This window comes from Bubalus bubalis, chromosome 1, assembly GCF_019923935.1.
Source record: "Bubalus bubalis isolate 160015118507 breed Murrah chromosome 1, NDDB_SH_1, whole genome shotgun sequence".
NCBI classification, from domain to species: Eukaryota; Metazoa; Chordata; class Mammalia; order Artiodactyla; family Bovidae; genus Bubalus; species Bubalus bubalis.
The window spans coordinates 18413400-18664302 of record NC_059157.1 but is presented as its reverse complement, the minus strand read 5'-3'; the positions used below and the strand labels follow the sequence as shown (position 1 = coordinate 18664302).

Sequence of the window (250903 nt, the reverse complement as noted above, 5' to 3'; positions counted from 1 at the left end):
CTCCACCTGTGGAGCTTAGGATCCCAAGTAGATTTCTGGAATCACTCTGAAAAATAAATATGGCATTTTCTTACAAAACTAAAAATGTGTTTACTATCAGTTCAGTTCAGTCACTTGGTCATGTCCAATTCTTTGCGACCCCATGGACTGCAGCAAGCCAAGCTTCCCTGTCCATCACCAACTCCCAGAGCCTACTCAAACTCACGTCCATCCCGCAGTGATGCCATCCAACCATCTTATCCTCTGTCGTCCAATTCTCCTCCCACCTTCAATCTTTCCCAGCATCAGGGTCTTTTCAAATGAGTCAGTTCTTTGCATCAGGTGGCCAAGGTATTGGAGTTTCAGCTTCAGTCCAATATTCAGGACTGATTTCCTTCAGGATGGACTGGTTGGATCTCCTTGCAGTCCAAGGGACTCTCAAGAGTCTTCTCCAACACCCTAGTTCAAAAGCATCAATTCTTCTGCACTCAGCTTTCTTTATAGTCCAACTCTCATATCCATACATGACTACTGGAAAAATGATAGCTTTGACCAGAAGGATCTTGGTTGGCAAAGTAATGTCTCTACTTTTTAATATGCTGTCTAGGTTGGTCATAGCTTTTCTTCCAAAGAGCAAGCATCTTTTAATTTCATGGTTGCAGTCACCATCTGCAGTGTTTTTGGAGCCCGCCCAAAATAAAGTCTCTCACTGTTTCCATTGTGACAGAATAAATAATGATACACCTAGCTTGTATAAATCTCAAGGAGAGTATACTGAGTAAAAAAAGACCATGAACTCCTTATTGCCAAATTCAGACTTAAATTGAAGAAAGTAGGGAAAACCACTAGACCATTCAGGTATGACCTAAATCAAATCCCTTATGATTATACAGTGGAAGTGAGAAATAGATTTAAGGGCCTAGATCTGATAGATAGAGTACCTGATGAGCTATGGAATGAGGTTCATGACATTGTACAGGACACAGGGATCAAGACCATCCCCATGGAAAAGAAATGCAAAAAAGCAAAATGGCTTTCTGGGGAGGCCTTACAAATAGCTGTGAAAAGAAGAGACGCAAAAAGCAAAGGAGAAAAGCAAAGATATAAACATCTGAATGCAGAGTTCCAAAGAATAGCAAGAAGAGATAAGAAAGCCTTCTTCAGCGATCAATGCAAAGAAATAGAGGAAAACAACAGAATGGGAAAGACTAGAGATCTCTTCAAGAAAATCAGAGATACCAAAGGAACATTTCATGCAAAGATGGGCTCGATAAAGGACAGAAATGGTATGGACCTAACAGAAGTAGAAGATATTAAGAAGAGGTGGCAAGAATACACAGAAGAACTGTACAAAAAAGATCTTCACGACCCAGATAATCACAATGGTGTGATCACTGACCTAGAGCCAGACATCCTGGAATGTGAAGTCAAGTGGGCCTTAGAAAGCATCACTACGAACAAAGCTAGTGGAGGTGATGGAATTCCAGTTGAACTATTCCAAACCCTGAAAGATGCTGCTGTGAAAGTGCTGCACTCAATATGCCAGCAAATTTGGAAAACTCAGCAGTGGCCACAGGACTGGAAAAGGTCAGTTTTCATTCCAATCCCAAAGAAAGGCAATGCCAAAGAATGCTCAAACTACCGCACAATTGCACTCATCTCACACGCTAGTAAAGTAATGCTCAAAATTCTCCAAGCCAGGCTTCAGCAATATGCGAACCGTGAACTTCCTGATGTTCAATCTGGTTTTAGAAAAGGCAGAGGAACCAGAGATCAAATTGCCAACATCCGCTGGATCATGGAAAAAGCAACAGAGTTCCAGAAAAACATCTATTTCTGCTTTATTGACTATGCCAAAGCCTTTGACTGTGTGGCTCACAATAAACTGTGGAAAATTCTGAAAGAGATGGGAATACCAGACCACCTGATCTGCCTCTTGAGAAATCTGTACGCAGGTCAGGAAGCAACAGTTAGAACTGGACATGGAACAACAGACTGGTTCCAAATAGGAAAAAGAGTTCGTCAAGACTGTATATTGTCACCCTGTTTATCTAACTTATATGCAGAGTACATCATGAGAAACGCTGGAATGGAAGAAACACAAGCTGGAATCAAGATTGCCAGGAGAAATATCAATCACCTCAGATATGCAGATGACACCACCCTTGTGGCAGAAAGTGAAGAGGAACTCAAAAGCCTCTTGATGAAAGTGAAAGTGGAGAGTGAAAAAGTTGGCTTAAAGCTCAACATTCAGAAAACGAAGATCATGGCATCCGGTCTCATCACTTCATGGGAAATAGATGGGGAAACAATGGAAACCGTGTCAGACTTTATTTTTCGGGGCTCCAAAATCACTGCAGATGGTGACTGCAGCCATGAAATTAAAAGACGCTTACTCCTTGAAAGGAAAGTTATGACCAACCTACATAGCATATTCAAAAGCAGAGACATTACTTTGCCAACAAAGGTCCGTCTAGTCAAGGCTATGGTTTTTCCTGTGGTCATGTATGGATGTGAGAGTTGGACTGTGAAGAAGGCTGAGCACTGAAGAATTGATGCTTTTGAACTGTGGTGTTGGAGAAGACTCTTGAGAGCTCCTTGGACTGCAAGGAGATCCAACCAGTCCATTCTGAAGGAGATCAGCCTTGGGTGTTCTTTGGAAGGAATGATGCTAAAGCTGAAACTCCAGTACTTTGGCCACCTCATGCAAAGAGTTGACTCATTGGAAAAGACTCTGATGCTGGGAGGGATTGGGGGCAGGAGGAGAAGGGGACGACAGAGGATGAGATGGCTGGATGGCATCACTGACTCGATGGACGTGAGTCTGAGTGAACTCCGGGAGTTGGTGGTGATGGACAGGGAGGCCTGGCGTGCTGCGATTCATGGGGTCACAAAGAGTCGGACACGACTGAGCGACTGATCTGATCTGATCTGATCTCAAAAGCTAATATTAAAATTTTTAATATGGCTCAATATTTTTTTAAAGTTTTTAAAAAGTATTTATTTATTTGTCTGTGCCAGGCTTTGGTTGCAGCACGTCTTTAGTTGCAGCATGTGGTATCCAGTTTCTGACCAGGGACCAAACCTGAGCCCCTGCACTGGGAGCACAAGAGTCCCAGCCACAAGTTTGTTTTTAAACATGCTTATATGGGTACTCAAGGAATGGTACAATTAAGATAAGTGAATTTAAAAAAAAAAAGATGTGCATTTCATTGTAGTTAATGAACTCCAGTATTCTGGCCTGGAGAATTCCATGGGGTATAGTCCATGGGGTCACAAAGAGTCAGACATGACTGAGCGACTTTCACTTCATGTCAATGAATGCTGTACAATTTCACTTTACATACTATTCTTGAAACAACAAACTTAAAAAGATGGAGAACAGATTACTGGTTGCCTGGGGTATGGTGGTGATGAAGGATAGAAAACGAAGTGCCTGTGGCTATAAAAAGGTAGGGCAAGAGATAGTGATGGAGCTATTATTATGTGTTACGTATCTCGATTAGCGGAGGTCACAGGAAACACAGGTAATACTGTATACAGCGAAATACCCACCGATAAATGAGTGTACGTAAAACCGGTAAGATCTGAGTAAGCTTGATAGATTGTGTCAATATAAATTTCCTGTTTATATAAATCCTGTACTATAATTTTGAATGAATTTGCCAGTGGGGGAAACTGAGTAAAGAATGCATGTGCTCCCTCTGTATTATTTCTTAAACTCTATGTGAACCTAAAATTATCTCAAAATAAAAAGTTTAAAAAATTGTGATGTGTGTACAAAGCTTAATGAAAACAGCACATTTCCTATCATTCCATTTATAGAAGTCCTGTGTGTGCGCAGTTGCTCAGTTGTGTCCAACTCTTTGCAACCCCATGGACTACAGCCTGCCAGGCTTCTCTGTCCATGGGATTTTAGATGTTTTAAAAGAGACAGAGCTAATCTATAGTAGAAAAAAAATCAAAACAATGGTTACTTTCTGGGAAAAATCTTGTATCTTGCACTAGTATATGAGGTTAAGAAACAAGACAAGAGGCCTAAAACGGATTAATTATGAGAATCCCCACACCACCAGAATTTACTTACAGCTTCAGCTCTCCCAGAAATGGAATCACCTGATCAGCACTAGGTAGGGAATCTACTTCTTGGACCCCTGCCATCCTCTAAAATAGCCTTGCAATAACCAACCTGCTGTTTTGCCTAAAATAACTTCCGTGTTCCTGTTCCCTTTTGCCTAGTAAAGTCCTTCATTTTCTCGGCTCCCCAGAGCTCTTTTCTATCAGGATAGAAGATTTGAATCAACTTTTGCTCAAACTCTCAAAATTTTTAACATGTTTCAGTTTATCTTTTAACAATGATTATGTTGGAACCCAAGGAAGGGTAGAGTTAAGACGTTAGCTTTTCAATGTAGTTAATGAAATGCATGCTGAAGTATATATATGAAGTATGCAGACACATATGATATAGTTAATGATACGCACACTGAAGTATCTTGGGGAAAATGTTCTAAAGTCTCCAACTATGAAATGAATCAAAATAAGACCTATTGATGAATGGATAGACTGACAGATATATGATAATATGTATACATATGATCATATGTATAAATGTGGGCTTCCCGGGTGGCTCAGAGGTAAAGAACCCACCTGCCAAACCAGGAGATGCAAGGACACAGGTTTGATCCCTGGATTGGAATGATCCCCTGAAGAAGGAAATGGCAACCTACTCCAGTATTCTGGCCTGGAAAACCCCATGGCAGGCTACAGTCCATGGGGTCGTAGAGTCATATATGACTTAGCAGTTAAACAACAAATGACATAATAAAATGTCGGTGTATGGATAGTCATTGTAAATTTATTCAACTTTTTTGTCTGAAAATTTTCATAAGCTATCAAAAAACTTAACTAGTTCTTTTTAAATACAAAAATTTCAAATATTAGGTAACATAAGCAGTTTTGTTGTTACTCAGTCGTGTCTTACTCTTTGCAACCCCACGGACTGTAGCACACCAGGCTTCCCTGTCCTTCCCCATCTTCCAGAGTGTGGATTCTCTTAATACATACAATTCATGCTACGTGTTAATAAACATTTTCCCCCCAATCAAATATGATTCAATTTTAAAATGTGATGGCAATCCTACTTAAATTTTTTTTTTAAATTTATTTGGCTGCACCAGGTCCCAGCTATAGCACACAAGATCCTTTGTTGCAGGATGTAAACTCCTAGCTGTGGCACGTGGGATTTAGTTCCCCAACCAGGACCAAACCCTGGCCCCCTGCATTGGGAGTACAGAGTCCTAGCCACTGGACCACCACAGAAGTCTCAACAATCCTACTTTTTTACACATAAAACTGGTAGCATCACTTCTTAAATATTAAAAAATGTGAAATTTGTGTTTTAAGAATGCTAATAGAGAATGACTTAATATAAACTATCAAGATTTAAAAGTCCCTTCCTCTTATACCAAGGTTTCCCTGGTAGCTCAGATGGTAAAGAATCAGACTGCAATGCAGGAAACCCTGATTCAATCCTGGGTCAGGAAGATTCCCCCAGAGAAGGGAATGGCAACCCACTCCAGTATATCCATGCCTGGAAAATCCCACAGACAGAGGAGCCTGGTGGGCTACAGTCCATGGAGTCACAAGGAGTTGGACATGACTGAGCAACTAACATCATTTCTTCCTCTTATACAATACTCAAAGTGTTCATATAAGATTTTATTGCAAGAACTGTAACACCTACAAACAATAGCTTAATTATGATCACTGAGAACTGTGACCTTACATCAATCAACATGACTTTCCTATTTGTTCCAGGAAATTCTTGCCAACAAGGATAGCTATAAATCAGCACATAACTTAATTGTCTTCATTGTTAGCTTTATAAACTTCCTGAAAATCTAATTATGTGAACAACAGGTTACTCATCTGGGTAAAAAGCTTCCCTCTCATGCACTAAGAAGCTGAATTGGTCACTCAACTGGGCAAATTCCCGTTCTTATCAAAAAGAGGCCACATGTCTGCCGTCAAGTCCTGCATCTTGCTATGTCCACCAGAACTAAACCCTTATACCATGTACTATGTCTAATTCCAGTTAGAGCTCCACATCAAAAAGACTACCTTAAACCCTTCCAACCTAGATTTGAAAAGCCTTATAAAAATCATCCTTGAATTCCCCTCTAAGACACTACAAAAATTATGATACATCAGTATTCTCCCTTAATGCAGTGAGAAACTTGGTTTTAGTTGAATAGGTTAGTTTGGTGGTGCGGTGGGAGGAAGGGGTGGATAGAAGTAGATAACTGCGGTGAAGAGACTTCACAATCAACAAAGTTTGGGCAATGTGTTAAAACATCATGCAGTTCTTAGAGTGTGTGGGAAGCTCCGCTTTACTGTTCTGACAGAGACTCACCGCTGTCATCAACAGATTATACTAGGAATACAGAGAGGAAGCAAGATGCCTAAACAAGGAAATCACGCCAAAATGAAGACAGTTAAGAAGTGTGGAACTTCCTTTCTTTCCTTTCTTCATGTAGACAAAAAATGAGAAGCTCTGAGTCAATATAGTTAATTACTTCATTGGTATACCATATGAAAATTTATAATACTTCATCTAGACTCATTTTGAGTTTGTGCCCTCCTATTTTGCACCTTCACTTCCAGGATAAAGTTCTTAGCCTACAAAGCCAAGCCCTGTGTGCTCCTAACTGCAACCTACCTCTAGGCACCTCCAAACTTGAAACTGCAATATTTTAATTCCTGGCTTTTCTGCATTTAATTTCCTAAACTTGAAATCCCACTCTTCCTCTTGCCCCCGTTCCCAGTTCCTAACCTTTAGGACATAATTTAGGGATGATTTCCTTCAGGAAAGCCTTCAAGCCCTCGCTGGGGATAGGGTTCTACAGCCCCGTGCCCATCCTTTTCACAACACTCAAGCACTGGCTGTATTTATGTTTGCTGCTGCTACTGCTGCTAAGTCACTTCAGTCGTGTCCAACTCTGTGTGACCCCATAGACGGCAGCCCACCAGGCTCCCCTGTCCCTGGGATTCTCCAGGCAAGAACACTGGAGTGGGTTGCCATTTCCTTCTCCAATGCATTAAAGTGAAAAGTGAAAGGGAAGTCGCTCAGTCGTGTCCGACTCTTCGCGACCCCATGGACTGCAGCCCACCAGACTCCTCCGTCCATGGGATTTTCCAGGCAAGAGTACTGGAGTGGGGTGCCATCGCCTTCGGCTACTAAACTGAGTTTCTGAGCTTCCTGGGGGCAAATTCACTAACTTACACGTATTTGAGTCTCATAAATCCTCCGGGCAGCAAACTGTGGGGCTCAATAAATGTTAGCTGAACTAAATGCCAGGGTGGGAAAATTGATGGGCTAGGTCAGAAAATGAACTTTCAAAGCATGAAAGCTTGTAAACTGCAAGGATCTCCCTAGCTTAATTGCGCTGCAGGTTGGCAGAAGCGCCGTGGAGGTAAGTCACGGGATGGCAATGAGGTCACAGAATTGTGAGGCCGAGTTAAGTCTTTAACAATAACCCTGCTGGCAAAACTAACCCGGAGCAGAGAAGGGGTGGCGGGTCTCCAGGATTAGGCGCCAGGTCCCACTTTTGAATCATCTTTCCACAGGAACCAGAGACCACGAAATGGGCCGGAGACCGTTGAGGCGATGAAGAAGGTGCTTCGGCAGAGTGGCGCTCAGTTGCTCCGACCCAAAAGTCCACAAGCACCCTCTACGGACGCAAGGCCAAAGGGCCAGGCTGCCTCCTCACAGCGTCAACTGCCCGTACCCTTTCTATTACGCCTCATTTTACTCTTGACAACTCTTTTTCACAGTCTCCGGAATCCAGGTGCGGCCAGCCTCGCCAGAGCCCACGTTTGACTTGACAGAGAGCACGTTTGACAGGACTTGACTAAGCGGGCGCCAGCGAGGCCGTCTCACCGCCCACGTGACGTGAGGTGTCCTGCATTTGTTCTAACGCTACAGATTATGAGTTCAAAAACCTGGGCTCATCTCAATCTGACCAACGACCCGGCTTCAGGGTCTAGCTGTCTCCCCAAATTCCTCCCTTAACAAGGTCTCCACTCCACTTTCCCAGGGAGGCGCAGCCGGAAGGGGCGGGCCTTCCGCCCGGAAGCGGGGCTCCCGTCACTATGGCTTCTCGTGGGGTTGTTGGTATTTTTCTACTCTCTGCTCTCCCCCTCTTGTGTCTGGAGCTCCGGCGTGGGATACCAGATCTGGGTAAGTGTTGGCTTTTCTCTTTTGACCCTCATACTCGGGTAACGGCCCCATGAACACTGCATTGAATTTCCGTTTCCCAGCCGCGATGCCTCTGGGCGGCTTTGACTACGACTCCCAGGTTGCACCGCGCCGGCCTCCCTCTTCCGGATCCAAGTCTGGATCGGGGTCCGGGTGGGGTCTTGTGGGGGAGCGCGAGACTCCCGCTTTTTTGAGGAAGTTGACTGCAGGTGGCTGAAAAAGTCGCCCTTGATCTGGGGAAGTTTTGCGTGTAAGGGAACATGAGGCAGAAAGCACAGGAACAAACATATACAGGACTTGCAAATCGTGTTGAATGCTCAAAAGGAAATAAACTGACGTGAGGTAAACCTGCTGAGGAATTTAAGCCGAGATTTATTTATTTATTTTTATTTTATTTTTAAACTTTACATAATTGTATTAGTTTTGCCAAATATCAAAATGAATCCGCCACAGGTATAAGCCGAGATTTAAATGGTAAGGAATCAACCCTTTGAAAAGCCGGAAAACATTCCAGACAAAGGAATTGTGACGCGTTGGAGGGAAAGGATGAAGACTATTGAAGCTGGATCAAGGAGACATAGAGGGAGATTGGCTCAAGATAGTATCAGTAACATTCATTTAGCACCAAATCCTAAATGCTGTTCGTTCATTATTTCATCTGATCCGCTTTACAATCAATATGAAAAGGCAAAAAGATGGGTATTATTATAATCCCTATTTTTGTTGTTCAGTCGCTAAGTGGTGTCGGACACTTTGACAGTGACCCTATGGACTTCAGCACACTAGGCTTCTTTGTTCTTCACTATCTCCTGAAGTTTGCTCAGACTCACGTCCACTGAGTCAGTGATGCCATCCAACTATCTCATCCTCTGTCACCCCATATCCTTCTGCCTTCAGTCTTTCCCAGCATCAGGGTCTTTTCAAATGAATCAGTTCTTCGCATTAGGTGGCCAAAGTATTGGAACTTCAGCTTCAGCATCAGTCCTTCCAATGAACATTCAGGGTTGATTTCCTTTAGGATTGACTGGTTTGCTTCCCCTGCATTCGAAGGGACTCTCCACAGTCTTTTTCAGCACCACAATTGGAAAGCATCAAGTCTTCTTGTCCTCAGCCTTCTTTATGATCCAACTCTCACATCTGTACATGACTACTGGAAAAACCATAGCTTTGACCATACAGACTTTTGTCAGCCAAGTGGTGTCTTTGCTTTTTAATACACTAGGTTTGTCATAGCTTTTCTTCCAAGGAGCAAGTGTCTTTTAATTTCATGGGTGTAGTCATCATCCGCAGTGATTTTGGAGCCCAAGAAAATAAAATTTGTCACTGTTTCCACTTTTCCCCCATGTATTTGCCATGAAGTGATGGGATTGAATGCCATGATCTTACTTGTTTGAATGTTGAATTTTAAGCCAGCTTTTTCACTCTCTTCTTTCACAGTCATCAAGAAGCGGTTTAGTTCCTCTTTGCTTTCTGTCATTAGAGTGGCAGAAACTGAGATATGGTGAGGTTAAGGGACTTCCTTAAGGCTTTTTAGAGGTCTCTGGGTTCTGTGTGGAGAATGTTTTGCAAGGATGCTACAGCAGAAGCAGTGAGGCATGTTAGGCTTCTGAAGTAGGGAAGTCATGATGACAGTTGGCCTGGACTAGGATAACAGAGAGGGCAATGGCACCCCACTCCAGTGCTCTTGCCTGGAAAATCCCATGGACGGAGGAGCCTGGTAGGCTGCAGTCCATGGGGTCACTAAGAGTCGGACATGACTGAGCGACTTCACTTTCACTTTTCACTTTCATGCATTGGAGAAGGAAATGGCAACCCACTCCAGTGTTCTTGCCTGGAGAATCCCAGGGATGGGGGTGCCTGGTGGTCTGCCGTCTATGGGGTTGCACAGAGTTGGACACGACTGAAGTGACTTAGCATAGCATAGCATAGGATAACAGAGGAGGTGAAATGCACACAGATTTGGGATTTTAGCCAAGTAGAATCAGCAGGGATGTTGATGGATTAATGATTTGGGTGACGGAAAGCAGAGATTCAAGGATGACTCCTACATGTGGCAAAGAACAACTTCAAGCAGTTGGTGGTACCAGTGATAAAGGGAAAAATGAAAGGAAACGTGGACTGGTGGAGAATTCGTTCATTTTTGGACATATTAATGATCTGTTTACATGTCTGTCTCCCTTATTAAACTCACTTCTAAAATTGGCCACTGTGAGAATTCCCTGGAATTGGTTAGGATTTGCACTCTCGCTGCAGAAGGCAGGTGTTCAATTTCTAGTTACTGCATGCATGCATAAATCAATGACTGGATGAGAAGGAAAGAGAGAAGGAAGAAGGGAATTAAGAGACCATGATGAAATTTAACTCTGTATATTTCCTCTCGTTACCCCTACCTGCAAGAAGTCAGGTACCCAGAACGTTGCTTAAAATAAGAAATTAAAATAAAATGCCTTTTAAAAAATCTAGAAGTTCCCAGCCATATTGGGCTCTAACAAGACCTTTATCTAAATGATAGACAGAAATGTTAAATTCACACTTATTCCAGAATCTACCTGCTTCCTTACCTTACAGAATTCACCGTTACTCTGCTCATCTATAATCTACTTTGCACTATTATTTGAGTCACTAGTCAATGAGAAGGTGGTTACTCAGTTGCACAAGGAGATGTTCACACGATAAGCTATGACCACAGGATAATATCCTTGAGCACAGAGGGCCCCCCCCCCTTCTTTTTTTGTATTCCCATCACTTATCACAATATCTAATTTAATAAAAGTAAAAAATTCTAGAAAATGCAGCTGGCCTCCTGGTAGCCTTTCCACTTACAATTGTGAACTGGTAGTTGTCTACTTTGGTTTCTTGTTACTGGTTCTGCAAATATCCAGTAACAGTGTTTTAGTCTATTTTAAAAATCATACATCTCAGTGCAACAGCTGCAGGGCTAGTTATGTTTGGACCAGAACTTAGAGATATTGCTACTTTTAGCTCGAACTGCTAATTGAATTACCAAAGAGAATTCAGACACGTTCATTCACCTGTGCTATATTTTTGGACATATATTGAGAAATGATCTGTTTTTTTTTCCACTCTGTAAAAGCATTCATTGCTGATACATTTTTACTTATACTTAAGCCAAGTGTTTTAATGCTGATTCATCACATTTGTTATCCTTTGAAGTGTCCTGCATATGGGCTCTTGAGCATAGTATAAACAAAACATCTCAACTTAATTTAAAAATTTCTTACTTGAGAGGTGTACACATAAATCTAGTTCTTTTGTATTCCCATTTGAAATTGCTTGCTTGTTAGAACAAAAAGCAGTGTTATAGAACATAAATTCCATAAAACATTTGTTTCTCTAAATATGAATACTCTAGGTATCAAATTACTTTTGAAATGATCATAGTTACTCTAGAGTTAATTACATGTCATATTGAACAATACCTGAATCAGTAGTTAATGCTGGCAAAGGTTGGAAGGGCTATAATGCAAAAGAAAACAAAAAAACTTTAAACAAATTTAAATTGCTTATTTTTTTAAGGATGATATGTGTGTGTGTGTGTGTGTGTGTGTGTGTGTGTATATGTATATGTATGTGTGCGTGTATATATGTTTTCAGTTAAAAATAAAATATTTAAGTCTGTATATATGATTCCTTTGTTAATTCTTAGTTATTTGACTAACTGCCAGCCCCCATCACACTGGTAAGATGGTTCCTCTGTACTTTTGCCTGGTAACTTTTGAGAATTACAAAACAAAACTAGAAATTCATGGAGGGTGGAAACCATTTTTAATCCAACTTTATATGTACACTCCCTACCATTTGGCAAAGTGTATTACACAAAGAAGGTACTTGTTACATTTTTGCTGGTTAATTTTCATTTGGTTCTTAAAATAATAAAAGTACTGAAATTTTAATTTTTTCTAGGCAAACGTGTATCTAGTAAATTTATTTACAAATGATGAAGTAAATATTGAGCAATAGAGAAGTACAGAGTTGCATAATTTACCTGTGAGAAGAATTTGGTGTTTCAGTGGGAGTGGCTTTTTTTAAATAGAACTAGAATCTAATAAGATGATACTATCACAATTTAATTCCCAATTATGTGGATTATTTTCTTTCCTTCTCTGGGCAGAAAGGAAACCAGAATTTATGCATTATGGATAGTCATATATTTATAATATAGCCAGTCACTCAGATTATACTTATATTCCTGAGAGATAAGATGTTCTAGAATCGTTTTCTGAAAACTTGTTCTGGTAATGACAGTCATGATGAATTTTGTTGCCCAAAGGAGACTATATGAAAAATCTTAAGACAGTTACATACCTTAAATTTTACTATACTTTTCTAGACAGATAATCTTCTGTCTAATGTATTAGTACTCATTATTAGTATCAAAAAAAAGTCTTGAATTGTAATTGTAATTTTTTTTTTAACCTTTATAAGGAATCAAAGATCTAATTTTGCTGTGTGGCCGGATTTTCCTACTGCTTGCTCTTCTTACATTAATTATTTCTGTGACTACCTCATGGGTTAACTCGTTTAAACCTTCCCAAGTTTATCTGAAAGGTAAGTTTACTCTTTATGCTACCCTTTTATACTTTTCTACTGAAATTTCTTTCCTTTATTCGAGAACTTTTGCACAATAAGCATTATTTTACCATTCATTTGTGCTATGTAATTTTATGGTAGAGTAATACTTACAACTTTAGTTAACAATTTTGAATGGGCTATACCCCAATATTTTTATGAGAAATTGTTCTTTTTTCTTGTATATATGTCTGAAACTGTATCATTTCTAACCCAAACTTTAAAAGGTCTATACAACAGCAGATATCCCTTCTTTTGACATTCAGTGGCTTATAATCTAATATTGGTTAAGTCACTGAAAGGGTTGCCACTCACACCCCACGTTGAGAATCTAGGCGTATTGCTTTTACCGTCATGTCCAAGGGTGACCAAATAGCTGGAGCACAGTATTCTACACCTCATGTGTGGGAATGGGCTTCTGTAGAGCTGCTAAAACCCTATCCGGCACCTGCAGGAAAAACCCCCACCATCATTATTCTTGAAGTCTCCCTACCAAAACTGTAACACGCAACATTAATACATGTCAGAAAGTTTTTGTTTCAGAACAGACCTTTTCCTACAGATTGACATTTCTTACAGAAAGAAATTTCTTGCAGATTTCTTTGTTTCAACTGTGTCTGTCTATCTGATCTTTATTATTTGAAAAATAAATCTGTTTTTTGAAAGCTTTTCTTTCCCCAAATGTGAGGATCTACAGATGATTTTCAGAGAAAATAACATTCAACTTACGGATACATGGGAATTAAAAAGCACTTATATGTTTTGATATCTTAGAAGAAGAAGAGAAGAACGAGAAAAGGCAAAAACTTGTGAGGGAAAAACAACAAGAGGCACAGGGTGAAAAGGTAAACCCTACTGTTCGGAAAGTATTAAATAGAGAAAATACAAAAATATCCGGGGGAATTTCAAATTTAGGTCACAACTGAGCGACTTTCACTTCACTTCAGAGAGCCGTCTTCAGACTTCACGCCTGGCCTTACTGCCTATCACCCTTTTAGCCCATCTAAAAGAATTGAGAGGTATAAACATTGAGAAGTCAAAGTCGCTCAGTCGTGTCCAACTCTTTGCGACCCATGGACTATGCAGTCCATGGAATTCTCCAGGCCAGAACACTGGAGTGGGTAGCTGTTCCCTTCTCCAGGGGATCTTCCCAACCCAGGAACCAAATCCAGGTCTCCTGCATTGCAGGCAGATTCTTTATCAGCTGAGCTACCAGGGAAGCCCGTAATTCAGTGGCGTTTAGAGTATTCACAATATTGTATACAACCACTACCTCTGTCTAGTTCCAAAACATTTTCATCACCCCAGGAGAAAACCCCAAACCTGTTAAACAGTTATGTCCCCATTCCTCACTGCTTCGATCCTGTGGCAGCCAGCAATCTGCTTTCTGTTTGTATGGATCTGTCTGAATGTTTCATACAAGTGAAATCATATAACATGTGACCTTTTGTGTCTGATTTCTTTCCCTTGCCTAATGTTTTGCAGGGTTCATCCATACAGCATAAATCAGCACTTCATTCCTTCTATGACTGAGTCATATTCCACTGTATGGATGGATCAAAATTTGTTTATCTGTTCACTGATGGACAGTTTGGTTGTCTCCACCTTTGGACTATTGTGGATAGTGCTGCTGTGAATATTTGTGTGCAAATATTTGAGAACTTACTTTCAATTCTTTGGGAGTATATACATAGAAATGGAATTGCTGGGTCATGTGGTAATTCTATATATTAACTTCTTGAGGAACTGCCAAACTATTTTCCACAACATTTTGTATGTCCACCAGCAATTTCTGAGGGTCTCAGTTTCTCTACATTCATTTCTGATTTTGATAGTCATCTCTTTTTCTTAGTCAAGTTAAAGGTTTGTTAATTTTTTTTCAAAGAACCACTTTTTGGTTTCATTGGTTCCGTTGTTTTTCTATTCTATCCCCTGTTTTTATGTCTTCTTTATTATTTGCTTTCATGTGCCAGCTTTGTGTTTAACTTGTTCTTTTTCAAGATTTTTAAGATGTAAAGTTAATGATTTGATATTTTTTCTTCTTTTTTAATTAGATATATATAGCCATAACTTTACCTCTGAGCACTGCTTTTGCTTCATCCTATCCAAGATTGGTTTTGCTTTCTAGAAGTTGCATTTACCATGGATGATCATCTAACAGTTATTTTCATGATCTTGAAATATCAGGTAGCACTTGGGCATACTTATATCTCCAACCCTAGTAAGTTTTTGTTGCACTGAAAACCCATTAAAGGATGTATCAGCAGACTGCCATACAAGCAGAAGGATAGAACATTTGTTTTTCTTTGCATTATGTACAAACGCAAATTTTTAGAGAGTAATGCAACAGTGGAGGATGTAGGTTTTTGGGCAAAACTGAGTTAGTGTTAAAACACCACGTCTTACCTGGTTCTTATTTACAACTTTATAGACAATGTAAATAAAATCTTAGGGGTGTTAGTGTATAGTCACCTGATTTTTTTTTTTTTGAACAGGTCAGCAGATACATAGAGAATGTTCTAAAACCTAGCCAGGAAATGAAATTGAAAAAGCTGGAAGAACGCTTTTATCAGATGACGGGTGAAACCTGGAAGTTAAGCAATGGTCATAAACTTGGGGTTAGAAAATATTCTCATTTCATATTTTTTAATTCTGCTATTGTTTATGTTTCCTTTAACATATACTAATTTTTTTTAAATTGCAAACTATTATTCCAGTCTATTTTTAGGAGTCTTTATTAATAATGCTTATATATCAGTTATATATATATAGAGAGAGAGTTTTTATTGATCATATTTGTATGTCAAATGTTTAAGTGGTTTTTGGTGCCTAAAGAGCATATAACTTAGATCCTTGAAAAGTTCTAACTTAAGACAGTCTGAGAAAACTTGACTAAATCACATCTTTTATATGAGGGCATCCAAATCTCTTGGGTATTATAAGCTCACATTATATTCATTCTGTTTAGCTCTGTTTTTTGAAGCCAAATTGACCTTTGACTCTCTTCCTTTGGCACTGAGTATGAATTTTGTCATTTGCAAGTGGAAGTTTACAATGTTAAGTTTTATTTCAGAGAAAAAAGGATATTCATAAAGAAATTCATTTTTAGAGGAACTGGCTGTAGATTTTTTTGTGTAAGATGCTTTCTGTCCCAAAGACTTCTTTTTTGGCTTTCTGTTTACATTGTACCTTTCATCTCATAACGAAGATGATCCAGTAGGGGTAAACAGGATTCTGACAGTGAAGCAGAATGTATGTATCCATTTCATAATGGTAAATATGTCATGAAACCGTCAAGGGTTGGTAAGAAAGGTAATGTGAAAGATGGCAACATAAGATACAACTGCTCCAGGTAGTGACTTCACTTCTGAATTGAGTTTGCTTTTGACCAGGGTGATGAAGATTTGGAGCTTGACAGTGAGAGTCAGACATCTTTTGAAACATCAAACAGAGAAGCAGCAAAGAGACGGAACTTGCCCAAGCCTGTAACCAACGTTTCACCACCCGCTGAGCAGCCCACGAAGAAGAAGGTTCATTACTTAATAACTGTTCACTGAGCTGTATCTGCATACAGTAGGGATATTGTTTTTTGGGTGGAAGTGGTATATTGAGGGAATCCAGATGGTGTCTTCATTAAGAATCACTTCAGCTTCATTAAGTATCACTTTTCTTGTTAAATACTAGCATTCTGAGCCAAACTTACAAGGAATCTAGGAAGATAAATGATAGTACATTTAGTAAATAGTTATTTTTAAGGAAGTAATTTAATTATGTAGAAACAAAAAATGCAATATTTACTAACGGAGACATTCCTTTGGGCAGCTAAGATATAAGGAAGTCATATATTTTGTTGTTGAGTCGCTCAGTTGTGTCTAACTCTTTCTGACCCCATGGACTACAGCATGCCAGGTTCCTCTGTCCTCCGCTATCTCCCAGAGTTTGCTCAAACTCATGTTCATTGAGTCAGTGATGCCTTCCAACCATCTTTTCTTCTGCTGCCCCCTGCTCCTTTTCCCTTCAGTCTTTCCCAGCATCAGGGTCTTTTCCAATGAATTGGCTCTTTACATCAGGTGGCCAAAGTATTGGAGCTTAGTTGAGTGGCTAACGTTATTAACATGAAAATATCATTGTCCTCAGTGCCCCTTTTAGGGAATGAGTTAGTAACCATTCACTCTGGAGCAATGTCCAGGTTTATTATTCGTTCTCTTCTTTCAAATCTTTGATCCCTAAGAAGACTGATTTGGAGCTGGTTAAGGTTGAAATAAATGTGTTTCTATTGAGTCTTAGGGAAAGCTGCTAAGCTATGCGTTCCCTAAAAGTAGTTTCCAATGTATTGCTTCTCAATCTGAGGTTTCCTGGTCCCTTCATGGAGCTTGAGGGTAGGAACTGGGTCTTTGAATTGTTTCTAACATTTGAAAAAGATCTAGAGAGCTACATGGACTCATAACATTTGTAAGATTCTTTGCTATTTGTTAATAGCATAGATTATCTCATGCTGATGGTAAATTCTAATTGACCATCATGTATGTTTTTGATACCAAACAAAAACAAATGATTTATTTAATAAATGCAATGAATATTTGTTAGATAAAATGTTATAAAATATGGAATCTATGGTATTAAAAAATAAAAAGCATCCCTTGAAGGTGAAATTGTTGTACAGTGTTTTAGTGAGAGAAAATGCTTTGTACATCTGGTTTTTTAATAGATTAACAGAAATAGGGAAACGTGGATAAATCATGAAAGCAACCAAAGTGAATGGTGGTTTTCCAGCCCCTTAGAAGGCGCCAGTGAAGAGAAATACATATGTACTCACCCTGATGCATATATGTGTGAACCTAAATAATTGCGGGGTTTTACTGAACTTAATTTTTATCCTCTGTTTCTTTAGCAGTACATTTTTATGTCATATCTTAGAACAGCATAAACATAACCTTCTTTAAATGTGTATAGATTAGCAGTGTCATCTGAGATCTGTTTTTTTTTTTCAAATCCTGTTTTTATGATGTATTGTTAGCACAGAGTTGCTTATCCAAAAATGTTTATTGAGTCTCTCATTGTAAACATTTTATAAATGTATATTAAAAGATTTCATTAAGCATAGATATGTCCAAACTCTATGTTGAAAGGAACTCTTCTCTTCGAGGTTATTTTTTTCTTCTTCTGTTTACATTCCTGTTTACTAAATACTTACTTTTCTTTAGGTTCTTGATTTACCTGAAGAACCTCCTGAAACAGCTGAAGAAGTAAGCTTATCTTTTTTTTCTTTGAAAATCAATGTATTTTTAATTTTCTTTAACATTAAGTAAGTACATCTTACCTACATTTGGGTTTAGAAAGAAAAAGTACAGTGTTTATGTGTTTGCACCATGATTAGGTCTTGTTTCAAATATGGGGTGGTATCAAATGCTTCAGTCAAGCCCTATTTTGGAAGCCTGCTGTCTGCTGAGCTTGTGTTTTAAAGCCCTTCCACTTCATCGGGCAGAGATTGGATATGTGGTCTTTTCCAGAATGTTAGGTCATCAAATGAGTTGCCTATTAAAATAGAATCAAAATAGGCAGATGACTTCAAATTGTAGTTTTTCCATTAAAAAAGAGAAAATGAAGGATGCAGCTACTTTGTAGGTGTTTGAATTGAAAGATGGTTTGCTGTTTGGGGTCAGGGTTGGACTGAATCCCGACTCTGCATTGTGTCCTCTGCCCAACTGCTTTGCCATAATCTGTGCCACCTTCTTGCGGTTGCCCAGCTCAGTTTCAGTCAGTCTCTGAGGTACAGAAGCACATCTTTAAAGCCGTGAAATGGTGTAGGCAAAGGCAAGCTGGATGGTTTTCCATTTCTTGACTCTTCAGCGACTGTTACACTCGCTGAAAACCATTTCTGAGGCAGCCATGAACGTGCTGGAGGGTCTCATTTTTGCCAACACATTTGCAGCTCATAAGTTAGTATTTTGGATACTAAAATACTGAGGAAAATTCTGAAAGTCTTATAGAAATAGAGACAATGAAGTGTGCAGTCAGTCCTAGGAGAATCACAGTCCCAGGAGAAACACAATTTAAGAAAAAACCAAAGGTCTGATTCCTCCCTGTTACACCCATGACATCCACACCCATGGTATGTCTGTCCCGACCCTCCTACATCCTCACCTCTCCTCAAGCTCTGGGTTGGTATCTGTGACAACCACTTAAAATACGGGAGTAACTAAGTACAGCTCAGGTTGACAGGGAACGCCTTTTCTCCAGCTTTAAAGCACGTGACCTTATTCCCACAGAACACCAGTCTGTCACCAGTGACGATAGACGTCAAATGGTCAGTGAATCCTTTGAAATTGTACCTTTTTGCGACTATAGGTAGAAGGAGGGTGCTCTTCAGAATCTCAGGTCTGTGACCCTAAAAAGGTCAACACATCTCCACCTGGAAGCAGTTGGTGTTGCTCTCCTCTTTATAAGAGTTATTCATAGTCATTCCGTTTTGTTTCTTTTCTGCTCTTTTCCCATACTTGGACAGATGACCTGTGCTACACTCATTAAAGTGTCTGTCACAGTAATGGAGTTTTAGAGCTGGGATGAACCTCAATCATGTCTCATCCCATCTCCTCAACTTGAGGCTGAAGCCACAGGCAGGATTTTGGAGCCCAGGCCCTCTGGCTGCGTGAGACCTCTGGGCTTAATTCCCTTGTTTACTCTAGAAGCAATACTATCCCTATTTGCTTCTCCTTGCTCCTATTTGCTTCTCTTCTGGCCTTGCTCTGATTTTTGGTCCTCTTTGCTATTTTTGGTTAATAAAGTCAACAAAATTATGGTAAAAAATTGTTACTTGAGAATTACATGTTACCTGAGAATCACATATATTCTTAGAATCAATCAGGTATAAGCAACTTTAAATTATATAAAAAAGTTTTGTGAAGAATGCCACTAATGTATAGTTAATACCATTTGATACTTGTCTAGTGTATTCTATTCTACACTAATCAGGAAAAGAAAATAAATTTTGGAAGATTTTGATTGTCAGAATCATCACTGGGCAAGGCGTTTTCCACCTGTGCAGTTGCTACTGCACATAGATTTCTTAGAATTCAAAGGATAAATTCCTAACTCCCCGCTAGCCATTCATTAGCCCTTATTTTTACCTCCCTGGATGACTCTGGGTGTCCCAGTTTATTCTCCTTGACCTGGTCAGCCAACGCTTTGATCTGATGAGCTGTTTCTGAGCAGTTAGCCTGGTCCCTCCGGGTGTCTCTGCCTGACCTTTCCCCTCTGTTGTAGTTGGACTGTTTAATAATAATGAAAGTAGACCTTAGGCGTGGAATGTCATCATCATGATAAAAGTTAAAACAAGAAAAAGGAAGCATTTTAGTTTGGAGAGTGTGCCTTTCCTACCTATCCTTCACCCTGTCACCCCAAAGAAGTGCTTTCAAAGTTAAAAAGGCACACCTGGAGTTGGCAATGAGCACTATGCCACAGTTACCCCAGATTTTAGGATGTCTGTCTTTGTCAGTCACAGTCATATTTGTTTCTGGCTCTCTGCAAAGTACCATTTCGTATTTTGTCAACTTTGAAGCTTTGCTCTGATACCATAATCATGATCTATCATCATACATAAAGCTTGCCCATCATAACTAATATGTTTTAATACCTAAGCCACACAGCTGTTTCATGAATCCATATATAAAAGAATAATTTCACCTTTAGGAATACTGGAGATTTTCATTTTCAGGACATTCTCTATTTTCTTTTTAAAGTTGGGCCCATTAAGTGTGTGGTGTCACCCACAGAATAGAGGGACATCTTAATAAATCTGTGTTGCTCAGGGAAGGGACTAACATTCATCTTAAAGGTTATCAAAACAGGATGAAGTTTTCACTGTGTGAGTGTGTATCCTGTATATGTAGTAGCTGTGGCTCTGTAGGCTTTGCAATAGCCATGTGAGAAAATTCCTGTCATAGTGGAAGCCTCCTTGGACTTAGGAGCAGACTAATAGATGAGTGAACTAATGGCTGACATGGGTTTCTGAAAGGGGGGTGGTATCTGAAACAATGCCATTCTTAAGCCTTATACCGTGATGTAAGTGCTTGTTATGTATTTCATATTACAACTATCGAAAGAGTTATAAGTAATCTATAATTCACAACAGAATAGTCACCACATGTTACTGTTCTACTTTTAAACTGAAAAGACAATAACCATAGAATTTAAGATAATTTGAAAAGAGTTTTGTAAATCATCATGTAATTACCATAATACCATAGCAACTATTTTCATTATTGTATGCTATCTTATTTCATTTTAAGGGGAGCCAAATTTTAATTAGTGCTGCCCCTTTTCATTTAGATTTCATTTAACAGTCTGTGTTTGGGACAGAGATTTACTTTACAATTTGGACTGTGTTCCAGGCCTTTGACCTGTTCATAGGTCAGTCCATTGGACTGTCAGTAGCCTTAGGAGACAATTACACACCCACCTTTCACAGTAACTGTTATAACAGAACAGTAACTAGGTTTCAAACAATGATTGTTCATTTCTCTTAAGTTTTATCTAATCACAATGGTAAACATTAAGTCACTATTTTTAACCTTAGTTTCTTTGAAAGCGTTTGGCTTTAATTCTCCTCTTAGATCATTAAAGTTTGAACAAAACCTCACTGCAAAAGTTAGGTTTTATTGTTCTACAAATAAGCAAAATTGACTTTTGTGATTGTTTGTGTTTTATTATAAAACTTTCCTTTAGTAGAAGTAGTAACAGAGCTCAACATCACACCAATCTGGATGTGAATAAAACACTCTACCTACTTGCATGGAAATAATGCTAACGTGGCTTTCCTGAAGCGGGTGGGTGCTGCAATAAAACAACCATTTCCACCATTTCTGTAACTGTGCTGCCAACAAAACTCCCAGGACAGTTAGGATAACGCTCATAAAAGTTAAAGACAAGAAAAAGATAGCATTCTAGTCTGGGAAGTGTGCCTTTCTTACCCATAAGAAAGGGTTAAAACACGTTCCATAGGACCATCAGAAAGGTTTTCCTGAGGGTGAATAATGAATGTCAGAATTAATGACTAATTTGTCATCTTTTCTTTTTTTTAAATTGAAGTATAGTTGATTTCCAGTGTTGTGTTAGTTTTGGTGGACAGCACAGTCATTCAGTTATACATATATACATATTCTTTTTCATTATGGTTTATTATAGGATATTGAATATAGTTCCCTGTGCTATACAAGTAGGACCTTGTTGTTCATCTGTTTAGTAGCTTGTATCTACTAATCCCAAACCCCTAATTTAGCCCTCCACTTTGGTAACCGTAAGTTTGTTTTCTATGCCTGTGAATCTGTTTCAGTTTTGTAAATAAGTTCATTTGCTTCTGTTTTTAGATTCCCCACATAAATGATACCATATGGTATTTGTCTTTCTCTTTCTGACTTTATTAGTATGATCATCTCTAGGTCTTTCCCACTCTTTTCTTTTTTAGAATGTTCTTTAAAGTACTAGCATGTTGCAAGCTCTTTTTAGCTATTTAACACTTTCATCAGAGGAAAAATTGTGGGGGAACTCAATATGTAGAACAAAGCTGCTCAGGAAAAGGGGGTCTCCTAGATCCCCAGCAGCCAGGACTAACTCCAGGCTCATCTCTCATTCTCATGAGGAAGACATGGTGCCCAGCCTACAGTGATGGGGTGGCCTGGGTAGCGTTTTTTTTCCTTCCAGTCCAGTGTTTGTCTTGCCTGCAGTCTCTGAGGTGGCTCTGGATCATCTCGGCTTGGTAAGGCCTCTTTCGAGGCCCAGCTGCAGTCTTGATATTGTCTGGGCAGACAGAAACCTCGGGTCTCTGGCGCCCTCTCTGGAAGACTCTGTCACTGGTTTCCTCAAGCAGTGGGAAGATATTTTTCAGGTTCAGAAGAATTATTTCTGTGTTTAAGGTGAATTTTCTCTGGACCTTAATGTTGGCATACAATTCTGAGAGCTAGATTTCTGCAAAACCCCACGAGTGCTTAAACTAGGTACAGGTGTTTCGCAGGAGTAGTAATTTTGGAATTACAAACAGCCGTGGTTGGAATTCTAATCTGAACACTTTTTTCCTCAGGTCGTGACTGTAGCTCTCCGCTGTCCAAGTGGGCGTGTCCTGAGGAGAAGGTTTTTCAAGTCTTGCAGTTCACAGGTGAGGAAAAATCATATTTGGAGAAATATTTGTGTTGAATTTGGCAATAGTTTATTCCCATGCAGGGAGGATGTGTTGTCTGTTGTCTGCACTACCATCAGGAGAGGATAAATGGGATTTATGTATGCTTTACGTGACAGAAATTTGGAGAATTAGGCATGCTGAGCCTTCTTGAATTGTGATTTCTGCATTCAGATTTTTTTCAGTTCTTCCTTGTTTTAATTTGTTTTTTTAATTATATTTCACAGCTCAGTGGTAAGATGCTTTCAAATCTTTAGGAAGCAGCTATTATTAACTCTTCTTATTAGCACTAATGGATTATTAATCTAAGAAGCCCCACTGCTTGTATGTGTTTTCAGATCATTCTCTAAAGCTTGTTCCTTTTTGTTCTAATAGACTTCTTTTCCTTTTAAAAACAATATTGTGTTCACTAGCAATGATTTGGAAAATATAGAAAACTAGAGTGAAAAACAATTTTGATTTGCCATCTGACACCAAAGCCAATTACTAATATGTTGGTGTATTTCTGATTTTAAGTACATTTGAATTTATCATTATGCATGCATTAAAAATCTAAGTAATTATCTAAATAAATTTCTCCTTATTGCTGCATTTAACCTTCTATGTCTAGACTGCTATAAACTATAATAGGAAATACTAGTAGGTTAGACTACATAAAAATTTTAAATTCTATAAAGCTCATCAAGTTAAAAATTTGGCAGCAACAATTTAATAATTATTTATAAAGTAATGATTATGCTAGCTAGAGAAAAAAGACTTGCCTGGGAAATCCCACGGACAGAGGAGCCTGGTGAGGGTCCATGGGGTTGCAAGAGTCGGACATGACTTAGCAACCAAACAACAACACTTTAATAAATATTTATAAAGTAATGATTATGCTAGCTAAAAAAATTTGAAAAATTTAAAACCAAGTGATAAACATGAAAAGAATGTTTGGTCTCACTTAGAATTAGAGAAGTGCATATTAAAATGGATACCATTTTCTACCTATCAAATTGTCAAAGATTAAAAAGAAGAGTACCCAGTTTGGGGCAGTGTGTGCAGAAAACAGGGATTCTTATTAAATTACATTCACATTATTCATGTAAATGTAATTTAGACTGCTGTTCTTGCAGGATAATTTATCAGTATGTATTTTAAAATATATCTTTTGGCCCAGTAATTTCATTTATAAGAATTTATTCTTTGGAAATAATGACAGATGATCAAAGGTAATAATATAAGTGCTTATGTAGGCATTGGTTAAACTAAGGCTCATTCACATACTGGAAAATTATGGCATTTTGTGACATAATGCACATTTATTACATGGACTATCAACAGGGACATGGATGGTGGTAGAAGTCAAGGGTTACTTATAATTGATATGTTTCACTTTGATATAAAGTATAATTATTGATATAAGTTGATATATGTATAATTGATAGCAGCATCCCCTGAGAACATTCTGTCATTGAGCTTTCTTCCTAAAGCAACACACCATCCTTTAGCAGGAGTCTTAGTGGAAATTTGGACAATTACAGTGGGAATCTTTATGACAGGAAATGCAATACATTCATAGGGATGGCCTATTATCAAAAGGCAGAGTCTCTGGGCCGTGGACATGTCTGTTTTGCTGGTCCTGGGTGATTTTGATGTGGACTATTGGCTTTGATTGTAATCTAAATGACTTTTTTCCCAAATGCTAACCTTTTGTTCTTAACCTTTTTAGTGAATAATCTCCCCATTCCCTATGATTGGAGCTTTCCTAAATGTTAAATGCTTCTGCTGCCTATAGTGTCAGTAGTCCCTAGGCCTTCTTTGAAACAAAAGGTATCAAGGGTCATTCACATCTCAAAATTCATGGCATGCTGTTTTGCTTTAAACACTGGAAAGTTCCTTTGAAAGATATGAAAGTTCTGTTTTGTGGCTCCTAGGGGCATGATTTAACAATGAGAGATCATAAACTATCACGAGGAACACAACCGTGTGCAGTATTTGTAACAGAGCTTTTTCTCTTCTAGGTCTTGTTTGACTGGATGATGAAGATTGGGTATCGCACATCCCTATACAGCCTTTCTACTTCCTTTCCCAGAAGGCCTCTGGAAGTGGAGGGAGGCTGGTCACTGCAGGACATTGGAATAACTGTGGATACTGTACTCAACGTGGAAGAGAAGGAGCAGAGCAGCTAGTTAAGAAATGCCAACTAGCTGTTTTACATGAAATCAGTTACACCATGATCTTACAGGACAATAGAGGATTCACATTAAAATCATGCCATACGTTGATTGAGCTCAAGGCCATACACATTTCAATGTTGATCTCCATGGAAATGTATGGACATAAAGTATTAGAAAAGGATTGCTTTCTACATATAATAATCTGGGAGTGTGCCATTTTACAATGTACCAAATGAGGATGAGATAGAAATGTATACAGTAAGGTGCTCACTAATTTGTATTTTCCCAGCTGACGTCATTTATCAGTTTCTTCTTTCAGCGTGCCTTGCCATAGTGAACATTTCACCACTCAAACTCTTTAAGGTCTTCTAAGTAGGAATGTTTAGTCTGCTGTATTTCTAGAAATTAAACTTTGAAAATGTTTCAAAGCTCTTTTTAGACTTCAAAGTTCTTTTTGATAGAAAACACTGTACTCATGTTTACTTAACTAATGTTTGAGATTTATTTTGCCTTGCATTGAACTGTAACATTTACAACATTCCAGGTGGATCAGTGTTTTAAAGATAAAACAATGAAAACAAAGTGAAGGTGAGTTTTAAAAATATATCCGGCACTTCATTTCCCTGCTTATACTTCTATAATGGTGTATTCACACTATAATAACAAGTTCAAACTCCAAGGATGGTTTAAAGGCTGTCGAGAGTTGGACTCTGAAGAAGGCTGAGCGCCGAAGAATTGATGCTTTTGAACTGTGGTGTTGGAGAAGACTCTTGAGAGTCCCTTGGACTGCAAGGAGATCCAACCAGTCCATTCTGAAGGAGATCAGCCCTGGGATTTCTTTGGAAGGAATGATGCTAAAGCTGAAACTCCAGTACTTTGGCCACCTCATGCGAAGAGTTGACTCATTGGAAAAGACTCTGATGCTGAGAGGGATTGGGGGCAAGAGGAGAAGGGGACGACAGAGGAGGAGATGGCTGGATGGCATCACTGACTCAATGGACATGAGTCTCAGTGAACTCCGGGAGTTGGTGATGGACAGGGAGGCCTGGCGTGCTGTGATTCATGGGGTCACAAAGAGTGGGACACGACTGAGCGACTGATCTGATCTGATCTGATCTGATTCATCCCTTTCCTATGCTACCACTCTTTTTTTTTAATAGATTTTTTTGTTTGTGTGATTGGCCGTGCCCCAAGGCATGTGGGATCTTAGTTCCCCAATCAGAGGTCAAACCCATGCTCCCTGCATTGGAAGTCTTAACCACTGGACCACCAGGGAAGTCCCTGCAGCTATCTTAAAGAGTCAGTTTAATTTGGCTCCTCTGTGTATTGCCCTTTATTTAAGCTCCTTTCATTCTTCTTCTGTAGAATTTATTACACTGTATTATAGCTGTTTTCCCAAATACATAATTCCTTAAAAACAAGGATTACATCCTTTCCCTTCAGAAGTACCTAGTGTCTAGTAATGCTTAATACAAAATGTTTGAAAATAATAAATTGTCCCAACCTTTAACTTCTTTTTCCCTGGAATATTCCACACTGGGAAAAAAAAAAAAAAAAAGAACAATGTTTTCTGATTGTAAATTAATTATAAAATCATTTGGAAACAAAGTTACAAAAACAAAAGTAAAATCACACATAATCTCAATACCCAGAAATAAGTATGACTGACATTGTGATTCTGTAGGTCCTGCCAGATTTTTCTGTACTTACATGCCATAGATTAAAAAAATAAGACCTCATATTTTTAGAGCTTTTGGAAAAAATTATTATTGTAAAACCTACCAAGTAATGCTGCTGCTTAGGAAATGTGGGAGCAGGCTCCATGGTGGTCCCCAATGATCCGTGCCCCCTGGCCATCATACCACAGTGTGGTTTCCTACATTGTACCAGGGTGGTCGGTGTGGTCAATAAAATTCAACTGAAGTGGTGTGTGTCACTCTGAAATTAGGTTATGAAAGACTGTGGCTTCTGTCATGAGTTGTCTCTGGTCACTCAAATGGAGAAAGAAGTCATACTGTGGGTGGCCTCATGGAGAGGCCTGTGTGGCAAGGAAGTGAAGCCAACAGCAAGAGGAAGGAGCTTGTGCAGTTATGTGGGAGTTGGAAAATGCAGCTAACAAATTAAGGAATCTAGCTAAATCTATTTCTAATCAGAGTACTGAAAACATCAGCCTGTTTCTTCTTGCTGCTTATAGTAAACTGTGAGAAGAAAGAGAAGTTCAAGAAAGGACTTCAAAAGGAACCAGGGTTCACTGATTTGGAAGATCCCAAATAATGCCAAACAAAATGGCTTCAGAGCAAAGTTAAATCAAGGACACTCTCAGGAAGCGTGAAAGTGTTAGTAGTTCAGTCGTGTCTGACTCTTTGTGACCCCATGGACTGTAGCCCACCAGGCTCTTCTGTCCATGTGATTTCCCAGGCAAGAATACTGGATGGGTTCACTTCGTTCAGTCGCTCAGTCGTGTCTACTCTTTGTGACCCCATGAACCGCAGCACACCAGGCCTCCCTGTCCATCACCAACTCCTAGAGTCCACCCAAACCCATGTCCATCAAGTCGGTGATGCCATCCAACCATCTCATCCTCTGTCATCCCCTTTTCCTCCTGCCCTCAATCTTTCCCAGCATCAGGGTCTTTTCAAATGAGTCAGCTCTTTGCATCAGGTGGCCAAACTATTGGAGTTTCAGCTTCAACATCAGTCCCTCCAATGAACACCCAGGACTGATCTCCTTCTGAATGGACTGGTTGGATCTCCTTGCAGTCCAAGGGACTCTCAAGAGTCTTCTCCAACACCACAGTTCAAAAGCATCGATTCTTCAGTGCTCAGCCTTCTTTATAGTCCAACTCTCAAATCCATACATGACCACTGCAAAAACCATAGCCTTGACTAGATGGACCTTTGTTGGCAAAGTAATGTCTCTGCTTTTTAATATGCCATCTAGGTTGGTCATAACTTTCCTTCCAAGGAGTGTCTTTTTAATTTCTTGGCTGCAATCACCACCTGCAGTGATTTTGGAGCCCAGAAAAATAAACTTAGCCACTGTTTCCACCATTTCGCCATCTATCTGCCATGAAGTGATGGGACAGGATACCATAATCTTAGTTTTCTGAATGTTGAGCTTTAAGCCAATTTTTTCACTCTCCTCTTTCACTTTCATCAAGAGGCTCTTTAGTTCTTCTTCACTTTTTGCCATAAGGGTGGTGTCATCTGCGTATCTGAGGTTATTGATATTTCTCCCAGCAATCTTGATTCCAGCTTGTGCTTCTTCCAGCCCAGCGTTTCTCATGATGTACTCTGCATATAAGCAGGGGGACAATATATAGCCTTGATGTACTCCTTTCCCTAATTGGAACCAGTCTGTTGTTCCATGTCCAGTTCTAACTGTTGCTTCCTGACCTGCATACAGGTTTCTCAAGAGGCAGGTCAGGTGGTCTGGTATTCCCATCTCTTTCAGAATTGTCCACAGTTTATTGTGATCCACACAGTCCAAGGCTTTGGCATAGTCAATAAAGCATAAATAGATCTTTTTCTGGAACTCTCTTGCTTTTTCGATGATCCAGCAGATGTTGGCAGTTTGATCTCTGGTTCCTCTGCCTTTTCTAAAATGAGCTTAAACATCTGGAAGTTCATGGTTCATGTATTGCTGAAGCCTGGCTTGGAGAATTTTAAGCATTACTTTATTAGTGTGTGAGATGAGTGCAATTACCTTTCTTTGGGATTGGAATGAAAACTGACCTTTTCCAGTCCTGTGGCCACTGCTGAGTTTTCCAAATTTGCTGGCATATTGAGTGCAGCACTTTCACAGTGTCATCTTTCAGGATTTGAAATAGCTCCACTGGAATTCCATCACCTCCACTAGCTTTGTTTGTAGTGATGCTTTCCAAGGCCCACTTGACTTCACATTCCAGGATGTCTGGCTCTAAGTGAGTATTCACACCATCGTGATTGTCTGGGTCATGAAGATCTTTTGTGTGCAGTTCTTCTGTGTATTCTTGCCACCACTTCTTAATATCTTCTGCTTCTGTTATGTCCATACCATTTCTGTCCATTATTGAGCCCATCTTTGCATGAAATGTTCCCTTGCTATCTCTAATTTTCTTGAAGAGATCTCTAGTCTTTCCCATTCTATTGTTTTCCCTATTTCTTTGCAATGATAGCTGAGGAAGGCTTTCTTATCTCTCCTTGCTATTCTTTGGAACTCTGCATTCAGATGCTTATATCTTTCCTTTTCTCCTTTCCTTTTCACTTCTTTTCTTTTCACAGCTATTTGTAAGGCCTCCTTAGACAGCTGTTTTGCTTTTTTGCATTTTTCTTGGGTTAGTCTTGATTCCTGTCTCCTGTACAATGTCATGAACCTCCATCCATAGTTCATCAGGCACTCTGTCTATCAGATCTAGTCCCTTCAATCTATTTCTCACTTCCACTGTATAGTCATAGGGATTTGATTTAGGTCATACCTGGATGGGTTGCCATTCCCTTATCCAGGGGATCTTCTGGACCCAAGGATTGAACCCAAGTCTCCTGCACTACAGGCAGATTCTTAACCATCTCAGCCATCATGGAAGCTAACACTCTCAGGAAAGCACAAGAGTACAACTGTAAAGTCATTTGTTAAGATCTGAAAAAAGATAAAAAATGATGCCTCAGAATAAGACTCAAAGAAGATTCAAAGTTTTCAAAATATATCAGCAGGAACCTGGTCAACTTGGACCGAAAGAGACAGAGAAGTGAAAATACAGGGAGGCCTTTGGACCCCGAAGATTCTACTGGTGGGAAGCAGCTGAGAAACGGTTCCCCCGTAAACCGTTCATGTAAAAGGATGACTCAGAAGATGAGGCCAAAGCCTCAGAGGGCCCAAGTCAAGAGCCATTTGAAAGTCATTTCCTGGCAGGAAGACTGAATTCTAGTCAAGGAATTTCTAACACTTGCCCAGCTGGATTTCAGAACTACTCACTGAGCAGTAACTTCTGTGTGCCATTCATTTTGTGTCTTTCTGAGCAGGAATCATCCTGTCTGATAAACATGTGTACTGGGCACCAGGAGGGGGAATACCATTGCTATTCACAGGCCTACAGAACGGGAGGAACTGTGCTTAAGTGCTGCAGACATCCTCATAGCTCCATCTGCACCTGGACCTGATTTAGATAAGATTCTGGACTCTGAGCTGATGCTGGAATGGGTGGAGACTTTTATATTCCTTGGGAGGGGGCAGGCTGTGGGAGCCAGCCTCCCAGGTGGCCCTAGTGGTCCCTCTGTCCTGGTATTCACACTTCTGCACTGTTCCCGCCCACAACGTACCAGGGTGGATCACAGGCCCAATAGGATAAACTAGAGTAATGCTGTGTCCCTTCTTACCTTAGATGACAAAGGACAGCTGCTTCTCTCCCTGGCTTTGTTTCATCAGTTACTCTGATGGAATCATACTGTTTGAAGTCTGGTGGAGATGACCATGGGTCAGGCAATGGGAGCCTCTCGCCAACAGCTCTGTAAGTGAGCTTGGGGAGAATCCTCCAGCTTCAGTTTTATCCAGAGACTGCAGGCCTGTCTGACACCTTGACTGCAGTCCTAATCAGAGACACTGAACCAGAACCACCCAGCTAAGGTGTTCTGGGATTCCAGACCCATAGAAATGGTGGGAGAGAGAATACACATTGTTTTAAGCTATACTGTTTTGGGGAAATTTGTTACGTGGCAATAACTAACTAGTACAAGCAATATTCAGGGCATTGTCCCCAGCAATATAAAGACCTTCATCCTTAGGAATGACTTTTTACTTTTCCGGATTCTTTGGTTCCTCTAGCTGTTTAGATCTCTTAATCAAGATACCTTTCAAAGACTCAGGAAGCTTCCATTATTCTTTGAAATAGATTCAAATGCAAAGAGAAATGCAAAAGAAAAAAAATCCAAACATTTCATATTTACCTGTTCTAATCACAGGTTCTATTTTCAGTTGTCCATCCACATCCATTTCCAAGGATACTGGCTGCAGAAAAGAATTATTACCATTAAAAATAAAATCTGTGTTTTTTTTTAAAAGCTAAAATTCCAGACATTAACAAATAGGTCCTAAAATTAGTGGGATAAATATTCCTCCAACCCTCTAATCCCTGATTTTTAATACAAAAACGTTAAAGCCATTTCTTTGCCTGGCAATACATTTGTCTTTAACACAATGAAAAAACACTATGAGTTGCATGTACAGCTAAAGTGCTAAAAATAGATGGTTAATTGTTTCCTTGGTGATAAAAGCTAATTTTTCTTCTTAATTTAGGGAAACTGCAGATGCCTTAAATCTTCAGATTCTTGGTTAATAATACCATTCTCTTATACTGTAGTCTTCTTGAAATGAGTTGGAGAAATTAGAAACATATGATTAAGGACTTATTTTTTTCTAGATGTGATGATGGTATCATGGTTAGGTGAGAAAAAAAGAAAGCCTTTAAAGATACAATACTACAATATGATAGGAATTATGGTCAAAATCTGCTTCAAAATAATCAGAGGGGGACAGTAGGTAGGGATATAAATGAATAAATGTTAAATTTAAGTAAAAGATACATTGAGGCACCTTATACTCTTATTTCTACTTTTGTTTAATTTTCCATGATAAAATGTTTAAAGATATCACCAGCTTAAGACAAAAAAAGAAGCAGACTTGTAAACTGTCAAGTGATTTCTAAGAGAAGTATGACTTAAAATGCTTTAGATTTTTTAAAAAAGAATAGCCTGAGGGAAAACTAACTTGAATCCTATTTCAACTTAGCCTATGTATTATTGTTTTTAATAATAAAAACAATGCTAACAGTGAAGGAGCGATACTGAAAAATTTAGAAGACATTCATCTTTAGTGTACTAACGAAGAGTCTGAGTATCAACTGAAAAAAAGCAAAACATGAGAGTTGTGGGCTATGTTTTTATTTGGGGGCAAAAGGAGGACTAAAGCCCAGGAGACAGCATTTCAAATTGCGCTGAGAAATCGCTACCAAGAGGCAGGAGGGAAGGTCAGTGTCATATATGATCTCAGTGACGGGCTCAGTACAGTCAAGCTCACATTTTATCAGAGGCTTGCTGCTAGTCATAGGGAGCAGGTGTCACCATTCATGATGTTAGCATTTTTCTAATTATGAGGAGATGCAAGAATTGGGCTCATAAAGTCTTCTAAAGATATCTAACTATTTGAAGACCTGTTACGCCAGTTTTTCCCAGAACACAGAGTGGGTCATACCTGTTTTCACCCTGAGCTCTTTTAAGGGGGTGTTGAAGGTCAGCAGCTGCAGCAGCTCATGATTTAATCCTTGTTGAGGTAGATGGCATATGCCAATTTGTAGCTGGCATGAGTATTTAAAAAGAGTGTGCAGTCAATATGTGTACTATATAACCTATTTATCTCTAGCACACAAGCCACATTCTCTTATTTAGAGAATTTCCCCTAATTTTATTACTCCTCCTCTCTGTTCATGCTTCACTTTGTAACTTTCTCCCTGTTATGAGCTAATGGGGGCGATCAGTTGAGTAACTGGGTTTAATGGTACCATAGCTGCCTATTATCAAAATACCGTAATTGTCATTTCAGGTTGTTCTACTATTGACAGTGATACTAACACATATTTTGTTGTGGGCAGAAGAGAAAATAAAAAACATAAAACCATCTTTTTTTCTGTAGGATATTTTAAAAGAAATGTGATATTCCCTTTTAAGGTAGGGGGGTGGGGTGGGGAGTCAGGGGTGGGAGAGGGAAGACGCACCTTAATCAGATAATTGTTCTGTTGGCTGAAATTTTGAGATTCTGAAAAGAACAAGTTTTGAACCATACAGCAGTTTTGGACTTCCACTTAGGATGTGAAAAAAATTCCCTTAGAGACCTACAAAAATGTTTCTCCTACCCTAACAAACAGCTTGATGAAAGACACAATGGCAACGTTTTTGAGCCCTCAGAGGTTGCAAGGCAACCAGAGAAACTGAACTCTAAGATAATCCACTGGGAAGAGAGACAGGACAGACTGTTTTCCATTTCACATGGATGGGACAAGCTGCTCCAGAAGTCGATAAGAAAAACTCAGCAAAGATTCTAGCATCTGTAAAGGCTGCTGCTGCTGCTGCTAAGTCGCTTCAGTCGTGTCTGACTCTGTGCGACCCCATAGACGGCAGCACACCAGGCTCCCTCATCCCTGGGATTCTCCAGGCAAGAACACTGGAGTGGGTTGCCATTTCCTTCTCCAATGCATGAAAGTGAAAAGGGAAAAAGAAGTCGCTCAGTCGTGTCCGACTCTTAGCGACCCCATGGACTGCAGCCCACCAGGCTCCTCACTGGGTTACTTCATCTGTGGGTCTTAGTGCAAAAGGAAAATACGAGAACTTTTTGCTCAAAAATAAAGAATTCAGGATGCTGATGGCACAGCTTGAAAGCAGCTGCAAAATCAACGTGTGGGCTGTCTGTGATGTACAGATCACGTGCCTTGAAGCCAGTCCTCAGATATAGAGAGTTCTCACCTACCTGAGAGCTCTTCGCCCTCCGCCTTCACCAGTCGTCCCTGAGGAGGAGAGCGTGCAGTGCTGACCCGCTTTCACCAGTCGTCCCTGAGGAGGAGAGCGTGTAGTACTGACCTCCCTGCAAACGAGGAGGTGATTGGTGGCTGTGAAGGTGATGATTGGTGGCTGTGAAGGTGATTGGTGGCTGTGGAGGATTGAGGAGGTGATTGGTTCCTGCGGAGGACTGAGGAGGTGATTGGTGGAGGAGGTGACTGGTGGCTGTGGAGGAACAAGCTCAAAGTCCCATTAGCTTCCCGGACTCCCTCTGCTCTGCAGAGCACAAGTCATGACGTGCTGGGCATGGTACTTTCTGGAGAAGCAGCAGAAGTAAAATCCATCTTCCTCTCCTAGAACGCGGGCAAAGACTTGTTGCCTCAGGGGGAGGGTAGAAGTCAGAAGTCTGTGCTCCTGGTGGTGGGGCAGGTACAGATACCGAGTGATTGCTCTCCTTGGAGGGCGGGGGCGGTGGGGGGACCACCACGCCAGACCACCGCAGTTACAAGGCAGCATTTGGCGGCCACAGGAATGCCAGGAAAACCTCACCCCTGAAGCCAGAGTGCGAAGGGCCTGACTGAGATTTGAGGCTGAATTGGGACAGAACACATCTCACCTGGTCCTACCACGAGCTTAGCACCAGAGTCACAAGCAACATCTGTGGACAACCGGGGAAGGCGTCAGAGCCTGGAGAAAGACTCTCTGATGCATGTATGCGGGGACACTGGCAAGCTGAGAGGGGGCACAGGGACCCCAGAAAACCTGACACCCAGCGCCTACCCTGAGCACAAGGGGACAGCAGCCTGTCCACCTTTAATGGAATTTGAGGCCTATGGGCCCTGAGACTATGAGTAATAGAAGTCTATACCTAGTGAAAATATCTTTCAGAAAATGAATCATGAGGGAATTCCCTGGTGGTCCAGCAGTTAGGGCTCGGTGCTTTCACTGCTGAGGGCCCAGGTTTGATCCCGGGTTAGGGAACTAAGATCCCACAAGCCGCAAGGCACAGCCCACAGAAAAAAAAGAATCATGGGATACTTTCTAAGACATACAAAAGCTGAAGGAATTGTTCACCAGTAGACTTGCACTATGAGTTAAGTCTTTACGGTAGAAGAATAATTATACCAAAGGGAAATATGAACCTAAACAAAGATATGAGAAGTCCTGGAAATAGTCTACATTTAAACAAGCAAATACATATATACAAGTCTTAAACATTATTATTTATATTTCTTTAAATAATAATCTTATCTAAACAAAAGCAATATTATATATGATTTTTAATATGTGCAAAAGCAACGTGTATGACTAGTACAAAGTTTGGGTGAGGGTAAACAAATATTATAAGGTTCTAATTCTGTATGTAGCATGGTGTAATACTATTTGAAGACATTGTTTTAAGTTAAAAGCATACCACAAATCCTAAAACTACCAGTTAGAGTAACAAAATTATAAGCTAATAAGCCACTAAAATGATAAATGGAATAAAAAATATTCCATTAATCCAGAAGAATTAAGAAAAAAAGAATGTATGAGACAAATAGAAAACAAATAGCAAGATGACAGACATAAACCTAACTGTACTGATAATCACAATTAAATGTAAATACTCTCAATATTCCTAAAGACAGAGTGTTAAATTGGATTAAAAAAATTAGTGCCCAACTGTATGCTGCCTAAAAGAAACAGGATGGGGCAAGAGCTGATGCAAAAGCCTTGGAGGTGGTTCTCTGAGCCTCAGTTTTCTTATCTGTATAATGGGAATGTTTAGAGTTATGAGGATTAACTGAGTAACTATGTATAAAGACCATAGAACAGGTCCTGGAACATAAATTTTCTGTAAGTGTTAATAACAGTAATTTTTTTTTCAAAGTGGAGAACTGTTGGAAGGCTGTCAGGAAAGGAGATATTATAAATCAGAAAGTACCATTTTTCTAAAGGTCATTCTAGCTGCAGATTGGAACAAGGAACGAACAGACTTGCGGGTTTAATAAGGAGACTTTTGCAAGGGGTCCATTGAGAGCTATGAGACAGTTAAACCAAGGAGGCAGAGGGAACTTGGAAAGATTTTGTGAATTAGGCGGTGGAAACTACCAGCCTTGATGTTTGAGGTGGTGGGAGGCTGTGGGAGGTGGCAAGGGGCCTCTCCAAACTGTGGCCCTGGCAGCAGGGGCTGGTGGTGACGTGCTTCACTGGGTCAGGGGAGCCTGGAGGACGAGGTCGGGGAGGTGCTGAGCCCAGTCCTGGACGTGCTCAGACTCAGGGACCGTGGGGCATCCTGGAGGAGGGGCTGCAGAAGCAGTCTGGAGTTCAGAGGACAAATTGTGGCTGGAGACAGAAGATTGAAACTGTTGGCAAATAAATGAAAACTGGACCACAATCAACCAGTCTGGAAAAGGTGGGGGGAAGGAGATAGCTAGATGATTTTTAGTTTCTCCTGGTTCCCACATGTGTAGGATTCCAAGTGTTGAGGTTGTTGAGGGACAAAAAGATACACACACAAAAAAACATTAGATGGCAAGATTTATACACCAAATAGTATAGTATGATGCTGAAACTAAGACTTGAAGGGGGCATGTGCCATCTCCATTGACTGGAAGGCTCTATGTGAAAGCATCTATTCTCCCCCAGCAATAGACACTGCAGTCCTGCTCAAAAGCCTAGCAGGTGTTTTTCTTCTTTTTCTTCTGCATGTATGACTATAAAAGCTGATTCTAAAAAAATTTTTTTTTGATTGTTGTAAAATATATATAACAGAATTTACCATTTTAGCCATTTTAAAGTGTACAATTCAGTGGCATTAAGTACATTCACCATGGTGTGCCACCATCTATTTCCAGAATTTTTTCATCATTCCAAACACACCAGGCATTGAAAAGTAACTCCCCATTCCCTTCTTCCCCAGTCCCTGGGGATCTCTATTCTACTTTCTGTATTTATGAATTTGCCAATTCCAGGTACCTCATATAAGTGGAGTTAAAACAATATTTGCTTTTTTGTGCCTGGTTGTTGCACTTAGCATGTCTTTTAGGGTCATCTGTGTTGTAGTATGTATCAGAACCTGACCTTTTTATGGTTGAATAGTATTCCATTGTATGTATATGCCATATTTTATTTTTTTTGCCAACTGATGGGCATTTGGGTTATTTCCACTTTTTGGCTATTGTGAATAACGCTACTAGGAACTTTGGTACCTCATGTATTCTTTGTAAGGTTTAAATAAGTGATTCGACTTAATAGTAAAAGCAGGTTGCATTGTTTTCTTTTCCATTACGGCTTAGTACAGAATATTGAATATACAATAGGACCTGTTTATCTATTCTATATATAATAGTTTGCATCTGCTAGTCTCAAACTATGAGTCCACCTCTCCCCCACCCCCCCATCCCCATTTCCCTTGGCAGCCACAAGTCTGTTCTTTATGTCTGTGTAGACTCATTTATTCTTGAGGCAGTTTCATAAGGTTAAAATATCCTAGTCATTTGCTCATTACTTGTGTTTTCAAATTTATCGTTGTTGTTCAGTCGCTCAGTTGTGTCTGACTCTTTGTGAGCCCATGAACTGCAGCACACCAGGCTTCTCTGTCCATCACTATCTCCATGCTTCCTCAAATTCATGTCCATTGAGTCAGTGATGCCATCCAACCAAGTTATTGGCAAGTATTATTCATACTACCATCTAAATGTTTTAATCACTTTTTTGAAAATTCATGGGTTTTTTGGTGCTCCCTGAATGCTTTCCTTCATTTTATCTTTTGAAGTACTTTCATTCTGTTGATATTTTGAGTCTTTTGATATTTGCTCTTAATTTAAAAAAATTTAATATTTTCTCTTAATCTTCTTTTATGGAATAGTAAACACAGCTCAATTAATTTTTAGCTGTTCCTCTATTCAGTTCAGTTCAGTCCTTCAGTCGTGTCCGACTCTTTGTGACCCCATGAATCGCAGCACGCCAGGCCTCCCTGTCCATCACCAACTCCCGGAGTTCCTCTATTACAAGCACTTAATGATAAATTTCCTGTAGAGCCTGGTTTGGTTGCATTGGACAAGTTTTATTTCTGTGAACAGGTTCATTGAGGTATATTTTATATACGGAATTTTCCCGTTTCAAGGGTAAAGTTTTTTTGTAAATTTACCAAAAGGAGCAATTATGACCATGAACCAGTTTTAGAACATTTTCTTCATTCTAACAGGTACCTTTGTGACCATTTGCAGTTAGTTCCCATTTCTACTGGCTAGGCAACCACTAATCTACTTCTGTCTTCATAAGTTTGCCTTTTTTCGGCATCTCCTAGAAATGAAATACGTGTAGTGTCTCATGTCTGGCTTCTTTCATTAGCATGTTTTGAAGTTCATCCATGTTGTTATGTTTCAGTTAACTTTTTTATTAGTGGTGGTTTACCACTCTATAACATTTTTGTCTATCCACTGAGCAGTTAACGGACATTTAGAATGTTTCCAGGTTTGGGCTATAATGAATGAACATTTGCATGCATGTCTTGGTGTGAACATGTATTTTCTCTTGGGAAGGTATCAATGAATGGAATTGTTGGGGCATAGTTAATTTATGTTTATGAAGTTGTCAAGTTTTCCCAAGTGGCTGCACCTTTTAAAATTAACTGATAGCAATATATGAGGGCTCCAATTTCTCTGCATTCTCACCAATATTTGTTATTTGTGAATAAATAAGGAAATCATTACACTTTTTCTGATGAGTGTGAAAACTCAATTGTGCATTAGTTTGCATTTCCCTAATGACTAATGATGTTGATCTTTTCACATACTTATTAGCTATTTGTGTATCTTCTTTAGTGAAATGTCTATTCACATCCTCCACCCATGTTCTAACTGGGTTGTCTTACTGAGTGGTAAGAGTTCTTTTAAAATCTGGATACAAGTCCCTTATTAGATATGTGATGCAATCTTCTGGTTTAATTCTGTCCTTTGAAGCATTAAAGTTTTGAATTCTAATGAGGCTGTTTATCAACTTAAAAATTTTATGTACCATTCTTCTGGTGTTATTTACAAAATCTTGGCCTAACCCATTCTCAAAGGAGTTGTTTTCTTTTTAAAGTTTGTTTGATCCATTGTTACTGAATTTTTAGTATGATAAGGTTAAGCACCTCAGTTCACCCTTTTGCACTTGGACATCACTTTCCCAACACCATCTGTTGAACAATTCTTCCCTTAATGAATTGCCTCGCTACTTTTGTTGACTATAAATAGAAGGATTTATTTCTGGACTCTCAATTTTGTTCACTGATCTATATGTTCATCCTTACGCCCAAACGACACTGTCTTAAAAACTGTATAGTTAAATTCTGACATAGGGAAGAAAATGTACTCTTTGTTCTTGTTTCTCAAAATTGTTTTGGCTGTTCTAGATATTTCATCCAGACTTTCCTGGCAGTCCATGGTTAAGATTCCATGCTTCCAATGCGGGCATGGCTTCAGTCCGTGGTTGGGGCACTATTGACCCCATGTGCTGCAAGGTGAGGTCAAAAAAAAAAAATTAGGTATTTTATTTACATAATTTTATATGTATTTTCATAACCAGTTTTTCTAAATTCTATTTTATGGAATTTTAAATTTCCTTTACTTCATCTTTGACCCTTGGCTAGTGGCTAAGTCACTTCAGTCCTGTCCGACTCTGTGTGACCCCACAGACGGCAGCCCACCAGGCTCCCGTGTCCCTGGGATTCTCCAGGCAAGAAAACTGGAGTGGGTTTCCATTTCCTTCTCCAATGCATGAAAGTGAAAAGTGAAAAGGAAGTCACTGAGTCATGTCCAACTGTTCACAATCCCATGGACTGCAGCCTACCAGGCTCCTCCATCCATGGTATTTGCCAGGCAAGAGTACTGGAGTGGGGTGCCATCACCTTCTTTGACCCTTGAGTTATTTTTTAATTTCACTATTAACCTCTAAATTAACTGCACTACAGTAAGAGAATTTGGTGTCATGGATCAGTTCTTTGAAAGTTTCTGAGACTTGCCTTATGGCCTAATAATTGCCAATTTTTATAAATGTCCCATATAAATTTGTCAAGACTGTGTATTCTCTTTTGGGATACAGAGATGTATATATGTTTATTCTATCAATTTTATTCAAATGTTTTCAAATCTTCCACAATTTGTGTTTTACTGTGTAACAGAGAGGTGAGTTGAAATCTGCCACTGTAATGCAAACTTGTCAATCTTTCTCTGCATTTCTAAGGCTTTTTAACATATTTGAGGCTATTTTGGTATGTGCATAAAAGTTTAAATTATGTGTTAACACATATATATAAGAGTATATATATATGAGTATTGATCTTATACTCTTAAAATTGTCTCCAACTCTGTTTTAATATTTATATAGCTACTCCAGATTTCCCTTGTTTAGCATTTTTTCTTGGTCTAATCTATCTTTAATTTCAACCTATCCAAATAATTTGCTATTGGTATGTGTCTTGTAATCAGTTATATAGCTGGATTTTCTAAAAAAAATCAAACTTGACCCTTTATGTCTTTCAACTAGAAAATATAGTTCATTTACATTGATTATAATTTTGAGATGTTTATACCTATTTTTACTATGTCATTTTCTTATATAAAGATGAAAAAATTCAAGTTTTTTTTTCCCCCCTTTCTTCTTCACACCACATAAGGACTCTGTATTTTCCTTTCTACTACTTGGGATTTATACTACACACTTAACTAGTCCTACCAGTTGTACTAAAGTTTATCTGGAGATTATTCTCATTTCTAGATTAAAAGGTAAAGATAAAATAACATATTTTTGTTTTTAAAAGAGTCTACCCAGCCATATGTTATCCTACAGTTTTAGCATATAATCCATAGTTTAAAATATGAATAACAGGGGGACTTCCCTGGTGGTCCAGTGGTTAAGACTTTGCCTTCCAATGTAGGGGCTGCAGGTTCACTTGGGAGCTAAAATCCTACATAGCTTACGGCCAAAAACCAAAACATAAAACAGAAACAATATTGTAACAAATTCAATAAAGACTTAAAAAAATCTGCATAATACAAAGTACCTAATGAGATGATGTTTACAAATAATCATCCATTATGGCCTAAAAGTTATTGGGTACTATCAAAATTTTTTTCTTCTGAAAATAAGTTCTATACAAAGAACACCACATTTAAAGTACCTCAAGTGAAGTCGCTCAGTCGTGTCCGACTCTTTGCGACCTGTGGACTGTAGCCCACCAAGCTCCTCCGTCCATGGGATTCTCCAGGCAAGAATACTGGAGTGGGTTGCCATTTCCTTCTCCAGGGGATCTTCCCGACCCAGGGATTGAACCCAGGTCTCCCACATTGCAGGCAGACGCTTTAACCTCTGCGCCACCAGGGAAGCCCTTAAATACAAGAATACAGCCTCTGAGAAAACCTCCTGTAGAGACACAGAACTTCAGATCCAAGCACTAACATCAAAGATTTCAAAGGGAGGAAAGGAAGCCAGGTTGAAAGAAAAAGGGGGAGGAGGCAGGAGAGGGGGGGCGAAAGTACCTCAACACAACTATTATTACAAGTCAGAGATCTATGAAATTTCAAGCAAGTAAAATGTTCATTTAAAGTGTACCACAGTAACTCAATACGTTTTTGTTTAAAACAGAAAGTTTATTTGCTCAGTACACCAAGTAGAATGCAAGCACTATCATGACAAATATACAGAAATATGCAGATCAACATAAAACAGTAATTTAGTTTTAAAGAAGGGAAATCTCTTTAAATGTTATGACAACGTACTCCCAAGAATCCTTTTTTCAGTTAATTATACATTTCAATAAAATAAATGGTAATGAATTAAGTGGAAGTTAGCTTGTGAATTTTTCTTAAAAATAAAAATCCAACCCTATTAATCCATGCCAGTTAAACACTCTTAACTAAAATTTCCCAAGTAAGTGCAAGAGATGGAGTTAGTTACCTTTTTTGCTTGAACAGTCCCAAGGAAAATGGTTACTACAAATACAGCAGGCAAACTGTTAAGACCGACCGATCTAGAACATAGTGTTGCACTAATTTCAGTCTCAAATTGTGCTGAACGCTCATCATTAGTATGGCACATTTTGGTCCATGATGTGGTTTAATGCCAAGACAGATCCCAATTTGTTACAGAAACACATAGATTACTGTTGCTTTTTTTGTTGTTTTTATATATATATATATATAGATATATATATATATATAAGCCAGATATACTTCCACATACAAAGGCAGGTTTTCCCAAGAGGGATTTACAGGAAGTAGTCTGGGGTGCGCCGGGTCACATGAGGCTCTCCACGACGAGGTGCTGGGTCAAACTGAAGGCTATAAATGGCAAAAAAAAAAAAAAAAAAAAAGAAAGAAAGCAATTGGTTACAGGTTTTGACTTTGCAGGCATACAAATCAATTAAGAACAAGACGTTGAGGCAGAAAGAGCAGTGCTCGTCTCCCACCTTTTCTGTGTTGTGACCCTGGGTAGTCACTGCAGGTGTTCTCTTCCACAAAACCAGCTCACTGAGCCACAGTGAAGATTTAAGCTAACAAGCTGTCTGGCTCACGTCTGACATAAGAGGTCTGTAATATTATCATCAGTTGAATGGAAGCAATGAGAGCAGACATGCTTGTTTTAGATTTTAAGGGAAAAGCATTCAGTCTTTCACTATTAAGAATGATGAAATTAGCTATGGGGGTTTTGTAGATGACCTTTATTAGGATGGGAAAGTTCCCTTCTTTGACTAGGTGAGTGCAGCTGACCCTTGAACGAGGTAGGGGTTGGGGTCCCGACCCTCTGCAGTTGAAAATCCGAGTATAACTTATAGTCAAGCCCTCTGTATATGTGGTTCCTACCTGTGGTTACAAGGATCCTGTAATACTAGTGTTAGAGAACTAAAACAGGAAACCACATATAAGTGGACTCATGCAGTTCAAATCTGTGTCATTCAGGGGTCAACTGTATTTGTATTGTGAATTTTGACAAATGGCTTTTTCTGGCCTTACTGAGACGATCATGTGGTTTCTGTCCTTTGTTAATATGGTTTATTATAAGAACTGATTTTCCTATTTTGAACCAACTTTGCATTCCTAGGATAAATCCCACTTGGTCAGTGTATAATCCTTTTTATATACCGCTGGACATGGTTACTATTTTGTTGCACATTATTGCATCTATATATGCATCAAGACTCTAGTCTGTAGTTTTCTTAAAATGTCTTTGATTTTGGTATTAGGGAAATATCTTTAAAGAATGGGTGGGGAAGTAATCCTTCCTCTTCTGTTTTTTTGGAGGTGTTTGTGCAGGCTTTTCCTTTTAAAAAAGGTGCTAATTCCTTTTTTTAATCCTCTGGTCAATTCACAACTGAAGCCAACTGGGCTTGGGCTTTTCTTAGTAGGAAGTCCTAAAATTATTAATTCAATTTCTTCACTTGCTTCAGGTTTATTGAAGTTTTCTGTTTCTACTAAGTCAGTCTTGGTAGTTTTTCTTTTTGTCTTTCTAGGAATTCATCCATTTTATCCTACTTACCTAATTTGCCCCCATACAGTTATTCCTTGTATTCCCTTACAATTCTTTTTATTTCAGTAAGCTTGTGTGGATTCTGCTAATGTTGGGTGTTCACTCTTTTTTTTTCCTGGCCAATCTACTTAAGGCTTTTCAATTCTATCAATAAGAAACAACGTTTGGTTTCACTGGTTTTCAGTATTTTTCTATTTGATTTTATTTCCACCACTTACTTTATTTCCTTCCATATGCTTGCACTAACTTTAACTTGCTCTTCTTTTTCTAGGTCCATAAGATGTAAAGATAGGTTATGGAGGCTGGATTCAGAGATGAGGGTACCAGCACGAGTGAGTTCTGGTGAGAGCCCTCTTCTGGGTTACAGACTGTCAACTTCTAATTCTACTTGATTTCTAACATAGGCATTTACAACCATAAATTTCTCTGAAACATTGCTTTCCCTGGGATATCCCGTACGTTTTGGTACACTGTGTTTTCATTTTCACTCATCTCATTTTCTTTTTGACTCTACCTGAAAGGTTATTTAGGAGTGACTTTATTTCTACCTATTTACACATTTTCCTAGTTTTTCTTTTGTTATTGATTTCTAATTCATCCAACCATGTTTGGAGAATATATTTTGTATGGTCCCATTCTTCTTAAATTTACTGAGGCTTGGCTTATAGCCATGCACATGTTCAGTACTGGACAATGTTCCAGGCGTGTTTGAGAAGACTGTTCTGCTGTTGCCGGGTGGAGAGTTCTGTAGATGTGAGGGAAAATGTTTCTCAAGCCCTCTATTTTCTTGCTGGTCTTCTGTGTACTTCTGTTACTGCCAAGTGGCATAATGAAGTCTCCAGCTATTGTTGAATTGTCTGATTCTCAGTTCTGTTCGTTTTGCTCCATGGATTTCAGGGCTCCACTATCAAGTGCATATCTTTGTGACACATTTCCCTAACAGTCAGACTCTTGATCACTGTGAAATGTACTTCTTAACGTCTAGTAACAATTTTTGTTTTGAAATGTTTGGCCTGATATTAGTATATCCAGTTCAGCACTTCTGTGGTTCCTATTTGCATGGCATATCTTTTCTCATCATGCATCTTTTAATCTATTCATGTTTTTGAATATAAATTATATTTCCTATAGACATTATAAAGCTAGATATTTAAAAAAACACCAACTTGATAATTTCTGCCCTTTGATAGCATTGTGTTGATGACTCATTCAGTGCTACTGATATCGACTGGATTTATACCTGTCATTTTCTTTTTTAAAATTATGCCTTTTGTTTCTTGGTTCCTGCTCTCACTGCATTCTTTGTAGTAAAATATTACTTTCTAACATACTATTTAAATTCCATAATAACTGTACACTTATTTTTAGTAGCAGTTGCTCTAGAACCTAGACTATACAACTTGCAAAACTCTACTTCAGATTTGTAAATTCTAGTGAATTAAGAGGTGTTCATTCCTAGATAGCATATAGCTCCTTTCCATTTCTACTTCCTTTTTTTTGCTACTGATGTTATACATATATATATATATATGTTACAAACCCCTAAATTATATATACTATATAATTAGTATACTATGTAATTACTATTTTACACACTCTTACAACCTTAAGCTGAGACAGGAGAGTGAGTATATATTTATAGATTTTGTTAAATATCTTCCTCATTTTTTCTTCATATACTTCCTTTAATTCAAATTTACCATCTGGTGGCCCTTACTTTAGTACAGCTTTGTTCCCCCCCACCTCTTTGTGCTGTTACTGTCAAATCTACATTTCTGTATATTCCATTTCTTATAAGTTCAACTATACTATAAATACATCCATACTGTGTCATGCAGCTGATTTTTAAATTCATTAAGAAGATGCAATCACTATTTTCTGTGTGTAGCAGATTTACTGTCTGGTGTCCCTTGCTTTCAGCCTGAGGTGTATCTTATATGGCAGGTCTGCTAGCACGGAATTCTCTCCGTTTCTGTTTATCTGAGTATGCCCTTTTTGCATTCATTTTGAAGTTGTGCTGGATATGACCTGGATTTTTTTTTATTTTTAGCACTTTAAGAATGTTTCATTGCCTTTCTGAGGCAATGTCAGCTGATTACTCCATTGAGGTACTCTTTTGTAAGTCATTTTTCTCTTACTGTTGCCAGGATTTCTTCTTTTAGACTCTCAGAATTTTGACCGTGATGTCTGACTACACCTGTGTCCATACAGCCTAGTAACTGAGTACAGCCTTCTTTTCTCCCAGTTGTGATGATCTCAGGAAAGCTCTTCTTCTCTTTTCCTGGTTTTATCTGTTAAAGTTCTCCTTGCTTTCCTCTTTTGCTTATTGCTACTAATATTGTGGGAGCTATGAGAGCCTTCTTCATTGGTCTCCACCATATTACCCATTGTCTTCAACACAATACTTAGGCTTGCAATTCTTGACCCTCGGTTCTAAGTAAGGTCAGTCCCCTCAGGCAAAGGTGAGGAACTTTTTCTTGCATCTTTCTGAACAGAACTTTTATTTCACTGTTAAGAGATGCAGGCAGGTATGAAGGTCCACTTCTTAGTGGCATCCCCTGTTCTACAGCAGGTGCTGGCAAGAACCAGGGATACAGCATTCTCTACTCCTAACGTGCCCAACTGGAATACAGCCTCCAACCTAGGACCAGGAAGGGGAAAGGAGTCTCAGCCTGACTGACTGAACAGAACTGGAATGGGGAGGCTGAGATATGCTAGCATCTGCCTGTGTCGGGGAAGAAGCCCTGTCTTCTTGGCCACACCTACGGAGTAGCTTCTGTACCAGGGATCTGGAAACAGGAGAGAACACACTGTGACTCAAATTCCACAGAGTCAGGTGTTATGCTGAGAGTCAGCAGATCTTCTAGAATCAGTGTGTATACATTTGCTGTATACATTTAGGACAAATCTCAAAAACGTGAAATAACAGTTTAATGTAACATTCTCCAGTCCAATAGTGGTTTCTGTTGGGGAGAGGATTTGCCATGTTTCTTGGCCCACTAATCCAAAATCAGAAATCTTCTACCTCTAATTTTCATAATCTACATTATAGTTCTCCTTTTAAAAGTGATTCCATACAATTAAAAATTAAAGGTACTTACAAGGAATATTTCAAAGTGTCATCTAATTCCATGATAGCAGCCTGGTTCCCACAACGATAACAGTAATTGGGTGCACTGAAAATGGTAACCACGTTCCGATCGTGACACCAATTGTATCCCTGCAACGTTAAAAAAATAAAAACCAACCCATCAAAATCTGTATTTCACCATAACACTGTTATGTTGACAGATGAAACCTTTATTCTGTGCATCACCTGATGTGGTGTCCATCTTTTATACTAGACATCTGCACTGAGGCTCACCTGTGGACACAGGGTTCTCTTACTTAGGGCTCAGTACCTTTTCCTGCTTGGTCTATGTTTGACATCAGGGCTAGGATGTGTATTCAGATTTCTCCCACAGTGATGGAAGAGGTCTCAATTCCTCCTCATAAATTATGTCAACTTTTGCTTTATGAATTTTGACTCTATTACTAGGTAAATTAAAATTTAGAATTATTCCCTCCCGTAGAACCAGATCAGTTTTCATCAGTGAAGACTTCTTTTTATTTATAAGTATCTAAAGCCTTGCTCATATTATTAGTTATACTTTGGATAATTATCTAATTGATACACTGATACACCATTTCCCATCCCTGTACTTCTGGTCTATGGTATCATTATGTTTTAGATAAATCCCAAATCACAGATGAATTTTGATTATGTATCCAATCTGAAGGTCTCAGTATTTTAGGGAAGTACAAATTTTCATCCATTCACATTCCTTATGATGACTGATAGAATTAGGTTTATGTTTACCACCTGCATTCATGTTCTTTATTTAACATGCTGTTACCCTACCTGACTCTATTGGATTAGTGAAGTTTTCTCTAAGATCTTGAAGCCACTCCCTAATGGTTTGGAAGGATTATATTCTATTTATATTCCTTTAGTGTTTAAAAAAAATAGTAACATCATGGTAGAGAAATCTGGCAGGCACCACCTTAACTAAGTGATGCAAGTTAATGCCACCGGCAGTGGGACGATCTCATGCCCGGCTATGACGTGCCGAGAAGGACGCAAGCATCATGTCATACTCTGATACGCCCGCCAAAGATGCCTGTCCTGAATCATAAGGAAACATCAGCCAAACCACAAACGAAGGCGATTTCTACAAAACTCTTATAGTCTTCAAAAATGTCAAGATTATCCAAAACAAAGAAAATCTGAGGAATTTTGTCCACGTCAAAGGGGACTGAATACAGCATGAACCTGGATTAGACTTACACGCACAAATATAGTTAAATTTTGCTATAAAAAATTTAACTATAAAAGGACACTGGTGAGATAATAAAAATTTGAATAAACTATTTAGATAATAGTACTTTCTCAATGAAAATTTCCGGACTGTGATAACTATACCATGGTTATTTAGGAGAAAGTCCTTATTCTTACAAACTACACATGGAAATTTGGATGTAAAGGAGCATTTCACCTGCAACTGACATTCGAACAGTTCAAAAGTCAGGGGAAAGGGGAACAGGAAGGGAGAGACAGAATGATGAAGCAAACATTAAAGTATACTCAAGGAATCTGAGTGTAGGATACAAAGGAATTTTTTTGTTACCATTTTTTGCAACTTTTCTCTAAGTCTTAAAGTGAGTTACAGTTTTGCTCTGGTCAACAATATTTTCCTTACTTGCTAAAACCAGCCAAGTTTTTTCTCCTTTCCTTTAGGTAATGGGGAGGGATGTTTCTGACACTCAAGTCATGAAGCCTCATCGAAACACTTATTGGAAGCAGAGATCATCATCCCATAGGAGAAGCACATACCTCCATTACAAGTTGGTGAGCGCGAGAAACCAGTGTGAGACCATTAGCATGGTTAAACGTTTCAGAAATATCTTGTCCAAATGTGTAGCCAGCACCACGTGGTGAAATACCCCACCCACCACGATCATCTGGATCTGACCATAACAGATCACACATCGGGCCCTAGCAAGGAAAATGGAGTACATAACATACATTATTAGCACTCATATGTGACTAATCTAGGGTTACCACATGTGGTTATATTTCTTTCTTTTTCATTAAAACTAAGTTTAAGTTTACCTCATGTGGAACTTCTTGTAAACGATCCAGGGCTCTTATATGATCCAGTGTATCTATGGATGGAGAGAGGCCACCATGGAGGCAGAATATCTGTTTAGGAATTTAAAAAAAACGAACTTGTTTTATTAAATGCTAAGTGTCAACCTTAGTAGCTTTTCTTTTCAAAATAATCTTTTATAATGTTTATAGTGGAAAATTTTATAAAATACAATGAAAAAAATCAGAAAACATTATCAGAGAAAGCAGTTAATATTCAAATATATTTCTTCTGTCTTTTTTCTTTATAATCCTAGGTATTTTATGTAGTGTGTTTCTGCTTTCTCTAGAATGCAATTTCTGTGCTTGTGACCACCACTATTACCTTTTCTGTTGGTTACTGCTGACAGATAAAAATTTAAAATTTCTCTTACAGCAAAGATCCTACTGATGCCTGTTAATGATTCTAATATAACAACAGCCTGTCAGTTTCTAAGAGTTTTCTGAGTACATAATCATGTTATTTTCAAATAACAAAATCATAATTTTGTTATTTTCTTCTCAAATGTTTGGGCTTCCCTTGTAGCTCAGCTGGTAAAGAATCTGCCTGCAATGCACGAGACCTGGGTTTGATCCCTGGGTTGGGAAGATCCCCTGGTGAAGGGAAAGGCTACCCAATCCAGTATTCTGGCCTGGAGAATTCCATGGACTGTAGAGTCCATGGGGTCACAAAGAGCTGGACATGACTGAGCGACTTTCACTTTCACTTCTCAGTGTTTATACCATTTTTTTTTTTTTTTTTTTTTACAGCTCAGTGCATTAGCTAGGACTTCCAAAAACAACATTGAAAAATAAAAGATTTGGTGGGAGGGAGGGGAGACAGTACTCCCAGGTCCAGCCTCCAGGGATTCTTAGTCAGAGATAGTAATAATAAAGTTTTAGAGGACACTTTCCTCCTGATTTTGAAGAGGTTTCTGATGTTTTGCTGATAAGTATAGTCAGTCGGAGAAGGCAAAGGCACCCCACTCCAGTACTTTTGCCTGGAAAATCCCATGGATGGAGGAGCCTGGTGGGCTGCAGTCCATGGGGTTGCTAGAGTCGGACACGACTGAGCGACTTCCCTTTCCCTTTTCACTTTCATGCATTGGAGAAGGAAATGGCAACCCACTCCAGTGTTCTTGCCTGGAGAATCCCAGGGACGGGGGAGCCTGGTGGGCTGCAGTCTATGGGGTCGCACAGAGTCGGACACGACTGAAGCGACTTAGCAGAAGCATAGTCAGTGGGTTTTTTTTTTTTTAATCCAGTTAATGCTATTTCACTCCTTAATTGAGCTTCAAAGATACAGCACGTCATTCAGATGGTTTTGGTCTGATTTTATCTTTCTGTGCTTGCCATGTCTGATGTTATATTGGGGCTATACTAGCTTTACAGAGTGAGTTTTAAGCTCTCCATCTTTTCCTAAGCTCTAAAACATGGAAATGTTGTATTTCTTAAAGGTTTGGTAGACTCTGCCTATAAAACTATCTAGATCTGGTAACTCCTCAGTTTTTTCTTAGCCTGGTAGTTATTTACACTCATCTAAATTCTTTGAAGCAGTTTAATAATATTCTGCTATAATAAATTTAACCTATCTTTTCAACTTTATTGAAGTAAAGCTATACCTGTGATATGCAAGTACCTCCATACTTAACAGTAATGCTTTATTTTTCAATCCCAGTGTTTTATGCCACCTCCTCCTCTTTTTCTGGATCAGTTTTTACTATTATGTTTCCCAAATAGACTTTTCAAACCTTGCTTTTGGCTATATTCATCAACTCTGTATTTGTTGGTATCCATTTCTGCTTTTATTTTGAATTAACCCTTTACATTTATTTAGTGTTTCACTCTTTGAATTAAATGTTTATTTTACATTTCTATTTTTCTACAGATAAAATGTGATTTATAAATAAATGCATTTCCCTGCATTGCATCCCTTACTACATCTAAAAGTTTCAGTTTGCACCATATTTCCACTTGGTCATCTGGAAATACTTTTTATCTTATGAGTGTTAGTAGAAGACTGAAAGTTTCCAAGGAGGGAGATTTGTCCGATTACTTAGAATCAGACTGCCGCTTAATGCATGGTGTATAAATAGATGGATCAATAGGTGGAAAGGGAAGCAGGAAGGTGAAGAAGGATGAAACAAAGGATTTGCTGTCTCACATAAAACTCACCCAACGCCCTGTTCTGAAACTTTAAGGGAAAGACACAGACAAGGCCAGGGAGATGCAGAAAGAATGTCACAGAAACCTAGCCCCTAAATTACTAATAAGAAAGCTTTTATCCACCCCCGCATACATACCTGTCCATCTACTAAAGCTGTAAGTGGCAGATAATCAAAGAGATCTGTAAAATATTTCCAAACATTGGCATTTCCATACTTTCGCAGACATTCGTCATAAAAGCCATAAACTTGGGTAATTTGTCGGCTTTCGTGGTTTCCTCTCAGTATTGTAATGCGCTCTGGATAACGCACCTGGAGGGAAGGAAAAGGAACCCATGGTATACCTGGTAGCTACTAGCGTTAGTTAAGCACATTAACCTCTGACCCGCTTCATTTAATGGCCAATACATTAAATGTTAATTCTTTCTCAGAATAAAAAACTGTCTTACTCATCCCAGGTCCCCTCTTGATTACTTTGAAATATTTTTTTATGGTCATCTTTCTTCATTACTAGGTACTCATACTCCCCTCGCTGGAATTCCTTATTTAACCGATATTTGTACCTGATTCTTTGTCTCTAACACTTTCTCATACTCATATTATCATTAGTCTTCCCAGTGTTTCCAGAACACTATAACTTTTTAATGCTCAGTGGACACAGACCAGAGATCTGGACTTGAGATAAACTCTACACTCTTCCTCCTTTTTCCCACAAGGAAGAATGTATTTGCTAACAAAACACAAAAACAGGCTCTGAAAAATCTGGGCAAAATTTCAAATGTATTTATAGCTTCCTTTCCATGACAGAACATAGAGATGTACTTTATGGCATAATTTTTAGTTAGGAATGTGTCTGATAAGTATGAAAAAGCATCAGATTCTGTAAACCAAAAAGCTGCAAGTGCATACTTCATATATATTTACTAAGCAACCACTGTGTGTCCAACACTGAGCACAGAGTTCAAAGCTAGATGCCAGTTCCACAGAAATATATGAATTCTGCTGGATGGGGACTAATTTCAAAGGATGAGAAATAAATAAAATAAGGCAATAAACCACTATGTGACATAAATAAGGGATGTGAGAGCAAGTTTCACGATAATCTAGAGTAAAAAGAGGAAGGCTACCATGGAAGCAGTAGGACTTGAGCCGAGTTGTGAGAGGGGTAGGAAATAAGAGAGACTAATCTTCTGAAGAAATCAGACAAGGAAATATTTGGAGACAGACAGCACATTTAAACTCTCTGATTTGAGGCAAAAAGTTTATGCTACCAACTCTGAGCAGCAAATTCAGGCTAGACAGTAGAGGATCAGTCAAGGAGTGTAAGCTTGATTCTAAAGGTAAGACAAAATCATTGAAGAGCTGGGAACACTGAAATAAGATGAAAGTTAAATAGAGATTTAATCTGGCAGCATATGCAAGGTAGATTTGGAGGGGTCAGGTCTTGGAGACAGAAATGTAGGTTACCACATTACTGTACTAATTAAAATATTACTGTACTAATTAAAGTGACATGATGAAGATATGCATTAAATGACAGTAAAAATAGAAAAGACACAGGAATAACAGATTTCTCAAGGCAAGAATTTTAAAAATTCAGTATCAATTAACTATATATGCGGGATAAGTTGACTAAAAATGATTCCAAGACTTCAGCTATGGATTACTACCTATAGAAATAATTTACCAGAAGTAGGCAAGAGATGTTTAATGCATCATTTCCATATCTTTCTCCCAAAAGATGTAAAATCAACTATTATTTTAAGGGGCTATAAAATGAATGGATCATAAACTAGAACATTATGATATGCAATGCCCAGTCTGTCTTTTGCTGATTTAAAGCTTGGGGGAAAAAAATGAATTTCTTTAGTCATACCTTTAATGCCACAAGAAGAGTTACCGTTTCCACAGAATAATAACCTCTGTCTACATAGTCACCCATGAACAGATAGTTTGTATCTGGTGACTTCCCACCGATTCTGAAGAGTTCCATAAGATCATGGAATTGACCATGCACATCTCCACAGACGGTAACAGGACAACGGACTTCTTGTACATTTGATTCTTTTGTTAAAATTTCCTTAGCCTGTTAAAGAAATGAAATCAACAATTAAAAAAAAAGATTCTATCACAAATCTGAAGGCATCATTTCTTGTCTATTTAAGAAAATGTGGAGAAAAAAATCAACTGAAATGTGCATTATAAAATCATAAACTAAAACCACAAGAGGATACCACTGTACACATCGTAGAATTATAAGTGTTTTTGAGGATGTGGAGAAACTGGGAACGTTCACACAGTGTTGGTGGGAATCTAGAACGGTATACCTGCTGTCGAAAACAGTCCAGCAGTTCCTCCCAGTGTTACATACAGAACTACCGTGTGATCCAGCAATTCATCCCTAGACAGACACTCGAGAAGTGAAAACTGCAGCTGACACATGTTCATGGCAGCATTACTCACAATGGACAAAAAGCGGAAACCACCTCAACGTCCATTAACTAATGAATAAATAATGGTATTATTTGTTCAGTGGAGTATTATTCAATAATAAAAGCAATGAAAGACTGATTACACGCTATTAACTTTGAAAACATACTGAGTGAAAGACAGTCACAAGTGGTCATATTGGATGACTCCATGGATGTGAAATGTTCAGAACAGACAAATCTACAAAGAGAGAACATCAGGGCTGCCTAGGGCTGACGGGTAATAACTAAGGGGTATGAGATTTCTTCTAGGGTAATAGGGCGGTGATGGATGCACATATCTATGAATGTACTAAAAGCCAGTGAACTGAACACTCAAAATCAGTGACTTGTATGGTATAGAAATTTCATCTCAAAGCTGTTTTTAATGAACAATATTATTTATAGATTACAAATATCAATATTAAAGAAAAAGTCACAATTATTCAAATTCTTTCACAAACACCTTACACCAACTCATAGGACAATTTTCAACTTCTTTATTTCAACTATTCTATATTTAATAACTCAAGTTACTGTTCAGAGGCCCTAAAGTACAGAATTTATATATAAACAGTGACAAATTAAATATATTGACTAAGTTCAAGTTCATGACACCTTACTTATCTAACAACTTTTCCTAATAAGAGCCCAGAATCAGAAAGTAAATGAAAAAATCCTCTGAAGTAATGAGCAGATATGGTAAAAGTATATGTACCAACTGAGACATGAGCTCCCTGCTGCCCAGTCAGTCACTGGGATGGGGCAAGGAGGAGGGCAGAGCTGCTACAAGGTGTAATTCCAATTAGCACCGAAGGGAATTTGAGATTATCAAGTATCTCCTATGAGGTTTGACAAATGGCTCAGAAATGTCCAAGTTCACAAATGAAACAGCATTTTTATCAAGTTTAGTCCATAAAAATAGCTTCCTAATTTTGTTCAGGAAAAAAAAAATCAAACTGAGGAACATAAATCAGAATTCAGTTGGACCTGATGTCTATTTTTTTTTTTCGGCTGTGCCGGCTCTTTGTGGTGCACAGGCTGAGTTACCCCGGGGCTTGTGGGATCTTACTTCCTCAACCAGGGATCAAACCCATGTCCCCTACATTAAAAAGTGGTCAACCGCTGGACCACCAAGGAAGTCCCTGGACATGATGTCTTGTATTTATTATTACTGGGAAAAACCCTCAACATTCAGCTGATGGTTCCAAATCTAAACAGGAAATCTCCTTCATATACAAACACTATCTTCAGTACCTTATTTTAAACATGGAAATAAAAAGCACCAAAATGTAAATATTATCCAATTCAGCTGTTCTTTTAAGGACATATGGTTATCTTAACCCAGCACAGGTTTTATAAAACTATGAAGATGAGTTAAGAGACATGATTCACAGTGTGTGTTTGCTTTACATTAGTAGCAATACTTCCTGAGGTTTTATCTTCATACAATGAAGTACTTCATCAGGCCAGACAAATTTTTATCTTTACAGTACAGATCCCTGATGTTTCTAAATGATTTATAATTCACACCCTTTATTATAAAGTGCTCTTATTCTGCGATCACTCTGGGTCCCTTCAAGCAAAGGGTGGGCTGGCCTGGCAGAAGTTAAGTATAAAGTTCACCTGACAGCTAGAATTCTCAATGTACAAATCTCTGTGTGTCAGGGGTCCCCCAAAGCGCCCCAGGTTTGCTGGTGATTCACAAAGACGATCCACAGAACTCAGCACACAGGTGTACTCACAGCTATGACTTACGACAGTAAAAACAGACACAGCACAATCACCAAAAAGAAAAGGCCCAGAGGCACGGCCCTGAGCAAATCAAGGGCAGGCTTCTCCAGGCGGAGCTGCACAGAACACACCTGAGGCCCGTGTGCAACCTGCCCGTTACAGGGAAGCTCTTCAGCCTCGGCGCCCAGACGGGGAGCTGGTCCCTCTGCTGCTGCTGCTGCTAAGTCGCTTCAGTCGTGTCTGACTCTGTGCGACCCCATAGACAGACGCCCACTGGATTCCCCCATCCCTGGGATTCTCCAGGCAAGAACACTGGAGTGGGTTGCCATTTCCTTCTCCAATGCATGAAAGTGGAAAGTGAAAGGGAAGTTGCTCAGTCGTGTCCGACTCTTTGCGACCCCATGGACTGCAGCCTACCAGGCTCCTCCGTCCGTGGGATTTTCCAGGCAAGAGTACTGGAATGGGGTGCCATTGCCTTCTCCACTAGACATTCAAAGAAAACCATGTGTCCAGCATAAATCACACTGTTTGCATGAACGGTTTAGGCACAGTGAGCCATTCTCAACAGGGAATGGTGCGAAGCCTCCCCAAATCCAAGCTTCCAGACACCAACGGCAACCTTGACACCCAGCCTTTAAACAGACAGTGGTCTCGGGGCTGCTATGCCAACTCTTTTCTGTACACTGTGTAACTCTGCATGTAATTCTCATGAGTGTTTCTTTAATGTGACTTAGTACTCAAAGCTTAATTATCTCTACGACTCTGATAGGGGCTTCCCTGGTGGATCAGTGGTAAAGAATACTCCTGCCAATGCAGGAGACACAGGAGACTCAGATTCTATCCCTGCATGGGGAAGATCCGCTGGAGGAGGAAATGACAACCTGCTTCAGTATCCTTGCCTGGGAAATCCCATGGACAAAGGAGCCTAGCAAGCTACAGTCCATGAGGGCGCAAAGAGTTGGACATGACTGAACATGCGTGAAGACTGATGATAGTTCGGTTCAGTTCAGTCGCTCAGTCATGTCTGACTCTTTGAGACCCCATGGCCTGCAGCACGCCAGGCTTCCCTGTCCATCACCAACTCCCGGAGCTTACTCAAACTCATATTCATCAAGTCGGTGATGCCATCCAACCATCTCATCCTCTGTCGTCCCCTTCTCCTCCTGCCTACAATCCCTCCCAGCATCAGGGTCTTTTCAAATGAAACAGCTCTTCGCATCAGCTGGCCAAAGTATTGGAGTTTCAGCTTCAACATCAGTCCTTCCAATGAACACCCAGGACTGATCTCCTTTAGGATGGACTGGTTGGATCTCCTTGCAGTCCAAGGGACTCTCAAGAGTCTTCTCCAAAACCCACAGTTCAAAAACATCAATTCTTCAGAACTCCACTTTCTTTATAGTCCATCTCTCACATCCATACATGACCACTGGAAAAACCACAGCTTTGACTAGCTGGACCTTTGTTGGCAAAGTAATGTCTCTGCTTTTTAACAGGCTACCTAGGTTGGTTGCCTTCTTCCAAGGAGCAGGCATCTTTTAATTTCATGCCTGCAGTCACCATCTGCAGTGACTTTGGAGCCCCCAAAAATAAAGTCTGACACTGTTTCCCCATCTATCTCCCATGAAGTGATGGGACCAGATGCCATGATCTTAGTTTTCTCAATGTTGAGCTTTAAGCCAACTTTTTCACTCTCCTCTTTCACTTTCATCAAGAGGCTCTTTAGGTCTTCTTCACTTTCTGCCATAAGGGTGGTGTCATCTGCATATGTGAGGTTATTGATATTTCTCCCGGCAATCTTGATTCCAGCTTGTGCTTCTTCCAGCCCAGCATTTCTCATGATGTACCCTGCATATTAGTTAAATAAGCAGGTGGACAATATACAGCCTTGACGTACTCCTTTCCTGATTTGGATCCAGTCTGTTGTTCCATGTTGTTCCCTGTTGCTTCTTGACTTGCATACAGATTTCTCAGGAGGCAGGTAAGGTGGTCTGGTATTCCCATCTCTTGAAGAAGTTTCCATAGTTTGTTGTGAGCCACATAGTCAAAGGCTTCAGCACAGTCAATAAAGCAGAAATAGATGTTTTTCTGGAACTCTCTTGCTTTTTTGATGATCCAACAGATGTTGGCCATTTGATCTCTGGATCCTCTGCCTTTTCTAAAACCAGCTTGACCATCTGGAAGTTCACAGTTCATGTACTGTTGAAGCCTGGCTTGGAGAATTTTGAGCATTACTTTGCTAGCGTGTGAGATGACTGCAATTGTGTGGTAATTTGAACGCCCTTTGGTATTGCTTTCTTTGGGACTGGAATGAATTCTGACCTTTTCCAGTCCTGTGGCCACTGCTGAGTTTTCCAAATTTGCTGGCATATTGAGTGCAGCACTTTCACAGCATCATCTTTTAGGATTTGGAATAGCTCAACTGGAATTCCATCACCTCCACTAGCTTTGTTCGTAGTGATGCTTTCTAAGGCCCACTTGACTTCACATTCCAGGATGTCTGGCTCTAGGTCAGTGATCACACCATCGTGATTATCTGGATTGTGAAGATCTTTTTTGTACAGTTCTTCTGTGTATTCTTGCCACCTCTTCTTAGTATCTTCTGCTTCTGTTAGGTCCATACCATTTCTGTCCTTTATCGAGCCCATCTTTGCATGAAATATTCCCTTGGTATCTCTAATTTTCTTGAAGAGATCTCTAGTCTTTCCCATTCTATTGTTTTCTCTATTTCTTTGCATTGATCGCTGAGGAAGGCTTTCTTATCTCTCCTTGCTATTCCTTGGAACTCTGAATTCAAGTGGGTATATCTTTCCTTTTCTCCTTTGCCTTTCACTTCTCTTCTTTTCATAGCTATTTGTAAGGCCTCCTCAGACAACCATTTTGCCTTTTTGCATTTCTTTTTCTTGGGGATGGTCTTGATCACTTCATCAGGTATGACCTAAATCAAATCCCTTACGATTATACAGTGGAAGTGACAAAGATTCAAGGGATTAGATACAATAGACAGAGTGCCTCAAGAACTATGGACGAAGTTTGTGGCACCGTACAGGTGACAGTGATCAAGACCATCCCCAAGACTCTGATAAGACCTAGTTAAAACTGTGAAGTGAAGTACTGTGGTGATGGAAAATGCCCCTTGGCCCAGATGCATCCAGGCAGACAGCTATTATTACTGCATGCACTGCTGTATTCCTATCCATTCAAACTTGTTTCGTTTCTCACCCACTTAAAACATTCTTCCTTGTTGCTATCAAATCAAATCTATGAACAGAACTGAGAAAATAAAAGTTTGGAAATGACATTCACATATAATTCTTTATTTTCACTCTACCTATGTTTAAGAATACAGAAAATGGAAATGTCAAGTCTTCCCAGCCCCTCAACAGGTGACATGCTATTGACATTTCTATTTCTGTGCTGGTGCCCATGACTGGAACCAAAATACCACAAAGCTACTGAATTTGGTTTTGGGATAGCCAGCATACAAATTCCTTTCCCCTCTATTTACACATAAATCATCTACTATTAAAAAGTGATTACCTCTTACTCCTAGGCAAATTCATCTAAAGAAAGCCATAGAACAGAGTGATCTCTGAAAAAGATGAGATTAAATAAACCTCTAAATCCTATGAAAGTCACTCAGTCACGCCCGACTCTTTGTGACCCCAGGAACTATACAGTCCATGGACTTCTCCAGGCCAAAATACTGGAGTGGGTAGCCTTTCCCTTCTCCCGGGGATCTTGCCAACTCAGGGACTGAACCCAGGTTTCCTGCATTGCAGGTGGATTCTTTACCAGCTGAGCCACAAGGGAAGCCCTCTAGATCCTACAGGGCAAGGTTAATGTAAGTATGGTGGCCTGTCCTCCTGCAGTTACAAGGTTTCTTCCAAAAATGAGAATTGACTTTTTTTTTTTTAAAGGGAACAAACTTTTTCTTTCAGTTCAATGACACTTAAGTGTCTACATGCCAAGTAATATCAAGCTTGGAAACACAAGTAAGAAAAAAATCATATACTCTGTTAAAATTAAGAAAGAATGAGGCACGCATATGTACACAGAACAAGACACTATGTGGTTAAAAAGGTTTTAGGATAACTGTGATCCCATTTTAATAAAAACAGTACACCACAAACATCCTCGCTCACAAAACACATGCTTTTTGCACAGAGAAAACAAAAGGCTGGAAAACAACCTCAGGTTTGTCTCTGAGGTAGGGCGGTAATGGGAGGGGAAGGTGGGTTTAACAGTGGAGCCCACTGGTTTCCTTCCCTACATTTTTGAGATGCTTAAATTAAAAAAAAAAAAAAAGTATTACTTTTTCAATGGGCTTCCCTGATGGCTCAGCTGTTAAAGAATCCGCCTGCAATGCAGGAGACCTGGGTCTGATGCCTGGGTTGGGAAGATCCCCTGGAGGACAGCATGCAGCCCACCTCAGTATTCCTGCCTGGAGAACCCCCATGGACAGAAGAGCCTGGCGGGCTACAGTCCATGGGGTCGCAAAGAGTTGGACATGACTGGGCGATTAAGCACTTTTTCAATCTTAAAAAATAATTTTTTGAACTTCGAAACAAATTCTAGATGGCAATAACCTAATTATTAGGTTATTTTTATTATATAAAATATTTTATATTATAAATATAAAATATAATATTTCATATTATAAAAAATAATATATTTATTATTATAAAAAATAACTTTTTGAACTTCAAAACAAATTCTAGATGGCAACAACCTGATTATTATTGTTGTTTTTAGGCATAACATAAAAACAACCACAGTGCTATATTCATATAAGGGAATTTTATTCAGCCACAAAAGAGAATGAAGTACTGACACAGGCTACAACGTGGAATCTTTAGCCAGACACAAAACAAGTATCACGTGATGACGCTGATATACAGTGTCTAGAACAGGCAAATTCAGAGACAGAAGTCCATCAGTGGCTGCCAGGGGATGGAGAAGGAAGAATGAGGACTGATTGCTAGTGGGCACAAGGTTTATTTTCTGGAGTGATGAAAATGTTCTGGAATTATATGGTAGAGATGACCGCAAAACTATGAATATACTAAAACCACTGAGTTGTACACTTTGTAGGGCAAACGTTTATACTACACGAATTGTATCTCAATTTAAACATACAAGGAAAGCCCAAACCTAAATGTGAAACACTGCTGTGGCTCTGAACTAGCCTTCTTGGAAAGATGACAGGATCTTTTTTTTTAATTTTATTTTTTGGCAGCAGCACACAGCACGCGGGATCCTGGCTCCCTGAGCAGGGACTCAGCTGGTATCCCCTGTGGTGAAAGCGTGGCATCCTAACCACTGGACTGCCAGGAAAGGACGACAGTGATTTTAATGCCATTTTTTCTTAGAAAAACTAAATTCAGGAAATACACATAGTTTATGTAGTCTAAAATGCAGTGACTGTTTTGGTATTAATTTTAACTTCAATTTATGGCATTTTGATTTCCTTTAATCAAAGAAGACTTCATCCACCAATCCCTTCATAGCATTTGTCCTAAAAGAAAAAGTGAAGGAAAAATCTCTGCAAGATCTTCAAAGTAGAGTAAAAGACATATGTTGCAAATAAAACTACTCCATGTGAAAGTAGTTTATATAATTATCTTCATTTTATCTGTGAACATGATTTTACACATCCTATGGACAGCTGAGAAATGATGAACTGATTTTAAAAAAGGCTGCTTTCTAGTCGGAAGCAGTAGTTCATGCTAGTCCAGTCTGGTTTAGTTTCTTTACCTGTCTGACGTGAAGGATGGCTTAGATAAGCATGGAAAATGATTTGTTCAGTCGGTAATACTGGGTTTTAACCTCAGATTTCACCGTAGTCATGCTATATTTTGTTATAGTAAGACAGAAACACGCTACTCTCTATCTCGATCACTGAATTAAAAGAATGACTTATTTGTATCTGGCCGTGTCAGGTCCCAGGTGTGGCGCGGGAGCTCAGCAGCTGCAGCTCGTGGGCTGTTTCGCTGCGGCACGTGCGATCTTAGCTCCCTGACCAGGGACCAAAACGGCGCCCCTGAACTGGAAGGCAGGTGCTTCCTCAGTGGACCACCAGGGACGTCCTCTACATCATTGCATTTTCAACTCTATGGGCCACCAGAGCTGGCACCAATACTTGCTCAAGGGAAGTTAAAATGAAAGTAACAGGCTTTTTGGCTGTTAACACCAATGTTAAGTACAAACTATTAAAGAAAACCATTCGAGAGCTTTTCTCAACTCAGAAAAATCATTTTTACCAGGACCCAATTTTCATTAAGATGGTTTCAGGCATTCATGAATTTATGCATGCTATTTCACATCAGTGAAGTAATACCCTACAGAGAATTCTGCTTCTTTCAAGGCTGAGGCCAGGACCCAGGAACATATCCATTAGACCAATACAGAATTTACATATTTATCTATACAAACCTCAAACTGTTTCTAAGTAGCCACTGTATAATCATCAGCATAAAGCTCTGCTCGCACACACATGGGCTAAAATTTCCCTCCCTGCTTAGAATATCATCACCAAGGTTCTACAGAATAAAATAAAGTTTATCAGGTCGAAGAGCCTAAAAATGTCTCCTCCTGAGACTCGACCAAATGTTAAATATAGTTCTAGTCAGAATGTCCTCAGCTGTGCCAGGCTGGCTCTCCAGGCACCCTATCTTTATAAATCACGCTGCACACCGTGAACAGACGCAGAAGCAACCGCTCTGCACACCAAGAGGGGCAAAATGTGCGACTGGCCCCAAAGTTCGACTGCTCGTTTTTTTTTCTTAATTAAAACTTTTTTTATTTAATTTTTGGCTGTGCAGGGTCTTCGCTGCTTCACATGGGCTTCCCCTTGTTGTGGAGCAGGGGCCCTAGAGCACGCAGGCTTCAGTGGCTGCGGCACGTGGGTTTGGAAGTTGTGGCGAACGGGCTTAGTCGCTCCGTGGCGTGTGGGACCCAGATCAGGCACTGACGCTGTGTCCCCTGCACTGCAAGGTGGATTCTTAACCACTGGACCACCAGGGAGCCCCTGGACTGCTAATCTTAAGTTCATGTTAAGAGTTGGTCATCTTCTTGGAAGACATGCCTTAACTATTTTATGCAAACAGTTTTTCTCTAGACAGAAACTAACCTTGAAGGCCAGACATACCATATCATGCATACCCATATATATTTTTTAATCAATAGTTATTCTCCAATTGGCATTTGGATGGATTTTATTTTGCCACTACCTCAAAACAGGGCTATTTCCCAGTACCACTCTGGTCTTTAATTTCAGCTGATTTCTTTGTGATACAGGCAATCTGAGTTAGAACAGAAATTTAATTTTGAGGGAGAAACCACCACCCTATGATGTAACTTCTATAAAATAATATTTCTAATAGACTCTCAAAAAATCATGTTATTAAAAAAACTAAAATCTAGTCACAAAGAATTAAACAAAAAGATGATTTTTACAGTTTTAAAACATTAGGCTTAACTTTTTATTTTCTCTTATATTCTTTATGCCTGCCATTCTTGACCTGGAAGGGGAGAACACATATTAAGTAGACCAAGTGAGGAACTACTACCAATCCCAGCAGTTTGTGCTTCAGGTAACAGGGATCACAAGAAATAACGAAACTATTTTTCAGAGTTCTAGAGCCACTAAATGGAAAACCTCTCTTGAAGTACATTCTCCACAGAGAAGTCATATCGACATCTGTTTATTTTGCAGCTTCTTCCAAAAGAAAATAGGATGACACTTAAAAGAAGATAGAACAGCTGTTTTTTTGTTGTTGTTGTTTTTTTAGCTTTTCTTCATTTAGTATCTACTGCAAATTTCTTGTTAGGACTTCACTCCAGTGGAGTCTTAACACAACTACCCCAGGAGGTCAGCAAACCAGGAGGTCAGTGATCACCCCAGCCTTAGCGATAAGGAATAGGAGGGGCAGGGCTGGGCAGCCATCAAGCTGTGGAGCCAGGGTCTGAAAGCAGGCTGGCCATTATAAACAAATGCTGCACTCAGCAGGAAAAAGGAGGGCAGAGGTAGGGAAGTAAAATGGAACTGTAAGGTTAGATGACAGAAAATCAACACCACAAAGGTTTGCCACAGCTGCTGGAAAGGGGCTCCACACTAAGCACCGCTGAGAAGGGCAGGGCTGGGGGCCGGGGGCGGGGGGCGGCGGAGCACTCCACATCCCTGGCAAAAGTGGAGGATAAAGATAAATGACAGAGCTGCCACTTAAAAATTCATGCTTGGTGGAAAAGTACAAATATTCAGAGAAAAAAGTGGGTAAGATATAAGCTTAAATGTACCTCAAAGATTCTAGGGACTGGCAGTCCAATTTATTTAGGAGCTGAAGTCAAAATAATCTCTCTGGACAAATTCAGAAAGCTTGCTCAGGTGATTAAAAGATCATGTGATCGAGGAGGGGTGCAACATTCTTCTCCGGAAAGACATCTTAAAATTATCAGACAGTCAGAGGGAAGAGCTGATTCAACTACCAACGCTGCCCACCAACTTACAGTCCATGTCTACTAGTCACAGTGAGGTTAACGGACTCAGCTAATTGCAGAACTGGGTTATTTCACCTGACAGGAGAGCCTGAGAGACAGCGATTTAAAACAAATTTTAAAACGTGAAATTACAGGTTATCACACAAGAAAATTGAATGTAGCCAGAACGTGAAGCGGTCCATAAGCAATTTGTCTCAGAAACACAAATATACCACTTTTTGCCAGTTCTATTTACAGAAATACATCCTCCTGTATCAATAAATAGTTATTTAGTAGACTCATAGACGTAGAAAACAAAGGGTTACCAAAAGGGGATGGGGAGGGGATAAATTAGCAGTTTGGGATTAACATATACACACTACTTTATGTAAAAGAAACAAGAACCTCTGTATAGCACAGGGAACTATACCCAGTGTCACGTAATAACCTATAATGAAAAAGAACCTGAAAAAGAATATTGTATGTTTATAGCTGAATAAGTTTGTTGAACACTTAAATGCAACATTATACTTCAAAAAAAAAATGTTAATAAAGACCCAAAACAGCGTTACACTTAAGTTACACTTAATTTAAAAAACAAAACACTATTTTAAACTTAGTATTAACTCTTCCATTTCTAAGACATTTAATTTTAAGGGTACTCTATAAATAATATTAATAAAATCTTTCCTTCAATGCCTTTCTGAGGCATCCTGCTTTCCAAACAAAATCAAGAAAGTCTTAGGGCTTATGGCTTAAAAATACGTAACAATTCAAAAGCATTAAAGGATACATAATTTTGTTACTCCTTCACGAGACCTTTTTACATAAAAATAGTCTAGGCTATAAAAGATCAATGAGAAAAAAATGTCAAGTCCAAAATAATTCCAATGGTTAAGAAAAAAATAGATACAGAATTCAGAAGATTGTCTACGATCACACAATCAAGAGCGACTGAAAACAGTAAACCATCTGCATATTTTATTACTTTTTGGCAATGAAAAAAAACCTTACATGTAACAGAAACAGAAATAACCTTCCGAAAAGTGCTACCCTGCAGGAGAAACACATACCCCACTTATCATTTCAGGTAGGCACTGTTGCCAAACTGAAGACTTGCCGTCTTGTTTCTGAAAAATCAAACATTTTTGCTTCCCAAGAGCCTCTCAACGTGAAGACCAGCCACCATCTGTCTCAACTAGAGTCAACTTCTATTTTAAAAAAATCACAGTCTGCCATCACACCCACCTCTCTACAAACAAATGCCTGACGCATTACCAAGTATTAGCGATGTTTGAAGGGCCAAGTCACCTGAGAAAAAGCCTCTGTTTATTACCACGCGCGTTGATAATTCACAACACCCAGGCTCATTTCGGTGCACTTTCCATTACGAGGATGCAGGAGATTAATCTGCCCGGCGGTTGAAGCTTCGGGATTGCCAGTCCGCCGGGGTTAATGCTGGGGTTGTCAGCAATCCTCACTAGAGCGCCGGTCACCCCACAATCACACTCGGGTGATGAATTCCAGGTGCCACGGAGCCCCCGCCCACCCATCCCGGACGCCTTAGGTCTGGATCCGGGGCGGTGCGGGGGTCTGGGCCTAACCAAGGGCTGTGTCCCGAAAGGGGTCCTGGAAAGGCCCCGCCCTGCCCAGGGTCTGATGCCGGACCGGGAGACGCAGCTCCGCGGGTGCCTGGACCCGGTGCCGGGACGAAGGCGGGCGGGCGGCCCGGGAGGGGAAAGAGGAGGGGTTCCCCCACCCAGCCGAGGCTCCCCGGCCGCACCTCGCCCCTCTTCTCGCTCACCTTTTCACACAGCGTCCGGACTTGATTCTCGTTGAGCTGTTTACACTCATTCAGCTGCTCGACCCACTGGTCCAGGTCCTTAGTGAACGCCTTGTCGTCCATGGCGGCCCCCGCCCCTCCGCCGCCTCCTCCTCCCGCCCCCCGCGCGCCCCCGCCCCGGGCGCCGCTCCCCTAGCCCCCCGCCGCCAGCTCCCGGCGGGGGAGGGAGGAGCCGGGCACTGCGGACCCCGCGCCCCGCCCAAGCCCCTCGGGCGGCTCCGAGCGCGCGGCCTCCGGGAGACCCCCGCCCGCCCCGGCCCGCCGGCCCGCGCGCCCGGAGAGCCGGTGAAGGACGCGGGGACGTGCGGGGCTTCCGCGCAGCTGCCGCCGGAGAATGGGCACCCGCCGCCTGCCGACCGCCGGCCGCTCTCGCCTCCCTGGCTCCTTCTCTCTCGCTCTTTCTCTCCCCTCCCTCCGGCTTTCCGTCATCGCCCGGGCATTTCCGCCGGGAAAAAAGGTGAGCGGGTGGCGCCGCCGGGCCCGGGACGCGAGCAGGCGTGCAGCGCCTCCGTGTGGCGCGGCGGAGAAACAGGCCGACGGGCGCGCCGCTATCTCGCTTTTCCCTTTTGTATCGTACTTCTCCACTCGGGTCCAGACCAGTCTCTCCTCGCTCTTCCTTTACGTCCTTTTCTCTGAGAATTTTCTTTCTTCTTCTTTTTTAGCGCTTTGGAGAGGGAATTGGGAAGCTTGTGCTTCTCCTTGACCACATAGTCTCCCCAGAGTCTAGCACTCTCCCATAGCAGGCGTTCATTATCTATTAAACAGATACATACGTAAATTCTTCCATATCTTAGCTCTGTCATTAACCTGCTGTAGGGCACCGACATCTCGAATCCTCCCTTTAGGCATCAGAAAAACGAGTCGATTACTCTGTGATTATCAATCAGTTGTCCCTTCCAGCTCCAGCATTCTTCACCACATTTATGCAGTGTTTACTGAGTTCTAATGATTTGTTCACTCAGCAAATGTTCATCGAGCAACTACTAACTGCCAGATACCCTGGAGAGCAGGTGGTCATCAAGCATACTTCCTCTATTAGACAAGTGGCGGCAGGCAGCATCCTTTACCAGGAGGCAAGGGCCCCTTCTTGGCATCGCCAACCTCCTCGCTGTGTCCTTGGACAATGACCAGATTGCCCCCAGCCTCTGAGTCCTCATTTGTTACAAGGGTGCAGTAAGGCCTGCCTTTTCAAGTTGTGAAGATTAAATTCTACAAGAGCTTATCCAACAGTACAGAATGGAACTCATGTTCCTTGTCTTACTATCCCTACTAGGCAACAGCTACCGAAAGCTTTTCTCCCCGGGGCAAAACCTTGAATTTGCCTGGAGAAGAGGAAAGAAATTACACCGATTTGTTTTTTGGACGGTGGCAGAGGCCAAATGTGTGAAGGACCAAGGTCTTTTTGGTAAGCTATAAATACTCCTATCATCAGCAGTCAGTCATATGGTGGGAAATACGGCTGGAAAGCTCCTGTTCTCAAGTGCCTTGTAAATAGCAGAAAAGTAGTTGAAGGACAGAACGTGAAAAGACCGCGAAACAGTACTGAACAAACGGGATACCTGCCTTGATTCAGGAGATTTGCGATCTCCGAGGAGATTCGTCTATAAAGGTTGAAAGGAGGTTGAGTTTCAGCTAAACCTGGCAAGCTCAGAATGAAAATGAGAGTAAGAATAGTATTTTTTTTTTTGGAGTTCCTAGAGAAGATGGATTGAGAACCAAAATATACCTTGAGGAGAAATGGGAAGGACAGATTGTGTTTAGGGAGGCAGGTCCTTGACATACAAGCAAATGTGTTTGAGATTAATGTGAGAGAATGCTCTTAAAGCTGGGAGTAGGGAGCTGAGTTTGTGAGGATGATGCTTCAGAAATGAGTGAAAAAGAAAATTCATAATTTGTTGAAGCTACGTTTGGGGATTTTGTTACTGACATCTAAACACAAGCCTGAATGATACATTCAGATACTACTGATTTTTAGCGTTGACTAAATAAATAGGTGAAAAATTATGATTTTTTAAAAATATTTTTTGGACATCAATACTGTGTATGTGAATTGAGTGTTTACTAGCTTTTCCACATCCTTATTATTGATTTCTAGGCTGTTTGACATACTTGTTTCAATATTTCACGCAGTGTGTTACTTGGATTTTATGTTTGTTTGTAAGAGTCTTGCCATTCATGATGAGTCTTTATTATGCCAGACGGTATTCTAACTTCTTAGATTGTTACCTCATTTAGTTGTGTCACTACAACCTTATGAAAGTAGGTGCTATCATTATAGTTTCAATTAATTAAATGAGGGTACTGAGGTAGAAAAATCACTGCAGATGGTGACTGCAGCCATGAAATTAAAAGATGCTTACTCCTTGGAAGGAAAGTTATGACCAACCTAGATAGCATATTGAAAAGCAGACACATTACTTTGCCAACAAAGGTTCGTCTAGTCAAGGCTATGGTTTTTCCTGTGGTCATGTATGGATGTGAGAGTTGGACTGTGAAGAAGGCTGAGTGCCGAAGAATTGATGCTTTTGAACTGTGGTGTTGGAGAAGACTCTTGAGAGTCCCTTGGACTGCAAGGAGATCCAACCAGTCCATTCTAAAGGAGATCAGTCCTGGGTGTTTGGAAGGAATGATGCTAAAGCTGAAACTCCAGTACTTTGGCCACCTCATGTGAAGAGTTGACTCATTGGAAAAGATTCTGATGCTGGGAGGGATTGGAGGCTGGAGGAGAAGGGGACGACAGAGGATGAGATGGCTGGATGGCATCACCGACTCGATGGACGTGAGTCTGAGTGCACTCCGGAAGTTGGTGATGGACAGAGAGGCCTGGCGTGCTGCGATTCATGGGGTCGCAAAGAGTCGGACACGACTGAGCGACTGAACTGAACTGAACTGAACTGAGGTAGAGAAAATAAGTGAGGGGCCTGAGCCCAAACATTTGGAGCTGGGAAATGAAACCGGGTAGCCAGAGCCATGGTCTGTTACGCTCTGCCACCAGTCCTGTCAGTAACTTTTAAGCAGATTTGAAATGTCTCCTCTGCCTCAAGATTACATGGGTATCTTATTATGTATTTTAATGGAGAAGGCAATGGCACCCCACTCCAATACTTTTGCCTAGAAAATCCCATAGACGGAGGAGCCTGGTAGGCTGCAGTCCATGGGGTCGCTAGAGTCGAGCACAACTGAGTGACTTCACTTTCACTTTTCACTTTCATGCCTTGGAGAAGGAAATGGCAACCCACTCCAGTGTTCTTGCCTGGAGAATCCCAGGGACTGGGGAGCCTGGTGGGCTGCCATCTATGGGGTCGTGCAGAGTCGGACACGACTGGAGTGACTTAGCAGCAGCACACGTGTATAAATGACATATAGGGTTTACTCTAAATTTTCTAGTAAAATTTCCTTACAATAATTTTTGGGGGTCAACTTTTGAATTGTGGTAAAATATATTTACCATTTTAACCCTTTTAAAGCATATAATTCAATAGCATTAGGAACACTCACAGTGTTGAGCAACCCTCATGACAATCATTTCAATACTTTTTCATCATCCCAAACAGAATCTCTGTACCGATTAAACAACAATCTACTATTTCCCCTAACACACACATACTTTTCTATATTACTTATCATAAATATCAGAAGAGCCCTTACCCTGACAAGTACTTCTTGGCATTTATTCTGATACTTAAAAAAAATTAATTTATTTATTTAAATTGGAGGCTAAATACTTTACAATATTGTAGTGGTTTTGCCATACATTGACATGAATCAGCCATGAGTGTACATGTGTTCCCCATCCTGAACTCCCCTCCCGCCTCCCTCCCCATCCCATTGCTCAGGGTCATCCCAGTGCACTGGCCCTTAGCACCCTGTCTCATGCATCGAGCCTGGACTGGTGATCTATTTTACATATGATAATATACATGTTTCAATGCTATTCTCTCAAAATCATCCCACCCTTGCCTTCTCCCGGAGTCCAAAAGTCTGTTCTTTACATCTGTGTCTCTTTTGCTGTCTTGCATATAGGGTCATCATTCCATCTTTCTAAATTCCATATATATGCATTAGTATACTGTATTGCTGTTTTTCTTTCTGGCTTACTTCACTCTGTATAATAGGCTCCAGTTTCATCCACTTCATTAGAACTGATTCAAGTGTATTCTTTTTAATGGCTGAGTAATTTTCCATTGCATGTATGTACCATAGCTTTCTTATCCATTCGTCTGCTGATGGACATCTAAGTTGCTCCCATGTCCTGGCTATTATAAACAGTGCTGCGATGAACATTGGGGTACACGTGTCTCTTTCAATTGTGGTTTCCTCGGTGTGTATGCCCAGCAGTGGGATTGCTGGGTCGTATGGCAGTTCTGTTTCCAGTTTTTTAAGGAATCGCCACACTGTTCTCTATAGTGGCTGGACTAATTTGCATTCCCACCAACAGTGGGAATGCACCCTCTCCACCATTTATTGTTTGTAGACTTTTGGATAGCAGCCATTCTGACCAGCGTGAGATGGTTCCTCATTGTGGTTTTGATTTGCATTTCTCTGATAATGAGTGATGTTGAGCCTCTTTTCATGTGTTTGTTAGCCATCTGTATGTCTTCTTTGGAGAAATGTCTGTTCAGTTCTTTGGCCCATTTTTTGATTGGGTCGCTTATTTTTCTGGAATTGAGCTGTATGAGCTGCTTATATATTTTTGAGATTAATTCTTTGTCAGTTGCTTCATTTGCTGTTATTTTCTCCCATTCTGAAGGCTGTCTTTTCACCTTGATTATGGTTTCCTTCATTGTGCAAAAACTTTTAAGTTTAATTAGGTCCCATTTGTTTATTTTTGCTTTTATTTCCATTACTCTGGGAGGTGGGTCATAGAGGATCCTGCTGTGATTTATATCAGAGAGTGTTTTGCCTATGTTCTCCTCTAGGAGTTTTATAGTTTCCGGTCTCACAAATAGATCTTTAATCCATTTTGAGTTTATTTTTGTATATGGTGTTAGAAAGTGTTCTAGTTTCATTTTTTCACAAGTGGTTGACCAGTTTTCCCAGCACCAGTTGTTAAAGAGATTGTCTTTTCTCCATTGTATATTCTTGCCTCCTTTGTCAAAGATAAGGTGTCCATAGGTGCATGGATTTATTTTTGGGCTTTCATTGATCTATAGTTCTGTCTTTGTGCCAGTAACATACTGTCTTAATGACTGTAGCTTTGTAGTATAGTCTGAAGTCAGGCAGGTTGATTCCTCAAATTCCATTCTTCTTTCTCAAGATTGCTTTGGCTATTTGAGGTGTTTTTTTTTTTTTTATTTCCATACAAATTGTGAAATTATTTGTTCTAGTTCTCTGAAAAATACCATTGGTAGCTTGATAGGGATTGCATTGAATCTATAGATTACTTTGGGTAGTATACTCATTTTCACTATATTGATTCTTCTGATCCATGAACATGGTATATTTCTCCATCTATTTGTGTCATCTTTCTTTCATCAGTGTTTTATAGTTTTCTATATATAGGTCTTTTGTTTCTTTAGGTAGATTTATTCCTAATATTTTATTCTTTTCATTGCAATGGTGAGTGGAATTGTTTCCTTAATTTCTTTGTGTCTTCTCATTGTTAGTGTATAGGTATGCAAGGGATTTCTGAAACCCCTTGCATTCTTATTCTGGTACTTTAAAAAAAATTTCTCCCCCTTTGGCCACTTGACAGGTGGGATCTTAGTTCCCTGACTAGGGGTCCACAGAGTCAACCACTAGACCACCAGGGAAGTCCTGTTTGGATACCCTTGAATTATCTGGATTATTGATTGAATTCTAATTTTCATTTTCCCATATAAGATTCCATTTTCTCACAGCTTAACATCTCTGAACTTGAGTCCCACCCTACAACCAATGACATCTTAGATTCAATCAAATTTCCTTAGAATGAGGATTTATGGCCCAAGGGCTGTGCTCAACTTTAGTTTGGTCTCTCCTCACTCTTCATTTCAGTGTGATTATAGGAGTCATTTAATGGCTAATTTATTTCTGCTTGCATATAGTTTTACTCCCATTCTTATTGATTTAATTTTCTTTTCGGTCTATAAAACATTATAGGAACTTCTCAAAGTCAAGTTTATACTAAAAGGTGAATTCAGAAAACGTTTTTCTTATACCCCTTTCACTCTCTTCTCCTTTACTCTTAGTAGTAATCAACTTCACTATTTTCCATTTTTACTGTGTTCTTTTATGCAAAAATATGCACATATATCTCTTATGCAATGGGTAATACATTTTATGTATTCATGTAAAAAGTATTAAATATTTCACAGAAAACACTCCTTAATGGTTCCTATGTATTGTTCATTTTCTGTTTACAAATTCATGGTCTTCCATTGGTATGTATAACAGTTTCCTCAATCAATGTCTTGTTTGGGCATTTTGATAATTTCCAAGATTTTCCAATTACAAGTAATACATTTATATTTTTAGTGGAGAGTTTCCATCAGGATAAATCCCTGGAAGTAGGGTTCCTGGGTCAAAGATTAAAGGCATATGTAGTTTCATTAAATATTGAAAACTGTCTTTAGATGTTGTACCTGTTTATACATGCCCACAGGCAGTATGAAGACAGCCTGTTCCCCTACAGCTTCTCCAACAGAGAACATGGTCCAGCTTTGAATCAGAACCAATATGACAGGTAAGAAATGGTATCTCAGTGTATTTTTAATTCATGTTTCTGCTTTTTTCATTTTTTTCTAAAACTAGATTACTATGACTGTATTATTCATTTGCTAATAATTCCCTAGGTCTGGAGCAGGGATGTATCACCCCTTAATTTCAAGCACTCTCCTTCCAGTATCTGAAATCAGGGTTTGGTTAACAGCCAAGGAATACATTTGTTGGAATTCCAGATGGGTATCAAAATATAAATTGACTTGTATGTATTGCTATTAAAAGGTCTCTATATTATATTAAATGGTAAAAAAGAGACTGCCCAAATAGCATGGTCTCATTCCTGTAAAACCACACACATACAAATATGCCACAGAGAAAATAACTAGAAGGATATTCTTTTAAATAAGAATAGGTGCTATTTCTTGGGAGAGATGTAGAGGTTTTGTCAGATTTTTATTCTCTACTGTATTGGAATTCTTTACTGTATTGGTGAAATTTTTACGAGTACAAAGTCATTTTATAACTATAAAATAACTTAAATTTTAAATTTTGAAAAAAATTTAAAAATCTCAGTAAGATCCAGAAAAAAACCCATTTGTGACTAAGGATAATGGCTGATAGGTAGGTGAAGAACAGAGTACTATAAACACACAGCTGTTCTCACCTGACCTCTCAAGGAAATGAAGATGCCAAAATCCAGTGAGTAACTGGCAAACATCCTGCTACATTTATAAATGCTAAAATGGACTGGCAAGTTAGGAAGTAAATGTCAAAACTAAATGGTTATTCACTTAAAAATAATAAAATTGTTGTTTAAAAATTAGGCTTGAGATACACTTTGAAAATTAAGATCTGAAGGCTAAGAGTTACTGGAAACTGGAAACCAGAAAGACCTCAAGAGTGATCAAACAGAAACATGGATACAAATAACCAAAAAGTGATAACCAAAGGGGAGGACAGTAACATGTGATTCTGTTTGCAACTGTGAGCACCATACAGAAAGATACTGTGGCTAAGAATTAAAAACAGGAAATACATTAAGTACAGGCAGAAGTGAAATATTTCACTTAATGTATCACTTGAGATTCTGACAGCTGTTTCTGGGGAGATACATAAAACAAAAACAGGGAGAACATTTGAGAGGAGTACCCAGCAATAATCTGAGTCAACAGATACTGAGATTAAATCACCTGAAACTGCTCCATGTTTTTCCACATAAGCCCATTGATCATAACGTTGAAATGCTAGAATGACAAAAGTTCCTCTATTTGTATATATTGTCATTTTTTCTATGGCTTTACTCAATCTATTGTCACAGGTCAATAAGGTGAAAAATCTCCCATAATAATCCTATTTGTCCATTTCTGGATTTCTAAAATTTTGCAAATTTATTTCCAATTTTGAACTACACTTTAGTATTCTGTGTAATATATTTACATATTATGTATTCATAGTAATATTAACTTTATAAATTATTGCTCTGAAACTTTTCCTTAATGTCGCTTTATTAGTATTATCATCAGTTTTCTTTTCTGCAAGGCAACTGGTGAATCTCTGTCCAATATTCAAGTATAAGGTTCATCTCTCAATTTATGTTTTTTTATAAGCAGCAATGCTATAATAAAGAATATATCTGGCTGTTGTCCCTGGTTCCTGGAACCCACTTCAGTATTCTAACTGGAAAATTCTATGGACAGAGGAGCCTGGCAGGCTACAGTCTGTGGGGTCACAAAAGTCAGACCAGACTTAGCAACTAAACCACCACCTGCCACAGAGCGGCCAAAATCCTTCATATTTGGAGTCAGGGGAGTATCTGTTATATGATGAGGTGACTCAGAATGGGGTCTGGTCACCAGGAAGATCAACCCCATGTCAGGCCAGCCACCTTTGGGCCAGCCTGACCTTAGGGGAGGGCATAGGGCTGGGGACTCAACTCATCTGTGTGACCAAGGATGTAATTACACATGTTCATGTAATTAACGGAGAAGGTGATGGCACCCCACTCCAGTACTCTTGCCTGGAAAATCCCATGGATGGAAGAGCCTGGTAGGCTGCAGTCCATGGGGTCGCTAAGACTCGGACACGACTGAGCGACTTCACTTTCACTTTTCACTTTCATGCATTGGAGAAGGAAATGGCAACCCACTCCAGTGTTCTTGCCTGGAGAATCCCAGGGACGGGAGAGCCTGGTGGGCTGCCGTCTATGGGGTTGCACAGAGTCGGACACGACTGAAGTGACTCAGCAGCAGCATGTAATTAAATTCCAATAAAAACTCTGGTCACTCAATCTCTGTGGAGCTTCCAAGCTGGTGAACACATTGATGTGCTGGGAGGGTTTGATCCAAAAGAGACACTCATGATGAAGTATCATTCATTAACAGATTATTTTTACTTTGTCATTTGATGGGTACCAGTAGAGGTTGTATGAAAATTTTTTTCATTATTTCAGGTTCCTGGGTCAAGAACCCAGAAAGCCAGGCAATAAAATTAGTCTTTAGTCTGTTCTAATATTTTGCCCTGAAAAATTCCACCAAGTGGAAGACCACAAAAGAAACCTAGCTGACTCAGCAGGTTCTGTGTTCATTTTCAATAGATGACATATCTGAAACATTTTTATGACTAACCTGTAAGAAAGGTTAAGAGGGTGGGTGTATCTTTAAGAAACTGTCACAGAAGTGAATGATCTTGGGTTAGTTTTGAAAACAAGGAGCGGGGGATGGAAAGTAGAGAGTCTGCCTTTCACCAAAGCTTACTGGAGGATAATCTTCAGGATAACATTTGAAAAGAAAAGTGGGAACACAGCCAATTTTGAGGAATTGTTTTCATTAATATTCAGATGTAGTTGTAAACACCTTGGTTGGGAGTTATTAGTTACTTGATTTAGCATAACTCTCAATATGAAAAATAATTCACTTCTCAGTATAACTAAAATGATCTTTGCCAAGGGACTAGATTTGTATGCACATAGAGCAATTGTTTCTTAATCAAGTATGAAAAATCTCAAGTTACTCTATTGCTCTTTGCATACTGTCTATTCAAAATTTTCAAGGGATTATATGTATCAGGTTAACAAGCTGATGACTGGAATTAGAAAGCAAGTAGCACTGAGATAGGTCTTATATTCTTTTCAAACCAACAATTCTGAAGACTATTAACTGATGTTCACTAAGATGACTCTAGGGGCAAAATATCTTGAAGGGCCTTCTGCATGAATGCATTTATAAAATAAGGGAATAACATTTGCCTTTATGGGGCTATATAAAGATTAGCTGATGCATGCACACAAGCAGAACAGCATACTTTAGGCACAAATCAGATGTTCAATAACTGCTGACTGAACACAACCTTCAAATAACCAAACATGCTCAACTGACTATACCAGTCAAAACATAGATTCTCACATTTTAAGAAAAAGAAATGAATCTGTCATAGATCTAAATTATTCTTACCTAACCAAGGAAAACAGACTTAAATATAGACTTATAAATCCTAAATGCAGTTTCCTGTGACAAGTAAGAATGCAGTGTGTTTTAAGGGTTCCACAGGGTATTTTAAAGGAGACTTCTTATAAATACCAGTTCAGTTCAGTTTTCTTTAACGGTTAAAAGATTCAGAACTATGATGCTAACAATAAAGCAGACAACAGATCTTATACTTCAAGGAATGAGTAAAATTTATGTCATCACAAAATTTTCCTATCTTAATCTCTATCTAATGAGTTCTTTTAAATCTTCTTCCCACATTGCATTACTAATGAACACTTTACTTTCCAGTTTCTCTTCATTAGCTCTGCTAAGAATCTGCAGTCACTCCTCTTAGAACTGTGTCCATCAGATCTAATTTAAGGAATGCTTGTCTTATATAAATAATTTAATTTTCTTCCTCCACATTGCTTTTTTTCAAACTACATTGATAACTGGGAGTTAATCACACTACTCAAGCAATATCAATATGGTAAGAACTGAAATCAAACTATGCCTGTAAAAAAATTTAATAGCTTTAAAATACCACATATACTTGAATGCAAGTCAATTTTTCTCCTAAAATTATTCCCATTGAGAAGAATATGGAGGGTTACTTTATTTTGAAGTCTTCAACCATTACTTTAAGGAAGGTCTTTGGGAAGGAAATTAACTTGAAATGACTTCAACCAAAAGCAATTTTAGATACATACCCAGGTTTAAAAAGCATATATCTCAAAGAATTTAGAAGTGAGGATGATATGCTTTGGAAAGCTCTGTAATAGGGCTCCAAAAGGATCTGGTGATGTCAAATGTGCAGAAAAAGTGAAAGTGAAGTCATTCAGTAATATCTGAGTCTTTGCGACCCCATGGACTGTAGCCCACCAGGCTCCTCCATCCATGGCATTTTCCAGGCAAGAATACTAGAGTGGGTTGCCATTTCCTTCTTCAGGAGATCTTCCCGACCCAGAGACTGAACCCAGGTCTCCCGCATTGTACGCAGACGCTTTACTGTCTGAGCCACCACGGAAGTCCCAAATATGCATAAGAGGACTTGAATACATCTGTTTATGAGTTAATGCATTTTAATATAACACACAATTGACATTTAACATACATATCGCTAAAAGTTTATGTATTTCAGTTTACCAAAAAACTTTTTTGAGGAATTCTCTCATCAGAGAAATGAAAGTATAGCCTTACATTTGGCTGGATTCAGAATTCAAGTTTTAGAAGCACTTTTATACTAGGAATATTAACAGAAGGCACAGTGACAGAATTAAAATATATGAAGTTAATTTGATTACCTCATCAGAGGCCCCCCTGAATATCTCAGCCTATGGGTCATGCAGTTAGGCTCTACTGCATTACTTTATTTTGTATGTGTCAATTCTCACAATGTGAAATAAATTACTTATATATTTATTGATACTTGGCTGTCTTGACTGGAGTGAGAGTCACTCACTCATGGAGTGAGTCCCTGCAAGAGGGCAGGGACTGGGGCTGGTCCTGTGAACTCCGGGCAGGAAGGAAGTTTGTCAGAGTCGGGAAAGGGAAGGAGGAGGTGAAGGCAGAAGCAGCTGGAGTAGAAGCTTACTGAATCTACTTCGGTCAGCAATCTGTGGGCTCTTCTTGCAATGAGTGTATGTACAAACCAAAGATCATCCATATATTTCCATATTAGTCAAGAAACACAAAAGGGAAAAAAAAAACCATGAAACTAGAAGGACTAGAAGGAATTCAGTTTATTCATATAATTCTTCAAGTTCCAAGACAATGATATTTATAGACAAGCAGTTTTTCATTAATAATGCTTGCTCAAACTTTAATTTGTTCTATTTTTATTTTTAGAGCCAAAACACAAACTTGAGGGGAAGAAATGCTTCATTTTTTCATGTTCTGTTTCAAAGTGCAGGTTTTAAAATGTAACTCAATGTTTACAAGGTTTTTTTCATTACTTTTTGCAAGAAATTAAAACTCACGAAATAAAAATATCACAAAGCCAATATTCAACAAAATCTGCGAGTTGTTTAAAGAAAGTATCTTTAATCAGAATACTGAATTTTTGATTAACCTAATAGAAAAAATTTTAATAATAAATCTGCAACATCTTTCCCTAACCAAACATTAAACAAATGGCAAAAGCAAAGTCATTCTTTGAAAAACAGCTGATATTACTACTTTAATACCTTTTCAGGAGTTCTGATTTTTACAGAATTTTTCCAAATATATCAATAATCTGGGCAAAACATTTATGTTATTTTTGTACTACTTTAGTTCTAGAGTATTTTTCTAATTCCTGTTTCAGTTGCAGTTCTTTGCTTGACTTTCCCCTTTTAAAATCTATTTGTTAAAGAAGAACCCTGAAATACTCTGAATTCCATCTTATTTGGTTAATGTGACTACTGAGACTTACCCTGGAAGATCTTAGTGTTTTTCTAAATTTAAAAATTAGCTACTCTACAATAAATTTGGCTGAATCACACTCTCTTTGGATACCTATACTAGATAACATAAAAAGTAAGCTAACATAAAAAGGTTGCCAAAAAAAAAAAAAAGTTGAAAAAACACTTTAGCTTTGCTAGTTATTTAGATTTAGCCAATGCAAATCTCTTTACCACATTTTAGGGCCCACTAGACTTGGGAAGGGGCTTACCTGGTGGCTCAGATAGTAAAGAATCTGCCTACAATGTGGGAGACCTGGGTTTAATCCCTGGGTGGGGAAGAGCCCCTGGAGAATTGAATGGCTGCCCACTAGCAAGTATTCTTGCCTGGTGAATTCCACAGACAGTAGCCCGGCTACTGTCCATGGGGTAGCAAAGAGTTGGATGCAACTGGGCGACTAATGCTTTGACTTTCAGACTTGGGAAAGTCTATCCAGTTGTGAGGGATCTTTCTGACTTGGATCTTACAGAGACAGGGAATGGTTGTTGGTGGGCAGAGCACTTGCTGAACACACTAAGCCCTGTTGTTTAATGATGATTATTACTCAAATACTTTTTACTTTCGTGGAATGTTGAAAAGGAAAAAAATAATCTATGATCACACCATTAAAAAACTTGTGTTGCATTATTTAACTACTGAAATATAACTCAACTAATGGCACAAAGCTAAAGACATTATCCCCATTATTTGCTATAAAATCACTAGAAGAGCTGTTTCAATTATAAAATACAAATAAAAAAGAATCTGGTAGAAAAGGTTCTTCTGGAAGAAGGTGTTAATGTGCTTTAAATTTCAATATCATGATCTAAAACTGCTTCTAACATAAAGATTTTTAAAGTCTCTACTCAAGGACAAACAGTGAAAATATGCAAACCTCCTTCTCTGTTAAAATATATTATGCCAGTTAAAATTAGAAAATATTGAAATTAAAGGTATTTCTCATATTAGACTGATAAATTATATGAAGTTTCAAAAATTATAAAATTATTGGTCTAATGACTGATCTAAGTAAAAAAAATACTTAAGTCATATGGCACAACACTACCATAAATTTGTATCAAAAAATATCAGAGACAAAAATCTTTTCAAGAATTACTACTATTACTTACCCTTAATCATATTAAATGTTACATTTACTCTCCTTATTCTGTTAGCATAATCCCAAAGAGATTCTTTATATAATTGTAACAGCTCTAATAGCAACATCTCAAAAAATAAATTTCACAATATAGTTATTGGTTCTGAAAGCTAGGTGAGTACTGAAAATAGCCTAGTAGGCAGTTCACAAAATTAAATGGAAATTCTTTTGGCATTTAGATGTCAGAGGTTGATTTCTTATTGCATTATATGATATACTATTGCATTTAAATGTTTTATCAAGGTTGTAATGTTTATAATTTCTTACTAATTGACATATATTTTTAAATTTTAAAAATAAAAAATACGTAAGTAAAAAAATACTTGGATAAACTTGTTAAACCCCCTTTATTTCAGTAGACAGAAGACAATTCTCAATGTCCTGGCTCAAAGGGTTCTTGATGGCATGGACCTGGAAGAAAAAAAAGCATGAGGATTTGAGATGAGTTAATGATTCAGACAGACGTCATGTTTAATAGGAAAGTGGAAAGAATCCAGTTATTATAGCCAAAGAAACCAGAGTTCGGACTGCACATCTGCCCTTCACTAGCCGTGGGATCCTGACAAAACTACACTATTTAATCCTCTCCAAAGAGTAGCTTCCTCATCTGTAAAAGGACAATAACATCCCTGTATCTCTCTTATGTATCTTGTGAGAATTAAGTGGAATAAAGGATGTAACTTGTCTTGCACACAGGGCTCTCTCAGCTCTCCCTTTAGTTCCACTATGGTGCTACGTACAAGCAGCAAGAGCAACAGCAAGGAAGTGGGTCACAGGGCTTCTCACACCTTCAGAAGGATATGGTTTGTTTTAGTGTGATGTGATCTCTATGGATTACTTTCACTCACAAAAACTAAAAGATGTGCTTACTGTCTTCTAATTGTTTTAGAGTTACTCTTTGATACGATAATAAGTGCTTCCCTGGTGGCACAGAGGTAAAGAATCTGCCTGCCAATGAAGGAAAAGCAAGAGACGCAGGTTCAATCTCTGGGTCAGGAAGATCCCTTGGAGGAGAGCATGACAACCCCCTCCAGTATTCTTGCCTGGGAAATCCCATTGACAGAGGAGCCTGGTGGGCTACAGTCCATGGGGTCATAGAGAGTTGGACATGACTGAGTGCACACAGAGGCACATATTTATAAGTAAGCAATTGTTTCTTTTCCTTTTATTTTCACAATAATATAAGTGACAGAGAAGGCAATGGCACCCCACTCCAGTGTTCTTGCCTGGAGAATCCCAGGGGCGAGGGAGCCTGGTGGGCTGCCGTCTATGGGGTTGCACAGAGTCGGACATGACTGAAGCGACTTAGCAGCAATATAAGTGAAGTGAAAGTTGCTCAGTCGTGTCTGACTCTGCGACCCCATGGACTATATGGAGTGGGTAGCCTTTCCCTTCTCCAGGAGATCTTCCCAACCCAGAGATCAAACCCAGGTTTCCTGCATTGCAGGCAGATTCTTTACCAGCTGAGCCACTAGGGAAGCCCAAGAGTACTGGAGTGGGTAGCCTATCCCTTCTCCAGCAGATCTTCCTGACCCAGGAATCAAACTTGGGTCTCCTGCATTCCAGGAAGATTCTTTACCAACTGAGCTATAATATAACCAAAGGAAACATGTAACTAAATATAATAATAATATAACCAAATATAACCAAAAGGAAATCAACCCTGAACATTCATCCGAAGGACTGTTGCTGATGCTCCAATACTTTGGCCACCCAATGGGAAGAGCCAACTCATTGGAAAAGACCCCAGTGCTGGGAAAGATTGAGGGCAGGAAAAGAAAGGGATGACAGAGGATGAGATGCTTAGACAGTATCACCAATGCAACGGACATGCATTTGAGCAAACTCCAGAGATAGTGGAGGATAGAGGAATCTGGAAGGCTACAGTCCATGGGGTCACAAAGAGTTGGACACAACTTTAGCAAATGAACAAGTCAAAGTGGTAACAATTAAAAATTTTGAGAATCAAAGCTGGATTTGATTCCAGAGATAGCTTTTTTAGCATCACAATAATTATTAAGAACACAATAAAGTTCAAACTATGAAAACCTTTATGGAGCAACTACATTAAAGATTTCCTATTCTGACATTTCAAATGTCTTCTTTAATTCATAGGTTTGCCATGTCTACTACACTGTGTTTATCAGTATTTATCATTAAAGCAGCAACAGCAATGTATCAAACTGAGCAAAAAGGAAAAAGCATAGTCATATACCTTCTCCCCCACTTCTTTCCCTCCTCCTTTATAGTTTTTTTTCAGGCTATGATTTAGGTGAAAACTTTCCAATCCTGTTTAAACTTACTTGGTGGAGTGGGATGGGAACGAAAGGATACACAGATAATCACACCACCACATAACACTTTTTTTGTGTGAGAAATGCACACAAAAGGACTATGGAAATACAAGAGGAACGGTCACAGGAGAGAACAGTAAGGAGTTCACTGTGGTTTGAATACAGAGGTGGAAGTGAGGGGAAATGAGGTTGTGTATGCAGGGCTGTGAAGGGCCCTGCATTCCAACCTAACCTATTTGAGTTTTGTCCTATAGGTTAACGGGCACTGGTGGCAACTCCAATATACAGGTGCTGCTGTGATGAGGTTTCCTAATTAGAAACAGAACTACCCTAACTTTCCCTATTCAGACAAATGAATGATAATCCACTCAATAAAATTTTCTCCTTTAGTTTGTAAGAGATCCCAGGATTGAGAAAGAACTTTTTAAAAAAACACAATTCAGCAATTTATTTATTTAAATTTTTAGCCACACACCATGGCATGTGGGACCTTAGTTTCCTGACCAGGGATCAAAGCCACGTCCCCTGCATTGGAAGGCAGAGTCTTAACCGTTAGACCACCAGAGAAGTCTCTCAACATGCTTACTGAACTCTCTATTTTAACAAATACAAACCCTTGATAGTGTTAATATATTTTATTCCTTCTTTTATATTGCAGTTAATACCAAGTAGAGGCAAAAAGTCAAATCAAAGCTTCAAAACTAGTTTTTGGCTTAATTTGCAAGTGGTATTTTTCACCTTCTATATCTGAAGACACACACAACTTACAAAACTATGATTTTCCTTGAGAAACAACTTTTCACTTTAAAAGAAAATCTTTTATTTCCCCGTTTAAGACATTAAGAGATGATTACATACAGTACCTTGTACCTCTGATGGTAGAATGCTGCTGCTGCTAAGTCACTTCAGTCGTGTCCGACTCTGTGTGCCAATGGATAATTGTAGTTTTTGCAGAACTATTAATAATTGTTTTCAAAGTTTGCTTTAACTATGGTAAATATGCCTTTCATTTTAATTAAAACTATATTCTACAAGCAGAATTGTTTCAGAAAAAAAAATTTCAAGTTCCAGTGGCAATCTACCAAGTTGCTCTACCAATACACTTCAATTAACTTCCATTCACTTAGGCCACGATATTATATTAGAATACTATATATCTGATTGAAGTTCCCTTTTCTACCTTCTTTTTACTCTTATTTTTTCCTCCATTTATCAAAAAATGTATGTTCACAATAGGAAACCTAGGAAATAAAGAACACTCTCCACAAACCCGAAATTTTATCACTCAGTGAGACAAGTTAAACTATTAGTGTATTTTATTTCAGTATTTCTAACCATTTATTTACATAAGTAAATTTATATGATACAGTTTTGAAAACTGTCACCAGAAACTTTTATAAACCCTTCAATGGTTGCATCATATTTCATTAACTATAATTTACTTAACTATTACTCCTTGAAGCTGGGTTTATTGAAGAACAGCTTAGTGATATTACTTATTTTTTCCTCTCAGTCTTTGATAACTAGGTTTCCACTGACAACATAATTCAACTGCCTGATATTTAAACAATTCTACAAGCCTTCACAGAAAAATGTTATCTCACCACTTGCTGTAAATTCCACTTACAAAATGTACAAAGATAAAAGTGAAAACTCTAGAAAGCAAGCATTAAGGCTTGTGAAACTCACCGTAAGTCCAAGGAACTTCTAGAAGCACATCTAAATCAGGAGAGCAAGGGTACGGAGTAAATGGTTGATGGGGAGTATACTGTGAAAAAACTGGCTGCTGAAAATTGTAGACAGGCATTTGAGGTGGGAAATAGTCATTCACTGGCACAAAGTCATTTGCTTGTGGTTCCCCAGCCAAGTATCCAAAATATTGAGAGCACAAAAGATGAGAAGGGGTATTCTGAAAATTACTTGTAACTGCAGTCAACATCCCAGGAACAGGTGGCTGTACTTCATAGAATGTTACTCCCTGGTATGTCTGGGGGGTGGAACTGCCATCGCCGCTGCTGTAACGATAAACACACCAAGAATAGTAAGGATGTGAAGTTTCAAATGAGCACCCAGAGAGAGTCACACTTTGGGGTATATGTAGACTGTGGAATTTCATTCAAGTATGTGGCAGCATTCTGAGCTAAGACTTTTGAATTCTGTTCTTCAGACAAAGAGTATTCTACTGTTTGATTCACATTAAGGGTGATGTTCTCAGGCTTCTACGGGTATAGTACTGAAATTCAATGTGTCCTTCATGTATTTTTCTTTTGACTCAGTTTTTGCAGGTCGTGCTTTATTTATTTGCACAACAGGAATTTTGTTCTGGATATGCATGGGTTCTGGAGAACTGGTGCATGTATAACTAATGGATGAATTTCATATTTCATTATCCTAAGGTTCAAAGTCAGTCATTTCTAAAGTGGCATGGCTATCACTCACAAAACAAAACTAGGTTCTGATGCATTCGGAGAAGCATCAGTTCCTGGTTTTATGTCTGAGGGACAGGATTTCTCTGCAGTATCTGGGGGATTTTTAAGAAATTTCTGTGGAGGCATCTCCTGGTCTTTTGAAAATGTGTTATCTATACTTTTTTGGTCAAAAATTGCCAAAGCAGAGCAAGTTTTCTTCTCACTTTTTGTTTGAGCAGCACTAAGATTTCTATTTCTTTTCTTTGTGCTACTTAAGTTCCCTTGTTGTCCGGTGAAATCTTCTGAAGTAGCAAATGAAATATTAGTTAAATCTATTTCATCTTCTGAATCTTTCAGGTTCATTAAAGGTACTGATCTTTGAGTTTCAACTTGTTTTGGAGAGATGTGGCTTCTTTTCAGACTGTCAGATGAATCTGGTCCTATTTCATTTTCACTTTCAGAATGAGATCTCAGAGTCCTGTTACGTGTCCCGCCGCCGCCGCCGCTGCTGCTCAGTCGCTTCAGTCGTGTCCGACTCTGTGCGACCCCATGGACTGCAGCCTACCAGGCTTCTCCGTCCATGGGATTCTCCAGGCAAGAACACTGGAGTGGGTTGTTACGTGTCATACATACATACAAACAACTGTAAACATACAGTCACAAAATTTCAATATAAAGACATATTTTAAAATTTTACTTGGTAGAATTCTTAAGATTTCACATTTTTCTCTTTGTATTGGCACTATACAAGAAACATTTCCCCAGTTTTACTCCCTTGATTTGAATTTAGCTACTTTTCATGTTGAAGGTGATACATTCCACATTTCAAATATTTTTCCAATACATCTGAAAATATAGAGTGCTGTCAATACTGTAATAAATTATTTTATGCTTCAGACATTTCCTGATTTTAATTTTTTTGCAGTAGTTTCTAATTCATATACCTCCAGCCTAGTGATACACAGAGCTGGTGAAATCACCAGCTGTGACTCCCTGCTCAAAGATTATCTTCTGTTTTCACAAATGACTGAAGTATTTTGTCTGTTTAAGGTCAAGAATAGGAGAAGCAGACTTCCAAAATTTCTTGCCAACTGAACATCCTTGGCATTCCTATCTAAATGAGACAGTCTCAATGAAGTCTGAAGGAAGCATTCATTATGGAATGTTCAGAACAAGAGAGTTCAATAGGTCCCCAAGGTAATTATAATTTTTGGTGTCTCAACCAATTCTTTGAATTACAAGTGGAAAAGAACAAGTTGAAAGATAAAGGTGACCATTCTTGCACAGTCAAGACAAATTCATCTTTGGCCTGGAATTTGTATACCCCACTCATGAAACTAAAAGCCCCTTATTTTACTTAGTTCAGCCTCCTTAAAAGGCACTTGAATGACAACCTGCATTGTCATCAATATAATATTTGACAGTTTCCACAAAGTGCAATTTTGATTTTATCACATTTCCAAAGATGTTTCAGTGGCGTCTCAACCTTACAGATTGGCAGTTGCCTGTATAATCTGTCCTTTTAGTGCAGTGAAAGTCACTCAGTCGTGTCCAACTCTTTGCGACACCATGAATTATACAGTCCATGGAATTCTCCAGGCCAGAATACTGGAGTGGGTAGCCTTTCCCTTCTCCAGGGGATCTTCCCAACCCAGGGATCGAACCCAGGTCTCCCTCATTGCAGGTGGATTCTTTACCAGCTGAGCCACAAGAGCAGTAAAGGGGATGCTGTGGCTGCACGGGCTGGGACGTGAACCCAGGCCTTCTGCGTGGCAGGCAAGATTTCTACCACTGAACCACCCATGCACCTAAGGCACACTCTTAGAGAATGTTCTTCTATGACAATGACACCCTATATTGACTTTATATTAGAATTCATTCCCCTGCCAAGTGAGGCAGAGTTTGATTCTTTGAATAGCAAGTACCTACTTAGTAACAAAACTGAGATGGTTACAGAACTGGTTTCTGTTATCCTTCTGATAGCCTATTCATTTTTTAAAAATTAATTATTTGGCTGTACCAGGTCTTAGTTGTGGCATGCGGGATCTAGTTCCCTGACCAGGAATCAAACCCAGGCCCCCTGGATTAGGAGCACAGGGTCTTTAGCCACTGGACCACCAGGGAAGGGCCTCTGAGAGCCTATTCATCTTTATGCCACTCCATGATTATTCACAGAGTCATCTGTGCCAGGCAGAAGATTCTAGAAATGGAGTAAATAAAAGGTTGTATTTAGAGAGGCAAAACCAAACAAGACAGATGACATGCTTATCTTTTTTCGTTTCTATTATTCATTTTCCTTCATAGGATGGAAAAAAATGGTAAAAATGCAGCTTGTCATAAATTGAAAATCTTACAGAGTTGAATGAAACGAGAATGGTCAACAAGTCCAGTGGTGCTACTTCATGTCAAAATTAGAAAAATATAAGTAATGCAGTTTTTTACTAAAAATAACGAATTAAAAAAGTATTTAAAGATCTAGCATTTTGAAGTCATGTTCTTTCTGTACTGTGGTGTTAATACAATCCTTTCATGGAACAGTAGTATAATATGTGTATGTTTGACTTAAGTTCTCAGTAATATAACTTGGCAATTTGTATCTTTTAAACCAGTCTTGAAATTTGACAGGTCTGTGAAATTCACAAGTTTAAAAAACTCAATTTGATCACTTGTCCCATTCTGATGTTCTTTTTACTAAGCCAGTTACGAAGCCCCATCAATTCATTAAATAATGTCTGTCAAATATGACTTTTACTTTCTTATTCTGTAAAGCATCACTCTTTTCTAAGCCCTAGCTGACTTATTACTCTTAACTGAACTTAGACACTCCTTACCCTTTAAATCACTGTAAAAACATCTTTCATGGGACATCCCTTTTGATGAATAATGAAATTCAAACGAAGAGACTGAAACAACCTCCCCCCTCCTTAGCACACTCTTGTCCCTGAAGTTACATGTAGAACCCCAAAGAGGTAGTAAGTAAATGCTCAAGTATTGCTCCATAATAAATGCTCAATTTTATTCAATTTTTCATCAAACAGGGCTGATGGCAACTCCTACCTTGCATGCTTGAATGTTGACTTTTCTCTTTTGATTTCTGTGACATGTTTCATGCTAACCTATGTTTAAAAAATACAAAAACCTACATTGTTGATGGTTTAAAGTACAATATATTAATTATTTTATTTATTAGACATCTGCAATTGCTTGTTCTGTCATCCTCTAAAACACCCATCTGAAACTATCTTCATTAATGATCCTCTCCTTTAAAAATCGGTGACTCTGCTGAACGTCTCGTATTTGAAAAATGTTTGGAAAAATTTTGTAAAAAAGCAATTAGCAACGTTCTCTTTACCCACGTCTTACAACAAGTAGGAAGCCTGCTCTGTTTATCTCCTTCTCAGTAAGTCAGTCACCCAGCCCCCCATGGTACGTAATGTCGGTCAAGTGTGGATTTTTCTTTCTTATTCTGTAAAACAGTACTTTTTTCCTAAGACCCGGTGACTTACTACTTATAACTATATTTAGAACCTCTCCCCTTTAAATCATTGAAAAAACATGAAAAAAGCACTTTGTGAAAAATAAAAACAGTTAATGTTTGTACAGTCATTAGAACATTGCCAACTATTTAATAAATGCTGTATAAATTTTGTTAAACAAAATGTACTTATGTATGACAACTTCTAACTCCTTCATAATTAAATATTTTAAAATATTGCTACTGTTTCTCTGTGTGGGTGATAATGGTCAAGAACATAGACTTCACTGTCAATTTTTAATATTTATAACATTAAGTATAGCCTTGTTGTACAGAAGCTATTCAGTAAATACTTAGCCACTCACTCAATACAGCTCACTCATAATATAGACTTTCTCTTAAGCAATTATTAAAATTCACAACCTTCCAAGAAGCGTTTTCTAATAAAATAATTAATTTGTAAGTTTAAAGATAGACATTTGTTAAGGCATCTCTCATATACACAGTCATTCACATCATTTTACAGATAATATGAATGGTTTAATCTAATAGTTTAATTAGTAAATTCATTTTGCAAGGCAACATTTAAAGCATTCTCAATTTTTACAATTCTGTAAACTACATACTTGTTTGCTTCAACAAGTTCGCTCTCTTAGACTTACAAAACTCACTTTAAAACATTCATTACCTTTTGTTTTTTACAACTGGGAACAGCAGTATGTTTCTCTTGTTCCTGAGAGTCTCCACATTTGTCTACAGTGATAGGTCGTTTTTTAGAGGAATTTGAAACATTTTTAATTGTGTATTCTGAAACTAAAGGCACCTTCTCACAGGTACTGGACTTTTTGATACTCGTCCTACATTTTATATGACTATTCGCATTTTTCTTTCTCTTTGGTTGGAAAGTCTTCTTTCTGTTGTGCAGCATTTGGCAAAGGATAAAGGAAATGGTTAACTGAGCATTTTTAACACATATTATCTTCATATGTTCAATCGTTTTCATGACTTTTGTAATATGGACCATTTTCCCTAAATCCTTCCGAGGGGTGGCTGTTATACTTCCAAGCAGTGTGGAAAACTGACTGTAGTTGTATTCTAATTCTGTCACAGTGCTTCCATAATTTATGGATGCTATATATGGCACAAAGTTGATGTATGTGGAAATGGAATACTCCGACTTCGTAAGAAGGTTTTTTATTTCTGAAAGTTCTTCAAGTTCTCTTGACAGCAAACAAACAGCATAGGAGCAGTTAACAGCTTCATTATATTTGTAGATAATATCCAGATCTTTCTTAAGCTCAGAAATAGAAGTCTCTATCACCTTCCAAAGACAATCTGTTGGATTACCTTTTAGAAATGAGAAAGAAGTCATTTTTTCTTGGCAGTCAACCAGTTCAGGAAGAAGTGACAAATCAAACCAAAGCATACTTCGAAACCTCTGCTTGTCTAGTTTCTTTGCCACTGAGTTTTTAAGAAAGTGAATTGTTTCTGAGAGCATGACGATTTCAATATAGGTTTCAATGGCCTCAGGTTTTAAAATTACTGCCTTATGGCTGTAGTTTTCCATCATGTACAAACTATTTTCTTCAGTGATAAAAATATCATCTGTGTTTTCTTCTTGCAGCAACTGAAAATATTTTTTTAAAATTTCTAAGTCATCAGTACATCTCAAAGTGAGTTCCTGTAATTTTTTCACATCTGCAAATTCAGCTTGATCTAGTATTTCACTAACACAACAGATATCTGGATGTGAAGGCAAAGTACCATTAAGCCTAGAGTTTTCTATGCTAATTGTTGCTTTGTTTACTACAGCATTGGACTCTCTGGAAGCAATCACTGAATTCTCCTCAAGTCCAATAGTGGAAATTTGTTCACTGCTTAAATCTTTAGACAATGTATCATATATCTTCTGCAACTTAGAAACTGCACATCGATTCATTCTAAGTACCATTTCTTTGTTCCTTTCTGAGTATTTTTTGCAGAAAGACTGTCTCTTTTCTTTCCAAACAAGACTTTTTGAAGCATCAAAAAAGATATGTTCCAGACCATAAAGAGCTATTTTAATATTTACTGTCTCATTGCTCTTGATAAAATTAACTTTTGAGGAGATCATTTCTAAGATAATCCACAGATGGTCTTGTTTTCCTGGACAGGAATCAATTTGGGAATAGTCCCCATACATACTGATCAGGTTTAATGTACTTTTCCTCAAGGTTTCTAGGTCTCCTAAATTATCTCCAAAGTTAACTCCATAGGTAAATGGCACAGAAAGAGAAAAGTCAAAGCAATCTGAACACTGCTTCATTACTGCTTCACATTCATCAATTTGTCGCTTGTATTTTAAGTATGCGTAGTATGAATTGTTTCCCCTTTTGGTTTCTTCAAACAGTTCGATTAATTGATCATGATAGCTTCGCAGCTCAGAGAAGGCATTATATTTTAATCTGCATTGAAAAGCCGGATAGAAACTGGATTGTTGCTGAAATCCACGCGGTCTGCCAAGCAGCTCGCTGTACAGTGTCTCATCATACCAGAGCAAGCTCCGGAATGTTGGTTCACCTCCCAGGAGCCTTTTTTTGTTTTCAATGAATTGAATAGTTTCCATCATCATTTGGAGTTCTACCAAGGAGTCAATAGCACACGGTTTTAATCTGTGTCTGCAGTTACACCACAGGTTTTCTTCTACCAACAGGTCTCTTGAAATCAAGATTTGTTTAAATGAACATTTTTGTTTTCTTTCAAAAGCGTCAACAAACAAAGGAAGAAGATTTTGACAAACTTCACTTTCTTCCTGCAGAATCTGTACAGATGACGTTTCATCTACCCTCCTCAAAATTTGAGTGAGCTTAACTGTAGGAGCCAAATTATTACTTGGACAATGTTTTTCTTTGAATTCATTCATGTATGACGTAGACTTCTTCTTCAGAGGAGGAGAGACTTTGGAAGGTTCAGACTGGCCACGCAGATGAGGCATACAATTCCTCCCTGTAATGCCTGGTTTGGAGTCACAGGCTACTTCTGAAGGTAATGAGGAGTCACACTGAAGGTCATGGCTAACTTTTCCCTCCTTCTTTCTTTTGTTACGCTGATTAGAAGCAATGTTTCTTAAAGAGACTGCCTCAGTAGCCTTTTTAATCTTTACACGAGAATCAATCAAGTTGTTTTTCATCGTTTTCTCACTTAAGCAGGAGGAGCCTTCTAATATCTTATTCTTTTGATCTTTGTACTCAGTCTTAACACTTGATCCTTCAGTCATGTTCATGGGAACTGAATCCTTTCCTTTTTCTGCTTGTTTATCTTTCCACATTTTTCCATCCTGAATGTCTTTCTCTGCAATACCTTCTTGGGAAGAAGAGCCCTTTATGTTATCTTTTATGACCAGAAAACTATCATCGGGAAATACTTTCTTCCTCTCACTGTCTTTACTTTCTTCGGTTTCTGATGTGACAGTCACCTTAGAATTCTCAACATTTGTTTCATCCCCATCGATATGAACACATTTACTTGAAGAGCAATATTCTGTCTTTTGAAGTTCGTTTCCACCACATCCTTGCAGACAGTGTGGTGCAATGGTAGACACTGCTGGAAAATCTACAGCAGTAATGCTCTGTTTAGCCATGGAAGACTTTGAAGATTCTCCCTCACTGTCTGTCGCTGGAGCGGCTGATAACAATTGAGGAATACTGTTAGACTTTTTGCTTGTTATCCGAGTTTGACTTAATGGATCCATAAGGAAGTTTCCTGTAATAATTCCTGGTTTGGAGATCTCCTTAGGAGTTGTCCATTTTTCTATGGGAAAATTTACCTCCAGGTTTCCTTTATAACCAGATAAAATACGGTTATTTGGTTTGTAGGTATCAATGTTGAAAAAATGCTTCACCTCTGATTCTAAGACGGAAATAACTACGTCAGTTTCCACTTTTGTGTGGGCTATACAAGTTGCATCATAATTTTGGTCCACACTAAAACTTATGTTGTTTTCTTTTATGCAACTTAAAGACATCAAATTCCTTTTACTTATTATTTCTTTAGCCTCAGAATTGTTTACTTTTGTTGTATACTGATTATTATCAAGTGCTGAATGGTTCTCAAGTTTTTCATATTTACTAATGTTAGATGAAAACTCTGTATCAGTTTCATTTTCTTTTTTAGTTAGTTTCTCATCTGGGCAGTCTGGGGAAAAGAGACATCCGGTTTTTCTAGAAAAGGGCTGAAGTTCTGATGATTTGGGATTTCTCACACTGCTGTTAGTATAAGCTGACTGACTTGTACTTTGAGACACGGAGCACAGGGCTAACTGTGATTCTGGACACACTTGATCACAATACTCTCTCATGTGAATTGTTGTGTGACTACTGGAGACACCGGACACATTTTCAGAAAGGCACTCTGTGAGTCTCTCTCTATTTGTTCTATAAAAGTTGTGCTTTGATACATGAGTTAATGATTTATCAACTTCAAATCCCAAAGCTCTATTCTCTCCAGGTATATTGTATTTTCTTTTTGACAGAAAATACTTAGTAGAATAATACCCTCTTTCAGACACAGAACTATAACCTTGAAGGTCACAACTTTCCCAGAAACTATTGCATATTACTGCATATGCTCTTGGTAAAGGGCCCCCTCCTTTTTCTTCCACTTCAGTTATCAGCTGCAAAGACATGGGAACTCTTCTGTGAGCATCTTTTAAGTGAAGAATGGCTCTGTCAAGTTTTTTGGAAAGACATTGGCTTTTGCGTAAAGATGCTTCTCTATTTAGAATATCCAGGACACTCCCAATGTGTTTTTCTGACTGTGAAAAGGTTTTAATTCGTTCTTGGGATAACAAAAAAAAACATTCCAATGAGTCTTGACTTGTTAGCTTCCTCCTCTTCTCACAAATTTTGTGATGTCTTAAATTTTTATCTGGTATGTTCTGGTCCCTGAAAGATGTACAGGGCTTTCTTTTGCCAATTCTTGATTCTGTCTCCTTCTTACTTCTAGTATCAGCACCACTGGTTTTTGACTCTGTCAGGGAACATCTGTTTTCCTTGTTTACTGTTGTGACATCAGAAGGTTCAGTTAGCAAAGGTCTGTTTTGTTTTTCAGACATGTGAGTCACATGCATATTATGACTCAAGTCCAAAGAAAGTGAGGTTTCAGATTTACTTGCTAGTCCAGATTCTTGCCTTATATTACCAAATTCACTTTCAGAGGGATGATCTGAATTTTCAGCAGAACACTGAGAATGAATATCAAATTCTAGAACTTCTTCCTCCTCCTCATTTATTTCTGATTTTGTGGCTTCAGTTACATATCTGCAGAAATCATCTTCCGATGCAAGGGACTCAACAGAAGGACTGAATCCTTTCACAAATGTATTAGTAATCGTAACTTGAAGATCAGGAAGTAAAATTGGTTGGACGAGCTCTGCTTCATCATTTTGTGTAGAGGAAGAAGCACAACTGTGTTCCTCAGAGCAATGCTGGTCCTGATTCTCACCTCTTGTGGTGCTTTTCAAAACTTCCATCTCCCCATTACTGCTTCCCAACAGACCTTCCCAATCGATGCGAGACTTCAGAGCCTCATAGGAGTCCTCGAATTCTTCATAAAGTACATTTCCATGGCTATGAGCATCCTGTGGAATACTCACAGGAAAAGCATCATCACTCTCTTCTGATCCTACTTCAGTCTCATTATCCAATTTGAAACTATGAAGAACTGAGTTGTCACTTACTGTTCGATAAAATGAGTTGTGGAATCGATTTTTATCTGTATTTATTTCAGAAGCAGAAACCTCAAGTTTGCTTAACAAACCAAAATCTGGACTCTCAGAACAAGTGTCTTTAAACTGGCCTCTTTGGTGATCTTCAGGATTTGTGCTTACCACAGGCATTGCAGCATCGGCTATCTCAACTGCAGCATGTGAGGCTACATGTACCGAAGAACTTGCAATCTGAAGAAATGCTGTGGAAGTCAAATGCTCTCCAGTCCTTTCAGTATTCTGAATATCTTTTTCTTTTATGGCGGTAATGGGATCTTCATTTTCTAATGATGTAGACTCAGTGCATACATGTTTTTTTCCACTAGTTAACTTAAAAGCAGTAGAAAATTCTTCAGAACTCAGAATTTCAATGCTATTGTCATCTTTATTCACCCTCCTTTCATCTATGTTGGTAAAAAATTTTGTTTTGTGTGTCTGAAAACTCTGCTTCCCATCTCCATATATATTCCCTATATTGTTTTCTATAGATGAAGCAATGTCCTCCATTTCAGCCTCATTCTGGCTTTCTTGATCATTATCTCTTTGTTCTCTGAAGTCAGTATTCAGGTGCACACCACTGTTCAACTGTGCAATACAGAACTGAGTATGACGCTGACCTTTACTGTTAATTAGAGGAGTTTCTTTGCAGTCTCTTTGAATGTTTTCTAGGGACACTGGATCATATTCATTTCTCCTTTGAACACATATATATTCTCTAGCTGTGCGGCAATTTGCATCATGAGCTGTTTTAATATCATGACATGAAGTAACAGCTGGCAGTTGTGTGGTCTGGGGCATGTCTTCTGCTTCCTGGAAAGCATCAGCCGTAATGCTAACACAGTTTTGATCTGGTTTTTCCAATTTCAGCTCCATTAGTTTTTGAGAAATGGTAAAATTTGTATGAATGTTATCTTTATACTCTAAAGAGTTTTTAGGAGGCTTCTGTGGAAGTTTCTCCACTCTTGGAGTAAGATTATTTTGTATTTCCAATGCTAGGTGACCTAGCTCATACTTCTCCTCTGTGGTAAATGGCAAAGATTTTGGTTTTTCTAATCCCTGAGTAATTAATATTTGATCACAATTTTCCTGCAAATAATCAAGACTCTCATCCTCTTTGTTGTCTTGGTTCAAAGAAATGTAATTATCTATTCTTTTATTAGTAAAAGAATGATCACTTCCTTTCCACAAACTTTGCTTTTCTTCATGTTTGGCATTGTCTTCTGGCTCAGTGAAGTTTCTCATCTTTCCAGTATTTTGAATGTACTCATGTATGCTTTCTTCACTTTGGAGTGGAAGAAGTGTAGACATTTGGTGACCAGTCTCATATACAGTTTTAAAATTAGAAAACTGTGATTCTGGAGAGATGGGACCACTGTACTTGTCTGTACAAATATTCACCGATTCATAAGAGTCATGTGACTCACTGCTTTCGTCAGTTAAAAATGGGATGGTGTCTCTCTGCTGGGATCTCTGAGCTTTTTCTTCCTTGTGTTTTTGGATTTCAACTTCTGAAACTACATTTGACAAAAACATTGGGAAGGAAAAATCATCCTGGTTCTCACATTGTCCTGCCATGGTAATTGTATTGGGAGCTGTACAATCATAGGTCTTAGAGCCCAGGTTGTGAGCCTGGGTTTGTGAGTCATCCAAAGAAATTCTGAAGCAAGAGGCATCCAAACAATTAGTAACAGTCTGATCACCAGGCATGCCTTCAGATGTGGAGGCAGGATTAGCTGGCATAGATGACAAGTTTATTTCTGAATTAACAAAATCTAAACTCTTCTCAAATGGCAAAATCTCACTTAAACCTGTAACAGCATTATGTTTTCCCATGCTTTCTTCTCTCTTCATCAGTCTTGGGTCTTTGATGAGTTTTGAAGTGATAACTGTGCTTGAGTCAGTATTGTTATGAAAGGGAAAAGCAGCAGCAAGAGTACTGAAAATAGCATTAAGATATGTCAAATTTAGGAGGTCACCATTATTAACACTTTCTCTGGTATTACTGGGAATAAATGAATAGCCTGAATCACATGCAAGTAATTGAGAAGTATCTCTGCATTCTGCTGAATTGTACTCCATATGTCCACTGTATGTTTCAAGCACAGAAATGTTTCCATTTTGTGTATTTCCATAGCAATTAGAAATATCTGAGTTGGAAGGATTTATCTCTGAATCTGATGCATCGCATAAACAGTTTTCCTGAACAAATGGATCTATAGGTTTCCTGAAATGCTCAAAGATGACAGTAGCATCTTTTCCTTTTCCAATTCTTTTGGCCACTGTACAGTTATTCAGAGAGCATGTTCTTTCTGTGGAAATAATAAGAAAGTAAGGAAAAGTAGGAAGAAAAAGTATTCCTACAGGCAACTCTATTAATGCAAGTAAACCATGTCATGAGTGGCACTGACTAAAAAGTCTATCAAATAATCTAATGATGATTAAAGTATGTTCTCAGCAGAAAAAGCAAGAAGAGAAGAGGATGAGTAACTGACCAATAAATGATGGAGCATGAAATTCTGTCTTATAGACCCCTTACCAACATGTCTTTGCCATAAAAATTTGAATTCTGACAAACACTAAGAAATAGAAAAATTAAACAGGAATTAAAAACATACTTTTATCAGAGACTAGGTCTTTCTTCTCTTAGTTTCCTACAAGCAGATATTCTATAATAGAGTCTACATATGATTAGGTCAAATTATCTCCCTGTATCTACTGTTACCTTGCTTCATTTCCCTCTACCACAGGAGAACAAAAACAGAAAGGAAAGGGGAATTAGGTGAAGAAATGGGGGTGGGTGGAAGATCAAAAAGTTTGCACAAAATCCTTCCCAGAAGCCAAAGCAAACCACTACCCCTGCTCCACTATGAAATAAATATTCTGGCAAATAATATATGTAAATAAAAACCTGGAAAATAGAAGCAAATTTTCTTTCAATTTTATAGAGATTATTCCTAAAACTTCATAAAGAATTTCACAGAATAACAAAGGAACTTATAAAAATGCATAATGAGCAAGTAAAATGTTCACAAAGCATTCATAGCTAAGTGAAAGTGAAAGTCACTCAGTCATGTCCCACTCTTTGCGACCCCATGGACTATACAGTCCATGGAATTCTTCAGGCTACTGGAGTGGGTAGCCGTTCCCTTCTCCAGGGGATATTCCCAACCCATGTATCAAACCCAGGTCTCCCACATTGCGGGCGGATTCTTTATCAGCTGAGCCACAAGGGAAGCCCAAGGATACTGGCGAGGGTATCCTATTTCTTCTCCAGTGGATCTTCCTGACCCAGGAATTGAACCAGGGTCTCCAGCATTGCAGGCGGATTCTTTACCAACTGAGCTATTGGGTACGTAAGTAAGCAGTACCATGAAAATACCATTATTAAAACAGACTAACAATGAGAAACTGCTCATGAATAATATATGAAGTCATAATCATATCACTGAGAACATGCTATTTAGTTTTGACAAAATGCTAAAAAAATAGCTCTGTTGAAGATTCCCAAATTATATAACCATTGTGATTATACTTTCAATTATAGAAAGCTATAGTGGAAATATGTTCAAAAAGAGGGATGAGACTAACAGTATATTATTCCATATACTGGAATACATAAAAATATATAGTATCTTCAAAAGATTAATAAAAAGACAATACAATAGATAGTTGGGCAAAGTATATGACTAAGAAAATCATAGGTTAAATAAAAATTGTCAACAAATACAAAAAGATGTCCAACTCCACTAAATGCACAAGAAGATTCACATTAAAAAACCTTTTAAGATTCTGAAGGATAATTAATTTCCCTTTTCAAGATAAAAGCACTCAACTTACTAGGAATAGAAAGGAACTTCCTCTACATGGTAAAGGACATTTTAAAAAACCCACAGCTAACATGATACTTACTGGGGAAAAATAAACACTTTACCCCTAAGTTTAGGAACAAAACAAAGATGACCACTCTTACCATTTCTATTTAACATTCCACTGGAGGTTCTAGCCAATGCAATTAGACAAGAAAAAGAATAAAAGACATCTAGATTGGAGAGGAAGAAGTAAAACTCCCTCTATTTGCATATGGACCCTATCTTGCGTATAGAAAATCCCAAGGAAATCACTATTGAGAAAATAACTCTATTTACAAGAGGATCAAAAAGAGTGCAATACTTAGGAATACATTTAACGAAGTATAAAACTTATACTCTGAAAACCTCACCTTGTATCCACAAAATGGCTATAATCAAAGTCAGATAATAACAAGTGTAAACAAGAAAGCGCAGAAATTCTAACCCACATACATTGTTAAGGTAAATGTCAATGGTGCAGCCACTTTGGAAAACAGTCTGGCAGTTCCTTGAATGGTTGATACAGACTTACCCTATGATCACATGACTCCTTAGCTATATACCTAAGAGCAAAGAAAACACATCTACACCTAACCTTGTACAAGAAAGTTCTTAGCATAAATATTCATAATTGCTAAAAGGTGGAAACAACCCAATGGCCATCAACTGATGAATGAATAAACACAATGTAATGTATCTATGTAACAGGATATTATTCCACAAAAAGGAATGAGGTACTGATACATGCTGCAACATGCCTGGGCCCTGAAAACACTGTTAAGCAAAAGTCACCAGTCACAAAAGGCTACTATGTATGACTTCACTCATATGAAATGGCCAGAATAGGCTTATAGAGACAGAAAGCAGATTGGTGACTGTTTAGGGGTAGTGTGGGGCTTGGGGAAAAAGACAAATAATAGCTTTTAATGGGTAAATATTCTCTTTTTGGGAGAAGGCAATGGCAACCCACTCAAGTACTTTTGCCTAGAAAATCCCATGGACAGAGGAGCCTGGTAGGCTGCAGTCCATGGGGTCGCTAGAGTCGGACACAACTGAGAGACTTCACTTTCCCCTTTCACTTTCATGCACTGGAGAAAGAAATGGCAACCCACTCCAGTGTTCTTGCCTGGAGAATCCCAGGGACGGGGAAGCCTGGTGTGCTGCCGTCTATGGGGTCGCACAGAGTCAGACACGACTGAAGCGACTTAGCAGCAGCAGCAGCATTCTCTTTTTGATCTGATAATGATAACATATCCCACTCACTATGCTGGCAGAAACTTTTTAAATTTAATTTTTATTTTATATTGGAGTATAGCTGATTTACAATACTGTGTTAGTTTTAGGTATAAAGAAAAGTGATTCAGTTATACATATAAATATATCCATTCTTATTCATATTCTTTTCCCGTATAGGTTACTGAGTAGAGTTTCCAGGGCTATAGAGTAAATCCTTGCTGATTACCTATTTGATGTATATTAATGTATACATGTTAATCCCAAACTCTTAATTTACGCCCCCCCCTTACCTTTACCTTTGGTAACCATATGTTTGTTTTCAAATCTGTGAGTCTGGCAGAAATATTTTTTTAAAAAGTATATCATGCTGGCAATGATAGAGAATAATTAAGGTAACCTGATGGACTAATATTGAAACTGAAATTCCAATACTTTGGCCACCTGATGCAAAGAGCTGACTCATTTGAAAAGATCCTGATGCTGGGAAAGACTGAGGGCAGGAGGAGAAGGGGACAACAGGATGAGATGGCTGGATGGCATCACTGACTCAATGGACATGGGTTTGGATGGACTCCAGGAGTTGGTGATGGATAGGGAGGCCTGGCGTACTGTGGTTCACAGGGTCACAAGGACACGACTGAGCGACTGAACTGAACTGATGCAACCACTTTTGAAAACCATGACATTGTTTCTAGATTAAGTGGTACATTCCTGATGTAGATATATACTCTGTAGAAAAGTTTGCACATATGCACCGAGACACTTATATGAATGTTTAAAACAGCAATGCTTGGAATATGAAGAAAACCACAAAATGTCCAAATATACTCAGAGGTATAATGTATAGTCATAAAATTGAATATTATGTGTGTGAGTGTGTGTGTGTGTGTGTGTGTGTGTGTGTGTGTGTGTATGTGTATATATATATGTGAAAATGAAGAAACTATGGTTATATACATCAACATGGAAGAATCACACAAACATAACGCTGAGAAAAAGAAGTAAAAAGTAGTTACAGCATTAATTCTAGATATATAAAATCAAAACCAGGGAAAGCACACCTATTTTGCTTAGAGATTCATGATGTATTAGAAAATAATATTTAGCAGTAAGACCACCACAGATGCTACTTAAGTAGAAAAATGTATGTTTCTTACCAGTTTTCTTAGGAAATCCTGTTGAGAAGGATCTCAAAGATGTCATAAAGTGTCCATTATCTACTTTTTGACCAATAAATTTTACTGTTACTATTGCATATGGAAGACACTGCCTAGGTTTATCTACTGGCTGTGAAAGATTATTATATTCATACAAGTATACCTAGAAGATAAAGAACATTTTTATGATGATTAATTTTTACAGACTTGAATAAGGTTCTATTTTAAAAAATCTATTTAACTCCATGTTGCTATTTGTTAACCATCTTTCATACACTCCCCTCTCCCTGTCTTCTTCAACTCTAGTTTTCTTGAAGATGAATTTCTTTCCCCACAACATATTTTTTCCTTGATAGGCTTTGAATATCAGCAGAAACAGATTCAATCTATGTTTAAATAAAAAAGTATTTCTCCATTAAAACTTCAATGTTTTGCATATGCTAAGAACCACTATATTGTATTTTATCTGGGAGGAAAAGTCAACTAGAAAAATAACAATAGCTTAATACATCTTACATGTGGGAGCATGCTGCTAAGGCACTTCAGTCGTGTCCAACTCTGTGCGACCCCACAGACAGCAGCCCATCAGGCTCCGCCCTCCCTGGGATTCTCCAGGCAAGAACACTGGAGTGGGTTGCCATTTCCTTCTCCAATGCATGAAAAGTGAAAAGTAAAAGTGAGGTTGCTCAGTCGTGTTCGACTCTATGTGACCCCATAGACAGCAGCCTATCAGGCTCCTCTGTCCATGGGATTTTCCAGGCAAGAGTACTGAAGTGGGTTGCCATTGCCTTCTCCGATGTGGGATACTTCTAAAATATCCTCATTTAGTCATAAATATATGATTATATATAATGATATTTATAATTTAATCATCTATAAAAGGTTAAAAGTCTATAAAAGGTTAAAAGGTTAGAAAAGTGTCTATTTTAGATATGACAGAAAATTACTATTTAATAATTAGTCTACTATCTAATGACTAAAACATAAGCCTTTTCTCCTTTTACAAAGTACAAAGGATCAATAAGGTTATTTCAAAGTATCTTTCTTTTGCAAGTTAGGCATTAATCTATGAAACATTTAAATAAAAGTAGCTACTTGGAACAAAATTAAATGCAAATCTAGAAGCTTCTTTACTAATGTTTTCAGATCACAAATATTAAATCAGCTTTAACTATTTACTTAGGTCATATTACACAGAAAAAGGGTGCCAACAGACTTGGCAAAGTTGCCACAAACCTTTAATTCATAAAAAAAAATGCAGTATCTGTGAAGCAGATATACTTTGTGTTACCTTGTCATCTTATTGGCTTATTTGGTATTCAGGTTGTATTACATGACCTAAACAAATATGAATGAAGTAAGAGATTTCCACTTAATATTTTGGACAGTTGTTTTAAGAGTTGTATCATACAATGTGAGGCCAGTGACTTTCAAATAGTCAAGTGAATCAAAAAGTTAACATACTGCTGAACTGTAGGCTTGTAGTTCAATGGTATCCTTCAAAGAAGGTGTATTTCTTGACATATGGCAGTCAAAATTAGGAGAAGGATCCAAAGAAACTTTGCTTTTATCTAGTGAAGGCTGAATTTTCTTCACTTTCCCAAAAAGAACCTGGGGAAGAAAAGGTAAAAAGAAAGTCAATAAAGATATACCAGGACATTTTAAACTCTCATACCAGGAAAGTAAAACTAGCTCCTATTTTAAGGAAAGAGATTAGAATGGGGAGATAATTCATGTCCCAGATGAATGGGATGACTTATTAGAATTATGTCAATTCCTCCCTAAGTCGAACTCTAAGACTATAGTAACAAAATTTAACAAAAATTTCAGAAAATCCATTTACAGAAATGAGTTTTAGTTTAAAAACTTCCCTGGAAGATGAAACAAGAATAACCTACAAAATTTTTGAAAAAAATATTTGAATCAGAAATAATGATGGAACAGGAAAAGTGACATGTACTTCCAGATATTAAGTACTTTTTAAAAGAATACTACCACTTTTTAAAAGAATACTACCACAAAAAAGATATGGAAAAAATTGTATGAAGTAAAAAGTCCAGATAAGTCCAAGCAGCTATAAAAATACAGCATAATATTAAAAGCATCATTTGAAACAGATGAAGCAAAACCGGATTATTCACTAAATGGTGTGGACCTGAAAAACATTAAATTTGTCTCTTAATCTATAAACCAAAATAAATACCAAATAAATTAAATATTTAAGTAATGTAAACACTTAGAGAGAAATACAAATATTTATCTACTCTCAAAGAGAATTCTTTTCTAACCATATTGCCAAAACCCACAAACCAAAACCGTGCTTCTTTGTAAATAGTCCAAAACTTCTGTACATCACAAAAAAATGATCAAATTGTATCGCAGAAAACAATACAACAATTTTAAGGCAATTTTCAGGATTGGGAACGCGTGTACACCCGTGGCGGATTCATGTTGATGTATGGCAAAACCAATACAATACTGTAAAGTAATTAGCCTCTAATTAAAATAAATAAATTTAAATTTAAAGAAAAAAAATGAGTATAAAAATTTTAAAGACTATGAACCATTAAGTGATAAAAGGTGGGGAAAAGTGCAGTTAATATGAAAACATGTACAAATTTTACGTCAGCAATTCTATTACTTTTATTTTTTCATGTGCTAATAATTCATTCAAAGTTAAAAACAATACTAAATGTAGTGTGGTCCTCTGTACTTGGACACCGGAAGAGGAAAAACATTAGTAGAAAAACTGGCAGAAACCAAAAATTTGTAGCAGACAGTACTGTACCAATGCTGATTTCTTTCATTTTATTATTTTTTTAATTGAGATATAATTGATATATATACTATTAGACTCTTAGTTTTAACAGAGTTGAAATAGTTAGGTGAAATGGTAACATTAGGGAAAACTGTATACAGGAACTGTCTGTACTATCTTAATAACTTTTCTGTAAATTTAAATTTGTTCCAAAATTAAAAGTTTATTAAAAACTTAAAAAAAACTTTTTTATTTTAAAAAAGAAAGCACTAAGTGATAAAACATTATACAATGAAAACCCTAGCTCTCACGATTCACTTTAATGAATTGACAATGCTGATGAATCAATTAGAAAAAATAGAAAAAACAAAAATCTAGCAAAAGTTATTAATATGCAATTCACTCATTATCAGTGAATACATGCAGAATGTTAAGCTCGGCAATAACTATGAAAAAGAAAAAACTGAACAATGAGAAACTATCACATATTAGACTGGCAAATGTTTTTTAAAAAATATAATGCACAGAGATAGTAAAGATAAGAGCTAATAAACATTTCCCATGCTTTGCATAGGAATGGCAGTTAGTATAACCTTTCTCAGGACAACTGGGCATTACATAGCAAAAGCTGGGAAAGTGTACACATACCTGTGACTCCTAACTTGACACGTAAGAATTAATCAATTAATTCTTAGCAAATAATCACAGGTGTGCGTAAAATGTACCTACATGAATAATCCAAGTACTACTTGAAAGTACAAAACAAAGCAAAAGTAATTTATATCCCAACACTGAAAAATTTGGTAACAAATTTATGGTAGTGCTGTACAGTGGAATATTATATAGTCATTCAAAATGATATTACAAAAAATATTGAATGGTATGGAAAATGTTTTTATAATCAATAAAAAAGTTATATAGTATAAAAGTAGTAAGTAAAGTATTTTAATGACCATTGTACAATGCATATCCATGTATATGAGCAAAAGACGAAGTACAGATTAACTATCATTATCAATGGGCTTTTCGGAGCTTCTGAGTATGTTCCAAATTTCCTAAAATCAGTATTTTAATAAAATTACACTTTATGACTTTGATAATACCCAAGATCTAAAAATAACCAAATAATACCAAATGAACCATTGGTTTTATGTGGATGTATACACATCCTAAGTTACATAACTGAGGGTCTTTTCTACCTACTGTGATTTTAGTAGTCTTGGCAAAGCTGCAATTAACCAGAAAGTGTATCTTAGCCTACTTGTGTCTGTTGATGCTTACAATTCGACTGTAAGACTGATTTTTTTTTCTCAATTTTGAATAACTTCAGACTTTCAAAAAAGTTACAAAACAATTCAGAGGTCTATATACTTCTAACCCAGTTTTCCTAATGCTAACATCTTATATAAGATAGTAAAATTATCAAAACAAAGTAATTAATATTGTCTAACACTGTTAATTAAAATAAATAGTAGGAGTTTAGTAACTTTAGCTAAACCAGAATTATTAATACCAATGTTCTGGAAAAAGACACTGAAAACACTGATATTAATTATAGTCTGAAGAAAAGAGAGAGAGAAAGAGAATAAAGTCAATTAGAACAGAAAAAATATACATTAGGAAACCAAGATGATAAAGCCTGCCTTTTCTTACTTGAAGATTTTATGCTGCATATCCACTAGAGTCAAAAATAGGGGAAAATTTCAAATGGTGATGATGATGATAACTATTATTTATTTTATACAATGTGAGTTTAAAACAATAATTCATATTGAAAGTAAAATAATGTTTAGGTCAATTAAAGCAAACTGAATATATTAGTTCTTTCATGCTACCAACCTTAAACATGATAATACTTTCTACATTAATGCTTCTACTATGAGCATAATTCAAGGCAACATCAACATGTCTAAATATATAAATTCCAAGAAGAGGGTTTCCTAGTATCTTCAATGAAGATGCTTTGGTACTTATTCCATTGTGGTATATCTCAGCCACATCCTTCTGACGAAGTGCTAAAAAGCAGAAATGTTCTTCAAGTTCTCTGCCATGCCTTCCAATCTCACGCATCTCTGACCTAAAGCAAAACAGTGAATAGTTAAATGAGAACATCAATAGAATTTTCAAGAAGACAAATACTTCAAGCTTGCTAAAGACAGAAAACAAAATCTATAATCTAAACTCCTGAAATCTCACCTACATTCCACAAGAACTACTGAAACACTGGTGTATTAGGTAAGGAGTTCTACATGGCGGGCTCAGCAGTAGTCACAGTAGCAACTGCGACACCAGGTGATTCAAGCGTGGCTCAGTCACTAGGACAGAGCCGTAATTCCAAAAGATCATCAGCAGTGGAGAAGCTGTAGAATCCAGAAAGTAATGTGTACACCAATCAAAGGAAAACTCCTCTTGAACACCACATGCTACTAATATTTATTATTTCCTGGGACACCACTCACAAATATTAATATTTATATGCAAGAATAATTCACCTTTAACAGTAGACAGCCATGGCAACAAAACGCACAGCAACAATTACAAGCAAGACTCACCGATGAGATCATGACCACTTCTCTTTTCCCAGAGATGTCACCTTAACTTTCAACTCCACTGTTGTTATTTCCTGCTCATGTTTTCACCCTGATGTCAGGCTCTATAAACCACTAAGATCTCTATGCTTGATTGTTAAGGTATATTCTTAACAGAAGAACTGAAATACTTCTTTCTGTTTTCCTACTTTCTCTACTGGTTTTTCTTACGATCTAAGTTCAGTTCAGTCAATCAGTCGTGTATGACTGATTTTGTGATTCCATGGACTGCAGCACTTCAGGCTTCCCTGGCCATCACCAACTCCCAGAGCTTGCTCAGACTCATGTCCAATGAGTCAGTGATTCCATCCAACCATCTCATCCTCTGTCATCCCCTTCTCCTCCTGCCTTCAATCTTTTCCAGCATCAGGGTCTTTTCCAAAAGGTTCTTTGCTTCAGGTGGCCAAAGCACTGGAGCTTCAGCTTCAGGATCAGTCCTTCCAATGAACATTCAGGACTGATTTCCTTTAGGATTGACTGATTTGATCTCCTTGCAGTCCAGGGGACTCTCAAGAGTCTTCTCCAACATCAAAGGTCAAAAGCATTAATTCTTCGGCCCTCAGATTTCTTTATGGTCCAACACTCACATCCATACGTGACTACTGGAAAAACCATAGCTTTGACAAGACGGACCTTTGTTGGCAAAGTAATGTCTCTGCTTTTTAATATGCTGTCTAGGTTGGTCATAGCTTTTCACCAAGGAGCAAGTGTCTTTTAACTTCGTGGCAGCAGTCACCATCTGCAGTGATTTTGGAGCCCCCCAGAATAAAATCTCTCACTGTTGCCATTGTTTCCCATCTATTTGCAAAGAACTGATGGGACTGGATGCCATGATCTTAGTTTTCTGAATGTTGAGTTTTAAGCCAGCTTTTTCACTCTCCTCTTTCACTTTCATCAAGAGGTTCTTTAGAACTTCTTTGCTTTCTGCCATATAGGTGGTGTCATCTGTGTTACTGACATTTCTCCCGGCAATCTTGATTCCAGCTTGTGCTTCATCCAGTCTGGCATTTCTTATGATGTATTCTGTATATAAGTTAAATAAGCAGGATGACAATATACAGCCTTGACATACTCCTTTCCCAATTTGGAACCAGTCTGTTGTTTCATGTCCAGTTCTAACTATTGCTTCTTGACCTGCACACAGATTTCTCAGGACACAGGTAAGGTAGACTGGTATTCCCATCTCTCTAAGTATTTTCCACTTTGTTGTGATACACCTGGAATGTTAGGTCCATGAATCAGGGTAAATTGGAAGTGGTCAAACAGGAGACAGCAAGAGTGAGCATCGACATTTTAGGAGTCAGTGAACTAAAATGGACTGGAATGGGCGAACTTAATTCAGATGACCATTATATCTCCTACTGTGGGCAAGAATCCCTTAGAAGAAATGGAGTAGCACTCAGTCAACAACAGTGAAATGCAGTACTTGGACGCAATCTCAAAAACAACAGAATGATCTCTGTTCATTTCCAATGCAAACCATTCAATATCACAGTAATCCAAGTCTATGCCCCGACCAGTAATGCTGAAGAAGCTGAGGTTGAATGGTTCTGTGAAGACCTACAAGATCTTCTAGAACTAACACCCAAAAAAGATGTCCTTTTCATCACAGGGGACTGGAATGTAAAAGTAGGAAGTCAAGAGATACCTGGAGTAACAGGCAAATTTGGCCTTGGAGTACAAAATGAAGAAGGGCAAAGGCTAACAGAGCTTTGCCAAGAGAACACATTGGTCATAGCAAACACCCTCTTCCAACAACACAAGAGAAGACTGCACACATGGACATCACCAGATGGTCAATACCAAAATCAGATTAATTATATTCTTTACAGCCAAAGATGGAGAAGCTCTATACAGGCAGCAAAAGCAAGACCAAGAGCTGACTGTGGCTCAGATCATGAGCTCCTTAATGCAAAATTCAGACGTAAACTGAAAAAAGTAGGGAAAACCACTAGAACATTCAGGTATCAATGGTCTAAATCAAATCCCTTACAATTATTCAGTGGAAGTGACAAACAGAAGATCTGATAAAGTGCCTGAAGAACTATGGACAGAGATTCATGACATTGTACAGAAGGCAGTGATCAAGAACATCCCCAAGAAAAAGAAATGCAAAAACACAAAATGGTTGTCTGAGAAGGCCTTACAAATAGCTGTGAAAAGAAGAGAAGTGAGAGGCAAAGGAGAAATGGAAAGATATCCATTTGAATGCAGAGTTCCGAAGAATAGCAAGGAGAGATGAGAAAGCCTTCCTCAGTGAACAATGCAAAGAAATAGAGGAAAACAAAAGAATGGGAAAGACTAGAGATCTCTTCAAGAAAATGAGAGATACCAAGGGAACATTTCATGCAAAGATGGGCTCAATAAAGGACAGAAATGGTATGGACCTAACAGAAGCTGAAAATATTAAGAAGAGGTGGCAAGAATACACAGAAGAACTATACAGAAAAGATCTTCATGACCCAGATAACCACGATGGTGTCATCACTCACCTACAGCCAGACATCCTGGAGTGCGAAGTCAATTGGGTCTTAGGAAGCATCGCTATGAACAAAGCTAGTTGAGGTGATGGAATTCCAGTTGAGCTATTTCAAATCCTAAAGGATGATGCTGTGAAAGTGCTGCACTCAATATGCCAGCAAATTTGTAAAACTCAGCAGTGGCCACAGGACTGGAAAAGGTCAATTTTCATTCCAATCCCAAAGAAAGGCAATGCTAAAGAATGTTCAAACTACTGCACAATTGCACTCATCTCACATGCTAGCAAAGTAATGCTCAAAATTCTCCCAATAAGGCTTCAACAGTACATGAACCAAGAACTTCCAGATGTTCAAGCTGGATTTAGAAAAGGGAGAGGAACCAGAGATCAAATTGCCAACATCCACTGGATCATAGAAAAGGCAAGAGAGTTCCTGAAAAACATCTACTTCTGCTTTATTGACTATGCCAAAAGCTTTGACTGTGTGGATCACAAGAAATTGTGGCAAATTCTTAAAGAGATGGGAATACCAGACCACCTTACATGTCTCCTGATAAATCTTAGGTTTTAGAAAAACATTAATTTCTGAGCAATTTCTGGAAGAACTCCGACAACAATAGGACAAAGAACGGACGGGAAAAAGGAAATCACAGTAAGTTAGGTTCTTATACCCCACGTGAATCACTTTATGTGAAGGTGTATTGTGATAAAGAGGTACACAGAAACACCCTGTCTTACTGTGCTTCACTGCATTGTGCTTCACAGATACCACATCTTTTTATGAATTAAAGGTTTGTGGCAACCTTACCAAGCCTATTAGCACTCTTTTGCCAACATCATTTGTTCACTTTGTTCCCTGTGTAACATTTGGGTAATTCTCACAATATTTCACACTTCTTCATTATCATTACATTTGTGTATATATTACCATATATATTATAATATAGTATATATATAGTATAGTATATAATATATTATAGTAGTATATTTACATATATATTTTATTATATTTTGCATGTATGGTGATCTGTCATCAGTGGTCTTTGATATTACTACTATGACTCACTGAAGGCTCTGACAATGGTTAGTATTTTTTTTTTAGCAATAATGAATTTTAAAATTAAGGTATGTACATTATTAATACTATTGCATTCTTAATAGACTACATTATAGTGTAAACATAACTTTATATGCATTGGGAAGCCAAAGAATTTGTGTGATCATCTTTATTGTGGTCTGGGGCTGAACCTGTGACACCGCAAGGCATGCTATAATGCTAACCCTAGAGCACTGTCACTGTTGACATTTTGGGCCAAATAATTCTTTGTCTTACCTAGTCATATTATTGGCTACACATTATATCCTGTTAAGGGGCTGAGTAGAATGGAAAAAATACAACTTAAACAAGATATGATCCAGGGCTTCCAAAAACCCTTAAAACTATTAAAGTAGAAAGTATTTCCTGGAGGTTATGCTGGTAACAAAACTGTTTAAAAACTTCATAGTTTCCAACGTATGTTCAGAATTACACTTGAAAGTAAATGTAGGACTAAGTATGACTTACAAAATAAAAATGACCAATTAAAAATTACCCTTCCAAACTATTTCTAGGTCTAAAAAGATTTTTAAAAGGTTGCCTTTTCAAAGTTATTCAGACACTAGGATCTATGTCAGATTGTTATATGACAGAAGCTCTGAGTCTCAACACTACCGTTTCAGAGACAATAGGGTCTTTTGTGTTCATAGTACCATGTAATCAGATAACAATATTAAGATCTACTACACAGAGTGCTCTATTACCAAGAGATAGCAATACAAATTACATACTAACAGGATACTGCTGCTGCTGCTGCTGTTGCTGCTGCTGCTGCTAAGTCGTGTCAGTTGTGTCCAACTCTGTGTGACCCCATAGATGGCAGCCCATCAGGCTCCGCTGTCCCTGGGATCTCCAGGCAAGAACACTGGAGTGGGCTGCCATTTCCTTCTCCAAAGCATGAAAGTGAAAAGTGAAAGTGAAGTCTCTCAGTCGTGTCCAACTCTTAGCGACCCCACAGACTGCAGCCCACCAGGCTCCTCTGCCCATGGGATTTTCCAGGCAAGAGTACTGGTATTTATTAAATATAAAAAAGTGTTATGAATAATTTTCCAGAAATGTCCTCTCATGTTCTTGTGCATCAATACTAAGGAATAAGGGTTATAATCTGTGAGACTCTGAATCTTATCCATACTTTAAGCTCTAGAATGGAAAGTTCAAAATCAATCCAGCACTGAAATGCTCTATTTATGGATAAACTCTTGGTTGCAGACTCGTCATTATTTTTTTAATCAAAATTTTATTCATCATTAAGCAAAAACACCTGACCCTTGAACAACATGGGTTTGAACTGCACAGGTCCACTTATACACAGATCTTCAATAAATATATAATTGGGTCTCAGTATCGGTTGATTCTGCAATCATGCAATCAACCAACCAAGGACTGCAAACTTAATTTACAATCCATGACTGGTTGAAATCTGCAGATGCGGCACTTGTGGATATGGAGGAACAACTATGGGACCTGAGTATCTGCAGATTTTGGTATCTGGGGCGAGTCCTGGAACCAATCCCCTGTGGATACCAAGGGATATATGTAGGACTAAATATGATTTAAAAAATAAAAATGTGGTCTGGGACTATAAGTGTAGAAGACTTAAAAAACTCAAATTGATGAGAAATTATATAAGTTAACAAAACACAGTGGATGAGTGGTAGAAACACAATTAGTCTTGATATCTTTTGGAAGATGATGAGCTTATAATGAGTTTTGTGCTACCACGATGTGTATCCATTAAAACCAACTGCAACAGAATACAAGGTGTAAGTGACTCAGAATGGTTATGTCATAGTTAATTACATTAAACAGAGTAGGTTCCAAGATAACTGTATCTAACAGGTGATGAATAATTTTTTTGTTTAATAAATGAAACACAGGAAGTAACATCTTTCCCACAGTTAAACTGGAAACAAAAGAACACTATTCAGCAACTCTGTATTTAATTCTCTGGGGCGACATGGAGAGCATGAAAGTATTCAATTCAAAGGTATGTTTTTTAGATAATAGTTAAAGGAAATAAAGTTATTTGCTTTGGAGAGTTTGGAAGGGAACGTAATTGTTTTCAAGTCCAACAGATTGTGGGTGATGAATGATCACTGTTCAGCTGGCAGAAGAGCAACACGTGAAATGAAGCATAGATGGCTAAGATAAAACTAGGATTCAACAAAATTTGAATAGGAAGGAAAGTTTAGATTTGAGCAGTGATGTCACAAAGATGGAATAGGAGACCCTAGCCTGTGGCCCTTCACAAAAAGCAGCAATTAACTATCCATGAACAAAAACAGCTCTGGAAAGGCTGCCGACAGCACTTCAGAAACACAGTGAGGGGCACAAAAAATTTGAGAATAACTGCACAAAGAAATGGAGAAGGCAATGGCACCCCACTCCAGTACTCTTGCCTGGAAAATCCCATGGATGGAGGAGCCTAGTAGGCTGCGGTCCATGGGGTTGCACAGAGTTGAACACAACTGAAGTGACTTAGCAGCAGTAGCAGCAGCAGCACAAAGAAGAAGAACAAACAGCTTCAAATTGCCTGTGTCATCCCATCCCTTCCAGCTGGCATTGTTCAGAACCAAGAAGGAACTCCCTGGGTAGAAAATCATTCCCCTTCCTTGGAAAGTGAAGGGGGGGGGTCTGTGACCAGCTTCCCAGCCTTTCAAGGCATGGCATGAAGGACCCACTTCTATTACAGCCCCAAATAAAATGGACTAAAATGGGTGAACTTAATTCAGATGATCATTACATCTACTACTGTGGGCAAGAATCCCTTAGAAGAAGTGGAGTATCCCTCATAGTCAACAAGAGTCCGAAATGCAGTACTTGGGTGCAATCTCAAAAAAGACAAAATATTCTCCATTCTTTTCCAAGGCAAACTATTCAATATCATAATAATCAAAGTCTATGCTCCAACCAGTAATGCTGAAGAAGCTGAAGTTGAACGGTTCTATGAAGACCCAAGACCTTCAAGAACTAACATCCAAAACAAGATGTCCTTTTCATCATAGAGGACTGGAATGCAAAAGTAGGAAGTCATGAGATACCTGGAGTAACAGGCAAATTTGGCCTTGGAGTACAAAATGAAGAAGAGCAAAGGCTAACAGAGCTTTGCCAAGAGAACACACTGGTCATAGCAAACACCCTCTTCCAACAACACAAGAGGAGACTCCAGACATGGACATCACCAGATAGTTAAAACTAAAATCAGACTGATTATATTCTTTACAGACAAAGATGGAGAAGCTCTATACAGGCAGCAAAAGCAAGACCAAGAGCTGACTGTGGCTCAAATCAGGAACTCCTTATTGCAAAATTCAGACTTAAACTGAAGAAAGTAGGGAAAACCACTAGAGCATTCAGGTATGACCTAAATCAAATCCCTTATGATTATTCAGTGGAAGTGACAAATAGACTCAAGGGATTAGATCTGATAAAGTGCCTGAAGAACTATGGACAGAGATTCATGACACTGAACAGGAGGCAGTGATCAAGACTAACCCCAAGAAAAAGAAATGCAAAAACGCAAAATGGTTGTCTGAGAAGGCCTTACAAATAGCTGTGAAAAGAAGAGAAGGGAAAGGCAAAGGAGAAAAGGAAAGATATACCCATTTGAAAGCAGAGTTTCAAATAGCGAGGAGAGATAAGAAAGCTTTCCTCAGTGAACAATGCAAAGAAATAGAGGAAAACAAAAGAATGGGAAAGACTAGAGATCTCTTCAAGAAAATTAGAGATACCAAAGGAACATTTCATGCAAAGATGGGCACGGTAAAGGACAGAAACAGTATGGACCTAACAGAAGCAGAAGATATTAAGAAGAGGTGGCAAGAATATACAGAAGAAGTGTACAAAAAAGATCTTCACAACCAAGATAATCACGACAGTGTGATCACTCACCTAGAGCCAGACATCCTGGAGTGCAAAGCCAAGTGGGCCTTAGCAAGCATTACTATGAACAAAGCTAGTGGAGGTGATGGAATTCCAGTTGAGCTATTTCAAATCCTAAAGGATGATGCTGTGGAAGTGCTGCACTCAATATGCCAGCAAATTTGGAAAACTCAGCAGTGGCCACAGGACTGGAAAAGGTCAATTTTCATTCCAATCCTAAAGAAAGGCAATGCTAAAGAATGTTCAAACTACTGCACAATTGCACTCGTCTCACATACTAGCAAAGTAAAGCTGAAAATTCTCCAAGCAAAGCTTCAACAGTACATGAACCAAGAACTTCCAGATGTTCAAGCTGGATTTAGAAAAGGGAGAGGAACCAGAGATCAAATTGCCAACATCCGTTGGATCATCAAAAAAGCAAGAGAGTTCCAGAAAAACATCTACTTCTGCTTTACTGATTATGCCAAAGCCTTTGACTGTGTGGATCACAAGAAATTGTGGCAAATTCTTAAAGAGATGGGAATACCAGACCACCTGCCTCCTGAGAAATCTGTATGCAAGTCAAGAAGCAACAGTTAAAAGTGGACATGCAACAACGGACTGGTTCCAAATGGGAAAGGAGTATGTCAAGGCTGTATATTGTCACCCTGCTTATTTAACTAACATTCAGAGTACATCATGAGAAACACTGGGCTGGATGAAGCACAAGCTGGAATCAAGATTGCCAGGAGAAATATCAATAATCTCAGATATGCAGATGATACCACCCTTTTGGCAGAAAGCAAAGAGGAACTAAAGAGCCTCTTAATCAAAGTAAAGAGGAGAGTGAAAAATCTGGCTTAAGACTCAACATTCAGCAAACGAAGATCATGGCATCCAGTCCCATCACTTTATTACAAATAGATGGGGAAACAGTGGAAACAGTGACAGATTTTACTTTCTTAGGCTCCAAAATCACTGCAGATGGTGACTGCAGCCATGAAATTAAAGGACACTTGCTCCTTGGAAGAAAAGTTGTGACCAACCTAGACAGCATATTAAAAAGCAGAGACGTTACTTTGCCGACAAAGGTCTATCTAGTTAAAGCTATGGCTTTTCCAGTAGTCATGTGTGGATGTGAGAGTTGGACCATAAAGAAAGCTGAGTGCTGAAGAATTGATGCTTTTGACCTGTGGTGTTGGAGAAGACTCTTGAGAGACCCTTGGACAGCAAGGAGATCAAATCAGTCAATCCTAAAGGAAATCAGTCCTGAATATTTATTGGTAGGACTGATGCTGAAGATCAAGCTCCAATATTTTGGTCACCTATGCAAAGAACTGACTCATTGGAAAAGACCCTGATGCTGGGAAAGATTGAAGGCAGGAGGAGAAGGGGACGACAGAGGATGAGATGGTTGGATGGCATCACCGACTCAATGGACATGAGTTTGAGCAAAGCTCTGGGAGTTGGTGATGGACAGGGAATCCTGGCATGCTGCAGACCATGAGTTGCAAAGAGTTGTACACAACTGAGCAACTGAACTGAACTGAATATACTGGCAAAGCCAGGGCATATACTGATGCTAGGAATGAGAAGAAAGGCAGGGACTACCCAGCAGCCACACAGCAAGAGACTGCATTTCCCAGTGACCTGCTCTACAAATGACCCTGACAACTTTCACCACCAAACAAACCAAAAGCCAGCACAGATTTGCCTGGACCCCTGCAAATTTCACCAGGTTCTGTCCACAAGTATTCTCATTTGCTGATGCCTGTCTCCCGAGTCCCTCCCCACCCTCTCCTCTCTTGGATCCCCGATTATCAGCCAGTCTGTGCCTCTTCTACTGCAGAAGTGCAACACACCACCCTGAACTGACACCCACAATCACATAGGTGCCTGGAACTAGTCCCTCCAAGTGTGTACTTACACCTGTCACCAACCTAAATTGCTATGTGAGCACCATGGTGAGACCCTGCTGAAAGCCAGGGCCCTCCAGGAGCATGTGGGCTCAGATCCAGCCCTGTCTTGAGTCACTGGCCTGCACCTCTAAGCTCCCTGAAGCTAGCCCCTCCAGCTATATAGCTGGATACCTCTGGTCCCCATCACTGGCCTCCTCAGCTATGTGTCTGTGGCAAGATCCAGTAGTCATAGTGCTGCACACCAACAGCCAGGACCCCCCCAGACGTCAGCACACCTGCCACTGGCACTTGCCTTGGTATCAGCTGTGGCCCCCAGGGCTACATGTGTGTTTATAACCAGCTCTGTCACCACACAGGTACCTGTACCTGGCCTGCATGGCTGAGAGTGTGGACACCAAGCAGCTTGGCCGACTACTGCTGCTTGCTCTGGTGCTCTCCCTCGTTTACAAGGAGGTGCCACTGAGCACCCCAACAGTCCTTGGAGCCTCTGCAGATGCCTGGCAGTGCTTTCCAAAGATCACACAGTTGTCAATGTTGTGGATCCCAATGGCTTAATCCAATGAGTTACACCACAATCCCCGAGACATGGAGCTCCACACGCCCCTTCACTGGGAACCCTGCACCATTAACCCAGTGTCACAGCAATCTTCAGCATGGCCCCACCCGCAGGGGAATAGGTCTTTTCTTAGCAAAGTCAGTCCATAAAGTATTTTCTTTAGCATGCAGACACCTAAGCAAGGATACAGGACTGTGGAGAGTCAGGGAAACAAGACTCCACCCAAGGAACACAGTAAACCTCCAGGAACTGATCCTCCCAAAATGGACATAGAGGATTTACCCCTTTTTCCGGGGTGTCACTGGCCCAAACTGATTTAGTTTTACTTCATCTTGGAACCAATCATTGATATAGTAAATGAAATTAAGCATGGATGGTTCAGTCTACTCATCTGGGGTGGTCTGTAAACTGAGATGCTGAGTACAAATTCAACCTCAGTGTCAAGATAGGTATTGACGATCTTTAAAATGATATCCTTTCACATAAATTTGGAGTTATCTTAAAACAAAAAAGCGTCAAACTGATACAAATAGGGCAATATACTTAAGAAGAACTGAATTCAGTTCTCTATTATCCACTGAGACCAGCTAAAGCTCTTATCTCTTCAAAACACCTCTCAAGACTCTTAGGAAGAATGCTCAATCCCACATCTATGCACCTACATCTTTATTATACCATATGATTTTACATTTAGCTGTATGTCTTCTCTACTGGAATATAAACTCTCTAAGGTTGAGGAGAAAACATTCATTTTTCTCTGAGGGTGATAAAATGAAGAACTGACTCATTTGAAAAGACCCTGATGCTAAGAAAGATTAAAGGCAGGAGGAGAAGGGGACAACAGAGGATGAGATGGTTGGATGGCATAACCAACTCAATGGACATGAGTTTGAGTAAGCTCTGGGAGTTGGTGATGGACAGGGAGGCCTGGTGTGCTGCAGTCCATGGGGTCACAAAGAGTCAGACACAACTGAGCGACTGAACTGAACTGAACTGCATTACATACATTTTCTGACACAGTAGGCACTGAAATGCCCAATGAGTGACTGAATACACATATATTTAGATGATTAACGTGTTTCTGCTGATTTCACACTTAAGTAGTAGTAGATGCAATGTGGATGAGAAATGGAGACTGGTGCATTTTTGGAACTATTTGCTTTTGATAAGACCAGAAATTATAAACTCCTCTAAGGGGAACAACAAAAAGAAAAGCTAGAGGCAGTCAATGTTATTAACACTTTCTCTTTTTATCTGTCTATCCTATTTTTCTCTTCTGCTAACCATTCTGGTATTTCCTTTTTTTCAAAAACCTATGCCCTTCTAGCATCACTCATTTAAAATGATGACATTAAAATGTAGCTTAATTTAACAATTAATTGCTCACTGTGTTGCCAGACTCAGTTCCATACTATGGACACAAAAACAAGTAAGATAAAACTCATAATGTAGTAAGAAAGTCAGACAAAACCAATATAAAATGAGGATCAAATACTATGGGATATAAATGAGTTCATCTAATTGGGCAAATACATAAATCCTACACCTATTAGTCATTTAGAATGTTCTGTTAGGTCTTGTATTGTTGGGGAGTTGTTTTAACTCTTTTGTAATGTTAACAGGGAGAAATAAATGGTTGAAATGAAGTATTAGGGGGCATTGTGAAAAAGGACACAAATTAAAATGCCTAATATAACTCAAATCAAGGAACAATGCAAGAATTAATTTTTGATCAAACCATTATTTCAATCTGGAGGGGGCAGCATATAGTCAGTCCATTCTACTTTTGCTCAAAAGTGTGGTTTTTAGGAAAGACTAGGCCATCAACTAATTCTGTCATTTCTACCCATTTTCCCAAACTGACACCAAGTGAGGCAGCATGTTTGAGTCAAGAGGAACTGATTCTACAACAACAAAAAAGAGATCAAACACATTCCAAAACGAGTTCTCAGTGTGAGTCCATCAAGCTACAGTTAGGTTCAAACTTAAAATGCAAAATGGTGAAGGAAGCAAGTTCAGAAAATGAAAATGCTGAACCGTGTTCACACAAGATACACAAGATCTGTACCTATAAATACAAAATGTTTACAATGAGAACTTCCCATGTGCTGTTATTTTTTCTTATCAAAATTACCTAATGGAATGTGTCCTTCCTCAAAACAGAAGGGGTACTTTTTTTTCTTTTGGTCCTGCTATGCGGCATGTGGGATCTAGATCCCCGACCCGGGATCGAATCAGTGCCCCCTGCGCTAGGAGCATGGAGTCTTAACCAGTGGACCGCCAGAGAAGTCGGAGAATGGGTACTTTTTAAGAGTTAAGTGTCACTGGGATGACCCACAGGGATGGTATGGGGAGGGAGGAGGGAGGGGTGTTCAGGATTGGGAACACGTGTACACCCGTGGCGGATTCATGTTGATGTATGGCAAAACCAAAACAATATTGTAAAGTAATTAGCCTCTAATTAAAATAAATAAATTTAATTTGAAAAATAAAGATTAACAAATATTTGTATAGTACAAAAAAAAGAGTTAAGTGTCAGAAATTGTGGGTCTAGTGGAATAGCTGGAAACAGCCAAATACAACTGTGCCAGATTAAAACATCGACTCAGTCTCTGAAGGATTGAATCAAGAAAAAAAGGTACATTCTAAATACTTTAATGCTGTTTTATACTATGCAAGAGGCACAAGGCATCTACAAAATATCTGTTTAATTAACGTGTTGATGTTATGCTTCTGAAAAATTTACGAAGATTAAAAAATTAGAAGGGTGTGTCTGAAACCTGGCTACAATAATGTATAAAAACTTACTAATCAAATCTCACATGTACCTCTTTACTGTTACAAAAAGCTATGAGATGGCAACAAAATAATGAATAAAACACTTCCGTACTTATTTTCTTGGTAACACCTATAAAATCTCAAATGGCAGAAATAAAAAATTTGTATAAACACCTCACAGAAAAAGCAAGCAAAATCTCAAACATCTTTAGGTCACAGTAACTTACCTCTTAGAAGTAAAATTTTTTTCTAGACCCTCATTGTGAATCAGTTTTGTATCCCCAAACTGCCACGAAGACTGCAGGTTACAGCTTACATCAAGCCGGCGCTCGTTGAGAGTATCATGTATGAAACTATACTCTCTAGTATTGGTGTAACAAGGTGACAAGTAAACTAAAAATAAAGAAAAGGGTAAGCGGTTATTTGCATTTAAAATGACACCACTGTAGGATAGTTAGGGTCTTTGGGAAGGTCATGTACACACTGCTATATTTAAAATGGATAACCAACAAAGACCTATTGGACAGTCCATGAAACTCTGCTCAATGTTATGTGCTAGCCTGGATGGGAGAGGGGTTGGGGGATGAATGGATACATGTATATGTAAGGTTAAGACCCTTCATTGTTCACCTGAAACTACAACATTGCCAATCGGCTATACCACAATACAAAATGTTTTTGGTGTTATAAAAAATAAAATAAAATAACATTGTTGTACATCTGCACAATGACAACTATAGATATGTATAAGATACAAAATAGCCAAGTACTTGGAAGTTTCATTAACATCTGGAGACATTTATATATATTTAAGACTTTATAACAGTAATACAGACTTCCTATACCCGGTATAAATGAAAATAGGAACCTTGTCTTACTCCACTTACCTACTGGGAGTTCTTAAAAGCTGACACAGATATACTATATAGAGGGATTGGGGGCAAGAGGAGAAGGGGACGACAGAGGATGAGATGGCTGGATGGCATCACTGACTCGATGGATGTGAGTCTGGGTGAACTCCAGGAGTTGGTGATGGACAGGGAGGCCTGGCGTGCTGCGATTCATGGGGTTGCAAAGAGTCGGACACGACTGAGCGACTGAACTGATCTGATCTGATCTGATATAGGTGACTCATTTTCAACTTAAGATGTACAGGCTCTACAACATACATTGTTACACAAACCTTGTAGCTCATGTTAGGTCATGAACATTTGTTGTATTTCCCCCAAATAAGGCAACCTATATACTAGTAAACTATTTGGTTATTTTGACTTCAATAATACCAGAATATCTTTGTTAACTCTTGACTGTGGCAAGAGTGGCATGAGTAAGAAGCACAGTCTTTTGGAGGACAGTGAGCAATGTTTTAAGCATTGTTATATTAAGTAGATGCATTAAAGAATCGAAACCCTTAAGGAATAGGACCCAGAGGAAATTGGGGAATACAGCTGATTCTTGTTATTTGTGGAAGTTACAGTATATTAAAGTTGCTGCCAACCTTGAATCAGTGAATATTGAACTATTAATATTAATCTTAGTAGAAATACAGGGTTAGGTTCCTGTGGGCCTCTGGTGACGCTTTTGACTACTGGAATGCCATGTGCAGTAAGCTTGCCTGCCAACATCTCTGTAAAACGAGCCAGTCTCATCCAGGTTGGAAACCTGCCACATAACCTTTTCCTGTATAACACTTAGAAGGTGTCTTTGAAATTCTTCCCCAGTCTCCTGTTCTGCAGAACCTGCCTGCATCCATTATCACCTTCTGAAGCGTGGGAGCCAGCAAGCTCTAGCCAAGAAGGGCTTAACATTCTCCTGACTCTTGGTGCCATGATCAAATGTCTCTTTGGCTTTTCACCTTCCAACAATGCTGCCCACAAGCTTTTTACTGGTGGTCATCTCATGAGTCTACAAATGTAGATTCTACTCTCTCCACAGGAAAGGTACTCAAATGTTCCTTCAACATTTTCTGCAGAGGTTTGATGTACAAGTTGGTGAATTTTGTTTTCCTTTTTCTGAATGTGCCATATTTTTAGCCAACAGTCCTGTAATTTTATGTTATAGTGTAGCTTATGTAACATGCATTTTCTCTGTAGGGCACATCATAGACCTCTTGAGCTTAGGAACACTAGACAGCATTTTAGCATTACATGGTGGAGGCCATTTATAAAAATGCAACAACACAGCACGAAGCAGGTGATGAAATGGACACTTAATTATGACAGCTGGAGTAAGATGCAGAGCACTGTCTCATCTGGATACAAGTGCATCAAGTGACTCAAATTTTTCACCATTCTGCATATGCCTAAAATGACTGAAAGTGCTGTGCTGAGTACTGGTGCTAAGGTTACAAACACATTTTAGCAAGTAGGAGAGTTTGAAAATATGGCAAACATGGAATAATGAGGATCAGTGATATATATAACTTCAGGCAATTTCCATATACATGAATCTAACATAAACAATGGTCCTCTGTATTTAATAATCAACAGGATAAGAAAGTGGCAAAACTAATACAAAATACTACAAACCTCTGTTTTTCAAAAACAACGTATTCTTCACCTCCTTTCCATTTAATTTGCACTTTAATATTTGTAACAATTCATTACAAAATTTGGTCATTTCATAAGATATATGCCTTTGTGCATGTGTGCTTATGTTTAACTTATGTTGACGTGAATATAGATCATATGACATTTTTACAGCGGCTCTATATTTATACCCTTCGCCCAAACTCCCCAGTGTCAACACTTCATGTGACTATAATGAAACATGAAAACCAGAAAAATGACATTGGTATAATACACAGACCTCATTAATATTTTACTAGTTTTATGTGCAGTTGTGTGTGTGGGGGTAGTTCTATGCAATTTTATCACACGTGTAGATTCATGTAACAACCACTATAATCAAGATACACAACTGTTCCATCACCACAAAGATCATTCTTATTCTACTCCTTTATATATAGTAATATTGATAACCTTATTCCTCTTCTCTGCCTCTAAATCCTAGAACTACCAATCTGTTCTCCATCTCTATGCTGTCATTTCAAGAATGTTTTATAAATGGAACTTTATATTATAAAGTTCTGTTATATTTAAATTAATATTTACAACCTATGGAGACTGGCTTTTTAAGTTCAGCATATTGCTTCTGAGATTCAATCAAGCTGCTGATACAGTAAATCTTTTTTTTTTAACTTGCTAAGTATCCCACGGTATGGATGCATCGTACTTTAAGCATTTACTCAATGGAAATCAGGGTGATTAACAATTTTTGGCTACTACAAATAAAGCTACTATAAACATTTCCATATAGGTTTTAGTGTGGCCGTAAGCATCCATTTCTCTGGGATAAATGCTTTGTAGTACAACAGCAGGGTCATACGGTAGTTGCATGTTTAGTTTTTCAAGAAACCATCAAACTTTTTCCAAAAGTGGCCGAACTATCTTACGCTTCCATTGGTTGCATGACTGATCTGGCTTCTCCTATTCTTCCTAGCTTTTGGTATTGCTATTCTTATTTCAGCTGTTTAAACAAGAATAAAGAGAGCCCCTTTTCATTAGCATTTTGTTAATGGCCAAGATATTGAATATCATTTTTGTGCTTATTTGCCAATCTATACATTCTCTTTAGTGAAATGACTATTCATGTCTTTTTCCTGTTTTCTGGTTGATTCCACTTTATGATTCATCTAGCCCAGCACTCTGCATTATATACTCTGCATATAAGTTAAATAAACAGGGTGAAAATATACAGCATTGACCTCCTCCTTTCCCAATCCTGAAGTAGTCTGTTGTTCCATGTCCAGTCCTAACTGTTGCTCTTGACCTGCATACAGGCTTCTCAGGAGGTGGGCAAGGTGGTCTAGTATTCTCAACTTTTAAGAATTTTGCACAGTTTGTTGTGATAAACACAGCCAAAGGCTTTAGTGTTGTCAATGAAGGAGATGTTTTTCTGGAATTCTCTTGCTTTTTCAATGATCCAACGGATGTTGGCAATTTGATCTCTGGTTCCTCTGCCGTTTCTAAATCCAGTTTGTATATCTGGAAGTACTTGGTCACGTACTATTGAAGCCTAGCTTGAAGGATTTTGAGCATTACCTTGCTAATACGTGAAATGAGCTCAACTGTGCAGCAGTTTGAGCATTCTTTGGCATTGTCCTTCTTTGGGACAGGAATGAAAACTGACCTTTTCCAGTCCTGTGGCCACAGGTTTTCCAAATTTGCTGGTGTACTGAGTACAGCATATTCGCAGCATCATCTTTTAGGATCTGAAACAGCTCAGTTGTGATTTCATCACCTTCACTAGATTCATCCTAAGGCCTACTTGATTTCACACTCCAGAATGTTTGGCTCTAGGTGAGTGATTATCTGGGTCACTAAGACCTGTTTTGTACAGTTCTTCTGTGTATTCTTGCCACCTCTTCTTAGTATCTTCTGCTTCTGTTATGCCCATACCGTTTCTGTCCTTTATTGTGCCCATCTTTGCAAGAAATGTTCCCTTGGTATCTCTAATTTTCTTGAACAGATCTCTAGTCTTTTCCATTCTATTGTTTTCCTCTCTTTCTTTGCATTGTTCACTTAAGAAGGCTTTCTTATCTCCCCTTGCTATTCTTTGGAACTCTGCATTCAAATGGGTATATCGTTCCTTTTCTCCTTTGTCTTTTGCTTCTCTTCTTTTCTCAGCTATCTGTAAAGCCTCCTCAAGCAACCATTTTGCCTTCTTGCAATTCTTCTTCTTGGGGATGGTTTTGGTCACCGCCTCCCGTACAATGCTATGAACCGCCATCCATAGTTCTTCAGGCACTCTATCAGACCTAACTAATCCCTTAAATCTATTTCTCACTTCCACTGTATAATCATAAGGTATTTGATTGAGGTCATACCTGAATGGCCTAGTGGTCTTCTCTACTTTAAGTCTGAATTTTCCAATAAGCTCATGATCTGAAGTCACAATCAGCTTCAGGTGTTTTTTTTTTTTTTTTTTTTTTGCTAACTGTCTAAAGCCTCTTCATCTTCAGCTGCAAAGAATATAATCAATCTGATTTCAGTATTGATCATCTGGTGATGTCCATGTGTAGAGTCATCTGTTGTGTTGTTGGAAGAGGGTGTTTGCTATGACCTGTGTATTTTCTTGGCAAAACTCCATTAGCCTTTGCCCTGCTTCATTTTGTACTCCAAGGCCATATTTGTCTGTTACTCCAGGTGTGGCTTTCTACTTTAGCATTTTAATGATTTTAATGAAATTTTAAATTTTAACATTTTAATGAAAAGAACATCTTTGTGTGTGTGTGTGTGTGTGTGTGTGTTAGTTCTGGAAGGTCTTATAGGTCTTCATAGAACTGTCTGACTTGAGCTTCTTCAGCATTAAAGGTTTGGGGCACTGTGGTATTGAATGTGGATTACTGTGATGTTGAATGGTTTGCCTTTGAAACAAACAGAGATTATTGTGTCGTTTTTGAGACTGCACTCAAGGACTGCATTTTGGACTCTTCTGTCAACTATGGGCTACTCCATTTCTTCTCAGGGATTCTTGCCCACAATAGTAGATATAATGGTCATCTGAATTAAATTTGCTCATTCCCATCCATTTTAGTTCACTGATTCCTAAAATGTTGATATTCACTCTTGACATCTCCTGTTTGACCACATCCAATTTACCTTGATTCATGAACCTAACACTCCATGTTCCTATGCAATACTGTTCTTTGAGCATCGAACTTTACTCTCACCAACACTGTGATAGTTGCCTGACTCCTTGCAACCCCATGGACTGCAGCCTGCCAGGCTCCTCTGTCCATGGTATTTTCCAGGCAAGGATACTGGAGTGGTTTGCCATTTCCTTCTCCAGGGGATCGTCCTTCTCCAGGGACCAAACCCAGGTCTCCAGCACTGCAGGCAGGTTTTTTACCGACTGAACTACTAGGGAAGCCCATCCACAACTAGGCATCGTTGGTTTTGACCCAGCCTCTTCATTCTTTCTGGAGCCTATTTCTCCACTCTTTACCAGTAACATATTGGATACCTACTGACTTGGGGGGCGCATCTTCCAGTGTCATATCTTTTTGCCTTTTCATACTTTTCATGGGATTCTCAAGGCAAGAATGAAGTGGTTTGCCATTCCCATCTGAAGTGGACCACATTTTGTCAAAACTCTCCACCATGACCCATCCATTTTGGGTGGCACTGCACAGCACAGCTCATAATTTCATTGAGTTACACAAGGCTGTGGTCCATGTGATCATTTTGGTTGGTTTTCTGGGACTGTGGTTTTCCTTCTGGAGGTTAGCTATATGTATTTTTTACATCCTTTTTTTTTTTTTTTTTATCAAGCTGAGTTCTGTATTCCTAGAGTGCTGAGTCTTTGTCATGAATGTTGCTTTCTCTCAAGTTTTTTCTGCATAAATTTATATGACCATGTGATTGTTATTCCTTGTCCTGTGAATACAGATTGACTGTCAGATACCAAACCAGTCTTGCATCCCTTGAACAAAACTCCCTTGGTTATAATATATAATTCATTTTATATACTGCTGAATGCTATTTCTTTATATTTTGTATAGAATTTGTGTGTTAAGGTTCATGATGGGTATTGGTCTGTAGTTTTCTTTTTTTGTATTACATTTAGCTTTGGTACCAGGATAATACTATACAAGTAGTTATTCTTTCCTCTTCTGTATTATAGAAGAAATTGTAAAGGATTTGTATTAGCTCCTTTCTTTAATCTTGAGTAGAATTCTCCAGTGAAACCATCTGGGCCTGGGGATTTCTTTTCCAACAGATTTTTTTCAACTATGAATTCAATTTCTATAATACAGACATATCTTGGAGACATTGTGTGTTCAGCTCCAGACCACCACAATAAAGTCTATTAAGTGTGCAACAGCATTATGTTTAAAAAACAATGTATATAACCTTGATTTTAAATACTTTATTGCTACAAAAATGCTAACAATCATTTGAGCCTTCAGTGAATCATAATCTTTTTGCAACAGTAACATCAAAGATCACTAATCACAGATCATTAACAAATGTAACAGCAAAGAAGTTTGAAATACTGTGAAAATTACAAAAATTTGATACAGAGACACAAAGTGAGTGATTACTGTTGGAAAATAGGCACCAATAGACTTGCCTGATACAGTGTTGCCACAAACCTTCAATTTGTAAAAAACACAGTATCTGTGAAGAACAACAAAATGAGGAATGCCTGTAGTTATAAGGCTATTAAATGATCTATTTAGTACTGTGTGAGTTTTGGTAATTTGTACTTTTAAACAAACTAGCCCCTTTCATTTAAGCTGTAAAGTTTATGTACTTAGATCTGTTCATAACACTTTCAATTCTGTGGCTCAGTAATGATATACTATGTCATTTCTAAGAGTTGTAGTTTGTGTCTTTTTTGTCAGTCTCACTACAGGTAACCTTCCTAAAGGCTTATCAACTTCTTTTTTTATCTTTGCAACCAGCTTCTTAATTTCATTTTTTTTCTTTGTGCTTGTTATGGGCTTGTCCTGTTACTCTTTTCCTAGTTCCTTAAGAAGGAAACTTAGACTACTGGTTTGAAACCTATTTTCTAATGTAAGTATTTAGTGTTATAAATTTGTCAGCCATGATTCAGTTTTCCCCTCAAATTTTGATGTTACATCTCCTTTTTTATTCAATCCAATGTGTTTCTAAAATCTCATGAATATTTAGAAATATGTTGTTTACTTTCCATGTATTCAAAGACTTATCTAATGCTTTCTATCATTAATTTCTAGATTATTCGACTTCAGTTCTTTTAAATATGTTGAAATGTGTTTCATGGCCCAACACATCGTCTATCTTGATGAGCATCAACTTAGTTCTTGAAAAGAATGTCTGTTCTACTGTTGTTGTGTAGAGTATAATGTCCTAATAATGTGCAAATGTCAATCAGATCTTGTTAGTTGACAAAGTTCAGTTCTTCTATAGCTTCACTGATTTTTTTGTCTCTATGGTTCCACTGGTTGTTGAGAGAGGTGTACTGAAATCACCAACTGCCATTCCAGATTTGCCCATTTTTCCTTTCAATTCTATCAGTGCTGCTTCATGGTTTCTGAAGCTTTGTCATTTAGGGATACATAGTTAGGACTGCTTAATCTTACTAGTGGATTTATGCAATATCCCCTTCTGTTTCTGGAATTTTCATTCCTTTCAAGTCTACTGATATAAATAGCCACTCTGCTTTATTCTGCTTGTTTGCATGGCTTATCTTTCTCTATACACTTACTTTAAACCAACTTATATCCCTATATTTAAAGTGCATTCGTCAACAGTCTATAGTTGGGTCATGGTTTTTTTTTCAATCCATTGTGTAAACATCTTAACTGGTATGAGATAAATTATATTTAATATAACTGATACAATAGGGCTTAAGCCTGACATTTTACTGTTTATTTTTCCCTCAGTTGTTCAATTCTCTACTTTACTTTTTCTGCTTTCCTGTGGGTTATGCAAACATTTTTAAAATTCCATTTTGATTTACCCATAGTGTCTTTAGAAACAACTTTTAATTCTGAGATAACTGTGTGTACATGTGCTCGTGTCCCACTCTTTGTGACCCCATGAACTGCAGACCACCAGGCTCCTCTGTCCTTGTTCCAACTGTCAAACAAAATTAGAAAACTCAAGAGGAGGACTGTTGATTGTATTTCCCTGTATTTCTACTCTCCTTTGTCCCTCCTTCATTCCTAATGTTCCCAGCTTCTTTCATCATTTTCTGCTTGGAAACTTTGTTTAGCCATTCTACACTAAGATTTACTAGTGAAAAATTTTGAGTTTTACTTCATCAGAGAATGTCTATTTCATTCTACTCCTGAGGATATTTTTCTGAGTATAGTTCTTTTCTTTCTGCACTTAAAAAATGTTGTGTCACTTCCTCTGGGCTCCATGGTTTCTAATGAAATATCTGCCATTCAATTTTTCCCCAATAAAAACATTTAGTTGCTCTCAAGATTTTTTCTGTTCTTAATTATCAGAAGTTTGATTATGATGTGCCTTGTGATGGACTTCTCTGGCTTTATCGTGTTTAGGGCTCATTCAACCTTTTGATTGAATGTTGTTGTTTAGTTGTTAAGACATGTCCGACTCTTTGCGACCCCATGGACTGTAACCTGCTGGGTTCCTCTGTCCATAGGATTTTCCAGGCAAGAATACTGGAGTGGGTTGCCATTTCCTTCTCCAGAGGATCTTTCCAATCCAGGCATCAAACCCACGTTTTTTACATCTCCTGCACTGACAGGCAGATTCTTTCCCACTGCACCAGCTGGGACTGTATAGGTTTATGCCTTTTGCCAAGTTTGGGGAGCTTTCAGACAGTATTTATTCAAATACTCTTTCAGCTCTATGCTCTCTTCTCCTTCTGAAGCTCTGAGAACAAAGAAATTAGGTCTTTTATTATTGTTCCACAGGTTCCTGAGGCTTTGTTATTTGATGTCTTCTCTGTTGTTTGGGCCAGGTAATTTGTTACTGTATCGTCCAATTCACTACTTCTTTCCAAAATCTTCTCAATTCTTTTCTGGAACCCATCCAATTAGTTTTTATTTCAATTATTGCATTTTTCAATTCCAAAACTTCTACTTAGTTCGTATTACATTTTTCATTTCTTTCTTGCAATTTTCCATTTGTTTCAAAAGTGTTTGAAATTGGTTGTTGAAGCATCATTAGAATGACTTTAATTTTTTAATTGGTACAAATGATGACTGGTTTAAAAGCTTTGTCAGATAATGTCAACATCTGTTTTATTGTGTTGCTGGCATTTGTTGATTCTTCTTTTCTCATTCAAGTTGGGATTTTCCTGATGGGTGGTAAGATGATTTTTTAAATATTTTGGTCATTTGGGATACTGTTAAGAGACTCTAGATCATATTCAATCTTCTGTGGTAATAAGCCTCTACTAAGACTAAGTCACAGGGATAACTGTGCCTGTAGGAGAAGGCTGGGGGTGGGGAGACTAACTCTTTACCACCAGGAAGTACTGGCTCTCCACAGGGTCTCCACTGACACCCTGGTGGGGACGGGGGTGAGGGGTGGTGGCGGGGCAGGCGGCTGTCTTGTTACCAGGAGAAAGAGGCAGAAGTCGATGCTCCTGACTCAGCCTCCCCTGACACTGTGGGAGGGGGAAAGCTACCCTGTTACTGGTGTGTGTGACAGAATCTCGGCTCCCCTCTTGGTCTTCACTGACTCTGCTCCCACCGAGTATCTCATCCCCACTGGCAACTCATCACCACAGGGCAGTAGCAGAAATCCACAGACACTGCAGGGGACAGCAGAGAGGGGGCCATGTGACGTTCCATGCAGGGAAAGGCACCAGCACAGGCGGAGGTGGAGGCGGGCATCTCGGCCCTCCATTCACACGTTGCTGAGAAAAGGAACAGACGTTGTGCTGTTTCCTCCTCCAGGTGTTTTGCAGGAATAGAGTGTTCACTGTTAAACAGGTTTCTCACATTCTAAGTCATCCTACTCCCAGTCCTTGGCAAAACAGAGCAGACTTTTCTTAGGGCTTTTTGTGTCTGTAAAAGTTGGCATTTCTCAGTTGTGGTCATCCAGTTTGAGACATGGAGGAAACAAAAAGAAAATCTGAAGAACTTTATGCTATGTCAATACTTAACTCCCAGGGTCCCACATAGGCTCATCCTCTTCTCTCCACCCTTCAAGGTCTTGTTTGTTTTATGTGTGATGTCCAGTGTTTTTAACGGTGTACTTAGTGGGAGTGATAGGAGACATGTGTCTATCTTACTCTGTGTGGGAAAAAAGTACATGTGTGTTTAAGGAATTAAAGGCCTAACTTAAGCTAATTTTATGAAGAGTCAAAATTGAAGATGAGCATAAACTAAGATCAGAGAAATGCAGTAATAGTTATGAAATAATCCCATCTTCCATAGAATTACCTTTCCCAGCTGTCCTCTTGATCTTGGGAATAGTGAATTTTTTCAAAGGATTGCCATTTCTGCCATTAACAAATAAAGGTTGACTGGTTGAGTTCATTTTCCATGAAGTCTTGTGTTTACCAATCTCTTTCATTTCCATTTTGTTGGTGGCCTAAAATCAACCCAAAGTTATTAAATAAAAGGTCAATAAATAATAAAAGGCAATGTCAGTAAAACTGTTTAAAAGTTCTTATATGGAATTGAATACAGATATATTTTTAGTCATACAACAGATTTCAATCTCATTTTGCAGGTTACATAGAAAATGAATTAACTTTCGATTTTATATACTATTTTAAATATTTTGTAGTTGTTTTTTTTTTTTTCTCCTTTATTTATTTATTTTAATCTGGCTGCACTGGGTCTTAGTTGTGGCATACAGGATCTAGCTCCCTGTCCAGGGATCAAACCCAGGCCCCCTGCATTGGGAGCGCAGAGTTTTAGCCTTTGGACCACCAGGGAAGTCCCTGTTTTGTAGTTTCTAACAGACATTTTCCTGGCAATTTAAACCTTCTGTGTTTCCAAAAAGCTTAATAACTTCTAAACAACAATTTTTATTAACATTTGGTAAAATTCTTGCCAAGCACCTATTTTTTAAAACATTTTTCCTATGGGCTTCTGTGAATTTAATATATTCTCTAAATTAGAGTCTTCGGCTTTTGGAAAAACCTTTATAAAGGTTGTAAATCTGCACTGGTATCCCTACAACTGATGGGCTAAAACAGTCAACCACTATTGTTCCACAGTATCACTACCAATAGATTAAGACATTATACATTGCCATACCACTATTCCTTTTCCTCCTTTCAACCTTTTCCCCAAACATTCACACATACATTAAAATTAACCTCCCAAGTAGAACTCACACACGGTATCAAAGGAAACCTATGGTGCCCACACACAGAGAAATATATACAAAGATATATTGTTCATGCCATTTCATAATATGGCTCTGGGCCTCCTGAAACCATCAACTGTTTTGTTCACAAACATGACATCACATTCCAAATTAAGAGCTGCCAAAATTCTACAGAAAGGTCACAAAGGAAAAGATTCTATAGAAGGTTCACAAGCAGTTACTCTCCCAATCTCTACTCCTTCAGTCTTTGTGAAAGGTGATCTCTCAATCTCACAAACATGGACCGAGACCTCTAGAAAGAGAAGAAAACCAGCCTTTCTCTCATCCAGTCACATGCAGACACACCAGTGGTGGTGCCTACTAACGAGAATCCCGCACGATATACCAGCTCCAGAGATATTTCTCAAGACTTCCATGGAAGTCTCATGAGGCAAAGAAGAGTAATTTATAGAATAACTCATATTACAAAAAAACTCTTTGTGATCTATACCTACTCCACACAAAGGTATACAACCATGTTGAATATACTTAAAGAACTTCATCCTGTGACAATATTTTCTTTAACTACAGTTAAACCGTATTTTCAGTTAAGATGGGCAATATTTCAGCTGTATGGTTCCTTATAAAATGCTTTCCTAGTGGAATTAACTAATACAGTAAAGACTTCTGAGATTTACTCATTTTGTTCCTCAGTGCTTGGGATAATATTTAGCCACAAAGTGGCTAAAAAATGTATGTTAAAAACTGTCTGATGAAAGATGAATATTCAGGGAACAACAGTATTCAACTTTCTTCATTAAGTTGTATCCAGTAAGTTTTCAAGGGTAACCTTTCAAGTAAGAATAATACATCTTTAAATTCAACCCAAACAAATCAGCCACATTAAAGTGATAACAAATTTATAACTTCTTCATGCTCATATATCACAGTCCTATATCCATTTATATTATTTATTTTTACATACAGATGCAAAGATACATCACACTATACTGTGAAATATACACAACAGTCCTATAATCATTATCTGTGTATTTACATATATTGTTTATTTTTCTATATGTAAAAATAAAATCAGGAAGTATGAACCCAGCAGGTTCATATTATGGCTGTCCTATAAGGTCCTGGATTATCTGGGTGAGAGTAAAGAAAAAAAATCAACACTAAAAACTTTAAGAATAGTTAATGCATAGGACATTGAACTTGGTAAGTCCTTAACAGATACTAAAATGAATGAATGAACTGAAGATCAAACAAAGAAACCAAAACCAAAAAGCTTCCCCCACAACTAAAATGTCTATTCATACAGATCCTAAGGGTGTGTATGTTATGAACAACTTTAAGCCAAAACACTTAAAGATTACACAAAACAATAAATTCTAGGAAAAAATTAATTTACTAAAGTTGCAAGAAGAAATTAACATAATGCATTATCCTATCACATTAAAATGAAGTTGAATCAGTAGTTACAAATTGATTCTAAAGAGAAAAATAATAATATTAATATATCATAAGCAAGCCAAGTATATCCAAGTATGCAAGAGAGATTTAATATGTATGTTTTATTTACTAATATAAACCTATTGAAGGAGAAAAAAAATCAAGTGATTATCTCAGTAAATGAAATCAGCTAATCAAATTCAAAATTCACTTATGATTTTAAAAAGTTAAGAAAGCATTCATTAACTTGATAAGTTATTTGCCAAAAATTTACAGCAAATTGGTAAATATCAAATGCACTCCTTTTAAATTTAGAATAAAACAAAGATACCACTATCTCTGCTTCCTTTGAACAATGTCCTGGAGGTGCTCATGAGGGCAGAAGACAAGACGTAAACAGTATAAAGGAACTAAAAAGCTGAAGGGGAAAGGAAAACGGCTTGAGAATTTCTTGGAGTGAAAGAAAATGATTTTTGGCTTGTAAGAGAAAGATTAGACTCAAATAACACAGATTAAGCATGAATTTTACTTAAAACAGGTAAAAAATCACAGTGGTCCAATTTTTGGTTCTACCATTAATTAGATATGCTGTGTGTGGCAAAAGGTCTAACTTCTCTGAGCCTAACAGTATCCATACCTCACATGGTTGCAGAAGCTGGTACAAAACAACTGCATAGTATGAACTGTTAAGTGACAGCCTGAAGCCTATAATACGGAACCAACTTACAAAGTTCATCAAGCAGTATTGCAAAGAAGGTTCAAAGTCAAGTGATAATGGTTCTAATTCTCAATCTGCAATTAACTAACTTTATTTCCTCTAATAATTTTCTAGAAAACTTACTTTACTGAATACTTTGTAGTGCATGACTCTGCTGGGATTATGAATCCTAACACACTTTTCAGAGGCAACTTAGTGGCAAGGGAATAAATCCCTTCTATGTCAAATAGACAGTCTAAAGACAGGCCTTGTAAAGTTTTCTTAAAAGAACATTTGTGCTGAGTTTCCTATCATTAAAAATTAAGGACTTGAGACCACTGGTTATGAATTACAGGTTACTACACAGACCTCCAAAGTCTCCTACCTGATTACTATCCAAAAATCCTTAATAACATAACTTGGTATTTCAATTGAATGACCTAGAGAGCCTTAGAGTTATTTATTTACTTGGCAGTGCTGGGTCTTAGTTGCAGCATGTGGGATCTAGTTCCCTGACCAGGGATCGAACCCAGGCCCACTGTATTGGGAGCTCAGAGTCTTAGTCACAGGACCACCAGGGAAGTCCCTGCTGCTGCTAAGTCGCTTCAGTCGTGTCTGACTCTGTGCGACCCCACAGACAGCAGCCCACCAGGCACCCCCGTCCCTGGGATTCTCCAGGCAAGAACTCTGGAGTGGGTTGCCATTTCCTTCTCCAATGCATGAAAGTGAAAAGTGAAAGGGAAGTCGCTCAGTCGTGTCCGACTCTAGCGACCCCATGAACTGCAGCCTACCAGGCTCCTCCATCCATGGGATTTTCCAGGCAAGAGTACTGGAGTGGGGTGCCATTGCCTTCTCCAGGGAAGTCCCTCGAGTTTCTTAATAAGATTCAAGTGCTATCAGTTACGAAAAGGTTTCCTAGTATAAAGCAATTAAAGTTGACTAATACATGAAGCATCCAGTTAGAAAGTTTTTTTCAGTTCTCTTTCAAACTTTCACATTAGCTTGCTAACTTACTTTTAACATCTCTAAAAGTTTGCTAATCTCTTTTTAACAAAAAGAAACAATGTCTCAATTTCAGGATCTTCTGGCAAATGACACTGTTCCATCTAATTTTTACAATTATCTTTTTGATTTTTACAAGTAATACTGATTTTCTACTTACTTTCCACCCCCAAGTATGCTTAACTAAACAAGAGGTTTATTATATAACATTAAAGACATTATTGTAATGGTGATATGCAGATATAGCAAAGATCATACCGTTTCAAGTAATCTCAGGAAAGAGTATCTGATGAGTAAATAAATGATGAATAAATAGTCTTGGAACTTGAGTCACAAACACATAAATTCTAAATTCTTCAGCAGAGTTCTAAATAGTTGAAAGTAAGAATTCTGATAAAAGGTTCAATCAGATCTATACATGATAAACTACATACACATTTAATGAGATTAAGTCAAGAATCCCCCAGCTAGGAAAATATGATGTCAAGATGAAATGTTTTAGTCCAACTTTTCATTTTATAGACCAGGGGTTGGCAAACTATAGCCTGTGCATTCAATCCAGCCCACTACTAGTTTTTGTAGAGCTCACAGCTAAACAGTTAAAAAAAAAATCAAGGATAGTTATTTCATGTCACTTGAAAAATTATATGAAATTCAAATTTCAGGATGTGTAGGAAGTTTTACTGGAATATAGCCACTCTTATTGTCTATGGCTGCTTTCCTACTAGAACAGCTGCTGCTGCTACTAAGTCGCTTCAGGCGTGTCCGACTCTGTGCGACCCCATAGACGGCAGCCCACCAGGCTCCTCTGTCCATGGGATTCTCCAGGCAAGAACACTGGAGTGGGTTGCCATTTCCTTCTCCCACGCATGAAAGTGAAAAGTGAAAGTGAAGACGCTCAGTCGTGTTCGACTGTTAGTGACCCCATGGACCGCAGCCTACCAGGTTCCTCTGTCCATGGGATTGTCCAGGCAAGAGCACTGGAGCGGGGTGCCATTGCCTTCTCCAACCAGAACAGCAGGGTTGAGTAAACATGAGACCCTTGGCACACAAAGACTAAAATATTTACCAACAAGCCCTTTACAGAAAAAGTTTGCCAACCCCTGTTGTAAATGAAACAACTAAGTATCAAAGAATCAGGATGATAAAAACTAGACTTTATAATTTCCATTTTAGGGCTTTTTCTCCTACATTCCCATTGTTTTAATTATCTTTCCACAGTATCCTGAATTTCATTCCCATCCACTTTGCTTCTCTGTATCTACCCCCATATTTAACAGGTTCACAGCTGATCAAGTAAAAAAGCAAAACAGACAAAACCCTCCAGGGTCAGATTTGCCCCTCTCTAGATCACCATGGGGGTCACAAAGAGTCAGACACGACTGAGCGACTGAACTGAACTGAGATCACTTCCTACTTCCTCCGCAATTTACTTCTATTTCTACCTCCATTATTCTACCTAAACAGCAGTCTTCAGTCACCAATGGTTTCTACATCAGTCTCTCATTCACATAGTACGTTTCTGATTCACGGCTTACTTGGCCCCTCTACCTTTGAAACTGGTGACCAGTCTCTGCTTGAAATAAAAGCCTGGCTTGAAATAATGCTCTGACTTTTGTGACTTCATAATCCTGATTTTACAGCTACTGCTCAGGGGTGTTTTCTTAGTCTCTTAGCAACTCACCTGTCTTTAACCTGGCCTTTATTTTAAGTTTTACTTCTATTTAATATTTAAAAATATTTATATATATTTTAAATATATTTAAAAATATTCTTAAATTTTCTTTTAGTATTTTGCCAAATTAATCTTTGTAAATAATAAAAATAATACTAAGTGGTTTTAATTAGCATTTCTTTCATTATTAGTGAGATTGAGTCATCCTGTTTATTCTCTGAATCACTTGTTCCAATCTTTTTCTCTTGCTTTTCAGCTAAAATGGTCTTTTAGTTAATGATTTTTAAGGACTCTATATTCACAGAAATTAACTTTTGTCTGTCATCAGTGTTGCGACATTTTTGTCTTTTAGTTTTGTTGACAGCGTTTTCCTCCCATAGAAAAACTTTAATTTTTGTGTAGTCTATGGATGAGATGGTTGCACGGTATCACCGACTTGATGGACATGAGTCTGACCAAGCTCTGGGAGTTGGTGATGGACAGGGAAGCCTGGCATGCTGCAGTCCATGGGGTCGCAAAGAGTCGGACACGACTGAGCGACTGAACTGAACTGAACTTCTCAGTCTGTTAGTATACTGGATTTTCATATTATCACCAGAAGCATATACATTCCAGTTGCTCAATACCCTAACTGACACTTCATATTGGCAAACTTTAATTCTTGCCAATATGATGCACATATCTCATTGTGCTTAGTTTGCAGTACTCTGGTTTTTGATGAGATCAGTCATCTCCTGGGTATATTTATTGGTCATATGGTGAAAACCTTTGTGAAATGCCTGTTTAAGTTTTTTCTCACTTTTCTGTAAAGCTGTTTATTCTATTCAATGTATTTGTAAGAAAAGAGAGACTAACTCTTGACCAGGTATACTTGTTGCAAATAATTTCTCCCATGTTTTTAAAACTTGTGGTTACACTTCTTTAAACAAAAAGATCTAATTTTAATGCAGTCAAAATTATAGATTTTCCTTTACATTGGTACTTTTTAACTTTTGATTAACTTTAAGAAAGAAGTGCTGAAGAGTAAAAAGACCCTGGGCTCACCTCCTCTCACAAGCACACCAAAGTAACAACTATCTGCAGAATAACCACTAATAAAAAAAAGACTGGGACCTACTAGAAAAGATCTTCTACAGCTAAAGACTTAAAACACAGAACCGCACCAAGACCACTAACATCATACTCAACAGTGAAAAGCTGAAAGCACTCCCTCTAAGATCAGGAACAAGACAAGAATGCCCACTCTTGCCATTTTTATTCAACACAGTTTTGGAAGTCCTAGCCACAGCAATCATGTTTTAAAGAATTTATTCCAAGGTACTTGATGATTTTTAAATCACTACATGGTACACAATGGATTTTTCAAATTTACATTTTATTCACTGCTAATGTTTTAAACGGTGTTGACAATAACAACATAAGCACTAGTGCTTTAGATACAGACTGATCCATTTAATCCTCATTATATCCATATGAGATATCCTTTTTTTTTTTTAATTAGAAAAAGAAGTCCAGGGAAGTTAAATTATGTTCCCCAGGACACAAAGCTAGAAAGTGTTGAATCTGGAATTCCAAGTCGGGCAGTCTGGCATCAGACTGAATGCACTCAACAACTAGGCAAATTGACATTCAGTGAAACTGATGCCTGCATATTAACTATCCAGAAGCCTTGGTAGGCACCTGTTAGTTCTAATATTTTCGCATATGTTTGCACTTTTCCATAATAAAAACAGAACTATAAGAGTGCTTGTTAAAGTGCATCAGTTATCCAAGAGAAACAGCTGCCTGTAGAGAATGGAACACTAGAAGATTTAGGAATGAGGAGGAGGGAGATTTATCAGTTTCTACCTTTATTATCTTTTAAATCTTATCTTTATAAAGGTATATCCTCTAAAAAACTGGAAGACTTCCTTCACTCTAAGTGAAGACCCCCTTCATTCCCTCCCTATAGATAAAAAAATATATATATCTAAAAATAAATTAAAAAATGGCCTGGGCTGATATGAAGACTTGTAAAAAAAAAGACTTGAGGGTTATAAAATTTTTGCTTAAAAGGAGAATATCCTCACACTTTATTTTTGAGAAGGAATACTTATTATATTGAATAGACAAAAATCTTCTCATATTAAGCCTTTAAAGTTGATTCAGTCTTAAAGTGGATTCAACCTTCAAGGTGACAAAAATAATACTAACGGCTACATGGAAGAAAAAACAGAATGATCAAGGAAATTCCGAGAAATGATTGGAGGAGGAAAAATGACACTGCTGCTGCTAAGTCGCTTCAGTCGTGTCTGACTCTGTGCGACCCCATAGACGGCAGCCCACCAGGCTCCCCCGTCCCTGGGATTCTCCAGGCAAGAACACTGGAGTGGGCTGCCATTTCCTTCCCCAATGCATGAAAGTGAAAAGGGAAAGTGAAGTCACTCAGTCGTGTCTGACTCTTAGCGACCCCATAGACTGCAGCCCACCAGGCTCCTCTGTCCATGGGATTTTCCAGGCAAGAGTACTGGAGTGGGGTGCCATTGCCTTCTCCCAAAAAATGGCACTACTGAATATTAAAATTTAGTTAATAGTTACAGCAATTATAATTAGCTTGGTACACAACTACTCAATTAAATCCAGGTTCTATTAATAAGAAAGGGGATGATGTTTTATAGGCAACTTGAAACTGTGCCACTGACTCAAAAATAAACAATGGACACTGTGGTCAGGAAAAAGTCCAAAAAATCCTATGACTTTGAAGATGTTCATGTTGATATTTCAAATCAGTAGGGAATCTATGGTATTAATTATGTTAGCAGATTCTAACCAGAATCTCTGAGAACAATTGCCCTAGAGAAGCTCTTGCGTATGTCTACCTAGAGGCAAGTAGAGGAATGTTCAAAGCAGCACTGTCACTGAACAACTAAAATGTCTTATAACCAACCAGCAGACAAACATGTTGCAGCATATATACAAGGAAATAACAACACAAGTGAAAAGGAATGAACCACAGTCATAAGAAACAAAATGTCAAATCAGGTTACAAAGATTAAAGCATGATTCCAATTATCAATGGATAATTTCCATAATTGATTCAGTCAAGACATACTACTAAACCCATGTTATCTCTAAGTGTGGAGAAGGGCCAGGAGAGTAACTCTGAGAGTCGAAGCTGGTAGCCCCTAGGAAGTAAAACTAGCAACAGAAGAGACTGGGGCAAGGGACGACTGCTTTTCGGTATACACCTTCAGTCCTGTGACTTTGTAAATAATCATTAATTTGATTACAAACAAAAGTTAAGAAATGTCTATAGCTCATATTTTGATAAAAATACAGATGAATGTATATACAAAACAGAAACAAGACTCACAGATAGAGAAAGCAAACTTGTGGTTACCAAAGGGGAGAGGGAAAGGTGGAGGGAAAGGAGAAGGGGAAATTAGGGTTATGGGATTCACAAACTACTACATAGAAAAGGGAACGGCAAACCACTCCAGTATTCTTGCCTTGAGAACCCCATCAACAGTGTGGGGTATAAAGGCAAAAAGAGGACACTGAAAAATGAACTTCCCAATATGCTACTGGAGGTAGGTGCCCAATACGCTACCGGAGATCAGTGGAGAAACAACTCCAGAAAGAATGAAGAGACAGAGCCAAAGCAAAAACAACACCCAGTTGTGGATGTGACTGGTGATGGAGGTAAGTCCAATGCTGTAAAGAGCAGTACTGCATAGGAACCTGGACTGTTAGGTCCAGGAATTAAGGCAAATTGGAAGTGGTCAAACAGGAGATGGCAAGAGTGAACACTGACATTTTAGGAATCAGCGAACTAAAATGGACTGGAATGAGTAAATTTAACTCAGATGACCACTGTATCTACTACTGTGGGCCAGAATCCCTTAGAAGAAATGGAGTAGCCATCATAGTCAACAAACGAGTGTGAAATACAACAGAAGAATCCGAAATGCAGTACTTGGATGCAATCTCAAAAAAGACAGAATGATCTCTGTTCATTTCCAAGGCAAACCATTCAATATCACAGTAATCCAAGTCTATGCCCCAACCAGTAATGGTGAAGAAGCTGAAGTTGAACAGTTCTATGAAGACCTACAAGACCTTCTAGAACTAACACACAAAAAAGATGTCCTTATCATCTTAGGGGACTGGAATGCAAAAGTAGGGAGTCAAGAAATACCCCGAGTAACAGGCAAATTTGGCCTTGGGCTACAGAATGAAGCAGGGTAAAGGCTAACAGAGCTTTGCCAAGAGAACGCACTGGTCATAGCAGACACCCTCCTTCAACAACACAAGAGAAGACTCTACACACGGACATCACCAGATGGCCAATACCAAAATCATATTGATTATATTCTTTGCAGCCAAAGATGGAGAAGCTCTATACAGTCAGCAAAAACAAGACCAGGAGCTGACTGTGGCTCAGACCATGAACTCCTTACTGCCAAATTCAGACTTAAATACAAGAAAGTATAGAAAACCACTAGACCATTCAGGTAGGACCTAAATCAAATCCTTACCTTTATACAGTGGAAGTGACAAATAGATTAAAGGGATTAGATCTGACAGAGTGCCTGATGAACTATGGATGGAGGCTCATGATACTGTACAAGAGGAAGGGATCAAGACCATCCCCAAGAAAAAGAAATGCAAAAAGGCAAAATGATTATCTGAGGAAGCCGTACAAATACCTATTAATAGAAGAGAAGTGAAAGGCAAAGGAGAAAAGGAAAGATATACCCAGTTGAATGCAGAGTTCCAAAGAACAGCAAGGAGAGATAAGAAAGCCTTCCTTAGCAATCAATTCAAAGAAACAGAGGAAAACAATAGAATGGGAAAGACTAGAGATCTCTTCAAGAAAATTAGAGATACCAAGGGATCATTTCATGCAAAGTTGGGCACAATAAAGGACAGAAACGGTACGGACATAACAGAAGCAGAAGATATTAAGAAGAGGTAGCAAGAATACACAGAAGAACTATATGAAAAAGATCTTCACAACCCAGATAATCACAATGGTGTGATCACCAACCTAGAGCCAGACATCCTGGAATGTGAAGTCAAGTGGGCCTTAGGAAGCATCACTATGAACAAAGCTCGTGGAGGTGACAGAATTCCAGCTTAGGTATTCAAATCCTAAAAGATGATGCTGTTAAAGTGCTGCACTCAATATGCCAGCAAATTTGGAAAACTCAGCAGTGGCCACAAGACTGGAAAAGGTCAGTTTTCATTCCAATCCCAAAGAAAGGCAATGCCAAAGAATGCTCAAACTACCGCACAATTGCTCTCATCTCACACGTTAGCAATGTAATGCTCAACATTCTCCAAGCCAGGCTTCAACAGTACATGAACCGTGAACTTCCAGATGTTCAAGCTGGATTTAGAAAATGCAGAGGAACCAGAAATCAAATTGCCAACATCCGCTGATCATCAAAAAAGCAAACTCTCTTCCAGAAAAAATATCTACTTCTGCTTTACTGACTATGCCAAAGCCTTTGACTGTGTGGATCACAATAAACTGTGGAAAGTTCTGAAAGAGATGGGAATACCAGACCACCTGACCTGCCTCTTGAGAAATCTGTATGCAGGTCAGGAAGCAACAGTTAGAACTGGACACAGAAGAACAGACTGGTTCCAATTAGGGAAAGGAGTACATCAAGGCTGTATATTGTCACCCTGCTTATTTAACTTACATGCAGAGTACATCACGGGAAATGCTGGGCTGGATGAAGCACAAGCTGGACTCAACACTTGCGGGAGAAATATCAATAACCTCAGATATGCAGATAATACCACTCTTATGGCAGAAAGTGAAGAAGAACTAAAGAGCCTCTTGATGAAAGTGCAAGAGGAGAGTGAAAAAGTTGGCTTAAAGCTCAACATTCAGAAAACTAAGATCATGGTATCCAGTCCCATCACTTCATGGCAATTAGATGGGGAAACAGTGGAAACAGTGACAGACTATTTTCTTGGGCTCCAAAATCACTGCAGATGGTGACTGCAGTCTTGAAGATTAAAGACGTTTGTTCCTTGGAAGAAAAGCTATGACCAACCTAGATAGCATATTAAAAAGCAGAGACACTACTTAGATGACAAAGGTCCATCTAGTCAAAGGTATGTTTTTTTCCAGTAGTCATGTATGGATGTGAGAGATGGACCATAAAGAAAGCTGAGCTCTGAAAAATTGATGCTTTTGAACTGTGGTGTTGGAGAAGACTCTTGAGAGTCCCTTGGACTACAAGGAGATCCAACCAGTCCATCCTAAAGGAAATCGGTCCTGAATATTTATTGGAAGGACTGATGCTGAAGCTGAAACTCCAATCCTTTGGCCACGTGATGTGAAGAACTGACCCATTTGAAAAGACCCTGATGCTGGGAAAGACTGAAGGCGAGAGAAGGGGACAAGAGAGGATGAGATGGTTGGGTGGCATCACAAACTCAATGGACATGAGTTTGAGTAAACTCTGGGAGTTGGTGATGGACAGGGAGGCCTGGCATGCTGCAGTCCATGGGGTTGCAAAGAGTTGAACACAACTGAGCAACTGAACTGAAATGACATATAAAGACAGATAAGCAACAAGGATAAAATGTATAGCACAGGAAATTATACCCATTAACTTGTAATAACATATTATGGAATATAATCTGCAAAAATACTCAATCACTATGCTATAGACCTATGTACTATTCCTGTACACAATACTATAAATCAATTATATTTCAATTAAAAAATAAGATATAAGGTTATGCCATTAAATATGGTGACAACTTTGATAAGAATCAGAGTATCTAGGAAGAACAGTATAACATCTTTCAGAAAGAAGAAGAGTATTCACTTTGATGGAAAAACATGAATTTTGGTTTATATATGTCAAGGAGTTATCACAGATCCAGGTAACATCCTGAGATTATGGGGGAAAGTTTGTTTTTGTTGTGGTGGTGACTGTTATTGTTATATAAATGTTCCAGGTCCTTTTGCTATTTGGCTATATGTATCATTTAGTTTTTGGAATACACTTGACATTCTTTATAAGCAATGTTTGTCTTTTGGAATTGTCTTCACTTAATGCTAAATAGAAAATAGTAATATTTTGTATATGAAAGAAAATTAAGGTTAAAAGAATAGCAACTATAAGCTAGGATGTAAAAGAAAAGTGTCCACCGGTAAGTGCATTTATTTAAGTAACAAAATCTTGAAGAAACAGGGATTAGACAAAGAAGCATGAACAAAGTTTAAAAAAATCTTTTCTCACTACAATTTACCTGGAAAGGAACTCTTCTTGCCATATTCCTATCTGCCCACTAGAAGAACTACAGTAACAGTAACAGCTTTTCAATGTACATGTGTTACTTTAAACTCAGGGTCTGGGTTGTCACACAATTCTTCACTAAAAAGAATGCATGAGGAGACCATCTGGGACACTTTAAGCAGGACTGGCTTGTTTCTATTAGATGGAAATACCATGGGTCACAATGTAAATTCAGCAAGGAAAAAAAACTGGCAGATAATGTAACAAAAGTTAAACCCTAATTATACCTTGAGTTACTGGAAATTTCCTTTCCATGGTCTACTTTCATATTTTATTTTCTAACATATTAAGTTCAGAGGGATAGAGTTAAGAATGTTCTATAGTCCTACATTACACAGAAGGATAAACATACTTATTAACTTCAGACTTAAGTTACAAATGCATGTTTTAATTTCTAGGCTATCAGGATAGAGGAATAACTGGTTTGGTGAAAAGCTTGAGTTTAAGAGAAAGCTCTGGGCCCTGGCCCTTGAATTATAAACTCTGGACATTAAAAATAACTATGAAAGTGAAAGTGAAGTCACTCAGTCATGTCCGACTCTTTGCGACCCCATGGACCGTAGCCTACCAGGCTCCTCTGTCCATGGGATTTTCCAGGCAAGAGTGCTGGAGTGGATTGCCATTTCCTTCTCCAGGGGATCTTCCCGACCCAGGAATCGAACCCGGATCTCCCGCATTGCAGGCAGACGCTTTACCGTCTGAGCCACCAGGGAAGCATACTGGCCAAAAAAAAGGTTTAATGTCAACACCTTGTGAACACATGTATTTTAAGAAAGCTCAATTTCACTGTAGTAACTTAGAAAGTTCTATTTTTAATTCTCTCTTGAGTTCTTCTTCAACCTGAGGTTTAGCAATGGGTGACTTAGAGCTTGGGAGGAGAGCAGGACATCTGGAATGCCTAAATGCAGAATGTTCATCATAAAGTTGTTGTGTTCTGTTAAACTGCCCCTCAGTCTTGTACACAGAAGGTGTGCTAAGTCGCTCAGTCATATCCAACTCTTTGTGACCCTGTGGACTGTAGCCCACCAGGCTCCTCTGTCCATGGGATCCCCCAGGGAAGAATACTGGAGTGGGTTGCCGTACCCTCCTCCAGGGGATCTTTCCAACCCAGGGACTGAACCTGTGTCTCTAAATTCTCCTACACTGGCAAGCAGGTTCTATACCACTAGCACCACCTGGGAAGGTGGAAGTTATGGAATCAAAAATGTTTTCTATAACATCTCCATTCTCTTCATATAAAGTTATCCCCAAATTGGAAATAAAATAGTAAAGGAAGTTCAAGAATAGTTTTATTTTGCTTTTAATTGTCTTAAAAATGGCCATTAGGACTATCTTCTCGTTTCTTTCCACTCATCATATTTACTTTGTCACTGCCAAATCTCAATCTTTCAGAAAGGGCACCATGTGGAGATCATCAAATCCTTTTGGAGAACAGAGGCCATCTGTTGAGTCCTACTTCCCCAGAGGGCATTATTCTAAATCTAGACAAGCTTAAAACAACTACACAGTAATTCCAGTAGCTACCTGGACTCACTGGAGAAAATAACACGGATGATTAAAAAAAAAAAAAAAAGCCAAAAACTCCCAAGAGAATAGCTCTGCTTGTTTGACCCAGCTCTGCTTGTCTGACACTTGTTTTACTAGGTTTAAAAGATTTAGACAAACAGAACTGTGTACTTCTGAGATCAGTGCCCATACCAGCCACTTCTCCCAGGAAGCACGCTGTTATCAAAATAAAGTATCAGACATTAAAACACACTATATCTTTAAACTCCTAGAAATGTACAGTAAAACATTACTATCTTGAACTATTTAGAGAATAAAATCTTATTACCTTGGAGTGACCTTAATAAACATAGAATGTTAACAGGTAAAAATCTGAAAGAAGCTCTCAGATTTGTTTTGAAGACTTTACCAGGATTGAAAAAGTAATTTTTCCCCAACACAAAAAAAGTCCAGAACTAATCACTGACCAGTTAAAATATGAGGAAAAAATCTAAATTGCCAGCCCCAGTTACAGAAAGCTGAGGGTAACCTGGCTAGACAGCTCATATTCTTGTGATTTAATCCAACTGTTCACTTTCCTTCTAAATCTTATGAAACTGGTTTGAAAAATAATTTTTTTATCAGTATTTATGATATAATGTACAAGAGACTGAGGGCTTCCCCGATGGCTCAGTGGTAAACAATTCGCCTGCCAATGCAGGAAATGCAGGAGACGCGGGTTTGATCCCTGGGTTGGGAAGATCCCCTGGAGAAGGGAATGCCTAACCAGTCCAGTATTCCTGCCTGGAAAATCCCATGGACAGAGGAGCCTGGAGGGCTACAGTTCATGGGGTGCAAAGAGTCAGACACAGCTGAGCAACTGAGCTTGAAACAAGAGGATCAGCAGACAAGGATTTCTTGTCCCGATCCTGCCACTCACTACATATCTGTTCCTAAGCTTTACTGTTCTCCTCTGTGCTTCAGGAAGGGTTAAGTCTGTATTATAAACTGTGCTTTTCTCTCTACCACTTCATTTCATCTCCTCTGTAGTTCCATATATATGCAAGAAATTGTACACTGTATGCAAGCCAAAGCCATAAAAGTTTGATAGCTTCGTAAGTTAAACATCCCTAATCCCTCCTCTAACTTTCAAGTGACTTAGAAAATTTATTTGCCTCAAGTACTTCTGTCTATGACTATGGCACTTTTTTAGTTTTTAAATGTCAACAGTTGGTTCAGTTTCCATCATCTGAGATGTTTTGTTTTTAGAATCAACTAAATATCACTTAAACCCCATCTGATTAATATGTGGGTGATGAAATGTGGCAATACCATTTTTGATTAAAAATATGTAAAAACAGAAAAAATCTGGACGCAAAAAGAACTAAATTTCTTATTCTGCTTATGTTCTGATTCAAAAGACAGTTCCAAACCTTGAATACCACAAATCTTCCAAGTGATATTTGCATACTGACCTGACTTTCCAACTTATTAAAAAATGTAATATCTTTGCTAATTAAAGTCATTTTTGTATGGGCCAGTCTTCTCCACTGGACTATAATTTACCCATTTTTCTATCTCTAGCACCAACCATAGTTCCTTACAGAATAAGTACCCAATAAATATTTACTGCAAAAGATAAATGCGTAAAAACTTTAACATATTCCAACTTCAGGTATCTTTTTTTATTGCCAATTACCCAAGTGGGTTCAAAAAAGTAGATACAGTATTAAAAGTAATAGCAGTAGTGAAGCCGTTATTTGAAACACTTATCACTCTTCAATGGAATTTACCATCATCTGGTTATGATTGAGACTCAGTTCATATATGAAAAATGACAAAGGGGTATCTACAAAAAAAAAAAAGAGAAATATGTAGAGAACTACAGTCATAAACTCCTTCCAGACTCACCTCTTCATTATCCTCTTCATTCACTTTTTTCCTTCTGGTTTCTGCTTGCCTTTCAGTACTGTTTAGGGAGAAGAGGGTTTGATGTTCTGCATGTCTCAGTGTCTTCTCTCTGAGACCCTTGCAGCCTCTTCTCCTCCCTTGTTCGTCTTTCCCCACTAAGTCTCTCTCTGCCCTTCAGTACCTTCTCACCTGCTTTTCAGAATCATCTCACCACCAGCCACCTAGTAGGGAAAATGACACTGCGACAACAGATGAGCTGGCCCTTGGATTTTACAAACAGCACAAAACACTAAATAACATAGTTTTATGTCACAATTGTAGTTAACAGTCACTGTGAACAGTTGTGATACATGCTGTGCTCTGTGTAGGTATTTTATATACAGTATCTCATGCAATTTCCACTGGTTGTAGTATTATTCCCATTTTCCTGCTGAGGAAACAGACACTCGGAAAGTTAAAATACTTGCCTAAGGTTACCCAACTGTGAAGTTGGTTTTCAAGTCCAGGCTCGATGTCTGGATTCTAAACTACTACATTATCTCAACCAGTTCTTAAATTTCTTTCTAGAGGCATTTAAATCCTAATTTCAAGATAATACTATTTATGCCCTATGAAATACCAACTTATGCTTGGATTTCAGGATAATACTACTGATTAGATAGCATATTGAAAAGCAGAGACATTACTTTGCCAACAAAGGTCCGTCTAGTCAAGGCTATGGTTTTTCCAGTAGTCATGTATGGATGTAAGAGTTGGACCATAAAGAAAGCTGAGTGCTGAAGAATTGATGCTTTTGAACTGTGGTGTTGGAGAAGACTCTTGAGAGTCCCTTGGACTGCAAGGAGATCCAACCAGTCCATTCTAAAGGAGATCAGTCCTGGGTGTTTGGAAGGAATGATGCTAAAGCTGAAACTCCAGTACTTTGGCCACTTCATGCAAAGAGTTGACTCACTGGAAAAGACTCTGATGCTGGGAGGGATTGGGGGCAGGAGGAAAAGGGGATGACAGAGGATGAGATGGCTGGATGGCATCACCAACTCGATGGAAGTGAGTTTGAGTGAACTCCGGGAGATGGTGATGGACAGGGGGGCTTGGCATGCTGTGATTCATGGGGTCGCAAAGAGTCTGACACGACTGAGCAACTGAACTGAACTGAAATGGTAGTAGCTACACGTCACTAATCCATACATTAGTATGGGTCCATGCTACATATTCTCTAATGGGTTGCCATTCTCTTCTCCAAGGGATGTTCCTGATCCAGAGATTGAACCTGGGTCTCCTGCACTGCTGGCAGATTCTTTACCAACTGAGCCACTAGGGAAGCCCTCTCTAAGATATGGTATCTTTTCACGGTGAAAACATCCAGCAAAATTTTTGACTAACTTTAAAATCTACATTTTTTTCTTTCACCAAATTAAACATTCAAGAATATAAAAATGTATTTAAAACAGACACCATAGATCCCTTTTTGAAAAAATCATGACCACACACTTTAATTTTTTTTGGCTGCAATATGTGGTTTGTGGGATCTTAGTTTCCCAACCAGGGATCAAATCCAGGTCCATAGCTGTGGAAATGCCAAGCCCTAACCACTGGACAACCAGGGAATTCCCCATTACTACACATTTTAAAACTCAGTGTATAAACAGAAAATTTTACCCTTTACTGAATTTATTGCCTATGTTTTACCCAATTGCTTTAATTAAGTGTCACTGCCCAAGAGACCCAAATAAAGAAAAGGTGAAAGCAAAAGTCGCTCAGTTGTGTTTGACTCTTTGTGACCCTATGGACTGCACAGTCCTTGGAATTCTCCAGGCCAGAATACTGGAGTGGGTAGCCGTTGCCTTCTCCAGGGGATCTTCCCAACCCAGGGATTGAACCCAGGTCTCCCGCACTTCGGGCAGATTCTTTACCAACTGAACCACAAGGGAAGCCCAAATAAAAGGAGAGAATACAAATAATCAAGGGTAAGCATAATCAGGGAAGTTAAAGTGTTAGTCGCTCAGTCATGTCCCACCGACTCTTTGTGACCCCATAGACTATAGTTCGCCAGGCTCCTCTGTCCATGGAATTCTTCAGGCAAGAATAGTGGAGTGGGTTGCCATTCCCTGCTCCAGGGGATCTTCCTAACCCAGGGATCAAACTCAGGTCTCCCACACTGCAGGCAGAGTCTTACCATTTCAGCTATCCAGGAAGCCCTTGAGTAGTCATGAAGTATCAAGGCAATAAGGATGAGAGTCTGGTGCATAAAATGAAATGCTAAATAATCTAAGTAATAGAAATTCTGAGCAATCTGATAGTGATGGTTTATCCTATAGTGTGAGCTGGCAGTCACATAAGAATATAAAAAATGGTATGAAATATTTAGTAATACTTATATGGATATGTGCATTTGGAAGTTAATGATTAGTAGCATATGTTTACCTACTATAATTACAGTAAGTTAAAATATAATTGTTAAGTCAGTACAACAGTAAGAAGCTGAAGCAAACTTGTAAATTAATATGACTGGCATATCTAAAAAGTATATATGTATGAGGAGGTAAACATTTCCAATTTTCTTTTAATTTGATCATGAAAGTTGTTTAAGGAAGGATGTTAACATAATGATTTTTGCACAGAGTTGTCCCAGGCTTTCTGGAAGGGTAAAAGAGTGGCAAACAAACCCCTGGAACAAGAAAATACTGGTATGGAGACAGTGAAATTACAGAGCAACATCAACCACAGGTTTTTACAAAGATGGTAGGGATCTGGTAAGCCTTTCCACAAATTCATGGGAGACAGTCTATTAAGAGAAAAACTATTAACAGAAGTGTCTTCAAGACTTTTTTTCTCTACTACAAGCTATCTAGTATAGAAACTCTGACTTGAATCTGCAGAGGATGTATGCATTTGATTTGAATGGGTATGGCTAAAACACCTAACTAAGGTCTCTATTAAACTTAATTCTTGAGATTCCCTGGAGGTCCAAGGTTAGGACTCAGCTCTCACTGCTGAGGGCCTGAGTTCAACTCCTGGTTGGGGAACTGAGAGCCTACATACAAACAAAAAACAAACAAGCAAACAAAAAACAACCAATAACAATGAACTTAAGAATTCTGTATTCACTGAGCTCTTTTGAGATTTTTTCTTTAGAACAATTTAGCAAGAAAAAAATATCTTACAAAAGATTTGGGGGAAAAAGGCTCAGTTTCACCTCATTTTAATCTATTTCAGGAGATGCTATAATACTAGAAAATTGTGTTTAGCTGTGGGAAAAAAATCCAAATGAAAGAAATGTCAACTTTCCCATTCTTTGGGAAGTTGTATTAGAGAACAGAAAACAGAGAAATAAATATGAACTCCAGAATATAAACAACAAACACATGTTTGGGTATAAAATTACACTGGAAAATTAATAAGTGTGTTATGAATTTTTCAAATTAACACATTAAGTGGAGCACAGGGAGCTGGGTGGTAAGCCAAGGTTCAACAACAGATCACAAGAGGAAATGAAAGAAAGAAGTTCATCCTTCACAAGTCCTAGAGGAAGTACTTGACAAGCCTTAAGGAACCACAAGGGGAGGTGAAGGCAGAGAGCAGACAGAGACAAGACCTGGGGCACATGCCTTTCTTAGTGTCTGTGTGAAGCGCGGAGAGCTGACTCATTGGAAAAGACCCTGATGCTGGCAAAGACTGAGGACAGGAGGAGAAGGGGACGACAGAGGATGAGATGGCTGGATGGCATCACCGACTCAATGGACATAGGTTTGGGTGGACTCCAGGAGTTGGTGATGGACAGGGAGGCCTGGCGTGCTGCGGTTCATGGGGTCACAGAGAGTCGGACATGACTGAGCGACTGAACTGAACTGAACTGAAGTGCTTTGGGCTTCCTGGGTTAAGCCTATACTGATAAACTGAAACCAAATGATCAGGGTTTTGGTAAGCCACATGGGCACAGAAGGGCAAGGCAGTGGGAGGGAGAGGGCACAGCTGACTAGCAGTCCTGTCAGAAACCCGCATGTTCCTGAGTGTCACTATGCAGGGTATGCACTTGCTTGACGGGGCGAGTGTCAGTTTAAGGTCACTGCAGGCTGCTGGGCCAAACCAAATGGATGCCAACAAGAAATACCATGGAGTAGCGTAGCTAAACTCTCAACCAAGCTTGAGATGAAAAGTAGAGCAAGATTTGGGTAAAGAATCTATTTCAGTCAATTAAGTTCAATTATCTAAGCAGGTGAGTTTTAAAATAGTTTTTAAAGAAGTCTAAAAAAAAGAAAGTCTTGAGAAAAAAGATCTTAACAACACCTTTGGGGGAAAAACACTATTCAGTAAGTTTGTTAGCCAAGTACATGTACTTTCCAATTACAGATCACTGGCTATGCAAACACCAGGAACTAATATTCACATGCATGAAATGACCTATATTTCTAATCTTGGAGAACTAAAGGCAGCAGTTCTCAAATTACAGTCCCGAGACCAGCAGCGTCAGTATCACCTGGAAATTTACAGGCAATGAAAACCTTCTGGCTGGATCCTAGACCTATTAATCAGAAACTCTTGGAGCTGGACCCAGCAATCCGTGACTCAACAAGTTCTCCAGGTGATTCTGATCTAAGCTAAATTTGAGATCTACTGATAGATAATGCTGAGGAAAGCATCCAATCATAAGAACCATTGTTTTCTTTCTTCTTTTTAGTGTTAGCAGTCTCTTAACCGATATCACTATTAGGTGAAAGAAATGCTCTTAACTGGGAACCTCACTTTCAGACTTAACGCTCCTGCAAAGGACGAATCCAAAAGAAATTTTATAAGAATGTGGTTTTGTTTTGGGGGAAGGGAAGGGAGGCAATTATTCATTTAACCAGTATTTAACAAGCAGCTACTTTGTTCCAGGCACTCACCAAGAAGGAAAGACAAGGAAGTAGAGAAGAACTCTGAAATCCACCAACAATTCTATCCTGGGTACTATTCAGTGTATTACTAATAACAGGCTGTCTATTCTTGGAGTACACCTAGACAGTAATACCCACATGAGTAATAAGGTATATAGATTGAAAGCAATGGACTAGCAAAGCAAAAAAACCTTGGTTTACCCCAGATGATCTAGGATCAGTGGTTCTCAAACTTTTAACATATATCAGAATCACCTAGAGGGCTTATTAAAACAGATTCCTAGGTCCCATCTCTGGAGTTTCCAACCTCAGTATTCTGAGGCCCCCAATTTTTTACTTCTAATACCCAGGTGATGCTGATGGTCCAGGAACAACATTTTGAGAACCCCCAATCTAGATGATCAGGCACAAAAAAATGTGGGCATTCCACGTAGGAAAAGTCTAGGGATTACCAGCACATTCCTCAAGACTTATTTCAATTATATTTATTGCTCAGATTTAGTCTGTTACCCTCAAGGCAAAGATAATAGGCAAGAAAGAGATTACCTTTTAAGCAATTTTATCATGATAAACTGTGATCAGCTGTCTATGTTGGATCAATAAATCTCCAATATGAGGGATTTCCTAAAGTAGAAGCAAAAACTGGTCCTCAAATATTTCCATAATTGTGATGCAGAAATCCAAATCTTGTTTTAATATTCTGTATTATATGGATGGACTTCTCTAAAAATTTGAGGCAGGCTCTCCCTTCGGGCCCAAGGAAAATCCTGTATCTACCTAATTATATGCAGTCAAATGAAAGTAAAGTTAGAAGTAATTTACATGCTTTAAAGACTATCCCAAGAGCCTGGGCTATGGGGAAAGAGCACTTCCAGTTCAGCTGCTTTTCAACAGGAGAATAATTAAAGTTAAGTAGTCCCCAAGGCTTAGGAGTCCCCTGGTTCCTTTCCCTTTAGAGTCTAGAAGCTTTGAGAAAAATAGATCAAGTTCCACAAAGAGGTCAAAGTCATTCTGCCTACAAAGGTGAGAAAACAGACCAACTTTCACTAACTCAATCCTCCAGTCCTTAGTCCTTCCTTCAATCTTCTCAAATGCCAAATTCTGACTGGCTTGACCCAAACAGAATCATTCAACTAGGGAGTAAATTAGCAAATGATAACTTGAAACCTACTGCATAACAAAGAAAATAACCTGGATTACCTAATTGGATTATTTATCCTTATCCTCCATATCAACCTTGTTTTATAATATTTATAGATAAATACAACTTGGGAGTAACTGTTACTATTAGTGACCCCAAGTATTAAATATAAAGAATGCCTTCCTCTAAGATACTGAAACACACTGTATTGAAACACAGTAAAAAGTCAATGACAACAGCTAGAAAGTTGCCACCTTGCCTGCTTAAAGTTACTTCTTGTCCCCTCTATACAGAAACAAGAAGAGAGATGATTGTTTAGCCAAGTCCTGGAAAGTAGATGTTTTGCTGAAAAGTGTAAAATATGTAAGTTGTGTTACCAGACTGTGGAAGATGAAACATGGATCAATATAACCCCAGTCCTGAGTGCCTGGAAATTATTTGTAAGAGGAGTCAGGGAATTGTTGAAAAGCACAGGGATTAAAATTAGCAGGTAATCTATTATGGCTATGAGACTATTTAAAAGACGTTAGGGAAATACGAAGTAATAATCAGATGACTAATGATAATGACATACAATTTCCAAGAGGCTAAAAAAAAAAAAAAAAACCACCTTGGAAGAGAAATAACAATAAAAGCATCCTATAATCCTGGTAGAAAGATTATCAGTTACTTTCTCTAACAACAAAATAATCTCTAAAATTGGTCAGATCTAAAATCCACAAAATTCTTTTTTTTTTTAATATTTATTTATTTGGCTGCATCGGATCTCAGTTGTGGCAGGTGGGCTTAGTTGCCCTGGTGACACGTGGGATCTTAGTTCCCTGACCAGGGATTGAACCTGAGTATCCTGCATTGGAAGGCAGATTCTTAACCACTGGACCACCTGGGAAGTTCCCCACACAATTCATTTATATTTATGTAAGAAAGATAACTAGATATGAGGCATCCCTCGGTAAGTATCTAACTAGAACTGAACCAATGCTGAATCAACTTTTCCTCCTGCACTGGCCTGTTTTCTAGTTAAAAACCAAGAGATTCTTCAGACTGCCCTCTAACATCAATGAACTGTGCACTGAATCATTCTTGCTATTCAAGATGTTCCTCTTGTTTAAGAATAGTAAGCTATCTTTCTTTATTGGTCCAAGAATTCAACAGTAATTTAATTTTCTACACATCTTGGTATGGAAAATATAGCCACCAATCATATTCACCTAATATGTTCCACTGAATGTAAAAGTAAGAAATGTATAGCTGAGGCCAGAAACATAAGGTAAAAAAATTTTTTTAATAGTTAATACTAAACTATGTATATTTGTAATGGAGTCATGTCCAGAAAACACTAATACACAATTATAACTTCTAAATAAATTTATTTAATTATCCATCGTTCTCATGAAAGAGGCAAACCATTCATTTAAAAATTAATCTTTTTCCCATGTTTAAATTTGAGAAGGTAACAACCAGCAATTATCCAATATTCTTTCACATTAGCAACAAACTAATAAAATGTGCATCCTTACTAACATCAGAATAGATTTCAATATATAAAGAACAAACAAGTAGCTTACCAGTGAGGAGAGGGAAGACAGACATAGACATAGACAAACTAGAAACTTAAAAGGCTTCAAAGAAACCTGTAGGCAAACCTCGCATATTATCGAGTTCCCAGAAAAAAAGGAACTAGAATGCAAGTCATAGCACCTTAAGCAGAGAAGTGAACTTGGATCAGCTTTCTTGACTTCTGTGATGTTATTCTTTTGCTAGACTTTTAGTCCCACTTTTGGATAGTCCATAAATACCACAGTGACCAAAACAGAATAATGGGCTATTAGCTTTTCTTCAGACTCAGCAAAGTTGTAGCAAATAATTCTTTAAAAAAATTAGCATAAATAGTTCATACAGATTGTTTTAAAGAGATTATTATTTAACTTATGCCGTAGATCAGTGATAAATATATTTTTAGCAGCAGTTTGGTAAAGCCAGATCACCTGGTTCAAAATCCTGTTCTGCCTCTTGCTAACTGCGCAACTTTGGACCACTTAACCTAAAGCTCTCTGTGCCTGAGCTTCTTCATATATAAAAATAGGAAAATTAGTATCTATTCAGGGGCTGCCCTGGTGACTCAGTGGTAAAGAATCTGTTTGCCAATGTAGGAGACACAGGTTTCATCCCTGATCAGGGAAGATCCCATGGGCCATGGAGTGACTAAGCCCGTGTGTTACGATTACTGTGCTTCAGAGCCCGGGAGCCCGAACTGCTGAGCCCTCAGACCTAGAGTCAGTGCTACACAGGAGAAGCCACTGCAGCGAGAAGCCCACATGCCGCAACTACAGAGTAGCCTCCACCAGCCCCAGCTGGAGGGAAGAAAGCCCATGTGGCAACACGGACCCAGCACAGACAAAAATATAGAAATAAAAATTATTAAAAAATACTCAGTAAGTTAATCCAGTTCATCAACACTCTCCTATTGTACTGGTTAACTGAATTAACATATGCAACACAGAAAAATGATTGCTTTATAGTAAAGTGCTCTGTGCTGCTGCTAAGTCACTTCAGTCGTGTCCGACTCTGTGTGACCCCATAGACGGCAGCCCACCAGGCTCCCCCGTCCCTGGGATTCTCCAGGCAAGAACACTGGAGTGGGTTGCCATTTCCTTCTCCAGTACATGAAAGTGAAAAGTGAAAGTGAAATCACTAAGTCGTGTCCGACCCTCAGCGACCCCATGGACTGCAGCCCACCAGGCTCCTCCGTCCATGGGATTTTCCAGGCAGGAGTACTGGAGTGGGGTGCCATTGCCTTCTCCGAAAGTGCTCTGTAAGTGTTGGCTATTACTGGTGTATATTTAAATCACATAAAGAAGTGTAATTTTTTAATCCTTACAGTTTAATATTAAACATCTAACATTCCTCCATCCTTTTTCATCTAGTTACATTATTTATCGACCTGTGAAGCCCTATGATCTTTTTAGCCTTAAGAAAGAAAAAGAATTTTTAGGAGCTAAATGCCTCAGATGGATAGGCACAAAGTATTTGAAGAAACTAAAATACTTAGTTTAATTGACTGGATGGGGCTTGAAAGATGCCTGCAAACACAAAATTTGGGTCTTCTAGAAACAGAGAGATGGATTTGTGGAATGTTTAAAATGTGTTAATTGAAGTTACTTCCTATTCCCTGGCAAAATATGATACCATACAAACACACCCCACAGAATCTAAGGGATGTATAAACTTTAAATAAGATTGTCATTTCAAGGTCAAAAGGGCTTACAGACTTCCCTGACCACCACTACAATATGTAATTCTACTAACAAAGAATCTGACTTTACAAAAGCTTTGTCCCTTTTGGACTTGTTCAATTATTAATGGCACAAGGAGTGGTAATGTTTTCATCTATATTAGGAAGTATTTGTTCATATCTTCCTTTACGAATGATCATTCATGTTTTGCTCCTAGTTTCTGTTAAGATCAAACATTAAAATGCTTATGTGAGCTTTAAAGATCTCTCTAAACAAGGCTTTACTTGTAAGTCAGAGTACAGAACACCCTTATCAAAACAAGAGGTCACAGAAGGTGCAATAAATGTGGATTAATGGGAAAAACAAAGGATTGGCGGTCAAAAGCCTAGGCTTGAGGTTCCTGCTCTGCTACTAACTAGCTATTTCAGTTTATAAAACTGAAAATGTGTTCTGAAAATACCCTCTCTCAAGTTCACTGCTAAATTTATTTTGGGAGGAGGGAGTCTCACACTCTTTAGAAAGTCTGTTAAGCTATATATCTTCTCCACCAAAAAATGAACACAATTCACTCTTTTTTTGGCAAAGAATTAGGAACTTCTGTACTCAACGAAGTCCGTGTATCCCAAGTTTAAAACTTTTAAATGAGACAATTACAATGGTACCTGCTGATTTAATATAAAAAATGCCACTTACCCATTTTCATTACCCCCACACTTCGCAGTTTTGCTGTTCAACCTGTAAATATACCAGCGCTAATAAGCTTATGCTTAGCAAACTGTAAAGGAAATGCCACTTCATCCTCATCAGCAAAGGGAAAGTGTTTCCCCCACTTGAGGAGTATGTGCTCACCTGGGAGGTTTGCGATTTCTATCCGGAAGCTAGACCCTCAAACCAGTGATTTTCTCTATTACATTGAAAGAGTGTTAGTCGCTCAGCCAAGTCTGACTCTTTGCGACCACATGGACTTGCCTACATAGGTGGCCAGGCTCCTCTGTCCGTGGGATTCTCCAGGCAAGAATACTGGAGTGGGTAGCCATTCCCTTCTCCAGGGGATCTTCCCAACCAAGAGACAGAACCCAGGCCTCCTGCACAGCAGGCAGATTCTTTACCGTCTGAGCCACCACGCATTATTGTCCTCAAAATTCTCAAGTTGAATTACATACAGTAAACCTCTTGAAGACACTTAAAAATCAAAAAAAATTTTTTGTATATCTAGGGTCTAATAAGCACTACCAAAGCTATCCAAAAATGAAACTTAGGTTCTGATAAGGACTGAACCGTTGATATGTATTCACAGCCGCACTGCTGAAAGCCGTAGCAAGAGCTTTGCCAGAGTCTCAGCTGTTGTAATTAAAGACAGACCCTCAGGAGCAGCTATCATTAGTGTTGAAGTGCTGTAATTACAAAGGCTTTGCATTATGTGGATTACAGATTTCAAGCATACAGAGTTGCTACCAGACCTCAGGGACCATCTTTACCAGCAAAACTGCTCATTAAAGCAATCAAGTTTTCTCTATGCATGTGTTTAAAATTTTCTAAACTTCGCTTAACTTGTTGTGCCACTTTACCTAACCATGTAAAACAGAGACATATCCACAGAAGTTCTGACAATCTAACTCTACTACTTGACTAATTTTAAAAACCAAAGCATTACAAAGTAAAAACCAACCACCCAAGAACATCACTTATAGACACATCAGATCAACAAATAAAATACGGCTGCTCTGGAAATAACTGTTGGACCAAAAAAATCACTTTTTTGAATAATAAGTATAAGCAACAAAATATGAATAGAATAAAACAAAGATTTAGAGGAAAAGCAATTCCAACTGTGCAACACAATCACAGTTTGTGATCCAATAGAAAAAGTGCAGGTACTTCAAACCCTCTAAATCATCCTTCAATAAAGTACTGCTGCTGCTGCTAAGTCACTTCAGTCGTGTCCGACTCTGTGTGACCCCATAGACGGCAGCCCACCAGGCTCCCCCGTCCCTGGGATTCTCCAGGCAAGAACACTGGAGTGGGTTGCCATTTCCTTCTCCAATGCATGAAAGGGAAAAGTAAAAGTGAAGTCGCTCAGTCGTGTTGACCCTCAGCGACCCCATGGACTGCAGCCTACCAGGATCCTCCGTCCATGGGATTTTCCAGACAGGAGTACTGGAGTGGGGTGCCATTGCCTTCTCTGTCAATAAAGTACAGATATTTCTAAATAAATGAGAAAGGAAACAGGAACACAGAAAAGCAGACCAAAGTAGTATGCTTACCAAAAAACCATAATTGCCAGTTTTCTAAAATTAAGTACTGTGAGAATGGTGACTATTTTCCCAAACTTAAGATTTTGCAACCCAAGTACAGTATGATTATTGTTGTTTAGCCACTAAGTCCTACCCCATGGACTGTAGCCCGCCAGGCTTCCACATCCATCTTTCTTGGGATGGAGTGGGTTGCCATTTTCTTCTCCCGGGTATCTTCCTGACCAAGGGATAGAACCCCTGTCTCTTGCATTGGCAGGTGTATTCTTTACCGCTAGGAAGCCCACATTATGATAGCCTTCAGTATCAGTTCAGTTCAGTAGCTCAGTCATGTCCGACTCTGTGACCCCATGAATTGCAGCACGCCAGGCCTCCCTGTCCAACACCAACTCCTGGAGTTTACCCAAACTTATGTCCATGCCTTCAGCATAATAAAACATAATTTTATAACTTAAAAGTGCCCATGTACACTAGTTGTACTCAGAAAAAGTGATTCTTATATACCTTGTACTTGAGTAAAAGTACAATATTTTTTAACAAAAGTACTATAATTATATTTTACTGGTTCTATAAAGTAATTTTTACATATTCTTGACGTACATTGAGCTATAATTGACATATCACTTTCAGGCGTACAACATTCCATATGTATATACTGCAAAGTGGTAAAAACATTACATATTAAATGATAAAAGTAAAAAACGGCTAAAATTGAAATTATCACTAGCCACTATTAGAAATTCCAGAAAATGTAAACAAAAGTTATGCTATTTTTTTCTCATTGTTCAACAACTGAACTCTACAGATAATTCCTATTTTTTCCCCCTAGTCATATGAATTCTTCCGTATGTTTTTTAAAAAGAAAATGTGCATGGATATTCAAGATACTTGAGCATTCTCTCCAAATTTTGACATCTTTATGTTTCAGTAAGGTTCGGCTATTTTAAGTATCTGGGCAATAAAGCAGACTTGTTTTTGTTTTACTTGAAAGCTTTTAAGAAACTGAGCAATGACCCAGTATCGAAAATGTTTATAAATTCTGACTTCACTCCTCCAGTCCCCTTGGGCCTCAAATGGTAAAACGGTACCCTCCTTTCCAATCAACAATATCTTTTGAATGAAGCCTAAAACTTTTTAAGAATATCTCATAAACGAAATTAGAAATTAACAGTTTTCTAAATGTGAACTCAAAGACATTTAAAGCCTGTACTACTTCTATTCCCTCTACATATACACGACACACTGTCGAAAGGAGAATTCAAAAACTTAAGTTTTAATTTTGTGCCACTCTGACTTCAGTCCCATATTCATCTGTCGCTCCCAAAAGCGAATAATGCACTCAGAGTTAGGATGCTTCACATCGCACTTGGAATCCACAATTTTGAAAACTTGAGGGAACTTGCAGTTACCAACAACCTCAGCCGATTTTCTGTAACATCAATAATCATTACTAAGTCGTTTCTTTCCACACAGCCATGACGGCGGCCAAGTACATCAAATAAATACTGAGAAACTAATTGGAATACTGAGCATTCCAAACAAATGGAGAAAATTCAACCCTAAGCAAGGGAAGGATGGAAACCGCCTTGAAAGATCTAAGTGGGCGCGAGTTTAGGAAATAGCTCAGACTTAACTACCTGGCAGACGGGAGACGTTTTTGCACCAGCGCCACGGTGGGATCTTAGGCGTTTCGCGAAGTTCAGAGAACTGAATCAAGAAGTCAAGAACTACCGACGACACAGCAGCCTCGCAAACACTCCACCCAGCCCTTACAACGGCCACATCGCTCGGGACACGCGGCGGCCGCATCGCCGGGCGCGTTAGGTCCGCCCGCCCGGCGGGGCTGCTCACCCCTCGCCGGTGCCCGAACGCCATTCGAGCCCCGCTCCCGAGCCGCCCTCACCTACCCGAGCGCCCCCAAGTCCACCCGCTCCGGCAGCGAAACAGCGGGGGGCCAGCGCCGGCGGGCATCGTCCGGAGAGCGCGGACTCTGCCCCGAGGCGACGCGGCGCGCGGACGGCCCAAGCGGCCCGGGCGGCTCAGCGCCTCGGGGCGCCTCGAGAGCAGCCGTCACCCCGGCGGCTTTCGGCGTTTCGCGCTCCGCAGCCGCGGGCTGCGTGTGAAGCTGAGGGGGCGGCCGGGCCCGGAGAAACCACTCCCACCAGAGCGGCCCCGGCCCCGCCCCCAGGATGCCGCCCTCCATCCCCCGAAACAATCCGCACCCACCCATCCCCCACTTCAGCCCCTGCGGCCCGCAACGAACGCCGAGTGGCTTCCTTCCGAAGGCCCGCAGGATTCCATGTGCTCTTCACTGCTTTCGGGCGACAGACAACTGCGGGTCTCCCGGCGCGGGCGAGGCCGCGTCCGAGCTATGGGGCTTCCCCCTCCCGCTGCCTCAGCGTCACCCAAGAGAAGCTAAAAGTTCACTTTAGGCATCGGGGCTTTCACTCCCCTCGCAGGCCCCACCTTTGGGTCCAAATGCTGAACTTCGTGATAATTTAACATTCTCTCTTGAATTCAACCTGGCACCTTGCTGGCTTCTAAATCGCCTCTCCACAAACGCCACATTTGCCCCACAAACCTTGAGCATCCTTTGCCCGGCCAGTTCTTCAGAATCCAGATTTTCGAGGCGTTACAGCCGATACAGAACTTCCACCAACCTGCAGCCGAAGAAGCTTCAGGAAGGAAGCGGGCGCTCCTCAGACACGTGTACGTACGTACGTACGCACGCGGAGGAGTCTGCCCCGAAGATGTCTGAGCCTGCGCAGACAGAGGAGCCAGCGGCCTTGGGGGGCGGAATCTGAGGACGGGGGTGGGGGGAGGGGGCGATTGGACCCTGAGCATGGGTTCAGTGTCCCAATGTGAAAAGGATGTTCACCACATACGCTATTTGTACATGTGAAAGTGAAGTGAAAGTCGCTTAGTCTGTTGAACTCTTTGAGACCCCTATGGATTGTAGCCGCCCCCGCTCTCCCACCCGCCCCAGACTCCTCTGGCCAAGGGATTCTCCCAGCAAGAAGACTGGAGTGGGTTGCCATGCCCGTCTCCAGGGGATCTTCCCAACCCATGGATCGAACCCAGGTCTCCCTCATTGCGGGCGGGTTCTTTACAGTCTGAGCCACCAGGGAAGCACACAGTAGACCTTAAATAAAGATCATTTTGTCAAATGGCTAAATGGTCTATGCCTGCTACTGGCATCCTTTCCACTCTGTTGGGGGCCTGGGTTCTCTTCCACAAAACTGAGTAGAGTGGGCACTGTGAAAAAAAGTTTCCAGGCATCCGCAGAAGGGGCCATTCTGGTACTTTTTTGATGACTGTAATTCAAAAAGTTTTTGAAAAACAGTGTTTGTTAGACAGCTAAAGACCAACTGCCTTAGCTGAAGCTTGTGCTTAGAGGTAGTAAACACTTCACAACAAGTTTGAGGGATGAAAATGACAAGATTTTAAAGACTTCTTGTGTTAATTATAGCATGGCCTATTATAGCCAGATTTAAGGATTATCTAGATCATAGAATCTAGCTACTCCAGTCCAGTCACTTAAACTTAACTTTCCATTCACAGGCCTGCACCATCCTTCTCTATTCATTTTGTAACAGGGAACCCAAATGATGCTGAGAGAGTTAACCTCGGCAGGTTGATAAGGAATCCAAGCCTAAGTCCTCTTTAAGGAGGAGGTGAACATTCTTTCTTTTTCACATTCTTTTGCCTTAGATAAGTAGGGCTTGTAGGCAGCAGTATCTCTTGTTCAAGGACGTGTCTTTTTTGAGCTTTGGATGACCATTACTGGAGAAGGCCTGGGGAAAACTTCCACAGCCTTGAGCTCTGGATTAAGCTGTTCCTTCTGGCTATTCTCATGCTGATGTCATCCCAGGATGTATGTTACTGGGAAAGGGTCTGGGCAAAATTCTCACAACCTTGAGGTATTTTGTATCTATTCTCAGCAGCTAGTTGAGAAGTATATAAGGCCCTGCTTCAACTAGTGAGGCGGGTACTCTCCTGCACCCTTCTGATGTCTACGTCAGAAGCTTTTTCTGTCACTTTCACTTTAAATAAAGTTGACACAAAGTTCTGAGTGATTGAGACTGTTTTTGGTCCCAGTGTTAAATCTCCTTTGGAGGCCATGAATCTGGGGGCACCGTTCACCATTCACCATAAGCTATCATCTTGGGGGCTCATCCAGGATCTTCAAGACAAGGTAAGGACACTTGGAGTATGTCAGGCTGTATATTGTCACCCTGCTTATTTAACATATATGCAGAACACATCATGAGAAATGCCAGGCTGGGTGAAGCACAAGCTGGAATCAAGATTGCCAAAAGAAATATCAGTAACCTCAGATATGCAGGTGACACCACCCTTATGGCAGAAAATGAAGAAGAACTAAAGAGCCTCTTGATGAAAGTGAAAGAGAAGAGTGAAAAAGTTGGCTTAAAACTCAACATTCAGAAAACTAAGATCATGGCATCCCATCCCTCACTTCATGGCAAATAGATTGGGAAACAATGGAAACAGTGAGAGATTTTATTTTGGGGGGCTCCAAAATCACTGCAGATGGTGACTGCAGCCATGAAATTAAAAGACACTTGCTCCTTGGAAGAAAAGCTATCACCAACCTAGACAGCATATTAAAAAGCAGAGACATTACTTTGCCAACAAAGGTCCATCTAGTCAAGGCTATGGTTTTTCCAGTAGTCATGTATGGATGTGAGAGTTGGACTATAAAGAAAGCTGAGTGCTGAAGAATTGATGTTTTTGAACTGTGGTGTTGGAGAAGACTCTTGAGAGTCCCTTGGACTGCAAGGAGATCCAACCAGTCCATCCTAAAGGAGATCAGTCCTGGGTGTTCATTGGAGGGACTGATGTTGAAGCTGAAACTCCAATACTTTGGCCACCTAATGTGAAGAACTGACTCACTGGAAAAGACCCTGATGCTGGGAAAGATTGAAGGCATGAGGAGGAGGGGATGACAGAGGATGAGATGGTTGGATGGCATCACTGACTTGATGGACATAAGTTTGAGTAAGCTTTAGGAGTTGGTGATGGACAGGGAAGCCTGGGGTGCTGCAGTCCATGGGGTTGCAAAGAGTCGGACATGACTGAGTGACTGAACTGAACTGAAGGACACTTAGAGCTCTTGTTCTTTTGTTTTCCTAGTAAACACATTTTCTATTCTACTTTACTAACTCTCTGGTGTGCCTGCATGAGTGAGTGATTGAAAGCCAGAGATGCACAAAACAAGTGCGAAACTAGAGTTAATCTTGGCTTTGCGGTTCCGAGACGCCTCGTAACAACTGAAGGCATGCCCAAAAGGGGAGGCTGTAGTGGGTTTACACCGACCTACCAGTGCCAAGAGGGACCCAATGTCTCCATGAGGGGAGCGACCAGAAATGGGTGAAGCATGTGGACCAAACTTTCCTTTCTCCGTCAACTTCTCCTGGTCTCTTTGACCATTTCATAACTGCCTGGGGAATTGAAACTACTAACCTAATCTTTTGAATCATAGACTTTCAAGGGACTTGCCATCATGCTGTTACTTTGTACTATTACTTAGACCTCAAATTTAGATTGATAGTTACCAAGCACCTAGTCTTGCTAGAAGCCAAAAAGTCTTTTCATGCATGGCAGACAAGTGCATGTTCCCGAGCTGGGTGGAGCTCTGGCTCCAAGAATGTCTCTCAGGCTAGAGGTTGCTCTCTTAGCTGCCTGCCTCAGGGGCCAACGACCTGAAAGTGAGTCCTTGTCACAGCTGTGCCTCTGGTCTATATGGACGAATTCCTAGGTTGGGAATCCTAGGATCTGGTCAGATTGGAAGGGCAATGGGCTTCTTCCTTTGGTAACACTGGACCTTAGCAGACCAGAGGAGGCTCTCCAGTGGATTTTGTCTCTACTCCTTAGATATTCTTTCTGTGGAATCTGTGGAAATGAACTGGAAGGATTGGCCCTAATAGCTCGAGGACAAAAATCACTTTTTCCTTAGTGCCCGGCCCTTCACCACCTCTTTTGCTGTCACATATCACCCCAGGTGGCACCAGAAAAGGAGCAGAAATCAGGCAAAGGTTTTAATGGTGAGGATGCTATTTTCCACACACTTTTGCTGGGGTTTTTTTGTTTGTGTTATATCTTTTAATACATGGACTACATTTTCTTTTCTTTTCCTCTAATGTTTTGGCAGCTACAGATACTTTTGTTAACTAGTAATAGGATTTGTTCTTTCTAATAATAACAGATGAAAACTCTGCCATTTCTTCCACTTGACTACTAATTCAATTTCTATTTCTCCCTGTTTACTTTTTTGGAGAAGGCAATGGCAACCCACTCCAGTACTCTTGCCCGAAAAATCCTATGGATGGAGGAGCCTGGTAGGCTGCAGTCCATGGGGTCACTAAGAGTCTGGCACGACTGAGCAACTTCACTTTCACTTTTCACTTTCATGCATTGGAGAAAGAAATGGCAACCCACTCCAGTATTCTTGCCTGGAGAATCCCAGGGACAGAGGAGCCTAGTGGGCTGCCATCTATGGGGTCACACAGAGTCGGACACAACTGAAGCAACTTAGCAGCAGTAGCAGCATTGCCCTGATGACTCAGAGGTAAACAATTTGGCTGCCAGTACAGGGGACCCAGATTCAGTCCCTGGGACAGGAAGATTCCCTGGAGAAAGAAATGGCAACCCACTCCAGTATTCTTGCCTGGTAAATCCCATGGACAGAAGGGCCTGGCAGGTCACAAAAAATCAGACATGACTTAGTGACTGAACAACAGCAATTGATTTATAATCTCATCTTGCTGCTGCTAAGTCTCTTCAGTCGTGTCCGACTCTGTGTGACCCCATAGACGGGCAGCCCACCAGGCTCCCCCGTCCCTGGGATTCTCCAGGCAAGAACGCTGGAGTGGGTTGCCATTTCCTTCTCCAATGCATGGATGTGAAAAGTGAGAGTGAAGTCGCTCAGTCGTGTCTGACTCTTAGCGACCCCATGGACTGCAGCCTACCAGGCTCCTCTGTCCATGGGATTTTCCAGGCATCTTATGTTTAAATTTTTAGCATCATAAAAATTATTTAATACTTGAGGAAAGTTCGTCACACAACTAATACATAGAAAAAAACATTGAGTGCAACTCAAAAGTGAGTTCAATTGTCTAAGTTTATAAATGGGACCAAATGTTTAACAAATGTCCTTTAAAGTAATTTTTATAATTTACTACATTTATAAATCGAATAATAAGATTTGTAAGGCAATTCATTGTGAGCTTAAGAGTTAAGTTTATGATTATAGTCTACATTGATTATTTAATTATACAATTTCAACTACATTCCCAAGACTAATCAGGTAGATGTATTAAAGTGCCCAAATTCTCTTAAACATTTTTATACTTAATTTTTTTCTGTAATCATTACATGCCTTTATTTATTTACTTTAAGCTTTTTTATTTTGTACTGGGGTATAGCCAATTAACAATGTAGTGACAGGTGAACAGCAAAGGGACTAGCCGTATATATCCATGTAACCATTCTTCCCCAAACTCCCCTCTCATCCAGTCTGCCACATAACATTGAGCAGAGTTCCACGTGCTATATAGTAGGCCCTTGTTAGTTACCCATTCTAAATATAGCAGTGTATACATGTCCATCCCAAACTCCCTAACTATCCTGTCCCCCGATCCTTCTCTGTGGTAACCATAAACTCATTCTCTAATTCTGAATCTCTTGGTTTTGAAAGATGTTTACCTGCAAAGAAAATAATGATATCAACACAAACAATCTGGGTTATTTTTCCATGTAACTTCAGGGGTCAGTTTATCTGCTTTATGCTGTTTCTTTTTATAAAAAGAAATTTATATACAATTGTATACAATTTCGTTAATTTATTTTTGGCTCTGCTGAGTCTTCATTGCTGTGCAGGCTTCTCCTTGTGGTGGCTTCTCTAGTTGTGGAACATGGACTCCAGAGCTTTCGGGTTTCAGTAGTCATGGCTCCTGAGCTCCAGAGAACAGGCTTAATAGTTGTGGCACACGGGCTTAGTTGCTCCCTGGCGTGTGGGATCCTCCCAAATCAGGGATCGGACCGATGTCTCCTGCATTGGCAGGTGGATTCTTTACCCCTGAGCCACCAGGGAAGCCCCTTTCTGCTGTTTCTTAATGAACAGAAAGTCTCCTGGCCCAGACACCAACAGAATTCTTTTCCACAATCCAGATTATGAGGTGAGTTTCGAAAGCAACAAATATCCTGATGAATCTTTTTCTACTTGAATTTCACTGGATATAGGTGAGGATTTCATGTTTTCTTCCAGCCTGACTAGTCTTCCTTTGAGTCAACAGACTTATTATTTCCTGAGTTGGTTGCTAATTGACATCTGCTCTATCTGGGAACTCCTCAAACATTGTCAACTCATTCTGTCTCTTGTTACTGGGATGAAATTTTCTTTTATTCTATAACTTTCATCCTAAATGTGGAAATCTTGTTCTATTCTAAAATTCTATTCTAACTTTAAATAGGTGCTTTAAAAATAATTTCTAAGATTAACTCTGATTTCTTTTCTGGATGTCACTAGCCACCAAGTGTCACCAATGTGAATGCGTCTTTTTTTAATCAAAAGGCTGTAGGGTTAACAATAAGATTTTACCAAGGTAATGGTGAACTTTAAGTATAATCTACATCCCAGGCATGAAAAGTTTCATGTTGAAGAGTTGGCAAGTACTTTAGAGTTTCTGGAAACCGAGGTCTCAGGTGTTAAGTAACTTGCCCAAAGTCATATAGCTAATACTTTATTAAATATTTATAAGTAAATAATATTCTTTTCTTCCTAGTAAGAAATCTCTTACTCCCCACATACTGTACTCCATGTGAAACTAGATTGAAGAGAAATGGGCTATTGAAAGACTCAGTGTCTTTCTATACAGAAAGACAGTGTCAATTTCCAGATATATTTCATGGATAGTTAATTTATCTAACTGGGTTTTAACCCCAGACATCCTTCTATCAAGACATATCAGTCTGGGGGACTTCTCTGGTGGTTTAGTGATTGACTCCACGCTTCCAGTGCAGGGGACGTGGGTTTGATATCTGTTTGGGGAACTAAGATCCTGCATGCACCACAGCACTGTCAAAAAAATAGAAACATTGGTCTGTTCTCTTCTCTCCCTCTCTCTCCAATACAGAGACAAGATAAAACTAACTTTTGACACTTTCAAACAGTCAGATCGAGTTGATTTTCTGTTGAATATTTTCTAGTCCTTAAGGGCTTTAGTAAATTATTTTGGAGAGACACTACATTTTGTATGTATTACCAGACACTGTGCCCTTTACATATTCTTATCTTTTTCTGACAACAATCCTGAAAAAGTGGCATTAATTTCATTTTACAGTTGGAGAATCTGAGGCTCAGATCAGCTAATTTCCTAAGCACATACCGCTAATAAGGGATAGAGCAAGCATTCAAATCTAAGAGCTTTGGCTCTAAAACCCAGTTTCTATTAGAAATTTGAAAAGAATAAGTAATTTTTTTAACCAGATTTCAAAAGTAGAGGTAGTTTATTTGTCAAAGTTTTTAGCACCTAACAATGTTATAACCTTCATAAGTTCAGGTCTTTGATATTCTGTAAGGTAATTACTGTACTTTCAGGGCAGTGCTAGGCACTGGAAAAAGCTGCCCAACAAATGCTGTTGACTTAAATCCAAAGAAATACTTTCTCTTGAATGATTATTTATTAATTTCCTGGGAAGAAATCTATCATATAAAACTTTTCAGCATCTTCTCCAAATAGAGAGAATCATTTGGGTAATTTTGTTATTATATGGAAAATATGCACCCAATTCCTTAGGGAAAGAGTATAGTGGTAACTCTTCCATGACTTAAAAATGGCTGCAATTTCCATTACCCTCTTGGTGTGAAAATCTTGATACTGGGATGAATATGTACAGATTTAGTCCAAAACAAATGAGCTACTTGAGAGCAAAGAGATGGAGGCCTTGACTAACTCTAAGGTCAATATAAAACTTCTCTGATGATCTTAGATGTCACTACTGGGATATGCTGAAAGGGCAGCTCCCTGAAGGACCCCCAAGGATGAGCACAGAATGAAGGACGGGAAACTGTGCTGACAATGGCCAGCATCTATACTCAGCCTGGCCTGAATGTGGAAGCTCTTCCAGACAATGTGGGATTATCCTGGTGTTATACTGGGGTTGTGTAGCCTTAGGAGGACAAGCTTGGGACATCAAACTGGAGAAAAAGACTCTTTTCTCTTGAAGAATCTCTACATCTTTAAGAAGCTAGATGATCAGTGGCTCTATCACAAACATTAGCATGGGTGCAGAGGTTGGGAGTAACAGGAGCAGTGCTGGCCATGACGGACCCATTGGCTGCAGAAGAAACCAGAAACAGTTCACTAGCATGCTGATCACTGAGTTCTTTCTCCGGGTAGCGTTCCTGAAGAAAAAGTGGCCCCTCTGTTACTTCCAAGGGCTTCCTAGGTGGCACAGTAGTAAAGAATCTGCCTGCAATGCAGGAAACAGACACAGGTTCCTTTCCTGGGTCGGGAAGATCCCCTGGAGGAGGAAACAGCAACCCACTCCAGTATTCTTGCCTGGAGAATCCCATGGACAGGGGAGCCTGGTGGGCTACAGTCCATGGGTTCACAAAGAGTTGAACACGACTGAGCTATGCGTGCATGCATCGCACTTACTAAGTTCCTGGAGTCCTTAGACAAATCATGGTTAGGGAGGTGGTCAGATTTAGCAAACAAAACATAAGTATAGGGTGCCAAGTTAAATTTAAACTTCAGATAAACAAGTATTTTTTCAATTGAAGTATGTTCTGTGTAATATTTATCTGAAATTCAAATTTAACTGGTACTTTTTTTATCTCTCAACACCTCACATCCAAAGTAAAAATTAAGGAATTTCTGGATAATTTTGTCAGATGAGGGTTTAAACATGGGTCATACCAGTTAATAAGCCAAAGTAGAATATAAAGAATATTTTGTCTATAATCTACTAGTATCTGTGCCTACTACTATTTTAGCACTGTACCCTGTACTGCAAGCATCAATTTTCTTAAGTCTCCCCCAATTTTCTGTGAGTTATCTGAGGGAAGGCATTGTGTTTTCCCCATATCTGTATCCCTGAAGCTCAATGCAGAACCTAAGATAGCCATATTTGTTAAAATGCCTGGTGGCTCAGACAGTGAAGCATCTGCCTACAATGAGGGAGACCTGGGATCGATCCCTGGGATGGGAAGATCCCCTGGAGAAGGAAATGGCAAACCACTCCAGAACTCTTGCCTGGAAAACCCCATGGACAGAGGAGCCTGGTAGGCTACAGTCCATGAGGTCGCAAAGAGTTGGACATGAATGAGCGACTTCACTTTCACTTGGGACTTAGCTGGTGGCTCAGTGGTGAAGAATCTGCCCGCAGTGCAGGAGACCTGGGTTTGATCCCTGGGTCAGGAAAAATCCCTGGAGAAGCAAATGGCAACCCACTCCAGTATTCTTGCCTGGAAAAATCCCACAGATAGAGGAGCCTGGCAGGCTAAAGTCCATGGGACTGAAAAGATTTGGACATGACCTGGCAACTAAACAGCAACAAAATGAATATTTGAGAAATTAGTTCCAGTTTCAATGAACCTGGGTGAATTGTCATTCTCTCCAGTAGAGGGCAGCTGTGCACACAGTACTGTATACAGCAACCTGTCCATTAGAGCGATACAGCCTTCTTAGCTTGAAAAATTGTAAACCATCAGCTCTCTAATTACAGCAATTCCAGCCACTCCCCACTCCCACCCCTACTCCTGTGCCTGTGTCAGTTCATACAGGAGCCAGATCAGTCTGTGGAAAAGGCTCACACATCTTCCAGTATTCTTAATGTTCATTGTTAAGACTTTGATCTAGATAGGGCCATACTCATCCCTACAGCTATATTGTGTTTTATATAGATGTTGACTAAGCTAACGACTAAGTGTTAGCACTAAGTGTCATACTAAGTCATGTTTGCGACCCCGCGGGCTGTAGCCCACCAGGCTCCTCTGTCCATGGAACTTTCCAGGCAAGAATACAGGAGTGGGTTGCTCTTTCCTTCTCCAGGGATTGAACTTGCATCTGTTCCATCTCCCATGTTGGCAGGTGTATTCTTTACCACTGTGCCACCTGGGAAGCCCCACACCTATATTAGTGGTTCTCAATCAGGGTCACTGTGACCTCCAGGGGACATCCGGCATTGTCCTCAGACTTGCTGGTTGTCACTTCTGGGTCAAGAGAGAAGTACCATTGGGAATACTAAAGACCTTTAATGTACTGGGTCCAGAGATGGTGTTAAACATCCTCCAATGTGCAGGACAGCCCCCTACAACAAAGAATTACCTGGCCCAAAATGTTAACATGGCTGAGGTTGGGAACCCCTGATCCATAGGATCACACTTTGTATTCAGTTTCGTAGTCACACTTAATAATGTATCACGGACATTTTCTCATGTCAAAACGTATTCTACCTTTTCTCTTTGTATTCTTCATTCAATAATAAATTTTTAAATAAGAAATGAATTTTAAATTTTATCCAGATATGTCCCTATCCATTGAGATAACCTAAGGTATTCTTTTACTAGGTTAGTAATATACACTATGAATTCATTTTCTAATGTTGAGTCAGTCTTATAATTCTCAAATAAACCTTTGTGATAAATGTTTTTAATCTCCAAGAACTCTCCTTTATCAACATCCTTTACAAAAAAATTTTTAAGGCAGTTTGAATCTTTTGCAAGTTCTTTGTGTCTTCAGATTTGAGGACAATAATTAGAAGTTTTTACATGGTCTCTTGTATTCATGAAATACCCGTTTCTTCTGGAGTGGGTTGTTCCACTTTGTTTATCTTAAAGCTTTTCTTCAGGCTCTTGTTTTGCTGTGACTGTCTGCTTTGAGTAACTTGTTCATGCATATTTTTCAATGACAGACTTGGTCATGCAGCATCCAGGCTGGCCCAGGTTCCCCAGGGCACCTCCGCGATGGCTTTTCTCACCAATAGGAGAGTAGTCAGGAATGTGCTGACAAACAGGATTCCATTCAGAGGGGGTGAAGATGGCACAGGTGGGAGAAGCCAGCTAAGCTTAGGTCCCTTATTTGCTGCAGCAAGAAAGCCCTGATGTGGCATCCGAGTGCTGTTGTGTATTTTGTGCCCAGCATGTCGCTCTGCTTGTTTTCTGCCTTTGTGTCTGCTGTGGGGTTGCAAAGCTTCCCTGGGTTTCATTTAACTTCTCTCGGATTCCAGTGCTTTCCTTGGCAGTCTTCCCCTTTTACATATTTAGAATTTTTTTCCGATCATATCTAACTTGCAAGCAAATGCCTCCTCTAGGTATTCTATCTACAGACAGTACAATTAATTAAATTATCTCATTCCATGACTTATCCCAGCTCTAACTCACTCTGAACTTGGAGTTCCTCCTAGAAACCATCGGGGGAGATGCTGTTCAGCTGTATATCAGGCCTTGATTTTGGACAATGGGTTTCTTATTCAGTTTCCTCATCAGGCAAAAAAAAATTTCCTTTTATGTATTTTCTAATTCTTCAGTGACACTCTGGCAGATACGAGAGAGAAACACATTTGCTTAGGTCACCACCTTGCGCAAGTTAATACGTGTTTTAAATTTCAAAATATATATTCGGTGTTCGCAGAGTCGGACACAACTTAGTGACTGGAAAACAACAAGAGTAACAAATATTCAATACAACCTTCTAAAATAAAATTTACACTGGTTTACACTTTTATCAATAGTAGATGAGCAGGTCAACTTCCCCATTCACATATCAGCTCCTGGCAAAATCTGGACTTTAAATTCTTATCTTCATAGATTCAAACTATTTTCATTTTCTTTTGATTTGTATTTTTGTCAAATATGGATTTTGAATTTTCCATCTTTGTAATAGCTTGTTAGTTTCTGTTTCTGTCAATTTTTGGTTTGATCTGCATTTATTGTTCTATTGATGTGTTTGTGGATTTTTATTAATTTGAAAATTATTTGTATATACCAAGTGTATTAATTATATCTTTACCATGTTACATGTATTTTTCCCAGTTTGTTACTTGTATTTGGTTTTTATTTATGACCTGTTTTGCTCCAGAAGTTTAAAAATAAGTTCTGTAGTCAAATCTGTCAACATTTTCCTTTATGGTTTCTATTTTAGTATATTGCGTAGAATACTCCTTTATCTACTTTCTTTTAGTTTTTTTGTTTCTTGAGATAAATGCATAACTGATCGATATTTGTTATTTATTCATATAAATATTAATATTTACAGCATTGAATTTTACATAAAAAGCTTCACAAAATAACCAACAATATTTTTTTTTATTAATGTTGATGCTCAAGGAAGAAATGTAGTTTAGCATTTAGGTTTGTATGGCCTTTGCAGTATTTGCCTTTTTCTACTGTATCAGATACCAAGAATCCATTGCATCAGTTTTATTGTATATGCTATCAATATAACCATATGTAGACAACTCACAGTATTGCCAGAAGAGAAAATAAAACTAAGCTATTCAGTGATAGCAAAGGCCTGAACAAAATCATGGGTATGGCTGGGAGTTGTTAATAATTGGTTTGATCAGTGCAGAGTGGGTTGTCACGGAATATGACAAGTAGCAAATTGTCTGTATCGCATTTATGTGAATAGGAGATGAATTCAGGTATTGCATGCTCCCTGGGGGCTGACAAGCCCATTACTCACACAATACACATTGTGCAATGATGGCAGAGTTGTTGTTACCCTGACAAACACTAATTCTTTGTTGTCTCTCCTTTGAATACATGAGACAACTTTCAGGAAAAGGAGTAAGTTTAGTGCATACTATTGAAAAAATGCTGAAGAAGTGCCTGTTATGGACTGAAATGTGCTCCCCACCCCCTCTATATCTGGAGATTGGGCCTTTAAGAAGGTAGTAACGGTTGAATGAAGTCAAAAGAGTGGAGCCATAATCTGGTAGAACTGATGTCCTAATAAGGAGACACTAGAGAGCTCTCTCTTTTGAACTCACAGAGGAAAAGCCACAGAGACACAGTGGAAAGGCAGGTGTCTACAGGTCGGGAAGAGAGGCCTTAGCAGAAACTGATCTTACCAACGCCTTGATTTTGGACTTGTAGTCCCCAGAACACTGAAAAAGCAAATCTCTGTTGTTTATACCACCCAGTGTGTGGTGTTCTCGAGCAGCAGCCCAAGCAAACAAATGTCCTAGCATCTTTCTTTCAGCCTCTCTTTTTATTAAACTGCGATCCCCTCTTGTCTTTTTTCAAGCCATTCTATTCAATCGTCAGTCTCATCTCTGTTTTTTGTTCTCAATCTTGCTCTCTTTCAATCACTTCTTATCATTTTTATCTTGCTAGCTTTTATTAAAATTCGGTCTTTTGCTCTTTAGATAAGAGACTGAGAAAAATGTAGTACAATGTTATTTCATTCTTTGAAAAAACTAGCTGGGAAAAGTACAGCTTAAGACTATGGTTTAGAACCAAATTGCTAAAATACCTTAGAATCCATGCACATTTGTATAATCTTCTTTGTATGCCCTGTATTAGCTTTATTCATCTGAATGTTTGGAAAATGGTGACCCTCACCATCAGTCTATCAGGGTTACCATTTCTATGCAAGAGTTGTTAAACACACTTAACTTTTTTTTTTAAAACCTCAGGAGTAAAGAATTCTGTCTTAAATATTATCATTTCAGTTTTTAGCATGATCCCTGAAAGAGACGAGCAGATATTTTAAAAGTTGAATTTAATTGTGTGCACACTAACTCTCAAAATTCTCATCAGTAATAAGCTCAAGTCACCAGAAAAAAAGATCCAACTGTTAATGATATACAAAATCTACTAAATGCTAGGCAATTCGTTCTTAATTGTAACTTGTTTTAAGACCTTTGGTAAAGCACTTAGTTACTGGGCTCGTTTTCTTGTCTATAAAGAACAGACACCCATTGCTATTTGTGTTTTTCCCTCAGATGTGTGGTTCAAAGAAAAGGTAGAGGAACAGTCAACAAGATGATCTGTAAGATTCCTTCCAGTTCTAATATTCTTTCGGTCATGTGTCACAATCCACAGCCTGTGCTGCACGGCATGCTGGGACATTCCACTGTCAGAAAGTGGCAGTGCTGTAGAAAAACCCCCAGGACATGAGCTCTCTCTGGGAAAAAGATGTGCCATCAAACCAACAAGTCCATGGAGATGCAACAAACTCCAGGTTACTCTAGGTCAATGGGTACTCTCCAAGAGGGGAAACTTGACTCAGAAAACTGGGCACAGCACAGGATTTCTGGACAGCAGTGATTCTCAGTGTCAGGTGGGTTTCCAGATCTGTAAGTCAGGGAGGACTCAGTCAGAGCAAGGAATAGCAAGAGTCCTGGAGGGAAGCTATGACCAATCTAGACAGTATATTTAAAAGCAGAGACATTACTTTGCCAACAAAGGTCAGTCTAGTCAAGGCTATGGTTTTTCCAGTAGTCATGTATGTAGGTGAGAGTTGGACTATAAGAAAGCTGAGCAGCGAAGAATTGATGCTTTTGAACTGTGGTGTTGGAGAAGACTCTTGAGGGTCCCTTGGACTGCAAGGAGATCCAACCAGTCCATCCTAAAGGAAATCAGTCCTGAATATTCATTGGAAGGACTGATGCTGAAGCTGAAGCTCCAATGCTTTGGCCACCTGATCCAAAGAACTGATTTATTGAGAAAGACCCTGATGCTGGGAAAGATTGAAGGCAGGAGAAGGGGACGACAGAGGATGAGATGGTTGGATGGCATCACCAACTTGATGGACATGAGTTTGAGCAAGCTCCAGGAGTTGGTAATGGACAGGGAGGTCTGGTGTGCTGCAGTCCATGGGGTCACAAAGAGTCAGACACAACTGAGGGACTTAACTGACTGACTGAAGGGAAGCAAGCAAAATACACTTAGTGAAGGGAACCTGAGTTATGGTCTACCTAGCTCGGATTCAGGGTCAAGCTTCTGCCCACCATGGATATATTGTTATACCAGCCTCAACAGGAGCCCGCAGGGAGCTCTGGAGCGTAAGTCACACCAAGCCAAATCAGTGTGAGAAAGTCAGCGCTGTTGGGTTCTACAGAGCCTCCATCTCAGCCATCTTTTGTTTAGGTACCAGGTGGCTGGTGATAGAAGTCACCAGAGATTTTGGGACTTCCCTGGTGGTCCAGTGATTAATACTCTGCCTTCCAATGCAGGGAGCATGGGTTCCAGCCCTGGTGGGGAAACTGAGGTTCCATATGCTGTGTGGTGTGACTACATTTTTTTTTTTTAAGTCTGAAATTTTGGGAAACTCCTGTTTAATGTCTCTTCTGCAATGGATCTACTCTGGTGAACATTCATGGGGCATGCAAAGACCCCTCTCACTTTAGTGCATTCCTCTAGGCCCCAGGCTTACTCTTTCCAAACCTCTGACAACCTATTGAATTATTCACCACAGTCGATGAGCAATGGTGAACCTAGGGGATCACCACTGGTGGGAGTGGTCCACGCCTGTGTGAGCAAGAAGGGTCTGTAGAGAATTTATGTAGAAATTCTTAAAAGACAGGTCACGTTTTATTATCACTGGGCAGTGGCAATTTTAACAATGTCAGTGTTAAACTATTTCTCCATGCTGGAGTGGACGGTTCCCACTACTCCCCTCCCAACAACTTGGTAAGTTCCAATAGTATCTGCTCAACCTTCCATGATACCATTACTCAGACATTTCTCTCTTCCACAAGTAGATGACCAGTTGTGCTGCCTGAAACTCAGCCCGTCAGGAGGGCCTCCACTCACTACTCTCCTTGAAGAACACTCCTGAATCAGGTTGGAGTGCAGCGCATTCTGTTTGTGGTCCCCTCTGACGAACTGAGGGCTTCCCTGGTGGCTCAGACAGTAAAGAATCTGTGCCTGCAATGCAGAAGACCCAGGTTCAATCCCTGGGTTGGGAAGGTCCCCTGGAAAAGGGCATGGCAACCCACTCTAGTATTCTTGCCTGGATAATCCCATGGACAGAGAGGAGCCTGTTCATGGGTTGCAAAGTATTGGACGCAACTGAGCAACTAACACACACACAAACATACACACACTGATGAACTGACCCATCCTTCCTCATCAAATATTACGGTAATTAAGTTTCCCTTGTTGTTGGTAGTTAAGGTCTACCACCTGGCTTCTGCTATTCCAGAATCCTGCCATCCACATTGTCATTAAGGAGGACAGTTCCGTAACAGCCTCTGGAATGGTCAGCCCTATGCAGTGGATGACCCTACAACCAAGTGTCTAAGGAGTGCTCTGTGCTCTCATTTGTACATCCCTTATTGCATAAGAGAAAGAAGCATCATCTGGACCTTCTCAAGGAACAAAGTGAGTCCTTGATTCTAAATAATTGATTCATTCATCTCTGAGCCTTCAGATACCATCCTGAGCACTCTGCCAAAGCACTTCCAACATCTCTGCTTCTTTTAATGTGGATTACTTCCCCCCCATGATTTCTAAAAGCCATCCCAAGAGCACATTAGGGCGGGCTCCACTGCCAGGAAATTAATTCCTGAGTCACAATATGGTGCCCTCAGCATTTCAAACTGTCCCTTATCCAGACTAGTGCACTGTGCCCCACTCAGGTCTTGAAGCTTCACGATCCAGGTCTTGAAGCTCTTTCAGTGCGTATTCTCTTTCTCCCTGTGGCAAAAACAGCTCTTTCTCAATCACGCCACAGTGAGATTTGTCCTTTGTTATTGGTCTAGTGGCCAGGAGGGGAGGAGACTGCTGAATCTGAGGAGGATGGCAAATATCATCTTTTTTTTAAAAAATATTTATTTATTAATTTGACTGCACTGGATCGTACTTGTGGCACACCAGATCCTTGATCTTAATTGTAGCACATGGGATCTTTAGGTGTGGCATGTGAACTCAGTTGCAGCATGTGGGATCTAGTTCCCTGACCAGGAATCGAACCCACTGGGAGTGCAGAATCTTAGCCACTGGACCACCAGGCAAGTCCCAGTAAATATCATCTTGAGCACAGGGCATCGGCCATACTTGAGGCCTTAGGTGTTCTTCAGGTGAGGAGTGGGCTGCTATTCTCTGACCAGGGGCATAGAGGCCACTTCTGCAGACCCAGAGGGTTCGAGGTTCTCAAGTGCATCTATCCATGTCACCATTCCAAAATTTAGGTTCCCATTCCTTCCTGAACAAATCCCTGGTTCTGATCTAGGAGACTTGCCTCTAGTGTCTGGTCTCTAGAGACTAAATTGCTCTCCAGCTTGCAGACAGCAAATTGTGGGACTTAGCCTCCATAACCAGGTGACCCCAGGCCTGGTTATATATCTGGTTATAAATCTCCTCTTATTTCTCTCTTTATAACCCTATGGACTCTGTTTCTCTGGAGCACCTTAATAATGAAAAACATAGTAACATAACAGGATTCAATTGATAGGGAACTCGGTTAAAAAACTTTAGGTCAGGGACTTTCCTGGAAGTCCATTGGTTAAGACTCTGTGCTTCCCTTGCAGGGGGGAAAGGTTTGATCCCTGGGTGGGGAACTAGGATCCCACATGCCACGTGGTGTGGCCAAAAAAAAAATTAGGTCAGTGATAATTAACCTAACTTTACAGATTTATTTATCAGGAAATAAAGATGATCAAAATAGATATGATTCCTGCTCAGACTACCACACAAGTGCACTCATCTCACACGCTAGTAAAGTAATGCTCAAAATTCTCCAAGCCAGGCTTCAGCAATATGTGAACCGTGAACTTCCAGATGTTCAAGCTGGTTTGAGAAAAGGCAGAGGAACCAGAGATCAAATTGCCAACATCCGCTGGATCATTGAAAAAGCAAGAGAGTTCCAGAAAAACATCTATTTCTGCTTTATTGACTATACCAAAGCCTTTGACTGTGTGGATCACAATAAACTGTGGAAAAGTCTGAAAGAGATGGGCATACCAGACCACCTGACGTGCCTCTTGAGAAACGTGTATGCAGATCAGGAAGCAACACTTAGAACCGGACATGGTACAACAGACTGGTTCCAAATAGAAAAAGGAGTACGTCAAGGCTGTATATTGTCACCCTGCTTATTTAACTTATATACAGAATACATCATGAGAAATGCTGGGCTGGAGGAAGCACAAGCTGGAATCAAGATTGCTGGGAGAAATATCAATCACCTCAGATATGCAGATGACACCACCCTTATGGCAGAAAGTGAAGAGGAACCAAAAAGCCTCTTGATGAAAGTGCAAGAGGAGAGTGAAAAAGTTGGCTTAAAACTCAACATTCAGAAAACTAAGATCATGGCATCTGGTCCCATCACTTCATGGCAGATATATGGGGAAACAGTGAAAACAGTGGCTGACTTTATTTTTGGGGGCTCCAAAATCACTGCAGATGGTGACTGCAGCCATGAAATTAAAAGACGCTTACTCCTTGGAAGGAAAGTTATGACCAACCTAGACAGCATGTTAAAAAGCAGAGACATTACTTTGCCAACAAAGGTTCATCTAGTCAAGGCTCTCCAGCTTGAGAGACTACTGGTTTTTCCAGTAGTCATGTATGGATGTGAGAGTTGGACTATAAAGAAAGCTGAGCACCGAAGAATTGATGCTTTTGAACTGTGGTGTTGGAGAAGACCCTTGAGAGTCCCTTGGACTGCAAGGAGATCCAACCAGTCCATCCTAAAGGAAATCAGTCCTTGGTGTTCATTGGAAGGAATGATGCTAAAGCTGAAACTCCAATACTTTGGCCACCTGGTGCGAAGAGCTGACTCAGTTGAAAAGACCTTGATGCTGGGAAAGATTGAGGGCAGGAGAAGAAGGGGATGACAGAGTATGAGATGATTGGATGGCATCACTGACTCAATGGAGATGAGTCTGAGTAAATTCCAGGAGTTGGTGATGGACAGGGAGGCCTGATATGCTGCGGTTCATGGGGTTGCTAAGAGTCAGACACGACTGAGCAACTGAACTGAACTGAACTGTCTCATGGAGTAGTAGTGGGGAAAAACAACATTAAATAAAAACATATAACTACAACTATCATAAACAGTACACCTAGAGAGTATATGAGGAGAAGGCAATGGCAACCCACTCCAGTACTCTTGCCTGGAAAATCCCATGGACGGAGGAGCCTGGTAGGCTGCAGTCCATGGGGTCGCTAGGAGTTGGACACGACTGAGTGACTTCAGTTTCACTTTTCACTTTCATGCATTGGAGAAGGAAATGGCAACCCACTCCAGTGTTATTGCCTGGAGAATCCCAGGGACGGGGAGCCTGGTGGGCTGCCGTCTATGGGGTCGCACAGAGTCGGATACAACTGAAGCGACTTAGCAGCAGCAGCAGCAGAGAGTATACGGCAGGAAGTTTGTGACACAGAAGGCCTTCTTTCAGAGGAAACGAGCAGGCCAGGGTACTCTGAGAAGAGCAGGAAGGAGATAGTGGCATGAGATGAAAACTCTGAGAGACCAGATCACTGGGCCAGGTGGGATGACACAGAAATGGGAAATACTGAAAAGTTTTGCACAAGGGAGTGATGACTTTCGATTTGTATCTTTATAAGACCATTTAATGATGTAATTTCTGTTATTCTAAATAGTATATATACATGCTCTTAACAAACCAGGAATAGAGGATAACTCCTCGACTTTGTAAAGAACATCTACAAAAACAGCAACAGCTAACATCATAGTGAATGGTGAGAGTTATGGGCTGAACTGTGTCTCCCTCCCTGCCCCCCATTCATGTGATGGACGTCCTAACCACTAGAACCTGGGACTGGGACTGTATTGGGGGATAAGGTCTTTAAAGAGGTAATTAAATTAAAATGAACTCATTAGGGTGGACCCTAATCTGATTGGTTACCTATCTAAGAAATGGAAATGAGGACACAGGTACAGAGGGAAGGCCTTGTGAAGACACAGGGAGAAAACAGGCATTCACAAGCCAAGGAGGGAGAGCTCAGAAGAAACCAACCCTGCGACATTTTGATCTCAGACTTCTAGCCTCCAAAATTGTGAGACAATACATTTCTGCCTAAGTCGCCCTGTCTGTGATACTCTGTTATGGCAGCCCTAGCAAACTAATACAGCGAGAAACTAGATGCTTTCCTAGTGAAATCAGGAATAAGGCAAGGTGTCCTCTGGTAACACTGCTATTCAATATCATACAGAAATAACAGCAACAACATCACACTGGAGCTCCTAGCAAATGCAGTATAAAAGAAAAGAAAATAATACAGATTGAAAAGGAAGAAGCAAAACTTTGTTCATAGGTGGCATGCTTGTCTATGTAGAAAAATCCCCAAAAATCAACCAAGAAAACTTGGGAACTAATAAGCAATTATAGCAAGATTGCAGGATACTAGGTTAATGTACAAAAAGTCAATTGCTTTCTTATATACCAAAATTTGAAATTTAAAATGCAAAGTCATTTACACCAGCACCTCCAAAATTAAGCACTTAGGTATAAATCTAACAAAATATAAGAGCTACATGAGGAAAACTGCAAAATGCTGATGAAAGAAATTAAAAAAAGATCTAAATAATTGGAGAAAATATCCCATGTATAAGAATAAGAAGATTGCAGAAGATTGTCTCAATACTGACAAGATGTCTGTCCTGACTAACTTGATCTATAGATTTTATGCTATTCCAATCAAAACCCTAGCAAGTTATTTCGTGGATATTTGTACATGCTTTTGTGTATATGTAGACTATATTCAGAAAGGTTCATTATAAACTGCTAACAGTGATTGCCTCTGAGGGTGAGGAACACAAGGATATGTGAGGGGGGAGACTTGATTTTACATTTTGTGTGACTTGAATTTTATACCACACACATGCTATGTAGATAAAAAAATGTAAGCTGGAAAAGAATTTGCACAAGGTCGCACAGGTAGTAATGGACAAAAAAGGACTAAATCTGGGTCTTCGGAACTGTAAGGGGGACAAGAGAAGGCGTTTCTCTTTGTGCAGGTGGGTAGGGACAGAAGGATGGAAAGAGCCTTGTGGTAGGATTAGGAATGGGCTTGGCGGGGTGCCAGGCTCAGGAGCATGGATGTCATCCTACAGACCATGGAGCACTGGCCGAGTTTTATGCAGAGGAAAATTTGATCAAAGGAATATAGGGAACTTGACTCCTCTCTTCTCTGATGACTGCCCAGAATCCACCTAATCAGATTTCAGAGGGGGTGAATCAGGAGAAAAAGGAATTCTGTAAGAATTGAAAAAGTAAGATATAGACTGATGCTCTTTTATTTAAATAAGCCTCAAAGGGCTGCAGGAGTAATGGGACACCTGGTAGCCCAAGCAGTGACAAAGGAATAACTTGGTAAGTTGCTAAATAGACAGCATATGCATAACCAGCGAGCCATCAGAGGGCAGGGAGCAAGTCTGGGGAAAACAATCAGGAACATCTCTAACATTCCTGGCTACCCTTCACAATGGTTGCTTTTTCTACTGGACAAAAAAAAAAAAAAAAAAAAAAGGAGGAAGCTGTGTTCATATTAGAAGCACTTTTCAGTGTTATGAGTGAATTGAGGATCTAAAGTCATTGCATTTGTACATGGAAGCCTAGCTGTAATGCAATCATTTGCATTTATATAGAAACATTCATCTAAGGCAGAAACGTGCTTCCCAGCATTAACTCATTAATCCTCACAAAGTCCTTGTGAAGGAGCTGGTGAGTATGATTATCTCCATTTCACAAAGAGGAAAAACGGAGCCGCCGAGAGGGTAAGTGATTTGGGTGAGAAAAGGTTGGGTCTGTACAGGGAATTCATACTGGTATTAACATAAGGCTCTTGAAATGAGTTATAAATGATTGATCGGTTCAACACAGCTCAGTGTTCAGATTTCTCAAAATTTTTAATAAATGAAGGTCTTGCTTTGGCTTCATAAACAAGAGAATCTGATTATTATTCAGTCTTTATTCACACTGATGAATAACAACATTTGTCTCCTGGGATTCAAAGCCACATTTCTCCCTGACTAATAACTTTAGAGCCCAGGAGTCACAGACGCTGTGGAAGGAATTGCAAGGTCAGGGAAATAATAACAGAAAGTCTCTTGGCTTAGTACGTTATTGGCAATTAGTTTTATTTTCTGAACCTCTCCCCCTCACACACACAAAAAACAATTTTAAGATAAAGATTTGAGTGCAAGTAGTTTATCCAGAGGGTAAGCTTGTTGAAGGAGTGTGGAGATAAGGGACGAGAGGAAAGTTAATAAAGTGTTCAATGAGCAGCTTGCAGCTGTGGGAGTGGACCTACATTGAGACTGCATATACTGCACCTCAAAAGTGTCCCATCCAGGAGCCAGGAAGTTAGGTTTTGATGCCCTAACTCCTGGACCTCTTTAATTGATCACTTTTCCTGCAGCAGTCTGTGCAGGTAGAAGGGCTCCTGGAGCCAGAAAGCCCTCAGAGAAATTCTATAAGGCTGTAGTTTAAGTGCCTCACTTTACTGGTTTGATTTCTGAGGCATCCATTGCAAAGACAGCCATAGATAATTGCCAGCTGTGTGACACAGCAGCTAGCAAAACAACTATATAAGAAAACAGGCTGCCCCCACCTTTGAAAGTCCCTTTAAGAAAGCCCTGAGTGACTTAGATAACTAACCACTGGAGTGACCTGGCTTTTCTTTTCCAAAGCCCCAATTCATGATCTTATGTTTGAATTAGGCACTGATGGGACTTCCCTGGTGGTCCAGTGCAGGGGGCACGGGTTTGATCCCTGGTTGGGGAACTAAGATCCTGCAAGCCAAAAATAAACAAAATAACTTTAAAAAAAAAAAAAGAAAGAAAATAGCCAGTAAAGAGTGAAACCAGGAAGCCCTAGATACCCCACCCTGGATCCAGTTCTGTGTTCACCCCCTCTCTCTTCCTGCAATTATGATAAGAACCACAAGGGGCGGTCTAGGCACATCGTTGGCTCTGGGGAAATGCCTGGGGGCTGCCACGAGTAGTGGGAGCCCAGGTGAGTGCCTCAGCAATCCTAGCTGAGAACATCACTATCAACAGCCAGATGAACACTACAGAAGGCTTCAGTAAGTCAGGGATGTCACACCTGAAACTGCTGGTGACCTCAGGGCAGGTCAAGAGGAAAAGATGAATGCCCTGACAGCATGTGTTACAATATTCAAGTATTCAACATTTACTTAATACCTACTATGTGCCATTTTGGTAGGTGTAGGAATACAGCATAACTAAGACATGGCATTTCTCAGAAACATAAATTCTGAACATGACACTCTTGAGAATCTCTTTAATAGTTCAGATCTGCTTCAAACTGCTACAGTATTATGAGAGATGCAGAGAAATTTGACAGCTTGAGATGGAAAAACATTAAATAGCTTTAATATATTCTATTCAATTGGGCTTGACTGAGCGAGTGACTCCCCAGCCTGCTTCTCCAATCTCGTCCCAAAATCTAAGCTATAAGACTTTGGCTCCATTCTAGAACATGGCAGAATCCTCTCACTTTATGAACCTAATTTCACCACATTTCAATGACTTCTTCCTTACTAGGCACAATATCTATTTGGCTTTAGTTTTTTCCATTTGTCCTAGATTGAATCACAAATATACTGGTTTCTCTCCCATTAATTTCTTTGCCTGTTTTTTAATCTTTCCAATGTGATTCTTCCCTTATATTTTCAATGACTATGAGTTCATTTTGAGTGTTCCTTCCCTATTCCAGTGACCTGATAATGACTGCCCCTCCCAGACAATTTCTGATCTCCATTTAAACTGAACGACATTGTTATGTAGTCCTGAAATTCTATTGCTCTTTTCTGATTTCCAAGGTAAAGCTAGGTGAATTTTTCCCTGGGTTAGTAGATTGTGAGTGAGAGAAGACAAGCCCCGCTGCTCTGCCTCACAAACATACCCTAGGTAGTGTTTATGGATTTTAATCATGGCTCTGCCAGCTGGAAAAAAATGCACTAGAGTTGTGAGTTAAGTTTTATTTGGACTATAAAGTATTATAAAAAATATTATAGCCTGAAAGATAACATCTTAGATAGCTCTGAGTAACTGCTCCAGAGAGGTGAGGAGGAAGATTGGTATGTTGCAGGAAGGGGGACCCCTTCCAGGGCTGGAAAGTGGGCTCTTGTCTAACACTTGGAAATGAATCGTCTGAGGAGACACATGTGCTGATAAAGCAAGAGGAAAGGGCGCCTGGGCGGAGAGCAGTAGGGTAAGGGAACCCAGGAGGACTGCTCTGGCAGTCTTGGATTTTATGGTGATGGAATTAGTTTCAGATTGTCTTTAGCCAATCATTCTGACTCAGAGTCCTTTCTGGTGGTGCGCACCTTGTTCAGCCAAGATGGATGCCAGTGAGAAGGATTCTGGGAGGTGGTTGGACACGTGGTGTCACTTTTTGACCTTTCCTGAACTCTCCCGGTTGGTGGTGGCTTATTAGTTCCGTGTTCCTTACCAGGACCTCCTGTCATAAACAATTCATGCAAATGGTTACTATGGTGCCTGGCCAGGGTGTCGGGTTTCAGTCAGTGTGCTTCCCCTAACAAGTATATGTGTGATTTTGGTGAAAGTAGAGTACATGCAATCAAGCACTTTTTTTTTGGCGGGTCACTGCTAGTCACAGGGAGCAAAAGTCATCATGAAGGATTTTAGTGCTTTTCTGGGAGATACAAGAATTGGGCTCACAAAAATCTCCTCCTGAAAATATCAATCTGAAGTCCTGTCCTGCCCACTTTTCCCAGAGCACTGAGTGCCTCATTTCTGATCCCCACCCTGAACTCTTTTCAGGGGGTGTTGATGGTCAGCAGCTTCAGCAGCTCATGATTTAATCTTTGTGGAGGTAGATGGCAAGTGCCAATTGGTAGGTGAGAACTCTTAGGAGTCAGCCTTCCTCTTTCTGACCCTATAGAATAGATTGACCCAATGGCATAAGGGTGACAAGACCCTCAGTTTAATGAAAGGCAGAGGTAACATGTTTTCTAGACCTAGGGTTATTTCTGCTTAGAACTTAAATCGTGTTGTGCATATGTCCTGATAGTCTTGTGAAGAGGGGAAATAAAGTAATTTGGTGTGGTGGGGAGGATTCAAGTCATATTTCTGTTAACTATGTAGTTATTTTGATTCAAATCGTTATTAAATTGTGTCCAACTTCTAATCTCAGAAAATGAAGTTTAGAGAACAGAGCCCATGTGAACACTGGGTTTGCATGTCATGACTTGGTTGTTGGTGGTTAGTCGTTAAGTTGTGTCCAACTGTGTGTGACCCCATGGACTGTAGCCCACCAGGCTTCACTGTGCATAGGATTCTCCAGCCAAGAATACGGAGTGGGTTGCCATTCCTTTCTCCAGGGGATCTTCCCGACTGAGGGATTAAACCTGAGTCTCCCACATTGACCATCTGAGCCACCATTTTTTATTGTGGTAAAATATACATAACATAAAATGTACCATTTTAACCACTTTAAAATATACCATGCAATGGTGTGAAGTACATTCATAATATTGTACAATCATTACCCTCTCCATTTAGCTGAGCCTTCTTTAAAAAAAAATTCTTCTTATCACCTCTTTCCTAAGAGATCAAGTCAATTACAGTAATACTGGATTAAAATCATTATGTAAAATTAACTTACAAAAGCAATTCTGTGTGGGCAAAGAAATAAGCCATCTATAAGTCACAAAGGAGCCATTTCTCCCAGATTCATATTGAGTGGACAGATCTTGTTGCACCATGAATACCTCTTAGTCTAATTGTCTTAGTTTGGGCTGATGTGTAACAAAATACTGTAGGCTTGGTGGCTTCAACAGCGAACGTTAATTTCTCACAGTTCTGGAGGCTGAGAGGTCCAAGGTTAAGGTCCCAGCTGATCTGGTTCTGGTTTCTGGTGTGGTCCCTCTTCTTGGATTGCAGGTGGTCACCTTCTTGCTGAAACCTCATGTGGCAGAGGGATCATTTCTCACGTGTCTTCTTCTGAGAACATGAATACCAGTCATGCCTTACTTACCTCCTGAAGACCTCACCTCCAAACACCTCGCCACCAAACACCATCACATTGGAGATTAGAGATGCAACATGGGGATTCTGGGGGACGCATTCAGTCCATAGCACTGATACTAGTATTAGAGAAAGATACCTGTATTTCCAGTATGTGGAAAGCAACTACACTAAAACTAAAAATCAGAGACTGTGTGGATGTATAAATATCACTGGATTCCCACTGGCAAATCAAATCACTCCAGGTCCTTGATACTATGATCTGCAGTGTCCTCACTCTTCTGAGCCTTTAAAAATAATTTTTAAAGCATTTTAAAACTTGGAGGGAAAAAATTGGACCAAAGAGAGAACAAGGCACTGAAATGAACAGCTGATGGGACATACACATTAGAATGTATTAAATAGCCCTGTGTGTTTTGCTGTGTGTGTGTGTCTGGGGGTGAGGGGAGGGGGTTTAAGGGAGGCAGAATTTAGAGAAAGCTGAGAAAGACACTGTTTTGTTCATTTTGGTAGACCAGTGGTGGTCTTCATTTAGAATCCTAAGAGGGATTTCCTTGATGGTCCAGTGGTTAAGACTCTGCACCTCCACTGCACGGTGCGCCTGTTTGATCCTTGGTTGGGAACTAATATCCTGCATGCCATACTGCTGCTGCTAAGTCGCTTCAGTCGTGTCCGACTCTTAACGACCCCATGGACTGCAGCCTACCAGGCTCTTCCGTCCATGGGATTTTCCAGGCAAGAACACTGGAGTGGGGTGCCATTGCCTTCTCCATGCATGCCATGAGGTGCAGCCAAAAAAATAAAAAAAAAGAATCCTAAGGGATTGTTAGAGGTGATCTTTCACTTCCCATCCCTCAGTTATACCTGTTTTCTTTTCTCTCCCCACTGTCCCTCTCCTCTTTGCTGATCAATTTTCTCTCCCACAAGTGTCCTTTGCTCTTTCATTTTTTTCTTTGCCTCAGTCCTGTGCTCAATATCACAGGCACTAACATAACATTTAAACAAGTCCCCAAAGCCTCTTAGAAATCCAAAATGGATCCATTCAGGTCCAGAATCTCCTTAATCTCCCTAAGGAATTCAAGATTTGCCCTCTTCTCATGGGTGGCTGCATGGGAGTTCAGTAGTTATATTCTCTGTTATAAGTGCATGATATTTCCTTGTCAATAGTGGATAACCGATTTCTGATATTTCAAGCCTTCAGGCATCCTTCAGTGAAAGATTCAGGAGAAATAATAATGATCCCAGACACCTATTCTTATTAAAAGTGAGTGTAATGTTCATATAATTTTTTTCAAATCTTAACTAAAGACAACAGTAGGAACTAGTGATCAAAGGCAATTAGGAGTAATTCCCAATGATTAGAGCATCTGCCCTGCTTGTTACTCTACCTAGGATTCTTTTGTGATGTTAGGGTTAATGAATTAAATAGAGATTTGACTAACATATGGCAGATGTTGGGGAATCAGACACCCTTGTAAATAGAGCAAGGATTTTCTCTAAAGGAATCAATTATTTCTGACATCATTTATTCAGTTGGATTTAGTAAATCAGAACTTAGAATGTATAGCGGGCAACAGGTATCTGATTTGAGGTCTTGTTCTTTGCAAGGACAGATTTTAAAGAGGGCTTTCTGTGAGGTGAGTGTCTGGGTGTGGGATCCTGGGCAAGAGATGCAAAGATGGTATCTGTAGTAAATTGGACAGTCATCACCTAGAGCAGTGGGAGGGAGCCTCAAGAGGGACGGGATATATGTATACATATCGCTGATACACTGTTGTACAGCAGAAATTATAACATTGTAAAGCTATTATCCACTCCCCCTGCCCAAAATTGACAATCATCACTTTCTGATCCACAGTGCTATTTTCAAGATATTGTTCTGCCCATAAGTACTGGAATACACCATCCCATATCAAAGCTTATAGGACAAGTTGTGGATACCCAATACTAGATAATGCCAATTAAATTTTTGTTTTTGAGAAGTTGGAATTGTGACAATGAGAATTTGAGTCAATTAGATGGTTGAGGGTGTTTGAACTAAAAGGTCAGGACAGTCAGGGCTGAAGTTGAATTTAGGGAAGCCCTGTGTTCTAGCCAAAAATTATAGGGAGCTGAGAATTTATCCTCAAAGAAAAGCAGGAGACTGGCAGAGCAATGCAGCCAACAAGGCACTAGAGATCATTCAGCATCCCTGATTAGTTAGGGGCAGTCAAGCTAATTGCAGTTTGGTCCTTTTCATGGCTGAATAGTATTCCATCCAACATACTACAACATCCCATGGTAAAGCATGACTCATTTCTTCATTGATGAATTCTCTAGTATGAAAGCTCATTATATACCCAATAGACTTGCCAGGTTGTTAAGGCAAAAAAAAAAATTCATATCACAAAGAGATTCTTCACTTTCAGAAGGATTTTCCCCCAGAGATTCTTTAACCAGAAATGACCCTAGCAGTACTTAAAATGTAGATCGATTTACCAAAAACCAACTTACAGGTTTTTTAATGTAAAGATTTTGTTTACATGTTAGTGTTCTAGTCCAGAAGACCCTTGGTAAAATTCCTTATTCTAGTCCTGAAGTTTATTGATACTCATTATGCATTTAATAGTTTTTCCTCCTCTCTGAGTAAAAAAATAAAAATACAAAACCACGACTAATGAGATTTCTCAAGCAAGTCTCACCAAGATTTGTGTGCGCATTTCTTGGGGAAAAAATTCATCCTTCATTACAAATAGCACATGCAAGGTTTGCAAAGTTCCTACAGGTATGCATGTTAGTTGCTCAGTCATATCTGGCTCTTTGCAACCCATGGACTATAGCCACCAGGCCCCTCTGTCCATGGGATTTTCCAGGCAAGAATACTGGAGTGGGGAGCCATTCCTTTCTCCAGGGGATCTTCCCAATCCAGGGATCGAACCCAGGTTTCCTGCATTGCAGGCATATTCTTTACCACCTGAGCCACCAATATTTGTACTGACATTAATATAAAGTATACCATATTAACATGATACCAATGTTTGAACTAATATAAATACTAAGTACTAAATAATAGAGAGGGACCCACCCACAGAATCCTTCTTAACTGAGATAATAGAACTACACTGAGATATTATCATTGTCCATCTTTTCTGCATCACAAGTTTTAAAAAGGACCTGAAATGAAATTCTGCCTGCACCACAGCCAACTAGAAAGAAAAGGAACTGGAACAGTTTCCCCCTTTGAAGCGGAGGAAAACCAGTGCAGACAAAAACCACTGTTAGAATCACTGTTTTTTGTCTCTTAATTGGAAGATGGGGAGGGCAACTTCTAATTAAACATATGAAAAAAGAAAACTCCCATGAGCAGAAGGCTAAGCTTAGAGTGGTCATACCTGAATGTTGTTTCATTTTGTTTTGGTTAAAGAATAAATAGGCATTGAAATTTCTTTTTACTTGTCTCAGAGTCTTTTGGCATTTTAAAACTTTTTCCTATAATGTATTTTAAAATACCAAACTTCCCCAAAAAGGAGTAAGCTCTGATTTTAACTAGTGTTGGGCATAGATACTAACTGATCCTCTTACATTCGTCTTTAAAAAGTCATCCCTTCTGAGCAAGCAGGAGAATAATAATTTGCAAGATTGCATTGCCTGCTTCCAAGTACTCACCTGGAGTGATGTATTTCTCAGAATTCTCTTTGATTAGATGCCTACATTGCACATATCTTTCTTGAAAAAAATAAGAAATCATTCAGCATTCTTATTTTCCTGTAACAAATATGTGCTAGGTGTCAAGGGTATAGTAGTGAAAAAGCAATAAGTTTATCATGAAAACGCTGTGAATGAACAGTTTCCAAGTGAGAAATGTGTCATGCTGAGATTTTGCTTTGGGGGAAAGATGCAGAAAATGAAGAATAAAGACATAAAGTGACACTTCTTAAGGAATAACTTTCACCTTCACCTCCCTAAGCTTGAAAAGTCTATAAGTTTTTTAGTGCAGAAGCTGATGATGGGAATTAAAATCTTCTTCATTCAAAATGATCTCAATTTCCTCTCCCCAACATAGACTATTGTTTCCAAGTTACAACATACAAAGAGTGGTATTTTTTAAACTTAAAAGAGAAATGGAAGATGTAGTTTGGATTTTGTGTATGAATTCCATAGATCAAAGAGCAAAATAAATTTGCTTCATCTGCAGAAAAAAAGTGAATTTCACTTGAAATTATCCTTTCAAGATAAAAATGGACAGAAATTCAACCTTAAAGAAATATGTTGGGTATTTTTTGTCTTCAATGAATGAATTTGCTTAGCTCCAACACCTTTTTACTATTTCATAATGAGAATGAGAGAGAAAGCCTCATATATAAATACTGGCACTGACCTTTTTTTTGCTGCTACCTAATCAGCAGGCTTTGTCCAGAACTAGCAGGAAATTGACCCAGAAGACAAGAACCACCCATTGCTTTTTAACTGACTACTGCTGTTGGCAGTAATTTTCACAAAGAGAAAACATTGGCTGAAAGAAAAGGGAAGTTCTTTTCCATCGTCTATTCCTCTATAATACCAAAAATAATCTGCTGAAATGCAGTAGGGGGAAAAAAATCTAACAGACAACTGGTGCTTTGACTGTCCTAGATCAAATGATTTTTCTTTTTTTTTTAATGAATTCATTACAAAGAATGGTTGTTTCTGCATGGGATAGAAGCAACTTAAGATTTCAGTATTTACCAACTAACAGATTTTGCTAGCCCAATAAAGATGGTGGTGGTGATAGAAGATATTATATATTGAACGTTTACAACATGCCAGGCATTATTCTGCCCATCATCTAATCCCCAAAACCTAATATCTTCATAGCGCAATGAGAAAATGCCCAAGATCACACAACTAATATGCAACAGAGCTGGAATAGGAACTCGGGTTAGTGAGCTTCAAAACACACATGTACAGTAAACCATAAAAGGGCTCATCTTTATTGATTTTGGATATGCCTATAAAAAAACATGACTTAATATTAAAAACCTAGTAATAATAGGGCCCCAGGTGTCTTGGATTTAAATAACCATTTTTTTCCTGAATAGTCATCTTTGGAAAGCAATTTACTATCACAATTTTCTACCACTTAGTCATCTCATCTTGAAGAAATTGCAGAAGAGGATTTTTATGTCTGGAAGTTCCTAAAAATTGAAAGTGGTGTTCATCCATTTAGGTAATATTTCACAATATACGTAACATACTTTTGGATGATAATGGTGCTACAGGTGGGCATGAGAGATGAGAAGAAAATAAATGAGTTTGGAATGAGAATAAGAAATCACACATCTTGTATAAACGTGGGCAAGCCAGCCCATTGCTGAGGGTTCAACATATGTATACTTGGAGTAAAAGAGTAGCATAAATTCCTGGGTTACCTGACAAAGATAGATCACAAAAATGAGATAATGTACAAGAAGTATTTAGAATGCTAAATACAAAGTGACTATGTTGCTCTATTTCACGTATATGACATATAAAACTGCAGTATAGTTTTAGACATATGTCTTCTCTTTTTGTACAAAGGGCTTCACCTTTCTGACAGTCCTCTTTTTCCCTCATATCTCACTTACTCCCAAATCCTCTAAGCTGCATCTTCAGGACATATTTATTTTCCTTCTGTTTCTCACTTTCTCTACCGCTCCCCTGATTTAAGCCACTGTCATCTCTTTTTTGGGTTACTGCAACCTGCTAACAGAATTCTCTGCTTCCCTCTGGCCCTCTTGTGGTCTCTTGGGTCCTATGAAAATGCAAGTAGAAAATAAAATAAAGTGCAAGTCATATCATGATACTAAACATGCTTAAAACTCTCCAGTAGCTTCTTATTTTGATCAAAGCACACATCACTGGTCTACACATCACTGCAGGGTCTGTCTCCTTTCCCCAGAAACTCCTCTCCCATCTTATCTCTTATTTTCTCTCATTTTTTAAAAAATAATTTTTAATTGGATTTTTAAAAAACTGTTTATTTGGGTTTTTTTGGCTGCACACCACAGCGGTTCCCTGACCAGGGATTGAACCCACGCCCTCTGCACTGGAAGCTTGGAGCCTTAGCCACTGGACTACCTGGGAAACTTCACTTATTATTATTTGTTAACTGTCCCAGCCACACAGACTTCACTGCTGTCCCTTGAACACTCCAGGAACAATCTTGCCTCATGGCCTCTGCACTTGCTGTTTCCCCTGCCGGTAATACTCTTCCCTCCGTATCCAAATGGCTCAGTTCCTCACTTCCTTCAGGTATTTGTATATGTTCAGCACGTCAGAGACCTCTTCCCTATGGGCCAGGACTTCGTCTTACCCCTGCACTCCTTATTCTTCATATTCTGCTTGATTTTTTTCTCCATTCCAGCACTTTTGGTCACCTGACAAATTCTTGTTTGCTCACTGTCTGACTCTCTGCTCTAGAACATAAGCCGTAGAAGTAAGAACTTGTTCAGTTCACTGCTGTGTCCCCAGGACATAATAAACATTCAATAAATAATAGTTTTAAAAAATGAATGCGTGATTTTGTCTTCATGATAGTTTAGGATTGAGGATAGGATGGAAAGCAATTTCCCCTTTTAAAAAAAATTGACTTGAAAGCAGATTTCCAAGATATAAATTCTGTTTGCATGTTACATAAACTTTTACATGATTTAGGAAAACTGGTTCTAAATTTCCAAAAGTTTCAACCCGTGGCTGATTCATGTCAATGTATGGCAAAAACCACTACAATATTGTAAAGTAATTAGCCTCGAATTAAAGAAATTAAAAAAAAATTTCCCAAAGTTTCCATTTTGAGTTGGTGACAACCAAAATGATAAAAGTATAGGAGAGAGATGCATTAAAAGTTTGAGGCAAGGGACCTCCCTGATGGTCCAGTGGTTAAGACTCCTTGTTTCCACTGCAGGTTTGATCCCTAGTTGGGAAACTAAGATCCTGCATGACCCTTAGGATGCACCCCCCAAAAAACAGATTTGAGGCAGATCTATGTAAGCTGTATGAAAGCAGAGACTTTTTCCTGTTATATTCATTGCAGCTTTCCTGGAACTTTGAACACACAGAGTATGCTGTAGGTGCTCAACAAGTATTTATTGAACAAATAGACATATTTTGGGCTTCCCCGGTGGCTCAGTGGTAAACAAGCCACTTGCCAATGCAGGAGACAGGGGTTCGATTCCTGGGTCAGGACAGTCCTCTGGAGGAGGAAATGGCAATCTACTCCAGTACCCTTGCCGGGAAAATTTCATGGACAGAGGAGCCTCCATGGGATTGCAGAGTCAGATTGACTGAGTATGCACGCACGCGCACATACACACAGATTCATTTTGTATACATTCCCGTTAAATTGAGTCACAGAAGCAAACAGCAACCTCTTTTCTTTTGCCAATGCCCATAGATAGCTTCGTCAAGACTGTATATTGTCACCCTGTTTATTTAACTTCTATGCAGAGTACATCATGAGAAACGCTGGACTGGAAGAAACATAAGCTGGAATCAAGATTGCCAAGAGAAATATCAATAACCTCAGATATGCAGATGACACCACCCTTATGGCAGAGAGTGAAGAGGAACTAAAAAGCCTCTTGATGAAAGTGAAAGTGGAGAGTGAAAAAGTAGGCTTAAAGCTCAACATTCAGAAAATGAAGATCATGGCATCCGGTCCCACCACTTCATGGCAAATAGATGGGGAAACAGTGGAATCAGTGTCAGACTTTATTTTTCTGGGCTCCAAAATCACTATAGATGGTGACTGCAGCCATGCAATTAAAAGACGCTTACTCCTTGGAAGGAAAGTTATGACCAACCTAGATAGCATATTCAAAAGCAGAGACATTACTTTGCCAACAAAGGTCCGTCTAGTCAAGGTTATGGTTTTTCCTGTGGTCATGTATGGATGTGAGAGTTGGACTGTGAAGAAGGCTGAGCGCCGAAGAATTGATGCTTTTGAACTGTGGTGTTGGAGAAGACTCTTGAGAGTCCCTTGGACTGCAAGGAGATCCAACCAGTCCATTCTGAAGATCAGCCCTGGGATTTCTTTGGAAGGAATGATGCTAAAGCTGAAACTCCAGTACTTCAGCCACCTCATGCGAAGAGTTGACTCATTGGAAAAGACTCTGATGCTGGGAGGGATTGGGGGCAAGAGGAGAAGGGGACGACAGAGGATGAGATGGCTGGATGGCATCACTGACTCGATGGACGTGAGTCTGGGTGAACTCCGGGAGTTGGTGATGGACACAGGGAGGCCTGGCGTGCTGTGAGTCATGGGGTCGCAAAGAGTCGGACACGACTGAGCGACTGATCTGATCTGATCTGATCTGATAGATAGCTTTCCAAACAATGTATTTTAGTAGGTACACCTACACTTTTACATGATTTAGGAAAACTGGTTCTAAATTTCCAAAAGTTTCAACCCATGGCTGATTCATGTCTGTATATGGCAAAAACCACTACCATATTGTAAAGTTTGGATTATTATGTAACAAGTTTGATATCTCAGCTGAAATCTGCAGTGCTATTTCTTAAATATTTTGAAGGACATAATACATGCTCCAGTTTTGTTATATATATTTTTGATTTTGATTTTGGGCTGTAATTCAGTTGATTTATTCCCTGAATTGTACAGGGAATACACCTGTACCTCTGTGTACAGAGTATGGATCAATACAGTTATTGGGCTTTTGCAGAGCCCCATGAGTGGGAATGGGCCTAAACTAGGCTATTGGCCACAAGGGTATATAGAAGGAGCAGATACTAACTTCATTATGGCAGGAGTCTGGCCTGGACTGAATGTGAGGGACAAGAGGAAGGAGTATTGACTTTTCTTGACCTTGTTACTGTTCATCCTGCCCTTCAAATGGCTATATGGAAAATGTCCCTGAACTTTTTCAACTGGAGGCCCTATGGAAAAACCTGCCTGCTGTACACAGTGTGAGAAAGCTTACAAACAAGTCTCAGATGGGACTTGAGATTCCAGGGACAGAAAAGTTTATGACACCATCCTTCTGTCTTTTAAAATAAATATTTACATATTTATTTGGCTGTGCCAGGTCTTAATTGCTGCATGTGGGATCTAGTTCCCTGACCAGGCATTGAATCCAGGCCCCTTGCAGTGGCAGAGTGGAGTCCCAGCCCCTGGACCACCAAGAAAGTCCCAGTGCAATTTTTATGTTAGGATGTCTACACTTTGCTTGAAGATAATTCAGCACCTGACTGGGTGTTATTATGGATGTGTTACTTAGATTAAGCTACAACCTAGTTACAGCTATCATTCTGATCAGATATTACTGGGGATGGCTATCCTACACAGATGATATTTGTGTGACTATGTGTATTATATGTATCTTAATCTACTCATAGTTACTCTGTTACTTAGCAGCGTCGAAAAGGTCATTTTCCTGTCCAGGTTAGGGAATTGTTAAATAGCATAAAGAAGGTAGAAATGGGTCATTTCAAGATATATTGACTGGTAAATATTTTGGAGACATTCCCTGCAGTTACCTGGAGAGAACAACAAGAATCTACAGAATATCTTCTGGGGGTAACCGTAGGCTAAGAGGATTCTTATTATCTAATGTTCTGGCATGTCCATCTACAGTGGTAAGAGAATCTGGCAAGAAAGAAAAGGACAGGAAGGGAGGAAGCAAGCAAGCAGGAATTTCTTCTTGTTCTTTTATTAATGGGAGTAGAATGATTTTTGCTGGGAGTAAAACTTTAATGGGAGTAAAATTGGGCTTCCCAGGTGGCTCAGTGGTAAAGAAGCCACTTGCCAATGAAGGAGACGGGGGTTTGCTCCCTTGGCTGGGAAGATCCCACGGAACTGGAAATGGTAACCCACTCCAGTATTCTTGCCTGGGAAATTTCATGGGCAGAGGAGCCTCCACAGGGTCACAAAGAGTCAGACATGGCTAAGCACGAGCGCACACACACACAATTGTTTTACAATGTTGTGTTAATTACTGCTGAACAATGAAGCAAATCAACTGTGTATATGCATATATCCCCTCCCTCTTGGACCTCTCTCTCCCCATTCCCCCATCCCACCCTTCCAGGTCACCACAAGAAGGAGGAATTGCTTTCGAGCACAGAATGGGTTGTGTGAAAGGCTTTGCTCTTGCCTGTTCAGCAAACGGTTCAATACAAATGCGTGTGTGGATGATCTTTTACTTTTATCTAGTTTGTTTCACCTTTTCTATTTCATATTCAGGGCTCCCATTTCATTTAGTTTATATTTTCCAATTTCTCCATCTCTTTTTCTTTTTGATGTTCTTTCTCAAGCCTTTATCAGGTGTAGTAGAAAAGCTTTTGTATACACATATATAAATAGTATGTAAAATATATATGTTTTAGAAAACATGAATTTTTGGCTAACTAAAAAATGTATGACATTTTGATTCCACTTGTTTGACTTAGTATGGATAGAATGTTAGATTTCTAATTAAAATAAAATAGATGTGTAACAAAGCTTTACTGTATAGCAGAGGGAGCTATAGTCAATACCTTGTCACAACCTATAATGGAAAATAATCTGAAACAGTATATGTGTATATGTATAACTGAATCACCTTGCTGTGTCCCTGAAACACTGTAATCTATTATACTTCAACTATATATATATATATATATATATATATATATATATATAAAGAAAAAAAAGAAATGTGAGTGTGTAGGCAGAATGTGGTCTGAGGGCTCCTTTCCTCATATCCAGGCATCGAGAAGTCAGCTGAGTGCTAATCCTCATTCAAGACAAACTTTTGGGCAGCTACTGCCATCTTTCCAAAAGAACCCCAGTGTTTCAAAGCAGCTTGGATCAGGTGGCAGCCCCTCGCCACCATGTGGTACAAAATAAAAGCAAAAACTCACATAAAATAAGTGTCAGTCAGTCCAATTATTTTAAAATCTATACCAGGATAACTATTAGATGATTTTTGAAAATATTAAGTGCATGATTATTTATATTCTTTCTTATTGTCCGGCATCCCTGTTTTGCTGAAGCTTTAAGACTGTCTGCCAAGTCTAATCAAGATTGTTTGGGGACTTCCCTGGTGGTCCAGTGACTAAGCCTCTGTGCCACCAACGCAGGAGGGCCACGTTCGATCCCTGATCGGGGAACTAGATCCCACATGCCACAACTAAAGGTCCAGCCAAGTAAATAAATATTTTAAAAAATATTGTTCTGCCCAGCAAAACTCACAGTGATGAGGTTGCCACTTTGAGCTTCTGGAGACAAAAAGTCACTCGGGCAATTTGTTCCTGGTTACTCGTGTCATCTTTCGCTGTGCAAGCTGCATGGGGAGATGGAACAGCAAACGGAGGCTAGGGAGAGAAGGCAACTGAAAGCCAAGGGAAAGTTAGAGCAAAAGGTCATGAAGAGACCTATCAAAAACAGAAGAATTAGGGTGAGTTGCTGAAAGACAGCATTGCTGCCAGTGCCCTAAGGGCAGCTGGCAACTTGCATGATATTTTTTCATGTACCTTTTACACGATGGAAAACCCATGATCTTGCTTTGTTTATGAGGCAACTGAATGTTCTTACTCTAAAATGAGCTTTCAGGCCTCTGGTATTTGGTGAAAGGAAAACACCCTCTTCATCAGTTCTCAAGCATCTGGTTTTTCAGCCCTTCAGATTTTTTTTCTTTGTGAATGGACTAGAAGTACTAACTTTCCACCATACCTACAAATTTAGAGAAATGGAGAGAAACATTACCAAATTTAGGGAAGAAAACATGTCTTGCTTACTTTAGTCTTTCTCTTTAATTAATATTTTCTGAACTTAAATTATACAGCTGTCTATAAAACTGTGCAAATAAATCACTACCTTGACACAATCAAAACGAGATACTCTGGTACCAGCTAAATTACATGTTTATCTTCAATATACCTTATTCATTACCTCACAAACAATTTGATTTGGGGGTATTTTTAAAAAAGACTTCTTTATAAATGAAGTACTGATTCATGCTACAACATGGATCAGCCTGATTCCATTTATAAGAAATGTCCAGAATTGGCAAATCTATAGGGACAGAAAGGAAATTAGTGGTTGCTGGGAAAGTGGGGCAGAGGGGAGGAAGTGGGCACATAGGGATTGACAGCTAATGGGTATGGGGTCTCTTTCATAAGGGATGAAAATGTTCTGAAATTAGTAAACAAACATAACAACAACAAAAACTCTGATGACACAGAGGGGTGGGGTGGGGTGTGGTGGGAGGGACGCACGAGAGGGAGGGGATATTTGTATGCATATAGCTGATTCTTCTAGCTGTTCAGCAGAAACCAACACAACACTGTAAAGCAATTATCCTCCAAAAATAAAAGTAAGAAAATGTTCTATAATTAGATTATAGTGACATTTGTGCGTCATTTTATTTTATTTTTCCTTTAAACTCCAACAAATCTGCAAATAGGAGCATATATCACCTTAAGTATTAACACAGCAAAATCACACAGTTGCATTTGGAGTTATTCAGTGGTGAGAGAGGCTGCTGTTTATACGTCATCTTTCACAAAGTTGGAATATGGCCAGTGATTTCAAATCCGTACACAGGGTGAAATGTTTTCCAGTGTAATTAACAAATGAGAGTTTAAATGACGGATGGGGATGCTGTGTATCTAGTTTTAGCTCAACCAGGAAACAATCTTTTAAAACCAGGAACTGCAACATAAAGAAAGTAATTATATTTAAATAACAATGCTCCATCTGTAGGAAATTGAAGCCGATTACACTAACCCTTAATTTGCTCTGTCCTCAATGTTTAGGATTCAGGCAAGTCAAGAGGCATAAAGCCCTGTTAGTTTTTTCTCTGCTACCAGTTGTGCAATGAATGAATAAATGCACACACACACACAAAAGATACAGTGAAGGAAATCACTTACGTGAAAAGAAATAACATCGTGTCTAACATACGGTACATAAGTGAGAAATAAATGATATGGTTGTTTCTTAATAAGTAGAGGGGGTGTTTTCTGCTAAATAGAAAGTATGCTTCGGCTTGAAGCCCTTCAGTAATACATAATTACTATTTCACTATATGAAGGATTCAGATTATAATTATGGAGTTTTCAGTAATTAGACCTTAGTTTATTGGACATGAGTGACAGTACAGAATGTAGAAAGGAGATGATTTTGTTAGTATCTACACTCTGCTCGCACGGAGGAAAGAACACTTAATCTGTTTGGTAGGTGTGAATGTTTTTAACCTTTCCTTCTCCGGTCTCCTTGGAGAACTGTCAGAAAGTTTCAAAATTTGCATGCTCTGCTTTGAGACCTACAAATCAGGAAGTTACAGAAGTCCTGTTCTGAGATGCGAGGGCACTTTCCCATGCGGCAGCACAACCTTCAAGCGGGTTTGAGAAAGGTGTTGAGTGCAGTCGTCAGGCCGAATCGTTCTAAACTGCAAAGGTGATGGGCGACAGCGACATTAGAGAATTCAGAGAAAACATGAAGCCCAGCAAGCCATCTCTGCAACATCATAAAATATCCCTGTGCTGTTGGTCTTTGTCCCATTCTTGGCATAGAGCTCCTAAAACCCTCAAAAGTTCCTGAGTGCTAAGAGTATAATAGGACTTCCGTGGTGGCTCAGTGGTAAAGTACCTGCCTGCCAACGCAGAGATGCAGTTTGATCCCTGGGTGGCGAATATCCCATATGTCAGGGGAGGTGGGGGCAACTATCTGTTCACCCCAACTACTGGGCCTGTGCTCTAGAGCCCGGAAGCCGCAACTACTCAGCCTACGTGCCACAACTCCTGAAGCCAGAATGCCCTAGAGCTCAAGCTCTGCAACAAGAGAAGACAATGCAATGAGAAGCCTTTGCAGTGCAACTAGACAGTAGCCTCTGCTTACAACTAGAGAAAGGCCCATGAAGCAACAAAGACCCAGCAAGCCAAAATAAATAAACAGATAAATAAAATTATTTTTTAAAAAGATGTATGATATGGATTACTAACCCCTGCATCCTTTAGGTCTCTAGGGATAGAATCAATTTTGGCCATTCCTCCCTGGGATCCAGTATTGTTTTTGATTTACTATCTTTGCTGGGAGAAGGAGTTCAGAGACTTCTATTTGCCTTTTTCCATTAAAAATTTTTTATTCCCCAAATCAAGGAACCAAGGTAGGATATTCTGATAACTAGAATAGAGTCCAAAAATAGAGCCACATGTATATGGACAATTTATTTTTCAGGGAAGATGCAAGAGTGAGTCAGTGGAAAAGAATAGTTTTTGCAACAAATAATGCTGAAACAATTGGATATTCTGTTGCACCAAAGTTCTTCCCTGGTGGCTCAGCCTGTAAACAATCTGCCAGCAATGCAAGAGACCTGGATTCCACCCCTGGGTTGGAGAGATACCCTGGAGAAGGGAACAGCAACCCACTCCAGAATGACTGCTTGGAATATTCCATGGAATTTAATCCATATCTTACATTATGCACAAAAATTAACTTGGGGATTCCCTAGCTGTCCAGTGGTTGGGACTCCACGCTTCCACTGCAGGGGGCACAGGTTTGATCCCTGGTTGGGGAATTAAGAGTCCCACCTGCTGCAACATGGCCAAAAAAATAAAGATTCATTCTTAAAAATAAAATAACTCAAAACTGATAATGTGCTTATATACATAATACATAATATTATAAAATTTGTGAAATAAAAAGTTGGAGAAAATTTTTGAGACCTTGGATTCTATAATATGGTATTAAAAATATGATTCACAAGAAAACAATTGATACATTGGGCTTTAGCAAAAGTAAAGGCTTCTATTCTTTGAAAGATATTGAGAAGAAAATGAAAAGACTAGCCACAGAATGAGAAAATATTTGTACTCATACAGCTGATACAGGACTTGTATAAAGAACTCTTAAAATTCAAACAAGGTGGACTTCCCTGGCAGCTCAGTGGTAAAGAATTCACCTGCCAATGCAGGAGACGTGAGTTTGATCCCTGGTCCAGGAAGATCCCACAAGCCAAGGAACAACTAAGCTGTGTGCCACAATTACTCAGCCTGTGCTCTAGAGCCCTTGGAACCACAACTACTGAACCTATGAGCCACAACTACTGAAGCCTGAGTGCCCCAGAGCCCGTGCTCTGCAACAAGAAAAGCCACCACAGTGGGAAGCCCTACCACTGCAACTAGAGAGTAACCCACGCAGCAGAGAAGGCCCAGCACAGCCACAATAAGTAAATAAATAAAAATCATAAAACATTCAAACAAGGCAACCAAAAAAATTGCAAATTAAAAATGGGAAAAGATTTGACACTTTGCCTGAGTATATGAAAAGATACACAGCATTACTAGTCATTAGGGAAATGCAGATTAAAACCATCTGAGATACCCCCTATATACCTCTTCAAATGACACAAATTAGAAAAACTGATCATACCAAGTATTGGTGAGGATGTGGAGGAATTGCTGGTAGGAATGTAAAATGGAACAGCAACTTTGGAAAACAGTTGGACAGTTTCTTAAAAAGTTAAACATACACTTACCATATAATCCGGTCATTCCAATCTTAGATATTTGGTAAAGAGAAATGGAAGCAAGTGTACATGAAATACTTGAACACAACTTTGCACAGCAGCTTTAATTTTAACAGCTAAAGGCTGGATCCAAATGTCAATCAACAGATTAATACATTTAGAAATTTAGTATATCCATACATTGAAATACTATTGAGCAGGTGTTGCAGGTTTTGGCGCATCTCATTGATTTGCTGAACATACTTCTCAGATGTAATTGTTTGGCTGGGCTTCAGAAAGCTGTAGTGGAGCAGACAGGCAGCAGATCACCAAACGACCACGACCTTTTTTTGGTGCAAGTTTGGGAAGTGCTTTGGAACTTCTCAGTCTAATCACTGAGCTGGTTGTCACTGGCTGTCATATAAAATCCACTTTTCATCACACATCACAGTCCAACCTAGAAATGGTTCGTTGTTGTTGCCTAGAATAAGAGAAGTGCACGCGTGCCAAGTCGCTTCTATGTCTGACTCTTTGTGACGCTATGGACTGTAGCCCACCAGGCTCTCTGCCCATGGGATTTTCCAGGTAAGAATACTGGAGCATGTTGCCATGCCCTCCTCCAGGGGAACTTTCTGACTCAAGGATTGAATCCTCATCTCCTGAGGTTCCTGCATTGCAGGTAGATTCCGCCCCCGCCCCCCCCCCCCCCATATTTATTTATTTGTTAATTTTATTTGGCTTCACCAGGACTTTGTTGTGGCGTGAGGGATTTAGTTCCCTGACCAGGGATTGAACCTGGGCCCCATGCATTGGGAGCATACAGTCTTAGCCTCTGGACCACCAGGAAAGTCCGTGCAGGTGGTTCTTTACTGCTGAACCACCATGCAAGGCCAGAATAAGAGAAGATGACACTTAAAAATGATGATTTTTTTGATTTTCAGTCAGCTCATGAGGAACTCATTCATTGAGCTTTTTCACCTTTCCAATTAGCTTCAAACACCAAATGACCGAAGAATGGTTGATGTTGAGTTCTTCAGCAATTTCTCATGTAAGAGGATAAGCTCTGATGATTTCTCTCAATTGGTTGTTGTCAACTTCAGATGGCTGGCCACTATGCTCATCTTCAAGGCTTTTGTCTTCTTTGCAAAACTTCTCGAATCACCAATGCCCTGTATGTTTGTTAGCAGTTCCTGGACCAAAAGCATTGTTGATGTTGTGAGTTGTCTTTGCTGCTTTCGACCCGTTTTGAGTTCAAATAAGAAAATCACTCTAATTTGCTTTTTGTCTAACATCACTCCTATAGTCTAAAATAAATATAAAATAAATAGCAAGTAAGTCATTAGCAAAAACAATAAAGGTAGAAATGCTCATTAAAATGATGTATAACAAACTACATTTATTTAAGAATGTATTTCAATATCAAATGGCAAATTTCAACAATGCAAACACAATTACCTTTGCATCAACATAATATAATTCCATTTATATGAAATGTCTACAATAGGTAATTCCATAGAGCCAAGTAGATTAGTAGCTAACAGGCCCAGTGGGAAGGGAAATTGGGATTAACTGCTAATAGGTACAGGGTTTCTTTTTAAGGGGATGAAAATGTTCTCAAATTAGATAGTGGTGGTAGTTGTGTAACGTAATGAATATACTAAGACCAGTGATGTGAACACTTAGAGATAAGGAATTTTATGTTGTGTGAAGTATATCTCAATTTTAAAAAATGTTATTTAAAAAACCTATGAGGAGTAAAAAAGGTGGTTTAAAGAAGCAATTTGGGTAAAGCATAGTTGAGTAGAGTAAAATATTAATTTTGTTTTAAAATTGTTTGTTTACATGAAATAATTAAATTTGGAAAACTATTCACTAAACTGTTAGCAACAGTTGCTTCTGATGAGTGAGATTATGGAGGAACTTAACATTCTAGTTAATACATTTAATAACAAGTAATCCATTATATATATATTTAGCACCTATATTATATTATATCTATATATGTACAAATGACTTTTGTGATTGAGTAAAATCAAAGACTTTTCAAGGATTAAATAAGTATGCTAGCAGAGTTTACTATTAAATATGTGATACAGGAAATCTTAAAAAATAATCTGATTACTTTAAAATCATTTCTTTTTGTACAAATTTAGGCTTTTATATTGAAAGAGATATTTTAATTTTAATACATAAGATGCAAGTTATATAATGATATATTTGTATATTAAGATGTTTTTAAAAGTCATAAAGTAGTCGCTTTTATGCAGTAGAAATCTGACTATCGAGCTTAGAAGTACTCATGAATATTTTACCATTAATTTTATTTCTCGTGGTCAGTTCAGACTCCACTTAGCCTAATCTTTCCCTACCAAATTTGAGTATAAATATCAAAATTACCCCTCACTCAAAATGAGCCAAATAAGCATGAACATTTCATCCATGGCCGAGATGAGCTCTTTGTGGTCCAAACACCTCTATATGGTGGGCAGCCATGAGAGTGTGCCTCTCAGATCTCCTAATGCAGGGAGGAGAGTGAACGAAAGGCACCAGCTGCTGTGCTCTGACTTCCGTCACTGGGTTCAAGCCAAGACCTCATTCCCCTGGACCGTTCCCAGTGACTGCTCACGGCAGGAATACCAAGGCAGGCCCATTTCTGAAAGACACAGGACTCCTCTGAAGAGTGCCTTTGGCTCGTGGTCTCCCTCTGGGTCTTGCCAACCTCCTTGGAACAGTGCTGCGGTCTAAGATGTTCCCTCTCTCATTCACACGGAGCAGCAATGAGCTGATGGCCTGTCTCTGTTTCCCGCAGCTCCCCATTTTCCCTCTCTAGTACTTGACCCTTACAACTCTAATCCGGTCTTAGCTTTTTTTTTTTTTTTTTTTAATATTTATTTATATTTATTTATTTGGCTGTACTGGGTCTTAGCTGCTACATGCAGGATTTTAGTTTACATGCAAATTCTTAGCTGTGGCATGTGGGATCTAGTTCTCTGACCAGGAATTGAACCCCAGTCCCCTGCACTGGGAGCAGAGTCTTCCTTGGACCACCATGGAAATCCCCGTCTTAGTTTTGCTTCTTGGATGACCTGGATTGATACAAGCAGAACCAAGACTAACATTTGGGACTGGTCCACCAGTCAGGCAGAGGGCAAAAAGGATGATAACCTGGTTTATAGTTGGGGCCCGGGTAGGCCCTGGTGTAAGGTGCGTGCGTGCTAGGACGCTTCAGTCGTGTCCGACTCTTTGCAACCCTATGGACTGCAGCCCGCCAGGCTCCTCTGTCCATGGGTTTCTCCAGGCAAGAATACTGGAGTGGGTTGCCATGCCCTCCTGCAGGGGATCTTCCCAACCCAGGGATTGAACCCACGTCTCTTACATCTCCTGCACTGGCAGGTGGGTTCTTTACCACCACCTGGGGTGCCCCTGGTGTAAGGTGGGTGACTGTCGAATGCTAAAGATTTGATTGATAAAATCTGGGAGAAGGTCTTGGAGGAGGCAAATGCTGTTGCAGATGTGACATCCAAGCATTTGAAAGCTATGGAGACAACAATGGACTCGAAGACAGCTGAGCTGTCTGATTAATGCTAAGCTGTATTGATGGCAGCAGAGGGATAATGAGGGGCTCAGAGCCATTAACAAGCAATTAATGGCTAAGTGTGAGAGCCAGAGGGTCTCTTTGGTGGCTTCCAAAGAGGCCCTTACCTCCTCCAGAATGTTGGAGGCAAAAGTTGAACAGGCCAAAAAACAAATAAAAAAAATTTAAAGCTTATTGTGCGTGTCCACAGGGCTTAGTTTTTATTTATTTATTTGGCCGTGGCAGGTCTCAGTTGGGGCACACGAGAGCTTCACTGCAGGGCGAGCTTAGTGGCCCTGTGGCATGTGGAATGTTCGTTCTCCGTCCAGGGATTGACCCCACATTCCCTGCATTGACAGGCAGATTCTAGACTACTGGGCCACCAGGGAAGTCCCCCAAAGATGAAATAAAATTGCAGAGATACCTAGATATTCGCATACTCAGCTGAGATAGATCTGCGATACCAAGATCAGAGTCGGGGAAAACCCTGGAACCCTGAAACCTGGGAGGAGAACACGTAGGTAGATCTCCCTGAGTGTGCTGAGTCTGCAGGACTACCTCCGTCCCCATTTAGGTTTGGAGAGGTGTCCTATCCTTTCCTGGGAAGAGTGAGCACTTCCATCACACCGGATGGTGCTCCAGAAACTTCTCCATCAGGGAGGAACCCAGGCTCCCCTCAGTAGCTGCTCTCACCTCCTCCTGTCTGATGACCAAGGTTCACTCCCAGCATCACTTGGGTGGTTCTGTTGCTGGCTGCCCACCGACGTGGAATAAAACATAAGGAGACAGAGTTTGGAGGAAATAGATGGCTTTAATTCTCAGCTGGCAGAAAGGGGAACATAGTAGGCTCACGCCTCAAGAACTGTGTCCCTCTTCCCCCATGAGGAGTCTAGGGGCTTCTATAAGATGAGGGCTCGAAGTCAGTAGTCGGTGATGAGGAACCAAGGTGTTACGATCTTGACTTCTTTCTCAAAGACAGTCACCCGCTGACATCATAGCCCAGTCACTGAGTCTGGCAGTTTGGGTGGCTCTGTGTCCTTCTTTCTGATACCTAACTACAAGGGGAAGGGTGTTGGAAGGGTAAACACCAGACAGATAATGTATATAGCACAGAGTCAGAGGAAAATAGGTGTGCAGCGTAGCTCCTGCAGCGTTAGAGGGCAGAAAAGCAAACTTCGTTACAGACATTCAGAGTTAGGAGTGGTTAAAGTTAAAAACAAACAAACAACGAATGTTCACTGTTTTATCTTCCTCGTTCTTAAGAATGGGAAAGAAGAAAACCTCATTCCTCTTTTTTTTAAATCCTTTTCACTGCAACAGGTACATGTTAGGAATGATTAAGATGCAAGGAGGGAATTCCCTGGTGGTCCAATGGCTAAGATTTCTTCACTCCCAATGCAGGTGGTGTGGGTTTGATCCACGTTTAGGGAACTAGATCCCATGTGCAGCATCTAATACTCAATGCAGCCATATAAATACATATTCTAAAAAAAGGAAGGAGACCCTACACCAGAAGAACTGAGAGAATTAGCTGGTATGTACCAGCAGGAGCAGAGGTGTACCCCCGGGGCTGTATTTTGAGGGTGATTGGTAAGGGGCTTAAATGTAACTTTCCCAGGACCGGGGATTCAACACGTTTGCGAGGACCCAGGGAATGGGGCAAATTCACTGCCAGGGTGGTTCTTGGAAGTTTGGGCAAAGCAATGACAGCACTCAGTGAAGTGGAAATTTCCGAGCTGCCCTCAGGAGGAAAGGATTCCACAACAGGTCCATGCTGCGGTGCCGGTGCTGCGATGCGGCTCATTGGTCCAGGGGGTCAGAGGAAGGAATACGGAAGCTGAAGGAAGTGGGTACTCCAGCCTGCACCCTGTGAAACATGCAGACTCCTGCCGCTTCGGTGACGTTTTTAGCGGGACCAACGATAAAGAGCGTGCCAGGATATCTCCTCCAAGTAAAAGGCATATGGGTACATCTTGCGTTGCCACTACATAAGGAAGCCCCGCCCACTCACGTAGCTTCTTGCGAGGTTCAGGAGACAACACACTCCACAGATGAAAATGTGGCTCTGGCCCATACACTGCTTAGATAAACGCCAGCTTTGAGAAGAGATCAGAGCAGGAAATGCTCTACGGCAGGTACAGCAGCACTGCTTGCGTGGTCCTCGGGTGAATCCGAGGCTTTGGAACAGTCAGTGTTGTAGAAAGATGCAGGGGGAAAGAGAACTCAAGCCGCCATTGGCTGCCTCAGAACTGATGTGATGGAACGGGGTGGCCATGGTAAAGAGACAACTAACCAGGGGACCCACCTCACCCTGAAGGAGGTGGATGGAGTTGGCCTACGGCACGAACATCACACCATCTAGAAGAAGGCAGCTTCACAGAATGCAGAAAGGCTTCGAAAGGCACAGGTGAAGTGCCCGCTTGAGGCAATCCTCTGCAGGCACAGCGTACAGTAGGGCCTCCCAGGTGGCGCTAGTGTTAAAGAATCTGCCTGACAATGCAGGAGACGTAAGAGACGCAGGTTCGATTCCTGGATGGGGAAGATTCCCTGGAGGAGGGCATGGCAACTCACTCCAGTATTCTTGCTTGGAGAATCCAATGGACAGAGGGCTATAGTCCATAGGGTCTGACACGACTGAAGTGACTTAGCAGCCTGGATGAGAATCAGGAGTCCTAGCCACCAGGCCAGCAAGGGCTAGAGGCTAGAAGCTATTTCCCCCTCGATCTGTGCCCCCAGGGAAAAATACACTTCTCACGGAGGCAAAAGCCGCAAATGCAGGTACGAAGTTTATTATTAGAGACACAGCACAACAAGTGGGAGAGCACACAGAGAAACAGTTTGTTTAGCTAGGACAGAAGCAAGGCAGAGATGGACACCTGGAGAGAAAGAGTGTGGGTGCCCCCCCTAGTGAAGAGGAGCACAGTAAAGAGGCAGTTAATCACTTATATAGGGCAGTTCTTCAGGTGTGTGTTTACCTTTAGCCAATTAACTGGTTTCTTTTCCCACACCTGACCTACCCCTAGGACCCTCCCCAACATGCCATGCATGCACAACTTTTTCCCAAGATCAATTCCAGCCCAGAGACCTGTGGGATCACATTTTGACCCCCCAAAATGAGGGTACGTGTGAAATGTCTTATTGCCCCAAGGATGGGACTATATGACCTTCTGAACATTTAGTCAAACAAGGTTTAGCCCCATTCTCCTCCTGCCATGACTGCTATCTTAAGGTGTCCACAGGAGACAAAGCCTACTTATCCTGTTTCAGTTGTTACTTCCATTTCAGAGAGCAAACAGGAGGCTGGCCGTAAATATCTAACCTGGAGTTCACCTACCTCCTATTTCAGGAAATGCAAACAGCAGGGCAGTTGTGAATGCTTAGCCTGGGGCCCATCTAAGTCCCTCAGAATCAAAGGCCTTCATATAGCAATTGGGCACTCAATAGGATGGACGAATCCACTAATCTTCCTGGGAAGAGGTGGAAGCAGGAAAACTGTAGGGGAGGAAGACTTTCCCTTTCTTCCCTCCTAGGGGACCAAAAAGCTGTTTGGTCATATCTGATTCTTTTCTGATCACAGCCTTGGTAATATAACCAATGTTTCCATCTGTGTCCTGTTATAATGAGATCAGATTCTTTTCAACTATGTAAACAATTATAGTGCCATAAAATTAAGAATGCTCACTAAGAGTTTTTGGATTCTGAAGAAATTGGGTCGGGAGAAAAAGATAAATATTTTTCATCTCTCTTCACAAAGGTGTATTTCCCCAAATCTCAGATTAATTAAGAGAAAAATATCCTTAAGTCTAGGAAAACAAAATATAAAATAATCAAAAAATTGCAAATAAATAAAACCATAACAATTATAATCATCCTCATTTATGCAGCCCCATGTAATTAATTCTTCTTCATCTTGATCCTCTTTTAGCAGCTTTACAAAGCCATTTGTTTCTCCATTAGAGTTCTATAAATTCTCACTGAATTCACCAGTAGGAAAATTATTAGTAATCTGTATTCTAGAGTACTTGTCCTTTTCATGAGGTTCTCTGAAGATGAAACACTTCTACAAAAATATCAGAGTAAAACAATAACTTGTGTAAATAAAAAGACTTGAACACGACCTTGGGTAAAAATCTGGTGAGAGCTCTCTCTCATTTTGATGTTGTTGATGTTGTTGATAAGCAAGTTTGGCTATTTCCGTGACATACATCTTAGGATAATAGCTAGAATTACAAGTGATGACATTATATTAGGACATATCAGATTTCTAGGAACTTCATAAAATTTCTGGAACAGTTATACACCTCTACAAGTAAAACATAAAGAAGGCTTAGTATTAACTCCGTATTTGATACTGTTTCCCTTGTAACTTAACATATAAAATAAAGCTGATTAGTTTAACCCCTCCATGTAGTTTAACATATCAAATAAAGTAAATTAGTTTAACCCCTCCTTCTCTATTTTTTTTTGTTGTTGTTGTAGTTTAATAAGGCAAGAGAGAAAATTTTTTGAGATGTTCCAGAGTCTCCTGGAAATAAATCCCAGTAGTTTGAGGTCAGAAAAACTTCATTTAGAATTTAATTGGGGGGAGGGGGAGTGTGGGAAGTTTGCTAAGATTTTTTTTTTATAAAAACCTTTTTTATAAAACCTTATAAAAAGGTTTTAAAACACTTAAATAGATGGGTTCATTGATTACTGTGAAACAATACTTTGTTACCCATTTAACCAAAGTGACAGAGACAAAAACAGAAAGTTACATGGTTGTCAAAAAGCCTTAGCTCTTTTAATGGAGAAGACTTGGTTTTAGATAATCAAAGACCTGATAAAGACAACGTGAAGCACAGTCAATTTTTTCAGTAAGACATAAAATCTTTGCTTTCCAAGCAGATTACTTAAAAGGTAAAGAAAACCTTTCTAATTTTTTAAAAATATAAATTTATTTATTTTAATTGGAGGTTAATTACAATATTGTATTGGTTTTGCCATACATCACCTTTCTAATCTTATCAAGAGCTGACCAGTGGTCCAAGAAAACGTTGAGTTTTTAGTAGATGAAAGAAAATTAAGTTTTAACTTTACATAAGCATAAGTACACTATTTAAAATCTATTGTAATAAATTTATTACATTTTTAGACAGTTTGAGTTACACGAAGTAAAACCCCCTTTCTTTCTCTCCTGCCAAGTTTTTCTATCAACTTAGTTTGTCCTTTACTTTCCTCTTTCTCATTCAGAAATAACCAGTTTGACTTTTGGGCAAATTAATTTCTTTTATCCTTACAAAAATGCACCTCCATACCTCATACCTTTCTTACGCCCAAACATCCTATTTCCTTTGCATACAGAGTTGCTTCCCTTATTATTTCTAGTATGTGCGTCAGTCGCTCAGCTATGTCTCTTTGCAGCCCATGACTATTATTAATACATCTTATCCCTTAAAACCTTAATTTCTATTGAAAACTAAGAAATAAGCAACTGTGAACTGTGCTACATAAACATTCTTTACACTAACACATTTGTGAATGCATTTCATAATTTCTAGATGCATATACTTTCTCATAGTATAATTTTTCAATGTGGAACAAGACATGTTTACTAATGAGTCCAAGTCTCTTTTGTTTGGGCTTCCCAGCTCAGTTGGTAAAGAATTTGCCTGCAATGCAGGAGACCCGGGTTCAGTTCCTGGGTTGGGAAAATCCCCTGGAGAAGGAAATGGAATCCACTGCAATATTCTTGTCTGGAAAATCCATGGACAGAGGAGCCTGGTGGGCTACAGTCCATGGGGTTGCAAGAGTCGGACACGACTTAGCGATTAAACTACCATTATGAACTTTTGTTTCTCTGTAATAGGCAACCAAAAGCAAAAATCATGTTCAACATAATTAATGCACCTGTGTTTTATCTTACCTGGACGTGATCTAGATATTCAATGAATTTCTAGCATTTAACTTAGCAAAACTACGTTATCATAGAGATTTGGGAACCTATTTCAGTAGCCATACCATAAAAAACTTATTGTTGAAAAGTTCACTTAAAATTTTTAATCCCATTTACATTTATTTAATTTACTTGTTCCCACCAATCTTCCCACTAATCAAACTTGTTCCCATCAATCAAAACAGTTTTTGATCAAACTCGTTCCCATCAATTAAAACAATTTCCCCCAGTCAAAACTTGTTCCCACCCCTAACTTCATGAGACATCAAAGCAGCTAGTCATCACCTTAAGTTATTTTTTTGCTGATAAATTTGACAACAGAGTTAATATGAACTTACTTAACTTTAGTGAACCTAGGCAGAATAAAAGTATTATATTTAATGATGATAACTGTAAATATATGTCCATTTTTATAAACCAAACAAGCTAACTTTTATTTAACAAAATTATTCTAGATCATGTGAACTTGAAAACATTTGGGTTAGTTTTTATATTTCTGAGGACATACTTAATTTATATAGCACTTGATTGTCTTTAAGCCAATTAAACAGAACTCTTCCGAAATTAATTTTGGCAATACCCTTCAGAGGTAGAAAAATATCCCACATATAAAACATATAGACAGACGCAGAGACCCTATACTTTCATTCCCAAATTTTAACTATGAATCAGGTCCAACAACATAAAACTCACTAGTTTATAAATAACAGTTGGAATATGTTAAGATTACCCACTCAGATGACTAAAGCTTTTACTATTTGTGGACAAGACTTTTAAGATTTGGATTTTCCCATGACAAATCCTGTAGTAGCTATGGACTAGAGTTTGGGAAAGATTTTATAGCAGTGTGCATATTTCAAAACCTTTTTTCCCCCTTCTGTCTCAGGTGTTTGTGTGCAATGTTTTAATTATCTCCTGGGGTGTTTATATTTCACAGACATGGTAAGATAGATGTCTTCGATGCATAGAGAAAGAATGTAAGTTTTCTTTTCTTTTCTTTTTTTCTGAGAGTTTTGGAGTCATCAGAAGTCGAGAGTAAATACTATTTAAAAATTTCCTTCTTTTCCTTATGTGCAGGACAATTGTACTTCCAATGGCCTATTTTTTTTTTTTTTTTTTGTAATATGTGCAGATGTCTGAAGGCAAAAAAGAAAGGGTCTGAGTGGACTTTGTGCTATTCTCAGAGTCGGACTTTTGTTTCTCTAAAGATTCAGTTGGCAATTCAAGGATTTTTTATTTTAACTTCTGTTTTCTCTTGCGTTCCTGCAAGCTATCTTCCTCGGTTGGGTAGCTGCCTCCATGACCATGATAACAGTTTGACTTGCCCACTCAGCCACACTATTTTGAATTTGTCTTTTTATACTTTGGAGAAAATCTCCTACTAAAGCAGAAATGAAAGATTTCTATGTTCTGGAGCCTCATGGTTTAGTGCAGTATGCCTTTGAATAGTCTATACAAAGCATTTAACAAAGACTTTTGGACGTTCTTTCTGAGCGCATAATTCAACCTTAGACCAGCTCACCTTAGCGGAGAAAGCCTCTTTTATGGCTTCTATTAGACCCTGAACCTCTAGCTGATCCATTTCCTGATAATTTGTAGGAAGGCCTGGGAGAAACTTTGGTCATCGGTCTCCTCCGTGAAAGGGCTTTTGAATGACCACTAATCTTTCTAATTCCTCTAAATTTGGTAGGATCTTCTGAAACTGGAGGTAAAAGGGCTTTATAATTTAAAAGGTCTGTCACTGTCCAACCAGGGTATATAAATTCTTGATGGTGGGGGGTCAAAGATACATCTGTAAAGGATATTGCATGGGAAGGACTGATGCTTGCAGAACCAGATTTAGAGCCTAGGAGAGCAGGAGTTGTACAAGACAGCAAAAGCAAGCCTTACTGACTTTCCCAGGTGCTTTTACTAAATTCACTTTCTGACTTTAAGCATTTACACTTGGCACCTGAATACCCTGGGTGTAAAAAGCAGGCTGAAGGGCTATCTGTAAATCTTGTAGAGAAAGGAAATTAACAGACAGCTGGGTGTTTAGGGGATTTTCTGGGGAAGATGGGGGAATTTTGAGAATTTGCTAATAGATGATGCTGGAATTTATTTTGGATGTCAACTTTGATTTTTGTTCTAAATCTAATTTCTGTTCTTTCAGCTTGTGAAGGGATTCCCTCAAGTTAGCCTTTATAGTCTTTTCTGAACTCTCTTTAATTTGGTCTTTCCATAAGTAAGATAATTGTTTAGGATGAGCACTCTCAAAATTTTTTTTTCTTTCAAATATAGCCAATTCAAAGGATTCATCAGCCTGTCATTGATGAGCAGGATCTTACAGTAATCTCCATAATGACTCAAACCAATAAGCCTTTTTATGGCTCAACCATGAACACAAGAGCCGTCCCAAAGGAGAGTGCAAAACATTCAGTCCTTGCAAGATCCAGAAAATTCATTTCCAGATTTAGCCCAAGAAATCTAAAACCTTCCTTGTCATAGGCAGTAAGATAGATGGAGCCCAAACAGGGTCTTGGGTCTCGCATGAGAATGTGAGACATCCAACCACAAAGCTGCTACTCTGTGACACTGGACAGGAACTACTGGAATGGGGCTTTTCCAGAAATAACAAGACAATGAAGGCTGAAATGACCAGGGTCCCGTCAACTACAAATTGGCACTTGCCATCTACCTCTACAAGGATTAAATCATGAACCCACTGCAGCGGCTGGTCTTCAACATCCCCCTGAAAGGAGTTGATGGTGAAGATCAGGAATAAGGCACTCTGTGCTCTGGAAAAAACCGCCAGAACCAGTCTTCAGATACATATTTTCAGGAGATGATTTTATGAGCCCAGTTCTTGCATCTCCTCATATCTAGAGAAACACTAAAATCCTTTGTGGTGACATGTGGTCCTTATGATTAGCAGTGACGTCCACAAGACTAGCAGAAACTTGTGCAAAAAAAAAAAATGTGCTTGATTGCACTTATATACTCCCTCTTCACCAATATCACATGTACAGTGACCTCCCACCACCTCTTTGGAGCAGTTTCTAAGAGCTATAGTCCTCATTTACCCCCAAATAAAACTTAACTCACAACTCTGACATTGTGCTTTTTTTTTTTTTTAAAGCTGACAGTCCCTTTGGGTCTGGGACCCCTTCTGACAAATTCCCCTTTGAGCTGGCACAACGAGAACGCTGCTTGCAACCTTGTGTCTCAGAATCCCAGTGTGTTTGGCCACCAAAGCCAAGCCAGCGCTGCACCTTCCAGCTGATGGAGACCAGAAAGTATATCCTCACTGGCCACAAAGCCAAGCTCTCAGAACAAAGAACAAAATGAAAGGAAAATCTCCTCTGGTTTTTACAGAGGTGATCCACAGCCAAGTTTGTCTAAGTAGATGCTGGTCGGATGATAACTCTGAACTCACCAGCCCGTGAGGCCGCTTTGAGTGACAGACTTACAGGACCTACACCCGTGTTCCACTCTGTGGTTTTCTTCCTTACGACAAACGACACAAAAGAGAGAAAAGAAAACAGTGACCATCTCTGGGGAGGAAAGGGATCCATAGAAAACAGGTGTACTCATCACAAATCTCTACCAGAGTTGCTGTACCCAAGTAACCAGTTCACATGAGTATTTTCTCCTGCTCATCTTAATTTAAGAAAACGAAAAGGACTCTCACATGCTCACTTCCAACACATCCTTAGGCACAGATCCAGGAGACTGATGTGGTAAGAATTCTTACCTTCTGCCGGCATTTTTCAGAGGTCCCAGGATCTCTCAGTAGGCCCTGAGCAAATACAACCAGACTGTGAGGGTCCCACGGTGGACACCAAAACTTGCTGTTGTTCAGTCGCGTCCACCTGTTCGCGACCCCATGGACTGTAGCACACCAGGCTTCCCTGTCCTTCAGTATCTCCCGGAGTTTGCTCAAGCTCGTCCATTGAGTGGGTGATGCCATCCAACCATTTCATCCTGTCTTCCCCTTCTCCTGCCCTCAGTCTTTCTCAGGATCAGGGTCTTTAGGGGAAGAAAAATTTTCCCTTCTTCCCTTCCAGGTTCTTTGACTGGTCTGATAATTAAATTGACACAGGACAGATTAGCAGGGGAAAAAAAATGAACTGAATTTCATACATTTCAGAGTCCATAAAAATAGAAGACTCCAAAAAGTGACCAAAGCAGGCAAGTTTTATACCTTTTAAACAAAAGGTTTTTTTTTTTTTTATTGATTTTTATGATAAATCGACTGAACAAAGGGGTTTGTACTTGGGGTAGAACACTACTGAAGAAGTGACAAGATATACAGCCTTTTGTGCCTTGAATACCCTACTCTGATGATAAAGATGCCTGCTACCGTCTTGGTGCAGAGAGTAACTTCACATGAGATTGATTTCTTACTTTCAGGGGACAAAGGAGGATCAGAATGTCCTTTGTGTGCTGGCTGTTTTTTAAGTAACTTAAATTCAAAATAATTCATATGCCCAAATGGTACATTTCGGGGTGATATACTCTGCTCTTTTTCATCATTACTGCCAGGGACCCACTGGGGAGTTTGCCTCCCTGTCCTCATAGCTCTGGACTCTGCAGAGTTGGAGGCTGTCCTCTCCAAATGAGGCACCTTCTTGCCAAGAAACACAGCTAGGAGCCATTGAATTACAATGTAACTACAAGTTACAGCTGCTGTAGCCTGCACCCTGGATTCCTTTTGCTAAGGAACCAGCAGGTTGGAAGAGTTGCCATCTGAGGAGGGATAATTGATCAGTAGGAGATGGTGCTGCTTTAAACAAGGGGGCAAGGAAGGAGGAATTGTGTAAGGAACCTACATGATTCACTCCAGCCACCTCTGGGTACTCCCTTGCCCAGCTGTATCTGCTCTCAAAGGTCTGTAGCAACCACAACCTGAGAACCTGCTGCTGGGTTTGATCTCAGGGCCACAACTGGAACGCATCCTGTTCCTCCTTCATCATCCATTCTAAATTACCGCTCACCCCTGCTCTTACCTTGGCAGGAATCAGTGGCTTACCTGGTGGTATGATTCAAACCTTCACTCCCAAGTGGTCTGATCTCTTGGTAATCATACCTTTCTGGGGTGATGGCTCTGATGAGCTGATGTGATTATTTCCCTTTTCTTGGCAGGTTTGTATCACGGAGTCCATCATAAGATGATGCTATTCATTAATATTACTCATTTCCTTTCTATCAGATTTTATACTTGTCAAGAAACATTGTTACCAAATTTTAGAAGTAGATTTTCCTGCCCGGCGCAATGGTGTAAGCCTGGAGTCCCAGCTACTCAGGAGGCTGAGGCGGGAGGATCACTTGAGCCTAGGAGTTATCGGCTGTAGTGAGCAATGCCGAGCGGGTGTCCGCACTAAGTTGGGCATCAATATGGTGACCTCCAGGGAGTGGGGGTCCTCCAGGTTGCCTAGGCAGGGTGAACTTGCCCAGGTCCGAAAGGGAGCAGGTCAAAACTCTGGTGCTGATCAGTAGTGGGATCACACCTGTGAATAGCCCGGCTCTCCAGCCTGGGCAACAGCGAGACCCCGTCTCAGAAAAAAAAAAAAAAAAAGAATAAAGTAGATTATCCTATTGAGAATTGCCAACCAGTTGATACAGGTATTCTAATCTATCTAGCATTTATTTCCTTCCTTTAAATAATCATTTTTAAAATTATAAAAATATTTGATCATCACAAAATAATTTTAAAAGTATAAAAGCAAAATTTGAAGTCCACTTCTTGTGCAGTTTCCTTTCAATCCTACTCCATCGAAGCAACACTATTTTCTGTTGTAAATTGTTTTCTCCTTTGGATATTGATGCTCACGGTATGATTTTAATGATCTTGTTTGAAAGGAATCTCTTGTGTATTTACCCAGAATGAACTAACAAGACTGAATTTTTAAACACACAAAACTGAGGGCCAACTCTTTCATGCAGAGTCGTTTTTAATTTTCACAAGCCAATCTTTCATTAAGTCTTTTATGATGGCAAACACTATGCTTTGCAAAAAGTGTAAACTTCAGTTACCACTTAGAATATGAGAGATTGTTTAGGGAGAGTATGTGTAGTGCTGTGCTTACTGCATTTTAATTTTTATTTACTCATATGAACTGTGACTTTTTTTTCTAATTACTTGGATTAAAAAAATTTTTTTTTTAACTTTTTATTTTGTGTTGAGGTTTAGCCAATTAACAATGTTATGATAGTTTCAGGTGAACAGAGAAAGGACTCAGTCATACATAAACGTGTATCCATTCTCCCTACTCATTTGTTTTTGTGTTAACTTTCCCCCTTATTTTCTAGAAGTCTTCCCCAAGAATAAAGTAGGGGGTAAGAAAAGTAACTGTAGTTTCAGTGGGAACTCAGTATGCACTTACTTCAGTAGTTTTAAAAATAATGTGAAGACAAGCTTGAAATAATTTAGGTTATAGATTGACTTTAAAAAAAAGAAGGTCAGAGAATCCCCTGGAAGTCCAGTTGTTAGGACTCTATACTTCCAGTGCAGGTAAGCATGGGTTTGTTTGATCCCTCGTCAGGGAACTAGGATCCCACACACACACACAAAACACTAAAAAGCTAAGAAGAAGGTCAATATTATTAACATTGGATATTTTCAAACTCAAAGAAATTCTTAATGAGAAAAACCAGTTCCCTAAGATGAGTGAGGTTAGGCTGTTAGTGTACACTAAATTTAGCTTTAAAGATGTTCCTCAGTGGAAAACATTTGGATCTTTATTTAAGTTTTCATTCAAGAATTTACAAATGGCACTTGAGCTTAAGATCTCAAAGGGAAATTATTGTTTAGGGAACAAAAAATGCAACTTAATACAATAAGGTTGATAAAACCGTAGAGGCAAATATAATTTTGTACCTTTTAAAAACCTTCAATGATGTTTTCACTCAATGAGGGAGGGACTACTTTATTTTCATAAGCAACTAAACTTACAAAGTATAGTCATTGTATTACTTTTTAGTTATAAAAGGCAGGTGAGATTTTAAAAGTAATTTCATACTAAAAAAGTTGATAAAATTTAAGAGAATAATTTTTTAGGTAGGACAGACAAACTATGATCAACTTTAATTTTAAATATGGTTGACCATAGGAATAAAAATTAGAGATCTTTCCATGTAGATTAAAAAGTAGATTGTTTTTTCCAAAATCAACTTATTTATTCTCTTATCCTTTCATAAAATTAGAATTTTCTTTCAATTTACAGGCAAAATATTATCACAGAAATAAAAATACTCTAAAACATTCATAGATCTTTCTCTTCTTGATGAAAGAAAACCTGGAACTATTTTGTAGTACATTTATTAGTTGCCAGTTTTCAAGAGATGAAGTCCTGTAAAGGTAGTTATAAAAATCTACAGTAGAACTGTCTCTAGGGAGAGCCTGTGATTTAGTACATATTGCATTTGTTCAAAATAGTCATGGACATGGGCCTTCCCTGGTGTCTCAGTAGTAAAGAATCCTCCTGCCAATGCAAGAGGCCTGGGTTCGGTCTCTGGGTCAGGAAGATCCTCTGAAGGAGGGCATGGCAACCCACTCCCGTATCCTTGCCTGGAGAATCCCATGGACAGAGGAGCCTAGCAGGGTACATCCATGGGGTCGCACAGAGTTGGACACAACTTATCAACTAACCAACAACCACCAAATCATGGACACGCAAACCCAGTGTTCACATGGGCTCTGTTCTCTAAACTTCATTTTCTGACATTAGAAGTTAGACAGGATTTAATAACTATTTGAAGCAAAATAACTGTAGCTTATACTTTTCATGTAGTAAAGAGCCATAGTAGTATGGGAATGTCATTTCAGTCATGGACCCATTGGATTAGGTTAATAGGTTTGATCATCTTCTATTTGAGATCAATGATTGTTGCTTGAGGAGCTTTATAGATTTAGCTGGATCTTTTCATTTATTTATTTAAAATTAGTTTATTTATTTTAATTGGAGGCTAATTACAATATTGTAGTAGTTTTTGCCATACATTGACATGAATCAGCCATGGGTGTACATGTGTTCCCCATCCTGAACCCCCCCTCCCACCTTCCTCCCCTGTGGTACATATACACAATGGAATATTACCCAGCTATTAAAAAGAATGCATTTGAATCAGTTCTAATGAGGTGGATGAAACTGGAGCCTATTACACAGAGTGAAGTAAGTCAGAAAGAAAAACACCAATACAGTATATTAATGCACATATATAGATGTTTTCTTTTTAAATTTAAGGTTATCCTTGAGTCAGGAAAAATACCAAGCTCAGCATACAAATTCACACTTTGCCATAATATTGAATTTATCTCTAGTTGAAGAGAGACAGCCCTCTGCCATCATAAAGAAAGGGAAGCAACTTCATTTGTCCTAATGCTGTGATTCTTAGTGCAAATACTAAAGTTAAAAATCCAGTGAACCCCCTGCATGGAGTTATTTATTATGCCATTCTGGCATGTGATATTGGCTTTGTTTTGGAAAGTTCCAATTTGATTTTTTTTTTTTGGTCCTATTTCATACTCATGGGGAGGAACTTTAAATATCATTTAGGAATGGTCTTTACAATGTCTTTGAGTTGTACTAAAGATTTTGAAGGCCTACTTGCTTCCATGTAAATGTTATCTCATGGACCAGGTGATAAAATTTTATTAATAAAATATTAAAATAGATACTCAGAACAGTTGTGTTCTTCTCAACTTACTTTTTCCATATTTGATCAATCTAAGTTTTATAGCTCTGATCTAAACTTGATTTTAGAAGCCAGCCCAACTGGATTTAAATTCTTGAAGATACCATAGATTTGGGGGCAGAAATAACATAGTACACACTTCTAGTAAGATCTACTTTGGGTTGATATGAGGGCTCAGGAGAACTAATCTGCTTTCTGAAAAATAACCGAGAATCCAAACTAATCACACATATAAACCAGTTTATTAGATTGTCAGTGATACTTTGAGACAAATTCAAGTTATTTTTATTGTACTTTATATAAACAGAGGAAGGGAGGAAAGTTTTAAATTTCAAGCTTTGTTCAGCATGTGTGCAGTTAGCATCCACAGAAGCACCATCGGATATGGAAGAATTAGCACCACAGAATTTTCGGACCTAACTGTTGACATGCATCACTGAAAAATTTGGAACATGAAAACTGAAGGAGTACGTGGTATGGTCTATTAGAAACAATACAAGGCAATTTATGACTCATTTTCATACGGTACAATACAATCACCAATCAATGAGAACCTTTTAAGTACAATAAAGGACAAGAAACACTTTGTACCCTGTTAACACTAAAGCAGTTACAGATTTAAAAACATGTTTTCTTGGAAGAGGCGGTGGGTTGAAATGATCCCTCCTCCTCAATTTTTAAATTCAGAGTTATATAGTTACATGATCTCTTAAGAAAGTATTTTCAAATCTTTATCTCTCTACCAATACCGACAATTTTTTTTTTTTTGAAAACAGAAAGGTTTGATGAATTAAGACAAAACAACAAACAAACAAAATAGAGTCTAGAAGTACTCCAGTGTGGTGGAAGATATTCCACATCAGATCGGTTTGAAAAGGATGCCAATGGTGCTGACACTTGTCTTTCCTTTCGTGGAGGAATGTCAAGTATGGAAGCCTCGCATTCACGATGAACTTCGGTTCATTTCTTTCACCGAATGCCTTTATTCTGGAGTGTAACATGAGAGATTTATTCTGTATTCCTCTACTGTTTTTGTAGTGTCATGGGGCTGTTCCTTTGGCTGGATTTGACAACAGTGAAAAGGGTTGATATTCTCTCTGGATTTAGGGTAATTTGTGAGCTAAAGAAAAAATATTAATTTAAATTTAGCACAGGTGAACTTTTAAAGGGATTTTTCACTATTTTCACAGTACAAACCCATAACGAATATCATTGAAAACCTTTCTGTTAGAAAACATGTAACAAACCCTCAATTTTAAGTCTAGGCCAATTCTGGCGTATTTGAAGGTACTGTATAAGAAATGTGCAATAAGAATAGATACAGGTATATTCAGATCTCAATGCATTGGTGCCAAGGAAAAAATATTTTTACTCACCAAGAGAAGAATATACCTTGAAACATCTATGCAGACACATGAATCAATCATATATCTGCCCAACTTCTAATTCTGGAATAGTGATAACAGGGTCATTTAGGAAAAAAAGTACTCAATTACAGTACGGCAGCAATTTTATGTTGTATATATTTAACAGCAAAAACATCTTTGAAAATAGAATCAGTACTATACGGTAAGTTTACAATTCACCATTTCTATACTTGTAATACATGCATTTGTTTTCCCAGTTTTTAAAAATCTCACTAGGACCAACATCTTTCTGAACAACAATCTAACATGAAACAAAAACCTTCTAAGGAAAATATTTAGCATCACAGAGACTTGAGAAAAGTCTGTTACTCAGCATCACAAAATACTCGATAGATCTACATTTAAGATTTTCATGCCATGACATTAACACACCTTTGGGTTAATATATCTTATTTAGAAAAAAACAAAACAAAACGAAGAAACAAACCAAAGAACTGACATGGAATTTATCTTTAGTCTCTTCTTGGTAAGAGTAGACTTCTAATAAACGTGACTCCTTTCTGTACCATGTAATGATGATTGCATCTGTGAAGCAGCATTTACATGTAGTAAAACGTTTAAGACTAGTGACAGGAAAATGGCCACGACAGAGAAAGAATTAAAAATAAGTAGAATTATGGAAAAATGTTTTTTTTCTTAAGTGAACTGCCCTCAAACTAAACAAACAAAAAACACAAAGTCTGTTTACTTTGAAATATTCTTGTGTTGAAAAACATATTTGGATACAAGTTAGTCTATCCTTACAAATATCAGAGAAATGTAAGGTATACCTTGAGAAAAAAATTTAGCTTTTGAAAAAAAAAAAATCCTGTTTTTTTTTTTTTTTTTCTGTTGAATCAAATCTATTGTTTAAACCAAGTATTAATTTTCTGAAGAGGAAGCAAGTATACACGGCAGCACATCCACATTACCGATTTAAAGCTGGTAATTCACCAGGCATGGTTGATTTGAGCATAGAAGCAACACTGATTTCTTAATGTGTTAGGGTTACATGAAAAAAAAAAAACAAACTCAACTAAAAATTGAGTAATGACAGGCTGGCTTAATATTTTGATTGCCCTTATCTTTGATCAACATTTCAAAACAAGGTAGTGCCGATTAAAAATAAGATTAAAAAATAAAAGCTGTCTAAAAATTGCTCAATGAAAAAGCCTTCAAATTTTACAACATTTTAACCTCAAATGACTGTAGACTAACTCAGACTAACAGTTTTGCCATTATCACAGACACTTTTGTTACACTTTTTTCCTGTAGTGTTCATTGGTTGTATTATGTAATGCAATTTTGTTACATTAAAATAGTTTGAATTATTATATTTTATTATAAGAAGCTTTAGAAAAACACATAAGTAGGATAAATTTATAAAAGGATAAAGAATATTTTATGGGATTTTAGACAAGTTCTATACAGACATATAGCTAGTTCAAGGTAATAAAGTGCCTTCATTTCCAGGTAATTACTTTTTCATTAAAATATTTTAAGGCTTTACAAGAAACAATGTTATCAGAAGTTTGATAGCATATGGGGTTATGCTATTAATTAGCATTCTTTCATAGTTTTCATTTCATTTAATCTTTTGATCCATATTAGGTAATTTTTAATAATTAGCAGCTTAAAATGATAAAATTTGAATTGCAAATTCTGAATTCATTTTGTGAGGAAAAAGAAAGATGTATAATTTCTAAATGCTGTGATTTGAACATAAGATTCACATGTTTCTTGTGACTGATCCGTTTATGTCATAATATATAACGGCCAACGCCCCCCAAAATTCAACAGAACACTTCATTTCATGGCAAACAGGGCCATGACTTCATTCATTCATATATTCTGTTGTCTGTACATTTAAAATGATTGTGCAGCCTTAAATGAAAAAGGCCACAGAAAATCTAAGATAATATCTTCAAATACAGGCACAATTAATATTTTTTATTGCAATAGCTTATGCATAATCTATATTGATGCCAATACCTAATGTTAAAGCATTTATATTTGTTTTCATTTTGCTTCTAATACCAACAGATGTATCAGGATGAAATACTGGTAAGCTAATTGAAGTACATACAATAGCCATAATCATACCGAATTCTATTTCTTCTTGTCATTTTTCTTTGGAGGATATGGGGGTATTTTAAACACAGCTCTGTCCTTAGTTCTCTTGGCAGCTCCAGAGTTTAAGATAAATTATGTCTATATGGACATCAACTACTTGATTTTGCTGTAATGAATTATAATGTTTAAATATTCTTTTCAGGCATTTAGTTATTTTTATCAGAAAATTGCTAAAGTCAGGCACCAGATTAAAGAGCCATGATATCTAAAACGCTTTCTTAATTACCACTGTATTAATTTCAAATGTTCCTTAAAGATTTTTGAGATTAGATGTTAAGAGGAAAGGTAAACTGCATTGCAAAGAATGGTTTAAGTTAATGTTCCATACAATTATAAAAACAGGAACTACCAGTAGGACCAAAGTGCTAGTTTTAAAATTGAGTTTGGTTTCTAATTTAAAGCCTAGTAAGAGTCATTCCTGGGAATTAAAAAAGAAATTACAATGGCATAAACATTTATAATTGCACATTCCTTTACCAAAGTGCCACAAGTTACCAAAACATTTTAAAAATGTACATGATGCTACTTTTCAAAATCTAAGTATATATAAATTTACCTTTATTTTTAATAGTATAGTACAGACAAACAGCACAAATATAAGCAGGAAGATGAATTATAACTTTCTAAAAACAGTATAGTGTATTTAAAAAAAATAACTATTAAGAACTTTTGTCATTATGAAGATTCAAACCCAAAGTATAGCCAAAGCATTTCCATAAAATCTGAAAACATCATGAGAGTTTATGTAGGCAAATTTTAGTCACACCCTGTCACGCAATGCAGAGACATTAAGTGCTTTTTTTTAACAGTTTTTTTTTTAATTTGACTACATATTATACTTACTTTCTTCAAATGTTGAAGGGACAATATATGCAATAACTGAGCTTTGGAGACAGTACTAAACATAAGGTTTCTAGCCTTAAGTGTTCGTTCCTATTAAGCACAGCAAAAAAGGTTTGATGCATGGGTTATTAATTTTCATGCTTCTATCTCTTTATTCTAAATAGAAATGTAGAGAGGTCATATAAGGAGGACAAAAGGTCATTAGAGACCAAAGCACAAACATATGGAACAAACGTGGTGGAACCTCTCCATATGATTAAATTTGGTGAATTGGGGGAAGACAATAAAATAAATGATTTCTTTACCATGTAATAATTATACTAATATATATTTTAAAATAAATGTCCCCCCACATAATATTAGAGTTTTAATAGTTTTGTAGTTTGAACGTGATGACATTAAACTAAGGAGGTATCTCTTTATAAATTGTGACAAAAAAAATTGTATTGTTCAAAGGAGAGAACATGGGATTGTGATTGTCAGTGACAGCCCCTTGTTTTTTGTTAGGCTGCAGGTTAAACACTGTGGTGGAGAGTCTCATTTAATTAGGGTGAAAATGCTGGGAAAATCATACAATAACTTATGTTACAATGAGGATTAGTTCACAGTCATGGAATATTAAATGACTAGCAAAAAAGGACCCCTTCCTTTTTCTACAGTTTGAGAATCTCCCTTGGATGTAAAAATGACCACATAAAAGCATATGAAAGAAGTGCCCAATTCAATAAGTTCTTTATCTTCTGAGGATATAGAATGGGATACAAATTGAGATTTGTATCCTCTGAGAAATCCTCTGAGAAAAGTAACAAACTTTAAAATCAAGTAAAATCAGAAAGGATCAATCATGATAAATCACTGATAATGACTCTTTCCAACCCAACATACAATAGGTAAGTCAGAGAAACAACAAATTTCTTTCCTATATAATTTAAAGGACATTCTTGTAGTTTTTGAGTATGAAGATACAATCTCTTATTGGTAAGTAATAGTCTTGAGAGTGGTGGCATTTAAAAATTACTAGAGAAATACTTCAAATAATGGAAATGCATAATATTTCTAATAGAAATTGTAGATGTGTGGAAATTCCACACTATGTATGATAATCCAACTATATATTACCTCATGTAATACCCAGTATAAGATTCCACAATCTTTTTTTGCTGACACACACAGATTTTTTTTTTTCTTGATTTTGCAAAAACAGTTGTATTTACCTAATTTAGCTTTTCCCGGGAAGCAGTGCTGTTGTGGTGACGTAAGTACTGAAAATACCTATGAGAACCATTCCTACCATATAATTTAATCTTGCTTTCTATTTCTGCTGTATTTTCTACTTAGTATTTCAATATCATTCAGCTGTTGTATAGCACTTTTCATTTCCAAATGCCTTACAAATGATTAGAACAGTCACTTCTCACTGCATTCCTATGAGGAAAGGGAAGTTCATAAACTGCTTGAGCAGTGGTGGAACTACTCAGACCTTAGGTATCTGCTCCAAGCCAAAAGCAGTTGTCCAATTCTATGTATCTATACCATACGATCCCTGGGGTCAAAGGCAAGAGCTCCTCTGCTTTACAGACCTAGCAGCCTGTTTGGGTCATGCTGTATGCAAAACAAATATTTGTTGACTTAATGAAGGAGAAATGAGATTGAAAAAAAAAACAGAAGAAAGAACCTCGACCCCACGCCCAACTGAAATGGTGCGTTTGCCCACTCTTGCTTCTCTGCTACCAGAGGGTCGGTAGTGTTACGCGACTTAAGTGATAGGGTGGTATTACTCACTCACGATGGCAAACCCATGTTGTATATGCTCACCAGAATATCAATGACACAGCTGTTATTACAACCACTCCTAAAACTTTGAATTAATCACCTTGCCTTTTGCCAAACATTTAAATGAGAGGTTGTACTTTCAGGCACAGTAGACTATTCTTTTCCCAAGCTAATTCAGGCACAAAACAATCAAGGAAGTAATCCTTCCAGGTGCAATCATTATCTTGAATATGGAGACTAACCGAAGGGAGTGGAAAGACAGCTATAGAGACTGAGCGAAAGGAACCGGGGACTACTGGTATTTCAGTGTTTCGGAAATAAGTGCAGGAAAGTTAATATCCTTGAGAAGATAGAGATTTTAGTGAGCTAGGTGAATGGTGAGATTCAACTAGATGATGTCAGTCTTTTCCAGCTCTAAAATTCTATGTTGTGCTGTGCTTCCTTCTCTGATATGATGGGAATGTGTATGGTAACCAAAATAAATTTTATTTTTAAGAAAAAAGAATAAACTTTGTAACGTTTAATATCCTGGATCTCGTGAACAACTGAGTACTAAGTTTTTTCTTTTTCTTTTCTAGGCCTTGTTGACTGAAAAAAAAAAAAAAAGCGCACAATGTGAGAGTTGTGAGTATAGTTTTATTTGGGGCAAAATGAGGACCGCAGCCAGGGAGACAGCACCTCAGAGAGCTCTGAGAAACTGCCCCAGAGAGGCAGGGTGGAAGGCCAGTATATTGGTGATTTTGCAGAAGGGGAATATATGCATCAAGCACATATTTTTTCCAAAGGTTTCTGCTAGTCTCAAGACGGTCAGTGCCAGTCCCAGGGAGCCGACATCACCATGAAGGACTTTAGTGCTTTTCTGTATATGAGGAGATACAAGAACTGGGCTCATACACCATTCTCCTGAAACTATCTTACTGTCTGTAGACCTGTTCTGGCAGTTTCTCCCAGAGCACGGAATGCCTCATTCCTGATCTCCACCCGGAACTCCTTTTGGAGGATGCTGAAGGTCAGTAGTTGGCAGTGGCTCATGATTTGATCCTTGTAGAGGCAGATGGCAAGTGCCAATTTGTAGGTGACAGCCTTCTTTTGCAATGTGCCATGTCAAGCCTTTTCAATCCTAAATAAATCTACTTAAATTATGGCAACCTACTGTGGATATTATAATACTTCGTATTATCAGCAAAATTGGCAGCTAAGAGCTTGCTCCTACATCCATAACTTTACATGAATGTCTCTGAATAGGTCTTACCCACTAAGTGCGACTCATGACCTCATGTTCAATTTCAAGGAGAGAAAGGTGAAATTGTTTTTTGTAAAAATGAAGACTTTTGGTTTTAAATCACAAATGATAATCATACTGAGTATGAATCTCTAAGCTGCTGTACATGTTAATAAAAACAGCACTATACAATAGCTAGATTAATTAATTTGACAGAGAAGCAAAAACATTATTTATCCAAAATTAGGAAGCAAAAATCTAATTTTTATTAGCCAGAACATAAATACATGGGTGGAGGAAAGATGATTTACTATGAACTTTAATTTCTGCTAAGCTAGGACTTCCAAAACTCTTTAAACTGTACTCACTGGGAAATCAGGCATACAATTTTTTATTTCACAACCTAAGACCACTTTACACTTTGAACGTTAAAATCATGTCCTCACACATACCAAAATGGGAACCAGGGCTATATCCTCACTTCTCCACGTGGCAACAAACATATTGACAGTTAATTAAAATTAATTACTACAACCAAAAAAATGGTGAACTGCTTAGAGAATTCATGCATACTGGTCAAAAGTGGTTAACCATCTTCATAGTGTAGAACATATATCTTTGAAGCTGAGTATGATAGCACTTTGAATCCTCCTTATGGGTTAAATTACAGTAATAAGATTCTTTTGGTAATTTAAATGTAACTGCCTTTTTATGAGAAATAAGACTTGGGCCAAATTCTACATTAAAGTAGGTCATGTTAAAGGGGAGTTTCATTTCAGTATTTCTGGAATAATCAGAATGAAATATGAATGTGGTAAAATAATTTAGGAACCGTAAGGAGAAAAATAGCTATCAGAGACAAGAAGGAAAGTATGTGTATTTAGTGGCAGGCAGAAAGGCAAAGGAAATGAGAAAATAAGTAGATGAGAGGGATTCAGAGACTGGGAATAGATGAAATGTTATTAATACTCTCTCAGTGATCTGGCAAAATATTTCCTTTGAGTGTCTTTTTCCATAGAACTGATGCAACACTGTAGTACCATATGGTTTCTCTTCCCCTTGCTGAATAGTTGTATAAACTATTATTGAAAACGACCTCCTAGCTTGCCATAAAGTTAAGAGAGCGCCCGTTGGGGGTGCTCTTGGTATGACTGTGTTCTGCAACCTCTTTGTGGTTCTGCTGCTCCCCATTTTAGAATCTTAAGGGTGGACATGGCATGGATAGGAAAGGACTAAGCCAAAGGCCAGCTCAAGCCTCTCCTTTCTTTAGTTACATCTGAATTCAGACTCCTCTATGGCAAGAATAGGATTCTCTTAAAAAAGACAGCAGCAGATCTGTTGGTACACAATTGGCTATGCCACACCAGAATCACAGTATTATCTTTGCTTAAATATATTGCTGCTCCCCAGAATCTCAATGACTCTTTGCTTAAAATGGTAAAATTTAGGAATTTCCTAAATGTTTCCCTGGCGGTCCAGCAGTTAAGACTCCACGCTTCCAATACAGGGGACACAGGTTTGATCCTTGGTGGGGGAACTAAGATCCCACATGCTAAGCGACCAAAAAACAAAAAAATCTCTATGCCAGAGGTGATAGTTATACAACTCTCTAAATATACCAAAGATAACAGAATTGTGCAAGTAAAGCAAGTGAATTGTATGGTATGTAAATTATAATTCAAAAAATTAAAAAACAAATAAAATGGCAAAATGTTGGTAAATTTAATTAGAACTTTCAGAAGAACAAAAAACGCAATCCGGATGTTGCTTTCATTGTATCCATTCTCCTTTCATTACATAAAATATGGACCCATGTGAGTTTCCAGTAATAAAACTGAGTTCATAAGGTTTACAGTATATAATTTTAAAAGTGTGTACAAGCAACTGAGGTATCACCATACTGATAAACAATGAAAGCATTCCTTCCTGCATGTTTTGATAATAGAGATATATAGAGATATCATAAGAAGTGTCTCCTAGCCTGGAATTATTTTTCACATTACTTTCTGAGCTCAAAACAGAGCTATAAAGTAAAAAAAAAAAAAAAAAGCAGTAACGGTTCACTGGCTATTGAATTGTTGAACTGCACAAGCCCATTACCTCTGCTTTTAATAGAACAATAGCATAATTCAGGGTCTCTCAAAAGAGTACGAATATAACTAAGATATAGGAGAGTTGCCTGAATGTTAGGAGCACTATCATTTAATATTAATATTAGCAGATATTTTGTCCCCTCCATCCTTACTACAGGGTTGCTGCCATGATTCAGTTAAGATACTCAGAAAAGATCTGCTTATTTTTTGCCTGTTTAAAAAAAGAATCATTAGCAATAAAAAGGAAATATAAATTCAACAACAGGGATGGTCAAGAAACTACTAGACTGAGTGAAGGAAGTCAAACAAAAAATACTTGTCAACTTATATGAAATTCCAGAATAGATGAAAGTGACTTATGGGGTGAGAAATCAGACTGGTGACTGCTTCTGGAAGTCAGGATGGGGGGACGGTACGTGTGGTGACTGGGAAGGGATACATGAGAACTGGCGTGAGAAAAATGTTCTATGTCTTGATACTTGCCCAAACTGACTGACTGGTATAAGAACTGTATGTAAATTAAACTTGAATATAAAACGTTCAACAGCATTACGACTAAGCAAAATATACCCACTGAAGAACCATCGTGAAGGTTGGTGTCACTTCTCTTTTTTCATGTCAAAACTTCTACCCTCACCGTGCCCCACAGAGAGCAACATATCCCAGAATGGGGTCTATGATGTACTCTGCAGACAACATGGATTTTGTATCAGCACACTAAACCCAAACAGGCTCTTTGTAACTGGAGAAAAATTAAGACACATTCTTTTATTGACCACAGTAAATGTGTCTTTATATCTAAGAAAAGATATAAAACATCTGTTTCAAATACACCATAGAATTGGGACTTCCCTGGCGGTCCAGTGGTTAAGATTCCATGCTTCCCATGCAGAGGGCAGGGGTTTGATTCCTGGTCAGGGAACTAAGATCCAGGATGCCCCGCCTGGTATGGCCAAGCAAACAAAAAAACTCCTAGAATGTGAAAGGTTTTCCAAGTCAGATTTATTCATGTGAAAATACTAATTTATACACACAGAAAAAAAATCAATTAAAAATTTGGCTCAAATGCTTAAAAGTATGGCCTTCGTGGCAGTATGGCCTTCAATCCTGTTTTGGTTCCCCAAGGAAGTGTGAATGCAGGTGCAGCAGTAGTGACCACGAATAGTAGTGACCACTAGTATCTACAGCAGGTCGATGAACGTAAAACATTTAGGTGGCAAGGAAACAAAATTTTATCTTATGCTGTGGTGGCAGTGAAGTCGCTAAGTTGCGTCAGACTCTGCGACCCCATGGACTGCAGCCTGCCAGGCTCCTTTGTCCACGGGGCTTCCCAGGCAAGAATACTGGAGTGGACTGCCATTTCCTCCTCCATTTCCTTGTGCTACCTGGTGTGTAATCAAGCGTATACAGTATGCCACGTTTTAAAACTAATTCAATGCCACTGGTTGGGGCCTAATTTTTAATGATTAGCTCTCCACTTCAAATCTAAGGGGCCAAGCTCATTGACGTTAAAGAGGTGACAATCAGAGGTAAAATGTTCAAGGAATTCCCAATTTCCTATAGAAATAATCTTATTACACTACTGGACAATTCTAAAAATAAAGTGAAGAAGTTCTACTGGTTCTGAGAAGAAAATAGTAATACCCGGACATATCCTGAAGAGAATTTATGTGCAAGTGATGCCAAGTATTCATGGGCAAAATTAAGACCATAATGAAAACCAGATACTTATTTCTCCAAATTATTTCTTATTTTAATTCCATTTCTAACCTACCGAAGGCTTATGCTGTCCTAAACTGACGTGTTATACAAAGGCATCTAAAACATCTAATTTAAGTGCTATTCATCATTTCCACCAGAGTAGAGGGAAGAAACGGAAAAAGTAAGCCCTTTCCCCAGCACAATGCCTGCCCGTAGGAGGAACTCAATAAGGATGCGTGGAATCAATGAATGAATGCTTTCATTTCCTGGAACTGTCATTTCTTACCTCACACAATGACTTCTTACTATACATTAAAACTTCAGTGTGATTGAAAAGGAAAAACATAGGCACATACTTAGTAAAAAAAAAAAAGTAATGCTCTGGGGGTTTCCCTGGCGGTCCAGTGGTTAGGACACTGGGCTTCTACTGCAGGGGGCATGGGTTCAATCCTGGCTGGGGAAGTAAGATCCCACATGCCACACAGCGTGGCCAGATAAGTTTAAAAAAGTAAATAAAATGAAAGTAGTGCTCTGAAACCCCATCATTATCACTGTTATTGCTATTGTTGACCCAAAAAGTTGTATCAACATACACTGATGTAATTGGAAAACAACAACAATAAATTGCTACATGATAACCTAGATGTTGGAGAAGGCAATGGCACCCCACTCCAGTACTCTTCCCTGGAAAATCCCATGGATGGAGGAGCCTGGTGGGCTGCAGTCCATGGGGTCCCCGAGAGTCAGACATGACAAAGCGACTTCACTTTCACTTTTCACTTTCATGCATTGGAGAAGGAAATGGCAACCCACTCCAGTGTTCTTGCCTGGAGAGTCCCAGGGACGAGGAAGCCTGGTGGCTGCCGTCTATGGGGTCGCACAGAGTTGGACACGACTGAAGTGACTTAGCAGCAGCAGCAACCTAGATGTTTAGCTATAAAAAATTTCCTTTTAAAAACTCAGTTGACACTAAAGGACACCATTTGCTTTTCTAGAGGCAGTGATAAAAACTTATATAATTAATGGCATGGGTAGTTGTATGATGCTTCAGATAAATATTTTCTGAGATAGTGAGAGGTTTAAAGGTTCATAAGCACCAAAGAAAAACAGAATGCCAGGTGCTAGAAGATAGAAGAAATATAGTCCAAGATGATATAAAATGAGGAAAAGCTCAGTATTAGAATGACAGTCTATAGGAGCCTCTTTTATGACGGTAACTGGGACCTCAATTATAATGGTTACTTCCTGGTTAAATAAGGGTTAGAGTGTGTGTCAACTATCAAACAGCTATTTTTCAGAAGAAAAAAATGACTCACAAACATGATCTTGTTTGTAATAGCTTTCAACTTTAAAATAAATGGGTGAGAGAAGTCTTGTAGCTAAGAGAAAATAAACACATATTTTAAATGAATCACATATTCCACCCCCAATAGATTTTGAAGCAAACTAATACAGAAGTAGGTATTAGGTAGTGGGAAGACCATTTAATAAAGTTTAGCTCAAGTTCTGAAATGCCTAGTTAAGTGATTTTGGACAAGACACGTAACATCTTTAATGTTTTTCCTATCTGGTATAAGAGACTCGGGTTCTATCCCTGGGTTGGGAAGATTCCCTGGAGTAGGAAACGTCCACCCACTCCAGTATTCTTGCCTGAAGAATCCATGGACAGAGGAGCCTGATGGACTACAGTCCATGGGGTTGCAAAGTGGGACAAAATTGAAGCGACTTGGCACAGCATAGCACATAAAATGAAGGTGTAACTGCAAAGATTCCTATGTTGGTTGGGGGTGGGGTAGGGGGAAGTTGAGGCAGATGAAGACAAGAAAATCCTAGGTTGTCAAGTCACTAAGGATACTTACACGAATACTAGGAAACAGGTGATTACAATCCTTTTAGCTGTGGGGCAACTGGCCCCAAATTATGCAGACTGCCAAACGATCTTCTTTTAAAAAAAGTCAAGCAAAGCATTTCTGTTTTCCTCCAGCAATAAAACCATGCTTTGATACTTCCTTGTCTGCAGATTATTCACTTTCTTAATGGCGTCTTTTGATGGGCAGAAGATTTTAATTTTGGTCAAGTCTAGTTTTTTTTTTCTTTTATAAAAGTTAGTGCTTTTTGTTTCCTGCCCAAGAAATTTCTGCCTACACAGTTGTTGGCTTTTATATTTTACTGAAAACAGCTTCAACAGATTTTAACTAACCCAACTCCCTTGTTGCAGCTGTACCTGACAGAGTTACTCTGGTAAAAGGAAACTTCCACTTCCTTCCAATTTTGCATACTTTTGTTCTACTTTCTGGAGAACTATCCACTTTAAGGGTTGGAAAGAATTAATAATGAGGTTAAGTTTATTAAATGCTTATTATGTGACAGAAACTTTGCTAACAGCTTTATGTATCTTTAAAGTGAAAGTGAAGACACCCCATTGTGTCCGATTCTTTGTGACCTCATGGACTGTAGCCTACCAGGCTTCTCCATCCATGGAATTTTCCAGGCAAGAATACTGGAGTGGGTTGCCATTTCCTTCTCCAGGATATCTTTGTGACCCAGGGATTGAACCTGGGTCGCTAGCATTGCAGGCAGACAGATGCTTTACCATCTGAGCCACCAGGGAAGCTCAGTTTAGCCACCTAAGCTTATGTATCTTAGGATGCTGAATTTTCTTGAAGAGCATTTTGGCTGACTATAGGTTCTGTGGGGCAAGGAACCTTATCTGTTTTGTTTTTGATACATCCTTTGGCCCAGCACATAGTCATTATAAATGGAAAGCTGATTGAATAAATTCTCACAATGATTCTAAAGAGGTATAAAATTTGTCCCAAATTACACAATATGTGACAAAATTTGATCTTGAACGCAGGACTGGCTGACATGAAAGTCTGTTCTATACTCTTTACCATTCTCTACTAGACTACTGACACTGCCTGATACCTCTGTGGGGAACCGGTACCTAGAAATACAGCTGAAATTATTGCCATAGGTTAAGGGGGTGGACAAAATGCACTGAAATTATTTTATTCCTCTGAAAGCAAAAAGCAAACATGGATTTTCTACTAAGCTCCTTCATGATAATCCTAGGTGTATTGACCTTCTTATATTTATAGCTATGTGATTATTTATGCAGATTGAGCCACATGAAAGTTTTATGGTCACAGAAATATATGCAGAGATAAATTCAATCTCCAGGTGAGAATTTAGAATTCAGCCTGCTAATTCCTCAGTGAGGCTAGAAGTGAAAGTGAAAGTCGCTCAGTCATGTCCAATTCTTTGCAACCCCATGGACTATACAGTCCATGGAATTCTCCAGGCCAGAATACTGGAGTGGGTAACCTTTCCCTTCTCCAGGGAATCTTCCCAACCCAGGAATCAAACCCAGGTTTCCCGCATTGCAGGCAGATTCTTTACCAGCTGAGCCACAAGGGAAGCCCAAGAGTACTGGAGTGGGTAGCCTATCCCTTCTCCAGGGGATCTTCCCAACCCAGGAATCGAACCAGGGTTTCCTGCTTTGCAGGCAGAATCTTTACCAACTGAACTATGAGGGAAGCCCCCGTGAGGCTACAAAACCATGGTTAACTGGGAATGCTAGGAACAATTCATTTATTCAATGGAACTTCCTAGTCAGCAGTTTTAACCACAATGCTCTTGAGCCTGTTGAAATTCAAATATTCCTAGTATGTATGATTATTTTGATTTTCTGCTTCAATAAATATAACAGTGAACATGATAAAATTTTGTGTGTGGATGAAGATTACTGCACTGTTAACTATTATAATGATATAATGGAAGAAGATGTGGGTTCTTGAGTTAATTTGCTAAAAACTTGGAACATCTGTTTCAAACGGGTTTCCAAAAAAGCCTGCTTCTAACTTATTATGTGGTCATTTATCTCTTGTTCGTGAGCGTGTAGGGGAAAAAAAAAATCACCGATTGACTTTTAATTATTAATTGAATTTACTGTGCAAATCAAGTAGTTTTCTCTCTTAAATTCTCCAAATAACATGTTTGAAGACTACAATGCAACGCAATGCCATGACAGGACTCGTGTCTACAGGAGGGGATTTGTATTCTAGTCAATAGGATCCAGTTCTGGGAGGTTCACTAAGGTAGGAAGCTCAGGAAAGAGGGTCAAATTCTCAGTAACTAGCGACTGAATCTAGACAGGTGGTTTCTGTATAGACATGCGCACCAATATAATGATTTGACATGCTTTCCGCCAGGGCCAAAATACATCAAAGATTCAGTGTAGAATTGCACCTAAAGATGTAACAAAAACAGGAAAGTAACTAGAATGCATTAAAAAATATTTTATTTAGTTATAAAAAGTATGTACTTAATTTGAACAAATTTTACCATTTAAAATGTCTATAGTTTTATTATGAAGGCTTCAACAAGCCGTGGGCTTCTTATAAACTTTGGTTATTTTAGTAGATCGCTAAGTGATTTATAGCAAACTGTTTAACCTGCCTGGACCTGTTTTCTTCATCTGTTAAGTGAGGTTAGTGATACTGACCTAAACTCATCTGAATTAGTATTTTCATCAGGATGAAATGAGATCCAATATATGAAAGAACTTTGAAAAATGTCAAATTACATGAAAATTATTATAATTTAAAAATCCCATAATTCTTTTTTAACATTTAATTAGAAAATATTTTAGCAGCAATGACCATTTATAGAAAAACTTTCAGGATAAATGAATCTTTTGTACCAAAAATAATTGAATTTATCCATTAATGGCTCTTCACTGCAATGAGTCTACAGTGAAAATTATTACAGCTGTTGATTTACACAGACACAGCTGAATCAGGTTTACTGCATTCAGCTAAGACACTGGTGAGTAATTCATAGTTGAGAACATGGATGGATTTTGTATATCAATCCAGACATATGGAGAGAAAAGGAGTGCATGAAGATATTGTATACATTATGAGAATGAAATGAAATTAAAGTGAGATGAATACAAAGATCTGGGGCAGGGAGGACAAATATGTGACATGAATGTTACTACTCCACGCTTTCCTCATCCTCCCCCCAGCTCAACCCCATGGACACACAGAAGTCACAGCGGTCTTAGGATAAGCCTGCCTGGGACTCCATAATCTCCAACCTTAGAGCTCAGGAAGTCATCACCATTTGAACACAGCACATGAGATGAATCAGAATCATTATTTTCATCCTAGGACATTAAAAGAGACTTGGAATGGAAAAATGAAAAAGACACATGTATCCCATTGTTCAATGTAGCACTATTTACAATAGCTAGAACATGGAAGCAACCTAGATGTCCATCGACAGATGAATGGATAAAGTAGTTCTGGTACGTATACATAACAGAATATTACTCAGCCATAAAAGGAATGCATCTGAGTCAGTTCTAATGATAGATGAACCTAGAACCTATTATACAGAGTGAAGTAAGTCAGAAAGAGAAAGATAAATATCGTATTCTAATGCATATATATGGAATCTAGAAAAATGGTATTGAAGAATTTACTTACAGGGCAGCAATGGAGAAACAGACATAGAGAACAGACTTATGGACATGGGGAGAGGGGAGGAGAGGGTGAGATGTATGGAGAGAGTTACATGGAAACTTACATTACCATATGTAAAATACATGGTCAACGGGAATCTGCTGTATGGTAGACGGGAGGGAAGTTCAAAATGGAGGGGATATGTGTACACCTATGGCTGATTCATGTTGGTTTGATAGAAAACAACAAAATTCTGTAAAGCAATTATCCTTCAATAAAAAAATAAATTAATTTAAAAAAGAGAGACTTGGAATGACAGAGAAGACAGAGATATTGTTTAAAGTAGTATGACTGTAGTTCTCTAAATTGGCATCAATGAAATATATCCTAAATACCATAACAGATGCAGATCATTCATCACATTTAGAAAATAAATTGTTCAAGGGAAAAGTACATACAACTTTTACAACAGCTCCAAACATACTTATATTTACCAATACATGGCCAGGCCTGTGGCAGACAATCAGATGAGTATCCAGTGAATGGAAAAAAATGACAGATTGATTAGGCTCCAACAGTTGCTTTGAATCAAATAACTTTGGACATGGCCCACTTCAAGCTAATGGTGGTGGAATATTATTCTTTCATAAATCACTGTATCTTGAGTTCTTAGTGCAAGGGCTGGCAGAGAGCAGCCACTTAATACTCACTGAGTGAATACAAGAACAGGATCATTTATCTATTAAGCAAGGGACAAAATATTTCTGAAGTAAAATTTAGGATGGGCAGGAAACCAAAGATCTCATATGCTACAAAATTTGTGAGTCAGTTGTTGGAATAAGATGACATAGTGTTTCTTATCAGGTTTTTAAACGATCACTTTCATTCCCACTTGTCATCATTCTGATTTGTCTGTTAAGTACTGTGATCTTCAGGTAACAAGATTTCAAAGGCAAAACAGGAATAGGAACACTTGTGATTAAATGAAGAGGGATGATTTTAGTCATCAGTCCAGGGCAAGGTGTAGAGGGGAATAAAAAAGAGGAAGAAAAAAACAGCCTCTGGTTTTAAACTTAATTCAAGTTAAGGAGATGGGATTTCTGTACAGGAAAGTTAAGTTTACATTTTTAAATATATTTAATCATGTTCTAGGCTGTGTCTAAAAAAAAAACCTTTTGGAACTAGAAGAATGGCCTTTTGAAAGTTTTTAGTATACAGGACCAAAAGATAAGTTTGCTGCTGCTGCTGCTAAGTCGCTTCAGTCGTGTCCGACTCTGCGCGACCCCATAGACGGCAGCCCACCAGGCTTCCCCGTCCCTGGGATTCTCCAGGCAAGAACACTGGAGTGGGTTGCCATTTCTTTCTCCAATGCATGAAAGTGAAAAGTGAAAGTGAAGTCGCTCAGTCGTGTCCGACTCTAGCGACCCCATGGACTGCAGCCTACCAGGCTTCTCTGTCCATGGGATCTTCCAGGCAAAAGTACTGGAGTGGGGTGCCATTAAGCAACTGTAACTAAACATGAAGGATGCCAAGAAAGAAAGGATGACCAGTTAATGTCAGATGAAATGGTTAAGATGTGGGGAAAATAAGAAAAGGTCACAGAACCAAGTTGAAGGTAACTTCAGAAGTTTCATGACTCCATGGATATAGAAATTGAAAGGTTCTTCTGATCCAATGCCCACACTGCTGATAAACAAGCTGGGGCCCACAGCAGTGAAAAGACCTACTCTAAGCCTACCGAGGGGCGTCCCAGGGGGCTCAGCGGTAAAGAATCCACCTGCCAAGCAGGAGACTCAGGGTTCAACCGCTGGTCAGGAAGATCCCCTGGAGAATCCAATATCCCTGCCTGAAAAATCCCACGGACAGGGGAGCCTGGTGGGCTACAATCCATGGGGTCACAGAGTCAGACATGACTTAGCATCTAAACAACAAGCCTATCTTGAAAACACCAGAGCTGGGGCTTTCGAATGATAATACACAACACAGCGCTCTCAGCCTCTGCACCACACCTCTGCATACCAGGAGAGCAAAGGCGAGACCTTAGGATTCTTTAAAGTCCATGAATGCTTGAAATAATAGTGCAAATAATACACACTTGAAATTTTTTTTTGCTTTATAAATTATAGCACAGATAAGAGTGAGTAATCTGGCACCCACAGTCATTTTACAGTTATTTTCGAAACAAAATTATTAAAACAAACTTGTCAGTCAGAATTGAATTATTAAAATCTAATAATCAAATTTCACATTTATCTAAAATTAATTTTTCCATATAAATCATGTTTCCATCAAAGTGTAGATTTTCTATAATATGTCTCATGTCAGAAGCAAATTACCTAATAATCAAATTTCATGTTTATCTAAGATTAATTTTTTCCACATAAATCGTAAATTTCCATCAAAGTGTAGATTTTCTATAATATGTCTCAGATCAGAAGCAAATTACCTAATGGAAGGTACTGCTTGAATCCCAGCTTGGCACATCAGTAAATATAATATTGGGAGTCTTCTTCCAAAAATGAGTCAAACAGTAAATGGTAGTGATTAACAAACCAAATTGCACGTAGTTACCTAATAACCCAAAAGATCCTTAAATAGAAGTACTGTTCAGCATGCGTAAAGAATATTAGAAACTAGTTTTAATTATTATAAGTCACACAGGCAGTACTAATTCTACGTAAGTTTAATCTTATAATTGATAAAGTAAACAGCTGTCAAAAAATTAAAAAAAGGCTCAGAACTTGGGGGAATTTTCAGACTGGAGTTTACTACATTAAAGAGTCCCAATTGGCAAAACATTAATGCCTAGCTTATGTTAGAGACTACAAAGAGAGGCGAGATTAACTTCTGGGTTGTTAACAGCATGTGCCCTGAGGATTACATGACACTAAGAGAAGTTCTGTGTTTTGAGGGGTGACAATGGTGGGCAATAGAGAAAGATCATAAATAGTGATGGGAGGGAGTCCCCTGGCAGTCCAGTGGCAGTCCAGTGGTTAGGACACAGCACTTTCACTCCCGAGGGTCCAGGTTCAATCCCTGGTGGGGGAACGAAAATTCCACAAGGTGTACAGTGTGGCCAAATTATATATACAGTGATGGGAGCACTGCAAAGAAAAAAATAATTGCTTAGTATGTTACTGAACCAGATGCACTCCAACTCTTTCATTAAATCTTTTTAACTCAAAATTTTTTTCCCCTTACTGAGAAAACATTTCTGATTTTTAATAGAAATAAAAGAAGTAACAAAATTCAATTTTAAGGAATTTTCTTTGAAATATTATCACTCTTGTTGCAACATGTCATTAAAGAAAAATCTAGGTGCTACAAAAAGTATGGAGATGAAACTCATGATACACCGATACTATAAATTAGTAAAATGAAGATTCAATTATCATTATTCAAGAATCATGATCAATTAGTTTTTGTGCCAGTTCCAAGATACTTATTTATTTATTTTTATGGCTGCCCTGCACAGTATGTGGTATAAGTTTTCAGTCAGGGATTGAACCCACATCCCCTGCATTGGAAGTGTGATGTTTTAACCACTGGACCACTACATAAGTCCCAGTTCCAAGATAATTTAAGCCAAAAAAATTGATTGTTTTCCTTATGTCAAGAACATAAGCATAATTCTTATAATTATAGCATTTTTGGTTATTTAGATGGATACTGCTTTATTGAATTCTTGAAAAATTTTAAGAACAGAGTAAGAGAAACTTTTTGAGGAAAAACTTGAAGAGTTTTGAAAATGTTTCTTGGGTTGAGTTTTTTTCTCAACTGCCAATGATTTTGAAAATACCATGTTAAACACTTTACTTGCAGAAAATGTATTTTTATTTATGGCTAGGGGCCTGGTGGGCTGCCATCTATGGGGTCGCACAGAGTTGGACACGACTGAAGCGACTTAGCAGCAGCAGCATTCCTCCCAAATTAGGTTTCTAATAAAGCTACTTAAAGGTAAACAGTTTTGTATTGTACTAAGCAAAGATTCTGAAATCACCTAGTGAACATCAACACTGTCAAACACCAGAAAAATTTCCAATCTATTATATTATACAAGTAAAATTTCAATCTATTATATATACAAGTATATACTATACAAGTAATCTATTATATTATACAAGAATTGTCTAGTAGAAGACAATTCTAGGATGTACATAGGAAAAGTCTAGGAAATTCCAGGATTTAGCCTAATTGCACTGGTAACTAACTGTAACTTCAGACTTCCAACAAACAGGCACAAAGATTCCATTGGAATCCTCTCAGTCTCAGGAAGAATAAAGGGTTACCTTTCCCTGTAAATCAAGTTTCCAGAATAAAATATCCTCATTCATAGTCACCCAAAGATTATAAGGGGCTCTTAATAGAAGCATAATTGTCCTGTAATTGTAAATCTTTTTGCATGATAATTATAATAATATAGGATATATAAGGATTCTACTTGGAGAGCTAAGTAGCAATAATTATAAACCCATTATTGATGGAAGAACAGTTAAGGAAGTATCTTGCTTATTGAGAAAAAAGGTTGAGAAGACAGTAGAATGGGGGTTGCCAGGAGATGGGGATGGTAGGATGAGGAATGTTTAATGGGTATAGAGTTTCAGTTTTGGAAGATGAAAAAGTTTCAGAGACTAGTTGTATAACAAGCTGAATATATTTAAACACCAATGAACTATATACTTAGAAATGGTTAAGGTAGTACATTTCTTGTTATGTACTCTTTTAAACACACATAAACACAAGTTGAGCAAGATTAGAAGTGAGGAATTCAGATTGATTAAGGGTATGTTTTTCTACTTCTACTAAATTGTAAGTTATAGCTGAAAAAAATAAGGCTGAGGCAAGTTATTCAAGACTTGATCAACTTGTGAGAAGACAAATTACCTATGGATTTGATTTGGGCTGGAAAGACTCAGAATATCTTGGTTGAAAAATCTGGGGAGAATGTAACTGGTAGGTACACGTCAAGAAGTTTGAACCTGAATTTTGGAGGAGGGGGAACTGACATTCCCAGTGATCATTGCCCAGAAAGCTAGCCAATGAATACTGAAGTGGATAGCCATTCCCGTCTCCAGGGGATCTTCTCGACCCAGGGATTGAACCCAGGGAATCCAAATCTCCTGCACTGCAGGCAGACTCTTTACCATCTGAGTCACCAGGGAAGCCCCTAATATGACAGCACAAAATCTTAAATACTTGGATTTGTGTATTCAGCCTCTCTTAGAGAGCTACAGATATTACCTGTTAATAATATAACCAAAAACTCATCTTCCATCGTGTTATGGCTGACAGTATTAAAATTTAAGCAATTTCAGCTACAAAAATGATATGGAAGAAGGACTGTAAGTCTAAGACAAAGAATGGCCTCTAGACCATCTGTATCAGAATGAAAAAAGCCAATCTCAAACTTCACTCTGGACCAACAAAATCAGAATCTCTAGGGATGGGGACAAGAACCTGCATTTTTAATTACTATGTATGTTAATGTTTCAGAATGTCTAGGCTGAATTTTGGCTTCAATACGTAGTACATGGGATCTTAGTTCACCAACTAGGAAGCAAACCCACATCCCCTGCATTGGAAGGTAGATTCTCAACCACTGGACCACCAGGGAGGTTCTGGGCTGATTTAAAGGGAGAAAATGCTGTCATTTTAATGGAAGTTAGAACCCATTAAAGGCAAATATAAAGTTTAATGCCAAACGATATTCTTGATGACATCATCATGACCATGGTCCTTTGAGTTCTTCACAGGCACAGAAGAGATTTTCTGCTGTGTTAAAGGAGGGACCATTAGATTAACACAAAATTCTCTTGAAGCATTAGAAGAGACACATTTCTAGGTGGGTCACATGACAGTTTTCTGCTCCAAGGGCCAGTTGTCTGGCTAAGTTAGAAAATTTCAGAACTACAATGAGAACTTTATAGCTCTAAAGCAGAGACGACTTTAGCCAAATAGCAAATATTTGGCATGAATGTTGTTCTTCTCTCTTTCCCTCTAGATGCAAATTTCAAATTCTCAATGCAGCACTTTAGGGCAGCCAACCAATTATAGTAACAAACAAGATGAAGCCAATTTGTCCTTACTTCTCCAAGGCATGGAAGGGGATGCAGAAAGAACTGGTCTCTCTTTATAATTTTATACACACACACACACACACACACACACACACACACGATAATCTTGTAGAGTAAAATTTAGTTAGCTAAATAGTTAGAAATATATAATACATATACAGTTTATAGACTTTGCCATAATATATTTCAATGTATTCAGGTCTCTCTCTTAAAGGTATTAGTACTTGTCCTTATGAAATTTGGATATGTTACAGTATCACAGAAAGCACAAATGGCTTAAGAAGTGACCAGAAAAAAAAGTGGACTCTCCAAGTGAGAATTGAGTTTCATATTGGTTTACATTAGATCCCTGAATTTAGATATTATTGCCACTAATATCCTTCAGCCTTTTGTAAAGCCTTGAAATTCTCCAGGAGAGAATCACACATATTATTTGCAACAATAATCAACTTTCTCAGAAGCCTAATCTCTAATACAGACCATCCAAGCTGAAATTAGCAAACTTCACAGCTTCTTTCCATCTTAAATTAGTAGCGCAAAAAAAAAGAAGTGAAAATATTATTTTATTTCTTCAACCTTCAAACAGAATTTAATCTGGATTTCTATAAAGAAAACCTTTATTTGATAATATCCAATAATTTGGTTTTCCAATTTACCATACTGTCATGGCTTTTCAAATAAGCCTGTATAAGTACTTTCAAAAAAGCAAAAATAATACTAAATTTATTCCTTTAAAAATATCCTTTCTGAAAAGAATGATTAAAAATAAAAAATTTATTATGAAAATTAAAGTTGGATTTCATTTGGAAGGGCAAATTTCATGGAATCTGTCTTAAATAATTCATTTAAGTAGTGAAGCTCATGAAAATTAGAAAGCTGCTTCTTGTTTCACAATAACAAGTGGTGGGAGGAAGTGACAAAGTTCCTCTTTTTTCAGAATAATATTAGAAAAATTGAAATCACACTTCTTTATCCTGTTAAATTAAGAGGACCTGACTACAAAAGTTCTAACCATTATTTCTAAGAAATTCACTCTAAGTAGAAAAGAGTTATCAAAGTTACAACAGTCCAGATATTTTTCTGATTTATTAATTACCTTTATGCATCATGTGTGAGGGGATCTTCTCCACCCAGGGATCAAACCCAGGTCTCCTGCACTGCAGGCAGATTCTTTACCAGCTGAGCCACTAGGGAAGCCCATCTCTGCTAGATCAGCAGTTAATCTTTTTCACAATTAGGAATTTGCTCATTGTGAATTCACTCATTCACTCATTGTGAATTCATTCATTCACTCACTAATCACTGAAGCTGGAAAGAGAAGTTAATGAACTTGCAGAACCACCAAGTGTATACATATGAATTTAGTATTTCTGATAGGATCTGATCCACTAAAATGACAGCTGCTAAGAGTTTACATATAGTCATATTTATTAATTATATTTATATATAAAATAGCTATTAATTTTGATCAACATGCTAATTATAGAATGTCCTCAAGTTGGCAAACATAAGATGAATTATTCTTAAATATGTTAGTTATATTTCCAAATAATATTCCCAGTGAGTATTTTGGTGAAGTATCTCTAAATTTAAATCAATGGGTCCAATTGTTAATCTGAAAAAGTACTATAGTGTGTATTTCCTCTATCCTCTGCATATAGATAGGACTCAGGAAGATGGTGAAAATATTAGTCTTTCAAAATAAATTATACTGTATCTCTTACCACTTATGGATCTTGAGAGCTAAGCAGCATTTTAAGTTTTAACCTTTATTATCTGTTTACCTAGCCTATTTTAGTAATTATGAACCTCTGAAGTACATGGAGTATATCACAAAATGTAAATTTAAGGGACCAAACTAATTGCAAGGTCCCTTCAAGTCCTAATACTTAGTATTCACTAAAACTTGTATTAACAATTCTTGAGTATAGAATTATTCACTTTCCTTTAGTAATAATTGTCTAGCAGTTATTAATAAATCAAAAATATGTTACAGTCTCCATAAATCTGAAAGCTAAGCTTTTCATATAAGGATTCATAAGGGTTAATTCCAATCAGAATTATCTCAAGATAGCTGTCAAAAAATCAGAGGGAACTAATAAGTTCTTAAATGTAATGAAAGGGTAAAAAGGGAAGAAAATAATTCTTTACCTAACCTCTAGTCAATTTATTCAAAAAGGTTAAAATATGAAAGTGAATGGCATAAAGCAGAAAGAGTAGGATGGCAGAAAAAGTTGCAAAAAACCATCTTTTTGTCAACTTTGAGATTTGTAAACTTAAAGCAGAAGGAATAATGCTGGATCTTTTTCCCAGCAAGATGCTACAGTTGTCTTGATCCAAGTTTCTGCTTCAGCATCTTGTGTAGCTAAGGTAGAATCATATCAGCCTAGAGTACTGCTCCTTAAGTTTGGTCCCCAGATTGGCCGCATGGGGTCACCTGTGAATATAGGAGAAACACAAATTCTTGGTCCTCTCTTCACTCCCCAAACCTAAGGAACAGAAACTCTGGGGTAAGGGCCACTAAACTGGTTTAACAAACCCTCTACGTGATTTTAATTCCGATAAAGTTTGAAAAGCTCTGGATCTGTAAACAGGGCAGGCATCACAGTTCATCCTTTTGGAGTTCAGAAGAAAAAGAAGAAACTTGGTAATAAAAATATGAAAATGAATGGAATAATGCAGAAAGAGTAGGATGACAGAAAAAGTTGCCAAAAAGAAAAAAAAAAAAGCCCAATGAAACTCTAATATTGCTAAGACCTGTTTGACATAACCAGTTGACTTTGGATCATGAAAATTAAATTGTAGACCCACAGTTGCCAACAAAGATTCGTCTAGTCAAGGCTATGGTTTTTCGAGTGGTCACATATGGATGTGAGAGCTGGACTATAAAGAAAGCTGAGCGCCAAAGAATTGATGCTTTTGAACTGTGGTGTTGGAGAAGACTCTTGAGAGTCCCTTGGACTGCAAGGAGATCCAACCAGTCCATTCTAAAGGAGATCAGTCCTGGGTGTTCATTGGAAGGACTAATGTTGAGGCTGAAACTCCAATACTTTGGCCACCTGATGCGAAAAGCTGACTCATTGGAAAAGACCCTGATGCTGGGAAAGATTGAGGGCAGGAGGAGAAGGGGATGACAGAGGATGAGATGGTTGGATGGCATCACTGACTCAATGGACATGGATTTGGGTGGACTCCGGGAGATGGTGGTGGACAGGGAGGCCTGGCGTGCTGTGGTTCATGGGCTCGCAAAGAGTTAGACAATACTGAGCGACTGAACTGAACTGACCCACAGTGAATAGTAATTTGTTTCCTCTGTGCCCTTTGGGTAGAATTGGGGTGATCATCTACATTTTCATCATCTGATCCCTTTAAAAAATTATTCACATTTATTTGAAATAATTGGTCAAGATGAGAGATTCAATCTATAATCTACAACAAAAATCAAGTAAGTTGGATTAGCATCATACTTTAACCAGCTAGATAAATGTTCATGTAAGTAAGTGTCTTTTGGTGATACCAGCCCCAGGCGTAGGGAATAGTTTTGGATTAAAAAGAATTCCCAGTAATCGGAGGCAGATGTATTGACAGTGGTGGCTGGGGTAGATTGTGCTTTATTAGTTGGGGGTTAAATCTCAGAGTAAGTCTTAAATGCAGTCTGGCCTAACTGAGCACTCTTTGGCTTTGTGTAAATAAGGATCAAATATATTCTGAACCAGTTTCTAAGACTCTGGAAAATTATATTAAAATGAGGATAACTGTAGAAGGTCAGGAAGCAACAGTTAGAACTGGACATGGAACAACAGACTGGTTCCAAATTGGGAAAGGAGTACGTCAAGGCTGTATATTGTCACCCTGCTTATTTAACTTACATGCAGAGTACATCATGAGAAACGCTGGGCTGGAGGAAGCAAAAGCTGGAATCAAGACTGCCGGGAGAAATATCAATAACCTCAGATATGCAGATGACACCACCCTTATGGCAGAAAGTGAAGAACTAAAGAGCCTCTTGATGAAAGTGAAAGAGGAGAGTGAAAAAGTTGGCTTAAAGCTCAACATTCAGAAAACGAAGATCATGGCATCCGGTCCCATCACTCCATGGCAGATAGATGGGGAAACAGTGGCCGATATTTTTCTGGGCTCCAAAATCACTGCAGATGGTGATTGCAGCAATGAAATTAAGAGACGCTTACTTCTTGGAAGGAAAGTTATGACCAACCTAGACAGCATATTAAAAAGCAGAGACATTACTTTGCCAACAAAGGTCCATCTAGTCAAGACCATGGTTTTTCCAGTGGTCATGTATGGATGTGCGAGTTGGACTGTGAAGAAAGCTGAGCACTTTAGAATTGATGCTTTTGAACTGTGGTGTTGGAGAAGACTCTTGAGAGTCCCTTGGACTGCAAGGAGATCCAACCAGTCCATCCTAAAGGTGATCAGTCGTGGGTGTTCATTGGAAGGACTGATGTTGAGGCTGAAACTCCAATACTTTGGCCACCTGATGCGAAGAGCTGACTCATTGAAAAAGACCCTGATGCTGGGAAAGATTGAGGGCAGGAGGAGAAGGGGACAACAGAGGATGAGACGGTTGGATGGCAGCATTGACTTGAGGGACATGGGTTTGTGTGGACTCTGGGAGTTGGTGATGGACCGGGAGGCCTGGCGTGCTGTGGTTCATGGGGTCACAAAGAGTTGGACACGACTGAGTGACTGAACTGAACTGAACGGTAGAAGATGTCTAGCAAAGCCTAGAGCATGGAAGACAATAGTTATTAGTACTTCCTAGAGCATGGTAGTAGTAGTTATTAGTACTAATCTTATTTGACTCTCCATTTTGTTAACACCTTCTGTTTGAAAATGGTCATGGTGCAATTTTCCTAGAGGCTAAATTCATTTCAGAAATTACCTGTCAATCATGCTAGTCAAAATATTTTCTGAAGATCTGCTGGGTACTGAAAAGTGGAAGTAACTGACCCTTCAGGCTGTATCATTCCAAGTAAAATGTTTTCTCTTCATCTTAAACTGTTATACAGAAGTTCTAATCAGTGTTGAAATTAGTTAAGTGAAGCAGCAGCCCTTCTTTCTTCGAGTCCAAAGTCAAGTTCATAGGGCCATTTATACATTTTCAAAATGAGCTTTAGCCTTTCGTTGTGGTGTTTCAATAGTCATTGGAACAAATAAATAGGATAAAGAGGGGCCATGGTGTAGTGGGAGAAAATGAGTCCTTAACCACTTTCATGGATGTGAGTCTGAGTGAACTCCGGGAGTTGGTGATGGACAGGGAGGCCTGGCGTGCTGCGATTCATGGGGTCGCAAAGAGTCGGACACGACTGAGTGACTGAACTGAACTAACTGAACCACTTTCAAGGAAATCAACACTGGATATTCATTGGAAGGACTAATGTTGAAGCTGAAGCTCCAAATACTTTGGTTACTTGATGCGAAGAGCCGACTCACTGGAAAAGACTCTGTTGCTGAGAAAGATGGAGGGCAGGAGGAGAAGGGAGTGACAGAGGATGAGATGGTTGGATGGCAACACTGACTCAATGCACACGAGTTTGAACAAACTCTGGGAGATGGTGAAGGACAGGGAAGCCTGGCATAATGCAGGCCATGGGGTTGTGAACAGTCAGATATGAGTTAGCAATTGAACAACCACCACCACTTTCAATAGGGTAAAATGTACAGAAGGGACGGGAAAAATAAGGAAGGTTTTTTTAAGTGGCAGAACTTCAAGTTCTATTTTTATGCTTGATAACATGGTTTACCCTCATGAGGGAATTTACTCAACAGCGATCGATCTGTTTATACGTGCTCAGTTGCTCAATTGTGTCTGACGCAAAAGTGTCTGACTTGCAACCCTGTGGACTGACTGTAGCCTACCAGGCTCCTCTGTCCATGGGATTTTCCAGGCCAGAATACTGGAGTGGGGTGCCATTTCCTCCTCCAGGGGGCCAGGGGATCTTCCTGACTCAGGAAGAGTCCTTTCGAGTCTAGAACCCGAGTCTCTTGCGTCTCTTGCATTGGCAGGCAGATTCTTTGCCACTGAGCCACCTGGTAAGCCCTTTATGCATCCTAACCAATAGATAAAACCCCATAATAAATGCAACTGAAACTTCAGACTATTCTATTTATTTAAATTCTAGACTGACAATCATTGGTATAAATCACATTGCTAGTTTAAAGGACATAGAAATAAAATATAGCTGTTTCTGAAGTAAATTAGCAAATGATAAGAAAAGTTCCGTACATTTTGTACAAAAGTTTTGTACATACAAGGTGTTTTGTACGTATCCATATCTTTATTCCTAAGTCATTAGCTCAAGATTTTGTTGTTTCATTTGCTGGGTAATTCTGTCACTTAGGTGTGTTCTTTTGGTAAAGCTGCTTGGAGGGTTTGAAATGGGAAACTGAGAAAAACTTCTACAAAATGGCCAGGGTAAAGAACTGCCAAACTGAAGTATTCTTTTTCATCTGAGTTAGATTTCAAACTACACTGAAGAAGAAGCAATCATGAATCTAAAATGGATCTGCTATTTTGAGGACAAGGAGAGAAAAAAAAAAAACACCCTTCTACAACAGCCAATTCACTCTACAGAATCTGTTGATCAGATTACTAGTGTGAACCACCACCAGGCTTTCATTAAATGCTTCTGCAATGGAATTTATGTGCACAGGTATTTTTGAAATTGACAGATCACATATGTGTATATGCACTTCAAAATACACTTTGCTTGCTCTAAACTGCTGTCTTTGATAAAGAAATAGGCCTCCAAAAGACGGGTTTAGAGAGAAAGGTGTCACTTTTTGTGATTGCTGTTGTTTAGTTGCTAAGTCATGCCTGACTCTTTGCGATCCCATGGACTCTAAGCCCTCTAGGTTCCTCTGTCCATGGGATTTTTCCATGCAAGAGTACTGGAGTGGGTTGCCATTTTTTTCTCCAGGGGATCTTCCCAAGCCAGGGATCGAACCCGTAACTCCTGCACTGGCAGGCGGATTCTTTAAAGCTGAGCCACCTGGGAGGCCGTCACTCTTTTCACCTCCCCTCTACTGGCAGTGCTGCAGGCAGTGCACAGTGGAGGCCTGGGATGCCTAAGCAAAAGCCTTTGAGACAAAAACCCGTGGGATGCTTCTTGTCTCTCCAGTCACCAACCTCTGCAGTTTCTCAAGGCTAAAAACAAAAATAAAACAAACTTATTATGTTTTATCTTGGCACACCCTAGTAGTTACAGTCCTCTACAGCAGAACAATACTGTTGGAAGTTCAGCGTTCTTGATATTCTCTGCTAAACGTCATGACTTGTAATATAGGACATTCAATAGGACCAAGGAGATTGGGGTCAAAGGAAGTATCTGATTGTCAGGGACCAATGTGATGATAATTGCAGTATATTATTTAGCAATATAATTTATGGTTAATTCTGGAACAATGGCATTTCAAAAACTGATGTTAACTTTAATCATTCTTAATATAAAAAAAAATGACTACAGTATGTATAGACCTAGTGATGCTGCTTTCCAAAAAGCAGACCTTGAATAGACAACAAAAATATTTGGTAAAAAATTTAAAGCCTAGGATAGTTACGGAGTAAGTATACAACAATTTGGTTCTAAAGAAGACTGGGAACAAAATCTTCTCTCGTGTGGTTACAGGGATGCACACATTCTACAACGGATGCTTCTGCTAGTCTTTCGGGCATCCTCTCAGGTTGTTACCTTACTACAGTTGTTTTTCATATAAAGAGAGCATCTCTTACACTTTCCAGTTCAGGTATTATTTATCTATTTTTTTCTTTCGCTCTCCTTCAATACAGAATTTTAAAACTTTAGAGTAGGAGGGAACCCTAGCTTCTAGGACAAAATTGTTCATGTTTCATATAAAGAAACAATCGAACCAAACTTAAATGATTTGCTTACTGGCAGAATTAGGTCTTATTATTCTTTCTCAAATGCTCTTTCAAAGGTTAAACAGATTTTGTTCTGAGAAGGACTTATTTACTTCAGTTCTATTAGACTGATTTCTTTTGTTACAGTCAAGCAAAATAATTAGCCACCACCTTTCTCTTCTCTGTTTCTTCTATTTGTGACCTCTAGACAGCAACTTCATCAAACCCACAACAAATCATAAATAAAATCCTGAATTATCATACACAATTACTTGTTCTAAAAAACCCAAAATACTGAATATTTCAAAATATAGGCATCCCAGATTAAGACATTCTGCCTCTACCCATATCAAATAATCAGATTTATATTGCTATCTTGATAAAGACTTATCAAAAGAACTTCCCAACCCAGGGATCAAAGCTGGGTCTCCTGCATTGCAGGTAGATTCTTTACGATCTAAGTAATTAGTATTAGTTGTTCAGTCCTGCCCAACTCTTTGCGACCCCATAGACTGCAGCCCACCAGGCTCCACTGTCCATGAGATTTTCCAGGCAAGGATACTGGAGTGGGTTGCCATTTCCTTCTCCAGGGGATCTTCCCAATCCAGGGTTCAAACCTGGGTCTCCTACACTGCAGGCAGATCCTTTATTGACTGAGCTACAAGGTAATCCCTTGATAAAGACTAAAACCAAAAAAAGCATTTTCCCCACAATCTTACACTTTGAGTGACTTTAAAATTTTTAAATACTGTAAACTCTTTTCTTAGGGATTATTTTCCTTTTTCTTTACTCCTAGTATTTCCTGGGAACAATGAATAGTTTGAGTAGAATAATATGGAAATTAAGTATAAAGAGGTAAAAATCAAAGTACAGACAACAGCTATTCAATCTTAGAAAAAAGTAAACAACACTCAAGAAGAAATCGTATATCTCATTTAAAAGTATTCTCTCCATATTCACATTACCAACTACTTTCATACAGCAGCACTAATTCATTTCCAATAAGATTTTATTTACTAGATGTTATTGGCCTCAATAAGGCTAAGCAATCTTTCACAAGGGATATTGCAAAGAGGGTAAAGTTTGGAAAAAAATTTACCAGAAAGGATCAATGTGGGAAACTTTTCTTTAATGAAGGATGTGTTTTAGCTGCTCAGTCGTGCCTGACTCTTTGCGACCCCATGGACTGCAGCCCACTAGGCTCCTCTGTCCGTGAGATTTTCCAGGCAAGGATACTGGAGTGGGTTGCTATTTCCTTCTCCAGGGGATCTTCCCAACCCAGGGATGGAACCCAGGTCTCCTGCACTGTAGGCAGATTCTTTACTGACTGAGCTACAAGGATGGAAAATTACTAATATTTTTAGCCTAAACATGAGCAAAACTCTTCCCAAAGGTGAATTTACCTTCCTTTTGATCCCTCTCTTTAAAAAAGGAACAATACCTACACACCATTTTAAGCTTAAACAAGTAAATACCTGGAAATCTTAACCAATGTAATAGACTCTGCAAAGGATAGTGAGTTGTTCACTAAAATGACAGAAGCAAACTTTTAAGCTTTAAAAATATGTTTAAGACAATCTCGCTTTCTAACAACACCTTTCTCATGTTACAAACAGAAAATCATGCCATCAATCATGATTATTCTAAAGATGAATTAAAGTGCTTTAATTTTTTAAGTCTTTAAACATTTTCATAAAGTTTACATATACTAATCCATAAAAAAATTCTTTCTCAACCCATATACTCTTTAAGATATTTCTAATAGTATTGGAGTTTTTACTTTGGTTGCTTTAATTCATAACTAGATAGGATCCTTCATGGTTCACGTATGGGACGTTACTCTTTCATATCATAATCTTTTCCTGTTGGCTATTAGAAAAGTAACCTTAAAATGCCTCCTTGATGTGAATAAAAAGAGAATTACGACTTTTTGCAAGGAGGGGTTGGGAAACTATTAAAGCAACTTTGTTTATATTTTCAGGAAAAGTAATTATGCTACTACATTTTAAAACAATTATATGTGCTATTTTATATTCTTCTGGCAGAGAATAGAAATGGTTTAGTTGTATTTTTAACTACATAGCCCTAAGGTATTTAACCTTTTCCCAAATCATCATAGTACCTTTTGGTCTCAAGGAAATCTGATAGACTTGGTTCCTCAAAGGGACCCAATGCTTTAAATAAACACAACTAGCATTTTCTGTTTTTTGTTTAGTCTTGATTTGACTAAGTGCTAACTGAATGATTCATTAATAATGATACTTTTCTTATTATATATATAAATGCTCATGTTATTAAATCAACAGTCTTCAACAGGTTGTAACCTTTTGTGGTGGTTCTAGAACTGATTTTCTCTAATAATGGTAAGGTCTTGTAAAAAATAATAGTAACATAATTAGTAAAAACTGATTAAAAGTGATAATTTATTAAAGCTTTTAAATATGGGTATTTTTCATGAGGACACAGTTAATTTAAAATAATCTTTGGGTAAACAATTTCACATCCTGAACTGTATCACATCAAGAAAAAGAACACCACTTTTTTGAGGGGCAACAGAGGGAGAGATATGAGCACAAAGTAGTTTGGAATAAGGAAGGAGAACTGAATATTTATACATTTAAAAATTGATATGTACATATATTTGCACTTCAAGTAAATTCCAATGGGAGTCATTCAAAATTTCCTTGGGGTTCCCTTGGTGTCATAAATAGCTCAAATTAAATGCTATGGTAATGAGATCAAGCATGGCATCTAAAGGAGAAGGGGGAAAATACACTTATAATGATAGATCTACTATTGATACTACTGGGTACAAGAGAGTGTCTATATGTTTTTAAATGTATGTTTTAAAAGAATATGTGTGTATATATATGTGTGTATATGCAGAGTAACTCTAGAAGGATACACAAGAAATTGGTAACACTAGTTGCTACCTTTCAGTGTCTATCAATCTGGAGCATCTAAATTTTGTACTA

General features: G+C 38.9%; 4 protein-coding genes, 2 long non-coding RNA genes and 1 other non-coding gene across 13 annotated transcripts in view; 1 reads left to right on the top strand and 6 right to left on the bottom strand.

Annotated features, from left to right (window-relative positions):
- Positions 1–7539: 7539 nt before the first annotated feature.
- On the top strand, positions 7540–25588 carry UBXN8 (UBX domain protein 8). Its single transcript, XM_006076202.3, has 8 exons — positions 7540–8218; positions 12683–12805; positions 13601–13671; positions 15322–15444; positions 16219–16356; positions 18031–18072; positions 22902–22976; positions 25001–25588. Exons 1-8 carry the CDS (start codon positions 8131–8133, stop codon positions 25166–25168), a joined length of 828 nt encoding a protein of 275 aa, XP_006076264.1. The 5' UTR covers positions 7540–8130; the 3' UTR covers positions 25169–25588.
- LOC112583111 lies at positions 15882–40898 on the bottom strand. Its single transcript, XR_003107463.2, has 5 exons — positions 40829–40898; positions 33650–39162; positions 31078–31138; positions 29613–29773; positions 15882–16536 (listed from the first exon to the last, which is right to left on the bottom strand). It is a non-coding gene; the product is annotated as an uncharacterized LOC112583111 (long non-coding RNA).
- A 378-nt stretch (positions 40899–41276) lies between these two features.
- On the bottom strand, positions 41277–65118 carry PPP2CB (protein phosphatase 2 catalytic subunit beta). The gene is made up of 7 exons (XM_025278919.2): positions 64987–65118; positions 52382–52591; positions 50644–50817; positions 48326–48415; positions 48047–48208; positions 46275–46393; positions 41277–41987 (listed from the first exon to the last, which is right to left on the bottom strand). Exons 1-7 carry the CDS (start codon positions 65086–65088, stop codon positions 41915–41917), a joined length of 930 nt encoding a protein of 309 aa, XP_025134704.1. The 5' UTR covers positions 65089–65118; the 3' UTR covers positions 41277–41914.
- An 11740-nt stretch (positions 65119–76858) lies between these two features.
- TEX15 (testis expressed 15, meiosis and synapsis associated) lies at positions 76859–158515 on the bottom strand. 4 transcript variants are annotated; one of them, XM_025278911.3, is made up of 10 exons: positions 158319–158515; positions 127823–127973; positions 117135–117300; positions 103470–103707; positions 100337–100483; positions 98873–99035; positions 87577–94940; positions 86471–86529; positions 82695–83020; positions 76859–79122 (listed from the first exon to the last, which is right to left on the bottom strand). In XM_025278911.3, the coding sequence occupies exons 1-10, from the start codon at positions 158325–158327 to the stop codon at positions 79085–79087; spliced, it is 8661 nt and encodes a 2886-aa protein (XP_025134696.3). In that variant the 5' UTR covers positions 158328–158515; the 3' UTR covers positions 76859–79084. The 4 variants fall into 4 exon arrangements, with proteins under 4 accessions (XP_025134696.3, XP_025134698.3, XP_025134702.3 ...); XM_025278913.3 differs by lacking the exon at positions 158319–158515 and adding an exon at positions 157645–157920; XM_025278917.3 differs by lacking the exon at positions 158319–158515 and adding an exon at positions 144235–144646.
- Positions 85149–85219, bottom strand: TRNAG-GCC. Its single transcript has one exon. It is a non-coding gene; the product is annotated as a tRNA-Gly (tRNA).
- A 44374-nt stretch (positions 158516–202889) lies between the features above and the next one.
- On the bottom strand, positions 202890–216661 carry LOC123331546. The gene is made up of 2 exons (XR_006548249.2): positions 213663–216661; positions 202890–212711 (listed from the first exon to the last, which is right to left on the bottom strand). It is a non-coding gene; the product is annotated as an uncharacterized LOC123331546 (long non-coding RNA).
- Positions 216662–217550: 889 nt separating this feature from the next.
- PURG (purine rich element binding protein G) overlaps positions 217551–250903 on the bottom strand; it is a 39802-nt gene continuing 6449 nt past the window's right edge. Inside the window, exon 3 of one of the 4 annotated variants that reach the window (XM_025278909.3) lies at positions 217551–218447. In XM_025278909.3, the coding sequence (XP_025134694.3) occupies positions 218310–218447 (138 nt within the window). In that variant the 3' untranslated portion in view covers positions 217551–218309. Of the gene's footprint in view, positions 218448–235348; positions 237074–246155; positions 247215–248847 lie in introns of those variants that run through there. The other 3 variants (XM_044935691.2, XM_025278910.3, XM_025278908.3) reach the window with 3 other exon arrangements.

Bases quoted from the DNA above. Each gene is read 5' to 3' on its own strand.
- UBXN8 (XM_006076202.3), top strand. From the start codon at position 8,131: ATGGCTTCTCGTGGGGTTGTTGGTATTTTTCTACTCTCTGCTCTCCCC. The intron at 13,672-15,321 runs GTAAACCCTACT...TTTTTTGAACAG, and splicing joins AAGAGGCACAGGGTGAAAAG to GTCAGCAGATACATAGAGAA. The intron at 18,073-22,901 runs GTAAGCTTATCT...TTTTTTCCTCAG, and splicing joins CTCCTGAAACAGCTGAAGAA to GTCGTGACTGTAGCTCTCCG.
- PPP2CB (XM_025278919.2), bottom strand. From the start codon at position 65,088: ATGGACGACAAGGCGTTCACTAAGGACCTGGACCAGTGGGTCGAGCAG. The intron at 50,818-52,381 runs GTATGACTAAAG...CCTTCCCTCCAG, and splicing joins CTCTTCTTGTGGCATTAAAG to GTGCGTTATCCAGAGCGCAT. The intron at 41,988-46,274 runs GTAAGTACCTTT...TGCCATTTATAG, and splicing joins GACACTTTGAAATATTCCTT to CCTTCAGTTTGACCCAGCAC.
- TEX15 (XM_025278911.3), bottom strand. The intron at 100,484-103,469 runs GTTGGTAGCATG...TTTCTTCCCCAG, and splicing joins AAAGTATTATCATGTTTAAG to GTTCTTTTTGGGAAAGTGAA. The intron at 94,941-98,872 runs GTAAGAAACATA...TTATTTCCACAG, and splicing joins AGGATTTCCTAAGAAAACTG to AAAGAACATGCTCTCTGAAT.